This window comes from Siniperca chuatsi, linkage group LG8, assembly GCF_020085105.1.
Source record: "Siniperca chuatsi isolate FFG_IHB_CAS linkage group LG8, ASM2008510v1, whole genome shotgun sequence".
In the NCBI taxonomy this organism is placed as follows: Eukaryota; Metazoa; Chordata; class Actinopteri; order Centrarchiformes; family Sinipercidae; genus Siniperca; species Siniperca chuatsi.
The window spans coordinates 18,608,412-18,881,405 of record NC_058049.1 but is presented as its reverse complement, the minus strand read 5'-3'; the positions used below and the strand labels follow the sequence as shown (position 1 = coordinate 18,881,405).

The 272,994-nt window shown below is 40.6% G+C and overlaps 10 protein-coding genes, 2 long non-coding RNA genes and 1 pseudogene across 30 annotated transcripts; 5 read left to right on the top strand and 8 right to left on the bottom strand.

The window, feature by feature from the left end:
• Nucleotides 1-6,910: 6,910 nt before the first annotated feature.
• On the top strand, nucleotides 6,911-10,995 carry LOC122880203. 5 transcript variants are annotated; one of them, XR_006378870.1, is made up of 3 exons: nucleotides 6,911-7,171; nucleotides 9,470-9,656; nucleotides 9,985-10,995. It is a non-coding gene; the product is annotated as an uncharacterized LOC122880203 (long non-coding RNA). The 5 variants fall into 5 exon arrangements; XR_006378869.1 differs by lacking the exon at nucleotides 6,911-7,171 and adding an exon at nucleotides 7,222-7,542; XR_006378871.1 differs by lacking the exon at nucleotides 6,911-7,171 and adding an exon at nucleotides 7,658-7,769.
• Nucleotides 10,996-20,783: 9,788 nt separating this feature from the next.
• fhdc2 (FH2 domain containing 2) lies at nucleotides 20,784-30,748 on the top strand. The gene is made up of 12 exons (XM_044205757.1): nucleotides 20,784-21,057; nucleotides 22,187-22,726; nucleotides 22,830-22,891; nucleotides 24,824-24,926; nucleotides 25,206-25,291; nucleotides 25,497-25,597; nucleotides 25,956-26,026; nucleotides 26,249-26,356; nucleotides 26,825-26,895; nucleotides 27,413-27,530; nucleotides 27,687-27,851; nucleotides 27,955-30,748. Exons 2-12 carry the CDS (start codon nucleotides 22,271-22,273, stop codon nucleotides 29,914-29,916), a joined length of 3,303 nt encoding a protein of 1,100 aa, XP_044061692.1. The 5' UTR covers nucleotides 20,784-21,057; nucleotides 22,187-22,270; the 3' UTR covers nucleotides 29,917-30,748.
• Nucleotides 30,749-32,638: 1,890 nt separating this feature from the next.
• Nucleotides 32,639-36,451, top strand: rhogd (ras homolog gene family, member Gd). The gene is made up of 2 exons (XM_044205041.1): nucleotides 32,639-32,794; nucleotides 33,409-36,451. The coding sequence occupies exon 2, from the start codon at nucleotides 33,438-33,440 to the stop codon at nucleotides 34,011-34,013; it is 576 nt and encodes a 191-aa protein (XP_044060976.1). The 5' UTR covers nucleotides 32,639-32,794; nucleotides 33,409-33,437; the 3' UTR covers nucleotides 34,014-36,451.
• Nucleotides 36,452-64,572: 28,121 nt separating this feature from the next.
• On the bottom strand, nucleotides 64,573-69,605 carry LOC122880452 (vegetative cell wall protein gp1-like). The gene is made up of 2 exons (XM_044205600.1): nucleotides 68,161-69,605; nucleotides 64,573-65,677 (listed from the first exon to the last, which is right to left on the bottom strand). The coding sequence occupies exons 1-2, from the start codon at nucleotides 68,192-68,194 to the stop codon at nucleotides 65,094-65,096; spliced, it is 618 nt and encodes a 205-aa protein (XP_044061535.1). The 5' UTR covers nucleotides 68,195-69,605; the 3' UTR covers nucleotides 64,573-65,093.
• A 7,972-nt stretch (nucleotides 69,606-77,577) lies between these two features.
• On the bottom strand, nucleotides 77,578-81,093 carry kctd12b (potassium channel tetramerisation domain containing 12b). The gene has a single exon (XM_044205599.1). It carries the CDS (start codon nucleotides 80,334-80,336, stop codon nucleotides 79,485-79,487), a length of 852 nt encoding a protein of 283 aa, XP_044061534.1. The 5' UTR covers nucleotides 80,337-81,093; the 3' UTR covers nucleotides 77,578-79,484.
• A 4,521-nt stretch (nucleotides 81,094-85,614) lies between these two features.
• znf711 (zinc finger protein 711) lies at nucleotides 85,615-92,663 on the bottom strand. 5 transcript variants are annotated; one of them, XM_044205592.1, is made up of 9 exons: nucleotides 92,349-92,663; nucleotides 91,563-91,681; nucleotides 91,166-91,247; nucleotides 90,952-91,049; nucleotides 89,770-90,606; nucleotides 89,507-89,677; nucleotides 89,185-89,376; nucleotides 88,739-88,873; nucleotides 85,615-88,564 (listed from the first exon to the last, which is right to left on the bottom strand). In XM_044205592.1, the coding sequence occupies exons 4-9, from the start codon at nucleotides 91,028-91,030 to the stop codon at nucleotides 87,384-87,386; spliced, it is 2,595 nt and encodes an 864-aa protein (XP_044061527.1). In that variant the 5' UTR covers nucleotides 91,031-91,049; nucleotides 91,166-91,247; nucleotides 91,563-91,681; nucleotides 92,349-92,663; the 3' UTR covers nucleotides 85,615-87,383. The 5 variants fall into 5 exon arrangements, with proteins under 5 accessions (XP_044061527.1, XP_044061526.1, XP_044061529.1 ...); XM_044205591.1 differs by having other exon boundaries at nucleotides 91,563-91,678; XM_044205594.1 differs by having other exon boundaries at nucleotides 89,507-89,653; nucleotides 91,563-91,678; nucleotides 92,349-92,650.
• A 282-nt stretch (nucleotides 92,664-92,945) lies between these two features.
• On the bottom strand, nucleotides 92,946-107,870 carry zgc:66447 (SLAIN motif-containing protein-like). Of its 4 annotated transcripts, none has more exons than XM_044205596.1 (9): nucleotides 107,563-107,869; nucleotides 106,343-107,029; nucleotides 102,858-102,994; nucleotides 100,649-100,771; nucleotides 98,628-98,768; nucleotides 98,003-98,332; nucleotides 97,720-97,863; nucleotides 95,073-95,370; nucleotides 92,946-93,976 (listed from the first exon to the last, which is right to left on the bottom strand). In XM_044205596.1, the coding sequence occupies exons 2-9, from the start codon at nucleotides 107,023-107,025 to the stop codon at nucleotides 93,922-93,924; spliced, it is 1,911 nt and encodes a 636-aa protein (XP_044061531.1). In that variant the 5' UTR covers nucleotides 107,026-107,029; nucleotides 107,563-107,869; the 3' UTR covers nucleotides 92,946-93,921. The 4 variants fall into 4 exon arrangements, with proteins under 4 accessions (XP_044061531.1, XP_044061532.1, XP_044061530.1 ...); XM_044205597.1 differs by having other exon boundaries at nucleotides 106,343-107,034; nucleotides 107,695-107,869; XM_044205595.1 differs by having other exon boundaries at nucleotides 106,343-107,034; nucleotides 107,563-107,868.
• Nucleotides 107,871-114,445: 6,575 nt separating this feature from the next.
• Nucleotides 114,446-117,810, bottom strand: tmsb1 (thymosin beta 1). The gene is made up of 3 exons (XM_044205589.1): nucleotides 117,654-117,810; nucleotides 116,582-116,696; nucleotides 114,446-114,936 (listed from the first exon to the last, which is right to left on the bottom strand). The coding sequence occupies exons 2-3, from the start codon at nucleotides 116,682-116,684 to the stop codon at nucleotides 114,890-114,892; spliced, it is 150 nt and encodes a 49-aa protein (XP_044061524.1). The 5' UTR covers nucleotides 116,685-116,696; nucleotides 117,654-117,810; the 3' UTR covers nucleotides 114,446-114,889.
• Nucleotides 117,811-118,129: 319 nt separating this feature from the next.
• LOC122880445 (solute carrier family 25 member 53-like) lies at nucleotides 118,130-124,285 on the bottom strand. Its single transcript, XM_044205587.1, has 2 exons — nucleotides 123,328-124,285; nucleotides 118,130-122,291 (listed from the first exon to the last, which is right to left on the bottom strand). The coding sequence occupies exon 2, from the start codon at nucleotides 122,271-122,273 to the stop codon at nucleotides 121,401-121,403; it is 873 nt and encodes a 290-aa protein (XP_044061522.1). The 5' UTR covers nucleotides 122,274-122,291; nucleotides 123,328-124,285; the 3' UTR covers nucleotides 118,130-121,400.
• Nucleotides 124,286-124,434: 149 nt separating this feature from the next.
• prps1b (phosphoribosyl pyrophosphate synthetase 1B) lies at nucleotides 124,435-129,592 on the bottom strand. 2 transcript variants are annotated; one of them, XM_044205586.1, is made up of 7 exons: nucleotides 129,237-129,592; nucleotides 128,671-128,854; nucleotides 127,849-127,947; nucleotides 127,449-127,573; nucleotides 127,065-127,238; nucleotides 125,852-126,011; nucleotides 124,435-125,565 (listed from the first exon to the last, which is right to left on the bottom strand). In XM_044205586.1, exons 1-7 carry the CDS (start codon nucleotides 129,356-129,358, stop codon nucleotides 125,473-125,475), a joined length of 957 nt encoding a protein of 318 aa, XP_044061521.1. In that variant the 5' UTR covers nucleotides 129,359-129,592; the 3' UTR covers nucleotides 124,435-125,472. The 2 variants fall into 2 exon arrangements, with proteins under 2 accessions (XP_044061521.1, XP_044061520.1); XM_044205585.1 differs by having other exon boundaries at nucleotides 128,665-128,854; nucleotides 129,237-129,586.
• Nucleotides 129,558-142,289, top strand: LOC122880447. The gene is made up of 3 exons (XR_006378937.1): nucleotides 129,558-129,674; nucleotides 130,104-130,212; nucleotides 142,154-142,289. It is a non-coding gene; the product is annotated as an uncharacterized LOC122880447 (long non-coding RNA).
• On the bottom strand, nucleotides 130,917-213,685 carry frmpd3 (FERM and PDZ domain containing 3). 7 transcript variants are annotated; one of them, XM_044205578.1, is made up of 18 exons: nucleotides 213,052-213,685; nucleotides 181,652-181,741; nucleotides 179,751-179,848; nucleotides 148,781-148,893; nucleotides 148,505-148,659; nucleotides 148,257-148,359; nucleotides 147,924-147,969; nucleotides 147,088-147,192; nucleotides 144,265-144,372; nucleotides 142,145-142,276; nucleotides 141,324-141,443; nucleotides 140,775-140,911; nucleotides 140,093-140,219; nucleotides 139,579-139,668; nucleotides 139,183-139,362; nucleotides 138,776-138,944; nucleotides 137,205-138,089; nucleotides 130,917-136,430 (listed from the first exon to the last, which is right to left on the bottom strand). In XM_044205578.1, exons 4-18 carry the CDS (start codon nucleotides 148,819-148,821, stop codon nucleotides 133,618-133,620), a joined length of 5,211 nt encoding a protein of 1,736 aa, XP_044061513.1. In that variant the 5' UTR covers nucleotides 148,822-148,893; nucleotides 179,751-179,848; nucleotides 181,652-181,741; nucleotides 213,052-213,685; the 3' UTR covers nucleotides 130,917-133,617. The 7 variants fall into 7 exon arrangements, with proteins under 7 accessions (XP_044061513.1, XP_044061512.1, XP_044061515.1 ...); XM_044205577.1 differs by lacking the exon at nucleotides 181,652-181,741; XM_044205580.1 differs by lacking the exon at nucleotides 181,652-181,741 and having other exon boundaries at nucleotides 138,776-138,911; nucleotides 213,052-213,680.
• LOC122880758 lies at nucleotides 213,010-219,358 on the top strand (annotated as a pseudogene).
• Nucleotides 219,359-272,994: the final 53,636 nt, after the last annotated feature.

The following is a 272,994-nucleotide window of genomic DNA, read 5'->3' as shown; positions in this document are numbered from 1 at the left end:
GTGTAACAAATGGTGCTAGTCCAGGGACATACAGTATTTTCAATTAATTTGTTTCCTAAGCAAGATTTCCTCACTGACCTAGGTCCAGTTTGAGCCTCATGCAGAACTCTACCTTTGCAGGGCAATTTGAAATTGTTGATCTGTTTTTGAAATGAGTGTATGGGATCTCTCGCAAGGCCAAAATGTATAACCTGCATTCATCTGTCATTGTACTATATGTGGGCTTCTGTGTCGATGGTATGCAATATTCATAATCACCAACAGAGGGCAACATCCGCAAACCTATTTCTGCAGGTCCCACATATATGATATTCCCCTTTCCATGGTTGGCCGTAGGATCCTCTGGGTTGTGTTGTAATATGGTGTTTGTATTCAACTATTAGTTGTTGCACATTTCACAATGCTGAAAAAGCCCCTTCTTCAGTTTGTTAATAAAACCTATAACCATGTTTGGCCAACATAACAGTTTTATTACAAACCTCAGTCAATATTCATTTGAAACCTAAATTACAGGCAACACAGGCCCTCATTTCATTCCCCCATATGCACAGTATCGCTTCAATTCATGTATCTCTTCAATTCAATCATGTTTAACACATGTCAGTTTTAAGGATGTGACATATTTAGTGATAGTCATTAACATGCCATTCTGCCCTGAAGATGTTGAAAAGGGGGCTACTGCTTGCTGCACCCCAGTTTTTCCCATAGTCCCTCTATGGGAAAGTAGTTGACATCATTGCCCATGTTGGCTTTGCTCTGTGTGCTCAAAGCATGCATAGGGTGCAGGGTTTGTGTACTCTACTTCTACACGTTCCTCTCCTTTGCTCTCACTCTTCACACTGCTTAGCGGTGCACAGAATGATGTCATGGGCACTGCATGTCTATGGAAATTGCATCTGACATGCTTTATCTTTGTGCAAGCTAGGAAGGCAGTCAGGGTGAACACATCTTCTCCTGCCTAAAGGGTCAGTGACAGCTCTCCACAACAAACCCTGTTTTCACACAAGCTATTTTAGGAATCATGTGAGACAAGCGGTTCATTCACTCACAGGTCAATTTAGACTGGTCGCTATTAAAATCTCAACATTGCCTGGAGATATTGGGAGTTTGTTTTGCTGTTTAATTGCCGTGCCATAATATTCTGCTACCAAATGAGTGGCCTAAATTATTTCAGCCCATTTATTTTAGGATAAGATCCAATGCAAGCTGATGACCCACATTATTTGCAGTGTTTTGGAATGCTTTCCTAGATACTTGAATGGGGTTGCTTTGGGATACAGATGGAGTTATTTGTTCATTAGTTAGATATTTTTGCTCCATTCAGTGACTCATAACTGAAAGCTGTTCATGTCTTACAGTGCATGAGCTCAGACAAACATATTTTACTGGAATGAGTGAATCTTCTCTTGCTCGCACACATCTGGAACAGCCATCATAGACAAGTATCTTAGTTAAAATCTACTGTTTCAGGCTTACTGATCAGTGAGTCCTCTTGATTTTATGGCTGTGTTATTGGTGTTTTCCAGAAGTCCTATAATTCAGAATTGATGCTAAAGTATACATTTCTTTTTTCTAGATAAAAGTAGACACAACCATCTGTTTAAAATGCCAAGAAGTGGAAGTCATGAAGAAGTAGTTGAATTTCACTTTATGATGCTGACATGGCAAAACCAAACTGATGATGATATCTGAACCAATTGCACTGAGTGCTGCATAGAATTACATCTTTATAAATAGATATCCTGCAAGAATAGTTACAACCAATACTGCAGCTGCTAGACTTACTCTTAGGGATATACCTTGCATGGGAAGGAAGAGCCAGTAGATGGACTATGTGCTTCCTGAATTTGTTAGCTGCCTTCACACAGAACATAATGATGGGGAAAAAAATATAAATGGCTACACTGTCAAGGTCGCTAATAAATAGTAAATGAGAAGAAGGTTCAGATGAAATCAATGGCAGAAAAGTAGACAACCATCATGTCTGTATGAGTGCAACACTTCATTGCTTTGCCAGATGGCCTGCAGCAATGCACATATTTGTCACTTTAAGCTTCCCCTCTGTAAGACAGACATAAAAAAGACACAGAACAAAGGCCGTTCCTCAAGAGCATTTTTTCTGTTGTAGCACAAGCCAGCATACCTACTGTGACTGTTGACATACTAACACTGTGAGACAAAGTTGAGCCACTTTTAAATGTGCGAAGCTTTGTGGACATTACAGTTCCTATTTTGTCCCTGTTGAGTTCAGTTTTCAAATAATTAAAGTGTGCTAAGAATAACTGCACTCTGTAGGCAGGCAGATATTGGACTTCTAGCTGCCAGCCAGGTTAATCATCAGGTACTGGAAGTTTTATTCATGCTCCTGGCCTTTATTTACATTTGTCAGGTGCAGACTGATGTTTTATAGCCACACATTTTGTGGTTGGAATCTGTGTCTGAACAACACAACTATGTAGAAAAATGCACTGCTGTAAACTGTTTGTTTCTGTTTGAAGTTACATTTAATACACGCCTCTCCAGGGTTATTGGTTAAAAGTTATTCAGCACAGGTGGAAGTACAGATAGTCTCTGTTTTAAGTTACTTTCACACTAATCTCAGCCAGTGGTATTGATTTGAAGTTATTGACTGCAGATGGGGAAAAAACACGCATGGCAGATCATCGTCATTCGTCATGATTCAAGTCACATGACAGGGTTGCTTAATACTTTAACCCTGTCTGTTTCTGTGCGCATGACAGTGTCAGAGAGCAGAGAGCAGGAGCAGGACAGGTCAGGGCTGGTCTTTGCAGCGAAGGTGTCAGGGCCTGCCCGATGCCTCCTTTGCATTTATGCATTCTGCATTCATCACCTGTCGTCCCTCTGACTCCCTGACTCCTCTCATTTCACCCCACCCGCTCCTCTTTTTCTGTGTCCCTCCTTCCTCCTCTCTCTGTGAGGAGGAGAGTGGCAGCGTGGAGGACCTGGTGACACCTCACATGACAGCAGCTGTCAGTCTCTCCTATCAATTACACCAGCTTACTGACACCCTCTCCAAATCTGATCCCAGCTTTTATTCACCCTCTGGGAATCTCTACCAGTTACGACAGCACCCACCTCTGCAGACCCCCATTTCTCTCCAAGACTTCCACCTACTGCTCAGTGCATTGTCAGTCAAACACAACTTTTTCTCTAGTAATGGATGTAAAGGATGTCACTGGATATGTTGCACGCTGCAGTGCATTTTAACAAGGAATATATGACTGGGTTTAGACTAAATCTTCCATGTAAAAAGTCTTCTCGGATGGAAAACTCCACTGATCCCGGCTTTGCCAGATCTCATTTAGATCCACCTGAGGGGGCATCGAGTGGCGTGCAATCCCAGAGACGGGATGTCTGGGGTAAGGAAGGATTAGAGCAGACTCCCCCTGGCTGGCTGGGGTCCTAGACTATCTGAGAGGCTCTCCTGTTTGCCTATGTGGGTATGTGTTGTGCAGCTGATTGTGGAGCTTTAGATGAAACAGTTTAAGACTAGCAGAATCACCAGTATTTTTAAATCGCTTGCCTTTCATTTCAGTCTTTTATTGCTTTTACTGTTTTACACACTATATCTTTTTCATCCTGCAGCTGCAGCATTTTCTTCAGACTTCTTTTAATTTATTTTATGAGTGTGATGTTTGCTTTCACTTGCTTGTTAAAACATTAAAAAGTTATTTCTGTCTTATGTCCAGTTTGTTTTATAGTGTTATTAACTCATTCTTTTAGATAATCGTCATTTATTTTATACCCTTTTCATTTTTATTGTTTCTTCTAATTCAAAATGAAGATGACTTGGCACCATCCAGGTGTCTCCACTACATAACAATGCAAATATGCTTGCTACTCATCCGTGACTTCTCTCCTCTTTTCTACTGTAAACAGAACACTTGTTGTGGCCTATCCCTTTGTTTGTTTAAGATCAAACTGTGGTGGAAACTTATATCCAATTATACACACACATTTCAGTAGATGTACAAATGGGAAAATTTTATGTTGATGTTGGTCTGTGGGCCTGAAGTACTCACACCAAATTCCACCAAATAAAACAACCATCTGTATATATGGTCCTCTCTTTTAAGATTAATGGGGCTATATTCACCTGGCAGTTTTTGCCTCTTTTGGTTTCTCTCTCGGTTCCTCTACTTCATTCAAATGGTTTTCCTCACCAGTGACAGTTACAGCATAATTGATCCATGGCCAGCCTTGAGCAAATAGGACTTGTGTTGTGTCCCATTCTCACGCATTCTCATCCACTGTGTGAAACCTTTTATCCCGAAAAATGGATCATCCATCACTAACCCCACTCCCCTCTTCTAGCCCCTCTCCTCCCACTGGTTGTGTAATAGGCCGTACCTTGTGAGGCAGTCATAGTGAGGGGAACACTTTGTCCAGAAAGAAGGTCACCGCCAGAGAGTAGAAATCAGCCTCTCACCAGGCTCAGGGCACAATACATCACTGTTCACCCTAAAACCATAGGTCTCCACTTGCCGCCTTCGTATAAGCAGCTAAAGAGGAAGCCGATGTGTTTGAACTGTACTTATTGCACCTGTTTGCATTACAGGTGTGAAGGTTCAAACGTCACGTCCAACTTACTATTGTCTTCCTCTGTGTGTGAGAACTTTTCCCTCTCTGTCTTATTGATGCCGTTCCAAGTTATGCAACTGCACACTATGCCACAATAAAGGATTAGACCAACTCTGAGGAGATAAGCTTCATAATAATAATAAGCAGTAGCAGCACAGAGCCGGTTTTCTGAACTCTGACATATATGTTTAATATATAATCTTATTCAGCATCACCAGTTGCAGGGCCCAAGACATAATTCATACGTAAAGCATTTAGTTTTCTCATTTGGCTTTGTTTATTTGCCCTTGCTCCCATATGGTGATTCACTATTTCCTCTCATACAGTAATTGTAGAATTATTTGTTCTTACAGTTGTTTGAACAGTTTACCTCCAATCTCAGCCTGCCTCTGTCTTTTCCCACCCTGTTCTTTTCCTCTCAAGCTATCCTGTTTATGTGACACACACAGTTGTAGAAACACTGCGGAAACTGGGTCTCATTTCAAGATACAATACACACTTGCTGTGAGTGTGCGCATGAAGGAAAGGTTTTGTAAATATTTTCTAAATATTGTCACTCTAACCCAACTTTGCTCAGGGTTGGATATTTCCATATGCCAGCTTGGATCTTAAAGCTATTGCCATGGTGTTACTGTGTTTTTTTATTTAAAGAATATGTGTGTTACTTTGTGCACGTGCAAGAGTATACATGTGCAATCACATCTGGTCAATGTGTGTGTTCATTCTGTGTGTGTCTGTATCTGTGTGTACACAGCATAGGTCGGAAACGGGTTGGACCACAGCAGCTGTGGAAGGAACAGGGAAGGAGTCCGGAGGAAAAGGCGTAACTGCTGCCCTTACCACAGGGTGCAATAAAACACACTTGAGACCACACACACTTATGCACACACATAAACAGTTAGACCATAATGACAAAGCACAGAACTGACCAATGTTGGCGGTGTTCTGACCTCCTTTTGTAAAATATCATGTCACAGCAAAAATGACAAGGAGAATTTTGGGCTGAATCCAGAGAGCGATGGCTGTGGTTTCACTTTAAATATGAAAACTAGTGAAGTGAGGGGGATAACTGGAGTAAAACTACTAATCTGTGTGGGACTGAGCTACTATGGTTCAAACACAAGAATACTCTCACTTTAGTCACCTCAAATTTGCACTGATCACATCCTGTTCTGACTTTAAATTGAGCTGTCAAGTACGTGCAGACACTGATTATATCATTATCTACTCAAAGTCACACACCCTTTGGCATCAACTAAATCAAATTATACATGATGAAACAAACCAAACAGGACTTTATAAGATCAAACTTTTTAGGAAAAGTACTATTCTTGTACTAGTCCTCTACGTTAAAAGAGTAATTTTACTCAGTGAGGAGACAGCAGCAACCGCTAGGGTCAAAGGCCACCGAGAAGCAGAGGGTAGTGAAATCTACCATATATGTCTAATATTACTGTACGTGCAAGGCAAGCATTTTGTCTTTGTAACATCCACAGAGAGAGAGAGAGTTATTTTCTGGAAAATCACAATATCAGTGAATAATTTCTCTATTTATCTGCAAGCTGTTCAGATTCAGATGATTACATCCTCTCTTTTTCCTGTGTTATCTCTTGCAAAACAATTACAGGAATTGCAAGGGACTTTTGCGCAGTATATGAATGAAAGTGACATCAATGATAATATAAAACTAGGTCCAAGGTCAGACACCTTTGTATTTTGCATACATAAGATTTATACAAAATCTGTGTAACTAATTATCTTTTTGTCCACTCCATGGTGAACATGTAGTAATCCTGTGACGTCTGACATCTGACAGAAGTGTTGAGAAGTATGCTTCTACAGGTGGTCTCGCCACAGCTCTGGGTCCCTCCTTAGAGACAGGCCCCCGGGAGATGGGACCAACCAGGGGGAAGCATGGGGGTGAAAGGTCAGGGGTTGCGGATGCAGAAACAAGGGTCAGTGAGGGAGTGGATGGGGAGGTGACCTTTAACATTACAGCCACAGTTAGAGTTACAGACTCCGAGTCTATAATCACCAATCATAATAAAATTACTCACTATGTGTTTGCATCTCTAGTTTATTACATATTAATATGCAAATAGTTTACAAGCACTCAATTGGAGTGGAGTTTGTAATGTTCTATCCGCTGCACTGCGTTGTAGTATAGACAATGAAGGCCATCACCAAGCCAGAATGAATAGGTGTTTTTTTGTGGCAGACATTACATTTGTTTTAGCAGCACAGGTGTAACTAATAACATTAATTATGGCTCTTTTTTTGCTGTTACTGTCCCAGTAATGTCAGTAAGCCAGCATGCACAAAATCAGAGCCCTGGAACTGACTCACCTACTAACCAACCCTACAAAATGAGTGCTGTGAAATAGGCCTATTGGCTGGGGGGAAATCAAACAATCCCCTCACAGATAAAATCTAACAAGAATGCAAAATCAGACTAAATGATGTAGTGATAAGGAAATGGCCACTCAGTCAGTAGATGATGCAAAATAATGTACTCTGTTGTTTTCTTTTGTCAAGACACTGTGACATGGACACTTACCAAAGAAACAATGTAAGGCTGTTTTTAATTAAATCAAGACAACTAATTTATGCAATCAAGAAGATATGCTAAAGATTGTGTGTACTCGACAGCCACTGTGTTTTTAGCAAACAGCAGCAGTCTGGCTGGCTTGATTGCAAGATAGCTAACTCAAGTTATTAGCTAACACGAGTACTGTTCCTATCCCAAGGCAGCTATTTTCTCAAATTATTTAGTATTTAGTAAGGAACAACCATGTAATTAACTATAGAATCTGTCATGATAACGTGAGGACAAGTAGGTGGGTTGGGACAGGAGTAGAATTGTGATTATAGCTAACTTTTAGGCTAATGTAGCTGGCTAGCAACTATTAGCCGGGCACTCGTCACTAGCCTGTGTCTGAGGTAGGTTAATCTATTTACCTATTTGATTCTGAAGTGTGAGATACGGGCAGCATTTCAGAGGCTTTATTTTCATGGGCCTGCTCTCATATTATTGTTGGACCAGCAGGCTGTTGGGTGAGGCTTTGAAGGGCCAGAGGTGTGAGAGAGATGAACAGCCCCAAGAGGGGAAGTGCATGTACATTAGGAAATGGATATTGGCTCAGATTGAAGCACTGACTCAACTACAAGTGAGCATGTTTGTTCCATATAAGGACCATTATTTTCCTCTGTGTTTGCCATTATTTTTCTATGGAAAAACACAACCATATGAAGGATTTGAAGAATGTTGGCTGTTCCAGTAAATCTAAATGAGAACATAATATATCAACAACAGCACGGAAAGGACTGATAACAAATGTTGACCCAAATGTTTAGTTTCTTTGAAGTGTGGCAATTTTCAGGCCAAAACAAAATAGAGAAACAATTAAGCTGAAGGACAATGAAGACCGTGGCAGCCTTGCTGTCATGTTTGCTACAGTCTGCTGAGTGACTTAATTTCTCTGGAAATACAGATGAACAGTGTGGGTAGGCATCAGGGCTGGATGGCTGACCATAGAAACAGGAACTATTTAGTAATTCATACAGCGTGAGATGGGCTCATAAGAAATACGGAGGCAGAGAACAGATACAAGGATAAAGACTGAAGGTGACCGAGCAGTTGTCATGATGGTATATGGGTTTTATGGCTTTCATAAAGAACTGAGGTTGGCAATGATTACTTTTAAACATTTTTACAGACAAACTTCACTGATATCTGTTGGATTTTCATTGTGTGTAGGCCTACATGTTTTACTTGTTCGACTCTCATTAATTAATATCTGGCAGCTGCCTTATTTTTAATTCTAGTTTTACTATTTGTAAAGCAATATTATTATTATTAGGCCTGCTGTTGCTGTTACTGTTATTATTATTGTTAAATGGAGGAACAAAAAAAATATGTAGTGAAATAACCAGCAATTCAGACATCCTGGCTTATATGCAGTGAGTGCAGGCCTGTTTTTTTGGTTGGGAGCAAATCCCCTTTGTGTGATACACAATGCTGAAACCAACTAGCTCATAATTAGCATTGCTTGGCAAAGACCTGCCCAGTGCACCTGGGGAAATGGGAGTGGAAGAGGGACTACTGGATGAATGGTTATATGGAAGTCATGTAAATGTGTAGGACATTGCGATTTTTCTGATTGTCACCCTCTTACAATATGTTTGTGGTCTTTTCCATACTAATGATAAAAATATTCAACGTCTTGTCCCGTCCCAAATGGTCATGTTTATTTATTTATAATCTGGTCTGACAGAGCAAGACCAAAGCATAACACAGAAGACTTTATCATTGCTGTCAGCTATAATAAGTACCCTTAGCTTATCTGCTATTTTTATGGGAGCACTATGTTATTATGGCCCGTGGAGCACTGTGGCTGCACAATTTGTGGCCCTCCCCTGTTTTTACACATATCAAGCACCTGGTGGGAAATAGGCTAAGAATTAACCTTGAGACTCAAACATGTCATTACAATTTCTTGTGTGTGCCTCTCCTCTATACATCTTACTTTGATCTATAAAAATCAAACATGGCATAACATACAGGGAGGAGATGCCCTCTATGTTTCTCCATATGTGATCGCTGACTGGGGATACAAAGGATCCATTTAAACATGTTAAACCAGCTTCGGAGTTCAGGCCTCACCAAACAGCACTTCAAAGGAATTACCATGTCAGTCAGGGTTCAAAGGACCTTCATATGAAAGACCCGCTCTGTGCCCAGATCTGTGCCCCTGGACCCTACAGCTCTGATGTGCCACATAGTGGCACCCTTTACTACTTTGATGCCCACATTGTCACTGAGTCCTATGGAAGTAATCAGGCATGCTCTGTTTATGCTTGATCACAGCACCAGCGAGAGCTGGGCATTACGACTGCCGTGTCTCATATGCGACTCCTCTGCGGGTCACTGGAGATGATCAGCCTGACATACACAGAATTCACTGTGGGGTCTCCTGTGCAACAAGAATCAAAACAATGATGACGCCAAGGCGAAGCTGAGAGGGGTGTCTTACATGGACAGAGCTGCTTTGAGGGTATGTAATGTAGTGACTGCAGTTCTGATAAAGGCTATCTCATGACAAGCATTAATGTGTGTAAAAATACAGAAAACAAGCTTCAGTCAAATGCATTCAATATATGAACAAACAGACTTTGATTCATGATGACCATGAATTGAATGAATTCATTCATGAAACCAAGACAATAAACAAATGAGCGAATAAAATATTCCGTGTCTTGGAATTAGGCCAGTGAAGACGTACATTTGTGCCAAAGCTTTTTGTTTTTAAAGACATCCTCCTCCCTCTTCTCCTCCCTCCCTCTCTTCTCAACACCTCCTCCTCCTCCACACCTCTTGCTCAGGTCACAGTTGGAAGACCATTAAGAATGCACTGAAGTACATCCCCCCAGCATGCTGAATGAGGGAGGTGTTAAACAAGAGCCCTGCCATTATCATTCACATAAGTGTGTGTTTCTGTATATGGGTGTGTGTGTGTATCGGGGGGTGATTGTTATGTCTGTTGTAGTATGTACTCTTCAAAGCCCTCGGATCAATCACAAATGAGTAATTTCCATGTCCTATTTGGGTTATGGTATAATTAACTGGTTCCTTTCTGTTGAATTTCATTGGTCTCAATACGCAAACACAGTCCCTCCTGTTAACTCTTTATGCTCTCCGGGAACAACAGGCAGGTGTGACCAGTAACAACAGGATGACAGGGTTCAACACCTCTGCTCCCCACTGACTTCCTCTCACACCCCAGCTCCACATTCAACCACACCCAGAACAACAAGCGATACAATTCTCAGTGTGTCTGCCAATGTACAGTATATGTGGACAAAAATGTGCATATGCTCTGTGTTTGTGTCTGCAGGATGGATGTGGGCTTGCACCCTGCTTTTAAACCTTGAATACCTTCACTGAGTTAATCCATTTAACTGCAGAAGTGCTCATGAACTCAGACAATTGTAGTAACCCCAAACAGTCGCTGATAACCTCTAAGCCTAACCTGTGACCTCTGACCTTAACCTCGGGGCTCTTCAAACAAGACACTGGCCTCTAGGGATTCAACACACATATCTTAATGGGTTTCTTTTTTCTTTCTCTGTTTTGCTTTCTCCTTTTTTTGGTCTCTTCTATGTTGTTCTCCAGTCTCTGTCTGGTTTTTGTTCAAGATAATCCTTTAAGTCTGTTTCCTTTAGAGCCCATCCTGAGTTTCCACAACACCGAGCCAGAGGCTGGTTGTGGTGTACACGTGAGGAGTAAACAGCAATGCATAGATCTGTTTATCTAACCTTCTCTGGGCTGGGCGATACTTCTTGTTTTACAGCTGATACCTACAAACTCAGATTTTTTTATTGCTCCCCTTTTAATTACTCTACACTACATCCATTATTGATGAAATGGATTCCAAGTGTTTGCTTAATTTTTGTCCATTGTTCACAATAAAACTACATCATTTGAAACATTTAAAAGGATATGGTTGGCAATAGTCTTTCTTCAAAAGTGTTTGTAGCTGTTCCAAAATGAAAAGCAAGTCTTCATATTAGATATATCAGACTTTGGATACACATACAGTACTTGTTAGTAGAATCAATTCATTGTTGGTTTTGGTCCTTTCATGGGATTTATCGACAATAAGAAAAATAAACAATATCACCAGACTTATCCTTTATCTTAATTTTTATCTATTGACAGTTTTTTCTGTAAAGTACCAAACTTTTAGTTATTTGTCACATTGAAACGTGCATTCATAGACCATAAAAGGACAAAAATGGAAACTGCCCACTTTCCAAATGGTATTCACAAAATCTGTAAGATAACAATATACAAGTCTTTGTAATTGCATCCAGAGTCACATCAGAATCTGATTATTAGTTATTTTTATGGGGTTTTGCCATTGTGACCATTCATGTTTACAATCCACCGCAGTCAGAATTATGCAAGGCATAAACAGGGGTGTGATTTGTTCTAAGTATGAGTTGTGTGTGTTTTGGTGTGTAGTGCTTTGGTTGTCAAAGACAGAGAGGCCATTATACTGACACCCTGCTTGGGCGTTTGATGTAACATGAAAATCTGAACCACTTTCACAATTTCTAAAGCAATGATCATTGGGGAGCAGGTTGAATAGGGTATATTTGAGTGAGCTATATGTAACAATGTGAGTTATACAAATACAACAGCAAATTCTCAGTGAAGATGCCATGCATTTCCAGATATTCATGGCATAGTAAATTTCCATATGCACTGTTTTTTTCCCACCCATCACTCACTACTATTTAGGCTCTCTCTCAGCTTCTTGGTAAGTCATTTAGATCTCCTTCAACAGGTCGAGAGGTTAATGAAGGCTCAAAGAGAGTAGTAGGTAAAAGTGGGTAATAATACTAATTGGTGGTGATTGCGGTGCTTCTAAAGTGGTATATCTGTGTGAGCAAACAGTGGCCTGGTTCTTTTCAAAGAGCTCAGCCAGAGTGCTCCCTCTTTCTCACAGCACAGCCTAGCAACAGCCTGTCCTTCCATTTTACTGGGTTTTGACCAAATAACTCAGCTGGCCATCGCAACTCTGCATTGGTCACTCATCCTTTTGTTCCCTCTCTTTTCTCCCTCTGCCAAACATGCCAGATCTCCTTGTGTTAGGGAGAGAGGAAGGAAGGGAGAAAGGGTTTGCACGTGATTTGTAGAGAGTAGATTAAACCCCATGCTGTCTTCCCATTTATCTGACCCACATTAAGTAATTTCTCCCTTATTCTGTCCCTCTCCATTAACAGCTTTGAGATCATCTGGTTAATTGTCACGTTTAAGATGACTGCGGGCCCTCGTGTTAAAGAACACTTTATACTCTCAGCAATACTAAAAAGAACCATTTTGGGTTGTTTATTCACTTTCAGAGTTAGATGAGAAGATCGATACCACTCTTGTGACTTTACACTGAATATGTAGCTACAGCCATCAGCTGGTAAGCTTAGCTTAGCATAAAGACTGGAAACAGGAGGAAACAGCTAGCCTAACTCTGTCCAAATGTAACAAAATCTGCTGACCAGCACCTTTAAAGCTCACTTATTACCATGTTATATCTTATTTGTTTGATATGGTTGAAAACCGATGTGTAAATCTGTGGTTTTAATGGGGGATTACGTGCCAGTCATTTTCTTGGCCTGTTTCCAGTCTTTACACTAAGCCAGGCTAACTGGCTGATGGCTGTAATTTCATATTAAATGGACAGACATGTGAGTGGTATTGATCTTCTCAACTAACTCTTGGCAAGAAAGCAAATAAGCCTATTGACCAAAATGTCTTCTTTAAGCTATCACACAATTTATATGCCACTCATTAATTCCTGCCTCCACTTTTTCATCATTCACTGTGGCATTTTATTTCTCTTGTTGTGAAGCACTTTGTACTTTGTTTTGATAAGTTCTCTATAAATAAAGTTTTATTATTATTATGACGTGTGCCCCAAATGTCCAGTCGCTCACCCAACTGCTCCAGCCTCCAAAGGTACCCCCCACAACACAAGAAACTGGGCCTTGGGCTCAGGGGTTCTGGGGGCCCAAGGGTGCTTTGTTTTACCAACAGCGCCAGTGCTGCAGCAAAAGCCAGGCCACATTGTTATGCAACAGTTTAACAAGGATGAATAGGTCTCAGCACAGGCCCAGTGAACGCCAGTGGAAATGATGGGAAGAGAGTAGCAGCTAGGTTAATCCCAGAGGGAGTCCCCTTGGGGCCTGGCCCTCACAACTCCTCCGTGTTTTCCTTTCAGCCTTAAATGTGTTGGTTGAATGTCTGTCGGAGCCAGAGCGGGAGCAGAAAGGAAGAGGCTGGGTTCTGTGGGTCCAGCAGCAGAGCAGGCTGGTTAATCCCTGCAGCCCCAACACAAGGCCCAGCCAAAACTCCGGGGGTCCCCCCTTATTTTCCTACTTTGCTAACCTCTCAACTGCTAATCTTCTCTTAACTTCCTCCTCTCCTCTCCACTCCACCCCTCTCCTCTCTGCCAGCATGGCCGCCCTCAGGCATTGAGCCAACAGTCCCACTGTCTCTCTGTGGGTGACATCACTGGTTGGCACAGAGAAGCAGGGGGGAGAATAATTAGGTTTAGATGGCTGAAGTAACTGTGTGTGTGTACGTGCATGTTGAGTGTGTGTGTGGTGATGTAGAACGGAATTTGCAAGGCTTTACTCAACATGAGGCACGTAGATGTTATAATCAATACTCAAATGGCAACCAAGGTAAATAATGCATCTGAATGCTTTAATTGCAAGGTTTTATGCCATACATGTACAAATAAATAATGCAATTCTTATTTAATAAGCAAATTCTGAGTTCAAGCAACAAAATGGAATATATTTGGCCCTCTCATACACCAGTCTTGTGACAAAATTAAAAAAATGTATTAAAGCCAGAGAGACATGAAACGAAGAATGTGTGGTTGGTTTTGGAGTTAACTTTGATAGTGGGAGAAGAAGAGAAGGAGGCCCTGCTTTAATAACTCACTATAGACTCCATACATGACCACCCCAGCAAAGCCCATCCGTTCACTGCCCTTCGTGCTATATACACAGCCTACTTAGGGAGAAGCCTTTGTTTGTACGACGCGCTTTGTCAACCTCTATTTAGGTGCTTCTTTACAACAGACCCGGCCCTTTGAATATTAACTGTGTGATCACTCTTGCCACACAAGCAGACGCTCAGGACCCCCTATCTTCCCAGCCCAGCTCCCCTGCACTCTGCTGCAGGGCTTTGTGGCCAACCACAGCTATGGGTATACAGACCCTTGTGGTCTCTCATCAGCCAGTTAGGGAGAAATTTTGTTTCCATTGCTTTCGCTGAAGCATGTATGAAGAGTTTGATTCATTTGACATATGGGAAGACTAAGGATGAAATGTGAGAGGCGTCTTACATTTTACAAAGAAGAGACAAAGAAATACAAGAAGAGAAGGGGAAGAAAAGGGCTAATTTGTCTATGTCGCTGTATGTCATTGTGTCATTGTGAGCCTCTAGTGGAGTGCGACTGTAGTTCTGACTAGTGCAATGACCGTAGCAGCTGGGGCAGGAAGGCTACTGAGGGTGGGAGAGTCTGGGCTAGTGTTTTTGCAGGCCCATAATCCCCTTTATTGAGTCTCAGGAAATCCTAATTGGAGTCGGAAGTGACTCTAGTGGACAGATGTGCAAAGACAAACAGAGTCGATCCAACCCCCAAGGACAACTGACCACAAGCATCTCAGCCTCCCTTCCACCCTGCTGAGTTTCATTTAAACACAGCACACACACACAGACACACACAATATGCAAGGACAACTGACCTCAAGCATCTCCACAAGCATCCCCCTCCATCCAACCTGGGGAATTTAACTTTATCACAACACAACAGACACACACATGCATACAATTTTACAAATGTCAGCTGTGCACTTAGGACAGTCTATGAAAACAAAGTGAAGTACAGGGTTCAGTTTTGCCTCTCAATCAATAATACAGCAGAAGCTGTAGCCAATATTGTTACAAAGTGGAAATTCTTTAACAATCAATATACAGGAAGCCTAAAAAAGAGAGAAATAAAGAAGAAAAAACTTGTAAACATGCCTGTTCTGCCTGTTCTGACAAAGAGCTGAAAACTCCGAACAGATTGCTCTTCATAGCGTGTTTTTCCCTTTCTCCACAAGTTTGACACACAGCCCTCTCATCTGTCTGTCTCCATAATGTTTGCATCATTGTCTAATGGCCTGTCTGTGAACCACTACAGTCACTTTGTGCAGCAGCACCAGTGTGTGGAAGCCTCTCTGCGTCTTTTACTATAATTTATAACATATGTATGTGTGGGAGTGGATGTACTCTAAGTTCTCATGTAATGAGCACACTGTAAAAACTAAAAGTGCCTTGAATATCCAATAGGGGTACCCAAGGAACTTAAAAATATATTTGAGGTGCTTCAAGAAACCCTTTACATATGATGAGGTTACTCATATATCCAATTGGGTACTCAATTACATACAGGTGTAGACATTTTCACACTTTTCCTAGTCTTACCTACTCATTCATTCTGTCAGCTGAAAACTCCATTCAAATCTTAAAATGTTTCACATCTTTCATACATCTTGGGTATTATTCAACTGTTAAATCCCATTAAAACGTTTTAAAATATTCAACTTTCTTTGAAGTTTACTTTTTTAAATGTTCCACATCTTTCATACAACACTGTAAGTAACATATTTATTTACTAGAAATTACATTAAATTGATGTGACTGTGCATTCAACTGTAGTAGGAACCCCTGCAGTCAAATCATCATAGACCTTTAAACCATGAATTTATTTTAATAAACTTTAGGAGAAACGCCTGCATTCTAAGCTACAACCAGAGCCAACAGTTTGTCATAGACTAAAGTTGAGGTTATACAAATGATGCTAATCATGAGGATATATAATATGTATAATACAATATATAAAAAAAATCACATTTAGTCAATTTCTTCCTATTGGGATTTCCGAGTGTGCCTGAACGTGCCCCGGTCAAATTCAACTGCTCAACGGAGGCTCTGCTTTGGGCTTTTGGGGTTGGTAACATTAGCTGTATGTGTCTCCCTACTGCTGCTAAGTATTTAACAGTAAAACACATAGGTTAAGTGGTTTACATTGATATTAAATTGGCGTGATAATTGATATGGAGTTTACACATTACAGGAAATACACCCTCTATGTAGCATTACTATTCCTGTAGTATAGTTGCTAATGCTAACTTTAGCTATGTTAACTGACAAAAAAAAAAAGAGTTTAACGTTTTTTTCACTTGATAAGAAATCTTGTCTTGTTAACTCTGTCACTCAGTTAACGTTACCCTAACATCATTGTAAAGATAGAAAATGTAAAAAGCAAACATGTCACGTTGTTAACAGGAACCAGCTATTAGCTAGATACCAGCTAAAGTTAATCCTAATATCCTCAGAATAAGAATACATTTAAAGGCCTTAACCTGACTCCATTGCTCCAATGCTTGTGTCTGGCTTAGTTTTTCACTAGCAATTTTAGCTGTTAGCAGTAAGCCACGTAAGGTAAATATAACTTTCTACTATATATTAATTATATGTGTTTGTAATTGACATTTGTAAGCTGATAGTTGTATTGTGTCACAATATTGGTTATGTGTGAATTTATACTCATGTGATGTGTGTATGCATGTGCATTCAACTGTGCAGAATTTAAATATTTAGAGTTTATGTTCATTCTTTTTTTGCGAAAACAGTTACAGTGGTACAGCTTCGACTGAGCAAAATTTGGTCAGCTGTCTAACACACACACATACACATTCATTCATTGTTCTGTGCAAAAAATGCATCCCAAAGTTAGACAAATCAAGTGGGCACCCTCCAAAGTTATTTGGAGTTATTTTGCTCCATGCCTGATTTTTGTGCCTTTAAACTGGTGCCATCAATAATGCGCCCAGTATGAAATGGCCATTAGATGTCAGTTTTGGATTATGAGGGTTGGAAGTCCACACTACCACTTTCAAATATTAGGTCTACATTCAAATTGTAGATTACGCTTTCAAATATACAATTGTCAAGACATTCTGACTGAAATTACACAATTATGCAATTTTATGAATGTTGTGCTCCACAACAATTGTTAAAATATTTGTTTTGTACATGTTGACAGTCACATGGCTTAACATACATTTAAATAATAATTCATGCAATTACCATGAGGAATGATTTTAATGAAATTAATGATTGTTTTCTTCTTTCTGGTTCACACTCTGCAGAAGAAGAAGACTGGTCCTGCAGTCAATCCTGTTTCTCCCATCCCAACCCCCCTAAGCCCTCTGTTCTTCTCCATTACAGCTTGCTGCTGGTTTCCAAGCTGTGTCTGTCCTGCTCTGTCTGTTGTCTCTACTGGATTTTCTCTCTCCCTGTATTTCGCTCTATGGCCAGCTGTTGGTTTCCAAGCCGCCTCAATCATATAACAAAACTATTTCTGTTGCTTTCACTGAAACAAACCTTGACAGAACCGACAAGACATTTTGATATTTTACCTTCAGACAAACTTATCAAACGTATCTCTAAAATTTTTGATGCGTAACGCATACTTTGAGACAGTGAATTCTACTTTTTCAAGGAAGTCTTCAAAGTTGTTCTTGTGTTTCTTGTATTTTTCTTCTTATTGAGGTATGCTTGAGCTTTTGTGGTTCCCAAACATGGATTTTGATGAGTAATCTGTTTATTGTTTTTTGATGAACTGCTTCATAATGTTATCAATAAAATGTAAAAATGTCTTCAGATTATTTCCCGACAAGCAGCTAAAAAAAACTACAAAAGGTTTCATTTTATTGCTATATAAATTTGAGAAAAGCATGTAATTCTTAGCATTTCTGAATCTGTAACAATCAAATGTATTTTTACTTGATAACGAGCTTAAATGAATACTCCTCTCTCAAAATTATAAGTGGATTTCTGTGTTGGTTGTAAAATGACTCATCTGGTGGTGACCAGTGTGCCAGTAAAAGTCATCAAATGCTTTTGAAATAATAATGTCAGTACTGCTTTTGCAAATTTTTGTCTTGTTTATTTGTTTGTTTATTGATTATTTATTTTGTGTCATTTTTTAAATTCTAAAATAAAATACACCTCATTATTGTATTCTTTTAAATTCTTAATATATTACAGGAAAAAAGATTGAATAAATTATCCTCAAGTTAAATTTGATTTGGTGTTGTAATCTTTTGGTTTAGTAGTTGCAGCAGCAGCAATAATAGGCCTCAAACCCCCAAAGAAGCTGAAGTTCCTTGAGGAACCTCAGACGGTTAGGAAACGGTGCTTTGAAGCACCCAAAGTGGTACCAGACCATGCTGGAAAAAGAGTTCCTTAAGGAACCTGACAAACTACCCCAAGTTCCTCAGAGAACTGATGTGTTTAAAAGGGTTCCGCCAGTGTGGCAAACTGAGGAACCCTAAAAGGAGCCTTGGGTATCTTTTATTTAAGTGTGAGTGCGTATGTGTGTGAGAGATTTTGGGAAAAGGAGGGCAAGAAGCTAAGAGTGTGTCTGTGTTGTCTGTCTCTCGCTGTCTCTCCTTATCAGGCCGGCGGTCTGACCAAAGTCAGAGATCCTTGTCAGGCTGTTCTGGAAAACTGCATGTGATCTGAGTGCAGCTGGGAAACCAAGAGAGATCTGAGGAAGCTGGATTTGATTAGGAATACCTCCCCAGATCTGCTGTCCCAGTCTGGGATCAGACCCAGGTGTGTGTATGCGTGCACGGTTTTCTCTCACACACATACACACACACTATGTCTATGCATGTGTTTAATACCCCCGCAGAGCCAGTCACACTGACCTATTTACTAAAACCATGGAAATGGCCAAGACCCAGGAGGCAGAATAACACTGAGCCCCCATCCGGTTATATCAATAGTTTCACATGGAATAGTTTTACAGCCACTTTTACGCACTATAGAAATGGGGCATCCGGGCAAAAAATCTATTGTATTGATTTCTTTACATCCGGATTCATTTCTGAAGTGTGAAAAGTCAATTGCAGCAGAGGTCACTGTGTAGAATTTGATCACCGTAGCAAAATTACTGTGTAAAACATATGCCATTTTTGTGTGTTTTTGTGTGTGTATGACACCTATGATTATGAGTGTGTAAGTTAGCGAAGGAGGGAGCTAATAGCCTTCACCTTTACGTAACCCCGCTGGGACTTCAAAGCAAGATTAAGAAGGAGGGATGGCGAAGGGCTAACACTTGCTGCATGGCTGCAGCCACCCCACCAAACTAAGGGCTGAGCTTCTAAAGACTTGTTGCTGTTGGCGTCTCATGTGTTAATCCTTATTTCTGCATTGAGAGGAAAAGGTAGCAGGTTTCCTCGAGGCATCAAAGCAACGTCACGTCATGATCCACCAATTTTGAGACGTTTTCTTGAAGAAGAAAAACACCTATTTCTCACCATCGTCTTGTCTGTAATTGCAGCACAATTTAACTGGAATGCATGGATTCCCTCTCACACACACACAACTCTTACACGTAAACACCCTCATGCACATTCATTCACTGAAGAATGGGCCAAGTGAAGCACAGGCTCTGGAGCTCACTGTTATGCAAAGGGGGACGGCTGGGAGTGGGCCTGTAAAACACATCAAACTGTTTTGTCTCCTTGCAATTTAATTGTCTTGGTGAAACAAGTGAGGGATACCAAGTTAACTCCTTACTATTCATTAATCACTGTCACAATGTCCATGTTGCATGAATGCTGGGATAATATGTGATGTTGTTCAGGGCCTTTATGGACTATAAAGCTGCCGTCTCTCAACAGCGGCATTTCCTTGTATTCTTAGAAGTGCACTGTTCTCTGAGAAGTGAGTGACTGAATAGAAAGTGAAGTTTCCTGAGAGAGGTTTATTCTGGCACGGGTACACTATAACATGCCCTGCTGCACAGCCACAACAATAACCAGATCTTTGGGGTCGTAACCCTCTAATTACTGCAAAGCCCAGAAGTGATGACGACTGCCTGTCAGCATGGCCTGTGAAAGGGGCTACCTGAGCCGGACCCGGGAGCACCAGGTGACATGGGCTAGGAGCGATCCAGCACCTCGGATGAAAGGTATGTGTTATGGGTCTACATCCCAGCACCTGGGCCATTTCAGCACCCTAGAGGGACTTCTAGTCTCTTGGCTTTCACCTATGCCCTGTTCATGGTTCAGAGAGTAGCTGCGGACATCATTTCCCATGTCTGATAGCCATCTGATCTCTCTCTCTCAGGTTCTCAATAGCATACTCTTCTTATCCTGATCAAGGCCTTCTACACCAATTACAAATCAGAGTCCTGCCCACTTCCATGATTAGCCTGAAAAGAGACTTATCATGTTGTCAGTACAGCTCCTGACAGCAAGCTTTCATGTCATCTCATCTGGACTTGGCAAACACTATTGTAAAATAACTATATGAGGTATCAAGGCCATTAAAACAATTCCCCTGAAATATTAAAGAAATACAAGAATTTAAATCGTAGGATTATTGATTGTGTTGAGGATCTTAACACTTCTGTTTAATCTTTTTCAACATGGTAAACATACCAGAAATTCAGTCCCATCACAACACCTTCAAAGTCTAAAAGCGGACTAAAGTGGAGTTAAGATAGCGTTTATTCCCACCTGAAAAACCCAAATCCGCCCATGGGAAAACTGGGAGGATACAATGAGGCATATGAGCGTGCGGGTACGCGCCTGCGCGTTCCTGGTGAACTGAGTGGAAGTTTCCCTGGAAGTTGAGGAAGACAAGAGGACTGCAGCGAGTGGTGCGGCGCAAATCACCGGGATAAAGAAGATAGAGCAAACAAACACCTTGGATGGAAGCGTAAATTTATGGAAGTTTCCTATACAATTAAACCGCGAGCTCTTGGTGGTGTGTGTGGGGTTACCTCACTGGAGAAGTGAAGTCGTCAACGGCAGGTAAGTGAAATAACTTGATTGGTTTGTCCTAAATCAGAGACATGAGGATTACTTGAACAATTTTGTGTCAATCTTTAATTAAGGCATGATTTTTTTTTAACGTTAGGTAAACCTGAAACTCACAGGAATAAACCACCGGGTTATAAGAACCGGGTGTCAACATGAAAAATGCTGTAAAGTTTCTTAAAGTGGGAAAAAATGATCAAAACTGACGTTAATTTGTTTTGTTTGTTTGTTTTGTTTTGTATTTGATTGATAACTCACTTTCCCCGTAACTTCAAAATTCCCACGAACTCCTGTGCAACACGATTTGTCAAACCATTTTTTCGCAAGATACAGGTCTCATTAAATGATGGAGGCTCAGATCGCCCCGGCGGCGGTTCTTGCAGCGCGCTCGTGCGGCGTTCAGTGGAACAGCTGGGCAAACAAGCGCATCCCGGAAAAGTTTCCCAAAAGTTGTGATTCATGCCAGAGGATGTGTTTCTGGCCAAATGCAAAGCCATGTCGTGATTAAAGAATTTCTCTTGAACCAGACACCTGAAACCTCTGAGTCATTCCTAATTGCATCAGTAATCCTGTTTAAAACTTGTTGGTGCAAGTGTATGCAACAAGCGTTCAGATGTTAACCTCCCATAACGAGGAAAGGATATTTAAAGTCATAATTTCTGAAGTTGCAGACCCCTCTATTTCTCCACTTTGTGGTTAAGTGTGCATCTTACCTTGCCTGTGGTGTCTCCATATATTCTAATTAGAAGGGAGAGGGTGGTGGAGGTGTGTATGCATTCAGTGAGGTGAAACTGAACAGGATGGGACAAGCAGTTCAAACAACCTACAGCTCATCTTACTCAGCTGGTACTTTCCCCAAAACTCCTTGGACGTCCACTGACAGTTGAACCAGGGGTTACATTTATAGCTCCAACTACTAGTTAGATCAGCCAATGCACTGCAGTCACGCTAATGAAAGGAGAAGTGAGGCCAGGTGTCAGACAGGCTCAGGGGAGGTCATCGGCCTCAGTTAAAGCTGCCTGATTGGCTCGCTGTTGCAAAACTCCAGGACAACACTGATTTCCTTTCTCTCTTTCTGTGCTCAATAATGTCTGAGATAAGATTTTTCTTTCTTGTTTCCTAGGCTGGAATTATTGGTGGACCTTTGAACTAGAGCACAGACTGTTCACCCGCTGTCACCCCTCCCCCTTAAAGCCAGACTGCCTCTATGCTCATCAACCTGACTGTGGCCATCAAGGAGTCTCGTGCCTTTCATGGAACACAGCCTGCCCCTGACGCTGTGGAAGTGACAGCCATGGATTCGCGTCCGGTGCTGGTCGCCACTCCGCCGCCTCCCCTAGCACCTCCACCACCTCCACCTCCTCCTCCTCCGCCCCCACCTCCACCTGCGCCCTCCTCCTCCTCGCCTTTTAGCCGGTCGGACAGTGCCCGTCGGAGCCGGCTGAGGAAGCTGAACTGGGAGCGTATCCCCAAAGAGAAGGTGGAGGGGAGGAAGAGTGTGTGGAGCGGGGCGGCCCCAGGCGAGGACGAGTTCCCCATAGACCTCCATTCTCTGGATGAGCTGTTTAGTCAGAAGGACAGTAAGCCTCAGGACAGAACAAGCACCCTGAGACGGCGGTCTTCTCTGCTGCGCTGCAGATCCCCCCAGAACAGCTCGGAAGAGGTCAGATCATGGGGTTGGCAGTGATGTTTTTCAGCCATGTATAAAAAGAGTGAGATTTCTTGCACTTTGCTTCCCCATAATTGTGTCCTTTGCCTCTTTACAGATCTCCCTGTTGGACTCCAAACGCAGTATGAACATTGGAATATTTCTGCGCCAGTTCAAGATGTAAGCTTCCTTATTCCTAACTAGAGCTGAAACAATTTGTAATCAAGTAGTGGATCAACAGAAAATTAGTCTGCAACTATTTTTTGATAATTGATTAATTGTTTTAGTCATTTAAGCAAAATTAGCAGGTTCCAGTTTCTCAAATGTGAAGATTTGCTTTCTGCTTTTTTCTGTTCAGTATCATTGTAAATTGAATATCTTTGGGTTTGGGTCGTTGGTCGGGCAAAACAAGACATTTGAAGAAATCACACTGGGCTTTGAGAAATTGTTATGGGCATTTTTTCTCTATTTTTGACATTTCATTGACTAAATAATTCATTTATTAATCAAGATAGTAATCAGTAGACTAATCAATAATGAAAATAACCGTAAGTTACACCCCTCTTCCTAACAATCTGCTATACAGTTTCAGCTTTTAGCCTTTTTGTCTACATTTGCTGGAGGTCACCATCAGTCAAGACTGAAAGTAGTTTTAAGAGCAGGAAACAGAAGTGTGTACAAGTGTGCCCAGGGGAACAGTACTTTACATGAGTTGAACTGGAGTGTGTGGCCATAGATCAAAGGTGGGTGGGTGGGTGTCTGTGTGTGCAGTTTGTGCAGTTTGTGTCAGAAGTGTGAAATGTCATCAGGAGAGAAGATGTCTGGTGTCGGGAAGGGGAGACAAGTGTATTGCAGGGGAGGGTGCACCCTGAGCGGCGGGTGAGGGTAATTGGCCGGGTGTAGCCCTAGGAGTCAGAGTTGACATCTGCTGATGCCCTTAAAGAGTTTCTAATGTTAAAGCTACCCCCTACAGAGAGAGACCCCACTGGTGGCTTGTCATATTCATCCATCCCCCAAAGTTTAGCATATTTGCCTGGCTCAAACAAAGTGGCTCTTTTTATAATGAATAGGGCTGTTTAATAATCATTAAAGCACACTTGCATAGTTTAATGTCTGAAACATTCTGATTAACGTTTTGATTTTGAATATCATGACATATGAAGCATTTGTAGGCAGAAATAATGATACAAAGACATGGAAAAGAAGTGCCGAGTTGCTATATTGTCATGCCTCCACGTGTGCATGAAATGTTCACGGAGACTCACTTGTGCGCCTTTCAACTGAAGAGCGGTTCTTTTCTAAACCAGATTTGTCAAGACTTGTAGGGAAAGCCATTATGTAAAACCAGCCTCGTGTGTACACAAACATTTGCCTTGTTGGGAGCTTATTTGCACTCTGTTCTTAACACAGACAGAGCTACTGTTAAAATGTGGGCGTAGTTTTGTATTGTCAGACACCAGTTTCTGAGTAGTCACTTCAATATCTTTTTATTATGGGATAGTTCTATTTATAGGCTGTTTCACTCAGCATTTTGTTTTCACTAGAACTAGTTGGGGCAAATAACACAACACAAAATGAGTCCTAATGAAAATAATTTATTCTCCGTCTTCATAGGTAGACCCTGAACTGTTGGTGTCAAAGAATTAAGTATGGATGTGAATGTTTAGCTGTGAAAGAGGAGAGTATGTGTCATGGGGCTGTAAGATGGGGGGGGGGGTCATGGAAAACTGCTGGAATAGAGGACAGATGTGTCACTCAGAGGAATTAAGTCAGAGGTCAAACAGTCAAGTCAGCTCAGTTTCTGCTCTTTCACCTTGACATCCTAAAGGCCTTTCAGACATGTTCTCTGCATGTCTGCCTTTTATTTGCCCAGTCGATATCCCACTTTGTGTCGCCAGTGTGGCGTCAACCAACCCTCTCTCCCCAACACTTTGACTGATAAGAATGGGATAAGCCTAAATATTGTGTGATCAAGGCAAAACAAAGAGCTGATACTGCTCATAACAGTATCTTTTATTTAGGGGGTGTCATGCCTTTTCTCAAGCTGAAAACCCCATCGAATCTTAACAATGATGTCATACCAAAAATGTCTCTGTTGTCATTTTGCCGCAGGCCTGCTAAGGAGATGGTTGAGGATATCAGGCAGGGTGCTGGGGACCGTTACGGAGCAGAGAAGCTCACAGAGCTCTGCAAATTGCTGCCTGACAATGAGGAGGTAAAGTGCCTTTTTTGGCATACAAAATACAACAGTGACAACCCCCTCTCTTCCCCTCCCTCTTCTCTTACTCATCGTCTGGCTCTGGTTAGGATGATCAAAAGTTTGCCATTACACCATGTGGTATGATGTGGTCTGTTTCTGGAGACGGGCCACGCTGAAAGATATTGGAATTGACTGTTAACAGCATGTTGGTTTTAGTAGGTTACTCCAGATTGGGTTTTACTTTTTCAATCGAAGCCGCTTTCCAGATTTTACTTAGCATCTGTTCTCTCTCAGGAGTCTCGCCTGAGGAGGTTCAGTGGGGAGCGGAGCTGGCTTGGAGAGCCTGATCTTTTCATGCTGCTGTTGGTGGAAGTCCCCAGGTACACCCTTGGCCCTAGATTGGATACAGTTAAGAAAAATATCCCCAGTACTTTCCAACTGACTTTTTCCTGTTTATTTGTATGTCACTGTTTCACTTTGTGATGACATGTGTTTGTTTAACTGATGATTGATCAGGAGTGCCTTTTTGTCATCACTCACCCCTGTCCATTCATCCATCCCTCCCTCTCTTTCCTCTTCCATTAGTTTTCGGCTGCGTCTGGATGCCATGATCCTGCAACAAGAGTTTGACCCTGCTGTGACCTCTCTGTGTGTGGCAGCCAGATGTCTGAGGGAGGCGGCCAGAGGTAAAGATAACAGCAGGGAGTTGTGTACTCCACCACTATAGAGATCGAGGTCTGTGTTGGCCCACTTTGAAATGCTCCTATTTAGAATGAGTTTAGAATGAGTCTAGAGTGGTAAAGTCTGGACCCACAATACAAATGCGAAAACATGGTTAGCATTCAGAATGACTGATTTAGGGGAAACCTGCTATCAGTTTTTGTATACAAGTTTAGTTCATCAGTCAGCTTGACTGTCAGTTCATCAAAACAAAAAAAGTTGCTGACTCATTTCAAGGCCTTGACATCAGCTGCATGCACATTCATACTCATTATTCCTCAACCTTGAGGCACAATATTGGATCTCTGTCTTTGACTCTCCTAGAACTGCTGAGCTGTCCTGAATTACACTCCATCCTTCGTTTGGTGCTGAAAGCAGGGAACTATATGAATGCTGTGAGTGCTTCTTTGTTTTTATTTGTTTTTCTTTCTTTTCGTCAGCATGACAAAGCAGAATCTGTCCTTTTATCTCTGTACAACACACCAGTCGCTATGGGGTCTGGGTGTGTGTGCAGGGACGTCACTCTGTGCACCTGGGTTTTGTATCATTGTTTGTTTAAAGTTGTCACATGCTGTGCATGTGTATGTGTTATTCTGACCTTGTATGTGCCTTCTCAGGGTGGATATGCGGGGAATGCCGCTGGCTTCAGAATTTCATCACTGCTCAAACTGGCTGACACCAAAGCCAACAAGCCGGGCATGAATCTGCTGCATTTTGTAGCTATGGTAAGATCTGAAATTTAAGTGCAGTAAGAGAACATCCTGTAATATCCAACATGTGCTGAATAAATCCATATTTGAAACAAAAGAGGAATAAAAATGAACTTGTTCAACAGAGGGAAGATGAAGTTTAACTTCCTTATTTAGAGAAGTAAGGGCTGTTTATGTGCCAGCCACCTCCTTTTTTAAAATTTGAACACTATTCTTTATGAAGAGGATGAGAGGAGGCGTGCAAAGCTATTTGTAAATAGCTGGACCTCTAAAGTAAAAAGGTATGAATATTGCTGATTTAAAAAAACATTTTGGGGAAATTACTTTTAGCAGTTTTTGCAAGAAACAATTGTTTCTGACCTGAAGTGTTTTGAGAACAGTAGCCTCTCAAGCCAGAGCATATGATTTTGTCAACATTAGCAAATGACGTGTTGCTTTTTTTTAAAACAATAGCTGGATAATCATTTGTGTTTGTCTCCACAGGAAGCTGTGAAAAAAGACCAGAGTTTACTGTCATTTCCCAGCCAACTAGGCCATGTTGGCTCCGCCTCCAGGTCAGTCTCTTCCCAAAAACTCAGATCCCATCAGATCCTACATTGACTGTGTCTGAGGGAATGAACAAGCCCTGCTTAATAACATCAATACATACACCCCAACAGGCTTCTTAAACAAACTTACTGTATATCTATTGCATTCTTGTATCAGAACAAGGCGCCCAGCTGTTAGCAATAGCTAGCTGCCTGAGTGAAAGTGGGTCATGACAACATTGATACTCAAAGCAAATATTTAAGCTCTGCTGAAGAGTGTATCTGCAAGGTGCTAAGAAATGACCATCCTTAATCTGCTTTAAAAAGTAAAGAATATCACTCATGCAATGCAATCTTTTTTTTTTTTTTGGTGCATATAAATTGACAGAACTCAAGTCAGAGCCCATTTGAAAATTTAAATTCCTGGACACTTTGGATCATTTGCATTCATTTATTACCTATTTTTGGTTATGTGAGACATGTTAGCTATTTATGTACAGTTCTTATCATAACTGTCTATTATATGTCCTCTCCTTCACTGCAGGTTGGGTGAGGAGTCAGTGCTGGAAGACTTATCCAAGTTAAAAAGCAGAGTGGTGGCGCTCAAGGAAAACATCCAGACTGAGGCAGAGATTCAGCAGCATACACAACCTTTCCTAGAGGTATAAAACATAGTCTGTAATATATTAAAACATTATCTAATGGTTTACAACCAGCCAATCCCAGCATTGTTTTTATGTAGGGTAATAAATATGCACAAGAATCCAAATGCAGAGAACGTTTCAAAAGATGACTGTGTAAACTATTCCTGTGTGCAGGCGGCTGAGGAGCGTCTGAAAGAGGCAGAGGATGAGGTGGAGGGCATGAGGATGTCTAGTCAGGCTCTGGTGGAGTTCTTCTGTGAAGATGACAGCACCTTCAAACTAGAGGAGGCTTGCAGGGTCTTCCATTCGTTTTGCCACCGCTTCCAAAAGGCTGTCCAGGTTAAATTTAGACATTGATGGAAGTCTGAAAGAGTTAGATGTATAGACTTAACTCAGCACTAAGAGTCACAGACTAATTAATGATTCTTTCCCTTTTCTACAGGAGAATGCAGAGCGTGAGCTGAAGGAGCAGAAACGTCTGGAGCGTCAACGTGAGATGGGGGAAAAGCGTCGCTCTCTGGCGGTTTGTACGGGGCTTGACCCGAGCCTCAGCCTTGCCAGAGAGCCTCACAGTCAGGAGAAACAAGATGAGCTGGAGAAACTCCTAGAGAAGAACTTGAGCCACACTTGGAGTCGACGCAGCCTGAGAAGCTCCAGCTCCCACAGACTTTCCCATCACCTCCACAGCGACACGCATCTGCATAACTCGTCCATGCTCAAGAGCTTCCCTGAGCTGGGCAGCAGCCCGACGTCGACCAGTTATCACTCTAACAGCTCCTCTGACCACGAGACCACAGCTGTGCTTTGTAGCTCCCCAGAGACTGACGGCACATGCTCCCCCATTGACCAAGAACCTGTTCTGGGTAGAGGGAGCAGGTCTCAGGACAGCCAAGCAACTAACCGGAGCATGGAAGCAGTTCAGGACTCGCACATTGCTACATTTAGTCATTCTCAGCATGGACGTAGCTTCACAGTCAAGCAACACAGGCCTGAGAACATTACTTATGTGCTGAAAGGCCAACTGAAGGCAACAGGACTTGACAAAGAAGCTGACATTTCACATGAACACATGGTTTCAATGACCACTGAATCTTTACCCAGTTCCTCTACAAACTCTTCTGCTTTACCTACTGATACGCCTGCCCTTTGTGTTAAAAGCCAGACCTCCACTCATAGACATAGGTTTGGCCTGCCAGTGACAGAAAATACTCGCCCTATTCAGAGTAAATCTAATGGCTCTTGTTTTGATGAGTCTGTACCTCACTCTCTTCATACAAGTGGAATACTTTCTCACAGTGACACCAGGGCTGGGTTGTTAAGGTACCAGAGATCTGAGAGCCAATCACAATCATCTGTAAATGCTCCAGAGAGGCTCCAGTCACAAGCACAGGTGAGAGAGACGCCCACCATGACAACAAGTGCTGTGATGCCTTTGCCTGATGGAGGTTTAACAAAGCACACTAAGACAGCAGTGGCATCCACACCTGTGAAGGAGAACTGGATGCCCTCCAGTATACCTGAGTTCAGCCAGTCACAGCCAGAAGAGTACTCCGACTTGCCAACTCCTGAGAGGGATACAGCGAGGTCATACTCCCGTGTGGGTGAAACACTGGAGTGCCACACTCTGGTGAAAGGCCTCCGATCCTATGACGCCTTGTCACCCCCAACCTCCCCACTCCCACGACCTCCACCGAGCCTCTGCTCCAAGTGGAGGAAAGAGAGGGAGGTTGACCTTCGAGAGGGGACAACTCCAGGGTCTCCTACATCAAAGGAGGAGACTCGAACCATGAAGATCCCTGTGCGTAGTGGAATAGGGGCCAAAAGGGGACTTATGTCACGTGTGGGACCTTCCAATAGCATGGGCATTCCCAGGGTGCACTCCAAAACTGAGCCTTCAAATGGAGCCCCAGCCCCTGCTAACCCACCCACTCCCAGCCGGCTGTCTAGTCCTCGCAGCATATCCATGCGTTCGTCTCCCATCACGCGGCCTGCTACTGTTCAGACAGAGGTGAAACGCAGTAATAGCACACGGGAGAGGACTGTAAGTGAGCCACAGACTCCAGGAAAGCCCACCTTGACCCGCAGGACCTCAGACAGATCCGTACCAGAGAAGGTCTCAAGTAACACCCAGCCAGCCTTTATCAGAGGATCTCCTCTCCGTGTGTCAAAACGACTCGCCCCGAACTCTGAGACTCAGGTGCCGTCCCAGCCTCACACTACCCACAGCCCATCCTCCGCCACGGCCAAGACCATACGCACAGCTGTCATATCTGCTGCCCGAAATAAAACTGCCAAGACAACAAGCACAAGCACTTCTCCTGCTAGCTCTAAAATCCCTACAGCTTCACGGATACCTGGACCCAAAATGCCTCGAGCTAGTGCAGCTCAGCCACTGTGGAGGTGATGGAAGTGAATAAGTGCTTGTACTGCACAGTTCTTTCACACTTCTCATGTCTTTATGGATTTCAGTCTAATATATACAGTGTGGGAATTCATGAAGAGTGTGAGTTAGATTTCTGGTCTTGTCAGCTCTTGGTCGTCTAAATTCAACTTTTATGAAACGTGTATGTAGTTGTGAGTGCTGAGGTTCTACATATGTAAGTGGGAGCTGCACTGGGAGCATCTGGGACATCTTATCTCATGTGCTTCACCCAATAGCAGAACAGTAGATCCTCCAAATCCTACCTCTTTTTACACCCATTTGGGTCCTTTGCAGGCAATAGGACACCACAAGAAGAACCATTTTACGGTAACTTTTTATATGTAGAACAGGTTAACAATTCACGTAAGTAAAACACGAGATTACGCTGTGCCTAGTGTGCTTTGAAAGAATTGTAATTTGGGACTCTGTTTCAATCTCTCTGGCATTGGAAAAAAGAAGTAGTTTTTTTACTGTGACCCTTGCGCTGAGTGATCATTGTGTTCTCACACATGGCTGTCTGACAGTCCAAACTGAACTCGGTACAATATTGAACTGTTCATCCTCTTGTTGAGAGGCCTCATCGTTTTTGATGCACTTTACAAACTGAAGAAGAGGCTGTGAGGAGATGATTACTGTCATTTTTGTCATTTTTATTTTATGTCAAAAGATTCTATAACTTTATTGAATAGCATAGGTTGTTATTTACTGTATTATGTGGATTTATAAATATGAGAAGATGAATAAAGACGGTGATCTGAATAGAAGTGTCTCTGAGAAAGGCGCTCATCAGTTCAATTAAAAAGTACCTGTCTGAGTTGTTGATATGTACTCACATCTGTTCTTCAATTTTGTATTCAGGCGAGCACTTGGTTTGACAGCTTTCACTTTCAAGGTCCCCACTCTTCCTCATCAACTGGTGCTCTTGCATCTTGCTGTCCTCTGTCTTTTTGTCACCCTCATTTTTCTCTCTCCCTCTCGTCTGAACACCCTCTTGCTGCATCTCTTGACACAGTCACCCCCATCTCTGTCAGTGGCTGTTGTCATGGAAATGTTACAGACGTCTCGGGGAATCTCCTGGCAGAATAGTGGGGTGCAAGGGTTGGGGTGGAGGGTGACTGTGGGTGTAGGGTCCCAGTGGGAATTCTCTCTTTATAGGCTGCAGTGACGCCAGAACCTCTTGGGAAAGGCAATAAACCGGTGCCTCTTTGTGTTCTTGAGTGTCCGGTTGTCGGTCAGCACTGGCCTCTTAACCTGCCTCAGTGTATAGAGGTGACATCATCAACGGGTCTCCAGGGGTGCAGGACAGTAGTCTAAAGTGATCCCTCTTTTTGCTGCCTTCGTGTATTCTGCATTGATCTGAAAGCACTGGCTTAGTGAGAGTAATGACTTGTCTGAAGGTGAATAAGTGATATATGGGCTTTAAGACCAGTGCTGACCAAAGAGAGGATGAGGTCCAAAAGACAGGAGACAGGATTGTTTTATGGCCTGTTTGTATGTGTGATATGTATGCATACACAGTGACACACTGTGGCATTTAATGGTGAGACTGTAGCAAGTTCAAGAGAAAGGGTGAAGTCAGAGCAGAAAGTCTATAGGCATCCATGCATTCAGACTCCTCTTAAAATGTTAAGAAATTCAGGAGCAGCACTTGCAGTGAAATTGAGTGGATTTAAAGTGTTAGATGGGAAGTCAGTAAGCTTTAGGGACACCCTTTTCAACAGTTGTCACTTTTGAAGGAAGTTATACAGCCTATGGTTTTTGCAAGGTGTAATTGAGGTATTTTTAAGTGCTAATTATTGTGGTCAAGGGGTCAAATTCATGGAAAATTAAGTTGTCTGATATTATCTTTGCATTACTGAAGGAAATAAATGCTGTTTGTTGCGGGGGAAAATACCATGCTAAAAATCTGGCAGTTGAATATGACCTTGATGTGAGGCAAATATTTGTGGATGACAGGGGACTTTTTCTGCATTAGTAAGAGCAGTGGTGGAAAGGAACCAAGTACATTTACTCAAGTACTCTAATTAAGTACAGTTTTGAGGTACATGCACTTTAGTTGAGTATTTCCATTTCTTGCTACTTTACACTAAACCTTCAGTATTCATTTCAGTATCATATATTGTACTTTTTTACCTCATATTTATTTGACAGCTGTAGATTTGCAGATTAAGATTTTACATACAAAACATAAGATCATATAAAATATGATCATTGTTACAGCTACCCAACAGAGTATAAAGTAGTTAAGCTTGACTTCGACCAGCTACAACATTAAAACGCTGTTTACACGTAAATGTATCAGTAAATACAAAATAACATTCTGAAAGGAGCCACTCTGCATGAGTACTTATACATTTGTTTCTAAGTAGATTTTACTTTTATACTTCTACATAAATGCAGGACTTTTAATGGAGTACTTTTATGTTAAAATATTTCTACTTTTATTTGAATGAGAGCTCTCAATACTTCTTCCACCAAAAATCACTATTTAAGCAAGCAGACAAATAATAAAACGTGTCCTGTTATTTTGACACTATATTTTGTAATCACACCTGCAGTTACAGCCAAATCTAAACATTGATATTCTTAAAACAGTGCTGTTAAATTATGTAACTGACTTTTCCGCTCTTATCCGGGCAGCTTTTTTCAACACAGGTCACATGGAAGTTAGAAAATCATAGGAAAGCAGAACAGCATAATAACAACGCCATCTAGTGTCGCACAAACGACTGTCATAAAATAAAACTACAACTACCAGTGTGCATTGTTTCCGTACGTCGATTTTTACGTAATGGACAGCTCCCCGGATGCGGCTGTGATTGACTATACCAGGCAAAAAGAGATCGAAAGCCAAGTGGCGGTAAGTCACAAAATCCTTATAATTTCACTGTTACAGCAAATTACTACTTCTGAGACATATATTAGAACATAATAGAATTTTTAGAGCAGCATGTAGGAGTTTATCGGGACAGGAACAGATCTTTTTGAGAAGTGGCTTGCAAATAAACTTTCAACTTGTTTGCTAACTAGCTAGCTTGTTAGCCACCAAACGCGCTAGTTCCTTAGCTTGAAGCTAGCCACTGGGGAACGCCTAGAATCATAAGTGAACAGTGCGAAATAATAAATAATTTTCTGGCGTTTCAGTTTCGATTCACTCGTTGTTCTTTGTTCAAGGACTAGTTCTGTAAACTTTCCAGATGTTGTTAATTAGCGGGCGGCTGAAATTGTAGCTAAGTTAACCTATGTAACGTTAATTATGTCGATGAGCTAACGTTGACGGCGGTTAGCTCGTCTGCTAATTGAGTTAAAAGCAGTATTACTGTATAACCTGCTGCCCCAGAATTACTGGCCGGCAATTTTACCATTGTCATTTAATGTTTAAAAATCACCCCCCGCATTACTGGTGATGATTAGCCTCTCAGATTATGGAGCATTGTAATTAAAAGTTACCCAGGTGCCCTTTTCTGTTGTCAGGTGCTGCAGCCCCAGTGGTCGTAGGCAGGATGCAGACCATAAAGTGTGTGGTGGTGGGTGACGGGGCAGTGGGTAAAACCTGCCTACTCATCTCTTATACCACCAATGCCTTCCCCGAAGAGTACATTCCCACAGTGTTTGACAACTACAGCGCTCAGATGAGCGTAGATGGCCGCACTGTCAGCCTCAACTTGTGGGACACAGCAGGCCAGGAGGAGTATGACCGCCTGCGCACTCTCTCCTATCCCCAGACCAATGTTTTCATCATCTGTTTTTCCATTGGCAGCCCCTCCTCCCATGCCAATGTCAGGCACAAGTGGCACCCAGAGGTGTCTCACCACTGCCCCAACGTGCCCATCCTGCTGGTGGGCACCAAGAGAGACCTGAGGGGCGATGCAGAAACAGTGAAGAAGCTGAAGGAGCAGGGCCTGGCCCCTACCACCCAGCCGCAGGGCAACGCCCTGGCCAAGCAGATTGGGGCTGTTAAATATATGGAGTGTTCTGCTCTGCTGCAGGATGGTGTCAGGGAGGTGTTTGCTGAAGCTGTGAGGGCAGTGTTGTATCCAGTCATGAAAAAGAACCCCAAGAAGTGTGTGCTGTTGTAATAAATGGTTCCCAGATTTGGACTTTGGAGAGGGATGATGGAGATCCACAGATGCAAAGGAAGGCTGAGGAACGAAGGTCATCATCTGGCTGCCTCCATACCACCTCCAGCAGTTTAGACTTTGTTTTCAGCTCCTCTGTTACTCCTCTCTTCCTTATTCATCTCCTGGAGGATTTCACTCTGTTGCCATCTTCACCAAAGTGACTATGCCAAAATGGGGGCAACAGGCCGTATCTCCTCTATTTTTCTTACATTTTAACTTTTGATATTTACACTTTTTTCCAATTTCCAAAATCTGTTCTAGATTTATAGCTTCTCTGCTTTGCCTTATAAAATGCTGATCATGGTTGTCACAAGCCATAATAACATCCAAACCAACCAACCAAGCTACCCTGTTTGACTGGAGAGAAGAGATCTGCCTTTGTTCAGGTGGAGAAATAATGACTACCTCATACTCTCACCTAGGTTGCATCTCATGAGTCTCAAGCAGCGTCACCATCAAGATGCTTTGACTTGCCTATTTAGATGTAAAAAACCGCCAAGTAGAGGGGGAAGAAGTTTTAATTTCAAAAAGCTTGAGTCCAGACAAGGTGTGATGACTCCTGGACAAATGCCAGTACCCCTTAACCAATATGCACAGATTAGAGGTTAAACTCGCGAGCTGCAGTTCCCCTTGTGCTCAGTCTGGCATGTTAGAGCTATCTGGCAGGCTGCCTTTCCAGCCTCTTGCACTGCTCTCTCACTGCCACGCATGGAAGAGCCAGTAGGCCTTTGAAGATAAGCCGGACCCATTAAAAGCAGCCGACCATTTGCCCTCTTCAGTAATAGAGGAGCAGGTATCATAAGGCCTCTGCCAAATTAACCCACACTGGCACAGAGTGTCTTGAGCTGACACATCAGGAAGTCAGGTTGTAGTACAGCTCTCCTCTGTCTACGTCTTAACTCTTGAGGCTCACACCGAGTGCCGTTAAAACATGCCTAAGAATGACTTTTTGACAGGGTGTGGTCAATGAGACTGTATTTTGTCTAATAATGTTGAATTTACTCTGTAAATGTTTTTTTTTTTCCTCAAATGTTTTTAACCTACGAGTGCGGTTATGGCCAAAGTTGAATATATTTTTTGTAATAGCTTATGTTTATTTGATCAGTAAGATGTTTGTGTGTAATAGTTAATACTCAGATTTGATAAACCAGAACTCCACAATGCTCCCCTTGTCAATTACATTGTTGTCTTACATTTAAAGTCAGCAGACTATGACCACTGACCATAATTGATTCAGTATAGCATATAATACCAGAATATGACTGACTTGTGCTAGGCCATATACACTTCTTTTCCTATATTGTATATGTTAGTGGAATATCATGTCATCTTTTCAAGAGAAGCACCTTGTTGTTGCTGCCTAGCTAATTTTTCTACCATGTAACAGCAGTTTATCTACAATATGGAAGGAGCCTTTTGATTGGTCAGGTGCCTTATTTAAACCAGAGACCAAAGCAGTGCTCCCTTGTCAAACACAGAGGTTCTCATTATAGTGATGCAAGTGCCACGAAACCTTTTTAAAATACAGGTCCAACCAATTCTGGGTTTCATTTTTGTAATTTTTCAGAAGCTTTCTCCCTCAGTTCCTGCCAGTAAACACTCTTCTTGCAGCCCTCTTTGTACGACACAGGTGCAAAACTGACATCTTTCGTGACAAGCCTGTGTGCATTTGTGAAACAGAGTGCTCGTCGCCTACAGCTCTTAACAGATTGTGGTTTACATCTTTGCATTGCATGATGCAGTGAGGGCAGGGCACAAGCACAACTTGCACATAGGGTTAGCAAGAGCTGCGTTGGTGGAATGTGCCTTTTCACATCTGAAGATTTTTATAGTATTAATTTTATAAAATATTTTTTTAGTAAGGACTGGTTGCTAATTTGTGCTTACAGCTGCCAGTAATACTAGCAACCCTTTTACTATAGTTATTTTCATTGACTCACTCGAGTGGGGTGTATTATAAGTCAACCTACATTGTGGCCTGTGTAAAGTCTAGAATAACCGAAACGCAACACGAGCAGGAGATTTTGTGTAACAACAGTAATGCGGTTTGAGATCTGCCAAAGGATGTGTGAAAATTTCCCAGATCGGTGTGTGGAGGGTTGAATGTAAGTGCATAATATGTCAAACTGTCAACTGTGGTGAGTTTTTTGTTTTTTTTTGCCGTGTCCTGATTTCACTCAGATAATGCTGTTGAAGTGGAACATACACCTGTGGGCTCTCTGTCTGTGTCCCGGAGCTGTATGCTACCGTGTGCGTGGTACTACGCTTTTACACTGGGAACTTGATTTGTAGAAATCTGTTTGTAATTGTTTTATATATAACAAAAGCATATTTGTATAAATGAACTAACAGTGAGATGATTTTAAATTATGCCAAATAAAATGGTTAAAACCAGATACTGATGAGTCATTCATTTCCCTTGCTGTTTTTCTGACTTGACAAAAGAACTCTAGTATTACATATAATCAGCACATTACTGCACAGCTGTCAGCTAACAATGGAAGAATAATCATACTGAGGTATACAGCAGAACTCAGTCACACATTTATACAGCTCAGGAAACCACACTGTTCCTGTAGCATACATATTATATAACTTAGTTTGTTTTATGTCATATTAATTGTATTTCAGTTACCATCTCCGAACACTAGATGGACACAGCCTTCCAGCTCAGCTCCATATTATCCAGAGTTTTTTTTCTCTTTTCTGTACATTTGGAGTTAATGGTCTATACCCATCTGATTTTCAGGGCCATCATTCAATTTAGCAGACACCCACAAGTTCAATCAGTTGCAGGGGCTAAAAAACTCAGCTTGCTGCTTTCTCTAAAAAAAATTCCTTTGACCTTTATGGGTGGTGGCTCTGACAAATGACAGATGTGTTGAACTCCACCAAAGGCTCATAATATCACAGCAGCAACATTTAGAGCCCGTTTCCTCTGCGGTCTGTCTATGTTTTACACCCAAGACAATGCTGAATGTAAGCTTACAGCCTGTAAAAGTTATTTCAGTGAACTCTGCCAAGTATGAATTGTAAAGGCACTCAGGAAAGCAGTGCTTAGAAATGTGTGATGTTTAAACAAGATGAGAAAGGATGAGGAAGTTTTGCTGTCTGCAATGTGCTTAACTAAGGCGGATTAAGTTGGGGCGGTTAAGGTGATCCATATTTCAGTCGTCTCAAAACAGTTTTTTAAAAATCTCTTTCTCCAATCCTTCTTCCTTTTTGTTTATAGCGGTTAAATGAGACCCATTCTTTGTGGATATTTTTAGTGACCTTGATTTCATTGTTGATAATCTGACACAAGCCTGGATTTTCCAGTTCTTCAAAACTGTTTTAAATGATCTGAAGCTGTTGTCATAGCAACAAGACCTTAAAGCCAAAGTTGCAAAAGTGCAGGCTTACTCACAGTTAGGGTGGATCATGACCAAGACTTTTTAGGGTGAATTCCAAACATGTACCAAATTTTCAGATACAATTGACTCCTGAAAAATGTTAATACAATTTTTATTTTTAAATGAGAACATGTAATTGAGAAACCATTACAATCTGTTGGTATAATTATCACCTTTTTTCATGATAAAGACCTAAATACCTACACATGATAAAGTACACAAGAAAATAAATGTAGTTTGGGATACTCTGAGCAAAAAGACAAACTCAACAAAAGCTTTCAGACTATTAAAAGACAGATAGAACAAGAAAAAAAAAGTATGCAACTATGGCATTATGATGGGAATTTGTCATTTGAATACTAAAATGTAGGCCCTATTAAATGAACTTTCATTTGCAGGTTGTTGGATTAAAATAATCAATTAGGTGTATATTGTCACAAAATTATAAACCATATGTAAATTAAGGTGGAATTCTTAGGTAAGGAGCATTCAGGCAGAGAAAAGGTGATCTGTACAGCTAATTGAAGGTTTATCAGCTGAACTCGGTTTTATCATCAATAATGCTGCATCTTATTTATTACACTGGGGAGGGGAGAACCTCACCAATCGCGCACAAACATCACTCACATCTAACGACATTTGCTCATAATATATAATTGTATAACAGTAATGGTGTTAAAGTGTGGAAACATGGGACACAATGTAAAGCACAATAACAGCATTAACACTGCACGGACACATAAGACTTAAGTCCATGAGTCTGTTTCCCTAGTGCATTCTGGGAGGCTTCTCTACACACCAACCTCATATAAGTGCTGATCATGGTTTTAACTTTCCACTCATGTCGCCTTTATTTCAAAGTAAGATCGCACTTTTCAAGATAACATCATCCAAGATAAACGAATCAAACAGGACCCAGTACTCCACATTTGCATTTATCTGTTTGTGACAGACACCAAACCGAATGGGCGTTCACGGTGTGCTGTATATGATGTAAATGTAGATGTTTTTCATGCTGCATAGTCACACAGTGAACCTTGTGTTTGAGCGTAGCAGGAGGTGAGATATTCACCAGCAGATATACTTTCCGTGAGTCATCAGCGTGGAGCGAGTGGGAGTGCTGGCCTCCGCTGGGACCTTGATCTCAGCTCTGTCTATCGCTCCTCAATCTCCCTTGTTCCTTTCCTCCCTCTCACTGTCCGTTTGATGATGTGCTGGGTAAAGCCAAAAGGCCAGGCAGCTCCCGGCACTATTCAGTCAAGGAACTGGGGAGATTCCTCCTCTTCTTCTTGTCTAAAGATGAAAAAGAAAAAGGCCTTGATCTAATAGGCGGCCCGCAGCTAGACTGAGACTGAGAAAGCTGCAGTTCTGCATTCAAATCAAACTGTTCCAGTAGTGAGAGAGGGAAAATGAGATTGCAAAGGAACACAGAGGGGAGTGAAGGCCGTTGGCTGTGTTCGCAACAAAATAGGACTCCTCTGAGCAAGAAGAACGAGTGTGGTGCTGTGACAGTAATGGAAAGACGGCATAAATAATGGTTGAGTAGAGAGGACTTCGGTCAAGTTGTTTGAAATGTAAATTGAAGGAAAGGGGGGTGATTGATGGATAAAAAAAGGAACTTCCTGAGGTCCCATGGGCTGTTTGGTTTAAAGGAATAGTTTGACATTTTGGGAAATACGACTGTTCGCTAAGCTAACCGGCTACAGTCAGCAGATGGTTAGCCTAGCTTTGCACAAAGACTGAAAACAGGGGGACAGCTAGCCTGGCTCTGTCCAAAGGTAACAGAATCTGCCTTCCAGCACCTCAGAAGCTGACGAATTAAAATTAATAATTGTTGTTATAAAATGATCTATATATAAATTATGATACAATTCTTGATATTCTGGCAACCTCGTGGTGAAGACAAGACTCCAGGAAGTCACTGTGTCTAGTCGAGGAATACCACATAAACCCTGTAAAACTACAACTTGCCGTTTTTACTCTTCAGTTTTTGTACAGATTAAACAAGATATAATGTGTTAATTGAGCTTTAGAGGTATTTATAGGTGGTTTTTGTTACCTTTGGACAGAGCCAGGCTAGCTGTTTCCCCCTGTATCACATCATGCTAAGCCAAGCTAACCAGCTGCTGGCTGCAGCTTCATATTGAGCGCTCAGATGTGAGAGTGGTATTGATCTTCTCATCTAACTCTGAGCAAGAAAGCGAATAAGCGTATTGCCTAAAATGTCGAACTATTTCTTTAAATGAGAAGTTTATTTTAATGTTTACATCAAATATTGCCCACAGCTCTGGGGATGGAGGAGAGCCATGCCAAATGAAGACCTGTGGGCGCTGAACTATTAAGTGTATTCTACTCTATTGAGTGTAAAGAGAGAGCGAACAGAGGAGCAGAACAGAGAGAAGAGCAGAACAGAGAGAAGAAAAGAACAGACACCCAGGTCTACTCAAGTATTAATTATGTTGGTTTGCAGCTTGGATGTGGGAAACTGCTGCCTGTGAATCACTGAAGTAACAGCGTTGGGAACAGAGAGTCCTCAAGTGCCCTTCTCACATTCTTGTTGCTCAAATGAGTGCTTCTGAGAAAACAAACGCAGGATGAAACCGGGCTGATTAGATGTCCCGTGTTACATGGCCACCCATTGTTGATGCGCAATCCCTCTAAATCCACAAGAGGCTGTTCACACGCTGTCATTCACTGATGTCTGCATCACCACAGTGGGGAGAGGCCAGATGGCACGGGTTGCCAGTGCAAGTCAACTATGACACTTTTCAGAAGCATGCTCACACCACAGCGGGGTTGGAGTGATGAAGTGAGAAAAGAGAAGAGAAAAAGAAGGAGAGATCTTTGTGGGACAAGCTTGGTAGATGTAAGCGAAAGTTGACTTTGGCTTTGCGGTTCTTCATTAAGATTGGATGTGGCATATGACAGACCACACACAGAGAGCCTTTTGCCCTTCCCAATTACCAGCTATAACTTTGGTTTTATGCTCTGTCTGAGCTGTCATAACCCTAAAATGACAAGGCAGCATGAAACCAAACACTAAACAACCCACATTTCCACATTCCTCTCCTTTACCCCCTTTCCTTTTCGTCCTCTCTCTGCCTTTGCTTTGCTTTCTGGTGTGCGTCAGTGTCAGCTATCCCCGGGATCTGTCAGCAGGAGAGCAGAACCTTTTCACAAACTTGTCAATACAGGCGGCGAGCAAAAGGTCACTCAGCAATTTAGGCCGGCCGCTACTCAACTGACCGAAACGCTGCCAACTCTGAATACATCTGCCAACCTCAGCCCGATGAGTTTGCAACCTGAGGGATGGACAGAGCAGTCAGACACTGTTCCTCTCTTGACGCTTCATTGCAACAAAATGTATTTCCGCCATTAAGAGACAGAGTTGGTGTTTCTGGGACTGTGGCCTCCGAGTGTGTAGAGACAGAACATCCTGTGCTGCCTTGGTTACTGCTCTCCTGCAGCGCTGTGCCTGCTTTGATCTCACTCGTCTCATCTCTGAGGAGCAGATTTTACCGTTCTGCTCACATCGAAGTAGATTGTGTGGTTTAACCAGGTGGAAAATGCTTTCTAGAGGAGAAGGGAGCTATTTTTCCTCCTGTCTGGACTTAGGGGTTTTCTGTGGTCAGTGGCAATCTCTTTTCACTACTGATCTCTGCTCTTTGAAATGCACATTTCTATCTCTCATTGGTTCAGTTTCACTCACCAGGGTTTTGTTGTCAATGAGGATGACACTGTTACAGCACTTTCAGGTGCTGTAAGCTGTGAGTCCTAACAGTCCAAGCGTTAATCCCATTGTCTTTAGTCCCATGTGAGGAAAGGAGATTTGGTTCTGTGTGTGTGTGTGTGTGTGTGTGTGTGTGAGTTTGAAGTATTTATGGATTACTGAGAGGTCAGCCTCTGCACTTGAGCCTCTTCTAGACAGGGAACACGTCATTGGCATGGAGACTGTTGTACTTGGCTCTCAATACATAAACCTCGTAGCCTGCTCTCAGTGCAATGTGGAAGCTGCATTTCAACAAAAAGACAAAATGAAATATGATCTGCTGATTTAAAAAAGTTGTTTCCCCTCAAGGAGTAAAATCTGACGTTGGTCTCATTGTGTTGAGAAACAGCAGTTAGTGCTTCAACTGTGACTATTATTAGTGTCTGCCTAAGCTGCAGTTAGGTAGCCAGTGAGAACTAATTCAGATAAAAGAAAAATACAACATTCCTAGGGGTAGCAGCTTCTCTCAAAGTAAGCAATGAGAGTTTTTTTTTCTCCCACGTCCTTATCTCTTTGTGTCTGTCTCAAATGGATTTGCAGAGAAATGTATGCATTTACTGCTGACTCTGTTCATTGTGTTTGTCTCTTGTCCTGGTTTTAACTCGGAAACTCAAAGGATCCAGACATGGGTGGATGGATATTTTTATCCTCCTTGGTAGAACGGGATTCATATTTTGAGAAGTTTGGAGGATGTGAACTATAGACCAAAAATGAGTCAGAGCACATCTTACAGAAATATAAGACATTGACAAACATCGGAGATCATGTGATTTGATTGAAAGCTCCCGAACAACTAATGGACATTTTGGCGAGACTTTGAAACCCAACTTTTACGTTGGACAAGAAGTCCCTATAGTGCTCAGAAAAAAAGAGAAATGAACTTCTTGAACTCCACTACAACTGGGCAAAATCCATCTGCTAATGAGGATCATGTGATGTGATCAAGAGCTCCAGAACAACTTTTAAATGGACCTTTAAGGTGAGATTTTTTCCTCAAGGAAGTTACACAGAACTGGAGAGTTGAGAGTCAAGTCAGAATTAGGTCACAAAAATTAGAACTTGCCTTGATTTAAGACTTGAAAGTTTGGACCTGGTGTAATCTCTGAACAATTAAAAATAAATAATTTCCACTTTAAATATTAATAATTATGTCTAATCACTGAAGGATCTTGGTCTCAGTTGTGTAAAACAAGACATTTGACTTGGACATGCCTAAAAAGACTTTAAAACAGCTCTGACTAAAAGGTCTAAGTACAGTATGTGCCTCATGTCAAACGTTTGATGACACCCAAACTTTACACCCATATTGAACATTTCAACAATCACACAATTGCAAACTGACTGCAGGGATTTGCTTCCATTCAGCCATGAGAGCGTTAGTGACGTCGGCCACTAATGTTGGATTGTAAGGCCTGGCTCGCAGTTCCAGAGGTGTTGGATAGAGCTGAGGTCAGGTCCATTTCTTTATGAGCTTTGTGAACAGGGGAATTTGCCACATGGTGTAAGAATATTTGAACTTACTGTTACTTACTTGAGAAGAATATAAACTGTATCTGATGCACAAATCGACATAATACAAAAAGATTGGGAAACCTTGTATCTAAATATGGCTTTTGTTGATGTATTTTGAGATTGAAATATTCTACTAATATTCATACCAAAGCATTTCAGTGGTCTCATTACCAAAATCCAGATGAATCGTGTGAAAGAAGTCTCATATCTTCAGCATATTTGTTTTATCTATACACAAATACTGAAATATCATACTTAATATCTTGCTTGTTTTTGAAGATAATGTACTACATGGATATTGCACACACACACACTCAGGATCTGGAGTCTGGAAAAAAACTCAAATACATGTACGCATCATTTGATAAAATGCACATAAGTTCATGATAAATGCATTGAAATATTGACTGAAAATATGTCAACAGAAAACATCATGGGACCTAACTTTTCCAGTGTCGTTATCTTTGCACAAAATTGGCTGAGATGAGCTCAATGTGTGTGCGTTTGTGTTTTTTCTGTGTTGATGTTTGCACGTGAAGCTGTGTAGACAGTGCATGTTTGAGTGCTCTAATAGATGGTTTGCTTTTAGAACATCTGACATACTGAGACTGACAGCTTTTTCTGTGACCGTGGAAACGGGAAATTAGCCTGTTCACTGCGGTGAAGCACTCAGATGAGGGGTTTGAGCAACGAGGCTACGGTAATCTGCAGGCTGACACTTAGACACTCGCATCCTGAAGAGCGTAACTGAGGAGAGGAGAGGAGAGGAGAGGAGAGGAGAGGAGAGGAGAGGAGAGGCAGCAAACAGATGGAGAAAAACACAAAGATGAGAGATGTCCAGTGTGCATATCCCACTTTTCCCGAGAGACAAGTCGTATCATTACCCTCACCCTCAGTACAAATCACAGCTCCATTCCTGATTGAGCTCTTCTTCCTCCCCAATGAAGTCTATCAGAGGTCCAGTTGGCTCGACAAGAGAGATGTCTCCTCCAGATGTGGTGTCTGCAGCTTAGCAGTGTGCGGTTAGGCTCCCTCGATGGCTCGGGAAGCAAGCTGTGTGCAGTAATTGAAGCTGGCTCCCCTTGGGGCTCTGCACTAATCGCTAATAAAGTCTACCTCCTCCCCACCACCGCCACCAGCACCTGGCAGAGTGTGTTTGACCCCTGCCTGCCTTCTCTGTGTGGTCCCATAATGAAGGTCAGGATAACTATATGCACTCAATCACACACACAGCATTCACTAAGCCAACTCAAACATGCTCATACAGACAACAAGAGGCCTCACTAAAACACATGCAAATACACAGTTACACTGTACATACTGCACACTGTAATTACAGTGTACATGCATTAAACATTTGAGCGTGCTCAGACATAGACATGCTGGTTGTGCGTGCATCACTGCCCACAGATATACATGCAAACATAAGATCAGCCACACATTTCCCCTCACAGTGTTTCTGCAACGCCCCCCAGGGTTATTTTTTCCCCACAGTTTTAATTTCACAGCGGAAGAAAGGAGACAACTCTGTCTACTTGGCACAAAGCACATTGGTAAATGAACAAGATTTATACTGAATAAAACATCTAGTGAGAATCCCTAATGCCAACAGTGCTGAGCTGAATGTAAGCCTTAGAAGTAAAACGAGGATCAAGAAAGGAATCTATTAAAATCGGTTTCATACCCTTTAAGATATGGGCACTGTGACCTCTGCTCTCATGTGCTTTAAATGGTATTATTAATGTATGTATAAAGGCAGAAGTTTTTAAACTTTGGAAATTATGTTTCATAGATATTCTATGGATTTTATTGTATTTTTTTGGAATAGCAACAGTAGTGAGATAGACGAGGGATAACATGCAACAAAAGGGATGTAGCCATGACGTTGTCAGCCTCTGAAACCCCATGGCCACAAGGACACCCTGGTTCTAATGAACTTAAACAATATAACACACACATTATAAATACATGATATAGCAACAGCTACAATTGCCCTCTACCCCCACCCTCATAGTCTGTCAACACATCATGTTGTCACAGTGCATAGCCATGCTGGTGGCTTTGTGAGGCTGTAGTTAGGCAAAGCATTGCCGACTTGCTGATTTTAGTCAGCATGCTAACATGCTCACAACGACAATGCTAATACACTGATGTTCAGCAGGTATAATTTTTGTCATCAACATATTAGTTAAGTGTTGGCATGGTAATTAGCAACGCAAAGTGATATTTCAGTCTGGACCAGAGTGGGAGACCACAGAGCTGTATTTGAGACTTAAGACTTGGACTCGAGTCAGACACGAGTTGCGAAAATGAGGACTTGCGACTTGACTTGGACTTGTCTGCTATGACACTCGACTTGCTTGCCTAAAGGCTCGAATTGACTTGAGACTTGATGGCAAATTGTGCGTAGTTATGCCTTTTGGAGTTCTGCCAAACAGTCATGAAAAATGACCAATATAACCAGGATGCGTTCAAAGTCACCATAACCTGCTGGCACCAAAATAAAATGGAGAGAAGAAATTACCCTTTTATTATAAAACAATTAGTCTACTAACAATTAGTCTACCGACTGACAATGACAATGCTAGCATCCAGTCTCCGGCCCTCTACATGTCTTGTGTTCAGGGTAATCAGTTATCAAAAATGAGATTTTGGTCCTGGGTTTATGAGAAGGTTCCTCCCCTTGGAGGAGCCCTGACACCTAGAGGTTTTCAAGGTGAATAATCATGAAAAGGTGAAACCATCAAAAACAATCTTTCATTCTCATTTAAAATAGCCTGTATTCTTTGATGAGGAAGTGTATTGACTCTTCACCAAAGAGTAATACTGGGCAGGACATCTTTGATCCACTTGAGCAAAATGCACTTCAAACAATGTGGAGAACGTTATAATGAAGCTTATAGTGTGATGAGTGGTATGGTTCCCTTGGAGGCCAAACCTCGAAGGAAAAGCCAGGATCTTGTTTAATTTTCACCTCAGACATCCCACTGGGTTCCCTGGAAACATAATCTTGAAATTAGTTTGCTCTTCCAGAGTCTTACTCTATGTATGTATATGATTGTACACTTGTAGACCTGTGTAAGTGTGTAAATGCAAATGCAATGTATAGCTCAGTATTCTTGTATTTGTTTTCCATGAGTGTGTTTCAATCAACCTGCAGGACCCATCATTGTCCTAGGCTCTGTCAGACTTTCCGTCACTGACAGAGATGACTGTAATTATATGCTCAGTGTTGCTTCTCTCCAATACCGAAATAGATTTATGATTCACCAGCCCACGCAGTGTCCACACATGCACAGACACGCACTCACAAACACGCACACACACTTAATGTGCAGCCACACAAACAAACATGCACGCACCTCTCTAGTAATCAACTCTGATGGAACACAATTAATATCCAATTCCACCAGCCTTTGTTTTCAGCTGTGGATTTAAAAAGAAATAAGGAGCTTGACTCATGACAACCGATATTTAGTGTGGTGACATTGTCTGCTTGAGTTCAGGGATAAAGAACTAGATAACTCAGGTCTGAATTGTTTTTGTGAGAGATCAACACTGACTGGATGCAGGGTAAAATGAAAAGTTAGAACAAAGAAAGCAATCACAAAATACCCTTGATGGTTTTTATTAGGATGTGAGAGGTCTTTAGTATGCCGGAGGCCTCAGGTGTTGGGAGACACAGAAGATTCCAATCTTAAGCTTCCCGTCTGGCTCTCAGTGACACACCAATGGAGAGCCAGCCGATTCATTCTCCCTGCTAGTCTTCAATCAATAGCAGAAGCAGCAGGGGAGGGAGTGGTATCTTGGCTTCTCTCCGTTTCCCCTTTAAATCAGACTTACTATGCAGGGAAGGAAGACAACCCCTTCATCTTTATCTTGCTGGAAAGACAAGCCCAAGGAATGCCTCAAGGCAAACTATGTGCTCTGCACTCTTCTGCCTGGCTGCCTCAGCGATAAACTGTGACTTTGTAGCCTATGATGAAGTTCTGTGTGTGTCAGTATATTTGGCTAAAGTGGTTAGACATTGCGATAGACTGGTTTGAGGGCGAAGGACAACGAGAAAGGCCCTTATGGCTGTTGTAATCTTGCCGATAAACCAGGAGGTTTGACCTCGAGGGTCCTCCGACAGTTGGGCACTTGTTGAGGTGTAACTTAATTTTTCTCTAATGAGAGCACTGTCATGCTTCCTGAAAAAAATAAATCAGACATTTGTATCAAAGTTGAAAATCTTTAGATTCTAATCTGCAATACTAGTAGCAAATGTTAGTATGCTAACATGCTAAACTAAAATGGTGAACATGGTAAACATTATACCTGCTTAACATCAGCGTGTTAGCATCGTCATTGTGCGCATGTTAGCATGATGACATTAGCATTTAGCTTAAGTACAACCTCAAAGAGCCACTAGCATGGCTGTAGACTGTTAATCTTTTTCAACCAGTGAGTATATACAGACATTTTAATGATGTATATTCCAAAGCAAGACCTAATGCAGCATAATTTTTTTGCATAAATGTTGCAACACAGACTTTTACTGTTTGTAGCTTGCAGGCATAAAATTTTGGGTGGTATTTTTTGGTGTTTCAGCACCCCAAAGTGAAATATTATAGGCAACGCATAAATAGTTTGTTACAGAAAAAAGCATAGATACTCTATTCCACCATCCATTCAACAAGACTAACTTAAGAAGACTTTTGTCTAGTTTTAAAGCCAACACTTTAGCTCTCCTTCAATATGTCTGTCTACCTTAACACCCACACTTTATTTTATTGTCCTCCTCCTTCCTCTCCCTTTTGCCAGAGAGATGGATAGCTACAGATCAGGATGGAGGCGGCTACCTTGGACAGCCTGATGTCGAGTGTGAGTGAGCCATCACTCTTGTAATGAGGTGTGTGTGCGGGGGGGTGGGGTGAGGGGGGGTCAGCCCATCAGAGGTCAGCCTGGAGGTCAGAGCGGAGAGGTGTGACGGGACAAGGAAGAGCATAAACACTGTGGTGTTAGTGGGAGACAGAAATAGCTGCCGCAAGGGCCTTAGTAACAGATCGAGGTCAGGTTATGTGCTTGTGTATGTGTGTGTGTTTAACACTGGGGGGGGGCAAGCAACAGTTGAGTCAGGGACCCCTCCCAGGTGAGCAGTTAAGGGCGAAAGCGGTTGGTGTTATTGTGTGGATATGTCAAGAGTCTTCAGGTACTGCTGCGAGGGGAAGGGTAACGAGAGCACTTCCAGTGTGGAGACGTTTGTTTAGGGGGCACCAGGAAGTATCTAATTAATGCCATCCCAGAGGCCCTGGTGAGGCCTGACCTTCTGTTCAAAGCCCCGAGCTGTCTCCACCACCTCACCCTGCCTGGGCTGCCATCAGTGAGGATTGAATTATTGATAAGACTGAGAGGAGAAGCAGTAGAAAACTGGGGGGACGGATCAGGATTTCTCCATTGCATGTGCATGTGTGTGTGGGTTTGTGTGTGTGCAAGCAAATTAGCTCACAGGAAGTTGAGCAATCTATAAAGGGAGGATAAGATGAGACTAACCCCAAGGGTGGGTGTCTCTTTGGCCTACAGGGAGAGAAGCATTGGAAGTAACATGCATTCTTGAGAGACCGGGGTTAAAGGTGATGGGAGAGAGGAGGATGGAGGTGGAGGAGAGCAACCAGATTATGATGAGTGAGGTCAGAGGATGAAACATGTGTCCTAGATAAAAGCAGGAAACAATTGGAAGAGACAGAGAGGAAAAGAAAAAAAAAACAGGCAAAATTTGTCCAAACATTTCAGAATGTGCTTGCGTGAAATGCAGCACAGCAAGCCACAGCACGATGGAGAGTGGAAAGAGGGATGGTGGAGGGAGTGCTGCAACTCCTAAATCAGGCTGATGTTCCCCAAATGCTCCGCTGTTATTTTGCTGCAGCTGGGGCTCGCTCACAGGAAACAGATGGAGGTAATAAAGCCGGGAGTTGGGTGGACGCTGCAATCCCACTGGGCTGTCTGCGACCAGGCACACTCCATCCCAGCCCTGACACACATACTGTAAAGCCCGCTGAGGATTGAGTAGGGCACGAATAACTCGCGGGCAAGGTGACCAGCGGGGCAGGGGTTCAATCTGGGGGAAACAGGCAGTGTTTAAGGCTTAAGATTTAAGAATGATTCACAAATGGACTCCAGAAGTAATACAAGACCTGGGTCTTAAATATCAACAGAGAACAGGGACTGGAAATGTGGCTCAGAGCGTGTTTTAAGTTGCAAACATATTAAGAAATGAATACACAGCACATGATGAATCTTGATATGTAAAGGAATAGTTTGACATTTTGGGAAATACACTTATTGGCTTTCTTGTGAAGAGTTAAATAAATTGGCAAATACATAGCTTAGCTTAGCATAGCATAAAGACTGAAAACAGGGGGAAACAGCTAGCCTGTTAAAAAGCAACAAAATCCACTTACAAGCACCTCTAAAACTTATTAAGTAACATGTCATATCTTGGACTATGTTTTGCTCTCCTGGCAAGCTCATGTTGATGATAAGAATTCAGGAAGTCACTGCATCAGGCCAAGAAATAGTTTGGCACATAACCCCCCGTAAAACCATAACATGAAGTTTTTGCACTTCAGTTTTTGTACAGATTAAACAAACGAGATATACTGTGTTAATCAGAGAGGTTTAGCAGTGCTGGTAGGCACATTTAGTTACTTTTGGACAGAAGTTCCCAGTCTTTATGCTAAGCTAACCTAACCTGCTGCTGGCCTCCAGCTTCATACAGTATTCAACAGACTGATAGGAGAGTGGTATTTTCTCATCTAACTCTAGACAAGAAAGCAAATGTGTTTATTTCCCCAAATTCCTTTAATTAATTGATTAAACCTATGCCTCAAGCACTATTTCACACATACAATTCATCATCTGGTCTTGAGAAGTCAGATGCAACAATAATTTGACATTAATATACAACACTGTCATTGCCTAAGTTACCTTGAAATCACACAGATTGCATGAAATCTCTCCAGACTAGAAACCTGAACAATTTTGCATAAATCTGAAAGACTAATTAGCCTTTGGTGATTAGCTCCAGCTCTTGCTTTTATTCCCTTCTCTTTTAATCCCAACCCACCCCTACACCCACGCTTTTTCTCGGCTAAGTCATTAACGGCAAACCTCCCGTGGGAACTGAAGCTACCTGCGTCAAACAAAAACAAATACTAGCTTGTTTCATGCATCAGCCGCCGGAGCCCCTGGGACTGGCAGAGTATGAAGTCAGGAGACGGCTGCTCCCGCTAATGTATTTTTAATCACTTGTGTACACTTTTTATTCTCCTGTCCAGACAGGAGACAGATGCAGTCAGTCCTCGTGTCACCTTCCTATAACATTATTAAAAAGTATTTTTGGGCATGTTTTAGGCAGGAAATAAGCCGTGGTGACTTTTTTTCTGGCTTTGCTACATTCTTTATAAACATTTTAAGCAGAAACAGAGAATTAGAGAAATACATGTTGTTGCCAAAGTGCTGCTATGTGTTTTTAAGGCCCTAAAAAAAACTGTGCCCTTTGGTGTCATCAAGCGTGGTGCCAGGAAAGAAAAAGGAAAGGGCAGTTGTCAGCTGTTCATCCACATGCACTATCTACTGAATAAAGAAGCATTAACTTGGCATGAAGGGAGAAACTCTGCCACCTCAGTGAGATCAGGAGCAATCAGATCCCATTAGTATTACACGCCACTAACTCCCTGCATACACACACACAAATCACAGTGCTGCCAGGGCGCTGTCTTTCTTTTAATTCAATAAACAGAGCACTTGTGTTTACATATAGAAGCTTTTACTCTGTCCAAAGCAATTCTTTTCTATCTCAGGCAACCTTTGGCCTTATTGTGTTTGGCAAGGCAAAGGCAATTTCAGAATATATTCACATCCCTGAATATGTAAACACAAGGCTCTGACATCCTGTTTTTGACTCACCTTCTCTTTTCCTGTGGGACTTACAAGCACTAGTGTTCTCTGATTCAAGGTTCAACCTGCAGCTTGTAGTTAAAGAAAGACAGAGACAGAGAGCGAAGAGGAGTGTAGCAGAGAAGCACATAAAGGAAATTATGTGATGACAGAGATAACAAAGATGTCAGAGCGGGTTTGAGCTTTTGCAGAAGCAGCAGCCAGAGAGCCAGATGTGACAGTCTGTATTTTGTCTTCCCTGACAGAGCGAGAGTGATGGCTGCTTTGATCCAGCACAGGATCTGACATATTCTCAGTTCCTATCTGAGTGCTCAACACATCCCAGCTGGCACGCAAAAGCCCCCAAACATGCTGGTGTTCGTAAGCAAAGATAGAACTGCAGAGCGCTTGAAACAAAAGTCCCACAAAGCTACCTGTCATGGGCTGAATGTGATGTGATGTGATTACAAATTGTTCCATTAACTCTCATCTTCTCTGGGGTAGAAGCAGCGAGATCGAGACAAAGCTGCACGAGGAAGAATAGTTTCCATTCATCTGTATGGGAAATTTAGTGCAGCGTGTTCACATCACACAGTGTTTTGCGAACACCCCACCTGCAGCAGAGTAAATGTTATCATTGCAGAAAATGGGCTGGCATGCATTTTCGTATGGAGGAGCGCTCCCAAGCGGAAATCCACAGTTAAACAGTGAAAAGGCCGTCTGAGTCTCTGTAAACAGAGGATAGGTGCTTCAGCCTCTGGTTAGATTTGGGAGCTGCTTTCACCTTCTGTTTGTCTCCTGGTCGACAGGCAGTATAAACTCTTCCAGCCTGTAAGTAAAACAAGAAGTAGTCCACTTTTTGCAGCGAGGTCAGCCCGCAGAGTGACACTGTGACTTCATGACAGACTCTCTAATCCTCAATCTATGATACAGATTTGAACATGTTCAACCCAAAGAAGGGTTGAACATGGGCTTTGAGGGATTTACCCTCGGACACTCTACTATGTATCCCCATATAATAATATGCATGTCTATGCATACATATTAGCATTCCTGTGAGTGTCCTCTGGTCTGCAGATTATCTATAACACACACACCGGTAAAAAGTAAAATACATTTACTCCAGTTACTGTAAACCCTTTTCTAAAGGGTACTTGTACCGTGTACATAAATATATTCATTATGCTACTTTATTTAAATTGTACTTATACCACTACATTTCAAAGGGAAATATTGTACATTGTACTCCATTACATTTACTTGACTGCCACAGTTACTAGTTACTCGGCAGATGTTTTGTCAGTTTTTAACTATAAGAGCATTGTGGCTCTATGGATGGCAATGTCGGTCTGTCTGTCCACCACTTTGGTCCAGACTGAAATATCGCTACAACTATTAAATGGATTGTCATGAAATTTGTCATGAACTTTCATCCTTCATACTGATTTTGGTGACACCCTGACTTTTCATCTAGCGCCACCACAAGGTTTACGCTTGTGTTTTTTAGTTAAATGTCTCCACCACATTTCACTTGATTGCCCTGAAATTTGGCACAGATGTTGGAGTTTTTTTCATAGTGCCATCATCAGGTTAAAAATTGTCCTGGCTCTAGTCTTGTTATATCGCAGTCCAGAAGAAGATTTGAACTTTTTTTAACTTGAGATTTTGCATACAAAACAAAAACAAGAAATGATGCATTGTTATAGATTCAACTACCCAACAGTATGTAGTGGAATTGGGTTTAGTCAGGACTTTGTCCAGTTGTCAACATGGATAAGAAGTTCTGAAGTGCTCAGAAAAACATCTTTAATTCCATCGCACGCAAACTCAATCTCCTGATGAAGATCATGTGATATAATTGAAAGAACCAGAAAGGCTACTAAATGGACCTTGTGTAAATGCAGGATATTTCTTCTTTTACCTAAGTAGAAAATCTGAAAACTTGTTGTCATTAAATTTGTCTGTGGGTCGATGTTGCTGCACCATTAATCTGATCTCGAATCCTTTTGAAGGTGCATTCTGCTCATGTAGATGCACTTAATCATAACGACATCATTTTCATTTTAACAGCAGCCAAGAGACTCGTTTTATGTCTAAACATAAGAGTTAAATGTGTTTGACACTGAAAGTCCCTCAGTTATAACAAACCAGCTCTTCTATTCATTTCTCTGTGTTTTGGACTGTGATGCTGAGACATACGTACAACCTGTGGGCATCTTAAGTGCCTCTTATCAGCTGCATCTGTCTCATAAAGAATCAAATTGGGCTGCTGATGCACGCACAGCTGATCCCTCACCCTTGGGGCTTGAACCAAAGAAAATGTTGCAATCGTGAGCCATGGATTTAGTGGTAGTGTTTATCCACCAATCTGTTTGGATTACCGAATAGCACAGAGGATATTGTTCAGATACGGTTCCCTGTTGTGTAGAACAGTGCTCAGAATAAGATATGTCTGCTCAGCCCATGTTTGCCATACAGAGCAGGACAGGAATCCAGATGTAATCCACCCACACAACAATCAGCGAGGAGACAGTTTCATCGTGGCGTCATCGCTGTCTGAGGCCATGCAAGTTATCAAAAATTAAGAAAATGTGTTGAAGTGGGAGAAGCAGTATGGGGGTGAGATTTGTGCCACCTGGCAGTTGAATTTAAATTGTGTGATCTCAGTTCAATTGAAATCAAACGGTGTAATCTGAATGGGATTTTAAGAAAGGAAAAAAAAAATGTGGCTTTTCAGAATTTAAGTTCAACTGAAAAAATGCCAGAAAAAAGGACAATTTTGTAAACTCTTAAGCATCAAAGAATTATTAGATAAAACTTAAAACCTTTTATAATTTTATTCACTTTGTGACTTGGAACTGTGGGAAGCAGTTGCTTATTGATATAATCAGACTGAAGCCCCTAATGACAAGGAAAAAAAACGTGATTTTTTTTGGTTCATCAACAAAATTGTTCCTCTAATGTAACAACTGTAGTTTTGTATTTGGATTAAGAGTATATTTACAAATTGAATTTCAAGCAATACAAACCTTTTGTCCAATCTTTTCGTACTTCTTATAGTTTAACTAATGCGGTTTGAAAAAGTGAGACTGCAATGACATATACAGATATATGATATTATATGATAGATGTCTTTTAAGTAATTATGTAATAAAGAAAATTAAGCCTTTTTACTTTCTCCTGCTTTATTCTCAGGGGAACATACTTACAGGAATAGACACAGTATGTGTATTACAATTTACCCACGTTACTGTTTTACGATATAAGTACATTATAGTAATTAGTTTCAGTAGTGTCATTAGTGACTCGGCAGCACACATTTAATGACACATTACAGATTATATCTGTTGTTCACATTTTCATTGTTAAGGAGCTCCAACTACAGGATCATCAGTTGTTTTTTTCCAGTTGTAAAATTCAAATATGTTTCATATGGATCATAAAGGTCTGATGCTCATTCAGTAGGCAAGAAATTTTAATCCTAAACCTCCACACTCCCTAAAATAATGTCTCTCCACTGTTCTGAAACACAGTCACCATGAGTAAAACTGGTTTAAAATCCATATTAATAAATCATATTTACATATTTAGTCTTTATATATAACATTGTGTCAAAGCTTTATAGTATTTTTCTAAAAAATATAATACAACATATCATTCTAATCTGAATAAATAATATTTTTTTGTTTAAACCTTACAGTGATCACAGACTTAAAGTACCATCACTGGTTCATGCACATCTCAGTTCAGATAATGATGTGATACCAGAAGAGGAAGTGTCCCGTTCCCATCTAGCTGTCCTGTTCCCAAAGCACGCAGTGCTCTCTCTACCCTTATTTTCCCCAGAATGCATCCAGCCTGTCAGATATGGAAGCATACAGGTCTTTTCCTGTTTTGACTTTTCCTGTCTCCGCTCTTTCCTGCTCAACTGCTGTGTGTTTGTCTAAAACGTCTGGATGTGAGATGTAACTTTTGCGGGAGTTGTCAGGTGTCGCATGGAGACAGAAACAGGGATTGCTATTGATTTTCTCCATGAGCTGGTACACGTGCATAAAAGATTTAGGCAGAGAGCGAAAAGGGAGAATGGCCAGATGTGTTCATTGCAGCTCATTGGAGCAGAAGCTCTCGTCCCAGAGTTAATCAGTTTCTCTGAGGCTGCTTCTCGAACCTCCAACCCCATCCAACCAGGCAGAGGCCTTCTTTAATTCTCTCCATGTCACGAAGACTTTTGTCGTCTTGAATTTCAGACCAGTTTTGCTTGGCAGTGGCTAAATGCAACCACTATCAACTGGTTTTCTCAAATTTCTTTCTCATCTTATTGAACCCACCTTTATAATTGTAGTGGAATTTAGGTGACATTTTTTGCAACTACTGTGACACTGAATGTATATATATTAACACACTTTCTTGGATTGTAAATTTGATTCTTGGAAACTTGGACAGCCGCTTCACCAAGATGCTTTACTACTCTTGGCAGCTTGTGTTTGTGGGTAAGTGGATTTGCAGGTGTGAGATAGAAAACTTGAATGCCTCTGTTGTTGCTGCTAATTTATTAATTTCCTGGCTAAAATCCTCCTGATAAAATGTTTTCTTTTAAAAGACTAAGTATCAAGGTCTCTCAGCAACCTCTCCACCAGGATACAGAGAGCTAGTTAGCAGCCACTGTAGTAGTAACAGCAATGCGAAGGCTTGTGTGTGTGTGTGGGTACAGTTTGTGTGAATTGATTCAGCCTTGCTGGCAGTACAGTGTGGTTCTGTGATGAATCACTGTAATTTGCACAGCCTGCAGAGGAGGCAATGCTACAGACTATTAAAGACAGCAGCCCTGCATTGATTACCATAGCAGGTAATTGCTTGGTGAAGATAAAATCAGTACTAATCCTGGGTTGTTGTCAGGTTTTGAAACAGGAAAAACTTTTGATCTTCCCAGCGGGTATGTAAAAGCCTGGCCATGCCAAAGGAGATAAGCTGAAGTGGACCAAATCAATTTCTGCAGTGGGTTAATTGCTTTTCTGTGCATGTCTAGCACATTTTAAGAGTAAGGGGGGATTGTTTTTATATTGATTCACTGCACAGGGAAGATTTTAATTTCCCCAAACCTCCCTGGCAGTGCCGACAGTCTGAGGTTAGGAAATCCAATTATATGGGCTCGCCCCAAAACTACACTAAAACCGCAGGAGAACCATGATATTGAAATGACTGACATGACTCAGTGGGCCTTTTGAAATTTTGAACGACTCGAGATAAAGATCCATAGATCAAGGTCACATTCACTGAGATAATAAACAGGTTCAGGAAGGCTTGTACACTGTGTCCTCTGTAGAAGACTTTGTCCTGGGAAATATGTGACGTGAAAAGACTGCACATGGCGGCTTTATTATTTGGCCTCAGGTTTTCTGTGTGTCAATTTGTGGTAATTTAATTACACACAGTTTTATTTGGGGATTTGATCGATGTGAGCACAATAGAAACTAAAATAAGTGAGGTCCTAAAATTGGACAGGGCCACAACAATAGTCAATGATATTGTCTTTTAGTGGTATTAATTACCCAACACATTTGCAATTAAATAAATAACCCAAACACAAATCACACAAAGTGAACCTGGAGTTTGCCCTTTGGAGTCTGGAGCTTGGGGCAGTTGAAACCCAGGTTTTGTACAACAACCAGGTAGTTTGTTTGTGACCATAATCTGGTGTGAACCCTCAAATGTGGATTGGTCTTGTGTTAATTTTATCGAGTAAATTCAGGATTTGTGTGTAAAAGCGTGTGTTAAATGCAGGCTAAAAAAGCTCAAAAATCTGAGTCTCAAATGCAATCATATTTAAAGGTTTACAACAATACAGTTCTGAGAATATGAGGGGTGTGACAGGCAGGAATTAGCATTTTGCTCTTTCAGCCCCCCATTAATCCATTAATTTTGCCTTCCATTAATTGGTTGCATTCAGCTAGAGTGTTTCAGCGCAACAGACTGATTAAATCTCAATAACTCCAACACGTTCTGTTAGTGGTGTTTTTTTAATTGAATTATGCCTCTACATTGTAATAGCTGCAGCTGCAGGGGAGAGCGCTCTCACTGCTCACCTTGATGTGTTGGAGACAGAGACACAGCCACAGGCCATAATAGAGACTTCACAAAACTCTGGGAGAAGAATACAGCAGCGTGATGATCACTTCAAAGCCGTCAGAGGGCCTATACATAATGGATGACACAAGCACAGTCTGCTCTGAAGTGCATTGTTCCTCTCTCCCAATTAATTTAGAGGTAATAATTCCTTAGGCACCTTAATAAGACGAGAGGCCACAGTTGAAAGGCTGCTGCTACTGCTGGAACTAGAAAATACATTCACAAGCAAAACCATGATCACATGCCAGCCACTCGGACGTGCTCTGCAACATTGTCGATTTTTTCGCCTACACTGTAACCATTCACATAAATATTTGGCAGACCTCTGAGAGGAAAAATATAAATTCATTAAAAGGGCTATTAGAGCAATTTAGCAGTGCACTTAAATTAAAACTACTAAAGAGACAGATTAAAAAAAAAGAATGGCTAAAACCGAAGCAGCAGAGGTTGAGATATCCTGACTTTTAGTCCCTATGGGTCAGCCTTAGGGTTCACCAGCTATTCGCTAACTTAGTCTGTCTGCCGTTTGGTGGTTGGCAAGTAGCATATGGTGGATTTTTCAGAGCTTTTTCCCCCTTAAAATGGCTGTCTGCAGTAAAGAAAACCAAAACAATGAGCTGAAAGATGCTAAAACGCTCCATAGAGCTGAGAGGAACTGTAGAGTCAGGTGATAATTCATACAAGAAGTAATTTAATCCTTTGTTGATATAAAAATATAAATTGCAGCCACAATAGAACTTCATCAAAGCACTTAGTAAAGTCTATTTTTGTGACTCTGAGTTGTAGTTTTGAAGTGTGAACTTGTGGTGTAGTGTAGTATATGTGACTGGCAGTTTGCCAGCGAGTGAGCAACATCACTAATGCATACGGCCCATTTGGATGCAAAGAGAGAGGAAGCCGACGATGTTCCTGGTTTATTTGGGAACAGCAGGGGACTCGAGCGGGCTCTATTGTTACCGCAGTGTGTTTGTTTGTTGCCGCAGTGTGTTTTTGAGTTTGTGGGGCCTCAAGAGAGACTCCCAGACAAGACACACACACACACACACTCACACAGTACATAGGGACTGATGATGATGTACAGCCTCTGTGTGTTGAGGAGCCTCCTCAGCACTACATGGTGCCAGGAGAGTGCAGTGACTCAGGCTGACACAGCGGGAGTGTAGGGCCAATGAAACTACTATCTGCTCCCAGTGCACCACAACTCCTCCACTGCCAGAAACAGTGCCGCTTTGCAGCTTTTGGATTCCAGTTTCCAAAGACTTCCTGTCCCCGTTGTTAATGGTAATGTTGTTTAACTTTGTACATCTCCTGCCTGAGTCCCTGAATGTTGAACATTTGCAATTCATATTTTTTTATTCGACCTCCTCCTCGTTCCTCTACGAGGCTCTGTTCTATTCCACGCTGTGCTAAATAAGTCAAAAAACACATTTGTTCCTACAGATCTTCCTGGTAAAATAATGATTCAATTAATAACAATAACAAAAGAGACTCAAAATGAGGAATTATCACCTCAGGGTATAGGAGTGAAAAAATGAAATAAAGACTTGAGGAAATGACAGCAACAACAATCCCCGTAGTGCAAGTCACAGAGCTTCAAAGTCTCCGACATTTTGATGGGAATTCTTTTAATATAGTTTTAATGTCAGTTTTGCACACTGGGGATTTTCTTTAGACAATAAAATCAGTATCCACTGTGACTACTGCAGCTATAGGCAATGTTTTCTATCTCTTGCTTTTTCAGTTGTTTGTCTCTAAAATATTTGGGACGAATCGTCCAAGGCCACATAAAAAATGCATGAATTCTGCTTTTGGTTTCACTTAATGTTCACTTTACAACAACAGTAACAATTGAACTGTACAGTATTTCCATAGTTTAATGTTTCTCTCTTTCATTCTTTATGATCATGAAGCATTTCAGAGTATAGGAATGAGTGGTTAATGAAGAAAATTATGATTATGGATTCAGCTACAGTATACTTACAGGTGACAGCACAGTGTTTGACGGTTGTTACAGATAGATCTAATTGGTGAAGATTAGATGGAAATACTTCATCTGAAGTCGGTTTGATGCTGCAAATGAAAACTTCTGATGAGAATTTAGTTTTCAACAAATTCATTCAAATTTCTTCAAAATCTTCCTTTTTGCCTCAACTTAGTGTTATGTATTTATATTGTGTAGTTTTTCTTTAATGTACTACGCAGAAGTGAAACTGCATTAGGAAAATCTACTCTTTACACACTTGTGAAACAGGATTCTGTGTGTTGTTGCTGAATGACAGATAAGACTGCAGCAGGTGAGGTTTAATGGTCTTTAAAATGTCATTAAAGGTGAAGTCATGTCAAATAGGATTAAGGGCTAATTGGTGTTTAAAAGACAGCCTTCTCTCTGGATGTCAAGAGTCTTTTCCCCTGCTAGTACTCCCCTGCTATAGAGGTGTTTTAACAACTTTAAAGTGGTCAAGCCCAAGTCTCAGACCACACCCTCAGACATGTAAGTGTCAGCATGGTGATTTTTATAACAAAATACACTTTGGCCAGTGCGGAAATATTGTGCATTTTCTTCTTTTTACAAACATTTTCTACAAATGCCTTTGTACATCATCTACATCATGATCATCAGCAGAATTCCTGCTGTTTACAACATCAGTGAGGCATGCTTCTGTCTCCCGTCCAATATACTGTATATTTTTAATACTGTTTCGTGTTCACCTCGAAAAACATCAAGAAGAGCTCCTGTGGCAGGATGCCTTGCCTTATTTGTGTGCACTCACAGTGCAGTTATGTCTCTACAGCTCATATTTCCCACCATGATTCCACTGAATTACCATCCCGTAGTTCATAAAACACTGAGAAACAGGACCAGTCAGAGGACAGCACAAAGCAGACGGCTCTGATGCTGTAGATTAAACTCATGTCAAGCTGCATTCTCTGCCCCGCTCCTCTCCACGATGAAAGCAGATAGCCTGCAGGGTAACATGTCAGCAGGACACTCATTGCTATGCATAAAATGCAACTATCTGCAAAAGGCAGAGAATGGAACACAATGCAGTGAGTTGCAGCAAGGAAAGCATTATGGAGCAAAAAAACATCATGGGGCGTAATGACGTGGCTGAATTTTAATCAGTTCAAATTATGTGCTGTGAAGGCTATTACATCTCTACGGCATGGTTATACCATTCTAAAAAGTTCTTATAAATACATTACTCTCCTGCAGGAGGCTTAGCCTGTTTGCTATTTGTTTCTATATTTGGTAGGTTAAATTCCCATGCGGAGCAAGAGAGGCTGTTCCAATCATGCAGCAGTCTATGCAAAACAGCAACAAGGCAATGTGCCTCGCATTCAGACAAGCCATGTCATACTTTCCACAGAGAAAAGTAGCGGGCCAGGCACTTGGCTAACAGATCGGACCATCAGGCCATCTGCCACACCATCCCACACATTCACTCTTTTATGAGATACTTGATAATCAAGTCATCTAATATTTCCATTTACTTCATGCTACTGCTCATCTCCACATGCCTGCTTCCCTGCCATTATACATCACCACCCATGATGCTGCTGTCTATCCTCTCACATACCATTAATCATGTTCAGGGGTTGACAAGGATCACAGGAGATGGCAGAAATGAGCATCAAAAACCTCTCCATACACACTTATCACACGGAAGCATATTGATGTAAAGGATTTTAAAAGCAAGTAAAGTGATGCTACTGAAACACTGGAAGTGTGTCTGCATGTGTGTGGTGGAGGGGCTCTGAAAGCTTTCACTCTGAATCTAAGGAAATGCATGATTTTAAATTAGTGAGGGAGAGAGAGAAAGAGAATGGAACAGGAGTGTTACTGTATGCAGAGAGAAAAGGGTGCAGAATTAGGAGATTAAAGTAGCTGCAGGATTAGACCCCAGGTTTTAATGATGGAAATGGAAAAGCTGTGAACAGAGTCTGACACATTCTCTCTGGCCCGCCTTCCTCTTCACTGCCTCTCTCCAGAGCATGTGTCTCCTGCTGATTGTGTGGACGGCCCCCGGGGAGAGCCAGCTCTGCTCTCCATTAAATGGCACACATTTCTTTAAAGAACATTTATGTGCAAGCGCATGTTTCCTAAAGCAACACAGCCGCGCTGGTTAACAGACAATATGTGGACTGGATTGCACATTTTGCATGTGCACGTTACATTTTCATAGCTTTTTACCCATGCACTTGCACACATTTGGGGCCATACACACTCACTCAGACATTTCACAACTGCATTCACAGGCATAACTCAAACGCTGTAAATAACAAGATTAAGGTAATAGTTTGGTTAAAGCACTTACATGATTTACAGTAATCAGACGTTCACACCTGAGTTTACATAATCAGGTTAGCATCTGCAAGGATGTGCAGTCACTTACTGGAAACATCTTATTAATGCCATGAAAATAAGCAACAGAAAATGGAGGGCCTTTGTTGATGTTTTGTTTTTATTTTTATGAATTTACAGAGCACCTTAACATGATTTATGTGGCTTGCTAGCTGTAAATTGAAAGCTGTTTTGCTATCAGACAAAGAATTTTCCCACCAATCCTAGCCATGTTAAAAAAAAAAATTTAAATGAGGTTATGCATCAGTGCATTGCCTTTAAGGAGCATCCACAAAATCAAATCACTGTGCATGTAAACCTGTGTGTAATTCAGGTGTGTGAATCAGCGTAGATTTTCTTACTTGGATTTAACCTGAATATAGTGTTGCAGTAACTGGAGTACTGCATTAATCAGTTGTAGTAAAATTATTAGTGCATGTAAATGTACTCTTTGATCATTTGGGATCTTTACTCCCAATAAGTTCTACTCAAAACAGTTTAGTAGTGAATCACCACAAAGCATAACTGTAACAAAGCAGTTGATTAGGTTCACACCAAACTACTTATGAGAAAACTGCAGGCTGCTACATTTTTACACAAGTATGAACCTGTGAGTGTGTTAGACAGCTTGACTGCCAGCTCTGCATTCCCAATCCAGGCGTAATAATTAGACCTCAGTTCTCTTATCTCCCCTAAAGCCACATTTCATTAGCACATACGTACTGCTTGCACACAAAGTTTATCTTTAAGTGTGAAACTCTTCCTGACTGCTGAAATACTAAAATATCCCATGACCCTCACTGCGGCACTGTATTGTACAAGGATCACTTTCAGCTGAGCTTTAATTGTCAGGAGGGCCGACAGTACTGAAGATAACTCATGCCCCGAAGAAATGAGATGCTAATATATTGCAGGCCATTCGAAATAAATCTGCAAGGTGCTCTTTCATGCAAATGCAAGGCGCCCCATGTGTCAGCAAAAAGGCAAAAAAGGAATATACTTGAGGAGAGAAGATGGAAGACTGTGTTCAGGATTGTTTGTGGCAAGTTTTCCTCTGACATCCTGTTCTTGCTGAAGGCTACTGTGGTCAGTAGGGCATTACCTGAAAACCTAGTTTTCAATTTTAATGGATGACACTTTAAACTTAAACATTTGGACACAAAAAACGATTCAATGTCTTGGCCTTGGATCTAGCGGTGTTGTTAAAAAATCATAGGGCAAGGGTTTGATTTAGTTTTATCCCCTGTGCCCTGGGTGCCAGTCCAGTGAAAACTTTAGGAAGTCACTTTAAACACAGACCACATGGTTAGCTCTGTCCAGTGATAATCACCACAGCTACAATTCATAGGTTTGATCTCTCATGCTTAAATATTCTGTCAAAGAATGTTTTTCTGTCAGTTCTGTTCCCACTAGACTGCTTTACCTCTTCATTTCAAAGGATAAGTATTCCCTTTGTTGAAGGGCTGAGCCTATCAACTTCAGAGATCAAATCCTCATAGTGCATCCATAATAACGCCAAAGGCCATCTTCAGAGAGTTATAACAAAAAAAGACAACGGGTGAAAGAGAATTGAGAAGCGAACAGATTCCTATGGAGAGGCCCGAATGCAAATCAAGGACTTTGGTTTTGGATAGGGATGTCTGTTTTGTCTAACAGGACTCTAACACAGCAGACTGTGCAGCTTCTGCCACAGTAAACAGGAATTTAAAATCTGGAAGACTTGTTGTTTCAATCCTCTGCATGCATCCTGACTCAGGCATGCTTTGATGACACACCTCCAAGCCCGGGAGTCTGGCCAGCACGCTGTCGCTGTCCAAGCCAATACTGAAAGATGAGAAATATGAGAAAAGGAGCTGATGAGGCAATACTCTCTAATGAGCTGCAAAGTAGAATCTTTTCTATGGATTTCTCAGCAATCAGCAGCCAGTTGGAGACGGCCTGAGTGTTGATGCTGGTGTGAAATGTTTCAGCAAAGACTGACTGGATGGTATAAATTGTCGCCATCCTGAGAGGAATAGCCTGCTGTTTAGAGGCTCTTTAGGACTGTGACAAACCCTAATCTGTTGTTAATCCTCTACTCAGAGCAAGAGGATATCTCTATTGCTCCTCAGCATTTACCAGTGTGCTTGATAAAACTATTTTGTCTGATGTTTAACGAGATAAAACTTCCCACTCAGTCAACACTTGAGGATTAATGTCTTAACCTCAATATTAACCCAGGGCAACGCAGAGCTGAACTGCATCATGCTGGAGGCATGCTGCTGATAGAAAGCTCTGGGATAAGACAACATAATTAGGACTTCTAACCCGAGATACTCTGGACAGCCACGGGGCTCATTATGGTCCAAAGCAGAGCAGCAGGTTGGACTGTGGTTCTGCTCAGGTCAAATGAGAGAGACAGAGAAAATAAAATGATCAAAACAGACAAAATGAGACAACAAAACATCATCAAGTCAGCGCTCTATTTATCTATGGTTGGGGGTCTGTGTAATATTTGTGGCTCTCTGGAAACTTAATATGAAGCCAAAATGACACATGGATGTTTTTGTAGATCACAAGAAAAAGGTGATGGTCTCTTGCATCAGTTATTATTTCTAGTGGAAAGAGGATGCTGGTGGAAACACAAAGGGAAAATCATCAAAATGGTTCAAAAATTCAAAACTGCTTTGTGTAGCATCTTGAGCTCACTAATTAACACGTTACATCATGATTACTCTGTGCATAAACAGAAATGTTAAAATGACAACCTGTGGTTTTTAAGGGATCTATGTTCCCTCTGAAACCACAAACTGTTGTTTTTACCTTTTGGGTTGTGTATGGTTAAAACAAATGAGATATAAGGCTAGCTGTTTCCTCATGTTTATTTATTTATTTATTATGCTAAGCTAAGCTAACCTGACCGCCTCAGGTCTGGCTCCTTTGTATATTTATGCACAGACGTGAGAGTGGTGGCGATCTTCGCATCTAACTCTCTGTAAGAAAACGAGTAAGTGTATTTCCCAAAATGTCAAACTATTGCTTTAAGTGGGTGAATGCAATGATGTTGAGAATCAGGTTGGTTCACAAGGTGACCGAAAAGATAAATAACTAGTCATTTTTCATTTTATTGTGACGCCCATATATCCCATGAGGACTAGAACCAGGTACATACAAGCACACACACACACACACACACACACACACACACACACACACACACACACACACACCTGGTAATTCATTAGTGAAGCTGGATGAACATTTTATGCAGAGCAGATAGAAGAACAAATGGCACTGTGCCTTGGTTCATGTAGTCATTATTGTCATTATCATTCCACATTCTGGCCGTCTGTAACTACCCACTTCGCTTCCCGGTACACCACCTTCTCTTTCTGAATTTTTTCCATTGCTAGCTTGAAAATAATGTAATCACAAAATGAACCAAACTGCAGAGCTTTTGAATCACAAGAGAAGAAAGGCTTTGAAGTCATACGTTTAATATTGATGAGGTGAGATAGTTTGGATGATTAGCACCAGAGATTTCACTTCTTTCTTTTATTTTGCATCAGCAAGGTCAAATGCCTAAAATTTCACACTTAGCTTACATTTTCCAGTTGCTTGGGACACAGTACAGAGAGCAGGGCAGAAATTTCTAATTAACAACATTATGTATATTTACCTTTGAGTGAGTGAAAAGTAAAATATGTTCTAATGTCTCCAAATAGCTGTGTGGAACAAAGTGTCACTAACAATCTCTATAGGGATGTTGTTTTCTATGATGGGAAAATACAAATCTCACTGGTTTAATTGTGTATGTGTGATTGCTAGATGCTCATCCTAAGCACTACACCTAATCAAACAATTTAGTTCTGTTGACATGCAAAAGCTACGATTCAGAGCAATGTGAATATATAGCTGGAGTCCACTGCTCACAACATGTTTTCACCATTGTTATAAAATCCTTGTCAAGTTTGTTCACCACGGTGCCACAACAAAGCGCTCTATGCATTGTACTTCTTGAGCAAGTCACTTTGCCAGTGCCTCTTGCGATCCGGAAATACTCTGGGCAAGCGGATCTTTTTGAAGTCCTCAATGCATTTCTTCAGATCCTCCTCCAGCATCTTCTTCTCCTCCTCATCCTCATCCACCCCCGGCGGGGGGCCACCGTTCTCCCTGACGGTGGGCCGTGGCAGCGTCTTTAGGTTGAGGGTGGTCGGACGCTGGGGGCTCTCAGCTGGAGGCGGTGTTGGGGGAAGAGGAGGACTGGAGGTAGAAGAAGGTTTGGATGATGGCAGGGGTGGAGGCGGGACTGGAGGTGACAGAGGTGGGAGGTCAGGGCTGTCTGTAGCAGGAGGAGGTGGAGGAGGAAGAGGAGGTGTTAGAGGATGAGGAAAGTCCAGGGGCAGCGGGTTTCGTATGTCCAGTGTTGCGATGCTGCTGGTTTCTGGAAGGCTTTGGGTTTGGCCAGTGCTGCTTGGCACCACTGTGGCTGATTCAGTATGAGCAGCAGCAGGTCCAGAGGTCCCCACTTCAGTGATAGCTGGGGGGTCAGAGGTCGTTAACTTGGAAATCACTGATGAACCACCTGCAGCAGAAAGAAAGCATTACAAATTAAAGTGTGTGAAATTTGAAACATTTTATGCTAAGTTACAACTACTTAAAGGAATAGTTCATAATTTCTTGCAGAGATTTAAATGGGAAGATCAATACCACTCTTTTACGCAATTAGCTTAGCTTAGCATAAAGACTGGAAGGAGGGTGAAACAGCTCGGCTCTGTCCAAAGTTCACACGTTATTTTTTTCCAACCAGCTTTCCACCAGCACTCCCTCTGATTGGCTAGTACTCATTGCTTCCATTGGTTAGGTTGGTTAAGGTTAGGATTAGGGTGGGGTTAGGTTAGGGATAGCCAATCAGAGGCAGAGGCGGGGTGGGACTAGTAGGGGAAAGCTGGTGGGGGAAAAAAATAACGCAAAGTTCACAATAGAACAATTTCTTCACCGAACAACTGCTGGTCGCAGTAACTTCCATCAGGGCTTATTCCTGGCCTTAAGCTATGTCGATTGCAACTTGGCACGAGGACTGAAAGAAGAAGAATTCATAAAGAAGAATTTATAAAGAAGAATTTCCCTTGCACAGAATACTGTGGATACAGAATATTTTGGTCAGCTCTGCCATGAATGTGTCAGCACCATGGATAGTGTCATGGGCCGAAGGGGGGAGAGGTGCTGACGCATTGATCAGGACGCACAAAGCAGAGCTGACAATTCACAGTTTTTCATTTAAATTATGTTCATTCTAAATATGGAAGAGACAAAGATGAAGAAAACTAGACTAAATAAATAAATAAAGATACAAACTCACCACTTGGTGAGAGATTTGGGCCTGTCAGTACCGTAATCATTAGCTAGCCTATATTTGATATATGTTTTCTAGGTTTCACTGCTTTCACAGGGAGATGCGGATGCACCCTGAAAGAGTCTGCACCGTATTAGCAGCGTGCACTGTCCTCTGCAACATCTGTGTCACCAAGAGGATCCCCCTCCCTGGGCAACACCATCAGCCGCAGGTGCAGGAGGAAGATGTGCACCCTGTGGTCCCTGCAGTGCATGAGGACAAGGACTAGTCCATACACACATTGTTAACGAGTTATAAATTCAGACAGACTGTTTCGAAACATCTAAATGAGCTTATTGTCAAACTATTTCCAATGTGGCCTATTGCTTCAGTTAAAAATAATTCCTGGCTAAATGTTTGCTTGTTGTAAACCAAATATAAAGGATATATAAAGAAAACAAATAACAAGAATGGACAGCAATGTTTGTAAATAAATATTTTATTGTTTACAGGTTGTGGTTGAACAATGTAACCTAGCAACACACGCTGCTAGGCAATAGCCATAGTCACATGGGCATTCACATGGATGTGCATTGCTAAAACTGGGCATGACTAGGCTTAAGTTTGGTTGGTGAAACTGACTTAAAGTCCATTCTAAAGACTGTTCTTAACAAAGGCCGATGTAGCAGTTAGGACCATGCAGGCTTAGTAAAGACCAAGCAGCAACCTTCAGGGCTGAAAAATGAAGCCATTGTGGAAGTGCCAAAAACTGCAGTTCCATGAATGGCCACATGAGGCTGGCTCCAAAAGCGAGTCAATCCCCATACAGCCCCATGTTACAATGCCCAACTTTACAGCAGAAATACACGTTTACAGCCTGGAACAAAAAATAATTTTGTTCTCCTTAGTCAGGGAGTCAGGGACCACCGAGCTGGCGACGGCCGGAGCTGCCCCCTTTTTGAGCTTTACAATGACTCTTCACCTATGTGTGACGTCACGGACACTACGTTTTACACAGTCTATGGTAAAGACCAGTTGGTGCAACCAGCCCTTGCAGTCTTGTCGTCACTGTGAGGTTGCAAGGCTACCAGTGATGAAACAACACAGAAGTGCTGGGCAGAAGTTTCAACTGTTGTTCATCAAGCGATAGTTCCAACACGTAACTCCCCTTAAAACCACAAGATGCTGTTTTTACATTTCTGATTGTGTACAGAGTTTTTGATTATGTACAGATTATGATATAACATGTTAATTAGTAGAGTCAGACTAGATGTTTTCCCCTGTTTCCAGTCTTTGTGCTATGCTAAGCTAATCACCTCCTGGCTCCAGCTACATATTTACTGTACAGACTTGAAAGTGATATCAATGTTCTTACCTAACTCTAGGTAATAAACATATTTCCCAAAATGTTAAACCATTCCTTTAAAAGTCTACATTTAGGAGGCAGAGTGAAAAACATGGTTGAGTGACATTTAAAAGTAAACTGACAGCCAGCAGCTGGTTAGCTTAGTTTAGCACAAAGAGTAGAAACAGGAGAAACAGCTAGCCTGACTCTGTCCAAGGGTAACAAAATCTGCCAAACAGCACTTCTAAAGCTCACCAATTAACAAGCTATAACTTGTTTGTTTAATCTGTACAAAAACTGCAGGACAAAGCCAGGCTAGCTTTTTCCCTGTTTCCAGTCTTTGTAGTGAGCTAAGATAACCGGCTGCTAGCAGTAACTTTATACTTACTGTACAGACATGAGAGTGGCATCAATCTTGTCATCTAACTCTCGGCATAAAAGTGAATTTCCCCACAAAAAACTAACTAACTAACACCCAGGGGTCTGGTCTGTTTGAATGAAAGTCTTAAGTAACAGTGGAGCTTTTCTTTTACAGCTTTGCACAGAAATGTCATTACATTTCGCTTTTTTTTGTTTGCCTTATCAAAGCGTGTCAGTAGTGTGTGGCTGGCTCAGAAACAAGCATCTCAGCTTTGAGCTTACAAAAGTACACACATGGCACGAAAGTGTGTAGGAGCATTAGGAAACAGAAATTAGCAGAGAAAGGAGCTCAGCAGGAGAAAAAAATTAAATGAGAGATAAGGAGAGTGGAGGACAGTTTCATTCAATTGCAGAATTTCCCTTTTACCTTTGCTTGTGTGTACAGTATCCTATAAGGAATTCTGTGACTGAATGGATGGTGTGAAACCTGCTGACTGAAGCTTGACAAGCCATTTTTCACGGTATGTTGATTTTTCATCTCATCTCTGTGTGAGGACAGAGGAGGTTGCTGCGGTGTGACTTCTCAGAATAGTTGGAGTGGCACATGCACATTCTGTACCTCTTGGTATTTGAAAGCCCATCAACCATTTTTAACAGTCCCCTCTGTACAAACAGCTTATTCTTTAGAAACCAGTGAGCGGGTAGCCTCTCTCTTTTCTCTGATTTTCACCGTCTACAGGATGGTACACAGCCTCAGATTGGCTAAGCATGTCACAGCAAACTTAACCCATGTCCACACTAAAGCGGATCAATTTCTTCTGTTTTTGGCCTTCCACTTCACACTAATCCTGGAAAACGCCATGCTCTGGGTACATTTGAAATTGCCCCTTTTTGTATTTGGATCTATTGGGAAAACAGAGTCAGAGCCTTACTGTAACATATGATTGTTATGCATTCTCAGGTTCTCTTGTCATGTGATCCATTTTGAAGAATTTTGACATGCTCTGTTCTTCATGCCTGCTCCTAAACAATAAACAGCATTTCAAAATGCCTCTGGAGGAAACTGTGCAAAGCTGTATGGCTGCAAATGCCCAACAGAAGAGATCTGAGCCTTTTCTTGTTGTGGTGGTATTTCAGTGAACTTTCAGAAAACAATCAGAAAAAGCTCTGTGGACAGAAAAAACTTGAAATTTTTTCCAGTTTGGACATGGCCTTAGACCAAGTTAAATGGTAATGACTGTCCTGCATGCATACTGCTTATGCACTGCATCATCCAGTACAGTCACACTATTTTAAATCACTCATATGCTCACTCTCACTGTGAAGCAGCCCCATACAGTACATGCTGCTACAGTATATGAAAATACATACGAACAGGTAATCTCTCTCACAGACTCTTATACGTGCTCATGCAGAGATATACAGGTACAACATGCCGCACACACAGCAGCAGTCACACACGGCCCAAACACACACACACACACACACACACACACACACACACACACACACACACACACATGTGTACAGACATACAAAGACACACAAGGCCCTGCACTCTTTCCTTCAGTAGGGCTCATCATCATGGTAACCCATCTTATATAACAGGAAAAGCTGCTTGTGTCAAACGGAGGCGGCACAGAATATTCTCCCACTGCCTTCTGAATACCTGAATACAAGTGTGTGTGTGTGTGTGTGTGTGTGTGTGTGTGTGTGTGTGTGTGTGTGTGAATTTGTGACAGAAAGTGCACAAGCCAGTGTGTGAGAGCAAGTGAGTGTTGTCTTGTGTGTTTGTGCGTGCATGTGTAAGAGCGTGTGTGCGTACTGTATGAGTAGGTGTGGGTGTGTGTGTGTGTGTGTGTATGTGGGCAGATGTGTCATTATATTCTGGGCATGTACTGGCATTTGAAAGAAGGACAGATAAAGACACACATAGAGAGAGAAAGAAGATGTAGAGGAAGGAGGGGCTGGCAGAAACATGTTCCCCAATGTTTGTGTTTGTGTGTTCTGTGCATTCAATGCCTCTCATAATGAATACATGTGTTTGAGGGCCGCCTGGACGTGGGAGTATGGGGGCTTAGCAGTGTCGGAGGAATAATCCACTGGGGGATGGGCTCCATGTTTTCCTCCACCACTAAGCCTTATGGAGGAGAACAGCTAAAGAGAGCACTCAACCCATTTCCCCGGGCCACTTCTCCAGGGAGATATGCAAAAGCCAAAGCACTTTCTCACACATCCTCTCCTCTCTGGCTGCCTCTCTCTCAGTCTCTCCCATCTGTTCAGTGTGACACATCCCTCCGTTGCCATCATTACTGCTATTAGCAACTCTAACTCTACTGCTGTCAGGGTTTAGCACCTCTCTGTCACAAAATGTCTCCTCTACAGCGTGTGATGGTGTTTTTTCACCCCACCTGAATCTTTATCTTTTACTCGAATCATAACACTGTGTATTCTTACAAACAGACTAAATAAAAGCATGACAAGGTATTTAAATAGATGCTCCATTATTTGTGGAAAATTCTGATAGTATTATCATCCAAACCTAATGTAAACATACAGCAGTTGCTTTCATATTGAAGTCGAACTGAAATTAAAATTCATTTTTGCTAAGAAATCAGTATATATATGTGTGTGTGTGTACTTTTTTGGTCAAAACTGCAATTACCAAAAAGCAGAAATTTAAGTTGTATTTATATTTGTGCAGTGATAGAGATGTTTTTTTTGGTCAATGTTACTATTGTTAACTTTAGCACTCCCTATTACTCTGTGACTCCACACCTTAGTTACTCTTTGTTGTGTGCCAGCAGCCAGTTAGTTTAGTTTAGCATAAAGACTGAAAATAAGGGGAAACAGGTAGCTCTGTCCAAAGGTAACAGCACTTCGTCTCACTAATTAACCTGTTTTATCTTGTCTGATTAATCTGACAAAAAACTAAGTGTAAAAATAACAATTCTACGCTTTACACGGGGTTATCTACCGGACTATTTCTTGGCCAAGACCAGCAACTTCCTGGAGTCTCCACTGGTTGCCTGGCAACTGCTACCATAGAGCCAGAACCAGTCTAGTTGTGTCCAGTAGAAGTGTTAAGCTAAGTTAGTCTGCTGCTGGCTCCAGCTTCAGATTTAGCATACATACACAAGAGTGGTATCAATCTTCTCATCTAATGGTCTGAAAGAAAGTAAATAGGTGTATTTCCCAAATTATTGAACTATTTCTTTTACAGCATGTTGGGTCCTCTCAAATGTTTAGTGTTGCAAGGCGACTGATGTCTTAAATTGCTAAAGGTAATAACCAAAGCTATGTGGGCTTGTTGAAAAAAGAGAAAAACTGTCTTGTATCGATGTTTGTAGGTGGATAGGGATTATGCTTAGACACTGTTTCCACAAGTATGTCCAAAAACAGTGTAATCCTATTTTTGAAAATAGCTGCAGCATCATTGTAGTTTATATTTCTTTACACAGTGTAAGGAAAACAGTGTCTTTTCAGTTCGACTTTAATACCTAACAATGTGTGAATGTAGGATAAGTTGTTTAAAAATGAATGCTGGTTCAGCTGCTTCTGAATTACCTTGAATATGACCAGGTCAATCAGCCTGTGGGTACTTTTTAAAATTCACTGTGGCTGCTGACAGGTGTTGTGACCCGAGGATGGGGAGACTGACAAAGAGGACAGCATCATCTCCATGGTAACACCACAATGATGTGCAGGAGCCAGAGCTACACAAATGCATAGTAATGTCTCTCAGACTGAGAGAAGCCTTTTTGGTGTGAAGTTGTACATATGGCTCTATTCTGCTGTTCTAAAGGGAGTTCACGCTACACAGTTTTGGCAATTACAGCATGTTTTATGTCTAATTGTTCTAATTATTCATGTTTTATGTCAATGATTCTGATTCTGATAATTACCTATTCAGGACAGATATCCAACATCTGCTTTGTGAAATGATCAGTATGGTGCCTAATGACAGAGTGGGTTTCACCACCTACAGTCTTCTTATTCTTTGTCTTTCTTCTCTGATTGCCATCAGAGCAAATACATATGGGGGTGTGATCTGCCATGGTAATACTATATTCCTCTGACTAACTTCACATGCCCGGACATAAGCACAGACGCCCAGATACAGAATCACTGGAGTGTACTCACAAGTCTCGTAATTACAAATCTGTCAATCTACATAATGTAGAGGAAATGCATGATGTAAACAGCTGGAGACCAGGGAGCTGCTGCCAAGTAAGAAAAGCAAAAAAGGGAGAAGAGAGAGCGAGGTGAAGAAACCTGTGAACCCATCATCAATAACTAGCCAGCATATGCCACCTGCTACCTGCTTCAGCCAGTGTCCAAACCCTGCCCAGGACTGCAGCACCAAGGACAGGCCGGACTGTTCAGATTACTGATAATTAGAGGGGCAGATTAGAGCCTGAGTCTCCAGATGGCCAAGGTGAATCCCATCCTAACAACAGCACGGACAGACACATTAACAACTCACTGCTTAAAACAGGATCCATTAGATCAGCAGAGACATAGTGACTGCTCAGAGTCTTTCACATTGTTTGCACAAAGTTGATGTACTGTGTACGTGTTACAACATTGTCATAATATATATATATATATATATTTATAAATATGGTATCATATATAATAAAATACATGAATTGGAATGCTTTGTTGCTTTGTTATAACTAGTGGATGCAAACCTTTTCATTCCAAAATTATATTTACAAACTCTTCAAATATGAGTTTTTTCCCACTGTCGGTGATTGATGGCATGCAATTAAAACTCATCAGACTGAAGTAATTTGTCATCTTGAGACATTAATTTGCAAATAAAGAAACTTTAGAAATTGAAATGATAGAAAATATCAACTGATGAGCCTCAGCTATAAACTCTGCTGATTATGAGGCAATGGGTCCCTGGGCACAGATACATAAAAGCACAAAGTCCCAAGGTTCAATTTATCTATCCATAAAAACATACAGTGTTATCATCCTAGTCAACCAAGGCTGATTACCAAAACATAGGAAATATATACCCATGAAATATAACCATAGATAAAAACAACATAAAAATATATTCCATGATGAAAACTGTTACAAAAGTGAGGGGGGAAGAACAGCCCTTCAAACAACAGCATAAAAACAAATTAATTAAATTAACAAAGTAATTAAAATTACTTACAATACTCCCTACAAAGAAACTGAATTCATGATCATCTTGTGACTTTTTAGTGAAGATATTTTATGTTGGCTTGCTGTACCGTGCAACTGTATTGTCTAGGAATAAAGTAAACAAAACAAAAATTGACATTGCATCAGACTTTGTATGAGCAGGACTTCTAAAGGAATTGGGAGCAAAAGAACATCATTAGTACATCCCTACTTTGGACTGAGCTCTTTGACTTTCAATGAGAAATGTTAATAACTTCATTTAGAGACTGTGGTTTTAGCCCCCGACCTGTTGGGCTCCTGAGCCGGTGTCCAGAAGGCGCTTTAATCCATCCATGGCATCAGCACATAATTTTAGTTGCAAAATGAATATGTTGGATTTGTAATGAAACAGTTTACATCTTTTAAATGCCAGTTGCAGCTAAGTCGTAAAGGGAAAGGTCAACTGTCTTCCGACTGCTTCCTCTGTCAGTTGCGACAACTCCCACCTCACTTTGCCCAATCTGGCATTTCTCTCTTTTTCTCTCCTCTTACGCTCTTTTCCTTTCAAACTGCTCCTGCCCCACTCCTCGTTCTCTTCTTTGCATATTTACAGTCTCTATGGTGCTGTATATGAGGAATTTTGCCACTAGTGTTATCCCTTTTGTTGCTTTCCTTTTTAATCCTACAACTTGCTTCTGACACTGACTCACTCCCTTTAACTAATTTCATGCTCCCTCATTCCCATCCTACGTTTACTTTGTATTTCCACACATCCCTCATGCTTTCCTCTGGCAGTTATTCTTTCTGTGTCTTGGTGCTTAAAAGAAAAGATTGTAAAGTCAAAGAGAATAATAAAGAGACAGCAGAGGGAGAGAGAGATGAGAAGATACAGCACTGTACATCACAACCTAATCTGCTCTTTTTCAGCTTCTAGACCTTGTCCCATGTTAACATCCCTCTCTGTCTGCCCCTTGGGTATGACTACCCCCTGACCTTGCATGTTGGTGTCCCCCTGGTGTTTGGGGGCCAAATGTTTTGTGATAGCTGCTCTCTGTAGGAGATGTTTGTGAAGAGGAGGAGGAGGAGGAGGGGCAGCTGAGTATATGTACTCATGCTGGAGGATAGAGAAGTGCAGTGGCGGTACATATCTGACTCAATGCCTGGCTCACTATAAATAACCCAACACATAACGAGGTAAAGATGCCCAGAGCCAGCGCTACTGTACTCTGTGCATGTGGGCTTGGCAGTGTGGGCGAACCGCGTTGTCGTCAAGAGCAAACACAAACACAGTAGGTAGGGCTTGAGCTCATGTACGTATACATGTGCAAATGAACAGAAGCATGGAAAGCTCTTAGCTGACATTCACACACAACATGCACACACTCACTTCACATACATACATCACATATTGATGGAGAAGGCGGTGGTAGGCCTCAGGTTGCTGCATGCTATCTCCACTATATGTAGTGAGGTAATTAGCAGCAATGATGCTTTTCTCTATTAGCATGGACTTCTCCTGTCATTGCTGTCAAGAGAGGATGAGGGAGCCAAATGGCTTGTTTGCCTGCTAATGCATTTTTAACTGATCACAAAGAAGAGTGAGAAGAAGGCAGCCAATTAGATCTGAAACCTCACAGCTCTGAGTCATTAGCCTCGCACAGGAGGGTTGTTGCACATCTTCTCCTAGCAACTTCCCCCCCTCTGTGCATGTGTGTGTCTGTGTTGGTGCGCGCTTAGAGATGCCGCGTGGCCCCCATACCAACTCAGCGCTGACCTGCCCAACGCAGAGGCCCAAATTTCTCATCCAACCTGTCCTCTAAACGTCCACGTAAGCACAAACGCGAGAGGACAAAAACAAAACAGAGCCAAAATATACTAGCATACAGATCCAAAAGTAGACAAGGTATTGAGGCTGAGAAGACATAAACAAGCGCAGAACCACAGATGGTTGCAGCTGAATGCTCAGAATGAACAGAAACAGCAGCATACAGACAACATCTGATAGTACACTCAGTCTGAGATGTTGCGAAAATGACTCATTGTAGTTCCCTGTGTTGTGACTCTAATGCATGTGGTACGTCGATTCATAAAAGAGGATGCAGTCTGGGAACCTGGGCTGGTTGTAATTTAAAGGCACAGCTCATGATTCACATAAAGATGGGACAGAAAATTTAAAAAACTTCTGTTGGAAAATATCAGTTTGCCCCCTTACTTTAGATGTAATCATACTATAAATCAATATTGATCCCAACCATACTGAGTAATCCTGTGGATCTATATCTGTCTGGTGTAACTGAATCCCTGAGTGTTGACAGAGCAGACAGGTCGCAGAGAAACACATCACATCATGGCTTTGTTGAGGGCTTTGCTTGCCAGGACGATCCAGCACCTCTCCGAAAAACAGGACACTTCATGCTGGAGTTGCTCAGACAGAGAGATAAGACGGGAACACCAAATCCTTCCCGCTTAAATACTCTTCCAGTCCCAGACTCATCTCGCTTCCACCAGGTTATCTCTCTCTCTGCTTCCTTGCCCCATTTTCCACTCCCTTTTTCCTTTGACGTACATCTGTTCCTGTTCTCCTCTGCTCTCTTCCTTTCTTTTTCTAAATATGGGAAGCGATGACCCAGCTGGCTACAAGACAAGGGGATCATCCTAAGAGAGGAAAGCAGACCGAGCCAAGGCGTGTTGCCAAGGCGTGTCGCCTACAGTGACAATAGCACCACAGGAACAGACATGGGTCAAATCACTGCCTCAGGGTAGAGAGAGCAGTCTTGTACTCTCAGGGCACATTTCTTTTTTCCTTTCACGGCAAGTTTAATAATGAACTGCACAAGCTCACTGAAAAACTGTATTAACTTCAAACCTTGTGGTAGGAACATAGGAATGAAATAAAGGATTTAATTAAGTCGAATGTGTGCTGTGTGCTGAGCAAATAATGCAATCTGCTATTTGGATTTTTCCAAAAGACAGAGAAGCAAAATTTCATGTTAAATATCTTTATTGTTACACTCTGGAAAGAACAGATATACCACTATGGTGACACGACCAGAACCTGCTTCTTGTATGGCACACGAGCAGGCATGCTACGCATTTCAGTCACAAGTTTCAAAACAGAGCATTAAAAAAATAAAGAAAAACAAAACCCAAGCAGCATATTTCATCACAGCCTGGCCTGTGGACCTCTCTGCTGCTGCTGTTCAATGTCAGCGTGTCAACACTTCTCACACGTTTACTGTTGAATGTTGAGTCTCAAGGCGACTCATGGAGGTAAAGAGTGAGAGCGGTTTAGGACACTGATGCCTGAAATAGCACACATACACAGGCGTGTCTCTCCATGCTTGTGCTAATGACTGACCATGGCGCTCCCGTGTTGCAGTAGTGTGCCGGCAGACAGTGACAGAGGAATGCTGTCTGTGACTGTGTTTGTTTGGGCTGAAGAGACACTGCAGGCACGGTTATTGTCTCTGAGGATTTGTCATGCATTCCAGACCGCAACAAAAAATCATCTGTTTTCCAGGAAGGGAGCCACATAAATTTTTCAACAGTTTTTGTGAAGCTCATCAGCTATGCCTTTATCTAGGCCAGACTGAGAGCAGCTTTAGAGGTCTTATACTAAGGTAATTAACATGTGATAATCTCTTGGTTATACAATATATATGAGTCCGAGTTTATAAAACAATATGTGACTGCTTCACCTACTGAAACATAGCCCTGGTTGTTGTTCAAGTGTAAATTATGCCCACTTTTCTGTCTGTGGCTGCACTCAGTAAAATGCTGTTTTTATTGACAACACACACAAAACTTCTCTTTCACAGTCCTGGATTTTAGGCCCAAACTGTTTCCAAATTTTTATTGTGAGTAGTAATTATGTCAATTATTGACAACAAAATAAGGGTTTTGTAATCTGATTTAACAGCGCCTGTTATATATGCATGTCCTCATTTCTATCCTGGCTCTGTTTGCTGGTCAACTACTCGATACAAAGAAAAAAAGAGGAAAAAATTTGGAGAAAAAATGTAAAAGCAGATGGGAGGATGAGGGAGATGGTGCCTGAGGGTATCAGAGTGTTGAACATTTAATATGAAGTAGAGTTTATGTCCAAGGATATTTCCTTTAATGGGAAATGGTGAGATTAAAATTTAAATTGGTTTACTTGTGATTGAGTTGTATTGTCACTAAAAATTAAAAATTGAAACTGCAGTAACATGAGGGCATGTACCCCTTTCCTCATAGTTTGTCCTGAATGCCATTCAGTACTGAGAAACCATTTTGTTATGAATGGAAAATACAACCCGAATAGAAAGAAAACATCTTTATTTGACAAATCAGTTTGCCTTTTGCTGAACACTTTTAATTTCAGCACACACTGCAGCAGGTCTAACATATTGACTCAGATGTCAACAGTACTTCATCACACTGAAACACAACATTGCGGTTTCTAGACATTTCAGAATACATTTATTGTCACTGTCAGACATTCTGCCAAAACTACAACCTGACACCTTCTAGCTCAGGAGAAATCCTGCACTATACTGCCTCAGCGGCTGTTTCTCAACTCAAAATCCACTTTATATTAAACCCCTTATTCATCATTCTTATTACGGCAACTGCATTTTGGATATTTTCCTAACTGTGTCTGCATTTTTACATCATCAGCTGGAACTTTTGTTGGATTGAAGTGCCTTCAGTTTGTGTTTTAGTCTGAGGTATATGATGTGCATACCTTTCCTGAGGCTGTATCTGGAAACGACCCTCTTTCTTCACTCGCTCCTTTATAACTTAAGTTATACCCGCTCACTATAAACTGCCCTCACAATGCCCTTGCTACGGTGGTGAGAAAACATTGAGCTTTGGCTGGCTACAGTGTAATCCTAGCCTTTCTAATGGGTATTCACTTACAGTGAGTGAGAGCTACCATCAAATATGCAACATCTTCCACTAATACTGGACTGAGTATTAAGATTAACATGATTGTTTACAGAACACTCAAAACGTGATCCGCTAAGGTGACTACCACTTTTTTTTTTTTTTTTGGGAAACAACATGTAGTCATGGTGTAAGCCTGCCCCAAAGAAGCACTTCATTGTTAAAATGCTCTTAAATATGTAATTGAGCAAACAAATGCACAATTAGCAAAAAACAATAGAGCAGTGGGGCTGTGAGTGATGTTACATCTTGCATCTGCTCTCCCAGCGTGGGTGATTAAAATACTGAAAGCTCCATTGCACAACTCAAAAATCAATACACACTTCATCTGGCAACCATTTTTTTCCTGCCTGATATTTGAGCTTTCATCTTTTTTTTTTTTTATCAAAGACTGTTGCTTGTTGATTCGCCACACAACTAGCGTCTTTTTAAAAAGGAAACTCCACACTCCTACGATCTACTCTTCCCTTTCAAAATAAAAACTTCAATGCATCTCCATGTGGCTATATTATCACAACCCTCATTCATTCATAACAACAACTGAACAGATAAACTACATTATGGCACGTTCCCAACCACTTGGTACTGGACACATTTAATAAAAACTGAAGGAAATTAGATTTTTGTGTTACACTTCTTTCTTGTGCTGGGGCTGCTCACGTCCCTCAAGGCTGATAAGATGTCCAATTATTTGGTAATTTAGTTCAGATGAGCAGGAGAGAGTCCGATCTGCTCGAGTAAGCAGGCCAAGAAAAGCACTGTACATCACGGCCATTCTTTGAAGCCCTTTCCCTTATGCCCTTATGACTGGTTCAATAGTCATATAGACACACCCGAGGCTCTTATTTAACAAAGTTAGCTCTTGGATACAGTATTGTGCTTCACCAAGGCAGATGCAATATGTAGAGTACAAAAGGGAATAGTACATAGAAGGTATCAGTCTCTGCAGAAAAGGATTTGGGGTTGCTGTGGTTGAGGACTGGGGGCTACAACTAGATGGAGCGGCGGTTTGGGCGAGAGCAAAAGCTGGACCTGAGGATGAGGGGAATGGAATCGAGGGGGTGGGGGGGCAGAGCTGCAGAGAAGGTATGAAGAGTCAGAGCAGCTGCTGGGTAATGTTCACAGGATAAAAGCTGGAAACTGCAGAGAGATATGGAAGGGCACAACATCTACAGTACATCTACTGGTGCAGGAGCCATCAGAGAGAGAAGGACAGGATGGCTGAAGGCTGGAGAGGTGGGGGCGGGAGGGGTTACCGGGGGAACAAAGCCGATAGTCTCACTCACGGTAGAACACATATTCAGTGTAGCTGGTCCAGATCTTGTCGTCCGTCTGCTCATGGGCAAAGGCGCAGGTTCCTGTGGAATTACAGGCCACCATGTGGAAGCCTGCATCAGCCAGCTTGTCAAAAGCCTGCTCCAGAAAGGTGAACTTGAGATAGTAGCGGGATGTATAGCGCTCAGGGGGGCGGTCAGGGTCACGGCTCTCGTTCAGCGTTTCTCCAAACACCTCTTTGGCCAAAGAGGTCTTCCCACACACCATGATCCGTGCCACCCGGCGGAATTTGGCATCGGTGTGGCTGTCACGACCCAGGGTGTATGAGCCTCTGTAGCCGATAGTGATGAACCCGGAGCGTTTCCCATCCATGGCACCAGGCACCAGGCTGGCACAGGCAGCAGCAGCAGCACCCAGGGAGCTGAGGTTACGGGCTGTGTCAATCCCAGGTGAGGAGTCCTCTGGGTCGCTCTGACACCCCTCGTCGCCAAGGGAGTTCTGCTTGCTGATTTTGGGCGCCAGTAGCTTGACAAGCTCGGGCAGGTTGAAGAACTCAGCCTCCCTCTGCAGACGCCCACGCTCAGGGAAGTGGTCTGGAAGAACCAGCTGCTGGTCCCGCATGTAGTCCAGGATGTATCGAAAGAGAAAACCGTCACGGTCCACAAAGAAGCGACCCTTGGTGTCCCTGGCCAGTCCTTTGGCTGACTTTCGACTGAACATCTCCCATAGCAGAGATTCTGGCACACTTGTGAGGGTAGAATAGCGGGTTATGTACACCTGGCCACCAACATTGAGCTCTATAATCTCTGGGAAGGGCACCTCCTCCCCAGATATGCCACTATCTGGTAAAGCCATGGTTTACTCCTGCCTCACAGGTGCACTTGGATACAACTTTAAAAACTCTCTTGGTTGCAGAGAAAGTTCAAATTACAGGACTTGAAAAAGGATTTTCAGTGAAACCTTTCACAAAGGTTCCTGAGGCCTGTTGCCTGTCAAAGACTGCAGGTCCTGCTGCGGTGGATCGCCTGTGGTAACGGAGCGGCTAAACTGCAGCGCACAATTGGTATGAGCGCAATAAAAAGCTGGCCGCCACTATCACATCAAAGCCGGCAGAAACACACTAACACACAAACACACTCTCTATTCTAACTACATCTTTTCCCCATAATTACTAAAACATAGCGCAGAGTATTTCAGGCAGCGTTGAATGGAACCGTAATGTCCACGTCCTTTACGCGTAAATAGATGTGGTAGGCTATCCTGTGATTGAAAATCTGCTTTTGACACCAGTTCTATGAGGAGGAAATGCACAATTTGCACAACTGTCCATAACGACTTAGCTTGCTCTAATTGTGGTCGGTTGTCCTGGCGCAAACAGGACCAGGTGGCCCAACTTCAATTAGTCAATTCATAGTTGGTAAAATCAGTGGGTGCCCGAAAAACGTAAATCCACGTGACGAAGAAGATGTGGCAGATGTAGTTACACGCGAGGAAGGCGAATAAAAAGATCTCGGTCCTTTCCATCACGTTCAAATTTGCGCGAGGTGGTCAGCTGTTCAGTCCCTCTGCTCCTTTCTCGTGTGAGACTGTAACTCTGCTGCAACGTAACGGAGGATACAGCATTATTCACCCCGGTTAACCACGCCCACCCGCGGTGACGCATCTCTGCTGTGAGCCAGGTCAACAGATCCTGTCCTGCGAGAGCAGCGTAAATGGGCAGGTCCTTCACTGTATCCGCTCAAAGGGTGCATAGGTAAACACATTTTCCTGAAAGTTTCATTGAAATAGTTGAGCCAAATAAGTACACAAGGCCACAGAATCAATTGAAAGGAGCCTCATTTTTGCAGTTTTTTCTATCATTTTTTTTTATTCATACATTTCATAAATACACCTACCATAAATGGGAAGATAACAGTAACCAAAACTGTGGCCCCTACCTGCATGCATTGATGCATTTTTTTGTCAATGTGCTCACTTGACTAAAACAACTGACTAAACATTGAACTAGGAACAAAATAATAATACTGCCCAATTCTTATTTTGCTGGAGTCTTAATTGAAACCCAGCCACTGCCTTAGAAGTGGGTATGCATTTAATTTTGATGCATTTATTTTTGGGACCACTCAGTGATCAGTGCAGTCAGTGTCTCTTAGAAGGATGGGATAACAGTGACATCTAGTGAATACTCAAGAGGAAATGTTTTTCTCCTACAGAACATTAATTCTGTTGAACTATTGATTCTGATCAGATATATAGAGAGAGTTAGTTAAGTATTAGATGGTATTCTGGTTTATTGTTACTTCACTTGGATGCCAATCATGGCCTAGTATGCAACTTACACACGTTTTACGTGAAACCTCCAGCGCACATACACTGAGAATGGACCTTGTGAAGTTGCCGACATCCTGTGCTCAGCAGTTTTTAAACTCTTGAAATGAACACTACTGGCATATTCAGAGAATCTGGAATTTTCAAGGACGGAGAAGGTGTAGATACATTATTTTTTAGTACATTTTTAACTAGTTGATTGAATTTTTCTTTGTGGAAAAACCATATCAGATACAATTTATTACTCAGAGTTTTTTCTTAACACGTGTCTGAAGGGGAATCTTTAAGTATTCTAACAATGGAAACACTTTACTTTGACCCCCACATCCCATTTAGCATTTATAAGCACTATATAAGCATTTAATAAATGCTTTATAACACACTATAATGTAGTTGTGTGCCAACAACTAACTCCTCTTCTGGGAACGCATGAGTGGAGGCTGGTGTATAAACAGATGATGAATGACAATATAGTAAAACACAGATGTAATAATATAAAAGATGTCTTCATAGGAGATGTTATAATTGTTGCTTTTTCGAGAGCTTTCAACTGTATCATGTGTGTCATCCGTGTCTTCATCAGTGGATGATGTGGCCTCAGTTGTCATGCGAACTCAGTAGCTGTTGATTATTTCATCCATAGCAGTTTTCGAGGCTTAAAGGTTAAGCGTGAAAGTTCATTCTTGACCTTTCAAATAGCAGTTGACAAAACAATCCCAACTCAAGATCCAGATCCAGATGAGGTACATCAGATGACACATCCTATAGTCAAAGTGTAAACGCACCAATAGGGAGCATGGGTGAGTCAAAGAGACCTGCATATAGTCAACAGGTTGCCTGCTATTTATGCTTTGGGTCTCTCTCTCTTTTTCTCTCTTGCCATGTGTAGTCCACCACACAGTCCTTTCTCTGACTAAACAGCAGGCCAACTGTGCCAGTCTCCAAGCATTATGGCACTGATTTCCCTGAGGGCCCCGCAGTCTCCAGCTGGCTTGCAGCACTACAGCCTTGCTGTCGACAATTTGGATCGAACAACTCTGGTTATGAGGGCCACCATGGGATCTGGAGGTAATATGGCAGTGCTGTCTGCCAGTGAGACAAGTTGATGACACAGTCCCAGCTCCATTTGCCGTTCCCTTCACTGAAATATGCAAGAGCAATATGCTGTGTAGCACCAGAATCCTGCGCAGTCCAAAACAAAATATCCAAAATGATATGATCTGATGCAGAACCACATCTAAATATTTGGGGATTATTGTCAACTACTTGTCAACCTATGTCAGTTATTGAACATTATTAAATTACTGAAATATCTGTGTATGAATCATCACCTTTTCACTCACTGACTAAAATCTCTGCACATCAGCATGTGACCCCCGGTTTTTACTGGCCATTTCATCATTCTAATCACATCCAGACCATAGTCCATTGATCCTGAGGCAAAATGACTACATCAAATAAATTAGTCTGACCTTCAGCAACGGCTGGATTATCTGTGTACGTCTGTCAATTCTCATCACAGTGATGGCCTTCAGAGGCTGTTAGGTGTATTGCGTGTGTGTGTTTGATGCTCCGCTGATTTAAAATAGAAGAGGCTTGCAACCCATGGGAGAGAGATAGTGGTTCAGCGTACTCAGACAGGAAATGTGAAAAAGTACTTACTACTACTGCTGTTGCTAAATCTGCATGTATTCAGAGAGAAACAACCAGACATGCTACTCATACTGAAATCTTGGTTCATGCAGTGAGAAAGAAGGGTTACTTAGATAAGATTTTATGGATATGTCTGCATATTGATCTCTGCGTTTTCAGCGGTTTCTGCTGACAGCTGCACCAGTAAGTGATTTACAAGATATTCTGTGGGATCAACAAAAATGAACAGTCTGTTGCATCTATTTTCTCAGGTGTGTGCGGTGCCCATGTGAACCCATCTGCACAGCCTCATTTCCCTCAGTATGAGGCATCATACATCTTTCAAGACGGGTGACATGGAAGTGAAACAAGACATGACTGCAACACATCTCGTTAAAAGAGTCAAATCCCCTGTGAGTCCCAGTGCAGATGAAAAAGATGCCGTTGTTTATTTAATAATGAGAGTGAGTCAGAGGTGACAGCAGTCAATCTGACAGATGTACAACACATTAATGAAACTAAAGTGGACATTCAACGAGGAAGGCCGCCTCTTCTCGGCAGCCCCCACACACCCGTATTATTACTACCAAGTTTTTAATCGAATCAGTTTATTCCACTTTCTTCCTGACTCTGGTTATGACTAAATCGTTTAATCAACCTGTTTGTTTCCTCCTTCACTGAGGCCACTCCCAAACCAATCACATCCTCCCTATGAAATGTATACGACTTTGACAAATGTGGCTCCACAGTCATCACTATCTCATATTGATCTTTCCCTTCTTGGCTGCCACCGTTTCTGAAGTTTGTGGTCTGAATTTGAAGTAAGCACATTACTGAAATTGATTGTTTGAATCTGGGGAAATTACTATTTGAAATGTAGCTTTTTAAAAAGCAGTTTAAATTAAAATAGAATTGAGTTTCCAGATAGATGGCTGCTGTAAAGTGCCCCAACAAGCCACGTTATCAGTTTCAACACAGTGAACGCTTTCAGTTTGTGGCAACATTTAGGTACCTGAACTATGACTCCAAACTTCACATTTATTAATTTTGACCCCTGACGAAGATCTGACCGGGATCAAAATGTTGTCTATTTAACTAAAAGTGTGGTTTGGAGTCAGTATGCAGGTGTTATTCTTTTCATAAATGCTGTTCACCTCTGCATCTGTATGTGATGTATGAATAATAGGCTTTATTTACAGAAGACATTTTCACAGTAGGAAAAGCACAGGTGTAAATAATCAAATGAATGATGGCTGAATTCCATTTAGCTGCTTCAGTTTCAGGGTCCTGGTATTGTGCATGCTAGCTCACTGTCATGGCTTACTGGGACACTTGAATAGAACAGAGCCATTGTTAATGTTATTAGTAACACCTGTGGCTATTAGCCTCTGTCTAACATCCAGACACTAAGTAATTCAACAGCAGTACAGCTCAGCCTCCTCGTTCAATAAGTCCTACTTTTATACACAGGTGTGTCAGAGGATGAGCTGGGGATCAAGTAAAATTTTGAATTCCCTTTTACTAAGCGAGATAAAGATACTAAGATTGTTGGCCGCTGGAACCGCAGTTAATGAGACTTACAGGCACATTTCATTACTTCTCAGTGGTTGACTAGTTGTACAATCACAACAAATGTTGGAATTGTGCTCCAAGGATCATTGTAAGGGCTGCTACAACTAAAAACACATCATCAGACACTCATTAGAGGTTTTACAAAAATAAACAGACTTACTGAAGCTAGTTGTGGATAATGCCTGTTTCAAGTTCCCAAACAGGATCACAGAGTTATGGGTGCGTAATTATTATCTGCCCTGAACAATTTTACTGATCTACAGAGGCGGAGGACCTAAGGAGCAGGGTAGAAATGTCAAAACTACAATCTGCATCTCCTCCTTCAATCAGGTTGGCCTATAAACATACTGTATGAAATAAGGACATATGGAACAATATAATCTGTATTCTGTCCATTCCTCTTGACTAAATCTAAGGGACGATCTGCGATACAAATGTAAAACAACAGCTGACATCGCTTCAACAAAATACAGATTTGCTATAATCACACCTCTAAAATTATGCATATACCTGCGGTAAATGGTGATAAAATTGCTGACTGGGTCTTTAAGATGTCACGTAAAGGTGACTCCTTTTTGCAGGACAGAAAGGACAAAAAGCATAAAAAGATAATTGTTTATTTTGGTTCTTCCCCACCAGTAGTTTATCCACAGACTGAAAGAAAATATAGACTAAGGTACACGAAATGCAGGGATTTTTAATATATACCACAATTAATTTCATGGAGACAGCATATGTGCATACTTTAAAGACTAATGCCAATATGATGACCACTGACTTCAAGGGAATAATCCCATGTTTGGGATTGGGTTGGGTTATTTAGGACTGTAGGACGAGGGTCTGGGAAACTTGTTAGTGAGCACAAACAAAACACAAAACCCAATCACTTATCCATAGAACAAAACAATAAATGGTTTCACCCACCACTTTCAATGACAATTCAGTTTTGATGGAGTAATGGATCGTGCCCACTTGCTAGCGATAACACTCAAAACAATCTTTATCTTTACCAACTCACAAAGCTCTGTAATTGTTTATTATCTAGGGTTTTATATATATATATATATATATATATATATATATATATATATATATATATATATATATATGTGTGTGTGTGTGTGTGTGTGTATATATATATATATATATATATATATATATACACACACACACACACACACGTGTACACACACGTAATTAAAATACAAAAAAACTTATTAAAGTGCTTTCTACTGACTCAAACACACAATCTCTGAGAGAATGGTATTGATACAGCATGTTTGAGAGTTAAAAATCACTTGTTTTCTGATTAGCTGTGTTCATCAGTGCTTAAGGGATAAAGACCAACAGATGTAAGGCATGATTGCAATCAAATGGTTAGCTGAGAGAGCACATCTGTGTCATAGGTACCATCACACATACGCAACCTACAGTGGCAGTCAGATATAACAACTTCAGGGGTCATCAAATGTGAAACCAACAATCTGTCAAGTTCACATAATAATACACCTGTTAATTATTGACACTATCATAGCAGATTTCTGTATCAGAAATGTGTTGTGTACACTAAAGGGATATTATAATATAACCAACATTTCTCATTTCTCCTCCTTGTTAGACACTGCTGATCAGACCAGAACATTTCTGACTCAACTTTTAATACATATTTAACAGAATATAGCCTATATTAAACATGATTCATTTAATGGAACTCCAAGTGTTCAGGCTTGGGAGGAAAATCCAAAAGGATGGAAGTTCAACGGTTAGATTTATTGAGATATCTTTTTAAGGTGCGTAATGTGTGTCAACATCACTCAAACCATTTATGAACTCATGAATGGCCCTGCCCCTTAAAGACCAGATGACATTGAAAACAAATGTCAGGGTAAAAGCTGGTTAATTAGGAAAAGAGATACTAGTTGGTACTATGGAGGCAAACTTCTCCTGTACTCATTCCACATCATCTGAAGAACTGGCATGACGTTCACAAAGCACCACTTTCTGTTTTACAGGACACAGTCATCATCTTGCAGCATTTCAGCTGAGTGGGTATAAAAATATAGACATTTGAGACCCTGAATATATGTTCATATGTGATTTTCTGCAACAAAACAAAACACAATTTACAGCTGTCCCACTCAGTGTACACACTGTCTTTTTTAGACTTCACCCCCCACCTAAAACATGTTCTTGCATTACCCCTGGGGGAGGAGGTTAACACCCATTACAACACAGAACGGCAATTATAATGTTGTCGTCTTCATCAACAGCCTACATCCGTCATTTCTTTGTTAATACACTAAAATGACCTCTGGGTGTGTGACACAGATTTACTCGGGAAAGAGGAGTGTATTTGTGTGTGTGATGACATTACATCAACATGTCTTTGTGATGCCTGGCTATGTGCTGGCTCTTTTCCGAAGGCCTCCTAAAGCCCTTGGTGCAGTAGTCGCAGCGGTGGGGGTAGTCCTTGGTGTGAATGGAAATGACGTGGCGTTTGAAGCCAGAAGCGTCCGTACTGTTATATTCACAATACTGGCACTGATAAACCTTTCTACCACTGTGTGTCTTCATGTGCTTCTTCAGCTCAGCGGGCTGCCGGAAGCCTCGCCGGCAGCGCTTGCACTTAAAGGGGAGGTCCTTCGTATGTAAGGACAGGATATGGCGACTCAAAGTGAAGGTGTCGGGAGCGTTGAAGTTACAATGCCGGCACTGGTGCACCTTGTTGCCCTTGTGTGTCTCCGCATGTTTCTTTAACTCAGAGGGCCTATGAAAGCCTTTCTCACACACGTCACACTGATGAGGGAAGTCCTTGGTGTGAACAGAGATAATGTGTCGTTTCAGGTCACTTGAGTTGGTGCTCTTGTGCTCACAGTGTGGGCACTGGTGGGTCTTGTGGCCTTGTACCATCTCTATATGACGCTGGAGTTCCCGTGCGTCAGCGTAGGCTTGAGGACAGTGGCTGCACTTGAAAGGCAGATCTGCGCCATGCTTGCTCTTGATGTGAGTCTTTAGGTTGGACTGATCTGCACAGCGGAACTCGCAGTGTGGGCAGTGGTAGGGCTTCTCGCCTGTGTGGGTCCGCATGTGTTTCTTCAGCTCTGACGGGTGGCGGAAGCCTTTGGCGCACTCGACACACACATGTGCAAAGTTCTTACTGTGCACAGCCAGCAGGTGACGGTTGAGCAGACCCTGTTCAGCGGTCTCATAATCGCAGTACTTGCAGTGATGCAGTTTGGTCTCCCTGTCCTTGACGATGAGCTTGTCAGAGCCCAGGGGGCTGGACTCATGGTAGCGCCGGGTGTACTCAGTGTATTCTGGAGAGCGCTCACTGTTGTGACTCAGCAGCTTGTGACTCTCCAAGTGGTTGTGGAAACTAACCTTCTTGTTGGTAGTAAAGTCGCAGTCTGTACACTGGTACTTCTTCTTAAGCAGGTGGTCTGGGTGGTTCTTCATGTGGCATTTGAGGAAGCCTCGTGAGCGGAACTTCTTTCCACATATGTGGCAAGGGTAGACAGTCAAAGGCAACCCATCTGGCCCAATGATTACAGCTGGAAGAGATGGTTGAAAAGTAGAGTGCAACTTGAAATACTGTTAACAACCTTTTAAAAATGGTATTTAAAATGCTTATTATCAAATCACACAAATCTGATGTTCTGACACAACAAAAGTACCAAACGCCAATCTCATCATCTTATCGTCCCAGAATTGTATGCTGTTCATACCAGTCTGACATTGCCGTATCTCTCCTTTCTTCTTTTTCTTAGCTTTTGGTTTTAGGGCACGGTTGGCACCCTGCCCCTCTCGGATTTGCAGAAATGGTGTGGATGCTCCATTCTTCACCTGATCAATTGTATTACCTGCACAGACAGTTTATATTTCATTATCACTGGGATAGAAGACACGTTTCATTGTGCCACATGCTAAAATTAGTTATTTTAAAAATACAATAAAGTTAGCTCTATGGCACTGTCACGTTATAAACATGTAATATATACACAAGCAAAAACATCTCGTTGTGGAGTAAGTCATCTAAAAAGAATGCTGACGTACAGCAGCCTCCTCTTACTGATCTCCTTTCAACAGTCAAATTCTGAAAGTTGACACCTTCTACTATTTACATCCACACAACTTACTAACTGACTAAAAGCTGTTTCACAAAGGAACATACTGATGTCATCATCGTCATCATCATCACCACTGTCATCATCATCATCATCATCATCATCATCTTCTTTTGGATGGTTCTTGACTGCCATGTAGACCATCTTGTCACGGCCAACTCCTAGTCTGCCCGATGATGCAGCTTCCAGGTCCGGATGGCCATTCTGGTAATCATCCTCTGTTATTACCTCTGTTCCGCCTGGAAGGGGGAAAAATGTTTTACAATTCAATCAAAGCCATGATCTACATTCAATTTAACAGGGAAGAATCTACAGGGAATTTACTGAATTGTTGAAATGATTGAACTAATTATTTTTCAAGACACTTGCCTAAATCGTCGTCTGCTTCAGCTTTGAAAATGTAGACTTTGATGACCTCGGAGCCGTCCTCCTCTTTACATTCCTTGTCTTCCATTACCTCAGTGCTGATCTCAAGGGGAGTGTCTCCTATGTCCAGCTTCTCTCCCACCTCATCCACTACAGTAGCACAAATAGCCTTAGCTATCAAAAAAATTTGCAACAATAAACATGGCATTGCATAAGAAAAGTGTTTATTAATATAAGTTATGTTATCATATGGTAAGCTGTCTTACAGGAGATCATGAGGTAATCCTCAGAGCTGCTTCTTGCATCATCATCCTCATCTGTCTGCAAGGGAACAGCCTCAGTTGGCAGCTGTTCATGGATTATGGTCTCGGAGTTGGCCTCTGTCACCATCAAGCCCTCTGACACAAGCTGGTGGTCCAGAGTGTTGTCCTGGTGCTCAGACAGAAGCTCTGCCACAAACACCTGGTCTGACATGTCATCATGGTGGTGGTTTGAGTCCTGGATGAGGTCTGAGGTTAGGACATGGTGATGATGGGGGTCCAGTGCTTCCTCTATTGCAACCTCTGAGCCCAGAATATTCTCAGGCATGATCACACTGTGCTCTGAAGTCACCATGTCTTCGCTGTTCATTTCATGGGCCTCTACCCCTTGAGATTGCAGACTTTCCACATCTACCTCCAGACCTTCAACAACCTCAGCTTCTAAACCCTCCACTTCTACCTCCTCCTCAAGGCCCTCAACAACGTGAGCTTCCAGGTCCTCAACATTAACCTCAGTTTCCAGGCCCTCCACTTCCACCTCACCCTCTAGGGCTTCGACAACCTGAGCCTCCAGCTCTACCACCTGTGTCTGTAGCCCTTCAACCACCTCTGCCTCCAAGCCCTCTACATCTGCATGTAAGCTCTCTACTACTTCTGTTTCCAGTCCTTCAACCACCTCTGTCTCCAGGCCTTGAACCACCTGAGTCTCTAGGCCTTCCACCTCAAGCTCATGCTCCAGGAGGATGCCCTCGTCCGTCATCACATCAGAAAGAAGCATACCCTCGGGCACAGACACCACAATGTGCTCCCCATCAATGTGAGCCAGACCCCCCATGCCTGCAACTGTAAAGACAAGACGCAGAGAGGGGTTTATGACAAAGAGTTTCAAACTACAAAATGACAGTTGAAGCTACAACCCAGTTTTTTGCACATTATAGCTACACAACATCTTGTCACATGTTTGTGAAGGTGTATCACCTTCTTGTTGTTGGTATACAGTGAAAATGTCAGAATGACCATGTAATGTTACTGTGACTTTATTATTTAGGCTATGTAATGAAGCTAAATGGCATTTGCACTGTCAACTTTTATTTTCATTTGGGTGGAAAATTTGTGTTGTATTACATGTTGAAATTAAGTACCATTTACAATATAATAGTTATCTCCATGTCCTACTTGACCACCTACCAAAGTCTTGCATGATCATAGCATGGGGCATCTTCAGCTCCTGAGTGTGTAGCTCCAACACCCCTCCTCCTTGATCCATGTCTTCACTCAGAAAAAGACTGAAAATCATAGTGTACAATGTGTTAGCTGTTTTCTTTCGCTTAGTGAACATGACTAAAAATGAAAGTGAATGCAACAACTGACACTGCCACACTGGCTAGTATTCAATACATACCTTCACATTTGATGACAAAACCCTTAGAATAAAACCAATAAGATATTTGAAGTGCTTCCTTCCATCAAGGTAATCAATCTCTCTGACAAAGACAAAAAACAAACAATTGATAGTCATAAGCATTACGCTGATAATAGAAGAGATTAGAAAAAAGGTAATGAATTAGTCTAAGTGTTGTAAAAATATTTAAAAACTAAATTTCTACATGGGTTCAGATTTATAATAAGGGCACTGGTGCTGCCACAAATAATGTCCTCTGTATGAGTACAATACACAAGGGAGAACAACACTGCTGCCACTAAGAAGGGGGGTAGTTGTGTTGTTGACCACTGGCTCCATCCATTGCCTATCAAGAGTACTACAGGCAGCTTCAATCTGAGGACATATAGCTATACACCTGGAGTTGGTTGAGCCTGATGGCTGGAGCCCAGCCGAGACAAAGGGATGTCCCGTTCAGTGTGCAGGAGGACGAGCTCACAGGCAGCGGCTCTGATCGCTCTTGGAAGATGAGTCCTGCTTGTTTTTGTGGGATGAAATGCATTGTTGTCACATGTCGGTTCAAAATAAGCCAAATATGTCATATCTGCAATGGTCTGTAGTGACGTTATGGGTCCCTGATTTCCACGGATCTATCATTTTGGGATAAAACTAACACTGTGCTGCCACAGCTATCGTTTTTAAAAAAGTATTGTACTCTGGACTTTTTGCCCAAAACTACACATGTTCAGAGTTTATGGGCGCCAATGAAAGTACCGCAGACGTTATGCAATGCATACTAGGGCGGCTACCGCCCTCCACCCACCAGAGCTAACTAGCAAGCAAGCTAGGGCTGTTCCTCCGAGCGCCATTTTGTTATAGCATAATGGCTAATTCAAGGAATGCAACAACCGATCTTATTTGACCATTTAAGTACCAACTTCACACGACGATACACTGTTAATACAGTTCTTAGCATAAGCAACAAACCAATATGCCTCAAAATATATTTTCTTTGCATGTCGCTCCAATCTGCACGACGACGGCCGTCCGTTCGGCTAGCTAGCTTGCTAAGCTAGGTGAAGCAGCTTGTGCCGTATTATCTTCCATGTTGTTTTTCGAAAAGGCTGAAAGAGGCCCGCTACGGCCGACTGGGCCCTTGCGTCTTATTCCACATGCCTTTATAACCGATTCAAAATAATTTTACCTGATAACGTCGTCTTCTGACTCTATCGGTGTTTCTCCCCCTTCTCAAATTTGTCTGTTATTGTTTTGGTTTATTTTTGACGGTAAGCTAAGTGCGGCCTGCAGTTTTGGATCCCCGGGCACCCTTTGCTAGGCCTCGGCCAATCAGCTTGCTTCCTGACAAGCAGAGGGAGGGCGGGGGGCAGACAATGCGTGGCCTCGTTTACCGCTGATCCCTTACTATTTGCGTCATGCATAAGAAAGCAGAGTTACAGTAACATTAACACAGACATTATCTTAATGGGAACACATTTACTCCCGGCTCAGACACAAAATTCAAACGTTATCACCCCGAGAAATATTTATTTTTAATGTGGTTGCAGACTGCTCTCAACACTTTGTATGCACCGATAAGGCCTGTAGGCCATTTTGTCTCAATGGGTGGGTAGCGTCGAGCAGTCATTTGTGAAGCGTTTGGTCACGCACCCAGGAAATATCCGGGAGATGATGACGGTACTGCTGCCGCCACTGTGCTGCTGATAGTGTGACTAATTAGCCTGTGATGCAAACAGACCTCGATTTGGCATGCATGGATTAAAAATAAACAGAAATGCTGCAATTATTGTTTCAGGGTAGATTTTATTATCCATTTTCATTACAGCTAATTTTCCGAGGCACTCCGTATGAGGGTGCATAACTGTCTAAGGCACATGGCCTTCGTGCATAAACATTTTCTTTATTACAGTGGTATCCAAAATCAAACACTCAAAACCACCTCTAGATATGCAGTAAAAATGCCTGGAAAACACAGTACCGTAACAGTACCTTTAATGAATTAAGGTTACTTCTGGAATTAGAAAGAGTGTTGCAGCTGAAATGCACCTTGGCACAAACCATATTTTTCCTTTTTTCGTATTATTTCTAAGGGTTTACAGGAATTGCATTGTTGTGTAATCAAAGAACGAAACACAAATACAACACAAGTCTAATGTTAATTTCACAATGAACCAATCAAACATTCATAAATTCACACTGATCATTGTGGGACACATGGAAGATGCCATATTGCAGTAACATAATGATGAAAAGGCTGTAGGGATACGGAAAAACAAAACCAAGCATGCAACACTTAGCACCTTCATCTAGTAGGAATTCACACAAAATGAACAAACCAGCAATATCTTCATTTGAGTCATTGAAATGTCTTCATATCAATTACATCACCAGAACAGTAATACAACCCTTAATATTCCAGCAGTTTCTCACAATTACCATAGAAAAATAAGTAAAATTGACACAAACAAATCTTCTGGAAGCTCTGAGTTGGTCCATATCACAAGTGGAGTGTGCATATGTGCCTTCTTGTCTGCCTACACATCCTCTCTGTGTGGGTTGACAAATGTTTCATGCAGGGAAAGAGATGAGTCTTAACTATGAATCCAGTGCAGCCCAGCGCGCCAGTCTGAGATGGGGGACCGAACGGTTGTACGACACATTGGTGGACACAGTGGCTGTGTTCTTTGTACTATGAGAGGTAATGGGGGAGAGGTCAGGTGAGGGTTGCAGCAGTGAACATCCTTCATCAACGGCCAGACTCAGTAACAGCCATCTTTCCAGGATTCATCTGACATTTTAGTCATGCCCAAAGACCTGTCAATAAAATAGGAAGTTAGTCTTCATTCACACAAGAGGCCAAATATCTAATTGTAATGATCTGAATGGCATAAAAACAAATGTGCCATTATTAAAAAAGGACACATTCCCTAATATCTCAACATTCCTTAAAAGGAAATTTTGCAGATTTTCAACCAGCTTACAACGTGGGTAGTATATGCAAATGAACAATGGTTAACTTCCCTCCATGTTGCCTGCACCCAGAGCTCCCCGTTCATTTGCCGACAAAAGTCCGCCAGATGATGCATTTTGCCGGCTCTAGGGCTGTTGTTCGAACTACAGAGTGTACTTCCGCATTTTTTGTATGCCCGCCTCCACGGACAGTCGGATCGAGAGAGTGGCGGCTCCTCACTGCTCCAAAATCAAAACATCCTGTCCAAAATCAACTGGCTAGAACAACCACTGGTAGAAGGGAAATGTTCCTGTAGATATGGAAGAAACGATAGTGTAATGCTGGAATCAGAGATTCGGGGCTCCTTATGAGCCAGAATACAGTGCGGAGGAATTACGACTTATTGAGGAGGAAGAGGCCGGCATAGCCGAGAGTTAAGAACCGCCAGCCGGTGAGGATAGCGCAGAGCTGCCCTGTGCCAGGGACAACTGATGGTGCCGCTACGGTAAATGTGCACCAATGGAAACAGAAGTGGAGTCGCTGTGCATTACACCAGAGCTTTGGGCCACATATGGACAGGGGAGTGCTTGAGACATACTTCAGGATCCCGAAAAGAAACTGGAAAAACGGAAACGGGGCGAAACGGACATCTGAGCACAGAGTGCGTGCAATAGCGACAGTGTTTTGTTACTAGCACGGCTAGCCCAGTTTGTTAACCAGCAGTGCTATAGAGTTTACGATAGTGGCCTTGGAAGGCAATGGGCCCAGTGCATTCTGGATGTTGTAGGTTTTCTACCTTTTGAGCAAAAAGGAATACCTCTCTGTTTTCTCTGGTCATGTAACACCAATTTCAAAAATATAATATGCGTCTTTCTACTGCATAGACAGCCTAGTATTATGAAAATACCAGTTTTCCAGCAGTGAAATATCCCTTTAATAGCTTTCTATTTAAGCACTCACCTTCTAGGGGGCTGTGAAAGTTTACTCCTGGTGGATACTGACGGCAAAGCCTGTCCTCGGCACACAGCAGGCCTCACCGCTCCAGCAGAGGCTCTCCCGGGTATGTAGCCTCCGCCATTGGCAGAGCCTGGGGACTGGACCCTGCGGCCCCCTCCTGCAGGTGGTGCTTGGACAACAGGCAGACCTCTGGAAGGCTGACGACCAGCTGACATGGAGCCCACAGGAGTGACAGCTTTAACTGGAACCCGCATGGAGAGAGGTGACTGGCCATTGCTACGCACCCGACTACAAGCCATACCTTGAGTGGAAGAAAGGCACAGTGGTATCATAGAATCTCAACCAGCTACTTCTTTCAGACTGGTTGGGAAAAATCAAATAAATATTGGTAATAAGGGTGTCACGATCAAAAATCAATTGAAATGAGGATAGGCGATTTTCCCAGTATTTTTTTTCTCTCCACCCCCGCCTACTTGCACACGTACAAAGAAAAAATAGAAAATAAATAAACACTTCAAAAGACGGCACAGTGTTGCTTACCGGTAGCCTGCAGTGGCACTGCACACAAACAACAGAACTGGAAAATCCTCCTGCTTCCCTGAAGTCACCAGTGTGGCAACTTTCTGTCATCCCCACGAGTTATGTCAACAACGAACGCGTAGTTGACAGAAAAACTACAGTGGTGATTAGAAATTCTAATCCTGGTGGCTTTTTGCAGGTGAAGAAACTCAAGCTGTTGTAGTAAAGTACCCTTCTAGTGCCATCTAGTGACTTTTCTTTTTGTTTTTGTGTTTAACAGTTTGTTCCCAATTGACTGGTGAGTTATTGTTATTATATTTTAAATAAAATATTTAAATTTGACCATGTGGCCTTACATTCCAATATAAATATGGCGGTTATATCACACTTGATAATAAGACGGTGTAGTCCCTCATTCGTCCAGGAGTGGTCTATCGTAGAAAAGGTTTCAGTCGTAGTCATCTGGACACTGTTTTCAGAATCAAGACGTTTCGGCTCCCATCCGGAAGTCATTCTCAATTGTGAGATTAAAACGGAGATGGTTCCTGTGGTCTGCTAATTTCCTGGCTGTGTTTTCGAGTTCCCGAACCAGACCCACAATTGAGAATGACTTCCGGATGGGAGCCGAAACGTCTTGATTCTGAAAACAGTGTCCAGATGACTACGACTGAAACCTTTTCTACGATATCACACTTGATACCATCTTTTTAAAGTACAATTTGAAAATGTAAATGACAGTTGTCAGGGCATAAAACCAATGATCTGTTGATCTTTACAAATCAAGACTCGATAGTCTAACAATGGCATAGCTGTCAGTGCTGAAAAAAAAAAGTTTTAAATCAAAAATCAAATCATGACCATAAAAATCTAAAGTAAAATCGAATTGTCGATTTGGAGAATCGTGACACCCCTAATTGTTAATATATACAAAAAAATAATATGCTGTAGTTGAAATCCAAACCCCATTTATGGCATGTAGGAGTTGTAGGCAAGCCTGAAAGGAGCAGTACTGGATTATCAAGGATACATTTGGAGCAAAGTAGTGGAATATTTATGTAGCAGGCGAGTGAAAGGAGGGTTACCTGTACATTATCTGGGGCATGTCAGGGAAGATCAGTGGTCAGGGAAGGAGTAGGGCAAAATTTGGGATGATTTGTGGAACTCCTATAAGTAGCTGTGACCCATATATAGTATGAGTTTGTTATAAATGAGGACTTGGTGCGGTTAGGATTAGACTGTCAAGGTTAGCTCAATAACATCTGTTTTGATTTATCAGACATATATAAGATTTGTGGGGACAGAAAAAAAAAAAAATATATTTCTAATATTTAATAATTTTGCTGTCTTATGGTTTTTCCTTTGTTACTGGATGATATTTGTTTGTGTTAAAGTAATAAGCGCACATGACATCTGTTGGTATATATTACTGTTTTTTCTTGACAGCAGCCTTCAGGGCACTTTTTAGTTTCCCCCCCTGAATATTTACATTTATTCAAACAATATTCAATAAAAAAAAAAAAAAAATTAAAATGTACCTTTATTCAACACTTCTTTTTAAAGATCTGCAAAATAGTGCCTATTGGCAGCTTCAGTTAAATAATTTTAAAAAAGTGCCCCGTGGAGTTGTTTGTAAAGAAAACAAAATTTATGTTTACATTCAGTGTTACTCACCAAAACTCACTGTGTGTATCTTTAAAGGTCTAACAAACATGTTGAATAAATTTCTTTCCTCATAAAACATTTGCAAAACCAATTTTCTGAACATTTTGAAGCCTGCATTGCATCCATATTTGTTTGCTAGTAGTCTTGTTCACTGTGCTTGTTGATGCATTGCTGCATTTCTTGGCGCATTACTGCCATCTCTAATCAGTGGAATAGTGTGAAACCATTGGTAAGAATGTGTATCGTGTCACCCACGTGCAAGATATAAGCAAAATGCCACATAGCACTAGTGGTGGTCAAATATTCCACAGGGTACCTTTAAGAAACTTCCTTACCTGTGGTCATGCAGAGGTTAAGAAGAGGTAAGGTGGTAGGATAAAGGTGACACTAGAAAGGGCTATATGCAAGGAAAATGCAGGTGCATTATATTAGAGGAGTGGTGTGGACCAGGTGAAGAGGGTAGGGTTACCTGTGGAGGGGGAGTGAGTCAGTTGGGACATGCGGTTGCCAGAGCTCTGGAGGTTAGCCTCCATGCTGCGGCTGTTTCTGACTGCCTCCAGGGAACGTAGGCTGGTGCGGGGGGCCAGATTAGGCATGCTGTGCCTCAACTCCTCTGGAACCACACATACAGAACACATTTAACAACAATACAATGTGTAACATCACAGCTTTGGCACAACAAGAATCTCTGTGTCACTCTGATGTTCTTGACCTAGGGTATAAATGCTTAATTATTACTGGTTATAGCCTACCCTCACTCTTGGCAAATTTAAGCAGCTCTGCACTGGGGCCCTGGAGAGATCGTCTGGGTGTTCTTGTGCGTGGGGCCCCAAGTCGACTGCTGTATTCCTGACCGTGGTTGGAGGTGGAGGGAGACAGGCACCGTGGTGACCCTAAGGGCGAAGGGGTGAAGCGATGTCGTCGCTGTGGAATGGAGCAGAAGTCATCCTCTTCGTCCTCCAGGCTGTAACTGTCAAATTCCTGATCGCTGTAGGTGCCACCCCGGCGCAGGGACTGCAGAGAGGCTGTGGAGCTGCGGCGTGATACAGATGCTGAGCTGGAAGCATAATCCTGCCTCAGACCTGACACCAACAATATAAAGTTACTAAAAAAGGAAACAGCATATACAGGGAGCCATGCATATACACATACAAACACACACACACACACTCCCCAGAGCTTCAAAAGAGAATCAGCTAATAGTCAAAATAGCTATCTGATCTACTGAAGACAATTTTCACACTAAGGCTAACTGTGCTAGTCCAGTCTCGTTCTTCATCAGCTGTCAAACACATAAACAGTAGTCTACCTTTTAGAATTTTGAAAACACAATTACAGTGATGTCCAGCACACCACGTGCACAACACCTCTACTCACTCTCTTCCTGTAGGCGAGCCATGATCTGGACATCAGTGAGATCCTGCAGCTTGTAGCCCATAGAGATGGAGTCATCTGATGTGCTGAGCTCGCTGTCTATGGAGGACTGCGAGCTCAGGGCTGACTGCATGCTTGTGACACCTGTAAATACAGTGGGATACCTGTTACAACAACCTGCATCTCACACATAAATGGTAACAATATTAACCACAGTTTCTGCAAGTTACTTCCACTTCTGTTGGGGAGAATTATCTTAAATTCTCAAATAAAAGCTGGTACTGAAAAAATAGCCATGTGGTCTGTTTAAACAAATAAAGGCCGGGGGTGACAATTTTTTCCTCCACTGTGCATAACAATGGTGCCAGGTTTAAACCTGACACTGCACAGCCACAGGACCAATCACATCACAGGATGATAACTAGCTTTCAAACTAAGACTGCTTAACAGAAAAAGGACGTCAGCCCCCCAAAAATAAGACAAATCTGAAATTGGATATGAGGCCTAAGTAAAGTACTGTCTTGATTAATGGGCCCCTTTCAAACCATAAAATGAGTATGACAAATGTTGCACCGTCACCTATGTGATGATGCAACATTGATCAAAAAAAGATTAGATGCCAAGGGGATCTGTCAGACTCTGCTCAGTAGATGACAGGGACTGACTGATCAAGACAGTACTTTACTTAAGTTGGGAAATATTGAAGAAAAGCAGCTCAATCAGTCACAATCAGCTGGTGGAGGTGTGTGAGGTACAACTCACCCCATCTCAGCTAACACACACGTAGCGTTGCTGTATCAGGACAAATTTAGATTTAAGTTTAATGTTCACTAGGTGGATATGCCTTTTACGTAAATTATCAGACTGATCTGGCCAATATTTGAGAATTGAATGTGTCAATGTAGACATGTCTCTCTACCCCAACTTCACTACAGCCTTGCCCAGCAACATTTACTCTAGAAAGGACTGTCTACTGATGATTCCCAGGAAAGCTGTATAAAAGTTCCCCTGCCAGGCATGTCTATCCGACACAGGCCCGACTCCCAACTGAGACAAACGGGAAATGACAATATCATCCAGGGGCATTTGGTTATGTAAAAAGTCTGGGATTAGATAGCGTCACCCACCCACAAGCCAAGCATTTTCAAGTTCATGCAAAGATTTGTTATTTACAGGGTTTTCACAACAACATCAGCATTGTTGGTCTCTGCACAGTGAAGTGCCAGGTGTTGTGAGACAATGTGAGGTCACACAGGTTAGCATTGCCAAACATACCTAGTTTCTATCCCCTGAAGTATAAACCACATATACATTACATAATTGCTGACCATCTTCCAAAGTATACTAGTGTTACAGATGTGTTTTTCTACCTGCCAGCAGGCACACACTGTTTTCCACTTGTTTCAATAAACCATGAAGATCAACTCAAGAGAAGCTAACATGCTTGAGATAGATTATTCTAAAATAAAATGTGCCTATGTGATTGTTGTGCAGTGATGTAACTAAAAGCTTGGAGGGATGGGAAAGATCTGTGTTTGTGATGCATTCATGTGTTGGGACAAAATTTCTACATCTAGTGTTGGCTGACAAATAGCAACCATTGTCATAAAAGAAGCTACCAAATACACATTTGCCCTTTCATGACGTCTGAAATGAAACCTTACATAACGTTCAGTGATGGACTGCCTTTCTCAAACAAGTTTAAATAATTTGTTACTTTGATACAGTAATAAAATGAATGGTAAACAATGTTTGCAGGGGTAGAAGTAGAAAATCAATGTAGAAAACTTACAATATGTTTTGAAAAATGGTTAAATAATAATGTACCGTATATGCAACATACAGTAAACTGGGTAAAACATGCAAAAATGCCAGAACAGAAAATTACCATTCAGATCCCCGAGAGGAAACATTGTTGATGCATTACTGCACACACTAACCTACATCCTTACAATAACGGACTTCAATCCCACTGTTGTGTTGAGCAGAAAATGAGGAGCATAGTGTGTTATGTCATGCCATACCTGAGTTGCCACAGGTTAGTAGAGATTTGTTAGTCGATTTGTGGTACCCTGGAGAGATCAGGCCTGAGCCTGCCGAGCCTGTCTCTGCTGATGGGCTACTGTACATGTTCCTCCACCGAGATGCTGCAGCAAACAGGAGAGGAGAGATTAGACATTCTCTAAGAAGTGTATACACACTTTTAAGGGAGAGACATGAAGACTAGCTAAGTATGGTTGGGATCAAAGTAAATTATATTAAGGGCCCCATTTCACTTGCGCAAGCACAACGACACGTGCAAAGCGGTAGGTCTTGGGCGCACGGACTGTGTGAGGCTAGATCTGTTGTGGTGATTAATAAATAACTGGTCGCATTGCTTTAAAACAGCTGAACCAAGCAAACTGACACATGATGACAACAGCTCAACAAATGAAGAATTGACGTCGCCAGGAAATCTTGTTGTTTGGTGCAGAGCGCCGCAATGCGAACAACACACAAGTTAGAAATAAATAAAAAAATTCTTTGGTGAAGCAGTTTATATGATTGCATCAATCCAATGCTATTCAAGTCATAATGGTACTGTATTTCACGTGGCAAATGGTTATATTATATCTTAAAATGTGACACAGCAGGGTTTGCTTCGTAATGCAATTCAGGAATAAAACATGATCCGCAGATTATTATTATTTTCTTTTTAAGTTGGAAAGGAGGCTGTGACGCACAGGATTAATGAGCTCCGGTAATCCTGTGTCTCCTGCATAAACGGGCAGAATACCAAGTTATAACGAACCCGCCTGATGTGTGTAGATGTGTGCGTGGTTATTCTGTAGCAACGTGGTGTCATTAGCACGTGATTTAATCAAGATAAACACAGTGGACGGTCGTGCATAATGGCACTGCGCTCTGGTGCGGCACATCTCCAATCAGAGGCTGCAGATTTATTAACATATCTGTCCTGCTGCCTTCAGATGGCTGCAGGGATTTATTGAACTGAAGGAGAAGCTTTTCATACAGTATAAAGCAGCTGTGGACAACAGATATTGTAATACTCATTAATTTCTAGATAAATGCAGACTGATGGCATTCCTACTTTAAATCACAATAAATGTACATTTTTGATGCAGATTTAAACGCATTTACTGGTTGGTGTTTTATTAAAATAGTTTATTTACATTTTAAGCATCATTCTGTTATTTCTGCACATTTGCTTAAAGTATTTAATTTGCTCTTGTTAATAAAATCGCCAGACTGTCAGAGTAGTGACGTTGTGTCAGAGACGTGGTTCTGAGATGTCAATTTTCAGTGCAAAGTCCACGACCTATTTGCCACCAAAATATTAACAACTTGCTTAGTGCTGCCTCATTTGAATGATTTGGTGCACCGTGCACCAAAATAACAGAGATGGGCAAAGCGAATTTCAAAAACAGGAAAATACCAAACTATCAGATCGCTGCTTGCACTGGTCGCTGCACCACCAAAAAAATAGGGCCCTAGATGTCAATACAGAATGAAGTTCCGCACAATAACCTTATACAATATGTAGACAGTTTGATTTTCAGTGTAATAGCGGGTGTAGGTGTAAATAATTTTAGAACTTGGAGAATAAACTGCTGCAATATTTGCTTTCATACTGTAGTTAACAAAAATAGGGTTAATTTGGGCAACATGTTTTTTTTTTTTTTTTTTTTTTTTTTTTACTTGTTTCATGCACTTTTCCTGCTCACTCTTTAGTTTCTGCAGTTTGGCTAAAACACGCTCTATGCCACCAGGCAGTTTCATGGCCCGGTGCTGCGGTTTAAAAAGGAGAGCTGACCCGGGGGGAGGTAATCCACACCCAGCCCATGACTTCATGTATTCAGCCCTGGTGTGAATAGCTTTGTTGTTCAGTTTCTGCAGTGTGCAGGAAGTAGGAGCAGCGAGCAGGATAAATAATATATGGGATCTGTTGGATCAGACACAAACTTCTGTCCACACGTAGAGAAGTACACACCATATACACATTACTGCAGAGGTGAGCAGTAAATAAGAGTGCAGCACTTTCACAGAAGGAACTAAGACTGTCTCCTTGTGCTGAATTAGGTGCCTTAATCTTGATTTAGGCCAACCATCTGTAAGGCAGTGACATGTGACTCAAAGATACAAAACCTTTTTGTCACTTCTGAAAGCTGTTGTTGCTACATTTCAAAAAGAATTGAATGCAAAAATGTATGTATGTGTTTGTTAAATTCATACTCTGGTCCAAACGGCTGATCAGGGTCCGACAAGCTATTTCTGTCTCTGGGCTGCGGTGGTCAAGAGCTTGTCGACACCATTTCAATGGAGACTCTGGGCCTGGATCTGCTACTTGCTTTTTTGGAGACACATACAACCTGAAGAGAAGAGGCAGACAAGAAGAAAACAAAATTTTTACCAAGGGAAATGAGAGCAATGGCAAGGATGGATTGGGAGAGTAATACAGACATGGGAAAACGGAGGTAGGAAAAATGCAGTCAAGGGCTGAGAAGCCTAATCTACTTTTTATTAAACATGCTTGTCAAAGGGGCCAGTAACTGCAGAGCAGAACATTTGAATAAAAACAAGCTAGAGATTAGTATGAGCTACTGGCCTATAAGGTATGCACACAATAAGTATTGAGCATGCTGTGTACAGTAAAAATGTTTTTCACAATGCACAACATAGGCATGACTTACTGGCAGAGTTAACGCCCAATCACTGAATGGTTTTCTGGCAAAAGGTCACTGAAGCAGCAAAGATCCCACATTAAACAAACAACCAAGCTGCTTTGTTTAAAGTGAATGATCTAATCAGACCAAACAGTGAGTGAGCAAACACTTTAAGTACGTAATGCATCTTTGAACATCCTTATCACACCCTCAACCTGGTTCTCTAACATGACTGCTGAGATAAATGCACATTTGCCTGCTCTACATCTGCCTAACATATCAAGTTCGTCCTCATCTATGCAATGATGCACTCAGACTACGTCCACAGTCAGGTGGACAAATCTGAAAACACATTTTGTGTATGAAAATGACTTCTATCCAAGTCCAAAAAGGATGCCAAAACAGAGAGAAATTTAGTGTTATATTTAGAAACAGCTGTCCATAAACTTCCACTGCCAGAAAACCTGCAGCCACACAATGTAAAGACGCTCTGAAATAAACACTTGACTTGGTGTTTTCGCTGTCTCCTCTGAGATGTGTCAAGTGTTTCCCCAGTGAGAGCAAACAGCCATTAGTTCACCACAGGCTTTGAACTGGCGGTCACATGGGCTGATCCTTTGAGTTGGATACACAAAAGGTCCGGACTGACTGGTTCTGGACCAATCAACTACAAATCATCTTCCCATTGGGCAAACATAAAAGGGCCCATTCCCCACTGGAATGAGCTACAATACAGAGAGCAATATTCAGGTCACACATCCTGCCAGAGAGCACAGCTTTCTGTGTCTGGGGGAGTGGGAGCTACTCCTGTCATGCACAAACCCAGTGTGTTCTGCTTGCATTTGATCCAGAGTTTGGTTGTTGCCATTCCTGCAAGACACAGGTCTGCAGCTGTAGTTGCCAAACCAAAAAAAAACCCAAAACAAACAAAAACAAAAAAAACCTCTACAATAACATTCAAGTATATCAGATAAGGAGAGCAACACTTATGGATGAGAGGATAAGTCAACATCAATATATCTATACTTTTACAGTAATTCTAATTGTTTTTAATAATTATAAAATAAACCCTATAGTAATCCTAGAGTTATTATACAAACAGCTGTTCTTTTCAGTATAAAACCGAGCAGTGTCGTACCTGTGTTCAACCACACCCAGGAGAGGAATCATGGTGGCAGGTCGGATAACTTTCATTGACGCAATGAAATCATCTGCAAATTCAGGTTTATTCTGCTCGACTGTGTCAGTGTGAGCGTAAGTTAGGAGGTTTGAAGTTTAGGCTTGTGGGTGGAATCTAATAGGCCAGAGACACAATTTTGCTAAGCTTAAGAGTTTATGAAGTAATCTTCAATAAGAAAACAAACACCCTACAGTAAAATGACAACAATTTAAGAACAAGACGGTCATTCACATGGCAATTTTGACTGAAACATCACCTGTCTAGTCTAATAAAGTCCGGGAACTATAATTCAGAGTGTGCTTTTTTTTTTTTTTTTTTTTTTTAAACGTTGAATTGTGTGCAACTGGCAATCAAATTTTCTCTTGTAAAAATGTATCTTATGAATCCAAAACCTACAAGATACTGCAGTTGCTCTTAGTTCCAGTGTTTCTGTCCTTGTTGCAGTCTGGTCACGCAGGGGGGGCCCCTCAGATCACATGCTGTGCAATCCCACCCAAAGCAGTTTAGCCATGTGGCAGCATCCAGTCCAGAGCAGATCAGATTATGTTGCTGTTGGGATTACTGGATGTCTTGGCTATGATAACCTCACAAAGCACATATGGTATGGCTAATGATGTGAAACTGAAAATAAGTCATGAATGGTCTGGCTGTTAAGCTGCATGGCTCAGCTGCTAAAGTAGCCATCGGGAACACAATATGGTACCTGTCTTAGCCAGTGAGACGTGCACAGCATAAACAAATATATCCAGACTGATCTCTGGCATAAAATTCACATGGATTATTAGTATTTAACCCTCTATTACTGACAATTTTGGGTAATTATATTCAGCCAATTAAATTGGAGGAAATGAGCAAAGTTCACGTGGTCTTAAAACAAACAGTTTTTTTAGCTTCAACTTGACCTGCATTTAGGAATGAATAATGAACTATAGCTTTGTTGATTTTCAGTACATTGTGTAACAACGCTTAGGGAATACAGATCTATGCAGGGTTAAGTCAACAATAATGGTAATTGTTATTATAATAACTTCCTGAAACAGCTTTTCTCCTTGAAACTGTTTGACAGAACACATCTGGTGCCTGTAGCATTTTCATTTATGCTTGGTTTAGACAGGTGCAAATAAGTATTAAAAAAAGCTTTGCGTTCATCATAACCTGCCAACAGGTAGCAAATAGGTCATGCTTACTGTTTGCCTAGGCCAGAGAGCTCAGAGTCAAGTTTAAGAGACAACCAACAGCCTCTCACCTTTGATTTCACATGTCAACTGCTTCTGAAAAGATTTGTTCAAGCCGACTGCCCTTTCTTTTTCTGCCTCCTCATCACTCCGGTCTCTTTCTTCTCTCTCTTTCCTCCATCACTTAACACCTCCTTATTACAGTAGGAGGAGTTAGTAATCAAAATGTTTGCCACAATTAATCAAAACTTTGAAAGTACAAGAAAAGACTTTCTTCTCCTTCTGTTAATGAGATGCAGTTTCTGTCTTGGCCAAGAATTAAGTCTAATTTTAAATCCAAATAACCTAATGCTACAGTACAGTACATAGTCACTGCCCTGTGGGAGAGTAACACATAAAAATCAGAGGATAAAGTGAAAAAGCACAAATTATATATCTGACTGAAGGTGCTCTTCTACCTGTACACAGGCGAACAGAATATGCAAATTGTAAATGTGGCATCCCTGCAGCCTATATTGCCACACTGCTATATATTATGGATATTACTTGTAATCTCTCTCACATCTACAAATGTTCAGATGCAGCACACTGATATGTCCTGTAATGATATAAATACATGTTGGATAACCCGAACAAGTAAGATAATGGGAGGCTATAAGAGCATAACTTGAGACCAGCAGTGCAGATAATAAAACATACCAACTGTCCTCATCCTCTACTTCGGCACACTCATCCTCCAAATCTAGGACATCCACTTCATCCAGTGCAGTTTGGTCCACCCCTGAGTCACCCTCTGCAAGTGTCTCTGACTCATAACTTTCCTGAGAGGGGCTCTCTGGCGTTGGGCTTTGCCCCTGGGACTGCCCCCCTCTGTTGCTACAGGTCAAGGTGAGAAAGCCCCCACATGGACCCTGTTCCTCCTCCTCTTCTTCATCCTCCTCCTCCTCCTCCTCCTCCTCCTCCTCCAGCCTGTTGGCCACAGGCAGAGGGGACATCTCTTCGCCACTGCTGCTGTCCTGAGGGGGTGACAGCTCAAAGTCTGTGCTGCCCAGCTCGCCACTGTGCTCCAACCTGAGGTGGGAGTTGGTCACCCCTTCACAAGTCAGCCTCTCATTGATATTGACAGCAGCTGTGAGGTTGCTGTTGCTGCTGGCTCCTCTGTGGATGTTAGTCTTGCTCCCTCTATTGCGCAGGGTCTCATTCTGGACCTCCAACCTACGAACGAGCTCTTGCAACTTTCGGACCTCCTCCAGCTCCACCCCTGCCAGGTCCTGACCCCCCTCCACTTCCTCCTCACACCCAGGCTTGGAGCTCTTCATGAGGCCAGTGGGACTGCCATTGTCAGGCTGGGGAACCACGCTGGCACTGTCCGGGACCACCATGCTCCTACTCTATTGGGAAGAAGAATAACATCAACATTTACATGATGACATTACACAGCAAGTCTATATATTAACGCATGAGCCCCAGCTTGATAGGACAACATGCTGCTGAATACACCATCAGTGAATGGGCACTATCCACGGTGGCACTATCCTGCCAGCAGTACAACAGCAACTCAACACATGTTAACTACAGCTAAATATATATGTTAGCAGTAAAAAAGACGCTCTAGCTACTTTGGTCGTAGTCACACGAGGTAGCTCTGGTACCAATGGTGCATTAACTAGCCCATTCCAGCCAACAAGTACTAGTATTTATATATCGCCGATCGCTTTTTTTCTCTTCGTACCGTTGCTAACTTTGCAACTGCAATTACCGTTGAAAGAAGCTAGCTACAAGATGGTTTTGTACACCATCAAATCTGTCTGTAAGCTGTGAACCTGCAGTAGCTAACGTTATATTTTCGTATACGTATACATTTGAGCACTCTAGTTAATGTTAGCTCGACTAGCATGCTATCAGCAAAACAATCGTACCGGTGAGTGAGCCGTGTTGACCCAGCGAGCTGATGACTGAGCTTGCCCGCCACTCGGAGCTCAAACTCCTCTGTACACCAGCGACCGCATGAATAAAGCACCTAACGTTGATTTAACGTTAATTACATCCACCTGAAATGGTCATCAACTTGATGGTGATTGTTAAGGCACCGGGATAGCTCTCAGTTAGCTAGTGCATGTTCTCTTGTTGTTAGCGCACCACCGATAGCGTTCATCATCTCGCTCACTGTTAACTAGCTTGTTGATGGACTAGTTAGCTCTGTGAGCAGACCTGCAGCAGCACTCGCCCCGCCTCTTCTTCTTCTTCGATTTACTGGCAGGCTACAAACCAACGTTAAAGGTGCATGCCGCCACCTACTGTATCGGAGTGTGTAACATCACGACTTTAACCAAAACTAACAAACGGGGGGGAACAAAACAAAACAAACAATTTTTTTTACACTTTATAGATTTTATATTCTAGATATTATACCTGTAACTGTTTATCCGCTGTCTCTAACAGACCTTTGATGCTCCACTCCCTGCCTCTCTACCACTCTGCCCTTCAGTCTCTCTCTTTCTACACTGAACCTCCTTCATCCCACCAGCACACGTTCAACAGACTCCTTACAGTTACAAGTCTCACATTTATCTGACAATGACTTTTTTTTATGGTATACAAGGTAGCACTGAGTCCTGTATGTCCTAGTCTTAGCCTAGAAAAGATAACATAACTTCTTTCCTACATTTACCTTGATTATTTCTGACTCTTCTGATTTTATAGTATTCTCTACCCTTACTGTCATTATTCCCTGATGAGTTAGTGACTTTGCTTCTGATCTCCCAAAACAAATTTCTAAAATGTCATTATCATTTTGTTTAGTGCATTTTTAGCAAGTTTATCAGCAATCTCATTTTCCTCTATTCCAACATGCGCTGGTATCCAGCAGAAATTAACATCTATTCCTAGTTGTTGCAGATTTAGTAGGCTCATATAAACCTCAATTAAAAGATCCTCTCGGACTGTTTCTTGTGTATTCTTTGTATTGCAGCAGCAGAATCTGAACATATCACCACTTCAATCGGTTTAACCTCCTCTACCCACTGAAGACTGATGATTATTGCTGACATTTCTGCTGTGTATACTGATAACCTGTTTGAGATTCTCTTAACAATTCCTTTGTCAAATTCTGGGATGTACAGTGGTGTGATCTTCCTGATTTCTTATTTTTTTGCATGTTTGTCACACTTAAATGTTTCAGATCATCAAACAAATTTAAATATTAGTCAAAGATAACACAAGTAAACACAAAATGCAGTTTTTAAATGAAGTTTGTTATTATTAAGGGGAAACAAAATCCAAACCTACATGACATCCAAAGAACTGCAGGCCTCACTTGCTTCAGTTAAGGTCAGTGTTAACATCTTGATGATCCCCAAGACTTTTGGGAAAATACTCTGTGGACTGACGAGACAAAAATTGAACTTTTTGGAAGGTGTGTGTCCCATTACATCTGGTGTAAAAGTAATACCGCATTTCAGAAAAAGAACATCACACCAACATTAAAATGTGGTGGTGGTGGTGTGATGGTCTGGGGCTGTTTTGCTGCTTCAGGACCTGGAAGACTTGCTGTGATAAATGGAACCATAAATTCTGCTGTCTACCAAAAACTCCTGAAGGAGAAGGTCCGGCCATCTGTTTGTGACCTCAAGCTGAAGCGAACTTGGATTCTGCAGTGGGACAATGATCCAAAACACACCAGCAAGTCCACGTCTGAATGGCTGAAAAAGAACAAAAGGAAGACTTTGGAGGGGCCTAGTCAAAGTCCTGACCTGAATCCTATTGAGATGCTGTGGCATGACCTTAAGCGCTGTAAAAGACTCATTGCAAGTTATTGCAAATGCTTGATCGCAGTTGTTGCTGCTAAGGGTGGCCCAACCAGTTATTAGGTTTAGGGGGCAATCACTTTTTCACACAGGGCCATGTAGGTTTGGATTTAGTTTTCCCTTAATAATAACCTTCATTTAAAAACTGCATTTTGTGTTTACTTGTGTTATCTTTGACTAATATTTAAATTTGTTTGATCTGAAACATTTAAGTGTTATTGCAATGTTATTATTCCTCTCTGTCCACTCTCTCCTCTTTTCTAATATTTGAAGATTTACTTTGGGTTGTGGAAATATCCATAGGGAAATGCTGCTATGGATAACTGCTGGACTGTGTTGTATAGTATCTAATTTGTACTGTTTCACCTTCTTGTTAATGTCCCAGCTAAAGCCTTTACCAGAAAATGTTGTGTATTTTTGCTGCTGCTTCATACACCATGCAACCATAATCCAAAGTAGCTCTCATCAAAGCCCTGTATGTGTGTAATAATGCTTCTTTGTCAGCTCCCCATTCAGTCCCAACCACACACCTCATTAAATTTAACACCTTTTTACATTTGGTCTCAATATTTTCAATATGATTCGTCCATTTGTGTTTTTCATCAATCCATAGACCAAGATATTTAAACACCCTGACTCTTTCCATGAGTTTGCTATATAGTGTTAACCCCTGCTCGTTACCTATTTTCTTTTTAGTGACCAGCATATAGCATGATTTTGCTACTGAAATTTTGAGTCCCCAATCATAAGACCATCTCTCTACACTGACTATTGTTTTCTGTATACTTTTCAACACACGTGAGCAATTTTTTCCCCTTTTCCAGATCGCTCCATCGTCTGCGTACAGTGCTGACTGTATACCTGTCCCTGTATTTTCAAAGATATCATTAATCATGATATTAAAAAGAATTGGACTGATGACGCTACCTTGTGGTATCCCGTTTTTAATAACAAAACTATCTGAGACTTTTGATCCAACTTTAACTTGAAATGTTCTGTTTGATAAAAAATGATCCAGTTATATAACGTTCCACCTATGCTTAGCTTGTTCAAGTTAATTAGCGGACCTTCTCTCCACATGGAATCATACGCTTTCTCAATGTCAAAGAAAACTATAGCCATCATTTCCTTCATATTAAGGGTCTTTTCAATTTCATTACTTACTTTAATTAGAGCGTCTGCTGTGGATCTTCCTTTCCTAAAGCTGCTCTGATACTCTTCCTTTTCTAAAAAGTACGATAGCCTGTAGACAATATTTTTTTCCATCCCTTTACATAAGTGCAAGGTTAGTGCTATTGGTCTGTAGTTTTCAGCATTTGATGTATCTTTTCCTGGTTTAGCAAATGGTAAAATTAATGTCATCTTCCACATCACAGGTAGTCTTCCCTCTGTCCACATCTTATTCCATCCATATCCATTTGCTTTTAAACTTCTGCTATTCCACTGAAAGATGGTAAGTAACATTACTAGTTTAATCACTAGACACATCATATATGAATGGGTTCATCAATTCTTGTATCGTTTCACATTCTGTACTTGACATCCCAAGGTACTCTTCTGCTGCTTCCACAATTGTTTCGATTCTCTCATTCCTGTCATTTTGTTCTAATCCGATGTACACCACTTTACATACGAATGCAACAAAATTAACTTTATCCACTAACATGGTTTCCTCCTTTACCCTGCACTTGTGGGAGGTCTCATGTAGTCCTCTCTGATGTGTTTGTCTGTTTTCTGAACTTGGATGATCATTACTGTTTCCTGGGTTATAACTTTCAGGGCTGTTTTCCATTGCTACATGTTCATTGTTGACCCTCTTAACAGCCTCTGCATATGACACTGTTTATTATTTTACATTTTTGGACTTCTCTTGCATGCTTTTGAACTGCGCATGCCCCATATGCTGCTGCACTGTGGTCTCCTCCACAATTGCAACATTTAATTGGCACATCTTTCCCACACTTTTCGAAATGCATGATTACCTCCACATCTTGCACATCTTTCTTTTCCTTTGCACTGGCTGGCAGGATGACCCATTCTTTGACATTTAAAGCATCTTAATGCTGGAGGAATGAACTCTCTAACTGCATAGCTGAAGAAGGCTAGCATAACTTTTCTTGGGAGATTGTTTTCAAAGTCGATGATTACTGACATCGTTTCTGCACTTTCTCCATTTCTTTTAGTATTAATACGTTTAGCATCAAGCACTTTCCCTCCTTTCAGTCTTGTTTTGATATCCTCCACTGAGAGAGATAGTGGTATTCCAGATATGACTCCCCTGTATCTAGCAGCTGAGCCAGGTTCATGGGTTTTTACTTTTTTACCATCCAGTGTAGTCATTTACAGCAGAGCGTTTTGTTGTTCTTGACTCACTGCATGTACAAGTATACGCTTATTATTCAAGTACTTTGCAAACTTCACTTTGCCAGACCTTTAGCTACCGATATGAGAACGCCACTTTCTGCCACTCCACACCTCCATGATCCCATCCTTCATGATTATTCCCAAAGTTCATGATTATTACATTCACGATGCAGTTTTTTGTATTTACCCACTACTCGATTCCGACTCCTGCTCCTTGACCGACTCTAGGACCAAGTCCAACTCTCGGCCCTCCTCCTACGGGGTTCCCTTGTTATATGGCGCCGCTTATGGGGGGGATGTGGTACTGCAATACCATCTTTTTGTAATCTATATTGTAGCCATAGGGTGTCGCTGTTTACATAATGGTGCTACACACCAGTGAGTGACCCCCACAAAGAAAAATAAGAGGAAAGGAAATTACTATTGGTGTTATAACATCAGAAGAAAGATGACCCTCTCTGTGTTTCTGGTAATTTATATTCAAAGGTCTATCATGATAATTCCAGGAGTTCACAGCTGGATAGGATCTATTGGGGGGCTCAGAAATCCTAACTCCTGTGTTGAATACAAATAAGCTTACTTACATATGCGTGACTTCACTTTGTCTGTGCATACAAAAATGCAGGATAGTGAGACTGCTAAAGAAAAGAAAATAATAAGTTGTGTCATGAATTAATGCAGCAAAACTGTTAATGGTGTTAAATTGACAAATGGTATTAAGATAGAGGTTTTATAATGGTTATTTACTCAAATGTGTCTTTATTGTCTTTATACTGTATAGTAGGTGGACAGAGATTGGCAAAATACACAAAGTAGAAGTAACCCTCTGCTTGAAGTTTATTTATGTCTATTTTTTGTTGGACAAGGTGAACTTAAGGAAGCAGTGATGCTACTCAAAGTACCTGTATAGCTTGTTTTGCAGGAGACAATAATCGTGCACAGCAGGCCATAAAAATACAGGTGGTCGGTTAATAAGCAGTATACCTGTGACAATACAATGCTGCAGCACAAATCAGATGTAGACGTTTTATTTTTTCAGTATATGGCTCGAGAAAGAGACACTGAATAAGATCATAAGTTTAGCTGGGCCCTCGTGTTCTTTCTCTTCTTGTGTTGTAATCTCTATTCTGTTATAGCGCACAGACATGCCTGATCCTGAAAGATCACTGGAAAACAGCATGCATACCATCCCTTTTCGCAGATTCATGAAAGCTATCATTCCCTCAAAAGTCATTCATTTTTCATGATCTCTGACTGGCTTCTTTACAGCAGAATGGAAATTGTAAATCTGCATAATTCTTCATAATTTTTGTAACTAAATTCCAACCAAAGACAATTAGTATAAAGTATGTCTTTGCGCTCAAGTACTTGCATGCTGCTGTATGAGCATGTTTCAACGGGCTTGTTGTGGAAAAATACAACCTGCACTATCTTAAGCAATCCACACCTAGTCTAAGGGGGAAAAAAGCTCAGCCTCTGGTCCATGTGATGCATTTCTCCTTCCTCAATATGGGCTTCTCAAAGCAGATTTATGAGAACACATTGCTATACATTATATACATTTAAAAAAGTGTAGATGTGACACCCATGCATATGGAAACTATATTAAAACTCACTATTCTAACATACACAGCATATTTCATGTCGGCAATGTGGAATGTGCATCACCTGCAGCTGATCCACTCCCTTTTCTTCAGCAAGCTTCGACCTGTTGTAACGTCTAGATGGAGGAGGTTTTGAATGGGTGAGTAGGATTCATTCAACCATTCGAAGCTGAAGTCAAGTACTGTACGTGTAGCTCATGTGCAACCAAGGCAAACTGAAAATGCATGCTCACAAACAGGGATCACAGTTTTATTATTCAAAAATGAAACTTTGACATCGCAACAGGCCTTGAGACCTTATTCCACTCATCAAGTAACAGGAGAGTGAGAGTGTCCATTACTATAAATATTTTGGTACTATTATTGATAATAAGCTGACCTCTGCTTATGATAGTGAAATACATAAAAACGGCCAAAAAGGGTTTTGTTTGTACCTGTTTTGTTTCTTTATTGTGTACACTGGAGCACAATTATGTTCGCCTGTATAATGCGTACTGTATAGGAAGACAATGACAATAAATTCTACCTTGAACCTTGTGACTTCTAATGTTTAAAAACTGTAAGTTAAATAAATGACAGACACAAATAAGTTATTTAAATGATTTAATCTGTCTTTTCTCATGTTTTTCAGTTTTATGTTGGCGTGCAGTTTCATATATCAGGCACAAGACTGAAAATAATACTTGAATGTGATTGGAGAGCTGCACAAATGACTGGCACAGCTTAAATCTCAGACCATCCAGTATACTCACACTACCCCAACTTTCCTTTCTGACCTCTTATGCAATGTTACACCTGGCCTGGGAAACGAAAAAAAAATGGGAAACATGTTGCAATAACTGAGCTTGAAAGTGTACCCGAGCTTTAAATGGAGCTATTTTCATGTTTGACAATTACTTAAACCATGTCCAACTTACATTAGAAACAATCTCGTCCTGATAAAATCTGTTCAAATATACTTTAAACAAACAAGATGGTTTAGCAAGACAGTTTGACAAAATATACACAAATGCAACTCAAGCAAAACATTTTTGACACATTGATTTTTATTAAAGCAAAAATATCATTTTATGTGTTATTTTGCAGAACATGTCCTGAATGGCACCATTTACAGGCATACTTATGGAATTATTGGCAATGCAATAAATTTGATGGGTTTCCATTAATACAAATATTTATGATTTTTCATTTTTTTTTCTTTTAAAGCCTGGACCCAGTAAAATTGTTATCTTGCTCCATTTAGCCATTTCTAAATTGCATGGAAAAAGCACAATAAAAGACATCCATTGCATACATTTATTTGGGATTGCAGACATATCTTTTCCCATAGCATCAGCCCAAACATAATTTCTAATCAAACATGGCAGCATGGAAAACAGAGGCAGAGGCAGATATGATGGACAGGATTCCTAGTTGGAGGAAGAGCAGGTAACTGAGCAGGACTGAAGGAGAGGAATCATGGCAGGTGCGTCTCACTTACACTTCCCCTCTTTTATGGCTTTCTTCTCCTCTTCAATTTCTGTGTAATCACAAGAGAGACAGAGATGAGATGTCATCAATCTGTAATTGAGTCTGGAGATCAAAGATTCGTCCTAAATTGCTGTCAGGACAAGAAAACAAACTGATGTAGCACTGTGTTTAAATATTATCATCCCATGTTAAAAGGTTTGAAACTCCAACTCTGATGTACACACCACAGAACAATTATAATCTAAAGCATCAGTGTCAAATATTCTAGATGGCGGGTAAGATTTGACTGTGCAGCAGCTGGTTGGACAGATGGTTTCACTCATGAATTTGGCTCTGTTACTAATATGCTGCCAGAACTTCCAGTTAATGGTCAAGTGTTTCCCTCTCTGAGTTTATCTCTAAATTATTAGGTGTGTACTGACTGAAGTGCAAATAATTAAAGAGGTACTCTAGCAATTTAGCACTGCACTTCCACAAAGTTGGGAAACTTGCAAGAGACACATTAAAAAATGAACTGTCAAAATCAAAGCTACAAAGACAGAGGTATCTTAAATTTTTAAGCTCCACAAATGCTGGATGCTACATTTCCCATAATGCAACTCAACAGCATCTGTAGTTAGATAAATGCCCACATCTTTTAAACTCCACACTCCTAGTTTGTGACACAGGCTTTCTGTTATAAATTTGCTAACTGACGTCACTATGACTTCATCAGGATTATATTAGTATAGTATTCCTCATGAAAAATAAACTTCACTTCATGTGTAAAGTCTATATGGAGTGCCCCTTTAATGTAATATCTGACTATGATTTCTGCTGGAATGTACAACATACAATTAAATGTAGAATGTATCAGGGCGTGGCACAGGAGTGAAAATCAACTTTTAAAGGAATAAAGATACGATTTCAGTAAAATTATTACAATTTTAACATTATTTAGGTAAAATGAGCCTATGTAACTTTTGCTGAACAGTGTCATTTATAGAATAATGGTAAATTCTAAAACATAGTAGCTCAAGTAGTAGAGACGAGTCATAAAGTCATGAACTCACCCAGTAATGTCAATTATACAGCTATATCTATCTAAAGTTTGCTAACATTAGCTAATATTAGCCACCATAAGCTACTGGTCATACCAGACCAAGCAAGGCTGTAGCGGTGAAATCCCCGTGTGTATTGAACTGATCAAGAGTGTGTTTTATTGCTAATGAATTTAACTTATCATTTATAAGCGGAATAAAGTGTTATTTCTTTTTTCAAAAGTTACATAGTCTCACTTTAATGCTTGGAATTTAGGTACCAACTGGACAGTAAAAGACTCACATTGTGCTACGGCAATGTTCAACACAGGTTCCTCTTTCCTCAACATAGCATAGCTCTTTTGAGAGAAATCACAGTTAAAGACCTATAAAAAGCCTACATGCACCAGCAGTGCCACCTGTTTCTTATGATCTTCTTATCTATGATAAACAGATTGGGGTGGGGTTGCGTGTTTCTTCTGAACAGATTGGCATTAAGCAGAACAAGGACAAGCTCTCAGGGTGTGTACCTGCAGTTTATCAGTAATGCAATGTTTGCAGTTGACTTGCATAATGATAGGCAGGGAGGACTTGAACTACACAGAACAAGGAGCTGAGGAAAAGGTGAAACCTGATTCAAAGCAAGAGCACACTTCTTTTCTCTTAAACACTTACCCTGCTGGGTTGGAATATGGTTTTTTTCTTCCGTGTTAGACTTCTTTAGGCTTCCCCTATTAAACGTCTTCACCTCCTGAATTACCTCCTGTTTGTCGCTCATTTTGGAAGATTTCTAATGGAGAAAAGTGGGAGAGAGAGCAAAAATGGTGATTCATATCAAAACACTGATTTTGACTGTTAACAGGGCATGAGAAAATGTTAAAAGGAGGCATGAGAAAGCCTGAACACATGATCCCATTATCGTTTCATCACTCAAGATGTTGTCTGCAGTACATGCCCATACAGGTATACAAATCAAGCCCCACCTTAGTTTAAAAAAGACAGTAGTGGAGTTATGTAAGCCAGTCACAAGAATCAACATGTACCTATTTTATAACCTACCTGCTCACACTGAACGAATGGTACACTATAATGTTATTTACAGGTATTCAGTTTAAGAGTGCGGAAACATGCTGCACTTGTACATTGAGCTGCATTTATGTGTGGTCATTAAAGAGATCAGGAAAATATGAAATGCACACCAGGGCGACAGAAGCGACCAGCACGGAAGTAAGAACATAACTGGAAAATTAAATGATTCAGTTTTGCGGGGAAAGTGCATCTGGGTGGGGGAAGAAAAAGTTTGATGAGGACATAACATTTTTCCAGAAGACATAAGACTAAAGCAAGACAGCCTGCGTTTCAAAGGGCTGTACAGCATGCAGGAGGGTGCGTTTTATATTCAACATCACATTTAAGATGTGACAGGCGAACATCCCAGTAGCAGGCCTGTTTACAACAGGGTAATAATGATAAAATCAGACATAACGTACAGTGAAACAGCTGGAGTGCAGAGGAATGCAGCGCTGCCAGGTATCTACACACACACTCCAGTATAATGGAGTAACAAGTATAACAGCAGCCTAACTGTATGGCCGATAGCAGAAATATTGCAAGGCACCTATAAGCTTTTGATACATAGAAATCATTTCTTAACGTTAATTATGTTGTTTGCATTACATTGCATTGCAATGATTAAGTGTCCTTTTGAATGTACGAGCTGAAAAACAGACAATTCAGAATATTTTACCTGGTGCAGAGATGCGCAGTGAGAATGTCCTTTACAGGTAAGATGCGTCTGTTTAATCTCTGCAAAGCCAACGGTTTAAATAGAGACCACACGCCCTTCTGCACGCCAACATGGACACTGATGCTCTGGCTCTCATTGGCTCAGAAAGCTCAGAGAAAGAATTTTAATTGGACACGCTGAATGCCTGACAGGCTGCTTCTTGGGCATAGCTGCCCGTTCTTGTCATGCAATGTTGTAATCATTTGAACCATTTGTTCCTCCCTGTACCTGCGTAGAAGCATGAACAGCCACTACGCTGCTCACTGAGATCCCACTATAGTTGATGTGGACGATTTCATGCTTGTATTTACACCACAGTACCATCTAGTTGACTGGATATGACATGACATGGTTTGACAAAAATCGATTAGAAAAGTATGAGAACATCAAGGAAACCACGTAAATGTACGACTGATAAGATTAAGTTATTAATGCACTTTGAGGGGAAAAAGTCTTTATTCTGTAATAAATATCATTATAATGTTATGTGTTGATCTCACAGTTATATGTTGAGGTTACAGACAGGCAGTTGACATTTTTCTTTCACAGTTAAACAGACAGTTATATTTCATGGGCTACATTGTTAATCAACAATTTATTCCATCCATTGGCTTACTCTGATTGCAACAGGGGCTGGAGCCTGTCCCACACACTTGGTGAGCGGCAGGGTACACCCCGGATGGGTTGACAGTGTATTACAGTGCTACATAACAATTTAGTTTCCTAATAACGTAACCTGCATGTCTGGACACCCATGCAGACATGGGGAGAACATGCAAACTCCACACAAAAAGGCCCCAGATTCTTGCTCAGGACCCTCTTGCTGTGAGGCAACAGTGCTGACCACTGAGCCACTGTGTCTTGTCTTATTTGTTCCAGTCCTTTAATTCATACGGAATATCTATATCATACAGAAAATTAAACAAGATATTGACAATACACCGTGAACATGCATCCAGCTCCTTTATGCACTTAAAGGGGAACCCCAGTGATTTAGTATTGCACTTTCATGAATTTGGGGGACTTCCAGGACACAGATGGTCAAAATCAAGGCAGCAGAGGCTGAGATATTCTGACCTTTAGTCCCTAATATGGGTCGAGCCCCAAAATGTATGGATCCCACTTTTCCCATAATTAAACTAATTTTATTAGACCCCCTTGCCTGGTAAATAGCCATCCACTTTGTAATGCAAGCTTTATGTTATGCAGTCTCCAACCCTGATAGGATCATCAGAGTTGAGAAAACTCCATGGGCATCCTGGAGGATGGATCTAAGTTGCTGGTCCCGTTACGCAACATCAGAATCAGAAATACTGTATTGATCCCCGAGGGGAAACTCTTTTGTTACAGCAGCTCGCCTTTATGTCAAGTGCACAGACGACACGTTAACTCAGGATTGCAGAGCACTGTGCATTTGCATCTAAAAGCTACAAACCACACATTTGAGGACAGCGAGGGGAAGATTCTAAGTAGAGAGAAGAGTTGGTTTGAACGGGGTGTCAAGGAAGCCATTTTTGTGAAAAAAGAAAACCCATCTTTGAACAGAAATGGTGGTCTGAGATTCAATCTGCCCAAAGTCTATCACAGTGTATTAGCACCTTGGTCACGTCAATCATATGCTAATCAGGCACTTAACAGTGATGAGGGAGGTGCAGCCAGAAAACAATAGGCCTGATTACTGATTACTGGGCCATCATGGAAACAATTAGGTCAGTTTCAGGTGAAACTAGCTAATCAACAGATACTCAGGTAGACTCCTTCCTGAGGGGCAGGGCTTATGTAACAGAATAGCTTAAATTTCTAGTTCCCGTCCCATTTTTTCACAATTGAGAATGACTTCCGGATGGGAGCCGAAACGTCTTGATTCTGAAAACAGTGTCCAGATGACTAGGACTGATTTACGTCAAGTGGTTCAGGTAGGCTGGTGACCTTTGTTGGATGTCATTCCCCCATTTCTTCCCCCTCATTTCCTGTCATTTCTTCCTTCTACTATGTTACTAAATGCCCAAAATACTTGAAAAAAGCAAAGCTCCTCAAGAGCCACAAAGGACATGTGTCCTTTAGGACTGTTTTCACAGGTTGAGTACTTCCCATGATGAGTAAAGTGACTTTGATGAGTAAAAGTTCCCCTTTAAGACAAAATACAAGGCACCTGTGATTCACCATATTTATATATTTCAAGTGCACCAACTACTTTGGTTCATAATAAATAGTTGCCCACCACCTCAGAGACTGGGATTCAAGTCCTGGCAGTGGTGCCTTCACCTTGCTTGTGCATTCTGACACACAATTGGCAGTGTTTGTTGGTATGGACCAGGTGATGGATCATGTCCTTGTGGCTGCACTAGCGATTCCAATGAATAGGCTTTTTTCACTGAAGACATTTTGACATGTCACAGTGGAAAAGCACAGGTGTAAATAATAAAATGAATTATAGCTGCTGTGCAGAGCTACCCCAGAAACAGGAAAATTGGAGGTGGCTTCACACTAAGACTTATGCAACCACCAGGGTTGGTATAACACCTTAAAGGCAGATTGATTGCTCCATAAATGACAAACTGATGTTTAAAGATGCTCTTTTTCCATTGACTGCAATGGTTTACATGACGATAGAATTCAAAATACTGTCAAAAATTCAGTTTTTGCGATACAATTCTGAAATTTACTAACTACAATTTATTAACTACAAAACTTTGTAGTTTTTTTCCCCATAAACATCAGAGATTTATTTTATTGAGAATTTGCAGTAGCAGTATCATACTGTTTACTGTAAAACATTTTGATGCACTGTGGGCTCAATTTTTGATATTTCAAAAATCTGGCTGGATCTGGAGGACTGTCTGAAGATGCAGTGTGGCAAGTTTGTTGTTGACTGCGTAAAAAATGTGGGAGGAGATAGGTTTAATTAGTTTTATTGTTTGAGAAAAACAGAGTGATGGACTTCATAATTGCTGCCAGATCAAAGCATGTGAACTATTCTGCTCAACTGGGCATACATTTTGGTGAAAGTTGCAAAGTGGTAGCACGTACGACTGATTTGTTATGAATTTTACGAAGTTTTAAACTTTAGACGGTTGCTGTAGCGCCACCATCAGGACTATTGGCCCACAATGCCGGTTGAGGACATTTGGCATAGGACTGGACCTATGTGCAAAATTTTGTTTATTTTTACGCATGAGAAGGCACATTTCCTAGGAATAATAATAATACTACTAATAATAATGATAACATTATGGCAATTCCAAGATGGTCTGGCAGCCTAGCTGCCCGGCCCCTAATGACGGCTGAATTCCATTTAGCTGCTTCAGTTTCAGAGTCCTGGTACTGTGCATGCTGGCTCACTGTCACGGCTTACTGGGACACATGAATAGAACAGAGCCATCGTTAATGTTATTAGTAACACCTGTGCTTTTCCTACGATGACAAGTAAAAATGTCTGCTGTGAAAAAGGCCTAATGGTTAGGGCACCTGCACGAAAGAGGGCTGGGATCTGGGGGGCGAAGCCCCTTGTTTGTTTGCACACGAATGTGCATTGAAAGAGCAACATGGCTGTTCACTCACCAGGAAAATGGTGAGAGTTGGCAGTGATAAAGAATACAACACAAGGGGCAAAATAAATAAATAAATACTATTTTAGCATGTCATGCACCGTTTTCTGGATTATAAATAATACAAACAATAAAACCAACAATTTTTATTGTTGCCTCCTCAGTCTGAACGTTTCTTCTGCCTGTCATAGATAGCAGTGGTGAGTCCCCATGTAATGCATGATCTCAAAATAACCAGAGAACCTCCTCGGTACAGCAGAGCCACACTCTGCTGCCGAGATTTCCACAGCATCTTCCAACAAGCCATGACCCCTTTCACCTCCCCTCCCACCTGTGCCTGCATGTTTGCCACTAGCACAGACAGTGGGTAAAGAGCCAAGCTGATTGCCATGGAGGTCAGGGTTCCTGAGATGAAGGAGGAGACCATTGGAGAGAGCCCCTGTACTGCCACGACAGCACACACGGGCCCCTTCAGGCCAAAGTAGAGGGAGCTGCCAAGAGTGTTGCGGGCTGTGATGGGCAGGAAAGCTCTGTAGTACCCTACGGCCGGCCTCTGTGCCTTGAGCCTGACAAGAACACTCTTCAGGGTGGGTAGATGACGGTCGTTTTGGCTGTTTTGCAACACATTCTGGACGCGCTCTAAGGGGGTAGAAATCACAGCTTCTACCAAACCTGCACCAAACCCAGCCAGAGCAGGCAGGGCAGAGGTAAAGATGACATTTTGGGATGACAGGGAGAGCTGGCAGAGGAGGGTGTCCTGGAGACCAAAGAGCAAAGTGCCATTCACTGTCCTCATCAGTAATGGTGGGGCCACACCCCTGTAGAGCTTTACAGGTCCCTCTTTGTAGAGCTGTCCCACTGCCTGGTGAAGCGGGGTGTTGTTGATTTGTTGACGGAAAACAGTTTTGTAGACAGGGAAGACGATGAGGGTGGATAGCAAGCTGGAGGTCCCTCCATTCAAGTAGCTGTGGAAACGAACAATTGGGTCTCTGAGGCGCTCTTCATCTCGTTTATGGTCGGGGCTTCCTGCCATCCTTGAGCTGAGTAAAAACTGAATCACAAATCATTTTAGTGTGGCCATACATACATACATACGGAGGTCATGGCGAGAATTTGTTGAGAACTACTTTTGCGTTACCTAACAGTACTTTTCTCCTTCCATTTCTTCTGAGCCGTATGTCTATTTGTAATGGAAGGTAGTGCGGAGATTCTTGTGGAGACTGCGCTGAGTTAATGCATTCAGCACTGTTTATGGACACCTCACCTTATATGATGTCCATATCAAAGAAGTTATCACATAGAACATTATCAAACATCTAGGTAGGAGCTGTATGTATAAGGAACATCAATTATTGCTCCACACTTACAGCAACAAGCCTTCTACCAAAACTTGTTTCAGTATTTAAGGTTATTTTAATTTGTTTTGTCTACTCTATGCAGCATTTCAGTCACCTTCTTGTTTGTTGCTTTTTTTGACTCATACAAATACAGCACATTAGCTTTATGGGGTAGACTGAACTGGACATCTGTAATTCCGCCTCTGGAGACGTCTCCTTTTCCTCAGTGAAACCCCTCTGGGGTCCAGTACAGCACAGAGTACAGAAACTGTTCACGAATGAAACCGACAGCATCCTGCAGATTACCGTACTGCTTTCTTCCGGAGAGACCTCTTGATCTAAGAATTCGTTTAAGTTTACTTTCACTATTTACATAACCATGCATGCCTATTGAGCAGTAGAAATATACCAGTTCCTAGTTCAGAGTAAAGTTCAGTGAGCTGATATACTGTTGCGTTGCGCTGGGAGCAGCTGAGCCAAAATAGACATATGGCTCAGAAGGAATGGAAGAAGAAAACTATTACGAGCCAACGCAAAATATATTGCGAAGCAATGCAAAAGTAGCCCTTCTCGCTGTGACCTTTAGGGGACTCCGTATATACAGGACAGTGATACTGATACTGAAAATAAAGAAATGAAACAAAAATCACAGAGTAGAAAACCACAGCAAAAGAAATTAGACTTAAATAACTTGAATTATAGTCTGTGATCAGAAACATTTAATACAAACCAGAGACGAAATATACTTACCCAGTAAGCAAAAACAGAAAATGTAAAGCGTAGGGTGTAGTCATTTTCCTCCGTTCATTGTTGGACGTTGAAGGCAGCACAGGCGTCCATTTGTTTTCTAACAGTGCACGGGGAGAGGGCTATTTCAGGTTATTCGTCCAGTTACGATGGCAACACGTTTTTCAACCGTTTCTACCCGATAAATAAACTGTCAGACGATGTGCAACGGAATCAAGATAACAGATGTACTGAGCATTAATGTGCCGGTGTCCCTGATTGGCCCGCCCCTTACTTAAATAACTATTGGTCAAGAGGAGGTACATCATGTGGTCAGCGATTGGTTATTTTGCCTATCAATCAAAGTCTTTTCGTCGGAACAAGGGTGTGTTCAATGCGAAAACGTGCGTTATTTCAAGTACACAATTAACTCCTAGTACTACAGTTATTATCTTAATGACATGCAGGATTTTTTTTTATTTTTTTTTACTTACTTTACTTTTTAGAAATACAGAGGTCACCAGTCCAACAACAAACAACAAATATATTTGGATTTGTCCTATTTTATTTTAAAAAATTTAACTGTTTAATTATATTGTCTAAATGCCTTCTCAAAGCCTTCTCCACACTGCCATGAATTCAATTCTAGTAGGTAAATACTGTATATTTAAGTGTATTTTTATAGCCCAATATCACAAATCACAATTTGCCTTAAGGGCCTTTACAATCTGTGCAGCATCAACAACCTCTGACCCTCGATGAAAAAACATTTTTAAAAAGGGAATAAAATGGAAGAAACCTCAGAAAGAACAGTGGAGGGATCCCCAGGACAGACTATAGATGATGTGTGTACAGAATACATTCACACAAAGAGAAAGTCATAGAGTCAATGTAGATTGTTAAACATAAGTGAAGAAGTTGGATCGAGGAGGACAATTGAGCAGCTTCAGGTGTCATATTTGCTGGTCTAAAAATACTGGAATAAGCCTATAAAATATAAACCCATGGTTTATAAAAATTGTAGAATGTAAACTCCCTCAGGCCAAAAATATTAAGGACATCACCTCATAAAAGCCTTAGAAGCCTATAGGTATGGTGCATTAATGAGAAATAACAAATACAAGTGCCGGGTTTAAGATTTACCGCATATTTTATTTTTATTAAGAATGCATCCTCAGATAACTGGTGCATTCACCCTACTGAAAAAGTAAACACAAAAGGTTTGGAATATGCACATTAATGACAAATATTTTCTCCAGACATACAAAAACATCAAAATGGGGGGGAGAAGCAAAAATAAAAATAAAAAAAATAAGCAGGTGAACATTTCTGACCGCCAGCCTGCAGAGACCCCAAAACTCAAAACCAGATAGTTTCTCTATAGAAAGGACCTTCAACGCAGAGCCTTGAAGAGTGAACCCTGGGCACTGGGCAAACCCCACTCAATGAGGGCACCTCAAGAGTTGAAAGAACATCCAAAAAACATCATCTACAGCCTGAAAAGACAAGTGAAAGTTCTTCAACCAGTGACAAAATAAACACAGCTAAATAGAGTTGGGGGGGGTCATTTAACTTCAGACTGTTGAGGCACTCTTGGTTGAGTGGAGCTTCAGTGGCACTGTAAACTAGTTCAATACACATTCACTTCATTAATTATAATCTTTCAAACAGCAGAGGATACAAGACCAACATTAAAAAATAACTACACTCGTTCATTGTAACAAAAAGCACTGTAACAGCTTTATATGGCAGATACTTCTCCTGACCACTGGAACCTGCCAGGGATATTTATATAAGCTCTTTGACAACAGATTGAAACGACTCCTGGAGAGATGAAATGGTCAGGAGAAACTCTGTATCTAAATGTGATGGAAGGGGTGACAAAGTTCACAGTGGATAAGCACTTATTTATCCAAGTACAATAAATACGCTGGCCTAAATTGGTAGCTTGCGATTGCTTTGGTGCCCCAGACATGAAGGGCCACTGCTCAAGTGGGAAGGGACTCGAGTGAGTGGGGTCAGCATTAGTAAAAGAGAGTTATTTTTTCCTTTTCTTTTTTTTTACGGTTAGTTAGCAGAACATCTTTGCTAATGGTTGTGTTTGGCTTGGGGAATTCCCTCTTCTCTTATTTGGTGTAACAGCACGCAGTAGATCGTAGACACCATTTGTTACAAAGGGACATGGCTGAACAGGTACGACACCGACTCGCCGTTGTGAGTTCTACGGATGGCCTCTGCAAGGATCATGGAGATGTCAATAACCTGGAGGGAGAGAAGATGGGATGTTGTGAATATAGCTAGACTGGATCATTTGTTTGTGGACAGAAAATGACTATTTGTAAGTAATTTATCAAGTCTCAAATTGAGGATTTGAGTCTTTGTTTCATAACATTCTAAATACAGCTACTTTTTATATAATTATATCTTTCATTACTTTGGGGTCTGGGAAATAGTTTTTGTTTTTTTAACAAAAAAAAAAAAAAAATTAAGATATTTTGATTATCAGTTACAACCTAATGTAAAACCAAGGTAAATACTGTATCCTTACCTGTATTTTGGGACAATGCTTCATTTTCTCCTCCTGAGGGATTGTATTGGTGACCACTACAGCTTCAAAGCAGGCATTGTTGATGCGTGAGATAGCTGGGCCCGAGAAGATGCCATGGGTTAAGATGGCATACACCTTGGTGGCACCAGCAGAAATCAGTCTAAGGGGGAGAAACAGTTACTATAATGAGTTACACATCTCCACATGACTGGATATATCCTGGAACAGAGGTCTCTAAATCAAATTCAGTAATGATCTCATTCCAAGTTAGTTTGACATCAGGGGCCTCATTACAGAAAAAATTCCTAACTGCTTGTCCTATCTTAACTTAGTTTCAAAGACAAGATTTTTCCTATCTTCCTATTACAGAAGCATTTCCTAAACTCGTGGCTGTGTCCTATCCTATCTCAGACCTCGTATCTTATCTTAACTCAAGAAATCCTAACGAGAACTGTGAACTTGAGTCTTCAAATCGACACTAGTCCTGTCATGCCTGTATCTGTGACTGTCTGTATCCTTGATCAGAATGTAATATCAACGGCTGTCTCACCTCACTTGTCACTGCAGTGCCAGAGTACAGATAGCTTGGGTGACCTCTGTGAGGTTGCAAGAGAGAGGCAGGGCTGTGATGTTAAAAACAGATCTGCGCCCTCAGTCTGGAAGTCACCCTTAGCAAAAAAACGAAGTGTATTTGTGATCTGTACGACCACTGGCAGAACCCCACGCCTCCTCGTTGGCCTCTCCAGAGCCAGACGTAGCACGTCGATCAAATTCAAAATGAATCGTCTTGGCAGTTGATATATACCCATTAAAACGTGGTCTGGGAAATCAATCATAATATTTCGGTGTTCCCCATCTTCACTGTCATACAGACCTAATAACAGTGGTGCTGCCATTTTTGGCAGTTATTTAAAATTAAGGACAGGGTCTATGCAATCCACATTCTTCAGTTAGGATGGTTCTGTAATAGCTAAAATCCTATCCTAAGATAAGATAGGATTTTTTCCTAAATGCAGTAAGGCAAAACATGTTTCTGTAATACCAAAAATCCTTAATGTCATCCTAAACTGAGAAAAGATAGGATTTCAGACTTATGAAGTTTCTGTAATGAGGCTCCAGGATCACAGTAACCCACTTGCCTGTGGTCAAGTCTTTTGTTATGCTGGAAAGTTCCAAATTTATTTACCACAAAAGGTAAATAAAAGGGGCTTACTTGTCAGCAGCATGACAGATTGTGCCACACGTGTCAGCCATGTCATCCACCAGAATGGCAACCCGATCTGTTACATCTCCGACGAGAACCATGCGGTCCACCTCATTTGCCTTTTTCCTCTCCTTGTGAATAAGCGCAAAGTCCACATTCAACCTGTCTGCTATTGAGGTGACCCTGCAAAGGGAAAGTATAACGTCCATTAGTTAGAGCTAGTGTGCATGCCAAAGTGTATAAAACTGTAAATGCACAATTCAAATTAGAGCCTTGTCAGAGATAAGTAAAGCCAACAAATGATTAATCTAAAAGTAAATTCCAGAGGTGATATGGTGAAGGTAAACCTTGCTAAAGGTTGGAAAACACCTACGGCAAGTGGCACTGGCATACCTCTTGGCTCCTCCTGCGTCGGGTGAGACAATGGTACAGTTCTTCCATTCAGGGATGTTCTCTTTGATCCATTTCAGCACAGCTGGCTCTGCATACAAGTTATCAACAGGGATATCAAAGAATCCCTGGAAAAAGATAATAGAGGTATATAGACTGTGGTCACAGGAGTAGAACATATACTACCTGCTGGAAGGACCAATAGAAGGGTCATATCAGATGTCCTTTGTTGACAGCTATATAAAATGTAAGGCTATGAAAGTCAGGTTTCTAATGTAGGTTCTCCAAAATCAGGCACAAATGGGTTTAGAATGCAGAAGAAAAAGATTACCCAAAGGACAGATTAATGGCAGGATAATGAATAAGATGCACTTCTGTTTAGGTCTGCTTTCCTGTTGCTCACCTGTATCTGTGAGGCATGCAAGTCCATAGTGATGATATGGTCAGCGCCTGACACTGACAACATGTTGGCCACCAACTTGGCAGAGATAGGAGCACGGCTCTGTAATGAAAATAGATTGCTTCAGTCACGTGGCATAAGTGCACTGGCAAGCATGGCTTGTTTCTAAAAATAACACTTAACTGAGAGCTTAGCCATTCAGTAAAATTATACCCATCAAATTTTACAATCGTTCAGACTCTTGACCTCAATATTAGCAACATAAGAATGTTTTTGGTTTGACAACCGAAACTTCCAATATGAAATATATATGATGGGTGATATGCAAAAATCACCAGTATGTACATATGATGGCTCAAGCATATAGAGGCATTCAGTTTTAATTTTGCTCAGCTAGAACAGTAACAGTAAGTTCATATTCAATAAGTTTGGCCCAGCTGCAGTATGGCTTCTAAACATAAGAAAAATACAACACATATTGCTATATAACAAACTCATTACAAAATCCTGGATGGTATCTAGTCTTCGTCACAATAATTAATAACAGTTTAGATTTGGTAGTTAAAAGTGCAAAACATTCCATTCATGCAATATGATTAAAATGTTGGAATGAGAGTAAATAACATACAAACAGCTACACAAGAAGGAATGAGATGGAAATGGCAGCAAAGCAAACAGAACAAGGGAAAACAAACAAAAAAAGAAAAGAAAGCAAATGTGCCTTGTCAAGCGGTTGTTGATGGACATGGTTGCAGGCTTCTCGTCATGATGCTGGATGGCAAATGGCATGACAGAAGTAATTAGACAGATATCCCTCACCCCCACCTTGTCCTTCTTGTCTTGCCGGGCATATGGAAAGCAGGGGATGACAGCCGTGACCCTGGAGGCAGAGGCAATCTTGCAGGCGTTGATCATGATCAGCAGCTCCATCAAATTGTCATTGATCTCCCCACAGCCACTCTGCACGATGTAGACATCTTCCCCACGTACGCTCTCACCTATCTCCACGCTGCCATTGGAGAGAGGTGACAAGACAAACAGCACTTAGTGCTATGGAGCTAACACAATGGCTTGTGTCTACGTGTGATGTGATCTGAACAAGGATTAAATTGGAGAAATGTCTCAATATGATGTGATATGATGATTATAAGTTCAGTTTATTGAGGCAACTAAGGTGGCTTTGGTGCTCAGAGTTACCAGACAGGTTGTTTGTTAGCATGAGTTCTTCTTAGCCATGCGTGGACTACAAGTTCCTAACAACACTGCGCGGCAATTTCACCGTGACACCACGTTTTCCTAATGAAATACATCTCGCTAGGATACAACATGCGTACTAGGTATACATCTGATTACAAACTTCTTTAAAGTAGCCACACCAACAAGCAACTCACCATGTTTCTTGGTTGCTAAATTTCTTCGTAACAACCTTCCCCAGCTCGAGACCCAGGCGGTCTGCTATTTTCTGAGACAGGTCCGGATGTGAGCTCCCGCTGAATATTTTGATATTCGGCATTTTGTTGCGGTCCAGGGCGTCTTTCAGTCCGAGCGGGCAGCGACAGCGAGCAGCTGTCGAGTCAGAGGAATCGAAGAGTCCAAGACAACAACTGGAAATTGATCAACAGTTGATGAGCCACTCTTACCGAGCTAAAGTGTGTTCCCTACCTATCCACCATTATGTCCCACACATCATGCGTACAGCTCTTCCTCCCGGGGTGGCGCGCACGTTTCACTTCTTAACGTTCTGCCGCGATGACGTCATTCCGGGCAGAGGAGGTAAGAAGCGGGCCACGTGAGCGAGCGAAGCACATCCGTGGTTACTATTTACCACTGTAAGCTCACACATACACACAAATGAGTGCAAAATTAATATATAGCTGAACAGATAAACAGTTTTAACTGCCTCTTGTCCTGGAATTTTACATTTTATTGCCTCAAATGAATTTGATTTGATAATTATAAGTGTTAAATAAAAACTATGGATATTGGCGTTATGGTAACTTTAATGTTTGTAAACTGTTGACGTGACTCCTCTAAACCTCAATGTTGATTGTGGGTCAATTTTCACCACTTTTCCTGGCATGTGGAAGGGACTGCAGTGCATATGTAGGCTAAGACACTGTGCATATGAGCTTTATATAAGATTTTTGGTGTTGGATATCCATCCATCCATAGGCCTATTCTAGATTCAGATGTAACAGAACTGCACATTCGCCTTGTGTTGTCATTAAAGCTAAATCTAATTTTTCTCATTTTGGCAGAGATCCCTGGCATGTGCCTGGCACTCCTTTCAGGACCTCAGAGACAACATGGCATGTTGTCATGGCGTGACAACAGATGTGCTTCATCAAAATGTAGTCCATAAAAGAGGTAAGTATTCACAGCATACATTTTGACTTGTCATAGTAGGAAAAACACAGGAGTCCCAGTAAGCCAGTGTGACAGTGAGCCAGCATGCACAATACCAGGACCCTGAAACTGAGGCAGCTAAATGGAATTCAGCCATCATTCATTTTATTATTTACACCAGTGCTTTTCCTACTGTGACATGGCAACATATCTACTGTGAATAAAGGCTGTTAACTATGACAGTGGAATAGTACTGCATGTATATATGTACGTTCTGGTCTCTAACATCCACAGACAGTTGTATTTTTTTCTGGATTATCTTTCTTGTTGCCAGTTTTGCAAATGAACATAACATTATTGCAGTGTTTTTGGCAAAGATGCTCCCCTGGCTGGTGTTTGACTCAGCTTCGATCTGCTTAGCAACACGAATACGTATAAAACTTTTTTAAGTAAACCTATGTTAAATGTCAACAACACAAAACCATTTTACTGTCAGTGGTTGGTGTTGTGTCAAATCAGTGAGGTTTGCACTGTCAACATCAGTTTTTCCCAGAGGCAAATGAATGAAGCAACCACAGCAGGAAGAACCTGCTGGCAGCAGCAAGAGAGACGCTTTCAGATAATTTATCTTTCACGTGACGTCATTTGTTTGAAATCATTCTAATGGACACCCTGTCACTACGGCAAGTTTACTGCATGCAATGTCATTTCCAAATTCTCTGAAAGAGTTTATATAATATACTTTATTAAAACATGAGTTAACTTTGTACACAGACAGAAGACCACAGTGACGACAAGATCATTGACAGTAAATAAAGACAGGAATGAATAGGTGCACATAAAAAAACAATGGATAAAGCCATGGTGGGCTCATTGTGTGAATGAAACACAGACAAATCCACACAGTTTAGCAAAGCAACTGAACAATGACAACCACAGAAAATGTTTATCAAGTGCTGATGAGAGAACATTGTTTGATATTTTTGTTTATAAAAATAAACATGTCCCATGCCTTATACTCGTAATATACTCATTAAAATATAGGTTTTGCTATTAGTCTCTATGTTACATTACTACTATAAATAATTACCTTACAGACATGTTTTATATTTTCCTTTTTACAAAATAGTGAAGAGTTTGGATAAATCTTAATGTTACAAGTAATATTTTAAAAGTGTTTCTTATGCTCTCAAATATTTTATCTTACTATTTAAATTTACAGTGTAGAATAATACATTTCCATACTGAATATCTTTTGCAAAACATAAACATATTGCCACCACGGTTCATTTTTGCCTGTTTTTCCACTTTAGAACTGGAAGATTATCTGTACAAACAATATCATCACCTTCAATGGTCAAAGTATCTGCCCCTGAAAAGTCTAATACGTTAGGAAAAACATGCAGTACAAGTGAAAGAGAAAACACTGCATATGGTTATGGAAAATGCCACATCAACAGCAAAGGACAAACCGTTAAAAGACAGTGCTAGTAAACACTACAAATGTGATTAAAATCACAAATTAAAAGTATTATAGGTGGGCTGTATTGCTAAATTGATGAATAATCACATTGTCCCACAAAGACATATTAATAACTAATAATCAAAGCTGAAATTATAAATAAAATGAACAGAAATATGTAACTGGCTCAATTTTACAGCAGTACTAAGACGTCATTTGGCTATAAAGTATTCATTGCATTTAAATGAACCCCCTCATTGATTTATAATGTTTGTCAAATTTGTTAAACAGTATGTTCACTGTATGGCATTCAGTTTCCTAAACTTTGTTTCTTACCACCGAACAATTAAATACCTAGATTCAGGGATGATTCAGTTAAATACCTTGACTCAGGGTGGATGTTTATATCTTATACAGTATTTTATAAACCTTTGAGTTAGGTTCATTGGAGTACCATGTAAGGACTGACCAATATATTTTGTGCAAGAAACAGCAATATCGCATTTCTTGTCTTTAGCATTGTGGCAGGCCAGTCGTCACTATTAATTTGGTTTCACAGCACTTTCTTTTAACAGTATGTCCAGTATACATGTTAGGCCAGCATAATTATAAAGCCTCTGTGATTAATTTCCAAGAATAACAAGAGGATGAGACACAAAGACGATTTCAGACAGGAAACAGATGTGTTAGTTTTATTAAAATACATATAAAACTACTTTGTGTGTTTCTTATATATTTGCTAGATTGCACAATGTATAATAGCACATAGAAAGCAAATTAGTTTATACTGTATCTGAAAACCTGAATAAAAACAAAGGATTCTTTGAAACGGGTAAGCTTTAGCTTTGAATGAAATACGTAAAAGTGTGTGGACTCAAGTGAGTTTTTCAGCAGCAGAGTGAATAAAAAACATTTAATCAAACATTAAAAGATACATTTCAACTTCAGAGCTAATTTCAGAGGTTGTGCAAAATTCTAGTGATAAGCTTACTCACTTGCAAGTGGATGGCTATATTTAAAACAATGATTCACGACACATGAGATGCAAGTGAGCCATGGATCAGTGATGGTGTAAAATACACTCTGTGCGTTATTAAGTACAGTGTGGGAATTCCTTCTCTGCAGCTGAGTGAGGTAACGACACTCATAACTGTGTAATGGATAAGACTGTGACTTGGGTCTCTGCTACATTGTCTGCCCTGAGCAGGTATGTTTCATACCTGCACTGTTATAGTGAGAGAATGGGCCTCTATCAGTCAGTATAGTTTAAAATGTCATACCTGTCTTTCGGCAGTTTTCATTTTCCAACACTGTCACTTACATTTTCACTGTTGTATCAGTACGACAGACATTGTCAACATAGCCAACAGATCCAATAATCCATTTTGCATTACAACAGTTAGAAAATTCAACAAACACATCACCATCTAACCAACCAACGCTTTGGACTACGCAATTTACAGAAGTCGCTACTTCACAAGATCTCTGAAATATTTTTGTCCAGAGCATACATTTATTTCTGATGATTTATTATAATCTTTATAGTTCTCTTAACTCAATACATTTCAAATATAGTCTTCACTTTTTTCTTCACAAAACTTTATATTATTTGCTAAGTAGACACAACTCAAATATACATTACATATAAAATATTATACTATAATGAATTATGTATATTGTGAATATTGATTTCTTGAGGTGATTAGCCCTGTATCACCCAGTCTGTTATAGGGTTCTTATTCCATTGTGCATTAGTTTGGTGTATCTTTATATTTCAAAACAAGATCCACGAGGCTACCTCAGGGCCTGTAAACATGGGATGGAACAGCTGCATTGCAATTTTTACTGAGGATGATTCATTGCATGTCTTGTAGAAAATGTAAACAATAAACAAATAATGAATTTGGATAGAGTAGCCACCCACATTCTGGACTGTTTCGATTGCAACCCTGCCAGATTTATTCTTACTGGGCAGGCAGAGTTTTGATGGGTCGAGTGAGTGAGCTCATGTTATTGGTGTTGGAGGAAACTTGAGGGCTCACTGTCTTCGTCGGCAAGCTGCTTGAGTGTCCCATTGATTCTTCTGCTGCACGCAGAAGCAAAGTGTAGTTGATAGCTACTTCCTCAACTTTTCTCAACAGCTGCAGCCTTTGGGTTTCTGAACGAACCCCTCTGACCAATTTGATGAAGGTTTGAGTTAGTTCACACAACACTTGAAAGCTGGCTGTGACGACAGCAAGCATACGTGTTGGGCTTTTTTCAACACTTGCAACTCGCCGACAAGATGCTCTGAATTCTTTGAAGCGCACCGCCAGCTCCTGTTTGTACTCTGCAATCTGTGAGGGCTGAAGACGAGCCTCACCGTCAGCTTGTGGGCTGTTAGCACACTGACGCAGGATAGCTAGCAACTCATTAGCATCCAACTGGGCATTTAGGAAACCATCAGGCAAGCTGAAAGTTTTCCCCTGTAGAGCCTGTACCCGTGCCAGGCTCCCCTCCAGTGTACCACAGGCTCTCAGGTCAATCTCCTGTGTCTGTGGCTCCTCCTCTTCCTCCTCTTCTTCCTCCCCACTGCAGTCCTCTGCATTAAGAACCTGGAGTGTTTTGCTTACTACAGGAAAGGTACGTGAGTCCAGCTCCATGCCTGGAAGGACCTGAAGGGGTATGGAGTATGAGAGCTCATCCTTCTCACTGCTTTCATCTGCTGCCTCACACTTCCTGTAGCAGAAACAGAATGAGCAGCATTTATCCTTGTCATCACTGTCTTCACTGGGCAGGGTCAGCAGCACCTCGGCAGTCCCATCTTTACTTTCACGCAGTAACTCTTCTCCCTGAATAAAAAACACACCTTTTTTCCCCTTTCCCTCTGCCTGGTGAGACTGAGTGTGGACTGGCTCCACTGGGGTGGGGAGCCTCAGCCCTGTGGCCCTCACTCTCTCCATCTCTTTCTCTAGACTCTTGGCTTTGGGCTTCACCTCAGCATACACAGGTGTGCTAGTGCTGTTATCCAGCTCTCCAATGCTGTATCGCCTCTGGAGCTTCTTATATTGTGGAGCTCCCATGCAATCTGTTTGAGAAGTACAGGTGGGCAAGCAGGAACCCAGCTCTCCCCTTGGCTCTCTTGACTCAAGGCTGGTAGAGCGTATTCGTGTGGTCTTGATCTCTAAAGTCTGAGGTCTCCTTGTAGCACCTTGGGAGTGAGGGGCTTTGGAGACTGCTGGAGGGGTCTTTGAGATAGTTCTCTCTCTGCCTCTGTGTTGTGTCTCTGTTGTGGAGCCAACTGGTGTGTCAGGTAGTCGCATGCCCCTACACATTCGCTTACAGTCACAGCTGCGTCGCTGCTCCCTAGAGATACCTGGTGCCTTCAGGACAGGGCTGGTGCGGAGCTGGCAGGCACAAGGAGTGCCTGAGGGCACAGGTGAGGATCCCTGGGGCAAAAATTCTCCCTGCGATGACTTGGGTTTCAGCAGCTCCTCCAAGAACTCTAGCTCATACTGACGGACTTTCTGCAACTGAGCCCTTCGTTCATCTGTTTCTCTTCGCATTCTTGCCGGGAACGTAGCTGAAAGAAGGTTTCTAAAGCTCAAGAAAGGGGCACTGCGCTGGGACTTCCCCTTACAACTGCCTTGCTTCTTTGAGTCTCTGGCTGGGAGAGTGGAAACCTTATCTACAGAGGGGCTAGGTGTTGTTGGATCATCTAGAATAGGTAAGGATTTTATGGGGCATTTCTGTGACTCAGGGTGGGATTTGCCCTGGGCACCCTCAGTCTTGCTTTCAGCTGCTTCTTTTCTCTCTGCTTTTACAGGCAAACGAGGGGAGTACTTGGTTTGTATTTGAGGGCTGGGTTTTGCCAAACTAGAATCTGCTCCTACTCTCACTGCATTTTCTTTGCTGTTAGCCAGCTGGAGGCCTTTTGCCCGAAGACGTTCGTCATCTGTGGGGGAGGAGGATTGAAACACCACTACCTTTTGAACCTGTGGATCTTTTAGTCTTAGTTGAGGCCCAGTCTCCTGTTGCACTGGGCAGGTGCAGAAAAGGTCGTCAACTGACAGAAATTCTGTAGAGCTTGAAGGCTTCATGGTCTCGCTAGAGGCAGTCTTGGCATCTTGGCACATATTAGTGGGAGAAATCTTGGCAGAGGCAGTTCTGTCCACAGGCAGGAGGATAGGTAAGGCTTTGTTGCTAGGGTCTGTATTAAGAGTTGCTGTTGTCCTCTCCTTTATACCCTCAGAAAGATTTTGGCTCAGTGTCTCCCCAGAAGAATTTGATAACTTCTGATCTTTACTGTCTTGAGCTGTCAGTGAAGCAACAGACACTTTAAGTTCTTCAGGTGACTTAGAAGAGGGATCAGGGGTGTTTGCTTTGGTGGACTCAGGGTTTGCTTTCATTTCTGCTTTCTGTTCAGTCTGAGTAGTGTCTTGATTCCCCCCCTGCTCTGTCACAACACTGAGTACTGCAGAGTCTTGACTGGGACTGACTTTAAAGGGAACAGTCTTGCTGAGGATTACTTGCTTGGGTGGACAGCCAGCACGAATCTGACCCACAGAGAAGGCCCCAGTCCCTATGGTCTTTGCAGTGCAGCCAGGGATAGCCAGGGGAAAGTCACGGCGGCAGAGGATACGTTCCTTGTTGATATGGTGAGCAAGCAGGTATGCCTGGTTCTGGTTCTGCTTCATAGCTGACACCATCTCAGAAACATCTGTCAATTCAGAAGAGTTGGTCTCATGGCCTGAGTCCAATGATGACTCAGGTGTAATGGCAGCTAAGACAATCAGCCCTGAGGAGGAAGGCAACACAGCACACTGTTAGGACAATCAAGAACAAACATTGATAAGAAAGAAATATCAAAATTGTATATTAGTGTTTTACTGTAGTTATCGAACCAGACATTTGCAATTGAGTGGATTCATCTTGATCACAAAACAGCAAAAATAATTTTGGAATAGATTTAATTTGTTTTCAAAATTAGTCCTTCACCACCTATGCACCAATGGGCTTTCCTTACCCAACCAGAAATAACTGTAGCTTTTGCATGCAGATGCATATGTGTGCTTGAGAAATGTGCAAAGACTAGAAAATTTCCTACTCTGTTCATAAACTCTAAAAAAAATAGTTGGCTGATTTGTCATTTACAAAAAGGTTTACATTTAATACCGGGCTTGTTTTTTAATTGTTTAAGACACACAACATTGTGTAATAATCAGCTATTGATATTGTTGCTTTTCATGGTTCATATTTTAAACTTGACTTTAATATTAATCTAGTTTTGTAATATGTTCAGCATCCTGTAGGTATGAGGTAGTCTTGAACCTCCTACCTTAAATATATGTTTTTTTGGAGTTATTATACATCCACTGTTACCATTAAATTAGGAGTTTACATGATTGTCTTGCTATTTCACAAGGAGATTTACTTTAGTAATAATAAAAAGATGATCTACTGCAAATGTACTGTGTAATATTAATCGATAAAAAGTATAATTTTATTGGATCAGTACTGCTGTTAATTCTTTGTGTGAAATGTGGGTCGTGGCATGACTGAGGCTGTTGACCTGCAGTCTGTGTTGGCTGTTGAGGGTGATGGGGGTAGTCCTCAGAGGCTGCCAAAGCCTCTAGCGCCTGTAAGGTGGACACTAGAGCATCATCAAGCTCCTGGGCATGATCTCGGACTGTTCTCGTGGTCACATTATCAATCAGTGTCACAGGCACATCTTCCTTGGCTTGGGCTAGCTTCCCAGAGGCGACCCCTGGGCTGGCACCGGTTCGGGCCTTCCTCCCTCTCTTTGTGTCATCCTCATCTGAACTGTTGTCCCTGAAGCCAGGTGGTGGGGCAGCAATAGCAGGTGGTGGTGGTTGCAGTTTCTCTCCTCCACCATCTGCCTCGTCTTCCTCTTCATTCCCTGGGGGCGGTAGGGCCATGAGGTCCACAGCGCCTCCATCTCGGGAGGCACAAGCACTGGAGCAGTGTTTCCCCGAGCTCCCACTACTGATCACTGCTGTTGACAGACCCTCTGCCCTATGCCTGGCTTTGCAGGAGTCACAGAAGTATCGAGATTTTTTCTGGGATTGACTCATTGTTTGGGCTCGGATTCTAAATCCTGTATTCTCCGCTGCTGGGCTCTCTAAAACCCCAGCTATTTCCTCTGTACTCTGCTGGGTGGGGTCTGACTTGGTGCGGGGCCGCCCAGGGGGCTCCTGGGAAATGAAGTTCTCATTGATGTCGAGTTCAGCTTCGGCGTGTGTTTGGAGCTCTTGAAATTGTTGTTGTTCTCGAAGGTGGACATGACACAGGCCTAGATGCTGAGGCTCTACTGGAACTAGGGCCCTTGCAGACCCTGACTCCCTGTGTGAGCTTTCCCTCTCATCCCCTCGCCGTCCTCCACTTGTCAAGCTGGTTGCCCCAGAACGTGGGTGGGCATGGTGGGAGCTTCTGTAATCTGAGGATAGAATTGTCAGAGCAGTGGAGAGTTTGAGGCGTTAAGACCTAGTGGGGATAGAGTAGACCCAGATGGGAAAGCAGAGGTGACAGCTGGTGGTCACATGGGGATTATTTGTTATTTCAGAGATGGATGTTGAAAGTTGAAGTTTGTTTGAGGTTGGAGGGTTAGATTCTGGTGGAATGTGATGGTATGATGATCCTTCTTTTAAGTGGACAACAGGTTGAGACAGCAGATGGCAGAGGATCAGTTCATGTTTGAACAGTAACTAATTACAGCAAAAAGTACAATTCACTGTAAAATTACATAAAATTATTCTATCTTGGGAACAAGAAATATGGGGTATCCCATTCCAATCAGCCAAGATTGAGATGAGAGGAGAGACAGCAGAGGGCGCCATGGGATGGTAGTTCCAGGATACCCTGGTTACTACAGGTAATGGTTTCAGCCAATGAAGAAGCAGATCAATGTCCATGTAGACTGACATGTAATGAAGATTGCCAAATATTGCCTGACATGCAGTGTCTAATATGATGTTGAAAGAAAGACACTTTCACTTATACAACTAAATGTGTGATATGAATGTTTCATCTTAAACTTTTAAGTACAATGTTGTTGTTTTCTGTAAATTCTTTTCATTTGTGTTCAAAATTAACCTCAAAATGTCAAGAAGACTTCTAACATACCTGTCTTGGTCAGCTGAGACTGACCAGGGGTCCGGAAGTAGATGGTCCGTTTAGGGTCTACAAACAGCTTGTAGTAGCCAGAGATGAGGCATGCAAAGTTACTGGCATCAGGCCATTCCATGAGTAGGACCAGGGGCTGCAGAGGGTAGTAGGGAGGGGAATTAGGAGACTTTTTAGGGCACAGGCAATGAGCATTGCCTGCTCATTTTGTAATGACCTGATGAAATAAAATTTTCAAAACTGTTCACACAAATCATTTTGTACTCAATCATTTTATCATTTATAAAGTTAAAATGGAAACTGCATCTCTTAAGAGATGGCATGCAAAACGCATATTTGGAAAATAGTGTGTCTTGTCATATCAGATGTAATCGTAGTGTGCATCTTTAGAGACTGTGTTGTAATACCTTGGCCTCATGGATTGTCACCTCCACACGAGCCACTCCTTGGCTCTCTCGGTAGAGCTGGATCTTGGCAACCCTACTGAACTCTGTTAGAACTGTTGTGAGGTTGTTTTTCAGGTCAATCACATGACTAATGCCATGTCGAGGACCCACCAGTAGTGTTGTAGCTGATTGTTTCTCATCCTGTAGAAGAACAAGGTTTACAACTATTTGCATTTACTTACTATATTGGAACATCACATTATACCTTTCAAAATCCACTGTTTAGACAATTCCTTTAAAATGTGAAAGCAGTACATTTAAAAAACACGCTACTTGTGCGACTACATGCGGACACATAAGGAAAATGAATGGAGATGCACGTGTATTCCTGTACACAAAGATTCAAAAATGTATTACCAGTCCAACAGTGTGGAACAGTATTCCACCAAAAGGTGGGAGGTCGTTGAGTACACGCATGTACTGCAGCTTTCCTTGGAGAGGAGGGACCTGTCAACCGAATGATAAACAAGAAACGCTCATCTTTGAAAGCACTGCCACACACAGCACTTCCTATGTCCTCCAGGGGGCACTGTTGAGCCACAAATGTTGATCATAAAGTCTTATGCAAGAGTTACATCTATAGAGATGAAGGGCTTGTCCTAAGAGAAAGGACTAGTTATCAAGCAGACATAACCATAGTATACACTAAATTAAATCTCTTCTAAAGGAGCAGCAAAGTGTTGAGATTTAAATGTTAATAAATCAAGAGTATGGCAATTTGGCAAGTGGTGTCTAGGTACTCGCAATGCTTATAAATGTGTTATAATTGCAGTATAACCAAAGGCAGTAAAATCATCCACAAAGATTTGTCTAGATATTTCAGTCATGGAAATGGTAACAATTAGTGTCAAAATGTTTTATATGGAGAAACCTTGTTGCCCGATGGTGGTGGATGCTGGTAGGTCTTCAGCAACTGAGACAGGCTCTTACACACATTCTTCTCCTTTACTGTTGGGAGCAGAGTGAGGGGAAGGAAAGGCTCTAGCCCCCACTCTTTTCTGTGATCGAGAGCAAAGTGAAAGATGGCAGAAGTATGCACACAAGAGAAGAACAACAGTGAAGTGGTAAATCGGAGTCCAGGGAAGATGTCACTACTGAGAAAACAAAGGAGTTCTTTCATCCCACGGGAACACACAGTGAGCATAGTTTACATCCTCTACAACCCCTGGCTTGACATGGCTACCCTATAAGTCTATTACAAGAACAGTGGATCTGTTCTGCTTCTGTGGTTGTGATGGCATAAGCTAATTACTTGCTAGGTTGAGGTTTTGAAGAATAAATGAGCAGATTGAGGGAGAGATGTAATTTCACAAAGCAATGGATTTCTTTGTCACATAACAACCTAGGGGAAATGATCCTTGAGTAATTTGAGTTTTTAATACTATTGGGATTAATTATTAATCATTTAGACATTACTGAATGAACAAACTTCACTGTGGGACTCACTGATATGGTACACAGAATTGTTAATGAGGTAAAAAATGCAATACATCAATTTTTGTCTGTAATTTCTCATAAGTTCATTTGAAGGCTAATTTAGTTTGTGGACTTACTCGACATGCTTGAGAGAGATCTTCTGATTGGGCCGTGCAGAGGACACAGTGATGTAGATGTGGAGTGCAGCCAATCGTAACGTGATGTCCGATTTCCAGTCCATGCCAAAGCGCTCCTTGATGACGTCATTGCGATTCTGTTAGGACATGATGAAATGTTTTGTACACAGCTGATGCGTAAACAACACTGTTAAAGACCAGAATCCTTCTGTAAGTCATATCATTAATTTAACTGCCAGGGACAGCTTCCAAATTCATAAGACTGTTGGATATCTGCAGTTAATGTGAAAGCGTTTTTGGAGAGCTTGCAATAGGGCCAATGTGTCTAAAGCCAGACTCTGGCATATGCAACCTTTCTACTCTAAAATCAGTCAAAGGTAAACATAATCTAATAGAAACAGTAAAATAAAACTAGCTACCTACAAGTATAAGAACGTCCGATCATTGGCTCCCTCTTGGCACCCTCTGCTCTTTGTGAAGACAGCTATCCAACAGTGTCATAAGACTGAGTGACATCCTTTTAAATCCCCCTTCAATCCAGTACTTTACCTGTATATAGAGGTACTCAAATGCAGCAGGGTCCCTTCTCAGCAGGTCTGCAGGGTCCTTGGGGAAGAAGCAGATGCGGAACAGACACTTCATCCCTTGGAAATAGGTTCTATGCACCACCTGAGGGAATATGTCAGGATCAGCTGGATAACCAACTACATCTTTGGCATTAGTCACACATATCACAGTATCATTTTCCATAGGTGAACATGGTAGTCTGCATTCTGTATGTTCACAATGCGATAATAAATGTGTATAGATTTAGTTTTGTCCAAGTGAGGAAACGTAGATTGCAAATCAACAACCAATGGCCCAAAATATAAATACAAAATAAGACAGAGCTGAAACAGATTAAACTACAAGACATGTGATTTGCGTCCAAAATCACAGTTTCAGTGATCAGAGTCATCTCACTTCTTGTGGAAATAATTTTAATTTCAACTTTTAGGTAGTGGTATTGATTGAAAGCCCATAGTATCAGAACTCTCTGCTTGCTTTCCAGTTTTCCTGACAATATGACTGCCAGTTTATTTGACCAACAGAGGGGCAGCAGAGCCACACCACACAGAATGCCTGCCTCTAGAACATTTGTCCAAACCAAAATCAACTCAAAACAAAGGCAACAAACACTGAAACTGTGAGTTTGAATACAAATCACAGTTCTTTGTAATTCTCATTTTAGCACTATGTCATATTTTATATTGATAATATCTTGGGGTTGCTGTTATTGCTTTGATACTGCTAATCCCGCAAACATATCCGTCAATTGAAACTGTTTTTACTCACATCTTATACTCATGTTCCTGTTTTGGGTTTCTTACATGTGTCAGGGGCTGGTTCTCCTGCAGCAGATGTAACCTCTGATTCTGGTCCAGACCACCTGCCTCCAGCACCAATGCAAAGTGCTCAATGTAGCGCAGTGAGAGGCGGTCCTGCAGGGAGGAGATCACATCCTGGAAGAAGAGAGATGGAAACAGATTAGAGATTGAAATAGATTTCCACAGTACATTCAATTGCAACTAAAAAATATATTTGATGTATGGAGGCTATTTTCACCCTGAATTCACTTCATGTTTGTATAGGGTAGTTTGTCAAATGTATATCTTTATCTTTTTCTATCTGTTAAGGCTCTTTACTTTGATATCATATTTGTCATTTTGTGCTATGGAGAGAATCCATAGATATTCTTTATTCTGCACAATGAGTACATCCTATTTAAGAAAATAATGTCTGCATGTTAGGGTATGCAGGGCAAGCTTCTGCTCTCGTGCAGATCAGTATCTTGGAATGATGTAGAGCTTTTCTCATATCCTCTTTCTAAAATGTACAGAGACCACTGTCTGAGGGGAAATTCACAGTTTATCACATCTTACTGTGGGCTATGCCTGAGGATAAGGTTTCATTATTTCTTTGCCCTCTCAATATATTAGAGGTGGGGACATTAAAAGGGATTCTACTGTAGTGATATGTTACTGTAGTTTGCCTGTAAGTCTCAGTATAGAGAGGCTCATTAAGAGTTGTAAAGTATGTACACTAATGGTTTGCTCTCCAATAATTGACAGTCGTTGATGTAACCTAAGCAACAGCTGTCTCTGAAAAACAGGGATAAGCAGTTTTGACCTGTGTGGTTTGCATTAAATGGGGAAGCCACACAATCAACTGAAGGACCCACAGAATGCTATAGATTGTAGCCTAAATACTGCAGGAAAGCTTCTTTAGTTGACAGACCGTCTAATGGGCATACAACTGGGGATCCTATTGTGCCATTGATTTAATTGGTGGCATTGTTTTATTGATCTGGGCCTTCTTATTATGCTGAAATTTCATTTAATTAGGCTGACAGGGGCAAACTTCCTCCATCTCTCCTTTAAAGTGCTGCTCCTTTTCTCGCTCACTCTCCCTCCATGAGCAGAGGAGAGATTTGTGAAATCTAATAGAGTCCATTTAATGAGTCTGCTCGGAGATGTCAGACTCATCTTAGAGGCTGACATAGAGACAGAAATGACCTCTGTCTGACTGAATTCATTTGTTGCTTTATGTCCTTAATCATATTACTGAGATTTTAAATTCCAAAAACTGATAGGGTGAAGTTTCACAAAATTTAAGCTGTTTTTTTTTATATTTCTTTTCTCAAAGCAATTACTTATTAGATATAAACTTGAAAGTAAGGCTTGAGCGATTTATGGTTAAAGTGTTAATTTGTGTGTGACAGACCTTGGTGATGTGTAGGAAATCATATGTGAGAAAGTCTGCCTGAGTTTTATTGATAATTGCTTCACACGAAGTTCCAAAACAATCATTATAGTATACAATGTTAGAAATCCACAGAAATTCAATATTATATCATGGAAAAACCACCAAAAGTCCCCAATAGTATGCTCATGTTTCATGTATTTATTATATGAGGCTAAATGTTAAACCTATAGTAAATGATTATTTATTTATTTTTTGCCAATTGGGGGCAGCGCCTCAAGCTGTAAGCACAACCTTAAAATATTATCACCTCATAAAGTTATTTGTTTGCAAACATTTGCTTAGTTACACATCCAGCAGACACGGAGCAACACTGTTATCCATTTGGAGTTGTGTTTCTGGCCACCTGACGAACGTAAGTCCAATATTCACTCTCCTTCTAGTTCTGTTTTGGTCTTTACCAGCTCCTGAAGGAAATCTCTGGCTCTTTAGCTGCTAAATGCTCCACTATGTTCACCAGCTTGTCGCTAACTTTGTCTGTCTGCTATTTGGTGCTGGGCTGGTACAGTTAAAGTTGACACTAACATGCTCCATAGAACTGAGGAGAACTGCAGAGTTGGGTGATAAGTATCTGTGGGTTCATCACTACAAGCGACCATCGTTGGATTATAGCTTCTTTAAGGAAAAATCACAATAATGTTGAAATTCAGTTACCTTTCCCAAGTGCACAGCTGTAGTGAATACATACCCGAACAGTGGTACGGCTATCAAATGTAAAGGACTTAATCTGTCCATTCTCCAAGAACACCTTCAACACATTTGGTATGAGTAGCAAGGAGTCGTCCTTGAGCATTGTCTGAAAGAGATTGAAGGAGAAAACAGCTTTGGTTTAGTGGAAAAAATGATGGTATGTGTGAGAATGTGCCAAAAAGGTAATCAAGAATTATTTGTACAATACAAATACAATCAGCTGTAATGGTAGGTCTGTGCTTTGCTATTGAGGCAAAAAATAAAAAAACAAAAAAGTCCTTTAGGAGGAGGTTTAAGAAACAAAGATGCCTTATGTGATTCTTTAACTGAACTCTGGAGAGTGTGAAAAGGAGCAAAACTCTGCCTTAGGATTCCCACCCCATGCATTGCATCAGAATCAAAGAAGAGCTTATTCAATTTATCCAGTCTATCCATTCAATATGTATGCCATGCAAAGAAAATTTGATGGTGTGCAAGGATTGAAAGCATTCACTGCTGAGTTTCGTGAGTGGAGGCATAAGAGGAGAGACCTGATTCAAGGTTACTGCTTTTACTCAAAGCACTTGTTATAAGAAAAGTTATGATATGCAGTTCAGTTCATTCTTGCTAGGATGTGATGTGACGGGCACTCTTCCCATTCTGTTGCTGTCTCCTTTTTATTTTTTTTATCTTACAGAGGGATTTATATGAAAATTACTCAGTTCTCATTATATAGTTTCAAAGAACCACAGTTGTAATGAGCGGGAAAGATAGGGTTTTAATGTGATACATGGCAAGGATGCAGAGGGAAACAGCCTTGTAGTCCAAATGAAATCCTCCATAAACAAAATAAATCCTTATCTTTTTCCTGTATTTCTTCCTTTTTTATCTGATGATGGGATTTGTAAGAACAGTAGGCAGACATTCACCATGATAGTAAAGGGATGTGGATTTATTGCAACAATATATCTCAGAAAATGCATTTAGTTGAAATGGAGAGCTGTGTCCACAGCAGATGCCCGGCAGTCTGTTTTTGGATAACTTAAGTATTCAGAAGGCTCAACAAGCTGTTCTTCTGTGCAGATTGGAAGCAACTAAAGCCTGAGTTATGAGTGAGCAGAACTTTCTCCATACTGCAGCATTAAAGCAAGGGTGGACCAGTGAAGAGATGCCACAAACAGGTCTATCACTTCCCATTACAAGCTACTAGCTTTGTTATTGTTAGTGAGGGTGAGCTGGAGCTGATTTGTCACATGCAGGGAAAGTATGAGAGGCAAATCACAGCTTAACACCATGGTCTCATCCCTTTCCCCCTCTCTTTCTCTCAATAAACACCATGCTAGGTGGGCAGCACTGATAAGCCTTTCGATGATCAATAGCAGCCTGTGGCTCCTGATCACTGGAGACCGAGATTAAGAAATGTCTTGCCATGGGTTGGGAGGTGGTGGCTGAATCATCTGATCATTACCAATCATAGCATCCCCCTCCTATCTCTGCATCAACAGTGCCTTGAGCACCTGAGCAGTTGGATTCACAATTCTGGGAGAAAAACAGGTAGGAAGATTAGTTCAGTCAGAGAGCAGATCCAGCCCCCCTACAGTGTTGCTCTCACCATTAATGGAGCTGATGGCCTTTGCTGGTTTGTGGGAATATCTCTCACTTTAATTAAAGTCTTAATTTAGGTCTAATAAAGGAAATCTCTGGGTTCACATGATGTTGACTACTGGTACTACCTGGCTAGAGTGGATGGTAAAATCAGCTGTAATGAAAAGTGAGCTCGAGCTGTCTGCCTATCACTCCTTTATCCAAAGGTTAACAGAGACCTGGTGGTCCATGTGATGAGCAATCCTGTTCTCTGCGTTCTTCCATTAAGTTCAGGTAAATAGAAAATAGAATGATGAAATACCCTTTCCTCTAACTTCTGATTCTTTATTGATTATCCGTTGCTTGTCATCTTCGTGCTCCAACTTTATTTACAGTGTAACACCCCCCCAGATCCTTGGAAATTATTGTGATGGGGAGTGCTGAATCATATATATTTAATTTTGTAAAAAATAAAATATATAGTTAATATATATTTATGGCAAACATACAGCCAAAATACAGCCACTCCCTATTTTTTAATAAAGATCTGCTAAATATAGTGTTATTATAGCCATCAAATGAGTGAACGACAAACAGACGACATCTCTGTGCTGAAGGGCTTGTACACCGCAGTATTTTCACCCCACCCCATATCTTCTGCATATGGAAAAACACCTCTATGGGGCACATGATAACCATCTTTTTGATGTAACTCTCTTTTTTATATAGTTAATCTCATAAATATAAAATTTGAAATAGAAAAGGGCTAAAAAACTAAAAGACCCTCCCCTGCTCTCTCAAAAAAATCAGACAACCCTCCCTTTAGCAAAAATTTAAATTACAATACCTTCTCCCTTTTCTGACCTCCCTCACCACCTGGTAATTCATTTGTGTACAGTCTCTTAATACATATGCCACATAGCAGGTCTTAATTGCAAAATGTGAAATAGTGTAACCCAAGCCACATACATGTTATTTGTAGCTTGTTGATTAGTCAAGTAAAATATTGAGAACATGATAGCTCTACCATGTGCAACAATGTAAGATTGAACACTAATGGCCAAACAACCACTATGTGATACTATGTTTGAATGCCTTTGAAAAGAAGTTCAGATAGCTCAGGAAAGAAATTTATTTGAGGCCAAACCACTGGACCAAAGGCTTACACAGTAAAGAAGCTCAGACTGAAATGGGGGGGGGGGGCGCAGCATGTGTTTGCATGCACATGTCACTGAGAAACATGAATAGTTGAACTTACTGAGTCTGGGTCGCTGATGGACACTTGCTCTGAAAAGCGCACTTTAGGCGGGTTGGTTCGCAGGCGGGCCTTTTTGGCTGCACTTATGAAGGCAGACTTAGGTGACTGAGGACAAGAAGAGAGAGAGGAACTCTTAAATCAGCTTGAAAGAAGAGACGTAAATGAGAGAAAAGCCCCTGTGACTGCTAGTGCTAAAGAGACGTGTGTTGGATAGCTGGCTAATGCTGCTGCAATGCGACAACTGCAAACCTGCTTTTCAACATGAAACTCATCTTCTAGAAGTTTAAATATTTTTAAATTGTTTAAATTGCTTTTAGTCTATGCACAATAAAGATGTTAGCCACTTAGAGCCAAGACATAGGCTAATCCTTGCAGAACGGCTGCATAACTCATATGAATATAGGACTCTAGGATCCAAATTATGAAATTTAAAAAAACAAACAAACAGATTTAAATCTTATCTATCTTATCAGTATTTCATCACTTAAATATATCCAGTTCTGTTAGTTGGCTAAATAACTGGTATATTTCTATTTCCTCTACATGGATGGTTGCACACACAATTTTTATTTAATAAGGTCTCATGTAGGTGTTTGTGTGTCTACATGGAGGTGCTCTGAAAGGGGTTACCAGAAAAAGAAATTACTCTAATGTGTAGGTATGGCCATGAATACTAATGCATGTCTGCACTGCATTATTGTGTGCTGTTGGAACAGAATACTGTACAGTGTTTCTGTATGATTCAGAGTGACAGGGAAAGTGTTAAGACTGGTGAAGAGTAAGAGAAATCCTGAGGGAGAGGAACATGAAAGAGAGTGAGTGTCCCATTATACTACCTGATGGGGCTGCAGCACAGTAAGAACTATAGTGTCTTTGCAGCGTCTATGGAAAGACAACAGAGAGTGGAGTGGGTTAGATAACGCCATGGACAGCATGGTATTTGGAGAGCTTCTCTGGGTTTATATCTGCCATTTCCATGCTGTCCTTCAGCTGCAAAAGGACTGACTCATCCACAGGTCTGTGTCGATGAAACGCATTACCAGTAAAAAGAAACAGTTTGTTCCTTTTGATCCACCCTCTTTACCTGTGTCCTCTTTACTTCCACTCGCCCGTGTTGCTGGTCCCCTGGCCCTCCCCCACCCCCCTCCTGGGACAGTAAAGGATGTTACCTTACAAGGTCTATGACTCTCTCTCGGGGCGCGTCGCTCACCGTCTCCTCGTTAATGGCCAAGATCTGGTCTCCAGGGAGAAGCTTGCCAAAGGAGGGGCCGTCTGCAAGTAAGATGGGACACACCACCAGCATACAAAGTCATATACATACAGTAAAACGGAAAGTTTAATTTGAGTCATCATAGGAAGTGCTATCACTCTCCCTGTATTCTAAAACTCTCCTTCCCACATGCACACACACACTAACCAGCAGAGACGGAGCGTACAATGACAGGTCTCTGGCTGCCTGCAATGAAGCCGAAGCCTTGAGTCGGGTGGCGCTGGATGGTGACCTGTCGAGCTGAGGCAGGACTTAGGGTGCCGCTGTCCATACCATCCTGGCTCTCCTCTAACATTGCAGAGCTGCAGAATGTATGCACACACACATTCATAAATAAAAATAAAAATAAATATCCATGTGCATTTTTAAAATAAGGAATATTCTCTTTGTGCAGAGGTCAAGGTCATGTGTAGCACCATGTACCTGTCATATGCGTTCGTGTGTCCATCCTGGACCTTGGCCATTCCCTGAGAGGAGGGAGTAGCATGGGACAGGGTCGCTCTGCAAAGGCTATTCTCTGTTTCGCAATCATTCACCTGCACAAGAGAAACAATGGATGCAAGCAAAGATATAAGCTACCCTGCTTTCTCCATAGTATGCCAAAATACTCTTTTGTAGCATTTTCTGTATTGAAACCACAGCTTGTCTAAGCACATCTTGGAATGAGTGATCTTGGAACAGAAAAATAAAATGACAAATATGAAGCTGAAAATGTAACATTCAAAATTACAATCCCAGACATCTTCCACTGTCAACAAGTTGCATTTGGCTCCTCACAAGGTGCCACACTGGTAAAAGCTCAAAAAAGAGAATGTAGAAAGGCAGAACACAGGTGGCGAAAAACCAAACTCCAGGTGCATTGTGATATCTATAAAGAGAGACTTCGCAGCTATAGCAGTCCTTTTTCTCTGAAATTATTAATAAAAACAATGATAATGCACGCACCTTGTTTGCTGTTGTTGACAGACTGACAACCCCCTCAGCATCATTCCCTCCTGAACTGCTATCCATCAAGTCATGCAATGACTGCTTCTTTTTTCACAGATAAAATATTTAAGATAAGACAAAAAGTCTGTAACTCCATCTCGGGCAAAATAGTCACGTCACCTCTGTCTACCCATAATACTAATCTAGTTAATGTGGCAAATTTCTACCCCATAGATTATGCAACATTGTCAGAAATTGTTCGAAACCTGAGACCTACTGCCTGCTGCCTTGACACTCTGCCTACAAGCTTCTTTAAGGATGTTTTTAACTGCATTGCATCAGATGTACTAAAGATAGTCAGTAGTTCTCTTCAGTCAGGCCTTTTTCCCAGGGCCCTGAAGACTGCAGTTATTAAACCGCTTTTAAAAAAGTCTAATCTGGATGAATCAGTAATAAATAACTACAGGCCCATATCAAACCTACCTTTTTTAGGAAAGATCATTGAAAAGGTTGTTTTTCAGCAACTTAATGCTTTCCTGGTGCAAAACAATTTTTTAATGCTTTTCAGTCCAGATTGTGATAACATCACAGCACTGAGACTGCACTTGTTAAAGTTTTAAACGACATTCATCTGAGCAGTGACACATTCAAAATCTCGGTCTTGGTATTACTGGACCTCAGTGCAGTATTCGACACGGTTGACCATAACATACTTCTCGACAGATTAGAAAAATGGGTGGTACTTTCTGGCACTGTGCTAAATTGGTACAAATACTACCATACTTATGCAGATGACACACCACTCTACATAAAAGTGTCACCACAGGACTACAGTCCCTTACACTTGCTGAGTAAAACTGAAATTTTTGTTTTTGGCCCCAAACAAGAGAGATGAAAAGTCAGTGCTCACCTTGAATCTATGAAATAAAATCTACAAATCAAGTCAGAAATCTGGGTGTAGGATTCTGACTTAAATTTCAACAGCCACATAAAGACACTTACAAAATCAGCCTACTACCACCTTAAAAACATAGCAAGAATTAAAGGATTTCTGGATAAACAAAATACAAAAAAACTTGTTAATGCGTTTATTTTCAGCAGGCTAGACTATTGTCACAGGTCTCAGTAAAAAATCATTCAGAGACCAGAACACCAAGAAAGTGGAGCATATTACATCTGTCTTTAAATCACTGCACTGGCTTTCTGTGTGTCACGGATACACCAGGCTCCACCATCAGCTCCTAATCACAGCAAGCATAAAAAGCCTAGGACTCACCTCAGCCAGTTTTCCGACCTCGTTTGGTACAAGGACTCCCCATGTGACTCTACATATTCTCTACTTCCTCTCTCCAGCGATCTCCACACCATTGAGTCTTCCCTCCAGCAGACTTCCCCATCTCCAGACCTGCACACCTGTCTTCACCATCTATAATCTAATAAAAAACTATCTGTCCACATATCGGTGTCTCCTGCCTGTCTGTCTGTAATAGAAGGTCGCACCATACCGAAGGACTAATACCTGCACTCCCTCAGTCACTCCATCACCTCCCTTTATGCCATGCCAAGAAGACACAAGAAGTCCACAGGGCAAAATCCCTACCGGGGTACCCGTCTGGCTCGAGGTGGTCCATGCAGTCACCAGATTGCTCTCTGGTCTGCCAATCATCAGCAGGCTAACCAGCTACTTGCCTGCACTGCTGCCCAGCTGCCCAGCCGCTCACCTGCACCGCCGCCCAGCCGCTTGTCTGTATCGCCGCCCAGCTGCTCGCCTGTACCACCGCCCAGTGGTTAAGCCAGCCCTCGGGTCGTTCGCCCAAGGTCCTCAGCTCCGCGCCAGGCCAGTCCCCTGGTCGTCCGTCCGAGGCTCCCAACTCCCCACCTGCCCAGGCTCCGGGTCGTCCGTCCGAGGCTCCCAACTCCACACCTGCCCAGGCTCCGGGTCGTCCGTCCAAGTCTCCCAACTCCACACTTGCCCAGGCTCCGGGTCGTCCGTCCGAGGCTCCCAACTCCACAACTGCCCAGGCTCTGGGTCGTCCGTCCGAGGCTCCCAACTCCACACCTGTCCAGGCTCCAGGTCGTCCACCCGAAGTTCCCAGCTCCGCACATGCCCAACCCCCGGACATCCGCCCGGATCAACCTGCTCCCCGTGGTGGAGAACGACCACCACGTCTGCAGGGTTTTTCGGCCCCACCAGGCTCCACCGTCAGCTAATGAAGCACACCTACTCCCTATCACACTCCTCCCCATCAGCTCCTAATCACAGCCAGCATAAAAAGCCCAGCACTCACCTCAGCCAGTTGTCTGACCTTGTTTGGTACAAGGACTGCCCATGCGACTCTACATGTTCCCTACTTCCCTTCTCCAGCGATCTCCCTCTCCAGCGATCTCCACACCATCGAGTCTTCCCTCCAACGGACTTTCCCATCTCCAGACCTGCACACCTGTCTTCACCATCTATAATCTAATAAAGAACTAGCTGTCCACATATCAGTGTCTCCTGCCTGTCTGTCCGTAACACTGTGTGTCAAAGGATATATTTTAAAATCATATTACTTGTTCACAAAGCACTAAATGGTCTCTCCTAAATACATCTCTGATTTACTTGTACGTTACGAAGCATCCAGACCCTCAGGTCATCTGAAACAGGTTTACTCAGTGTTCCCAGGATCAAACCAAGCAAGATACAGCAGCTTTTAGTTTCTATGTTCCCCACCTGGGGAACCAGCTTCCTGACTACGTATAACTATACATAATTTCATTTTAGTCTGTAAGTATTTACTCGCTTTTGTTTTACTGACTTTTGAATGTATTTTCTTTTTAATCCTTAACTATGTTATTTGCTTGTTTTCTCCTTTTGTTTTATTCTTTTATTTTTAATGTATTCCTGTTCTTAACAAACTAACTAATTTGTTTATTAGTTAGTTTTGTTTGTTTTATTGTTTTTATTCTGTGTGATTTTTATTGTTTGTTTCATTGTTTTTATTGTTCTTATTGTGTGTGTTTTTTTGTCTGTTTGCTTTTATTGTTTTTATTCTATGTGCTCCTGCTTGCTTGCTTTTGTTGTTTTTAGAATTAGTTTTTTGTGCTTTTGCCTGTGTTTTTTGTAAATCACTTTGGGTTGCCTTTGGGTATGAAATGTGCTATATAAATAAATTTGCCTTGCCTTCTGCGTTGTATTGAAAAATGCACAAGATGGAATCAAAAATGTAGGCATTTACGTTGCTAAAAGCATCTGACATTTCAGGCCTTTAGAGAAACTGCAATTATCAAGGACCTATAACATAATGCACATAGAGTATGTAACACATTAAGGTCTCTGAATCTGCCAGCTTCTCCTAGTGTGGACCACACTACTGCTGTGAACCACACATGCTCTTTTACAGATGCCTGTGTGGGAGGCAGTGAAAGCAAGATTACTGAAAGACTGTGTGTGAGTGTGTGTGTATATGGCATGTGGGTTTCTGTGTTTGTGGCATAAAAAATGGAAGTGTTTGTGCGAGGAATAGAGAGACAGATATTTATGTTCATATCTGTGATCTAGGACAATGATGATTGCTGACTAAAGATGAGGCACTGATTGTGATGTTAATGGTGCAGATGGGCTAAAACAGAGAGAGACGGATAAAGAGCACGACAGCACTGTTGAGCATTATTATGCAGGGATACACTGTTGAGAGCAAATACCTTTCTGAGTGCCACAGGCAGAGAACAAACTGTCAGTAACAGGAGGCTGAGCCACATTAGTCAATAGTTCAGATTCATATTCTTGTCACTTGTTGTTTCTGATAACAGTGGCTTATGGGGGAGCATGGCTCATTTACAATTCCAGTGATGCATTACTGATCTCTGCCTAGTGTCATGGTATCAGATGAGGGTTGATGTATCGTAGATAAGCTTCATATTGTGCTCAGGCCATGACTAAAAATCCATTACACTACATGTGCTTTGAATTTCAATTATACTAATGATTTAAAAAGATTAGATTTGAATAAAAAATTCTGTATTCAATATTCAGCTGACTTACAAAGGATCATCTGTCTGTATCAAAGGTGCACAGCACTGACAAATGATGCTGCACCAGCTGGTTCTGCCTCTAAAAAGGATTACATGTTTTTGATTGAGCATGATTATTTTCTCCTTTGATTCTCCCAGTGGATTCTGACAGTGCACTTCTCTCCTATTTATTCTCTTTCTTTCTGTCCCTCTAATGTCTTTGTCTTTCCACCATCTGTCTCCCTCTCCAGTTGCTGGAAGGACACCCATTCTGTTGGATCTTTAAGGAGGTGCCAGTGACCAGCCGTTCATCAGGTGTGTGTGATTGGTGTGTGTCATCATGAATGTCAGTAACTCCTCAGCACGTCTTCTCCAGTGCAGAGGAGCCAAGATTTGTGAACTCAGCACAGAGACAATATAAATATCCTTGTTGTGAATAGCTTGCACTTACACCTTTTCCATTATTTACAGAGCCTTTGTTGTACTCTGATAGTCCCTGAGTCTTTTTGTACATATCAAGATCAGCTGAAATTGTGCAGTGCCACCAACGTCATTGTTATACAAGCATACATAACTGCTATTGAATCAGAAACAGAGCAATGCACCCTCTTCTGTCTGTTTTTGTCCTGTGGCTTTGCAGATAGCACACAGAATTTACTGCTTTAAATTCTTCACTTAATTTAGAGATGATTTTTGGCATTCAAAATAAGTGGCTAGGAAGAACTGAACAGAAGGGAGAGCAATGAAGGTAGCCGGGGGACACCGAAGCTTACACGTCTGCAAAGATAAACAGCCATTCAGCAGAGGGACCGACCTTTTACTGAGAGAGGACGCTGAGGAATTCTGTCAAGAAATGATCCCCAAGGGCATCGGCAAGCCTGCCCGTTGCTATGACTACGCCCCTCAGTAGCTTGTTGAAGCTCGGGTGGACGGAGGGATAGTAGGTGGATGAGAATAGTGATGTGGCCAGACGCTCTCCGATCTCCCCACAGCCACTGTGGCCAGATGCCAACATTTGCTCGGGCACCAGAGGTCAGGGCATCACATACCTGCTCTGCTCCAGTGTCCCTGTCTGCATTCTACAAGGGTTATTATTAGCTTGGAAGGACACTGCATTTTATACAGTTTATTGGGTAGTACATTGGATACAATGAAATCTTAATTAAGTTTCATGTACATCATGTACTCAGAGAGGTGTTCATGCAACTCTTTGGTCGTGTTGGAGGCTGTATAGTTTGTGTTTATGTTGAACTGAATTGCACAATGTTGTACGGTGTTTCTAATATTTTAAAAACATTGAGAAATATGCATGATAAGCTTCATAAAGATGTCTTATTTATTGGTTTTCACAGGATGTAGCTGAAGTGTATACCTAGTCTGGTAGCTCAGTGTGCAGTGTAACCATAATTCATACAAAGGTGCGAGAGAAATCAGAGAAATAAAACAAGTTGGTATAAATGTGCAGTATTAGTAAAAATGTCTATTGCCAGCAATGTGTTTTAAGACAATTCAATAAAAAGATAAATTCCAACAGTGACAGGCAACCAAAGTTCTGCAGGAAATTTGCCGTGAAAAAGGCAAATTAGTTTAGCAAAGATGAAGGACATCTTAGCCATTGTGAATAAAAAGTAAAGGCTGAAAGCCGCAGTCCTGTTCAAGATAATTAGACATACCACCGAAAAACCCTTGAGGAGATGGTAAATACTGTAAGTTGCCTCTCCTGTAGCTGTCCTACATTTTGTGTGGCGAACGTATGGTGGCCGACAAGGGCAAATGCACTGCAACTTCAGAAAACACACGCAAATAGACAAAACACAAGCAAATTAAGAAAACATCAATTTGACAACACAGAAGCTGCATTTAGAAAAAATATGCTGCAAATACACACAACACAACGAAATACACAAACACGCTGCAAATACACACAGCGACAACAGAAGTGTTTCCAGAGGTCACTAAAAAGTGCTGAACACGGCTTGGACATGCTTGTTGTTGCCACAGTTTGTGACTCATGAAGTTGTTGTATGTTGTGGATTTCTGACTTCTGCTACTGCGTTACTCAGAGCATGCGCCGAAAAGTGACCGCTGCACCTCGCGAGATCTTGCAGAGAAAAAAAGTGGAATTCTGTCAGTAATTTTAATCATTTGTGAGATTTAGTGTTTATGACCGATATTAACCTTCACTATCCTACCACCAGTGTTGACAGATGGCATGTAGCCTGCATGATAATCATATAGGTTATTATTAGACCAGAAACACACACTTTAGACAGTCCGTCTGTCATCACTGATGAACCTGGTTATTATCTCTGATTAACAGTAGTTTTCCAACATTTTTTTTTCATATTCCTTCAAATTTACCATAATTTTCAGTTTAAAAAATGCTTTACAAACTTTTTCTTTGAATCTGCGTGCTCCTGCGAGGTAAGTGTACACTGCAGATCAGACTGCGCAAAGTGGAGAAAGAACTAAAAACTAAATAACAGAAAAACAATGAATGGATGATACGGACCTTCGTGAGTCACAAACCATTTTAGTGTCCACTGGAAAGACTTTCTGTATTTGGTTGTGTTGTGTGCATTTGCAGCATGTTTTTTCAAAATGCTGCTTATGTGTTGTCAAATTGAGGAAAATGTTTTCTTAATTTGGTTGTGATTTGTCTATTTGCGTAATATGTTTTCTTAAGTTGCAGTGTGTTTGCCCTTGTCGGCCACAGTACCAACGGCATACACTTACAATCCCTGCTGCCAGCCGACACATTTGCTCAATTTACTCAGCTGTTCTTTACTTTTAGTTTAGCTTAATGTTCAATTCAATTTATTATCTGAACTGCACTTAAATTGTTCTGTGGAGGTTGTCTCTCCTTGTTGAAACAATTAGCATGATCCTTGGCTAATAGAGGATGATGCTAAAGAGCGCCTTATTTCATTGTGCAACTCTCTTAGACCATATCAATCAGAGAAAATATGATCTTTTCAAAATGATAGAAATCCTTTAATACAAATAGCCTCTAAAAATCTTGCTGAGACCTTGAGGATACATGTTTAAAAAGGGTAGAGTTGGTTAACATTGTTAGTCCTTAATTATGCATCACTTTCCATAACACAAACACAAAAAACCATAGTCTGTTGAACGTTAATGTCTTGCTTGGTGAATTAAGCATTTATAAATTTGATTAAATGCATTAGTAGGGAATATTGCAGGAAAATATGAAGAACTAGTGATGTGGTATACACTGCATAGCCTCTTTAATACAATAGTTAACTTCAATCAATAGGCATAATCATATAGAGGACATTGAATTTGACAACATTGATTTATGCATTTAGGGTAAATGAATGCAACAGTATTTCTGCTCGTGCAACATTATTCAGACTTAATTAGTTTAGCCTATTCCCACATGCAGGAGTTGTGGCTTAGCCTTTTGGATGCTGCTTCTCAAATGGAGATTCCTAATTATGGTTATTAAGAGTCCATTTCAGTGACAATTAGCATGGCACTTCCACATGGCACTCTGAATTATCTGGCTACTTACCCTGTTGATGCTTGAGGAATTTTCACTTATTTTACTGTTGCACTAATTGTTAAGCCTTCTGATTAACTGCGTCTGGTAAATGCCCGAATTATAAATTGTAATTTGAATCAGAGATGGAATCAACTGCAGAAACTTGGGAGTTGTGTAGCGCTAATTGGAAATTGAGGAGCGTCATAAGTGACTGTATGTTATTGGATCACTGCCTTGAGAAGCCAGACAATAGGTGAGCACTATCTCAGTGATTATTTATGACTAACAGACAGACCGGCCGAGTTTATATCCTCTAGCTGACTAAATAATTAATGAACATCAGAATGCATCAGCGGCGGCATTTTGTGAATTCAATCTAATATTGATTTTCCCTTTTGAGGAGTTTGCACCACCATATACTGCTCTGTTGCTCCGTTTGTGGTGGTACCATATTAGAAAACTGCTCTGAATAGACTTTTATTACTTTTGATAATGTACGCTTAAGCTATGTATGGCAGCAGTAATGGCAGTAATCTTAGGCTGATTATCATCAAAGGAACTCAGATACCCTACAAGATTTTCTCCCTAGCGAGATGAATTCTCTCGACAACTATTGGATGACATTCATGGGCCCCAGACATTGAATCCTATTGACATTGGTGATCCCCTGACTTTCCCTCTAGCACCATCATCTGTACAAAATGATAAACATAATTAACATGCTAACATTAGCATTTAGTTTAAAGCACCACTGAGCATAAATACAGCCTCATAGAGCTGCTAACATGGCTCACACAAACAAATAGTCAAACACAGTCACAAATAGTCTAGTTAACAAATGCAATACATAATAAAAAGTGCCAATTAATTTGTATTTTATAAAATATACAGTCAAATTCACTATAGGGTAATGTATTAAAAGTGTAATTAGGAACTGCAAACAATCTTTGAATCTTAGGGATGAATGACTTTGACTGGAATTTGGCCAGACAGTAAAAGAGGACAATACCAGTGGTGGGTACGATGACCAACAATTCACAGTTGCACTTGTGTTCACACATGAACAATTCATGGTAGAAAAGTGATCCTGAGGTGATGTTTTCTTCAATTGTGGTTCAAATGACAAACAAAATTTAAAAAAGTGTTACTTTAAATGTTATATTTCTAATGAACTGGGCCTAGGTGTAATCACTCATGTGTTATATCAGTGGTGACAGAGAGTGACACAGCAGACACACTGTGTGTCTGTGAAAATTCACTGTATAACAGATAACAGAACCGTCCAAAACAAACAATATTTTTGCCATTTAAAACTAGACTACTTTATGCTTTGCTCTGCTTTGTGACAAGATACATCTTAACCATAGCTAAAAATATTTTGGACCAAAAACACTAGAAAAGATAATGCAGTGTAAAGATGGTAGATCTTTCAGTTTCAATTACTGCTATATCTAATTTTACATACATATGTATATAAAGTCATGTTGCATACTCATATTTCCCATTCAGTCACTGAGAAATCCTGTCAGCCCAGAGAGCAGACTGCCAACATTTCGTATCAAATGTAGCAAATCCTTGAATCTGCAAAAATCCTGTTAGGATTATGAAAGAGGCAACACAATAATCTCCCCAGTGTACTGTGAAATGAGCCTTCCTGGACAAAGATACTCTGCCTGTCACATGTCTGGCCTCTAGGAAGCTGCAAACCTGAAAGTCTTTCTGGCAGCATGGTCGCCACAGTCTTCAATCTGTTTTTCAATTGCTGGCTGTGATAAAACCTCTGCTAAATATGTGTACTGTTTTTTGAAAGGATTTGTGGCTTGTGATTTATGGTGATAGACAGGCCTTTGCGCTGAGAGAGCCAATCAAATGAAGTCATCGGCACTGGGCCTAATCCTTTCTGTCACTGCAGGCTGCCCCGGCCAGTCCCGCAGAAATCCTCCAGGACAACACAACCAATTCATTCTGTGGGGACAGTGATGGGTGATATATGAAAGTCAGTCCTGGACTTCCTTACTGATAAACTTTTCATTGTATATTTTATCTGCAGGTTTGGATCATTTAAAACCTTAGGCAGTCCTTTGACTAAAATTGGAAGTAGCTCACATTGCTTTTCCATCTTTTTTACAAATCCTTCCTCTTCTGTCCTTCACCATTACTATGCAGTTTTATTCAGTCTCTCAATCATACATCTGTGCACTGCACCGTGACACTCATGTATACACACAGACACATTTTTTAAATTTACAAATTTTTAAAAATTACTTAAGTCTTTCCCCAGCTTTTCTCACTTGCAGGTAGATTCTCCAGCCAACCCCTCTTATCCCTGCGGCCAGGTAAACAATAAAAACTCCATCTCGGTAAGCCTCACTTGTCATGCTGGCTGCATGCATTTCTGTCACACGAAATAAAGATACAGACAGAAAGATTTGTGCAGCTGCAGGACCTGTCCCTCTGGCTGTCTCTGGCTGTGTTCACCCGCTGGCTTGCCTGCCAGCATGGCTGCATCTTTTCCCCTCTTTACACAAATTACCTCCCTAGTAGGGCCAGATGGCATCCATTTAGCGAGCACTGCTGAGTTGTTTCTTACTTTCACTTTCTGAACTTGTTGCCCACCTACAGTATACTGTTTTTCTGTATTTATTCTGTAAATTTCTCGACCCCACCCCCCCCGTCACTCTGACAAGACCTAGTCTCACTCATCTGACAGCCAAAGCTGGCTGCCTATTTGAAAATGGATTGTGGCTGTGGGTAAAAGCAACAGCTTGAGTGGTGATTGATGCAGCAAGGAGAGAGAGCATTGGCTCTTTGGCCTGTAATTTGTGTGAAAAATGCCCACTTACAGACAGTTGACTGAATTGTTGAGCTCTTTACCTTTCTCTTCTGGCCAAACAATTAGCCACTTTCTTTATTTGCACTGTCCAATGTTGAGCCAGCAAGCCTAAAGGGTTGGAATGGTTAATTAGGTTATGACTCAGTGGAGAATGGTTACTACATGTGTGCCTGTTGTAGTTTAGTTGCACAAAAATGTGTGTTTTCAGCCTCGTAAGTGTGTATGCATGGCCATGCCTTCTTACAATATGTGCTTATGTGTGTATAGTTGCACAGTTGTGAATATCTGAGCATCTCCGAGCAGATGAATGAGAAAATGTATACATGTGTATAGGAGCAAAATGAATACACAAATTGATGAAGGGGTGATCTTATTGCATCTAGTATAACTATGTTTATTGTCACAATGACCAATAAACTACTAGCTACGATAAGCTGTCTGCACAGGACACACCTCCCTCTAAGAGTCCGTTGTAACACCTTAACACCTTGTACTGTGATTGAGAGTGCATAAAAACTAATTAGCAAGAGAGCAAAAAAGTCAAAATAGCTAAAAGTATTGGATAAATGATTGAAATGTCCAGCTTCTGCCACTCCAAGTGGTAGTAGTACGAATGCAAACTTGATTAAACCTAATAAAACAAAGACAAAAAGAGACCAAGCATTGACCGCATCAATTCCAGGATCACTGTGTTTGAAACTAATCTTCTAACAATATTTACTTTTATATAATGAATAGTGTTAAAAAAACATCCAAATTAAATAAATTCAAATGAACATATTTGGAATTTGACAGGCGGTGTTGATAAAGGAGTATTTGAGCTCATCTGACAGTGTTTGTATATCAGATAAAAAAGTTTGTGAGCCACTGTCCTATAGGATCTGAGAAATAGGTATATTATAAATCAGCAACAAAACACTGCTGCATCAGCACAATTTGCTTGGTTGGGTTCCTCAGAACTCCCACTCAACCACTGATCACCAAGTGTTGAAATGACCACAGCAGACTATAGACACCCATCTGGGCTGAAACCCCAATCAAGAACCTCTGAGAGCAAGAAAGCAAAAAACGAACATCTTGGGAAAAGTTTTGGATGAGAGCAAACTTATGGAAAAAAATGCAATCACGAAAGAGTGATATATGAATTTCCCACATGCATTTTGTTTATTGTGTGTCTCTACAAGGTGTTATTGTCTTGGAGATGGAGATGGTAAAAGGTTAAGAAGGATCTGAAAAAAGCGAATGGGGTTTGAAGTGGATGTGACTCCTTCACAATGGAGTTCACAACCTTGAGGAGGATACCGCACATAATTTCGCTTTCCTCTCCAAAGTCCATCAAGCAACAAATGCAAACATGGAAAATAAACCCTCCTCCAGAAATGGAGGAAGGTGTATCATTCTTACCTGGACTGAACTCCCTCTACATCTCTCTCTCTCATCCTCTCTGAGTCACTCTGTTTTCGTTAGCACCTCGACCAAGACAAATGAAGATGAATGGTAGTGGACAGGTGTTATCATGCTATGTCCTAGAGTGTTATCATTAACAGTATAAACAGATGTATCTACGAATGTCACACATAAATGATTCATTCACATGTACCAAGTGTGTGCTTAAATCTTTCTCTATTCCTTATTGTGTCAAAGGCTATAGATCTTTTGTCTTTACTCACACAACATTATTTTTATTTTTGATCCAAAGGTGTTTGAACCTGTGAATAACAAGAATTTTCTCTTTGTTTAGATCTGTGAGCACTAAATGAGCCTAAAAACATGATATGACCATCCAGGCATTGGATAAAACTTAGGAGTTGGCACCTGAGATCAGGAAAAAATCTCTATCAGGCACATCTTGATATAAAAATATGATGAAAAAGCAACATCTACTTGGCCACATAACTTCCTTGGTTCCACTTGACCGGACTTGGCTGACCTGTTGGTCTTGGCCTTAGCTGCTCCTCTGGCTCACTCCTACATTATTAATGTGATCATCGCACCACATGACCTTCACCACAATGTGGAAATTAACACCCCACCTTCCAGAGTGCACAGTCTACAGGCCAGCTTAACCCCCAGCCATATACTGGCGCCAGCCAAGAGGTTCACTCTGACAGGAAGGTTAGAGCGCCACCACCCAGCCCAGTATGTCAGTCCCTTCTCTGAGTCTCTTACATTGCCTTTCACCTGTTGTGTACCTACTGTCTTTCCTTATCCCCACTCCTGTCTGTGGAAGGCTGTAGACGATTTGGCTGAACTTATTTTCTCATTGTTTTATTGCGATCACAAAATAATTAACATATGATTTTGACATGGCATACTTTGTTTTGTAGTTGGTCATCTAGGGCTGAAATGATTAGTTGATTAATCTATGGATATTAATTGGTAACTATTTCAATAACCCTTTATTTTTTTGTCCTTTTTCTTGGATTCCAGCTTCTCCAGTGTGAGGATTTGATGCTTTTCTTTACCATGTATGATAGTAAACTGAATATCTTGGGGTTTTAGACTGATGTTTGACTAAAACAAGTAACTAGAAGATGTCACCTGTGCTCTGGGAAATTATAAACAGGCTTAAATAGTAATTGATTTCTAGAGACAATAATCGGTAGTTTAATCGCTAATGAAAATAATTGCTAATTGCAGCCCTAATTCATCCTGACTTTTTGTGATCAGGATATAAAAATATGCAGTACTCTGATTTATCTATAATAATCAAGCATAAGGAAATCTCTAGAGATTGCATTATTTCTCAGATGAAGGTAAATATTCTAAATAGAGTTGAAACAATTAGCTGGCTGACAGAAAATGAATTGGCAACAATTTTGATAATCCATTAATGGTTCGAGTTATTTTGTAAGCAAAACACCAAAAATGGTTCCAGCTTCTCAAATGTGAATATTTGCTGGGTATATTCTGTTTTATATCATTGTAAACTGAATATGTTTGAATACACTCCCTCAGGCACACAGGGACATTATCAGTCTCTACAGTAATACAATACTGTACCTTGTGTCTAATTTGGGCCATCATGGGCTACTGTAAACCAGCTGTTGTTGATCATTGGCACAGTCCCTGAGCATAGTGTTTTTTGTGTGTGTGTTTCTGCACAAACAAGAAACAGCTACTCCTGCATCAAGCCTAGTGAATTGCTTCTTTTTGGTGCCTTGGGTTTACATTCAGAACATAATTCAGTTCTACCAAGCTGCACCATTAACATTGGCAGTCGGTCCCCCACAACTAAGCACAGACCTTGTCGCACTGTGACAAAACTTGGTCTGACAGCGGGTTTCTCCTTCAGCCGGAATCAGTTAAAACATAGCTTTGCTGTAAAGACCTTGAGCCTGCTCCATTGAGTTGAGATCAATAGCCCGGCCTTGTCTCTGGCATACAGACGGACGGACAGACAATTATGGAGAGGAGGGACAACGAGTTGTGATGGATCAGCATGGCAGTTAAGAGCCGAGTCTGTCACAGAGGAGAGGTGTATGGAGGAGGTTTGCCAAACAGATGTTCAGCTCTGACGGTCTCTGTGGGTCACTGAGCAGGATCTTGGTTGATAAAAGGCAGGCGAAGTTAAGAAATGCAACTCATCCATGTAATAGCTTATTACGGCATCTCCCTCCCTTCCCTGCCCATAAAGAATATATTTATAGAGGGCAAGGGGCAGACTTTAATGCTGTCCAGACACTGCGGTAGCCCTAGAGGTCATAAATATTAAGGCAAACATGACTGTGCTGTCTGATGAAAGCCAAAATGGTGTAGGTATTCTTCTTGTTTTTATTCCTCTGCATTATACTCATAACTATACAATATTCAGAGTCACCTTCCCGGCTCCTGAATACAGCACTTAAATATGAGCCACCATAAAATTGTCTGATGCTGTGAACTAGAGACTTTGCACTTTATTACTCCACATTCAGGCTTTTCAGATGTCATTCACTTTACCAATCTGACATAAACTCGAGAATGTTTCGCATACCTGTGATACATTACATAATGCCATAATAACTATGAGCTGCATCTAAATTCCAGCAGCAATATTCTTAACCTTCTGTTTGGGTCCACTTTACCCATCAATGAAACAGCACACTTCCTGGTCTGCTGAAGGTAAAATACATACAGTATATATGAGAGGCAGACACGGAGAACCATTTCCCAATTACCCTGTGGGATGTGCTGTGTCAGATGTTTGCCTGTTAGTCCAATGAACATGATTTAAAATTACATGAAAAGGAAGAAAATCAGACAAATAGTCCTGAATTATTGAAAAAAAAACCTAATTAAATAATATGCTTACATGTATTAACATATAATGTCATATATCTCCACAACAACACTTCTCTGTATGTGTGTGTGTGTGAACACACTTGAATGCGTTTGCTTACTTTTAAATTGTAGTGTAGAGGTGGTGGTGAAAAAAGAGCAATAGAGAATTGATTTAAAAACTAAATAAATCCATAGGGCAGTAAAACAGAAATATGTAAAATGAAATATGGACCACAGAAATAAGCGATGAGGAATATTTCCTAAGTGAAATAGCAGCACAGGGGACAAAAATCAGCCGTCATAGTTCAATAACCTTCTTTAGATAGCAAGGAGATGCAGTTTCCCTGGCTGGTTATTTTGAATCTATGTCCTCAGGCTGGGGAGGTTCCACTTGACTGCATTTGATTCATCAGTCAGGAGCTGAAAGGAGAAAGTCAGGCCTGCGTAGCATAGCGTTATTCTCTTCCCAAAGTCTACCAGCCATGCTGTGCTCTGATGGGACTCTGCACTGTACAGATTGTGTGCCAACTTCAACTTACCTTCCTGATCTATTTCTTGTTATTTACTAGACCTAACCTTTCAAGATGTATAAATACTGTAAATAAGACAGAAATTTAAAGTGTGGCCAAGGCTACAACTGACCTTTACAAATTAATTCCTGCCTCCTCCATGTAGAGTTCTGTAAATAAGACCTTTAGCCAACAGTTGGCTTTGACTTGCTTCCACATACATAGTGAAAATTATGTGATTAACCACTCAGGTCCAGCAGCCTGCAGCCAGTTACACCAGCCCGTTGCCCACAGCTGAAAACTGAGAGGCAGAGTGGCCATGACAGCAGCAGTGCGGTTCTGTCTCTTTTCTGTCACCCTTCAGTGAAGCACACAGCTCGCCTGACAGCGGAACGACACAGAGTGACACTCATTCTCTATCAAATACAGCATGGCTGCCTCCCCCTCCTCCTCCTACCGCTGCCACCCATGAGATATCACCCACACGCCCCTCCCAACTCCACCCTTTTGTGACTACCAATAAAGCGGTCTTCTCCTGCAGTGTGCAGCATACAGCTCGTTTCCCACACCTTCCCCATTTGTGCTTCTGATTAATATTCAGTTATGCATTTCACACAGTGTAAACAAATTTTCTGACTCTGACACATTTCCACAATTGTGCTTAACTGAACAAAAAGTGATGTTCCCAGCACCACTTTCCTCCTTTGTACATTTCCACACAGCAACATAAGAAGCTGAAGAGAGAATATTAATTACCTGTGGTGTAACAACAGCCCATATCTTTCATTTACATGTAGTAATGACAAGGTGTGGACACACTAGTACAACACCTCATTAACGGCAATAAGCCCCACTATCGCATTACTCACTGAGGTGCAGCTTCTGTATTTGTCATTACTACTTTTACCCAACAGCTTCCCGGCAAGGAGAGTGCTTGTGTTTATTGACATGACGAGGGGATTCCATTCATTCTAAAGGTTATACATCACTGAGTAAAATGCTGTGTGCATCATGGTGAAAGATGGGGTCCTTTAACATAGCGTGCTGGTTTAGTCTGTCAGAAGGTTCAGGTTCAGACCACGGCAAGGGGTTGATTTGTAACCCAGCCTCCCTGCTGTCTGGGTCTGGCTGGTCTGGGAGCTTCTGTAGCAGCTCCCCCTCCCTTTCTTTCCCTCCATCTCACTCTCTTACTGCCGACTTATCTAGTGCTGGTATGTTTTAGTGGGTGTGCAGAGAATACCAAGTGGCTGCTCTATCAGGGTGTGTAATTAGTTGGCTTTCTGGGCTGCCATGCCCCTGCTGCCTGCCTGCTCGGGTTCAGCCAGGCTCTACTCGTCCTCTGTCTCATCTTGGACCAAAGTCCACCACAGTGCAGCAATTATGTGGCTTTTGTTCTCTTTAGGGTTTTCTAATGTATTGCCACAGTCATTTTCTAAACCACATCTTTCCATCTATCTAACTTAAACAAAGTAAGAAATTCAAATGTCATTTTTATTAATTATTATATCAACAACTGTATGGATGTCTTTTGGGTGTATTATTCAGCATCCACTGTGGCTGCAGGGCTTTTCATCTCTACTGTAGTCTCATCATTCCACTTTATGTTAAATAGATGTTCTAATGTAATTTTGGCATTCAGTATACAACATATGTTGGTTGATAGTGCTACCTGGTGTGGTCAAGGTGTGAAACCACAGTGTGCAGCAGGTTTACCTTACAGTATATCTGTTTTTGATTTAGTAGGAAACATAATGATTACAGATTACTTTTTCTTATCAACAAAATGATGAATACCGTATAGAAAATACCTGCAAACCACCAATGCAAAATGTTTATAGTAAACATATCTGTACAACATTCACTGTCAGTGTATTTGTTTTCCTTACAGCATCTGCTAAAAGCACTTGGTTAATGTCAGTGAAAAGATTGTGGTCACGGTTCAGTTTTGGAAAAGTCATGCTGACTTGAAACATGAGACAGGATGTGTTAACTTAAGATCTTTCCCTGACCTTAACTAAGATGTTTTAGGAGCCTAATGTGAATTTCACCCTAAAAGCACAAAACGTTCGACATTGCGCAGAGCGAGGCCATTATTTCCAATGGAGTGATCGGTTGGGCTCTCTTGGACAGCTGAGCAAGTGATAGTAGCTTGCATTATTTTCAGGCCTAGGTTCTTTGTTCATACATTGTTACTCATGTCTTTTCTCCCACATGAGTGTAACTTCTACTTATGGTTGGCAAAAAGCAAACAAACACTGCTGCATAAAAGCCGCTTAATGAAGAAGATTGTATCTACTCTAAAGATTTTAATCTTCTGTCTTTGATTTGGCGAGATGGTCCAGGGACTTTGTGAAACTCCATAATATGCTGTCTGCTCCTCTCACCCTCAGTGTGGAGGAAATGAATATATGCTTGGCTGCTCTTAGTGCTTTAATCCATTTAATGCACCCTGGGCAAAGGAGAGGAGAGAGGAATATGTAGCCTGCTGTGGTGCACATATCTAAAAGAGCTTGACTATTGCATTGAAGCAGAACCGCTGACTGCACGCAATTCTTGTTATGGTTGTCATTGTCATGTGTAATTTGCTTGCTAGCATTAGTCAGGGTGTTCAATATTTGAAAAAAATGGTTCCCTGATATCTCACAAAGAGTAAATAAGTATGTTCAATGAATTTCTCTTAGTGCTAAGCCACTGCTTTAATAAATGACACTGTCCCTCTGCAGCAATGATATATTGGCCATTTCACCAACAAATGTTTGTTTGTTGTTCCAGCTGGTGATGCAAAATGGCACAGTACAAAGCCCAGTAAAATGTACACTTTTATTATTAATTCCATAGGCGTTTAACCAGCACAATTAACGGAGAAATCAGAGTTTAAAGATTTTCAGAAGATAGCATCTCATATTATTTCCTGTTTACTTTTTTGTTTTGTTTTTGACAAAAATTGTGTACCCCCTGTCACACTGTAGATCTGTTTGGGAAGAGTCTAGCAGCATTTATGCTCTTTTATGCTCTGATGAACTGTCAGAATTCATTTTATAGAAGGTACCTGGTGTAAAGTGTACCTCTGGACGGATGTTTATTCCAGTTGCAAGTGTAGGTGGCCCACTGAGTGATGGCTCCGCCATGAGTTGTGATGAATCAGGCAGCAGCTGTGCACTTTTATCCCTGTTAATGGGCTGCGATCAATAATGCAGCTCCGTATCAGCAACCACAGAGTGATAACTGAGTATGAGGGGGGAGGCAACCACATGATAATCGATGTGAATGGGGAGATAATCAACAAGATTTCAGGTAATGCTCTGGGTGGTCTGTCATATCGAACCTTTTGCAGGACCATTTGAAGGGATCAATCCATAAAATTGTCTCTATTGCGTAAAGAGTGGTGCACAGCACGTGCAGTGCAGTGCACTGGGGAACATTTGCGTCATGATGGTGAAGGCGAGAATAGGAAAAATATGAGTCACAGATAATAAGCATAGGTCTCTTTTGTGTGAGCGTGTCACTTTGCAGTAATTTCAGCTTTGACTCAGGAATGTAGTTTTTCCTTTTGATGACAGACATGTATCCATCTTTTCATAATTAGATGCAAAGGCTGTCATAAAATGATGGAAGATGTCACTAATGACTCATCTAAAATGTAATGTTAAATTAAAATCTTTGTTATGGTGAAGGTCTTGCAGGGGACTTGTGAATGTTCCTAAGGTATCAAATGGCTTAGACGTGTTCATTGGCTGCTCATCGCCTCTCTCCTTGAGCCCCCGGCCCTGTCTCAGCTAATCGTCACAGCTCGTCTCCTCTCCTCTTCAGCATTGTGTGATAGCGTGTGCTCTCATGTGTGTGAAGTTTGAGAAAGCAAAGTTGATTGCAAAGTGGTGGTGTTGTGACGGGGGCACTGAGAGGTCAGTGTAATATAGCGTTTGTATACATGTGTTTGGATGTGGGGGAGAAGAAAGGAAGGAACAGCTGGGAAGTCAGGGATCGGGTGGGCAAGTCAGATGACCTTGGTTATGGTTTGTGTGGGGAGAAACATAGGAAGTTATGCATGGAATACAGTTTAAAGTTAATAAAATTAGACAATGCAGTTGGTGTTAGTAGCAGCATTGGTAGAAATGTCTGGAAGCCAAAGATGTTTACAGGCATGTGAGCTCAAGCCTTTTACTCTGAACCTAGGAAAAACAAATGTTTGATTGCATTAAGATAATTAACAGCTGTGCTTTGTGATACCGTGTACTAAATGGCATTAGCAGCCTTCTTTCTGATGCTCCACTGAGCTGTAAACACAAACCAAACCAAACAGATCACAAACAGTGGCTAGAATGACAGATTATGTGCTTTTGAACCATTCAAGGTAATACTGTAAGGTGCTACAGAAAAGACACAAGATATTTAGAGTGTCCCAATAAAAGGAGCTGTATGTATTGGGAACACAATACATGATCAGAGTTGGCAGGGCCATTATAGCACAGGTAAAACAAGCTGAAAGGTGTACTTACTGTACTGACAGAAGCTAACCTGTCAGCAAAATTACTGCAGCTTTTTGTTACACAGTGACAAATGTACTGAGGCTTCTAGGGTTCAGACAAAAGTGTTTGTTTTTGAGGCTTGAGGTTGCTTCATCTTCAAAGCCACAACTTTACTACTCTCATCTTTCCTCAGGATCACACGTTGAAGTCAGAACAACAAATAATGAAAATTCAGTTTCAACTAAAATTTGTTTGATGTGGTTAATTTTCGTGACACGCAGGGAGAAAATGCATTCATTGGAAAAACCGAGCCTTAAAGTCTGCACACTCACATTTTATTTCCTGATTATAGTTTTGAGATTTCTGCTGTGACAATGAGAGGGACTCCACATGCAATCGGCTTGTGTAGTCAGTCAGGAGGCCGACAGGTGCTGGGCACAGATATGTTTCTTATCGTTGAGCTGCCTCCTCTCACGCACAGAGCTCACACACACACACACACACACACACACACACACACACACACACACACACACATCTATAGAATCTATTTACCTGTTTGGAAAAGAAACTCTTGGGAAAATGTTCTGTGTTTTGACAGTTGATACATTGCATGAGCATTTTTTTCACTGTCACATTATGAACAAAATTTCACTCTTGGGTTTATCTTTGGGATTACAAAATAATGATTACCCGCTGCTGTAGCTACAGAGCCCTTCACTCAGAGTATCTTATTAAGAGTATGGCCAAGTGCTGCATTACTCAGACTGCGCCTCAGCATTTTACTTAAGAGCCATAACCAAGACGAAGGACTGGAACGGTAGCCAGAAGCTCTGAGGTGACATTTACGATTTTAAGATGATAGTTGTGTGTACTTAATTAAGAAATAGCAGGGAACATCAGCCGCTCTCTACTTCACTGTTCCCTAGGAAATCTTTCTTCATGTTCCAGAAAGCCTTTACATCACACACATGCTCAAGCATGTGTGGGTGTGTGTCTGTGTGTGAGAAGTACACAGACAAACAGAATATTGAATCCCTGACTAAACGTCTTTAAGCATGTAGATGTATGAAAGCACAAAATGCGTCTCTGTGCTATACGTGAACAGTACTGTGTGCTGTGTGCCACACAATACTACTGGGGATGCTCAGGATATTGCACTGAAATTATAAATTGCTTCATTACTTTTACCTTCATTATTGGTCTTGTAGACACACACACTCTCTGTGACATCTACTTTGGAACATAAGTCTAAAGCAGAGCCTTGATACTGTCTTAAGCTTTTGCTAGCATACTAGAAACTAATGATTATTGTCATCATCAATTAATCTGCAGATAGTTTTCCTGCTGTTTGTTTTCTAAGATGTCCAAAAATAGTGAGTTGCATTTTCTGATTGCTTCTTTGATGCAAACAGTCCAAAACCAAAAGATATTCAGTTAACTATCATCAATTACTTTAAAAATAGCAAATTCACATTTGAGAAGCTGCAAACTGTGATTTTTTGTCATTTTTTACTTAAAAACAATTAATTTCTGTCGCTCGACTAATTGACTTAAAATTTCAACTCTCCTAATGTAAACACCTTTTACTTATCACTTTTGATGACACGAGTTAGCAGGCACACAGTGGTTACAAATTGATGTTTCATAGGACTATCAGGGAGTTTGTGTGATCCATTCTGTCATTATTTTACAAAAAATAATGGTCAGTGATCACCATAGCAACCTGTGGAGCAAGTAGCAAAGTATTGTCTCTACAATGCAGCAGCTGTAAGCCTGAGGGCTGAGGAACGAAGAGAGGTTATGAATAAGACGATACACTGTACAAACCCTCAAGACTACATCTACATGTTGCTCATCTACATCATCCTCTTACTCTTGCTGGTCTTTAACAAAGGCTCTCACTCTCTCTCTCTCTCCCTCTCTCTCTCTCTCTCTCTGCATTTCGCTCATCCTTTATCGTTTGCAAAAATGTTCAGCATCAAGATATGTCACTCGAACTGCACAAAGCTGGGTGTTCTCAGCACACACACACACACACACACACACACACACGCACGCACACAAAACATACTGATGTGCACATGTATGCATAGTGATGTAAAATACTGTATAATGCAGATAGCATGTAAGGCTATTCTACTTGTCTTATCAGAATACATCACATGATATCACTCAAGAAATAATATCATGATTGATTTAGAAGACAGGAGGTATCACTGTGTGTTTGTGTGTGTGTCTAAGTCAGTTTGGCATCTCAGCATGTAAGCAGCTCTATCCCTAATCTTTAGCTTTTTGTATTCTGCTACAAACTATCTGTGTGGAATTCATTTTTTGTTTGTTTCTCCACTTCACTTCACTTCTCTCTCTCTCTCTCTCTCTCTCTCTCTCTCTCTCTCTCTCTCTCTCTCTCTCTCTCTTTCTCTCTCTCTCTCTCTCTCTTGCTGTCTGTGTGGTAATGTGCACATGCATATGAATGTGTTTTTCTTTGCGTGGGTGTCCCTGCCCGCTGTCAAGCTGCTGATTTCAGGGGAGTTAAATAAAATGTAGCCACAAATAGCATTTGGCAGGTCCGAACGCCATGGGAACTGTGGATCAACTCAGCAGTGTAGTGTTGTGCATTTTGATTTTACAGAACTGCCTAAGATATTGAATTAAGAATTAATAAGTATTATAGAGTGATGAGTATTTGATTAGCAAATTGGCATTTACATTGAAAAATTCTGGAAATTTGGTGTGCTGATGTAGATTTACTAAATGGCCGATCATGTCAAGTTTTTTGAAGAGTGAACTTTGCTTTCACCAGTTCAGGCTCATTTTGTTGGCCCACAGCAGCTAAACAATTAGCAGTGTTTAATAACTTTAAGTCTTCAGTTTCCAAAGACGCTGCACGCCAAATTCAGAGATTATTGGATCAACAGTCTTTGTAAAAATAGAACTGCATTTCATTCTTAGCGTTCATGCATTCAGCCTGTGCTTTGCATCAGAACCTCTTCTGTTAATTTAAGTTGTAGAAACCAAGATTCAACTGGACCAACTTACGGTACAGTATGTTTTTCTTTATCTCAGAAATTCCAGACAAAACAACCTCTTGACTACTTAGAGATCATTTATAGAGATTAAATATAATTGTATTTCAATTAGTGGTCTTCAGTTGGGAATACTCCATATTTCTTCTGTTTGTTTAACAGAAATGCTGAACAAGTCAAATATTTTTAAACAGATTTAAACACATTTTCTAGAGTTCTTCGAGCCCTGAGAAATGTGACATTAGTCCATACCTGCCAACATACCCGCTCCTCATCTGTGTGTGAGGCTAGAGGTGCGAGGCTACATTAGCTGCTACTAGCATAACACAATCTCCGACCAAACTGTTGGCGGTCGAGTTGCAGTGTGGGTAATGAAGGCACTGGGTTTTGATAAGGAAAAAGAATGGTTCTGCTGCATCAATTTAGATGCTTTTTTTAAAAAACTGACCATTGTGAGTCTGACAGTGTTGTAGGAGTGGAATGCTAAATCGGTGGAGTATTCTTTTAAACTCTGTTGTGACAGGTCTAGGTCAATGTATTAAAGAAAAATCACCCTGCATCTCCTCCATAGTAATGCTAGTATTAAAAACTTCAGAAATGGCCAGAATGAACCACATAAGTGATCATGACATAAAATGACACCTACAGACTGGAACCACAATATAGGATATTTTTAAATCTCCTGAGGAGGTGCTTTTGAAGGTATTGTGTGACTGGAACAGTTTTTTTAAACATTCAAAATGGCAGACAAAAGCAAGGAGAGAGAGAGAGAGAGAGAGAGAGAGAGAGAGAGAGAGAGAGAGAGAGAGAGAGCTCGTAGAAGTTGACATAATATACTTAGGATGACCCAGAATTTAATTTATGGAAAATTAATTTTATTCTGCATGCAGTTCTTCAAGAACTATATGCCTAAATGTGAAATGAGTTGAGGGAGCACTTTCCTTGAGGCAAATTCTCACAAAATGTTAAATGCTGGCACTTGTAGGCAGTACTGTGCATACAGTACATATATCCACACATATACTGTGGTCCCCTGGATGTATATAGGCAGACAAAATTGACAAAATTAGCATTGTAAGCTTCGCAAATGTTTTTATTCATTTTATGTTGAATTTTTTATTGGATTACATTACAGGTTCATGGTATTGAGGTGCCACATTTCAAGAGAATGTGGCCTACATGACAGCATTAAGGGGCTGCTGAAAATTAAATAGCTGTTGGCTGCCACTTAATCATGTTTTCCCATTTTCTGAAAATGACCTTATAAAGGAGATTTTGCTACAGTATGACTTCTGTTGAGGACACAACATACTAAATTTGAGTGATTGGTGAAACTGTTTAGGAGTTAGAAGACTTTTTTCTACTGTTATGCTTCCAGTAGGACAAAATTCTCAACATTTTTTAACCTAATTCAACATTAATATTTAACGATACTGTATGTGTACAGTTTCATCAGTTGCATTATTGGTGTGAGCAGACTACTGACTCTAGAACTACTGACTATCTGATGAGAATATTGCATCAGTAGTCCGAGAAACACAAAAATGAGCATAAACAATTACAGTACATGCTGGTGTGATGCAGCCCAGAGTACATTATTACATAATTTATCATTTTAACCCTTTAGTCTAGTATTGTTTATGAGGAACACTAAAACAAGAGTCAGCCACTCAGAGCAGCCTGTGTTCTTTGCTACTGACCATTACAATGAGTACCTGACCTGTGGACACAGATCCAACTCTGACTATGACGTAGTTTGCACAAGAGGAAAGAGGGACCATTCAAATAAAAGGCAAGACAAAAAAATCTTAATTGATATTCGAGAGGTGAGACCAAAGTTAACAACACTGGTAGCAAAAGGAGGGAAATTACATAAACACTTGCAGAGATGGATTAAAACTTTGCATCAGCCACGTCCTGTTCAGAGCTATATTTCACTTGTCAACTCCTTTTTTGCTAATCCATTACCCTTATGCCTTTAAGCCTTTTACGTGTATTTCTGTATCAGTCTTTAGTGGGAAAAGTGGATGTCAAGATGAAACTCTCAGAATACATAATGACTTCATTAGTGGTCCTTCTCTGTGTTTAATTGGAGTGCCGTGTCACCCAGTGTGATAGAGCCACTCATTGCCAGACAGTGTTGTGACAGGAGACGAGCACCATACAGATGAGTCTCGAGATGATCACACACACACACACACTCATGTACACTTGTAAGACACACATGCACATGAGTAAGCAGCATCGTCACACGCATCTTGCCTTATCTAAACACGAAGATCCCTCTGGGATTGAGAAAAGGATTGCAGAATAAGACCTGGCCAAAATTCAGTCAGCCTTTCGAAAAAGGAGGATCAACCTATGATCGACTGATTGCAATTTCACAGTTTTGCCAACGGTGATTAGCAACAGCAATCTCTGCTTCAATATTTAACACAGTTGTTGATATCAACATATTGGCACAAACTCAGCTGTGTTAGCACCCCAAAGAGGCTGGCATCTTTGTATCTGAACAGGAGAAGAAAGGCATCCGAGGGGCTTCAGAGCCTCTCAGCTCAAGGGGCCAGAGATAAGAAAATCCACTATGTTTGATGGCTGCTGTAAGCTCACCATCACAGAACATTCATCTACAAGGAGCAGGAAAAAAAAAAATCCACTTTACACCGAAAACTGAGGGAGTGAGAAGTAGAGATGGAGTAGGTGAAGAAGCATGAGTAAATGTTGAGTGCAGAAGATGCAGAGACAGGGCAGGGATGAAACGAGACAAGGGTCACGGTGTCTGGATAAGAGGAATCTACCAGAGGGTGAGGATCAGTCTGCTGGTTTTGAACTGGTAAATGCTCCCCACTAGGATATCCTGCCTGGCTTTTGATGAGTTTGTCTGACTGATGTCAGCTCTAACGACTTTGAACAGGGTGTCTGGAGTCGGTTCAGTGGGGAAATGCATCGTGGTCCTGCAGCAGAGCTCAGCTTGTCAGATAGAGAGATCTCCACAGTATAAAGTCACATGGCAGACTGTTATTTAATCAGTTTGATCAATACAACCAATGAATCAGGTCAGCTCCTATATCAGTAACAGAGCAACAGAGTAAAAGAGGCCTCTTAACCAGTGGGGATTGCTGTTTGTGACTGTGACTAAATGTTAAACAGCAGCTTCACTGTATTAAAATACATCTATCTTTGAAACCCTCTGGAAAAGATTTGATACAGCCTCTGAGCAGGTCTCTAACCTGCCTCTGGGTGGTTTAAATGGTTCAATTGATCTATAGGGTCCTGGTTAGTATCTTTTCTGTTAGCTAAGTCTTTTTTGCAGGTAAATCCCACATTTATCCCAGAATCAGTATCAGCCTGTGAATCATTTAGGAAGAAATGAGACGCAGAAAGTGTAAGGTAAGAGTCCAATAAATTCCAGCTTAGCTACATTTGCATATTATTAGGTGTCTGTGAAGTGTTTCTGAATATGTAAATGTGGCTTATCAGTACCTCAGACTTAATCACTACCTGATCTGTCAGCCTGAGCTATTCTTTTTCACCAGTATGCGTTCACATGCATTCAGAGATCATTAAAGGCTGGGCAACAGATCACATAGGAATTTTCCAGCAAAAGCATCACTATGCATACCACACACATAGAAATGCAAGTGAAAAACAAACTCCCCTCTCCCTGCCTGTGATAGCAACACCTTCCATATGCTTGAGTAGCTGTTTATATTCCCCCCGGCAGATCACAGAGGATTTTTTTGGCTGCATCTATGTTGTCTATCCCCGGCACGACAGGTCCTCTGTGGCCTTTTCAGTCTCAGCACAGTTTGCTCAAATCTCTGTGTAGTGGTGAAGGACGCTGTCCTCTCTCCTCAAGTGAGTGGCGCTTTCTTTGTGGGATGCAACAATATGCAGCTGTGAAGCCAAGGGAAAAAGTCTATTGTGTTTGCTTCTCATTTAAATTAAATGTTTTAGCCTTGCTTGCAGCATGTCAGTCAGTCTGTCTGTCTGTCGGTCCGCCACTTTGGTCCAGACTGAAATATCTCAGCAACTATTGGATAGATTGCCATGAAATCTTATGCAACCATTTGTGGTTCCCAGTTGATGAACCCTGATGACTTTGGTGATCCCCTGACCTTTCATCTAGCGCCATCATGAGGTTGACATTTGTCATTTGAGTGAAATGTCTCAACAACTATTTGATGGTCTGTCATGACATTTGGTACAAACGTCCACCTCAGGAGGAATTCTAATCCTAAAGACTTTGCGTCATCATCAGGTCAAAATTTCAGTTTGTCCAATAATTTGGTTTAAGACCAGATACCTGCAAAACTATTTCCCATCAGCCAATTATTTGGATAATTATCAATTTATCAAATTAAGCTAAGATGGTGAACATGGTAAACATCATACCTGCTAAACATCAGCATGTTAGCATTGTCATGTGAGCATATTAGCATGCTGATGTTAGCATTTAGCTTATGCTAATTTAGCTGCTAGCATGACTATAGGCTCTTATTCTTGTTCTTGTGAGATAATTACAAAGTTAGCTGCTTGGGCTAGATCCACATGATACATCAAGAATTCTTGAAAACTACAGTCTATGTGGGAAGTATGATTAATTCAGCAGCAGAGATAAAATGACATTTTTACACATAGTACATCCAGCCATGTTACACTGGGAATGTGAATGTTCTGTGTTTCTGACAGTACACTGTGCTGCATTAATACAATGAAAAAAGAATGCTGAAAGATATCTAATTCTTAAATTGAAAAACAGTAATAATTATAATAGTATACTGGACCAGCAAGCAGGTATTAACCAAGCCTCCAGTGCATGTCGCAACATGGCCCACAGAGGCATTGCAAGTCGGACCTGCAGTCCCACGAGCGCGATACAAGTCGCAGGTCAGCACAGAGATTGGAAAACATGGGCAGCTCTTCGTCCTGAAGCAGAATTGGAGCGATTAGAATGTTTAGAAGAAATGAGTATTAACAGGGATGTGTGTCCTAGTGAAAAAGAAGAAATTCTGGATTTACAGCCACTAGAAAGGAGTGCAGTGTCACTTGAATTTCAAATGCAGAAAATGTATCGATCAGAAGCATGATCTATTGTGTGCTCATTAAATGAGCTACAGGCACAGGTGTTTTACAAAATATGTCAGTGGTGTCTAGATAAAGTAAATGGGAAAAATCATGACCCATTTCATGTATTAATTTCTGGAGGAGCAGGCACAGGAAAGTCTCATTTAATAAAAGCTGTGTATTATGAGGTATGCAGATTGTTAGCAAGAATGTCTAACAATTCTAAAACATGACATTCATGTTTTACTAACTGCTCCTAATGGTGTGGCTGCATACAATATTAATGCTACAAAAATACACAACAGCTTTGCAGTTGGTAATAATGTTTCATTGCCATATCAACCTCTAAGGGAGAAAAAAGTAAATACAATAAGAGCCAATTTGAAAGATCTACAAATATTGGTAATAGATGTAATTTCCATGGTTGATCACAAACCTTTGGCCTATACCCAGACTACGACAAATTAAACAATGTGCAGATTTCTCTTCCTTTGGCAATGATTCTGTTATAGCTGTTGGAGATTTTTATCAGCTGCCACCAGTTAAAGGAAGGCCTCTTCACACAGAGCAAATAGGGACCAACCTATGGGAAAATACTTTCAGTCACATAGAGTTAACAGCAATAGTGCTGCAAACAGACCAAGAGTTTGCCTGGACACTAAATTGACTCAGGAAACATACCAAAGGGGAAAAACTTAGAATAAAGTGTTATGAGACAGGCATGGGTGAAGACACAGAGGACCTTCACATTTTTGCAACAAACAGTGAAGCGCAAACACATAATTTCAATATGTTGCACATGGTATGTTTAGATATTGTGCAAATTCAAGCTCAAGATTTTGATAAAAACCCTCAAACGGAGCGATTTGCACATAAGAACAGCTTACATACCTATGATGAAAAGCCATATTTGGATAGATTGCTAAGTGTTGGTCCGAAGGCTTGCGTTATGCTTATCAAAAATATAGATGTTACAGATGGTCTTGTTAATGGAGTGTTTGGCACTGTTTGTACTGTGAAATTTGATGGAAACGACAGATCCCCCAAAACGATTTATGTCAAATAATTTCCACATACTACAGCTACCATGCATGTATTTCTATGGGTTGCTTACTTGCTAACTAGGGCCTGCAACATTTATCACTGAAGGTGGAAAGTCTGTACGACCATGAGGGGGACTCTTTTAGTGAGCTTATGAGCTTTTTTATGTATATGACTTAACAAGTTACACACTTGAGGAACCATTTCTGTCATAGGAGTACAGCACCGCAAGAGACAAGCCTTCAGAGTGTAGCAGCCCAAAAAAAATAGACATTTCCATCCATTCCATTAGTGTCCTTTACATTACATATCATCCTGCAAAATCCCCTGCATTCACCTCATCATTCACCTGATCCTGCTGATTGTTCCATGCCTTAGATTACTCATTCTGTTTTTTTTTTTTTTTTTAAATTTATGCAGATTGGACTTGCAATCTAAGATTAGTTTAAAAAAGTAGGTATCGTATATGTCATGATTTTGCAACAAAAGCACCACCTAGTCACCGATTGGCATCAAATTTTGTGTTGGCCTTATTTTTGTGTTATTTGGACAATCCTATGTGGAGATATGACATCACTTCCTGTTTTACTGCAACCTATAGGAAGTTGTTCCTTTATATCTTGCGGACTCACTGCCTAGGAGGAGTTTGAAAACGTGTGTTCACATATTTCGCGATTTTGTGAAAAGAAGTTCCAGGCAGAAATGGGTGTGAGATGCAACTCAATTCATGCGCATGCGCATTCATATGTAATGTTTTTAAATGTGGACGTACTATGTGGAGTTACTGACCAATATGCGTTTACCTTGATTATAGCATCACCTGCTGGTGGACATGTGTCATTTTTGGTGTCTGAGTTGTGTGCACAGGTCTATATCACCCCTCTGAATTTCACTTGCATAACTCTTACAGTCTTGGCTGCAGTACCACTTTCACCAATGGAAAAAAAAATCTGAAACTAAATAGAGTTCCCGGCACCGCTGGTACTGGGCACCATGATGCCTTGCATTCGTGGTTCCCAGCCCACTCGGGCTTGGACCCCTAATTAATTGCATATACAGTAGATTTCCACGCGATTACTTATGACTGCAGCAAATTTGATTACTGTATTTACTGCAGTCATTTACTCTGCAGCTTTATTAAACTCCCTCACACACATCCTGTTATGGCAATAGCCGCTGGCTGACGTACCTGGCTATAACAGAGAGCACACCACTCTGCATCAGCTTTCTGCTCACTGGCATGGAATCAATGCAGAATTGTAGATGTGAGCAAAAGCTGCAGAGGACACACACACAAATGTGCGTGTGTGATCACACTTTCACTGCAATATCATGACAACAGAGACTTCCTACCAAGACAGAGTTCATAACCTCTAACAGGATCTAACTTATGTTTCATCTCAGACAGAGAGACTGAGAAGGTTAGAGGGTAAAGCACCCGGAATAATTATGCATGACTCATTTTAAATGGCCTATTAAAGCAGAATGATCAGTCAGCAAGAAAGAGGTTATGCATTTAAGCAAAACTGATCTATATAGCTTTTGCCTATGGCTCACATTGATAAAGGATTTAGCATTTAATCCTTGTAACATTTATATCCTTTTGTTAGATCCAACTGAAATGGAATGAGTTTGAAATCTTTCTTCACATGATTCATGTTCAGCTTTGAATTGGGTTTAGCTTTTCTGCTATATGAACGATATCACAGCTTTGGTTTACAAAGAACGAGGAGAAAATGGAAGGTAGAAAGTGTACTTACGATCTCTGAATGCTGACTGGTGGACAGGAGGTTCTTTTTTGAAGCAGGGATCTCCCACAAACACTCACACACAAGCGTCCGGTCGTTGGTGTGTGTTCCTGTTGAGAAACACAAAGGCACAAAAGACTTTAATGGTCATCACACGCTGTACAGTAGATGGTTAATAACCCACTGATGCTCAGATTCAGTGTTGGTACATAAAATTACCCTGTGTGACAGATAAAAAAAAGAAATTAAGCAAAAATGTATAATAATATATAGCATGTGCTTTGACTAATAGATGTATATGTAAATACAGTGAGACATATTTAAGAATAGTAGTGTGTGGGTGAGTGAAATGGGCACACAGGTGTTATTGGGCTTAGATATTGTCCACACTGTTTTCTAAGATTCATTTTTAAATCCATCAGCTACGGAAGGATCCAGTGTCTTCAGTGGTATCATTCTTCATTTCATCCATGAACTGTAAAGCTCAGCATGATTTGATTTGTTACTCTGTACAGCAGCACCACAGAGCTCTGCTGGAGCGGTAGAAATAGTAAAAAAAATTGAACAGAAATCTTAAATATTAAAAATCTTAAGCTCACATCTACATAAATTAGCTGTTTTGCTGATATTCAGATTCACAGGTTGATATTTGTACTGCTTCTGTTCATATTTTGGCACCTTCGATAATGTAATAGCAGCATTTTAAACACCGCCTTGTTTAATAGTCTTTTAATTTGATTTCTAATAACACGAAAACCCAGTGTTTATAGTGTATTAAAACTAGAGTGTAAATGGTGTTTGACTAGAAATTAAGTCTGTTTTGCACAAAGTGATAATAAACTAATAAACTAATTATATATGTGCACTCTGAGCAGTCAAACCCTAAATGCTGAATTTTCTATTTGCCACTATCGTCTATAATGATGGCTCTCCCTCCTCTGCTGATGACTTTATGTTTTTTAACATATAAGATTGCGCTAATTGCAAAGGAGATCACAAGGACACTTTCTAATAAGGGTGCTGACCCTCACTGTTTATCAGGCTATTTGCATACTTTCATGGATCAAAGTAAATTATTCAAACATTCTTCTACGTTATTACAGGACATGAAAAACCACATCGTGTGTGCTTGACCCCTTAAATGTTCAACAAGATTTTTACACTATTGGCACAGATTGGTGTCAGGACATCAATGCATAACATTATTACACAGGTGACTTCGACTCAACAGAATATACCCTGTTGACTGAATTAACAACCTCAATAACCAGACTTAGTACCTACCTATTAAAAGCTAAACAATGACTAAACTTCCCGCTTCCAAGAAATCCGAGATGTAGTGGATCAACTTGACACATGCATCTGTCCATAAGTCCATTGTGCATTCATTCCGTCAATCCACACATTTGTTGCATTAACACTTGATCACTATATTGTCTGTCCCCCAGTTTACCAAAGGCTAGCGCTAAAATACTTCATGTGGTACACAATGTTGGAGTGAAAATATAAACAAGAATATTTGCCCAAATAATACCTTTTGTTCGCCTTAGAGTGACTACATGCCAGTGCAATGCCCATTATTATTGCCAAAACATTAAAGTTACCCTGTGCAATTTTTGACCACTAGCGGTCCTGCAGAACAATGTTATGATGAGTGTGTTTTTGTATTGTTTGCATCTTGTGTTCTACCAGCACAAGCATGCATATGCATGTCACAAAATCGGGTGTGATGTTGTACTCACTTTTGGTGGACCATAAAAGGTAGCAATACGCTAAAACATTTACCATCATCATTTATCATTTGGACAGCCTTAAAGGTGCCCTGAGGAGTTTTCTTATAAATAAACAAAGTTTCTGTTTACATTCAGTTACTCACCAAAACGCATTGATTTTTGGAATATTTTGGAACCTACATTGTTTACATCCATGTTTATTCCCTTGCAGTCTTCTTCTTCCCTGCCTTTGTTAGCGCATTGCTGTGTTTCTTGGCACATTACGGCCACCTGTATAAAAGTGGAATAATGTTAAACCATTGGCAGGAATGTGTATCGCGTCAACTGCATCAATGTGCATGAGAACAACAAAACGGCAGCCTACTCATGAAAACATTGCTCCATAGTGCTATTAGTGGTCAAAAACTCCACAGGGCAACTTTAAGCTTTCCTCAGTTACTGCAAGTGACGCGTACTCTTCACTAATGTTTACCTCCTGTGTTATCATTATTTCACAGGTTCAGATACTTGCAGATACAATTTTAGTTTTCTCATCCTGTTTTCCTGGTCTGTGTGACCCTGTTCATTCTTGTTGCTGCATTTCTGTTTGTGTGAGTAGGAGTCAGCTAATAAGTTAGTCTGCAGTGTGTGGGTCTTCTTCCTATCTCCTTTCAGGTTGTGGCTGCAGCTGGGCAGTAACAAGGTCCTTTGAGGTTGAAACTTCCTGTTTCTTTATGCCTAAGGTGATAGCTGGTGTCCATAGTGACTAAAACATTATGTCCCTGCACTGGTGGTAATTCCTGCTATGACAGTAATGATGAACATGATGGAGACTACTTGACAATTGATATCCAGATCTGAGATCCAGAAATTTCAAGTTCTCATTGTGTGCATGTATTTTGATTATACTGTCTTGTCTGTGTTTATTTTTTGTTTCCCCACTCTCAGCACTCATTGCATGTATGAGGAATCCCTCTCTATGATGCTTTTTCTAAGATAATTGTATATATTTTCTTATTCTCATTGTAGGTCTTTATGTGCTGTTTATTGGGCATACAAGTAAACTCAAACTGAACTGATTTAAAGTGTAGGTCTATTATTTATATATTGAACTAACTAATGACACTCCAATCACTGAGACATGCTCTAATTTAATATTTCATCACACTTTTCTGAAGACAGGCAGACTGAAATACTCTGCTCTTGTCGAGCACAGTGTTCCAGTTTTAATGGGCTCAAGAACATCCACATTCATTTCATAATTGCACAAATGATACGTTTCACAGACAGGCTGCCTGCAGCTTTGATCGCAGGAGGCAGAATGAGATGGAGGCTTGCTGGAACCTGGAGAACTCATACATAACAGTCTCCCACTGCTTCTTACAACTGACCCAGGAGGATTTGTTGAATATAGAATTCAGGATACGAATCAGATCTGACATAAAAGTAGGACGATATTAATTAGCACCAACAAGGCCCAGTGGTGGTTCCTGTAATAGTAAGGGTAAATGTTTCATTAGCTTGCACATAGCAGGGACCGGCTGCTCACGCCATAGTACCATATTAGACTCTCTAACCGCTACGGACACCAAAGCGGATCTGTTTGTCCAGAGGCACTGAGGCTTTTTTTAGCTGCAAGTGTCAAAAGAGCACTTACACAACACAGAGCTGGACAAAACAGTAGAGGGAATATGTGGAAATGATCTACACAAGGGGGATAACAATTTACAGATTTGTGGAAATTTCAATATATTGTTGACCTTTCACCATTCACTAATCCACAGATACTGATTCAAGCAGAGAACGGCAGATAGAGTGAGACAGTTTGACAATATCAAAAGTAAAAGTTGCATAAGCCTATTTCTTTCTTTATTTTCATGGCACCATATATTGACACTGGAAAGTAAAATTCAGTAAAAAGGCTGACATTTTGAAACACAGATAACACTTCTGACTACTGAATTATGACTTTCAAAGCTGCAACACTGAGCTGGAATGTGTGAAGCTTGATTGCATCATATGGAAATTAAGACATATTTTAGGTTTCAGCACCAATGACATGCCCATTTATATTTTCTTTTCTTGTTCTTTTCTTTTGTTTTCTAGTCAGTCCTCATTATAATATCATCATCATTTTTACCTCCTGTCTCACATTCATGAGTCATTCCGGTTGCATCATGAATAGCATCACTGGTGTCTAGAATTGTGGGAAAAAAAAGTTATAGTTGAATAGAACACATGTTCAATGTTGAAAAACAGGATGTCAGTTGTGTCTATAGACTTTCACTCATATTTACACTGCGAATGTTGGAATCAGTGGCCATTTTCCACTACATTTACATGTATGTTGACACCACTCCATCTCTCAAGCATACAGCCACAGACTTTTATTGACAAGTAATTACTAAGAAAATCCCTTTTGCTGTAGGTTGAGGTATATATGCTAAGATACACATAAGTTTAAGATTAGGCATTAATACAAATGGTTTTGGTCTTGTTTGGGTAACTTAGAGATTTTTAAGTTTAGGGTTAAAATCTGGGAGGGATGCCTGTCTCTGCTGACAACCACAGTGTGATCCATGATAACACATCTCTATCTGACTGGAGTGAAGTCAGTGCATAGATTTTATTAGTCCAATGAAATATCTTAGTAAAAGACTCTTTTCCTACTACAGTCGGTGTCAGTGAGGATTAGGCAGTCAATTTCCTGCATAGACTATCTTGACTTTTCTACCCAATACATTTGTTTGTTCTTGGAAGAAATCAACTTTTCAATGGAAAGCAGGGAAGGATAGTTTACAGAGGTGCAGTACGGAGCCCAATTCTTTGATAATATGAAGCATAATGATTACATAATAATTGAAAATGAATAGTAATTAAATGATTATGTATTCATGCAAAGTCAGATGTAAACAAATATCAGTGACACCATTTGGCTGTATCACATTGTGAGAATTCATTTAAGTGTCTTAAATGATTTTTACATAATCCACACAATCTCCAATGCCACAGATGACTGCATTGTTTGGTCCTTTTCTTCAATGGCCCTGACAGATCTCTTTGTTGGTGTGATTTGCTCAAGTATATTCAGTAAACAGTCCGTTTCATCCAGACTATTCTCCTGCAGAACCCTCTCTGCATTCTTTACCCTCTCAGCTGCTCCCTCTCGCTGGACACACTTTGTAACACTTCTTATTTGTCCTGTGCAAACTGTATCTGTCTGCACCTTCCCTTCTCTGCCTCCTCCTCCATCACACCTCTCCACTGAGGTTATTTCTGTGGCCAGGGCAAACACAGCCTGGACTCTGTGCTCTCTTAGAAGTTTGATGATATCATACACACCTGGATGCTTACTGCATCTACAAAAATACTCCGCTGTCCATTTTAACCTTTACACTCAAACAAGGTCACCAAGAGTGTGGGCAGTTGTTAAAAAGTGTAAAAATAAATTTAAAAATGGAAAAAAAGCCAGAAGCATCCTGTTATCTTTCAAAATTTGTAACTTTGTTATATTTAATTAATGGGTAGCATATTGTACACAACCTTCATATATCAACACTACACCCACAAGGCTGGCACCTGCTGTGTTACTATGGTAACATCATTAGATGTCTCATGGCAGGTACAGTTAGCCATCATCAGTAATTAGAGCCTGTTAGCCCATGGGCCTGAACTTCAATTTTTAACAAAAAAGAGGAAAATAAGGGGAAAATAAAGAAAAATCATTCTACTGAGATTGTTGAGATCAGACCAGTATTTAGTTCTTGGATGGCTTTAGACAGACACAGTGGACACAGAGGACGCACATCACAGCCATACCAAAGACAGTGAGAAGCTGGAAATTGTACTCAGCAATCTCTGGTTTATAATTTCAGTATATTAGTTCTTGGAGAGGTTTCAGCACCACGGACAGCAATTCTCTGGTGGAGAGGTTTGTGTGACTTGTGTGAGGTATTTGTGTTAAAAGCCACAGTGCCCAAGTGCCTGTTAAGACCACAAGTGTGTGAAAGTTTATCAGAACTCACTGGGACACACTTATTTAATGTGGACATTCCGTCACTCATGCCAGTACATGTACTGTACATGTCACAATCAAGCTCAGATGATTTGTTGGACAAGCCTTCTACATGCAAATTAAATTTTAGTGTGAATTGGTCCTTAAGCTGTGCTTACTTACAAAGGTGGACAATTTGAGTGCAACTTAAGGGCGCACAATTACCCATAAGGGGCACTCTGAGGAGAAAAGCATGCACCCTGAATATCCTCATTTAAATGTGTTTCCGCCTTGAACGTAAACATTTATAGCCAAAAATTAAATATACCATTTGAGTTTTAATTTAACCAAGACATGCAGTTAATTAGTTGTCAACCAGTTCAACCTGCTGCTGAAAGTCTGGAATTTGCCGCGATGTACTCTTTATGCACAAGAATCTTACCTGACACAAAGGCATGAATAAATAAATGAATAAATAACCACAACTGTAATCTTTATTATTGATTTGTTTTCACAAAGTTAGGCTGGAAAGAGCGCCCACTTTATTTCTAATAATTGTCATATACTTGAAAGAATTTTGAACCACCATGCACCCTGCTTTCCTTCAGAAGTTAGTGCATTACCTATTCTTCCTCCTCTGCATCCCACAATGTCTTTTCTTCAATTGTCATTCACTGCATCCGTTCACTAATGGAAGCTTAAAAAGGACTATTAAGGAGGAAAATTATGGTTAAACAATTCAGATATATTTAACAAACCTCTTAGCCATTTCATTTTCTGCATTAGCAGTGATGATTCAATGGGGGAAGGCTGAGGTAAGGTGTCAGCTAAAAGCCCATAATGAAACGGACTGTTTGTCAGGCAGGAAGATAAGTCCTGTAATTGCTCAGGGTCCTGTATTGTCAATATCCATCCTAATGCCTTCAAAGGCTGTGTGGTTATAAGAGCAGGTGCTTTGGCTTTTTTCTTTTGCTAGATAACACATGGCTGTGGCCGATGGAAATGTTGGATGCATGTGAACGGAAAAAGGGAAAGCTATTTGAATTTGGAAATCCATAATAAACCTGCTGAAGTGTCCAGACTTAGTGATATCTCAGTGGTCCAGCTGTTTTTCAAGTGTAAATGGTTTCAATTTAATACGAGCCTGTGAGTTTGTACTGTATGTGTGCCCGTGCACACCTGCACACACATTTGTACAGCATGTGTGTACTCACACATGCTAGTTCACATTGATTTGTGTGTTCTGTCTTTGATCGTGCTGCTGTTAGATGCTCTTGCTAGCTTCTGACCTGGTTAAGCTTTTAATGGAAAGCTGCGGGTTGGCCTTTTCTCACTACGCCCTCTGCTGTGGCATGCTTCATTTGGGAAAAAGGAATACTTGCTAATTAAGATAGTTAGTCCCCAGGGTTTGTTCTCTGCAGCCAGTTTTTGCTCACAAGTGTCTATGGAAATTGAAGGACGAGAGAGAGAGTGGACTTCATTTGTGAATAGGCATGCAGTGGAACAGCACTGGAGGAGCCAGTGGAAACTACTGTGTTGGGAGTATGAAACATACTGTAGAATAATGCAGGAGTAATGAGAAGAACATAAAGCAACTCATATCACTGAAATTTAATTTGTTATTTTAAGTGACAGTGTAGTAACTGCTCCTGTCAAAATACAGCACTGTCATTAGGGTCTGCACATGTCATGACTCCCTGAATATGTCATTCTGATTATCTTTATATCAGTAACATGCAACACCAGTTACATTAGATAATTACCATTAATCAGCATACAGACAAGGTCATGCATACAAAAACCCCAAACAAATTACAAAGTCAAGGAGCGCATACCTCAATCCTATAATCATCTAAATTTGATATTTAGTTAATTATATTTATATATATTTTTAATATGTAATGTTTTGAAAGGTTTAATCTGTGATAGACAGTTATGCTGATTGTCAGATGGTGGCCATGAGTTTTCAAAGAATATCGAAGTCCTGGGAAGTTTAGGGCTTTGTACGTTTATAAATTGTAAAAAACTTAAGGCTGCACTAATCAATATTTTATATTAACAGCGGGTCAAATGATAACATGTAATGTGAGAGGTGGTGCTCACAGTAATGAACCCACAGATAATTATTACATAACTCTGCAGTCCCTCTCAGCTTTACAGAGCATTTTAGCATCTTTAAGCTCATTGTTTTGATTTTATGTCTCGCAATTTAACTTTTTTGGTTCTTACAACTCTCATCAAATTAATTTCCAGCAGCAGGCAGCTGTTTTCAGCAAACAAGATCTGATAAACCCACTCTACACTACCAGGCCAGCACCAAACCATACACAAAGTTAGCGACTAGCTGGTGAACACAGTGACGCATCTGACTGACTACAAAAGAATGCTAATGATACTCTATGCTGGATGGGTAAATAGGCAACTGTTTGCTAACAACTGCACCATATTAACTTCAAAAGGTGATAATATGTCAATGTTTTGTTTACAGCTTGTTCAAGCGCAAAGTGAACAAAGGAAGAACATTTTTTATTTAATGCTGCTTCAATGAGACTGATTCATGACACAAGTGGTCATGGCAGTTCAAATTTACCATGTTGCGCCACCCATAGGAGGAAAGCCATCAAATTGTGCAGGATTGCCTGTAGTTGATATGTCAGTTTATGCCAAACAGGCCACATCCACGACCATTTGGCAACTGGTTATAGTAAAATGGTATGCCATTTCAAAAAGCAAATGAGCTTTTTTTTTGGTCCCACCTAAATTATTTACCCAAAATTTGTAGGAAGATTGGCAATAAAAATGTTTTACAAAAAAGCTCTATATTAATATCTTTTAAAAATAGGTGATGATAGATTTGTCTTATAGCAAGGAATCCAGGATTCTACGTCTCACAGTTCAGGAGTTATGAGCCAACAATGTCAAAACAATGTCAAAAACTGTATAAGCGATACCCCCTTTCTCTGGATGTAAATCCCATTTACTGGTGGAAAGGAAATGTCAAACATTCGCTCAGCTGAGAAAGTTGGCATGGCAGTGTTTTATGTAGTTTTTTCTCCACCAGCAAAAATCAGATGATGCCCACAGCAGCCTCTTTTATAAGCCATTCTGTCAATTACAATCACTTGGGTATTATCTCTTCTTTCCATGTGCTCCATTAGCCTTTTAAATACCTCATACTTAGGAATAACTTAAATAATGCTCACCAGTAACCTACAGAAGCTAAACTGATTATTTTTCCCCGAGGGCCAGTTGCACAGACCTAACTAGGCCCATTGTGATGATTTACTTTGTAGCTTAATGTTTACACCTCAAGACAATCATACATGATTACCTAATGAATACAGAGGGAAAAAAGGCCTAAAGTAGAACAGTGAATAGGAAGGTGGCCAATAATTAATGTCTTTTTTTTCTCTCTTAGAATAATGATCTAGTCTTGGGTGTGTGAGAGAGTCTGTGGTGGTGCTGATGGGGGATTTTTGGATGATTATCAATTTTTAATTCCTTGCACATCTCAGAGATAAGGTAAAATTGGCTGCAGTCTTGGGACACCTGATACTTGCTTGTCTTTGGAATTATCCAAATTACCAAGATAATGTTTAGCTTGGGCTGGGCCAGCAGTGCACTTAACTTCATAATAATATTATGTGATTATTCTTTGTGACCAAGCTTTATATTTTTTGCTCAGTCAAGGTTTGTTTTGCAGGTGCACATACAATCAAATTAACACATCATTGTAATATGGACCCAAAGAAGAGTAGTTGTTGTCAAGCTAACAATGAATGGGGATCCAAATAAACAATTTTACACAGGAAAGCAAACAACATGTCAATGTTAATGTTGTTGTCAATCTGCTTGTTGTTTTTACTGGCTAATCAGCAGGAAGTTCTTTGGAAAATTGAACAACCAACAACGGCTTGTTGGATTTTTAAACTACCACAAATTCAAGATTTTAAGAAATAAAAGTAAGGCTCAGCTGGAATCAGGTGAATTAATAGTTTATTTGGCGATGTCCTCTTCAGGCCTTTTGTGTATAAACACAACACAGCAAAACAGCATTGAAAGCCTCATAGCAGTCATTATACAATGCTCCAGTAACATTGTTATGTGCTGTAGTTGTATATTCTCTCACTAAACATTACTTGTTTAGTGAGAGAATGTTAGCTTATTGTTTAGTGAACTTAGGAAAGCCAACATTATCAGATAGTTTTTTTGTTTTGTTTTAGAATAGTGCATTATCAATCATGGTCCAATAAAAAGCAATTGTAAGGGTATTGCTTTTATTGATTTTTAGAAACAAGAGACTCTGGCTTTGCTTTTCTCTTACAAGTAGTTTTTGGCCAGCTGGCACATTCATCTGTAATGATGTTTCATACTGAGCAGACACGTCAATAGTTAAATATAGAGGACAGAGAGGAAATTATTCTCCATGTTTATGAAAACCAATGAAAAGTCCAGAGGCACTTTCTATGAAATATTTAATCTAAACATAACTGTTGACGTTTTCTACCCTTTTTATTTTAATCCACTATTACCTAAGTGCATACATCATTGTCTGTTTTACAGCCCACTCATTTCAGCTCTGGAATCTGTCCTTTATTACATGAACGTACCCTGTGACCAGCATAAGGAGTTTACGTCAGCAGCCAGCACACCTGTGACTAATCATGTCTTTCACTGCACTCTCCCCCTTTTCTCTTATAATGTCAAACAGTGCCTAAAATACACCCCCGCACCACCACCACTTAGATTCTCTGGGCTGCGAGAATGGCTATTATTCATGCTGTACTTTGCTGTGGCGTACCACAAAGCACCACAGTACAGAAGGCAGCACTGCAACACTGGGCTGCGTTTGATTTGCAATTATAATTTGGAGTGATCAAAATGCTTTTGATTACAAATAATCGGCTTAACCTTTGCCTGATTTTCCAAATGCAGTTACTTACTCATTTGCTTACATTGAGTGTTGTCAACAATAAAGTTTAGTTTGACTGATATTGAGCTTCAGACAATTTGCACAGTCCTCTTATCAGTTATCTCAAAGCTTCAAATCCTTCAGTAACTCTTCTGCTTGTCTTTATCTACAGTCCCACTTCAATAATGGTATGTAGATTTGACAAGGGATCAATTACAAATAATGTCTTTTACCCTCATTAGTATATTTCATTTAAAGCATCCCTAAGATTTTGTACATTTGCACATGTACATTCCCATAGATTTTGTTTACATGGGTTTTACAGTATATTATCCAGATTTCAGTTCCAGTTGCTTGTACATACTGCAACAGTCCCTAAAAGAGTCGATCCTCCCAAGAAGAACGACAGCTGTTCGTTTCCTGTTTCTAACCAACAGTCAAAAGATTTTTTATTTGTTTTTATTTATTTATTGTAACTATGACGATGAAGCTCCCCTAACCTTTACTAGCTAGTCATTTTAACCCAAACCACAATGTTTCCTCCATCTTAAGAGCTTATTTTAACCAAAACAATTGTCTTTCCCTAAACCTAACCAAATTGTTTTTGTGCTAACTACTAACGAAACCATAGCACTGTCACATTATAAAACAGATTTGTGCCGAAGGAAACAGAGATGTTTCATGATTTGATGTCCTGATGCCACAGAGGTACCAATAAGTCAATGACAACATTTATAGCAATAAGCTTAAGTACTAAACCACAAGCAGGAGAGTAGGATGAGATAAACCTCACAAGTCTGCACTCAAGCAACAATATTGTGTATATGTGGGAGTGAGAGCTTATAGGTGTCTTATTTTTTTGCATCTGATAGTGATTCCTCTCATTGTCCCTCTGAATTAATGATTGATCGTTTGATGGTGATTCAACCCATGTAAGTCTATCCATCTACTGTATCTGAATGCACTCCCAAATATTTATAAATGATGTATCTGAAATCTAGAAACCTTTAGGTGGCCCACAGCACACTGGGAACATGAATCCACTGACATCTACAGGACTACAGTGTAATCTTGAGTAGCCAACTATAACATAAACTAGAACTCAGTACTTTATACTTCAAAGGCCACTGCTTTGAACTCTTTAAAAGTCAAGTCTCAAGGGAAAGTCGTAAAAGCATTGCATCATAACAAGTTTGGCCCACTTAAGCTTGTGATGGCTTAAATTACTTTATTTTTTGCAATGGGTCATAAAGTTGTGCTTTGCCATATGCAGAGGGTAACAGTCCCGTCTCTGTTATCCAATGACAATGAACTAATAGCTAATTAGACCGGTATGTCATATGTTTGAATTTGGAATTTGATAATTCCACTTCTCTTTTAGTTATTAATGGTAAAATGAGTTGTATCAGCTTGGTACTGTTATATTACTTTGAGATATTAGGGGGAGGGATTTACAGTTCTAAATCAAGGGTAGAATCCAGCTAATATTTTTAATGCTGGGGAGTGGTTTGCTTTTTTAAAAAGTGAAATATAAGATTCAGCCACCCTCTCTATCCCAATAACTATCACACAATCCCTAATGCCCCGACAATCAGTTAATCTTAGCATGTACAATTCAAGTAAGTTTTTTTTCTTCTTTTACCTTTCAAGCAAACGTAATAACACACTACATGGTCATTTATGAAACATTATCTCTTTACAGTAGCCTAAATCTGATGAAAATAAAAGTAGTTCTTGCTAACATAGTTTTCTTTCCTTACGCAAGATAATATGCCACAAAACCAGAATCAGATTTCGATAAACAGACCTGGAATCAAAGTCAGAGTCAGAATTTACAAAAATCTAAAAAATACCCAACAAGAAGGTCACATGGCAGGGTCACTGTCTCTCTATAAAATTAACAAATCCCTGCTCATCTTTATGTCTGAGGCAAATATAATGAAATGGAGAAAAGTAAGTAGATGTAGAGAGAGTTATGTAAATGAGGTATGACAAGAACTGTCACAACACAGTAATGAAAATGAGAAGCCTTTGCTTTCCATTTCAGGAAATTGTTCTCAATTCAACAAGATGATGTATCTTCACTGATAACTCTGAAGATATCTTCATATGCTGACGCACTGAGACGATTTAATGACTCAAACAGTGCTGCTCTCCATCTAAAATGAAACGGTTTGTACTGAGAGAGACTAACCAATAGGATAAGTGAAGAAAGAAGCCCGTCTATAGGATAACTTCTAATCCTCACCATGTCGTTGCATGCAGCGGTGGTGTAGGTTAAGAGTGAGGCAATGTAACAGTGGTTTAATTAGAAGATTAGCTCTGTTTGTTTGTGTTTAATGGCTGACTGTTACCGCACACAAGTTTCTCTTCATCAGGTGACGATTCACAGTGTCTCTTTGCCCTTGACTACAGAAAATAATTTATTGGAACACTGGATTAAAGTTTCATTAGTGAAAACAGCAGATCAGGCTAATGCTAAGGAGGAACACTTTTATACTGGTACAACATGGTCAAAATTAGATTTTGCTTAGGTTTTGTAATATCAAAGAACCCAAAATGCAATCCTGATCATCTGTGAAGTTTGAAATCCATTTACTCTTCTCTATTAGTTTCCTGATTCACACTGGTTTATAGAAGCAAAGACAATCTTGCTTCTTCAATCAATTGGGCAGAGAAACTTTTAAGCCTGGTCTTATCTTGTTTTCACCTGTATAGCTCATCCAGTTACAAACCATTGAGCAAATCTTTGATCTATAGCGCTGCCCCCTGGTGGTGATGGATAATATGCAAAACCGCTCAGTTTGCCTTCAGCAGAAACCATACATTTGAACTTGGAGGAGCTCATGAGTTTTGTGAGTAGGGGAGGATGTGGTGGTGGGGTAAAGCTGTGCACCATATCCCTTTGCCTCCTCAGCATTCTTGTCACACATCTCTAACGCCATGCTTTACATAGCACCATAAAACCAAGATCATTAAAAGCAGCTGCATTGGACCGCTAAAGCTCAACTCTCATTTAGACAGAGGAAAGTACAGTCACATATTTCCGCGCTCTTCACATACACAGAGAGAGTGGAAAAGCAGTCAGATCGCACTGGGATTTCTCTCTGCAGGAAATGTTGAAGGTTGAGGTGAACATTGATTAGTGACAGCAGAAGAGGTCATGCCCCAATGCATCAATACGTCAACGTTGCCCTTTTCCTCTGTACAGTCCCAGTTGTGACTGCAAATCTCTCTCTGTCAAATCTGTGTGTTTCCTGGCCTGAAATACTTGACTTTAAAATATGGGACCTCTGGCTAAAATATAAACACCACAAAGTCTCCTGAGGTACATTCTTTTCATTTATGGGGAAAATAGATTGTGTGAGGTGTCACATAATTATGTGATATCACATCATCACATGTGATGTATAAGTATGTATGAAACATGACAAAGAGCCCCAACTACACACTGGTTTTGGGAACCACAGTTTTAATCTTAAAAAGTAGCAGAACATGAAAATACGTAAGTAAAGTACAAGTACCTCAAAATTGTACCTAAGTACAGTGATTGAGTAAATGTACATGTTACTTTCCACCACCGGAAAAAAAACCTTTTGCGAGACCTGATTTAAAAAAAAAAACTAAACAACTAAATAAACAATGTAGACAGGTATCATATACAAATATAAGCACTGAAAATATAGGAAATGACTCATATGCATTGGATTAATGTGCTCGAAAAAATAGGTCTCCTCCTGTTCTGTTCTACTCCTTACAAACTGCATTAATGGCCGCTCAAAGTTTGGAAGTAAAGTACTATCATTTTGCCACAAAAACTCTTTGTGCAATCTTTCCCCGAAAATGTATCTTAGGAAAAAATCCTATGGTTGTCAGTTGAGATTAATGTAGCATGGGTGGCCTATTCTGAATTTTAAACACTTCCAAAAAGTTCCCATGTGTCCTCAAGTCACCATCAAGATTTACAGTAGTGTAATGGACGTGGGTGGGGCTGGATGTCCAACTCTGCCTAAAGAAAATTTAATTTCCATAAAAAAAACTTTATCTCATATATCACTTGCATCTTGACATTACAGATGAATAAATATGGATATTAGCTTGTAAACTAATCTCCATTTTCAGTTTGTCTTCAGATATTAACACTATTAACATTTTTTAAAAATCTTGACCAGAATTACTGTATGACATCAAGCACTGCTTGTAGTTTCAAGGAACATTGTACAGTGTGTTTTCTGTGGGAGAATGGCTTGGGTTGGGGTGTACAGTACATTCTCATATAAACAGGTTTTCTCTCCACAATGACATTTTCTGTTCTCATTGCATTTCCATCACAGCTTAGCCTTGCGGTAGCCTCTGAGAGCCAAGTCCTTGGGCACTTAGTCACATTAAGGCTACCTCCTCCATGCATCACTGTGTGCATGGCAGTCGGCTCGTCAGCTGGAGCCTGAAACGGTGTTGAAGCCCTCACCTTTTTCCCCTCAAGTTATCAGAAAAGGAGCTCTCACTCACAGAAGCCCTGAAGCTGCCAGTCAATGAATGATGATGCTGAACACTCTGTGTGTGTTTATTCTTGTGAAACTGGTATAATTTCTTTTAGATTTTAGGACAACTGGGCGTTGTCTCTTTTGCACGATGCAGTCACATCCTTGCCCCTGCCTTTGGTAATCACCTGCTCAGGTCCTCCTCTCCCAGCTGCTGGGCATGATTTAGGTACGAAGGTGGAGATTAAACGTGGCTCTGAAGTTTGTCCTTTTCAAAAACAGCCTCCACTCTGCCAGCTGCCATATCCCCCACTCTCTCATCTCAGTGGGCTTTGAAACTCACAGCAAAAACAAGGCAAATAAGTTGGGTAGTCTGCTAGGATTTTTTGTTTTTTTTTCATAAACTTCAATCAGCCATTGTGGTAGATATAAAAATAGGTACTGTCATAAAGGCATTAATCATTTAACTCTGTGTGACTCCAGTCAGCTGGGTCTTGACTGTACCATGCACAAAGTATTCCCCAGGTTCAGGCTGCAGAGGGAGCATAATCACAGGAGACAGCTTTGTTCTCACAGCCATGTTCTATGCTGAGATCGCTATCTGAAGAGGAACATCTGTCTGTCTGAAGCTGTAAGCTTTTGTCATACTAGGCTCCCGCATCCGGCTCAGAAAGCAATCCACTTAACACACGCACACACACACACACAAGCATTGGCACAAACTGATAACAAATACACATCAGAATCCAGCACCAGCAGAAACACAAGGAATGTGTGTCAGTTTCTCCCTGATGCTCTGACGAAAGACAACCAGAGGAGCTGCATTCAAAGTAATCACGCAGCGTTTTCAGAAAAGCTGAAAGCGTTCCCTCTGGATGGAAGGTATGCTTGTTGTCTGTTCCTGCATCATAAATGATCAAAATTACGTTTTGGACTTTTTTTGCAAGCTTCCATGAAAAAATACCATGAAGAATATACCCAACCGTCTTCATCCACATACTTATGTTCACAAAGCAAGCAAATCTCCAACAGAGGGGCAAACCTGCAGGAAGGTTATTAGGTGTAAAGTGCTGTCTGTGACGTGCAGGCCAACTCCAGGGCTCCTGCAGTGGCCTGGGCTGATTTACTGTCTGCCAAACTGATGAGAGGCAGGCAGTTATTGGCCTCGGCCACACTATCCAGGTGTGAGAGAGATTACAGCCTTTAGCGGAGCAGCACCTTTACCCAGTGAGACAAGAGAGAATGGGCAAAAGTTTTGTTGGAGCCTGAAATTGCCAGAAAGATATATGAAGTCAACAACTGCTGCCACCAATTCAGGATAGAGAGCTGTGGTTTTACATCTGAGTACAGTGAAAGCATAATGTGAATACATGGAGTGAATGATATAACTACAGCATAATAGATGGCATTTGGTAATTTACATACAAACACAGCCAACATTATGCAATTAACAAGATATGCCAGTTCCACATTTTGGACCAGAAATTAATATATTCTTTGGTGCTTCATCATCAGCTTGTTTCACATGTTCACTTGTTTCATGACTGCTTTAGAACTGAGACATGAAGTGTGCCTGTTTCAATTCTAGCCATTTTAAATATCTCGCAAATATCACAACACCAGATGGACAGTCAGAGTTATATTTGGGCAGCGGCAATTCATAGAGCTGCCCTCCCACCATTCCACCAGGTTTTGAAAGAAATGTCAGAGTGAAATTGTCTTTCCAATTCCCAATCTCCCTTAACACCAAAATATGGCCAACCAGTGTATCATCTTCAACTTCAACTTTAACTTTATTGTCCCCAAGGGGAACTTTGTCAGGCAGACGGAAGAAATACAGAACATACTGTACACAGACTTTAACATAAAATATAATAACATACATATATTAACCTGTGTAGGAGAGATTTAGCAGAGGTCACTTAGAATTTAAACCCCCAATGGTGAATATTTCTCCAAACATCAAGACTGCAGCTTCAATAATGGTCAATCATTTTTTATGGTGAGTTGACAAAACAATAGCACCACAAGCTGTTCAGTAGCTGTTGTGGATATTTCGACCATACTGTATCACATGATCTTCATCTGCAGAATTTTCCCACTTGTCATAAAACTGTTGCAATTGAACTGGTGTGACTCAAAAGCTCCAGAACAGCTACTAAATGGACCTTGTGGTGAGATCAGTGCTGTTTTTAAGATCAAGAATACATTTTAAACATGGAGATCTGAACATCCACAGTTCTGTGACAACTGGGCAAACTTCATCTGCTGATGAAGATCATGTGATATGATTGAAAGCTCCAGAACAGCTACTACATCGAGCTTGTGGTGAGATTGAGAGGCATGGTAAAATTAACGAAAATTAACGATTAAGATCAGATTTTACACCCCAACATGTACACAGCTTAGTATACAGTAAATTTACCAAACGGTTTTGGAAATAAGTAAAGCTTCCAGATCAAGATGACCATTAGATTAGATTACACTTCAGATAAAGACATTTGTCTTTGGTCACGAGCATGCTACATTATGTTTCACAAGGGAACATGAATCATCATTATCTGATTATCTGATCAGCTGAGAAGGGCTGTCAATTTCAATTCAAGTTTTTAGCAGATCCTCCCAACAGAGACAGAACAACTCATAGACAAAGTGGGGTGAAGTTAACATATTCTCCTTCTAAGTTAGCTGACAATAAACATATGAAAACAATTTAATCAGATGCTGTCTGAACTGCAGACTGTGACAAAGATGACAAACTTAAGCTGACACAACACTTTATATGTCAGGAAGCCTTACTATATTTATCAGACTGCAGCATGTTCAGCGTGGAGAAGCTTACAGTTACAAACACAAGGCCAAAGGCATTTTTCACCTTCAGATGAATGTTAGTCTGGATTGAAGGCATATTCATGAATAATTTCCATTTGTAATCCTTTAAAAAATGTCTCTATAGCAACACAGTATGGTATGCTACTGGCATTCACATAAACTCTTTTGGGCTTCATTCTCTGGCAAAATTCATAATTAATCCCATTGTGTTTCTGGAAAAAAAACAATACCTGCAGATCAGCAGCTGTGATTGTACACCACGGCTGGATGAAACTGCTTTTGCCAAAATTAGATGGAGAATCCTTCTGTGTGTTTCTGCAGCAAACTCTAAAAACAGATTACAGTTTACTCATTCAAATCGAGGCCTGATATGTGCATATCCCAACAGGCTTTTGCATGAATATTGTCTTATTTGGACTTTTCCCTTTCATTAGTTAGAGCATTATTCATGTTCTATATTTGTTGTGCCGTGTGTTGTCAGCATATTTGTCAAGAAGACATGCACTCTGAAATATAATTTACAGAGCCAGTGTTTACTGTATTCCCAAGAGGAATGACAGACCATTAGCAAGGGATTTATCTGAATCCAGACTTTTCAACTAGGAGACAGTCGCTGAATGAAATAATGCTGGGCAAAGCACAATTTATCACTGTTGCACTCCTCACAAAAAGATACTTCATCATCAACACTGAGATTATAAGCAAACATATCCTTTACTGCATGTCTGCGGTTGCTTCTGTTTGCACTCTGTTTGAATACAGATACAGACCTGTGAATTAACAGCAGCACAACGTTTCAGTAACACATCTGTGATGAGACCGTTTTAGTCAGAGGAAACTCTTGGTGACTTTTAATCATGGCTGTGGTCTCCTGGCAGGTGGTCTAAGTGCCCTTCATTACAAGCCGATCCTTCTCCAGAGAATGTACTCCGCTGCTGCTGGAGATTGGGTCACCAACATTACCTGCAAACCATTAATTATACAGACAAGAGCTTCATCGCAGCAGTGGCCCTCAGCTGTGCAAACCGCTATCATTTAGAGGCTGTAAAATTTCTGGTCAAGATCAATGGCGATTCTGTTTTTATATATATCAACCTAAAAGACATCCAACCAAACAGTAACCATCAGCTAATGTCAGGGAGGGAGAAGATATCAAAAGAGGATGACCCTAATTCCTACATTACTTACTCTGTGTCTCTGTGTGTGTGTGTGTGTGTGTGTGTGTGTGTGTGTGTGTGTGTGTGTGTGTGTGTGTGTGTGTGTGTTTGTGTGTGTGTATGTGTGTTACAGGTTAATTTACTTTACAGTATATGAGGCCAAATGTTCTCACAACAATTGTAAGATTAGGAAAAAACTACAAAGTAAGGATAGTTTTGTTGAACACCTTCACTTTGCCAAGTTATTTGTGGGCCATGTCAGGGCTTGTGGTTAGTTTTAGGGCTGGGTGTACAGATGGGTTTAAAACTACACATTACCATAAATCATATTTACATTAGGCATTGGATTAAAGATATTTGACCTCTAGTAGCGCTGTGGAGCAATACGCCAGAAAAAAGGCTTCTAGGGATGTAAACATGGATATAAAGGATAGGTTCATTATTTGTTGAAATAGGTTTTGTTAGCTGTAATCATTTCTCCTGTTAATACCATTAACAGATCTGTTCCTAATGCACTTCCAATATAAGTGATGGGAGACCAAATCCACAGTCCTTATTCCGTCCAAAAATATCTTCCAACGTTTATCTGAAGTTAAAGAGCAATTTAACACCCTGTTTATTTTTGGAAGTGCATTAGGAAGAGATCTCTTAATGACCAGTATGAACAGGAGAAAAAATAAAAATAAATAAAAAAATAAAATTTAAAAAACAGTGATTTTCATTGTTAATTAATTTGTTCCATAACTACAGTAAATCCCTGTGACTCTTAACATTTAGCTTCTCCTGCCAGGTCATCACTCTGCGTTGATGTTGCATTGCACACAAAAATGTGCTTGTTATACTCTGTTCTGTTGGTTCTGATTCATATTGATTTTTCCACAGCTTTCCACTCTGCTTTGCAACTTAATAGTCATTGTAACAAGTAAGTGAGCAGTACTTAATATGTTTATACAAATATAACTAATAATCAAATTGTTTTTCACAAAGTACCTGAGGGAACCTACAGCGATCAATAATGTATCCCATTACAATAAGTAGCAATTTTGTGATACATAAATAGGATTTTGAATTTTTACAAAATCGTTAGATGACAATCAAATCGGCATGTCTCTTCTGCACACATCCAGAGTATTATTATTTCATAGATAGATAGATAGATAGATAGATAGATAGATAGATAGATAGATAGATAGATAGATAGATAGATAGATAGATAGATAGATAGATAGATAGATAGATAGATACAGTAGACAGGTCCATTTACGTTACTGTATATGCAGTGCAATACCTACGTTGTGCTCAAAGTTTTGAAGGAAGAAATTAAGAGTTAACACTGGGGTCTCAAACTAAATCAGTCATTCATGCATGGCAGAGTGCTATTTACGTGAGGACATGTTCTGCATAATACCACATTTCGTGTGTCCAATTACTACATTAAATGTTCATATTGGGCTGCATCCTTCCCTCAGGGTTCTAGAAATGTAGAGGTGGGAGGGGTGGAGGGTTATAAACATTCAATGAAGCCACTTCTCTATTTTCCTCTAAGAGTCTGAATCCATTAAAAATTTAAATTAGGCTTCTCTGAAGAGAATGTACCCCCACACAATCACGGTGTCGTGTGTGTGCGTGTGTGTGTGTATGTGTGTGTGTGTGTGTGTGTGTGTGTGTGTGTGTGTGTGTGTGAGGGGGGTTGGGAAGAATCTCTTGTACAGTAATAAGTCCTTGTGGGCTGCTCTAGCTGTGCGTACTCATGCATGAGTGCACACACTCACTCACACACACACACACATACAGTATGTAGTGTGCATGCTAACAGACCTGTGGGCTGAAAGCTACAACCCCCGAAACAGTCTGCGGATGAATATATAAACCCTGTCTGTGTGGTTTTCAATGCAATTCAGTTACACAAGCAATCAGTCTGATTCAAACAGAATCTTATGTAGTTCAAAGTGTTCAGCTGCTAATCTGAGCTTTTTGTCTAAGTCGTGGCTCGTGTTTGTACATAGATATGTTGTGTTGACAGCAGAATCTAGCAGGGCTTAATGCAAGAAAGCATCATCATCTGCAGGGGAATTACACAGTCTGTCTCGACTAAGTTAGCAGAATACTGAATCCACATTCTCATCTGCTCTGCACCTTAATGAAGAACCTACCATGCATACTGTGTATGAATATATACATGGATACATGTGGCAAAGTAGTCAGATAGTATTTGGAAGTTTATTGCATTTTGTTTTTATTCAACAGCTCACAGAGACAAATAGAAAAATATGGAAAGAGGGGGGAATGACGTGATAAAGTTACCTGCCAGACTCAAATAGGGGATTTTGCTGTTACATGTAAGACTACTACTCACAGGATACATAATCTGTTAAATGACTGTAGTGGGAAGGCTAATTTTATTATATTGCACTTTAAAACTGTAAATAATGTGTAATATTAGGTAGTAATGGTACAGTGTACATTTTTGCTCTTACATGTCTGTTGGCATTGTGGTGCTGTACTAGTTTTACAACCAGAACCTGGGCAGTTTGAATCAGTGTAAAACTTTTACAGAAATTGCCAATGCTCTGATGCTGTGTTAAGACGTGGCCACAGACCTGACAGGTTTGAAGCTTTAACCCAATCTGTGTTTTACTTTTTGTAAGTAACAAATAATTGTGTTAAAGGCAAAGTCAATTTACACACATTTTTGGGGAACAAAATTACAAACACACACACGCCTGTAAACACTGACAATATGTCAAAGTGTTTAATTCCTATACCTTTGAAGGGAAGCTCTGTATTACGAGGAAAGGTTTTATCTTTGGTTTGCAGTGCTTCAGGGAGGGAGCAGCACGCACTTCAAAGAACATCAAATCCCTCCCAAATCTCCACAGATAGACAATAACAGAAGATTGAGATGAATTCTCAGATTTATTTACTCCAACAAATCATATGTGCCAGGAGAGATCTTCTCAGTTTTCCCTCTCATTAGCTGCTTTCGTTTGAGACAACAGTGTTCTCTGTCAGTAGTAGACTGAATCTTTCAGTGTAGTGCTCTGTTTACAGTGATCATTTTGGTTTTACACTTTTTAATGCAAGTTTAGAATTAATATTTAGTCAGTAATGCACTAAAAATGCAGAAGGCTCACATTTAAATTATTCTGGATTATCTTATTGTATGGCACTTTAGAAATATTAATATAATGAGTATAATTGTTTCCAGCAAAAATGTAGACAGAAGACAATGAGCCAGGTACTGAATGAATCCTATTTTAATTATTTCATTTTGAAACATATTACTGTGTGTAGAGTAAATCAAGTTATTGTAGATGCTGTTGCAATATTTTGATGACATTTTATGAATGTGTCAGTGTCAAAGTGGGGACAGTTGAGTGAAGAATTTGAGCATGTAATCTATATCACTGCAACCAACACGGATGACAATGTTGGTGTTTTTCTTTTACATCACCCACCTGTTGTTAAATCCAGGCTTACTGTGTGTTACATCTATTAATGCACCCCATAATGCTGTTTGTCAGTTCATTCCTGTACAAAGAACAGACAGAGAAAGTCAGTCTAGTTTCAGTATATAATTAGAGCACACTGGTGTTAATGTGGTCAATATAAATCAGTGTAAAACTATTGAAAACAATGAATCTTAAAGCACAAAATGTGAAGGTCTGGCTGCAGTGTTGCTGAATAATACTCATACTTGGAACAGTAATACAGTACGCTTAAGCTCCCATTAATCAAGTGCAGTTTTGCAATATAATGCAAAATCATGTGCTGACTTCCTTTAAGCTATTAAGAAAATTGATTTTGCTTCTTTCATTTTTTTTTTTCATTCTCCCCTGTGGGCAGCCCACCTAAATACTGAATGCATGAGTGGCACGTTTTGTTTCTTTTTGTTTCTCTTTCTTTTCTTTCTGCTTCTTGACATGACTGATTGCCACAAATTGGTATGGAAATCATGATGGAAAAAGTGCATCACTGTGTAGAATATGCAACATGATTTCTGCATGGCAGAGGAAACTGTAAGTAGTGTAGGTCCTCTGTTCACAAGTCTACATAGCTACTGTACCCTTCATCATGTGACACCACAGTTATATTAAGTTTGTTATTGGTGTACAGGGGGTATAGTTAGGAGAATAGCAAAGCGTGATACCTTGCTCAGTTGCGCTCCTTGTACTGTTTTTACACAAGATCGGGTTTTTCTGTACATAAACGGTTCAATTTTGTCCATAAGCAATGGGTTGTATTGTTAAATTTAGACCACTATCTGCTGTGAAACTCCTCTGCTCATTTCCCTGCATGTTGCTCTTTATATAACAGATACTTTATCTATTTGATCTTCTGATCTCTCATCTTATGAACAACTCAAAGACTTGTGGTCTTGAGCAACAAAACCAGACAGAAAATCTGGTTTCTTCCAGAGAAAATGTCTTAACAGTGATGCTTTGTGAGTCAAGCAGCAGAGCCACTGAAGGTTGTGATTTAGAGAAATCTGAGCTGCACTCTCAGCTGATGTGGTGGTTACACTTTACAGATCTATATCTGGTTTAAGAGTAAAACGACTCAGTTTGTTGGTAAATGCCCCACATTCACTGATAATCATTATTCGTGATCGTGTCCTCAGGGCTGCCACCTGTGAGACAATTAAAATATTGCCAAAAGTGAGGCAAGATTGTTGTTGTGTGTGTATTGCATGACAGTGAAAAGCTATTCATGCATTCATGCAATTTTTTTTTATCTAATCTCAAAATTCTTGAAATGAGCTGTCAAAATCTACTTTCTAACACTTCCAGCAGATTGTTTTCTCCTCTGCAGGGGCAAAAAATAAAGATCATCAATCATCGTCAACTCCACATCCTTATGTGCATCTCTTCTCTTGTCTCAGTCTGTTTCTCTGACTTGCATCAGACTCAAGGAATATACAGCTTCTTTATCTGAATATATTATATATAATAATATATCTGAATCTGAATAATATTATCTGAATCTGTAATCTGTAATCTGTAATGGACATTGGATAATGGGGAAGATGTTGAATATATTAATGGTAACAAAGACAGAAGTGGGAAAATATTACAGATTTTGTAGTTAATCTTAAGGCTTAGATAAGATCTTGGTTGTGCTGTTGCTTTCGGGTAAAAGCCTTGTGTCTCCAAAATGTAACCTCTACATGAACTAAGGAGAATGTATCATTGTATTCAATGTATTTTATGGGTCAAAGAGCCTGGACATTATTCTCAACTAAACAAAATAAAAAAAACACATTTCTAACATGACAACAGTGATATAAACAAACAAAAACAAATGTTTTCAAATCCAGCGCTTGACTTTGTAGACTAGCTCCATTTAATACTTAAAAAGGTAGAACAGTGTAACCATTCAAGTTGTTAAGATTAATATTGTTGTGCCATGTCCATGAGCTATTTCAACATTGTATATATATGTCATGTGAACCAGAGTTCAAGAAGACAAGAGGAAGAAACAACACAGCAGGACCAGAGAAGGAGAGAGGTGGGGGATCAGGGTGATGGAGAGTGAAAGAGAGAGAGAGTAAGAGAAATCCATTAAATTCTTTTGAAATATTAAGTAAATATATCTATCTGTTTTCAAATACTTTCCCCATTCCCTTGGTGAAAGACCTACTGTACTGAAAGATTTAGTTCATTCTGGACTTCCACACGTGTGGACATGGAGTGCGGACTACGAGAGAGAGTGCTGATGGCTCTTCAGTTTAGTCTACCTCACTGATCTCCTGCAGTAGCACCATCTCTTCCCACCACTTCTCCCTCTGTGTACAGCCCCCCCACCCCCCTATTTTTCTAAAACTGTCCTCACCTGCAAAATAGAGTTTTTGTTACAGCACACAACTCTATAGCACATTTAAAATTTGTGTGTTTTTGCTGTTGACAAATGAAAAGTCCTGAAAAACCTAATAACATAATATCCTCAGAAGACAGAGAGTTGGGGTGTTGGCTGAACCTGCAGAAAAGCCTGCAGTCATCTGTTTTCTACGTGGCTGCAGAGAGACTAGCAGGGAGTTTTTTGATGCCCAACCATGAAATGTTATGGATACTTTGAAGCAGCCTTTGGAGCACCACTGTGACAGAGAATGAAACATGAAACCACAGTTAATAATGTAATTAGCTTTATGGCCCTTGGCTATGTTTGTACCCTGTGAAACAAAACAAAAAAGTCATCAACATGATCCTAGCAGTAATGATTGTGTTTTTACTCTGTACTTGTGTGTGTTTGTGTGTAAAGCATACATATTTATGTATAAATGTGTGTGTGTGTGTGTGTGTGTGTGTGTGTGTGTGTGTGTGTGTGTGAGACAGAATGCAAATATTCTCCCCAAAGACTGTGCACATCTCCCAAATGATACATGGCCCCAAGCATTTTCAAGTATGGCTGTTGCTCGACTATGGACATGAAGCCTCCATTTTTGGAGAGCTGAGAGCTTTTAAAGTTGGAAAGAGATTTTATTCCATCAGAGTTTATGTTAATTCATTCAACCACTACCCTTTCCATATGTTAACCGTTAAAGTGTAATGCTACAATTATGCATAACTCAAGATGGACACAACATCAGGGAAATGGTTCAGAGCAAGATCAACTTTAGGCCTTCATTAAGAACCACAGCTCCCTCATTCATTTGAATGAGGCCAGCTCTGGCAAAAAAGTTGAACCTGGCTCAACTTTCAACACAATTCAATGTCTTCTGGCAAGCAGTGCGGTGGTCAATCCAATACAAGCAAACGCACATTGGTAGCTGACTTTGTAACAGGAAAGCCATATTTCTACTGTTTATATCGCAAATGTTGCGAGGAAAGATAAAATGAGTGCCGCTGTGATAACTTTCCAGAGTTGAAAAATCTGGCAGTGTTTTGGTGTCTGATAAGCCTTCACACTCATGGATCTGTTACTCAATCTGGACTTCCTGGATCATATTTATGTCCAACACAGTCCCTTGTGATGTTTTAATGCAGAGCTGTTGTTGGTCTGAACAAGGGCTAAGAGTCCCCAGCCATGCAAGCAGTTCTGTGAGGCTGTACTTACTTTCTGCACTGTTGGTGCTAATTGCTAATGTCAGTATGCTAATATGTTCACAATGACAATGCTAACATCCATCCATCCATCCATCCATTTTCTACCGCTTGGTCCCGTTAGGGGTCGCGGGTGACTGGAGCCTATCCCAGTGACTTTGGGCCTTAGAATGCTAACATATATTACTAATATTTAGCAGGTATAATGTTTATCATCTTGGTTTAGCTAATGTTAGCAATGTTATCATTAGCTAATTAGCACTAAACACAAAGTACAGCTGAGGCTGATGGGAATGTCATTATAGTTTACAGGTGTTTGGTCATAAACCAAAGTATTGGACAAAATAAAAATTTTGAGCTCATGATGGCTGTTGATGAAAAGCTAGGGGATGAAGTTATTACAATTCATCCTTAGGAGGAAATAAATGTGTGTACCAAATTTTCATGGCAATCTGTTAATTTGTTGTTGGCCGACCGACTGACCGATCTACATCCCACTGGTATGGCCAAGAAGTGTACACTCATCTCTGGAAAAAATTCTGGATACAACCTCTCTCTGTCATTGAGGCAGGAAGCTGGTCATAGCACTCTCATATCTTACAATCCAGTGTTCAAAGTGTGGTTTTATTTTTGCATTTGCTGCAAGTGTTTTTGTCTTCTTTTACCCAGATGATAGTTTGGGATCCTGGCCAAGTTAAGTAATGACTTCACACTGCACTGCTCTTCTGCGGAGCACTAGCGTGATTCTCAGAAATGTGCTGGCACAAAAGACCAATTAATATGCATGTTGTTACTCAGATATTTATCGCCTCAGTAACACTGCCAGTTTATTACTGTGGTTGGTTTTTTTTTTCTTTCTCATGTGCATCTGAGGCCTAGCCCTCAGCATGGCCAGATTAGGCCTCAGATACAGCAGCATCTGCATCTATCTATCTATCTATCTATCTATCTATCTATCTATCTATCTATCTATCTATCTATCTATCTATCTATCTATCTATCTATCTATCTATCTATCTATCTATCTATCTATCTATCTATCTATCTATCTATCTATCTATCTATCTATCTATCTATCTATCTATCTATCTATCTATCTATCTATCTATCTAATGACTGCTTTTTTGTGTGTCTATTCTTTAGAAATTCAAAAGGTTTCAATGGGAACTTGATATAATTGTTGTTAGGATTTAGCTGTTGCTTGTCAGAGTTGACGAAAAGGGGCCCTCTCTGTAACCACCAGATTTCAGCAACATGGTGCCCATAAAAATGTTTTTTTCACCTGTCATATAGTGTATTTCAAAAAGGATTGTGATAAAATTCAACTTCAGATCATGCTCACTTTAACTTAAATGTACACATTTTTAAAAATAGTACACTACCTGGGAGAAAAATGGTTTTACTAGAGGTGCCCACAATGGTTTAATGCAGTACGACTGGTATAAACAGTATACATAAATCTCTGATGGTTGACAAATTTACACGGTCTCATTGAATTATATTTTGTAATATTTCCCATCCCTAGTTTTAGAAAGAAACATAACTAAATGTCTTTTCAGTATCATCAACAAATACCCTAAAAAGACCAAAACCAACAATGAATAGATAAAAGTATTGTTTGTGTAGCCACAGCCTGTAGCTGCATGCCACTGAACTCTATCAAAACACATGAAAGATACCAATGCATTAACTGACACATTTCTTCATTATGATGAATGCATTTTTCATGTCGGGAGCACAGCTCTATACTGGGCTGATGTCATTTAGCATGCACAGGGATGTACTGTACTTCCATTTTACACTGCTTGAAAGGAATAAACTACACTGCCTATGCTCATTGTAATTACAGTAAACGTGTCACCCAATTGCAAATTGGAGTTCAATGGTAAAGAGGCATTAGCTACATCAGACTGTGGTTTCACAGACACTACTTGTTTGCAGGATCAAATCACTGGTGGTTTTGGTCTTTTCATGAGATTTGTTAATAATAATAAAAATATTAAATATTGAAAAAATCAGAATCAGAATCAGGTTTACTGCCAAGTAGATTTACATAAACAAGGAATTTGCTTTGGTATTTTGGTGCATAACTATAAACATAGTACATAGAAAATATAAATAAAGTAGCATTTTGTTCAAAAGAACAAATCTTCTGGGTGAACGAACTGAACTGAATCACTTCCTGAAACAATCCGTTCTCAGTCAGTTCAGTTGAGCTCTCAGTCATGCTAGCAAACATGCAGGGACACAGTCAGACTGAGTGTTCGCAGGAGAAATGGGGTGTGTTCAAGACAGCTAACAAACACATGCTTCAGGTTGCTAACATTTAGCTCACAATCTCAGATCCTTTCACTGCAAGGGAATGTTCACTAAACATACTACACAGTGAACGTGAGCCCTGAATAGGCAGTTGCTGAGTTGCTCAAGCCTGCTAGTGATGGGAATTATGGCTCTTTGAAGGGAGCCAGATCTTATGGCTCCATTCCTTTCTGAGAGCCGACTCTAGTTACTGCCTAAGTTACATTCTTATTTGTTGCAGGAAATAAATATGCAAGATTCTTCATCTGCAATGCATTAAAATATTCTGACATATTGATGGTTAAAAAGTGGGATAAGCATAATTATCCTAGTTATCTAACAAAAAAATCCCCTACTAATGAAATAGTAGCCTATGATTAATAAATAATTAATAATTTCTGCTGTGTTCAAAAGTGTCATTTGTTTGGGGGGGAGGAGCCGGCTCCCACTGTTCACTTAAAGGAACCGGCTCATAGAGTCCTCTCCCTCCCTCTCATGTCTTGAAGTCTGGCAGTAGGACTACAGTAAATATTTTATTTAATAATTAGGTGTTGTGAAAACATACATGCTGTACATAGTAGTTTGCAAACAGTATCTTTATCCAACAAAATTCTCAGCTTTACCTTCACGAACGACCATTCTCAGTTCACTAGTTAGCGAGCTTAACTGAACGTTCAGCCATGTTTCAGTTCTGTGGGTGGGACTTCGATGAACAAATCTTTTGAATTAACAATTCTAATGATTCTAGGACACTAAAAAGAACTGCTTGGCCCATCACTAAAGGAAAAATAAAGTATTGCAAGTCAAGAAGCATGAATATAAAGTTGACAATAAGATAAGAAAAAGTATTGTGAAAAAAATTTACCGTTTGTAAATTTGATGTACAAAGTATTTACCAGGGAATGTGCAAAACTTCACAGTACGAAGTATAAGAGTATTTGCCATGTGCAAAATTGTAGTCCAGAAGGGCGTTAATGTAACGCATTGAGTCAGGTGTGTAGAATTTATCTTAATATAACTTGTTCGGGGGGGCAGTTTGTGTACAAGGTGGGAGGGGTCAGCAACAATCTTTCCTACATGCCTCAGGGTCCTGGAGACTACAGGTCCTTCTCGGCGGAGCGAATGATACGCTGCTGTCTGCCCTTGTGCTTGGAAGTGGCAGCAGCAGGTTGAACTTCTTCAGCTGCTGCAGTAAGTACATCCTCTGCTGGGTTTTTTATTGGTTTCTTGAGGTCCTGGGTGATGATGGTGCCCTGGAAGTGGAAGGAATCCACAGTGTTGACTGGGGAGTCACACAGGATGATGGAGGTGGGTGGGGCTGGGCCCTTTCTGTAATCCACACCCATCTCCACTGTGTTGAGCTCCAGGTTGTTCTGACTACACTTGGTCACCAGGTGGTCAATCTCCCACCTGTAGGCACACTCATCCCCACTACAGATGAGCCCAGTGAGGGTGGTGTCATCTGCAAACTTCAGGAGCTTGCCGTCTGATGACTGGATGTGCAGCTGTTGGTGTAGAGCAGAGGGGAAAGAACACAGCCTTGGGAGAACCGGTGCTGAGGGTCCGGGAGTCAGAGACATGTTTTCCCAGTCTCACGTGCTGCCTCCTGTGAGGACAGGAAGTCTGTGATCCACCTGCAGGTGGAGTCAGGCACACCTGGCATAATTTCCTGAGGAGTCCAGGTGCTAGAGGATGAAGGAGGAGGGCCATGTTTACTTCATTGTCTACAGACCTGTTGGCTCTGTAGGCGAATTGCAGAGGGTCGAGGAGTGGGTCTGTGATAGATTTGAGGTGGGACAAGACAAGGTGCTCAAATGACTTGCTTACCACAGAAGTCAGAGTGATGGGTCTGTATTTGTTAAGTCCTGTGGTCCTTGTTTTTTTGGGGACATGGGTGATGGTGGAGGTTTTGAAGTAGGCTGGCACATGGCATGTCTCCAGTGAGGTGTTAAAGATTTCTGTGAACACCGGAGACAGCTGATCAGCACAGTGCTTCAGGGTGGATGGATAGACAGAGTCTGGCCCGGCTGCTTTCCACGGGGTTCTGTCTCTTGAAAAGCCTGTTAATGTCCCCCTCCTGGATAAAGAGAGTCATCTCTGTGGTATGGGAGGAAGGGGCCTCTGATGTGGGCAGTTGTGGAGAGGCCCAGGCCCCTGCTGAGGTGGGAGAGGTGGAGTGAGTGGGTGTCAGGACTGTCCCATTGTCTTTCAAAGCAACAGTAGAAGTTAACTCATTCAGTTTGTTGGCCAGGTGCAAGTCGTTAATGGAGTGGGGGACTTTTGGTTTGTAGTTGGTGATCTGTCTGATCCCCCTACAGACAGAAGCAGAGTCGTTGGCTGAGAACTGGTGTTGGAATTTCTCTGAGCACAGTCGTTGAGCTTCTCTCACCACCTTGCAGAGCATTCATTTCTGCCTGGATGCAGGAATCAGGTGGACCATGACGTGGTCAGAGTGATTGTTGTGTAACAGTGATCCAGAATGTTCTCCTCTCTCCTCCTCATACTTTAACTCCTCCATACTTTAAATCCTGCAGAAATTTAAAAGCTGGACAGAAATAATTTAGCCTAACAAGACTGAAGATGGAGATCAGCGCTTAGATTTAAAATCAACTCCAGCAGGGGAAAACAGTTGGTTTGAGTGTGTGCATTCATGTGTATCTCTGAGAATGTTCATGTGTCTTGCAACGGAGCTATACACTTGTACTTAACTACCAATGTAAAGTGTTTGTGAGACTGAAATAATGTGTGTTGTTTCCCCTCATTTAAATGCCCTCCTCTGTAATTGGTGTAATCTGTAGGTTTTATCGTGTGCCAAGTCTGTTTTTATAATGTGCTTTTATGTGCCTCTGCAGAGCTGCCAGCCTGTGCCAACTGCCTCCCCTTACATGTGCATCAGACCTCGCTACTTTGATGCTGATTGGATTTTGAAAGCATGTCCAGGCTTGGTATTTCTCTGTAGTAGTCCCGTTACTCAGGACGTCTCAATGAGCCAATGAGAGGTTGGAATCTGTTTGTGCACTTGGGCAAAGGCTGCACCACAAGTTGTAATAATTTGTTCTGCCCCACAACCTTGGGGCTGTTCTGCTCTCTCTAATCTAATGACTAAGTAGAAGTTGACAGAGAAGATAAAATAGCAGCTGCGTGTATAAGTACAATGTACAGCAAGATCACAGAAATTATTTAAGGGCTGTAATGTGCTTTTTATCATATTATTATATATTATAAATATAAATTTAGAAAACTCAGAATATTTATAATTAAATGTAATTTCTGAATCAAAAGTTATCTGATAACATTTTCTCATCCAGTGATGCCTGTGTATATATTTACTGCCATAAAAAACTCCCATCAACCTACACATGCATTTTCTGCAAAAGAACACCCAATCAACCTCGGACATCCACTCCATCAAACGCCAGCCTAACCAGTGTCAGGCTGAGTGGCATCCAGATAGATGTTGCAGTTTAAAATCAACTTCTAAATCAGGCACCAGACACTCTGAAACACACTATATAATGGAAAATATTGATATTTTTGGCATATGCTGAATGTACCACCTCTAGAATTAATCATGGCATTGAAGAGAGTACTCTCTCCTTGTCTGACTGCTGGACTGCCACTGTGCTCTACCTGTCTCATTCCCTCCATTTGCTCCTGTCCAGTGTCTCTATAACTTGCCCAGCCACATGATCAGATCAGAGAAACCTGGTCATCTAAGTAATGGCTTTCCTTCTGTTGATTCCTCCTGGGTCCACGGCCCTGCGTTCAGTGATGTATGCTCCATGCAACGGCACTGGACAGCTCATCTCTCTCAGCCACAGGCACCTCTGAATAAGCACATCCAGCCTGGGCCAATCTCTGAAATGCACTTTGGGGCTGCTGCTGCCCCTGTCATTGACATCAGCAGAAGACAAAAAGCACTAACCATTTTAGAGTCATGTAATGAGGCTTTAGAGTATTAGTGGAGGGTTAAGGGGAGAAATTTTTTGTTGGCAAAGGTTGTAAACTGACCTTTTCCCTTTTCTGCAGGGGCAGACACAGAAAAGTCTCAAGGCAGCAACAGCAACATTACATCTTTAGTAATATGACTGTCAATGTTCATTTTCACTCACATCCTCTGTATGAACATCTCATAGCTCCAACATGTGTTTTCTCAGCGTGCAACTGTAGAGTCTAATTATGCAGCAACTCACAGTTTCCTTCTCTGTCCCCAGGCTTTTACCCACACTCACACCCATGGGCTCTCCCTGCTTTCCAGCTATAGTAAGCACTCTTTCTTCAAACTCCTCTATGGCATTTCAGCTACCCTGACACACCGTGAAATACAGCCTTTAGACTTTAATTGAAAAACTGGCCAAATGTGGATTGTGGGATGCATATATGAATTACAAATGAAGCACTGAGGAAAAGCAAAGCCAAATGGTCACCCCCCAAAAAACAGCAGAAGCCCACAGGATATGGCATTCACATAAATTACATGAAATGCCATGGACTTTCAGTCTCTCTCTCTGTCTGTTTCTCATTTCTTTTCCCTCTCTCCTGCTACCTCCCTGTTGTACCTCCTTTATTCCCACTGACATTCCCCAGACGTCTGATGGATATCGGACCATGTCCTCCAGGAGACATATTCCATTATCGTGCTGCCACAGCGCTCATCCACAGACCCATCTCCCTTCTAATCAATGACCATGCAGCACAGCAGGCATGCACAGACAAGACACACACAGCAAAACCTTCAGTAAATAATCAAACCAATAGATGAACCCAGATGAGAATCAAAGGAGCAAAGTAATCTATATCTCAGACGACACACTGATTCCTTCACATTTGCGCAGATCAATATAGATGGAAATCCAGCAGAGCAGCCCCAGCTGTGCTGCTTCTTACCTGCGTGTCTCTGTGGTGGTCCTCCTCTATGTGGCTGTGCTTGATGAAGACCCTTGGTCTACACAGCCATGCCCTCCTATATGGGCATGCATCTGTGGGGCAGATCAGAGGTCTGCCTTGTATCTGTCAGCCCGGAGAAGAGGAGGGATCAAGGATCAGATTATCCTCCCGGCCGGCAGCCCCGTCTTGCGCATCTCCTTGTGTCTCCCGCTCTCCCGGGTCATTCCAGCCAGCCCCTCAGCAACCGCAGAGTCAGGGAGCGAGCGTTCGGGGGGGATGGGAGGTGCTTAGAGGACTGAAGTGGAGATGGAACGGCGAGCAGAGCACCTCCTCCTTCTACATGTCTGACTGCAGCCAGTGGACATGCTACAGCTGGAGCCTCAGTCCACCTCCCGTTTTCTCCCTGTGCATGTGTGTGAGTGTGTGTGTGTTTTTGTGCGTTTTCGCATCAGTGCTGGCTCCACTCTGTGCTGTGTGTAAAAACAGTCTTTTCCCTCACTGTTAATGCTGCCGGTGGCTCTGAGATGCTGAGGCGGTGTGAGAGAGAAAGAGAGAAAGAGGGAGAGAGAGAGGTGTGTGTGTGGGAGCGGGGGAAGGAGAATGGCAAGGGAGAGAATAGGAAAGGTTGTTTTCCCTCCTGCTCCATCTATCGGTATCAATTGAATTAGGGATGCATGGGTTAATGAGTCACACATACCCGTACACATGTCTGTGTAAGTGTGAGACACACAAAAAGATAGACACAAAGATGTACACGAGCAGAGTATGCATGTTTACTGTGTGCAAAAACATGTAAGTCTTGTAAGTCCTTTGTATGCTAATGAGCATGTTGTAAATTGCTTGCTGAGAACCTTATAGCCTGCTATGTACACACATACATGCAAAGCTTAAATGCACACTCAGAGAAACATTCACAGGAGAGAGGAACACACTAAATAGCTGCAGAAGATCTCCTCAGGCTATCAGTTTATCAACAGCCCAGAGAACCTACAGCCGTAACAGGGTGCCTGCCTCCCTGAATGACCAGGGGAATGCTATATCACACCTTAACACTGCAGAGGATCATCTGGAGAGGAGAGGAGAATAAATATGAAAGCTCCTGTGGTGAGACCCCCCTCCAAAAAACCCAAAAGGCGGTGGGCCATTTGATAGAAAGAGAGAGAGAGAGAGAAACAAGAAGGTAAGGGAAAGAAAATGAGAAAGACAAGAGGTGAAATGTTGGGGCTCAGTTTCACAGACAGTGCGCTCTGTTTTGTTCTCTGAGTATGCTGTCTGTTCTGCTTTGACTGCCTGAAGAATTAAAGAGAGAGGCAGACAGGGATAAAATGGAGAATAGTGAAGATCTGGAGATAGAAAGAAAGGCTTTTGAAATTGACAGAGAAAGAAATAGAGAGAGGGAAAGAGAGAGAGAGAAATGCAGGCACTAAGACATTTTTGCATCTGATAAAAAAGTAGGGACATTTACAAAGTACAAGAGGAGCATACTAAACAATGTCTTCATCTTTCCTGTTTTCTTCCATCCTTTCTTAGATAAGTTTTTCAGAATCAGAAATACTTTATTGATCCCAGAGGGAAACTCTCTTGTTACAGCAGCTCACTATCACCATCACTATTTCCTTATCTTTGCATCCTCTCTATGTCTTTGTCTTCAGCAGAATCCCTTCTTTCCTCTCTCTGTGTCTGGCTTTGAATTAAGCAAGCCCTGCATTCAGCTTGAAACCTGAATTCATGTAGAAACAGCAGTAGAAAAACATTGGTGACCCTGTCAACCTGACAGAACAGGCTATCGACAATCTCCCAGCATCTCTGAAAGCTGAAAATGTCTAGACAGAAATACTTGTTGTAAGCAGTGGAAAGACTCTCTCCTTGCATGATGTTCAGGCCTGTAGACAGCCATGCTAGCAGCATTATGTGACCAGACTGACAGGACCGTCAAAAGAGATTGTAACTCTGCTACATAGCACCCCACTCCATGCCAACTTTCTGTCTATGCTTTCTTGATAATCAACAGCCGTCTGTGTTGCAAAAACACTGATTCTCCCAGATATGAGTGCATGATCAATCATAGCCAAAAGAGTGAATTTTGTACCTGCTATGACAAATTTCAATTATATCAATTATTTAAAACACGAAAAGGAATTCATGCATGTGAAGGAACTGTTTAACAACAGTTTAAAATGAATTCACAATGTGCCCATTGTAATTCATTCCATGGCAGAGCTTAGTGTAGCCTTACTGAATCCAGACCTGGTCCTTCAGGGGAAACAGTTCTGCACTGACCTGGGGTCTGCTTTTGAAAGCGATTCCTGATGCTCGGCTGTGTTAATCCAACTCTGTAATCTGCTGCTAAATCAGGCTTTAGGAGTGAGCCGAGGCAACGACTGAGGCAATGTCATGAAGAAGAATCAGCCTCATGGAGTGTATGGGGGTAATTATGCATGAGGAAGACGGTTAGTACTGCATTAGATGTTGGCAGAGGACTAACATGGTAATTCCCTCTCGCTCCTGCACTTCTGACAGACCTATGGATCGCAAATGCACTAGTACCTACATTCACACACACGTCACCTACTCTCACACATACAGATGTGCTACAGCAGTCACAGAAGTCCACTTTTAATGCGCATTTTGCGGTAACGCTACACTGCTGTTCCAACTGGAAGAGAAAATGAAAAATCCAGCAACCTAAGCAGGTTCATGCCAGACAGAGGTTCTGAGAAGTTCTCAAAATTGCTTTTTGGGGTTTAAAAGCTGTAACTAGTGGCTTTATTAATGGTTAATAATCAATTTAATAATGCTTTAAAGATCAGTAATTAACCATTAACAACAACTTTTGGGATGCCAGGTTGTGTAAAATCCCCATGGGTTCACATTCAGGTTTTCACTTAGAAATGTCAGTAAGTAATTTATAAAATGGTGATCCATCCAACTTTATGTTAATAAAGTCATTAATAAAAGGCTCAAGGGTTTCTCACTTTCTAGTCATAGGCAAAAGTTTGGATGTCATCTGCAATTGTATTTGTTATGTAGTCAGTAATAAAGGGTTCTTTCAATAATCCAAATCTGCACTTGTAAATGTTAAAAAGTTTGTAATGTTGATTAATATGACCCACGTACAGCGAAACACCATGCATCATTTCAGACAAAAACTGTACCTAGGTGGAAACAAACACTAAACATCAGCCAGCATGAGCAGAGAAAATTAAAACTAAACTGGCCACGGACGTTAAGCAACTGAACTAAATAATTCTCATACTTGATCCAACTACTGAAGGTCTTGGTTAAAAAATATTAAATTTTTAAGATTTAATTATTTATATGATATAAATGGAAGTTTAACTGTGAGAATGCAACTCCTGAAATTGACGAGACACAATCTGCTAGAGAGAAGATGTATCACTCTGTTGGAGTTGTTTAAACTACAGTCCACTTGCGATTGTACTGTAGTGTTGCAAAGGTTCTTCCCTCACAAATTACCTTTGGCCTTTCATCAAGTTAATCACAGAATTAACATTAATTAGCAATAGCTGATATGACCTGTCACTGGAGATGTTTGTCATTTTAACTGGTGAAAGCGACAATCATTGCCAGCTAAAAATGAGTAGCTGCTACCTGAATGTTTTGTACACCTCCTTGCTAATGATAATTTGCATCGTAGCTTAGCAAATCCATGCTGGAATCCCACTGGCCCTGCCAGATGGTTGCCTGTATATATACTCCCACAGTCTCTCTGCACAGTCTCTCTAGCATTCTTGCACCCCTCTGAGATAATCAAAGAATCCTCCAAATCAGTTGCACCCTATTCAAGGCACTTGGCCTTTAAGACCAGGGCCAGGCCAGCCAGAAAGCACAAACACTTCTCCTACCTCTTTGCAACATTCCTGTAGTCCAACTGGCTCATATCAGAGGCATACACTTCCAAGGTTGCACACAAGCAGAAAGACTGGCCCTGAAGTGGTCTATGTCCCCATCCAAACAGCACTTTCTGTTTCTCTGTAACAGTAGCAGCTGTTTCCCAGCCAAAAAAAACTCCTGTTTCCAGTGAGGGAAGCAGTCATACCAACCTCGACATCCATGCTAGGCAAACGTCTGTCTAACTTCCCCGTGACAGGTTTAGAAAGGTCCTTGTTTCCACAACACATGTCTGGAACTTAGTTGTGTCTTCGTTGAAGTTCCCTGTGTAGTTAGTCAACGAGCTACAGTATACTGAGAAAGCTAAGCTACAAATTAACAGCATGTTAACAACAACACGACACAAAAAAAAAGAAAACACACTATCGCCCATAAAAAGAATGTTGCTGCCACTAACCAAGCATCTCAACAGAAACAAAACAAAACTCACCAAAACCACCTTGGTTAGTCTTTAAACTGTTTCAACAATCACCGACTCTGGTTTGGTCGAAATAATTCCTTAATTCACAGAGTTAGATGTGAAAAATATTCTGGCTCTACATGCTGTTGCTGCCTCTCTGATGCCCAGCCTCCCTCTCGCTCCTCTCGCACTTGACGCCTCTCCTGTCCTTGCCTGAACCCACCCTTTGTTCATCCCCCAGAGTCAGAATCCTGATTGGACCTGCTGTAAATCACTGTTGTCAAACTGGCCTCTGTCGGTCTTGAAGGCTGTGTTTGGTCCCGGTCTGGCTGTGTTCACTGGGAGGCTGTTGATCCCCGTTCCGTTGCCCGTTAGCAGCAGTTATGACCTGATATGTGATATACTGCCCCCTGTTTTTTTGGAGGCTGCAGTGAAAGGAGTCCAGCAGTGCCCCCTGCAGGATGATCCACAGCCACTCTCAGGAGCTCTGATAGATGTGGCCAAACACCTGGGCAACCTGACCTTCAACATCTGGGACAAGATGAAGGGGATGGCCTCCTACTTTCTTGTGATTTGGAATAGAAACACTGTCGGTCTACATCTCATCATATCTGAACATCTGACCAGTGTGAGATGTGGGGACCGATAGCAGCTTCCTGAAAATTCAGAGAGGATTAAAGATTACTTCTGCATCTTTGGCTCCAAGGGCTTTCACTCAGGGACTCACAGCTGGGATGTCGAGGTTGGAGACAATACAGACTGGGCACTGGGTGTTAGCAGAGTCCCAGTGAAGGAGAAGCTTGAGAAAGTCAGCGTGAATATGGACTGGAAAGCTGGGAAAGGGAAAGCTGTCATTCTCCGATCCTAATACTAACACACCTTCACATATACTTGACCCCCACCAGTCTGACTTCACGGCAGGCCATTCAACTGAAACTGCCCTTCCTACAGAGAAACTCTACACTGCTAGAGTAGCCTTCCTCTCCTCTGTCCTGCTGGATGTTTCAGCAGCATTTGACATGGTGAACAACCAGATCCTCTTCTCCACCCTCCAAGAACTGAGAGTCTCAGGCTTTGCACTCTCCCTATTCACATCCTACCTCAAGGACTGCCCTTAGAGAGAATCTGTGTCTGAACCTTGTAGCCTTACTACTTGGGTCCCTCAGGGTTCTCACTTTACACCAAGTCACTTGGCTGTGTTGTTCTCTCACATGGCCTTTCCTACCACAGCTATGCAGATGACACTCAACTAATTCTGTCTTTTCCCCAGTCGTGGCAGCACGAATCTTGCTGACATCTCTCAGTGAATGTCTGCACACCACCTGAAGCTCAACCTCGACAAGACATGGAAGGCATCTCCTGTGCATGACCTCTCCATTATTATTGAGAACTCTGGTGTCCCCAGCTCGGACTGCAAGGAACCTGGGTGTGACACTGGATGACCAACTGTCCTTCACTGCCAACATCGCTGCAACAACCCGCTCCTGCAGATTCATCCTTCACAGCATCAGGAGAATATTTCTGTTCCTCACCCTTCTGGTCCAGGCTCTTGTCTCATGTCTAGACTACTGCAACTCGCTCCTGGCTGGTGTGCCTGCATGTGCCATCCGACTTTTGCAGCTGATCCAGAATGCAGCAGCTAGGCTCGTCTTCAACCTACCCAAGTTCTCCCACACCACACCGCTCCTCCGCACCCTGCACTGGCTACCGGTGGCTGCTCGAATCCGATTGTCACAGTACTTGCCTACCGTGCTGTGAATGGCTCAGGCTCATCCCACATCCAGGACATGTTCAAACCATACACCACTGCCTGTCCACTATGCTCTGCCCAGCCATCGCTCAACAAAATCACAAATGGTTGCGGTCCTGGTTCCACAATGTTGGAACAAGCTCCCCATTGACATCAGGACAGCAGAATCTCTACACGTTTGCAGGCCAGTAGCCATCACTGCATGGATTAGTACGGGGTTGAGGCCCGTCATTGAGAATCACTGAATCAGAGGATGATGATGATGAGTACACAATGCATAGTATAAGACTATTAATTTCTTGAAGGTAAATGCCTCTGAGGCCTGTGTCTGAGGTAAATGCCTCTGAGGCATGCAGTATATACAAACATTAGGGGTCAGAACAGCACTGTGAAGTCTGATCTAACCTCTGTTGTGAGTCATGTCCACAGGTCCCAGATCTTAAAAAAATCTATACATTTGGTAAATTGGGTCGGGCTTCCTCCAACAACTTGTTGCATTCAAAAGTAAAAAAAATCAAATCAAATGTCATGTACAATTGTATATTGTTAGGAGTATTTTGACATGGTAACCTCTATAGTAGCACTTGTTAGGAAAGAAAATGAATATGAAAATTTTACACAGGGTCTTTCTGTCAGTCGCTGTCCAGTGTGACTCCATTATAGGTGTGACATCACCTGTAATGGAATATATTCTGTTGTCCATCTCTGTGACATCAGGTCAATTTGACCGCCTCCCATTTTAGTCATGGACCACTCTAAAAGGTTTTAGTTTAGTTTTTTTTTTAAACTTTCTGTCAAACCTTTCCTTTATTTCTGTCACAGTACGGGTCTGTGATGACTTGCTGTAGAAATATTTTCTCATTTATTCAGGTCCACTAATACCACTGCTGACACTGCCAAATGTGTTCTATTTTCATCTCCTGGTTTCCAACAGGGACAAGGTCCTCACTGTGAAGTTCTTCTTTTTACGCTTGAGTTTTCCTCATTTTTGAAACTTGCTCATAAATGGAGCACAAGGGGCAGCCTTACAGTATATTATATAATATATATAACAGTTTGGGGCATTGATTATGCTAAAAATCAAATCTCACAAACAGACACCTGCACATGTACTGGTGGTATTCATCAAGTTGAAAGTTTGCGCAGTGTTTGCTGAATTGGACTTGCAACATTCATACAAGAAAACCTGATGGAAAAAAGTAAAAGTAAGGGAAAGAATACAAAATTGGTCACTTTAGATTACAGCCTGCAAATTACAGCGTAAATTTAAGTATATATGTGGCATCAAAAAATACTCACTGGGACAAATATGTAGGTACAATATAAGAAGACAAGAGGGTAAGGAATAAGGGGATAAAGACTTGTTTTAAGAGGCACATTAAAATAACTTACACTGTAGGCTTTTTAATAATCACAGGGTATTATAATATTTTTACAAGGTAATGAGAAAACAGTAATTTCAATTAAATTACTTATGTATAAATTATTTTAAAATTATGCTACACTTACAAAAAACTTGGGAAATTACAGTGTAAACCATTTTTAATTAGGGAGTAGTATTTAATGTTGATATATTGTACATTATTATTGTTGCTGGGGAACAAAACACTAGACTAAGCCTGGGAGAAGGTAGCACCTATAGCTATAGGTAATGGATGTAACTTTTTAGTTACAGATCACTTCCATCAGGGATGTGGGATAAACCTCCTTATTTCAGTGTACGGGTACATTAAAAGCATTTCCTTTTTTACACCCCTTTTCTTACATTGTAATTACATAGTATGTGGGCTGTAAATTAAGCAGTCCCATGTCCACCCATTTTTAATTGAAATATTAGGAATGCTGACTCTAATATATAGCATTACTTATTCCAGTTTAATTAGACAGTACAGTCTTTCTCCACAATAAATACTATTATGCAGAAAACAGAATATGTCTATATCACTTTTAAAACAGATGTCAAAGTGTAAACAGTAAGTTGAAGATCTGTGGCTCTGAACTGAAGTTGGAAGCTTCTGAATAAAGCTTTATAACTCTCCCTGACATATACCATAATAGTATTTTGGATGACATTGGTATTATTGAGGTACAATGGAATATTTCTACAGCTAATATAGTTTTACTCCGTTCAGGTGTGTGCACAATGAAAGTCAATATTTCATATTTTACATTATGATACTATAATAAAGTTGTTGTTTTTTTAATTGCCATGCTTAATTTGGCTCCTTTTCTTGATTTAAATAAAATCAAATCAAAACTTGTGGAAGAACATACAAACTAAGCCTGGTGCCCTGTGTGTACCCTGTAATTATTTAATATGCACACATCATTTAAAAAGTATTTATAGTGTAATTATTTCCTCCAGAAATGCAAATTTGTTAACTGCTTATTTACTGTATTTCTTCCTTTGTATCTACCAGGTTACCCAATAGTAATAGTAATAGTATAGCATTTCATTCATACTCCATTTGTACAAAATATTTACACTGTAATTTGCAGGCCGTCATCTAAAGCATTACCGTGCCTTATTACAAAGTGGTACTTTTAGTTCCTATATGACACATAAGCAAGCATGCAAATGATGAACACAAACATTTTGGATGTTTCATTTTCTTCCAATAAATCAAATTAATATTTACACATGACAACTGAGACAAAAAAGTATTGTCATTGCCATTACACTCAAGAGATCACAGAATCTGTTTAGTTTCACACATGCTAACACTATGTCTGATCTGAGACACACAGGTCCCCACATTTACACACAAGAAATCCTAACATATCCAAAGTTACCAGCGGTGACCTTGCCAGAGAGGATCTAGCAGCGGCTTGCGTGGAGAAGGTGCTGATTGTGATCGAAAGACTTGAAAGTCTTTCATCTCCACAGCATGGAGGCTTAACAGTCAATTAACCCTTTGATCTCTTCTGGACCTTGTGGTTTGCAACGCTGTATAGCCCATATATACAGCACATGATGTATACACAGACGCCCCACTGCAAGACGATGGCTCTATCATCACCTTCATCGGTCAAATTTGCACTGTAGATTTATGTACACACGTGTTGATCTTCCTCATCCTCCTCATCATTTTCAGGGGTCAGGTGTTACACAGCCTGGCGTCAGCAGTTCCATGCATCTATTGGATTTCATGAGTTGCTGAGCAATGATAACAGAATGAGAAATAAGGCAGTTAATATCTATATTGACCCTAGGCTGAACTGACATGACACCCGGCTGTACTGCCTAATGACATATTGACTGACTGTTTTATTATAAGAAGACAAAGCCTGAAGTAAAACCAAACACATTTTAAAAAAAGAAAAAACAAGACAGTCATCCCTTTTTCCACTCTAGATGTAAAGACGAGCATTTGTTAAAGAAATACTAAGCATGAAAGGCTTGCTGATTTTCAGCTCTTTTAATATAATGCGATTCTACACTTCAAAAAGCCCATTTATTTTCCTCTCATTTCCAAAGGAAATTTTGCACTTACATTATTAAATGGCAAACTGGAGCTCTCATACTGCAGGTCTTTTATATTGTACTATACTGTCAGAAGTTGATATTATCTGTAGTAACTGACCAGTTCATTATTAATTATTTTGAAGTTGACATTTTCACTGCAAAAGGTCCAGTACATAAAAGTGGCATATTATATTAGATTTTGATGAATTGATCAATTTATATGACACCAACGTAATAACCAGGTGGTCATGATGACTAACTATCCAGGTTTTGAAGCATGTATGAGTGTTACGTATGGATGTCTGACTGACATGTATGCACATTATTTCTCTCTATGTATATATTTCTCGCACTGATCATGATCATGTCTTTCTAGTTAATTTTCTGACAATAGTTCTGCCTCATTTGTTGTCATCTGTTCAAATCAATTCAGAATTTAATTAAGTCAATTAAATTCAGTTCAAATAAGTTAGGTTCAAATCACTTCTGTTCAGTTAAATTCAAATAAGCTCATTATTTTGTAATTCGCAATAACAACAACACACATTAAAACAAACAAAACATGTAAATCCTGACCACAACATACAGTATAGCCATTCAGACATATTTTATTTGGGCAGTTTAATTCAACAGTTAGAGGGGACAATCTGAAAAGCTATATATGTTTTTTGGCCTTCCTCACCACATGTGTCTGCGAGATGCAGTCAGCTTTTGTTGTTTATGGTGAGGGTACAAAAAAAGCCTACAAAGAAAAATAATTTGTTTGTGTTGTCTTGAAGCATAGTGTTTCCAGCTGGGGTATGTCCACATCTTCTCAGTTATTCACCAAATCCCAGCGAGTCAGAAAGAACAATCATGCAGTGTGTTGTGTGTGTGTGTGTATGTCTGTTTCATGTTAAACTAATTGTACTGTACTAAAGAGATAAAAGCATATGGCTTAGGGCACTGTCCTTTGAAAAAAAAATCAATCTGTGCTGTCCACATTAACAGACAATACAAGATATCTCTTCCTATAGGCCTTTGCCCAGACATATCAAGGACTTATTATCATGGGAACAAGTCTAAAAATAGCTGTTGGGACTCCAACCAGTCAAAGAGCAGCACATTTGACAGACAGACATAAAGCAGGCATGTTAGTAACAAACCTTGGACTCCAGGGATCCTGAGTCCCGGATCAATTTGAGGGTCTTTTTGAACATACACAAAACAATCTTGCACCCCCTCCCTGTTGTGAGAACAACAGGAGGTCTGGTTATTACTGATTACAATTGGCACTCTTGCAGAGCTGAATTCACACTCTGCACACTGTAGACTGACAAATGGTGGCTAAACTTCCTGTCAGAAGATGAATCAGCCTTAGGAGTCTAAAAAGACCTACAGAAGCACAGTTTGAGAGACTACATAGAGTGTGGCCCCGCTAAAATGATAAGAAAGACAGGTTAGTGATGTGCACTACCTTCCTTTAAAAGCAGTTATAATGTTTTTTATATTTGCTGTACTTCTTGAGCTCTAAGCAGCCATGGTTGCTCATAATTTTTTAAATCGATTATCTCTACATCAAAATTTGATCTTGTTATTCAAGATATATAGTGAAACTTTGTTTTCTTGTTATCGCAATCTAGGCATCTCATTACAAGAAGATGATTAAAACCCTTTAAATGAGGTAAATGATATTTGGTGAGATCACCGATTGCGATGATGAAGTTTCTTGGCCATGTGAAAAGTTGATCATTAAACACGCAGTTAGCAGACCAAGTCTGTCTGTGACCTCAGCAGTCCTGTGCACAGCCATTGTTCCACATGCTTTTTAACTCCCCTAATCTCAAAATCCTGACTTAATTATCTTGTTATCTCAAGATAACAAATTAATGGTTTTTCAAGGTCACAACTTCAGTCTAATTACTGTTACCTTCATGAAAGGCAATCACAGTAGACCTGATAGTGGAGTCACACTGCAGACAGATTAAAGTGGAAATGACAGTCAGATCACAACTGAACATCACATTATATTTTACATTAATCAATATTTGACACTGAGATTGCAACCACAATTAGTTACCAAGTAAGTCATGATCTCAAGAAAAACACCTTTTACAGTAAGGTAACAAGATAATTAAATTGTGATTACAAGAATACAAAGTTTGATAGCTCAAAATAATAAAATAATTTTTGACCACTACTGGCGCTATAGAGCAATGTTTTGATGAGCCGGTCTTTGTGCACGCCACACGCGAGTGATGTAATGCAATTTTTAATTGACTGCAGAGGGTAGTAATATATATATACTTTTGGTAGCATTAATGTGCCAATAAAAGAGGAGAATAAGAATACCACAAGCCGAGGAAAACAATGCATATTTCAAAACATTTCAAATAAAACCTTTGCAGCTGAGTTAGGAAATATATAAATATATTAAACACCTTTGTTCAACACCTCAAGCAAACACACAATGCAGTTTCATTGTAAGAACCAAAGGAAAACTCCACAGGGTACCTTTAAGTTGTGATGTCAAGATAACAGGAGTGAAATAGATATAAACAATGACAGCATTTGGCGTCCTTAGTTCCTACTTTGCTGTCTAACAGAATATTATAAGAGGCGCACCAGAGACCCTGTTAGAGCCAAGCTCAGAGTTTTATGGCTTGTTTAATCATTGTTGTGTTTGTGATTAATACTTGTCTTAGTTCACAGCCTACTTTATCTCAAAAGACAGCAATTCTCTATAACTAACATTAGTTTGCTACATGCTATTGTAACTAATGATCTGATCAATGTTTATTTTTTCTGTTTTACTAATAATCTGATTGATATTCATCTATTCTGTTAGTATTAGAGATTATTTCAATGACCAATGGCAAACTCCCTAATAATCAGCAGACAGAGCAAGTGGTGGAGTGGGAGTGGTAGTGAGAGCCACATTGGTTTGTCAGTCAACTAATTTTCTGCCAAGATCTGTTTGAGCTTATTGGCTGCTGAATACTTTAAGTGCTTGAAAACACTTTCTTGTAATGTTGTGTATGTTCTCTGAGAGATGTGGCCTGTGCCATCAGTTCCACTATCATCTCTGGCACTGTAATCCCATTGTTGCTGCTGCAGACTATTACCTTAGTTTAAACTGGTGACTAAATTCCATATGTTTATGTTTGTCAGTGGTATTAAACTTAGAATAACAACCTAAACAGTTGTGGTACAAAACCAACAGGCAGGCTCACTGCCCTGTCACAGTCTGTCAGCCTCCAACACCCTCAGTCTATATAAACCCCTCTGACTTGGGCCATCTGTGTGGGCCAGCTACTGGGACCATCACTGTTTACCTCAGGGCTCTGCTCTTTGTTCCTCTCACGCCAAGACAGTGATGTCACTTGACCTTTATTACTCAGTTTCAGTCCTTGAATTAGTTAGTACTCTTGTGGAATTTCCCTTCAGGCTGACGCTGCTGTAACTATGACAACATGAATCCGAGGTCATTGAACTGTTCCGAGGTACGAATCTAGTCATCTATGAATAAATGACTGTGATAAGGCAGAGGGCAGCCTGTCACAACAATAGTTAGAAATTAGTGAATGTTTAATGTAGAAGTGCAGTGAAATGACTGCGAATTGTGGGGATTTGCTTTAACTGAGACTGAATGTTCCTTAATGAGAAGCACTTAAAGTTAGCATTTTTCAAGTGGTAGGTGTTATTTTGTGAGAGTCTTTTAGGATTCATCTTCTATACTTTTTTTACCACCCAAAATAAAATATAGAGGGTGAATGCTGAGAAGCTGAAATTATTCATATTATTTACAGAGAATACAAAAGTACTTGTGTGCTCATAAGAACTAGTACCTTACCGCTGGTAATTGAGGAAGACAGATATAAAGATATTCCTAAATAGCAGTGTTTAGGTGTCTTTTGTGAGCTTGTTATTGAGTATAAATTAAATTTTATATCTCATTGCCCCTGTACAGCAACCTAAGGAGTCTGCTACTTGTTATAGTCTCCTAATTTGTTTTGGTTGTCTGAAGGTATAATGTTGAGTTAGCTTTTTAATGAGAAGCTTTTTGTTTTGGCAAGATGATACTCACAAGAGTATCTTCTATCCTTTATAATAGGACGTTTGTGTCATGTTAATTGGATTTAAATGTTTTTTTTTTCAATCCGTATATCATGATTTGTTATGTTGGAGTTTGTTGTTGTCTGGTGTCTTGTATTTGTATTTGTACTTCTTATTTGCAGTGTTTAATTGTTTTTACAGTGTTTAATTAAGAAAGAAATCACAAAGTTCACTTTTTTTTTTTCTTGAACTGTTGCCCACACACAACATCATATGACATAAACTCTTTTCATGTTGTAAGATGTATTTCAGATGGAGGGCTAACCAACCCAGGGATGTATGAACCAATCCCAAGTTGGTGGAAACAAGCTATACACTTGACACATTAACTGTAAAAAAAAAAGAAAAGAAAAAAGACGCAAATGAAGCAACAGACAACTACAACAATAATGCAGGACAATGGGGAGATGAAACAGAAGTACAAGACAGTGGATGTAGCGTCGAGCTCATACAGTGAAGCAAAGAAGTTTGGAGTTCTATTTCTGAACAGGTGGGCACACTTTGTGGAAATACTGGATTTAAATCGTCCTAGGCAGCCAGTAAACACCCATGCAATCATGGAAATATCTTGGAAGATGTAAACTGCTGCCGGTTACCTGGAAAAAAATAATGTTTGTGCTGAGAAGCCTCTGTGGAGCTAATATTAGCACTGCTGGTTACAGCTACTCCTGACCTGTTAAACCAGCTAGCTTAATTAACACACCCTTGTGAGCCTCATTTTCTAGGTTGTGATGTGTGGTTTAAAGATGTGAATCTGTGTGAATATAGCTGTCTGTGAGTTGTCTCTTTGATCTTCCCCTGCAGCTGATTTCATTTGATTGATCAGATCCTGTAGGGAAACATACAGGTGCATATGAGTGAAGCGTTGTCTTTATATAATGCAGGCTTCTATGGTTAAGCTAGCTAATTAAATGAAATTTTTTTAAAAAACTCACAGTATGAGTGGGACATGGTATGTGTAATTTTTATCATGATATTAATATTTATCGTAGAAAAGGTTTCAGTCGTAGTCATCTGGACACTGTTTTCAGAATCAAGACGTTTCGGCTCCCATCCGGAAGTCGTTCAATCCAATTGAGAATGACTTCCGGATGGGAGCCGAAACGTCTTGATTCTGAAAACAGTGTCCAGATGACCACGACTGAAACCTTTTCTATGATTGAACACTCCTGGACGAATGAGGGACTACACCGTCATATTAATATTTAATTAATATATATGGTGATTTAGTAAATATACTGGAAAATCAATAAAAAAAAAATGGTTCTATAAAATAACTAGTACTCATATACTAATCTAATATTGCCAAAAAAAAATGTTTGTTCAACTATGCATTTGGATCAGAACCCAGAAACCACAAACCAAATAATGCCAGGTAATTTGTAAAATATTACTAGCACAACTGATGGATAAACATTTATACCTAAAATGTGTATTAGTTTTAAAGCAATACAGAAAAGTTTGTTGGGAAGGAGCACAAATGGCAAATGACCCCTGCTGTAACTCTGTAGAAAATGTTGGTTTTCCACCAAGAGAGCAGTTTAAAGGGATTGTTGAGACCGTGGAGGTCTTGGCTTATAAAGCAATGTCATTTGCAATGGATCACTTTGCCCTTGAATGTGTGGGTGGGTGTACATGTCAGTGCATGTTGGAGGGCGTGTTTGTTTGTGTGCGTGAGTGCTTCTCTGTGAGTGTCCTTGATTTTTGAACAGTCTCATTCTCCCATCATCATCAGCAGCAGCAGCTCTCAGCAGAATAATGTAAGTCGGTCTCAGGGGAGGGTGAGACAAATGTGCAATGTATCACAGAGTCATGTAGTCTGCTGTGCCATCACGTTGTGATATTTTTCGGTGGGGTGGGGAGGTGGGAAGTGTATTATCATCTGTTCCAATCCAGCAGCCATTACCCTCCTTTTACTTTCCATGCATTTTGTTTTCTCAAAGTATTTTCACTCCACTCACAATTATCCTCCTGTCTCCTCGCATCCTGTTCCCTCTTCTCCTCTCATTAGCTGAGGAGACAGCCTTACTTTAGGACAACAAGTTGACCATTTTGTGTGTGCATGCTCATATGTGTGTGAGTGTTTGTGTGGGTGTGCCTGTTTACATGTGTGTGTGTTATTCCCTCAAGCGTCAGCCTGTTGGCCAGTTGCAGGGCTGTGTCTTTAAAAGCAGCTCATTAGTGTGTCCACTTGGACTCCAGACAGCTCTTTCTTCTTCTACAGCTGGTTCTGGGCACATTAGGCCAGTGATGCTCTCTCCCTCTAATGGAGCAGAACGAGAGGGCCAGCAATGAGCTGCTCCTGTTTGTTCTCCTATTAATTATCCTTCCCCAACCAGCTTAAACTACTACAGTCCCATATACATGCAAAAGCTTTGTAAGGCGTTCTTTAACATTCACATCTGTGTCAACGCACACCCCTCTGATCATCAGAATACGCTGACTGCTGACTTTTTTTTATGATGTGCTTTTTTTAACTAGTGCTCTGTGCTGGCAAAATGTGGAGCTTTCTTCCTCAGTACGCCTTGTGAGGGCCCATGAGGTGTACAAAATGGCTGAAGGTTTGGGATTCATGTGGTAGTTAGATTTCTTGCTGATGGTAAACTGCAGGGCCAGTTGTTTGCAAAGGTTTTCTAAATTTCATGTGCTCTGCAGAGCTTTTGCATGGGAGAAACTGTGGTAAACATTGCTGTCTCTGCTGTCTTTACACGGTTTGTGTTTTTGATTTTGCATTCGTCATCTATTTATCAGTTGGATTAATCTGTCTTCATAGCAGAGGTGAGATAATGACATAAAGTGTGGCTTTTTATAAATGCTGTACTTGCGATACCAATTTGGAACACATTTTTACAACATATAGGCATCCCAAACTCATTAGTTTAGATTTCTCTAATTAAACATGAGACCACCAGTATACTAATACACAACCATCCAAGTCCTTCAGAACTAACAACATTTATTAAGCTCTCCTTTTTTTCCAAAATAGTTGTGAGATTTATAGCTATTTTACAGGAACCCTACAAGAAAATTGCCTTCCAACCTGATTTGAAATGAACCTACAGTATGTGCTCTTACTGCTCAGTGTAAGTGTAGCTTTTGATACAGTTGACATTGATTTAATTTGTCATGTGCTTGTGGTTCTCTCTTTTTTTAATCTATAAATATTTTTTCATATTTATAAATTCTCAAAATTATAACAGATTTTTTTCTTCGTTACACCTTATCTATGTTTATGCGAAATATAGTATTCACTCCTCTGCCCAGTTACAGTCCAGTCCAGTTCACCTGCAGATCCAACACATCCTCATACCTAAACAACAGAATAGGTTATTTGCCAGTAACTCCCAAAATGGCATGTATGACCGTTGGAGAGTACCAGCGACAGGCATACCAGACCGTCGTCACCATGGTAACAATAATAAACGCGTGGTTAATGTTGTGAAACGGATGCATTTTGGTTAGGTTCAGGCACCAAAACTACTTGGTTAGGTTTAGGAAAAGATCATGGTTTGGGTATAAAATAAGTAAGTTATGTTAGTAAGTCACGTGATGTAACTCAACTTACTAAAATAAGTCAACGTTGACTTCCAGTTTCACACGGGACACGAACTGAGGAGTTTCTCGACTGATGATTCAGATCATTGCCGTTTAGGGCGCAGCCCTACAGTTGTGTACCTGATATTTGAAGATTACTTCCATGATCACAGTACATCCTTTTTAGAAAAGTCTAATTGTTTTCTGTACAACAATATAACTTCTCAATACTTAAGTATGAATGGTGTGCAGCAATTTCTGGGCCTGTCACATTTCTATAGATCGTATTAGTGAAATCATCTGTACATTTCTGATTAAGATTTATTGCTTACTCTACTCTAAACTATATTTTCTCTTTAAACCAAATAGCTTTCCCCAATTTCTAAACTTACAGGCACATCTGTCCAGATGTAAACGATGAATACACCCAAATTCTTTGCTGATTTATTTATTTTACAACAAGTTTTTGATTTTGATGCTGCCACCAACATGTTGCTAAAATTCAATCTGTTGTATATCAACAGTGGCATAATGTGGTAGTTTTGGTGTTGACACTTCCTGTTTTATTTTGTAGTAGTCTCCTTCCCTTGTGTGTCTTGTGTTTTCACTTCCTGTCTGTGTTTTCCCTCCAGTTTTGATTGTTGGTCCTCCCTTGATTGTTTGCACCTGTGTCTTGTTGTCTCACCTCCCCTTGGGTATTTAGTCTGGGTCTTTTCTTTGTTCTGTGTCGGATCATTGTTGTACACATGGTGTTGTTCCTTGCCAAGCCTGTGATTGTGTTATCTTGGATTTTTTGTTCTCCTGTCGACCTTGTTTGGATTTTGGATTTTGCCTGTTCCCTTGTGTACTGTTTTTCTTCCTTGGACTCACGCCACTGCTTTCACCCATGCTATCCGGTACTCATCTGCATTTTATCTGCTCATTACCTGTCTGCTCAACTCTGCCTGTTGCCTGCATTCCACCCCACAATAAACACGGTAGTCATCCAGCTACTTCTGCTTCCTCGTCATCTGCTTTTGGGTCCACATACTTCTCTACCTGCATATAGCACCTCGCCACACGACACATAAGTGATAACTTATGCATTTGCATTGCTGAAACATGATTGTAATGTTTGTAATTGTTTACCTAATAACAGTATTGAATCCTGAGCTCATACAATATGCTGCTGACAAAATCTTTTACTGACCATTCACCTCCCACACTGGCTCTCAGTTCCTGCCAGATGTAACCTAAAGGTGCTTCTCCCCAATGAAACATTATGTGAACCTGTTTCCTATTCATCAGTTTCTTCTGATTGCAAGAGTCTGACTATTTACATGACCCAGCAATTAAAAATAAGTTTTTCTTCTAACACTTGTTTCAATTGGAGTCGGTTCCCTGTTGAGATTAGAGGGAAAACAGTTTGTTTGGTTTTTTAAGACAGGAATTTATTTTGTGTTGAGTTCTCCCAGTTTGTTTTTTTCATAATTATGCGTGTCAGCTTGTTTTAAGTGGGAGCAACTGCTCTGTGTAAGGGCGCTTCTTCAACTTCTTTACATTTCAGATTGCATGTGTAGCATCATCATCTTTGTGGCTTGCCTCTGTTGATGCAGTAGTTGTTTATGGTGTTCTTATGTTGTTCCCATGATGACCTTGATGATGGAAATGATGTTGGCTATGGGGCTGGCATTCATACTCTCCATCAGTTTATGTTTATTCTGTTTCATTTTGTTATCAAAATGTAATCTTTGCATATACCCTTGCCTTGAATTGCATGTCTGACGCTCAAGGGCTTCTTCCATTTTTCTGTGGTCAACAAATTGCAGCAACGGCTAAAATTGGAATCAGAGGAAAACATATAACACTTACACACAAGGTTAAGTTACTTCAGGCTCACGGGGGTCAGAAGTGCTCTTCCCTCACATACCTAACTGACTGAAACTAAGCTACAGGTTTATACAAGACTGCGAGGTAAGAAGAGCTTGTTGCTTTAGCAGGAGGCTGGTTACTTTGCTGGGGAAAAAGAGGCACAAACCAAAAAGAGAATCTTTTCTCCATCTGATTCAATAGAGCTACTACAAACTGCAACTGTTGGTTAACTGAGCCAATTTTTGTCTTGTTTTTTTCCAACAAGATTTTCGTGGGAATTTCTCCTTGTTCTTATTGATGGCTCTTAGAATGTGCAGCTGTGATTAAGCCCTGAAAAACATGTCAAACGTGAGAATGCTTTCCCCCAGGGTAACTGTAATGTTCCTGTTTTTATTTTACATAAATCACTGAAGTGGAGTGCGTGACATTATGAACAGTGCCTTTGTTTATGTAGTGTGTAGCAGTCTCAAAAAGCCTTTGTTGGTTGTGTGAACATTGCACGAGCTACAACATACTTGAGGAAAAAACAAGTGACTATATGATGGGACTTTCTATGTACGCCTTACCTCATTAGAATATGTAATTATCGCTTTAATGAAATACATTTGAGGATAGCCGAAAACAGTGCTTTTGAAAGCTGGATGTAATGTGTATGTTCTTTAATCAGACAACAGACAGCACTCAGTTTTATTCTTGGAGAGAGAGAAGGAGACAGAGATTTATTTTTCATGGAGCTATTTGATTTGCACATTTGGCTTTCAAGGATTCTCAGTGGCATGTGAAAACCCAGAGTATATTTCAGCAACTGAAAGCTCAGCATGAATAAGTCAACAGTGTCAAAATGTTTATTTATTCATTTATGAATTCCTCCTCACTGATGCTCCTCAGCAGCATCCCTCGGTGGCACTGCAACATATGCTTTTGTGTAAGTGCATGCAAATTATAAAGCAAGTGTGCATTGTTTTATAATGGTGTGTTTTTTTGATTCCATATTATAAAACCTTTCTTATATTTATTTGTCTACTTCTAAGCACATATCCCTCTAACTTTATTCCAACTCCCCTTTTCTTATGTTAGACTAACATTTGCTAGAAAAATATATCTTTTATATAATTATTCACTGCTAATAACATGGAATGACTGAAACCAATGTTCTTAAAATCCAATCCAAATAGGAGTCTCAACATGCGGGGTAACTCACAGTTGGTTGATGTTGCTTTTTGGCTGTGTGTTTCACTCTTTAATATTTCACTAGCTGATGTTAATCCAATTCTTCATTTTGAGTAATTCATATTCTTACCGCAGCCCGAGCAGTTTGGATCTCAGGAGGTAAAAAATGCTTATAATAGGAAATAACTGGTGTGTTGAATGGAGGCTAAAGGGTACTAGATTATGTTGGGCATGTGTGGTGGCAATATACTTTAGTTTGAAAAGTCAGCACTGCTGCAAAGCAATATACTCGATTCAGACAAAGAATTATAATCCTGTAAATACCTATGTCATACAGTGGTGTGCAAAAGTGTTTGCCCCCTTCCTGATTTCTTATTTTTTTTGCATGTTTGTCACACTTAAACGAACAAAATGAAGCCTTTGGAGTGGCCTAGTCAAAGTCCTGACCTGAATCCTATTGAGATGCTGTGGCATGACCTTAGAAAGGCAGTTCATGCTCGAAAACCCGCCAATGTGGCTGAATTACAACAATGCTGCCAAAATTCCTCCACAGCGCTGTAAAAGACTCTTTGCAAGTTATCGCAAACACTTGATTGAAATTGTTGCTACTAAGGGTGGCCCAACCAATTATTAGGTTTAGGGGGCAATCACTATTTCACACAGGGCCATGTAGGTTGGGATTGTGTTTCCCTTAACAATAACAACATTCATTTAAAAACTGCATTTTGTGTTTACTTGTGTTATCTTTGACTAATATTTAAATTTGTTTGATGATCTGAAACATTTAAGTGTGACAAACATGCAAAAAGAAATAAAAGAAATAAGAAATCAGGAAGGGGACAAACACTTTTGCACACCACTGTACATACTCAGCCCTGACAGGCTATGGAGGTGCCAGCTGACACCTCATTTATGTAAATGGAGCAGAGAAAAAACAAAATGACAGCTAAATCGGTGGCTCATCTGTAAAAATAGTCATCTGCCTATTCTTGTTTATATAGCTTCTGTCAAGTTAGAGAAACATTTTCTGTCTGTTTTATTTCAACAACGCAAAAGGTGTCCATTTTAGAGTTGATCCGTTTTTAAAGAAATAGCAAAGCTACCCATTGCCTGCCTACAACTGCCCAGCTGTAATATGGATTTAAACCATCTACCTTTCAGTATCAGTTTCCTTCATCATGATTTTGGTGCCCATTGTCCAAAAAACCTGTCTAATGGCTGTGAGGACTTTTGGACACCTTGGAGTTTAAATTAAACACACTTTTCAATAGGTGATAGTACCTTGGGTGTGCCTGAACATTATTGACATTGATGACATTACAGAAAGACTGAAGAAAACAGGTCTGCAATGTCTAAGCGCCTCACCCAGCCCTTGAGCTGTGGGAGGAATGGTGCTCAATGCAGCCATTTAAAGGGTTGTTGAAAATCTATATTCTCTGCTTAATAACCTGAAACACTATAGAACCCATTATAAACAATTATAAACATTTTTCTTTCAAAATATGGATTCAATTTGTGTAATACTGAAAGAATATTTGGAAATAAATTGAGCTACAAGGATTAGTCGACTAATCAATTAGCTGATTAACAGAAAATTAATCAACAACAATTTTAATAATCAGTTAATTGTTTTTCAAAAATGCCAAACCTTCTCTGGTTGCAGCTTGTTCAGTGTGAGGATTTGCTGCTATTCTTTGTCATATATGATAATAAACTGAATATATTTAGAGTTTGGATTGTTGGTCAAATAAAGCAAGCAAGCATTTCCCACCGCACCTGCAGGCTGTGGGAAATTCTAACAGGAACGTTTGACTATTTTCTGACATTTTGTACATTAAACGATGAATTGATTGATCACGATAATAATTGTCAGATTATCGATAATGAAAAGACACGTTAGTTGCAATCCTAGAAATAAAGCTTGTGTCCAATTTAAACGGACGATGTTGATGATGACGTTAGAACACTTCCAAGCAAACTGTTAAGTTAATATTGCTGGATGGTGCTCATTAGAGCACATCTTCTCCTCTTCTACTAAAACATAGTAACACAAAGATGCAGCCTTGATTCACATTTGTGAATGTTCTGCAAATAAACACTGGTTTATAAATATGAGAATCAACACAAAATCAATGATGCAGACTCAAACCTGATGCCTATATGCTTCATTGAGTTTGTTTTGTTGTATGCCACAGTGCCATTTCCTTGTTTTTCCCAGATAATTCCTTTATTGTGGAAGAAAATCATAAACTCCTGCAAATTCTGACAACTGAGAACTTAATTGCACATGGTGAATGTGTACAAAATTTATTTTGCTTAGACATTGAACCAAGAGGAAGGTTCAACATTGTAGCAATACAGTATAGCTGCTAATTAGGAACAAAGCAAACAAACAGTAGGTGTAAAAACTCACTAAGATTCAATACAGGAGTAATAAAGATACAGATATGTCCAGTGTTGCAGTTTTTCCGTGCTGTATAGTGTTTGCCTGTGTGTATTGTGTGTGTGACAGCCTCAGTGTGTGTGTTTGTGTGTTATAGACAGAGAGAGGCTTTGTGAGTGCTGTTTTCTTCCTGTCAACATAGCTGTATACGTTGCTGCGCTGATAATTGGATCAGACTTTGCTTATTAGTAGTGTATTGCAAATAGGTGACATATTTCCAACAAGACTTTGCTGGGTATATATAAACACAAGCCTATGTTTTGTTTATCGTTACAAGTAGTGGCTGGGATCTAAAAAGCTGCCAAATGAGGTGTAGAAATACTTATATACATTAATAAGACATAGAATTGACAAAAAAAAAAAAAAAAACACTGAGAAGCCTGAATACCTCAGAGACCAAGATCTATCACATTATCTCTGTTCTGTTCTCCCCGCAGGCAGTACCCAATAGCTTTGCTTTTAGCATCTTGGCAGCTTAATCAAAGATAGAAAGTTCATAGTGGGTTTAGAAATGTGCAGGCGTGAACAGACAGTGTGGGCTTCTCCTTACCCATTGTCTCTGACTTGAAGAAACAAACATAACACGGAATTTTGTGACTCATAGAAAAAACATCTATTTGAATATTTACTCAACCATCAGAACTGTCCATATCAGAAAAAAAAACCCCGGCATAGGTCATTTTTTCTAACACATAAAACCACTATTGTTACCTGACAAGGTAACAACTTGTGGGACTAGTGTGATGTTACAGGGTGAGTGAGTGTTTGATTGGACCAACAAAGCTTGAGAGTTTGACACGGAAGATTGTTCATATCCTGTCTCCTACTGAGTGGCAACATCAGTTGAGTTGGCTTGACCGGCCAGCTATTTAAACTAACTTTGAACTAACTTTAAACTCAATGCAAACTAACTTTAAACTCAATGCAAGTTCTATTAGTTAAAAAGTGTGTCGAAATGGTGATTATAAGGTCAACCTGGTGTCTGAGCTGCAGTACATCACTGAGATTTTTCTCATACATCAGCTCCTTATTGTGACTATTTGGGCTGTTTTGATTTCTACTCTGACGGTTTTCTTTTTTCCCGACATTGTAACATGCTGCTCTGATTAACATTTGACGTGATCGATCCAGCAGGTCCTGATGCATCTCATCTCGTTATTGGTGTAGTTACTAAATGATGGGTTAAACATTTGACGTGCTCATTAAATATGTGGCCTTTGCTATGTGATGTTGCCCCACTGCTTGTTTTCATAAAATTGGATTAATTTGGGTGCTCTTCATTTCAGGTGAGGCGCCTCCACTATAAAATGCTGCAGGTGGTTGGTGAATGAGTACTTTTAGTTGCTCAGATCAGATAGTCGTCATATAAATCATTCTTTGAAACGGTCATTTGTAACGGCATTGACAACTGAGGTCATCCTGCCGATACGGGCGTCACCACCCTGTGCAGTATAATCACTGTTCACCATGAGGTTATTTCTATCTCCTCACCTTTAATTGATGGATACCTGTCATCCCAAACATTCTCTGTGCTCTGGCTCTAAACAACAGATTCAAATGGGCTTGTTCTCAGATGTTTTTCTTTTTCTTTAAGGCAGTGTAAAACCTATAATGCATCAGCTAATAAATCATTGTGCCTCTTAGTCTTGTTTTAGTGTTATTTTACCTGCGGTGCCAGGACTCTACAGCACTCTTTTTAATTATTTGTATTTGCCATTTACAGTGTTTAGGTGTTATTATTTGAGATAACGTCTGTTATGAATTGGTGCTAAATAAATAAATAAATTATAGAATAGATGGAAAGAGACAGGATTTTACTCATTAAAGGTTGAGTCCTTCATTTCAAGAGAAGCCAGATGCTTCCATGGCAATGACTACAGATGTTTGTCTCAATTAACCCACAACCGCTTTAGGAAACAATACCATTCAAATTAAATCTAATGCACTAGCTAATTACAGAATTTATTTTCCATTCTTCCACACTCACCTTTAACTTAATCACAGGACTCTTTATTCTCTACTTGGGATAGAGAAAGTTTCTGAGAAATTTAATTATTTAAGTGGAAGATACCATTCTTTAACTACACATGTGCCTGGCCCTGATTCAATTTATTTCTCCTCCTCTCTGCTCTGAGGAATCTCTATTTCCCCACTCTCCACTCTGTCTTCGACAGTTAAATCCTGATATTATACTATATAAAAAACCTTTTACTATTTCATATTATATTCATCATAGTGTTTGTCTTGTAAATGGGAGTTAAAAAGACGCTGTCTTTTGTGATGGAGCAGGATTCTGAGTTCGGCTTGTTGAAAGAGGCTTTTGTCCAGGCTCATGTTGGATGAGGGAGAGAGGAAGCTCTAGAGAAAACCATCAAGACCCAAACAGGCAGAGACAGTGATTAAAAGAGTCTTCAATGCCACAGGCCTTTAATCATGAAACTCATAAAGAGCAGTAAAGCCAAGCCCCATGGTTCTCCACCATTCTGTTAGGATCCAAAGCACACACACACACACACACACACACAGACACATGTTGATGGCATACAATACCATGCACCCAAACACACACACGCCCACAAACACAGGCGTGTGCACACATGCACAATAAAACCTGCAAACCAAACCTTTTCTCTTTTTCATTACAAGATCATGTTTGTCTTTGCTGAGGTTGTAAGAGGTAAAATCACACAGGAAACAGTCTGGCGATAAAAACAGTCCATATGCTGCTACTGGTAAACCCCACCAATTCTTGAATATAAGGCAACATGGCTGAAGTTAATAATGAAAATCCTATAACAAGCTAGTATATCTATCGATACCACAATATGCCAAATGTAGGCAAAATCCCATCTGTATATTGTGTTTCTATTCAATTATTTTTCTGTTTAAAACATGTTTTACTTTCATTTATTTGGTTCATACATTCACATGAATGCCAACTGTTTTAATATATGGTATTATTGTGTGTCATGTCATGCATGATTGTTTTCAGTATCAATTAATCTGCTGATTATTTTCTCGATTCATCATAAAGATCAAGGTAACGTCATTGAGTAGCTTATTTTTTATCCGACCAACAGTTTGTTTTTTTTAAACCCCCAAAGATATTTTATTTATTATCATATAAGACAAAGAAAAGCAACAAATCTACTCAACTAAAAAGCTGAAATTAGAGAACGATTGGTATTTTTGCTTGAAAAATTACTTAAACGATTAATTAATTATTAAAATAGTTTTCTGTCAGTCAGTCAGTCAATTAATCAGCTATTCACAAGAGCTCTACACAGAAACTTTTAGGAATTACCAGGACTACAGTATATGACATACTTCGCATGCAAGACACACCTTTAGGTCTTAAGACATCCCTCTTCCTCCCTGGGTGAGATACGTTTTTGTGACACAACACAAGCTTCATCACTGGCAAATAAAAGCTGCCAAGCAGCATAATGACATAATAAACTTTCCTCCCAACACATCCACTAGCTGCTTTGACCTTTGATGTTTTTGACCTTCCTCATAACTCAGATAATGGCTTTTGATTGAATAGCTCTGAGAATGTGTAGGGAGGTGTTTGTGTTTGTGTGGGTGTGCATTGGGGAGTGGGATGTAAAAAAGTAAGTTACAGAGTTTGACACCCACTCCATCAGCTCTGTGAATTGTGGAAATGCATCGATCGTTGTGACAATGTTATTGTGTCTTGCCTCGCCCAGCTGGGGAGGGAGATAACAGAGATAACATAGCTCGTTTCTCATGAGAGCATGCTTCTGTCTGTTTCCCTGCCTCTGCCCTAGGCTGTGCATCTGAACAGCTGTGTGTGTGAGTGTGTGGACGTGCTCTGTTTATGTTGGTTAGATGTACGGTAATAGGCAGTGTCTCAGAGGCAATGCTAAAGATAACACAGTTGCAGCTGGTGTGTGCGTAAGAGATTTCCTCTGTTAAAGTTAAATGTTTTCCGCTGCAAACAAGCTGATAGCAGAGTGAGGGATTACAATCAGGTATAAGGGTTTGAAATTTGAGGTAATCACACATGTAAACATACACATGCATGCACACACCAAGTAGTATCATCTGCCTTTTACTGTACTGCAGTGTGAGGAGGTAATGGTGCAATATGTTAACCAAAGACAGCTCCAAGGTTAAACGTTTGCATTTCTGTGTGCTCTGCCCCACGGCAGTTATGCTGATGAGAAGAGAAGATTTCCAACACTATTAGCTTTCTTTCTGTGTAGTCCTTTGGATGATGATGAAGTAGCGCTGAACATGTGCAAGCTGCAGGGGAGTGTGAGATTAGAGGAGGTCTTATGTGAACTATTAAGACTGCAGAGTACCTGAAGGTGAAGCTTGGATCCGACAATATGCTTTGAGCTCTATGGAGCGGAGACACAAAAGAGGCTCTATAAACCCTTTGCAATTGGCTGAAGAGAAATGAGTGGCTTCACAGAAAGAGAAAAGTAGATAATGAATGAGCACAGACACATATTTATCCTCCAGCATGACTAGAAACACCTGAACCTCTCCTGCCTGCTCTCTCTTCTCATTCATCTATTTTCCTCTAAATTCTATTTCGAATGTTTCAACCTTCTGCTGGCTTCTATTTTCCTCACTCTTTCTTTCAAACAAAAACCCTCATCTCCTTTCTTCTTTCTCTCCCTTCTGCTCTGCCCCACTCCTCTTTCTTCTTTTGTCCGATGTGTCCCTCTTCTTGCTCTTCTTGTCTCCCCTGCTACTCTTCATCTTCACCCTTCCCTCCTGAGCTCATTGTCAAAGTGGAAAAATGAGAACATGAGACACTGAGGGACACAACGCAGGCTTTTGACAGTAATGGTATTATGAGGTGTGAATTGAATATTAAAATAATGGAGGGGAAATGGAAAATGTCAAATGGACATCTGAACAGAAGGCTAGCAACACTTTATCACTGCTAGAAGTCTTGCATGCACTGTGCAGTGACTGGTAGTGGATGCATGAGAGGTGACAGTGAAAACAATAAAAGCTCTCACAGTCTGTTAAGTATGCCATTAAGTGCCATCTTGTGCTGCTTGAATGAAGAGTGAAAGAAAAGGGGAAGGTTGGTAGGCAGAACACTGGAGAAAGGAATGGAGGCCATGGTTCCCTCGATCATCCAAGGACAGCTCGCTAATAGAGTTGTTTACATGCAAGCAGCAACTCCCTCTCTCTTTCTCTTTCTCTCTCTCTCACACACATGCACAGGTCTAGAGCATACATGCATACCATTTGCATGTTTCTCTGACTTTGATGTAGATTGGCGCCAATGCAACCTCTCCACTCACTGGAATCTATCAATTTCATAAACAGTATGCTGTACTGTCATGTCAGCCATTTGTGCCTGTGTTTGTGTGTGTGTTAGTGTGTTTATTCAGCAAGGCTTGATCTAGGACAAGCAGGCCTGTTAGTTTAACCTTGTGCCCTGCATGCATGCCCAGCAGATAATGGGCACTGTTGGCAGGAGCCAGTTAGTATCCTCTGACTTTGCATCTGCCATGTGGTCTGGCCAAGCATGATGCCAATTTCTGGAGAGGCAGGCTGATGCACCTTCAGACTGATTTAATTCACACTTCTACATCTCTGTTTTAACACATTGCAAGTTGACATACATGTGTTCGTTGATCCTGTCTCGATCTGGGTTGCTTTATCCTTGTTGCAGTTTTTACAGGATCACACTGTACCTTTCAAAGCAGCAGCAGGGTGGCAGCAGGAGCAGCGAGAGACTGTTGCTTAATCAAAGGGCCCAGGCTCAAGCTGCTGTCGGGTCCTTGAGTGAGACACTGAATCCCTAATCCCTGAGGGGAATGTCTCTGCCTGACTTTTTGGTTTCTCTGGCTGACTGGTTTGAAAATGAGATCCCTGGTGTCATTGTCGACAAAATCTCCCTTAAAAATGACAATTTCTGTTCTTGTTGGTTGCTGTGGGTTACTTAAAGGACAGGAACATCTGTCTTGAGCGTGAAATGCCTTGTGCAGTAAGGAAGGCATAGTAGAACCATGTGGAACCAACTTTCAGTGGTATTGTATAGTGATTATAGCGTTGTAGGCAGTAGGCAGATCTATTTTGGGCACCACAGGTTCAAGAAATAAGTCCTGTTAATTTTTTCCCTTAGACATTGTTAGGTGACTCACAGTTGGTGCACTTCTACAGCTTGGATCGGCATGAAACTGTGTCGGTTAAATCATCAGTGCAAAGGATGAACAATTGTTTCTGTAAATATCTAGTTCTTTGACAAAACATTGAAAGTACAAGCCTGTGTACATAAAAACTTTAAGGGAGAAGTTAGCTACAATTCCCATGGTGCATTTCAGCAAGAAACAGCCAATCACCAAGCTTAGAATTCTGTGACATGCACCACTGACGGAGTGTGACAGCTAAGAATTACAGTGTTGAGAAAACTGACACTTCACAATCTGCTTGACTTAAATCAGTTAACTTGTGGATTCTGGGGCAGTTTTGGAATAATTCACTAACTGTGGGGCCATGTTTTGTTCACAATTTCAATGACGAAACATTGTGACTTCACCTCTGCTTTGTGCCTCTGACTGGCTTCTTCTCCATAGCAACGGCAGCCGATGCTAATGGGTATTGTAATGTTTAAACCTGTCCACCATGCTAAAATCGTGAACAAACATGATTTCTCAGAAACAAAGAATCTATGTGATCGTTACATTAATCAAAATTAGTTATTGAATGTAAAAAGGGAAAAGAGTTTATTGACTTGAACACCGATTTGATTATTTTTTGTGTGATTTTGTAGACCTGTGCCACAGTGAGAGGGTGACAAATTAGAGGAAAAAAACAATATAAAGTCTCTTAGTAAGGCATCTGTTGCCATAAGCCTCCACAACAGCTTCGGTGCACCTTGGCATAGATTTCTGGAACTCTACTGGATGGATGAACACCATTTTTCCCAGATAAATTTTCTCGTTTGGTGTTGTGATGATGGTGGTGGAGAGCTCTGTCTTAACATACTGTAGGTGTTCAGCTGGGTTGCTATCAGCTTTCAGGTCCACGCTTAATACAAAGTGTTGGCCTGAGTGTGTTTTGTATGTCTGAGTGAAACAGAGAGGGCACACAAACAAACCCAAGTTATCGCCCCCTTGGTGAAAAAGGCCAAAGTTGCAGTCTGCAGTAAGCTTGAACCAGTGTTTAAAATACAAGGCTGATATGAAATCATTCTAATATATTATAGATTTCTCATACAAACATCTGTTCAGACTGAAGTACAGTTTCATTTGCACAAATAAAAATGTGCATTTACTGTGACAATGTCTTTCACTGTGGGGCTTGATTTTGTATTAAAACTCATAAACATACACACTCACACACACACATACAAACACACACTCACTTCAGTTAGCCTGTGCTGGAGGCTCATTACAGGGCTCTATGGTGCAAAATAATAAAAAGACATTTTCAGTGATTAATACCCTTCTCTTCCAGCCTGTGGAAAACAGACGTCTATACTCAATCATGTCCTGAATCTATTAGAAATTATTGATTTTGTAGGAAAGACAGAGAGAGAGACAAACAGAGTGAGAGAGAGCGAAAGGTAGAGAGATATAGAGATGACGATATAGAGATGTAGACAGAGAGACTGATGAAGACAAACAGGGAGGGGGGGGGGAGAAAAACAGACCGCACCAATAAAGTTGTCATCCCTCATCGTTAATTGGAAAATTTGATGCAAACAAAAGCGCCTAACTTTTTTCATAACTATTCTTAAACACACTGACAAGTTTGACAGAAGTTTGAGGAATTCAGTGTAGTTCATGCAGTATGTCTGGCCTTGGGAGCGCAGCGTCTGTGATGTGACCCCTTATCTTTGATGTCGACCTGTGTCCTGTCTGCTGTGGCAGTGACGGATGTGGAAAGACAAGAGCGGAGTGGGGAGAGTCGCTTTCAAGGCAAAGACGTTCAGTGAACTCAACAAAAGAAGTATGGGTCAGAATTCAGAGTGCTCGAAGACTGACAGGTCTCCTCTTGAATCATAGAAATCACAGTCAGACCATGTCCAGAATCCCCTTTGTCGGAGAGATGAACTTAACCTAAAAAAGATATGTGTGCTAGATTTATATATTAGATCCCCTAATTCCCTTTGCAGTATATATACCGGCTCGCTTCCACGCAATCCCTGCCAGCTTTATTGCGCTTCCCTGTCTTAGCGGTCCAGCCTCTTACCCTGCCTGTTTTTCTTGCCGAAGTTTGGCAATTTTTGAATGTGCATTGTTTTATTTTTTATGTAGCCTACTTTTGAAGGTACATGTAGCCTACTTTTGGAGGTACGTTTTCTTTTTGTGGACATAAACAATAAGGTATGGAAGCTTAATATTACATTGTTATGGAGCAACTCTGTTGTGTTGTGACTGGTAGGTCTGTTTATCTTTTAAATAAAAATTTTAAACAGAGGGATGTAAGAAACTGCAAGATTAAAGCAATTAAAGTAGATATGAGAAATGGTAACTTCATCATTCACCAATAGGCTAATTATGATTTTGTCGAAATTGTACTGCTTACATCCTTACACTCCTTTGAGTGTGTTGAACGCATGTCTGACATGTCTGTGTTAATTACCTTTAAAAGCCAGCTTCTGACCTTAAATTACTACTCCAGCTGGGGCTATTTTGCCCCTTCAGTTTCATTTGAAAATTGTTTTTCCATTTCTCAACAATTCTAATTGCTTGAGCAGGTATGTTCATGTGAAGAAGACTCTCTTGTAAATGTGTTATTTGTAACAACAGGTTGTTGGATTTAGATATTGTGAATTACTTGTGGACTTTTTTTGTTGAAAGGATTTTTATGAAATACTGTAGACAGGTAGGCCTCAGGCCAAGGTATTCATTTTTGGTGATCGATCTAGAACTCAAATTTCCTCCAGTACATAACATGATATGACATACTGATTTCAAGCAATAACTATGAAATATACAGACATAGAGATTTGATTCCATATCCTTGGGAACTTCCAATTTATGTGACAGGAATGCCAGCACGGAGAATGAAGTCTGACTGTAAGTTGCAATGTCCAACACAGTCAAGTATGCTGATGAGATTAACATGAGGGCAATATTTGCAACTTGTCTGACCTAACATCACCCACATCAATACCATTCAGATTGTGTGAATACAGAGGTTTTCAACCTGTGAGGTGCGACAACAGTTTTGAGTTGTGGGGGGACGCAGAGGGAGAGACGTGAGGCAAAGATACTGCATGAAGCGAAAGGGACAGGTGCATGTTGGTGTTCTAAAAACAAGTTAGTTATTGTAGTTTGGCCTGTTGGTTTGGCCCACTCACCAACAGTAGTTGCTGTGACACACATCTCATGGAGGCATAACACATAACATACACACGATACACGTTTTTAGATTCAGTATGACTTAAACTTTCTGAGGATACTATTCTGATATCTTGTCTGAGAATCATCAAGTTTTCTTCAGTATCAAAGTAATCCAGTGATAGTTGTCCATGCATCCATGGGTATATTGCAAACAAGAACTGTTACTTACTAATTTGGCATACTTTTTAACGGTGCCAAATGCTGCATTACAGCAGAGAGGGTTGTCTTGATTTTGCCGGAGGGGGGCCTCACAGACTTTGAAAACCCCTGTCTTAATACAGTGCAGTTGAGAGCACATTCTGATATTTATCATTCGGTCAAGGACAGGCACTGCAGATGGTTGGAGACTGTTCATCCTGTTCACCATGAGAGCAACTACAGTAATGGAGAAATAATGGTGTATATTGGATTCCCTCTTTTTTCTATATTGGATTCATATTACCCTCAGTGTGGCTATTATGAGTTCCTAACTCAAGGCATTAACAACTTTGAACTTTGATTAAGACACAGCTGCCATACTCCACCCCCTCTATTGTTGGTTGAATGTCACCTCCTTTAATTAGCCCCCAGGTTGGGAATCAGCCATCTATTTTGTGGACAGACTTGCTTTCTAACCTGCTGTCCAGGAGGGAGACCAGATGTTTCCCACAGTATGATTAACTCATGAGATTTGACTGGTTTGTGAGACTACAGATATGACGTGCCCTCTAAGTTTTCACTGTTATATTTTCTTTTACCAAGATGGCAGAACTGGCTGCATGTAACTTTGCTAAGATAGTTTCCCCTGGTTTGTTTGTTGTTGAACAGTGGTAAGTACACCCACATCATGATTCCACAGTCAAGTTGGCAGGACAAAGAGTGATGAGAAGTAATTTGATTATGCTAACAGTATAATTGGTCATCAGCCAGTCACACTGGGTGACCACTGATCAGCCTGTCACACTGATTACCGATTTTAATGTCCACTGAGGCAGCAGGCTATCATTCTGGATACAAAGGACGTAACAATCTTGCAAAAATAGATTCTCTTTAATCCTCCCTTCATCTGTTCTCTACGAAAGTAGCCACAGATGTAATTCAAGTCACCATTTCTAAAAACTAAACTGTTGAATATCTCATCATTTCATTGGGCTTAATCCTTAATCTTTAGGTACCCTGTGGAGCTTTTGAGCACTATTAGCGCTGTGGAGCCATGTTTTCCCGAGAGGTTCCCCATTTAGTTTGTATTATGCATAAGGATGTACATGCACGTGCATGGACACGTGGGCGATGCAGTACACATTCCTGCCACTGGTTTATTTCACTGATCAACATTAGGTGGCGGTAATAAGCTAAGAAATGTAGCAATACACCATCAAAGGCAGGGAAGAAGAAGACTGTTTGCTAGCAAACATGGATGTAATGATGCACAATTTAAACTTTATTTTAAAAACTGGCTTTGCAAATGTTTTATGTGGATGGAAATGGTTTTTAACACGTTTGATAGACCTAAAATATACAGATTTCAGTAAAAACACTAAATGTAACACATAACTTTTTAACTACAACTGTTAACAAGGAAACTCCACAGGGCACCTTTAACCCAGTTTAGACAGTTTATATTGTACTTAGAAGTTGACAGTTTGAATGTAAATGTTTGATTAATTTAAGCCAGATATTAAGATGTTTTCACTGACCGTGCTTAGAACCACCCCTTCCCACGCTACAAACCTTTATTCCCTCAATGACAAATCACACATACAGTCTTAAGGATATAGGGTGTACAGTAAATACTGGACATGAATGTGGTGTGTGTTGTGTAAAGATTAACATATGCCTATATTATCCCCAATCTTTCATTTGGGCAGGACACAGTCACACACAGTCAGACAGACACAGACACACTGACATTTATTCATTGACATTTAAATAAATTTGGCCTCAGGGTTTCAGGGAATATTTGAAGCCATAAAGAAACCCCCAAATGACAGCTGTCATTTACTTACAAAAGTAAAATTGTCAAACAGCTCTGACAATATGAAGGAGATCCATGTAGATTATATTTTTGCCATGGTCTACAAAATATAATAAACCATAACAGATGTCCAGTAATTGACATGCCATCTGCGTCAAAGGAAATCTTATTTATAGAGAGATGCGCTTGACAGTGAAGTGACAACTTTATGAGCACCACGAGGGGCTCTGCGGTTCATATTGGTGCTCGGCAAGACTTTTCAGTCCTTTCGATCTATATTTCCCTGTGGTCTGTTAGTGGAATTTCACAAGTGTCAGAGCCAGATGGTGTGTGTGTGATTGTGTGTGTGCATGGTTGTATGTTTTAAGCAGAATAGAACAGGTGTGCCTCTCCATACTCTCTGCAATATTCAGTAATTACAAATTAACATTCATCAACATACACATGAAAGCCACATTTAGAAGCCAAATAGTAATTGGAAATGCTCTTGTTATCTAACCCACCCGCCCCCTCCTCTTTCTTTGTTAACAGTTCTCCTAGTGTGTAAATACCAGCCTGGTGATTAATGGTAGGATGTAAGTCCTGCTGTGTCACTGTCACATCATCTATCATACAGCTGAGGATGACCAACAGCAATGACAAGATGAATGGGCCTGGTAAACCAGGTCTGCTGGCCTGTTACTAAACTAGCTAGAACTGTTCACCTTTTTGTTATTAGTTACGCCTCTCCAGCTGGACACTGATTACTGCACAACTCTAGCTAGAAATGTGACTCCCAAACCCAAAGAATGGGCTCTGCCCCTATGACCCTGACTCTAGTTGCTGAAATAAATTGCTGTACTTTTCATAATGTATTTTACCATGTCTTCTAAGAACAAACAAAGAAATAGATGAGCAAAGGTTAACTTCCCTTAATACCTGTTCAGATTCAGTTTTTACTCCTTTGCTTGGATGAAGACCAAGTTCCATATTTTCAGGCAGGTGGTTATTAGTTCTGTGCCCAAGTTCAAATGGCATTATTCTCACCTGTCAAAATGAACTAAACGAGAGAAATAAATGCTCCACAGTGTGACTGAACTGCTACAGACATGACTGGTGTGAACATGCCCTCAGGGCGCTACAAGTAAGCACAGTGTAATCAGAGAGCCAACACATTACATCTGGAGCTGAATCCACATAGCTCAAGGGCATGTCCTGCCCTTTCTGAAAGGCTGAACTTTGCTTTTTGCCACAACAGGGCACTTGGCTCTTACCTTCACAGGCCCAGCCCCGTCATCACCCGGACTCTTCTCCCTCCGGGTCTCCAGTGGTGAGCTGACCTTCTCACTAGTCGAAAGAGCAGAGTCACACCCTTTCTTTGATTGTAGGCTGAAAAGTCAGAGGTAATACACCCCAATGTTCACATCTGCTAGTTAACTGATCTCCTGTCTCATAGGTATAAGTAGTTCCTCCTTGTGTGTCCTTATACTGTATCTAAGTAAAAGTACAGTACTTTTTAGACACACTTTTTACACTCAGATTACCTCATTTTGTTTTCTTTAACTCTTTTCTCACTGATTGTAATGATATCGTACCCTTACGCTCCTTTGTATTGGTTGCTTATAATATTGTGATTTACATACCGAAGTATATTCTACTGTTGGACTCACTGCAAGGTGCACTGAATGAGAATATCATTGAGAAGGTCATAGCCATAGAAAAGATAAGATTCATGAGTAATCTACCATAAATACCATAAACTGTACCTTTATGTCTCATAAATCACATAATGGTAATCTGCATAGAAGAGGCCTGTCTGTTATATAATGTGTGGAAAAGTTCACAAGTAGCCTATTTGCACTGGACTCATATAACCTGGAGTCCCTGTGTGATTTGTAATAGTTGGTGATTTTAACCCTGTGTGAACTTGCTGAGTTTATAAATTAAAGTAAAAAAAAAATCATTGCAAACTCCCAATGTATTTCACCAAACACAGAGGTCATCAACAATATGAAGGATGCAGTGAAAATGATTAATAAGAGCTTTGAAAGAATTTTAGGTCAAAATTTAGGATTCACATGAGGTCCCTGGGTAATTCTGGTCCAGTGTGAACGAGGCCATAGTCCAGTGATTCAGAGCACCTCTTCGTGGGTTTGAGGTTCAGCTAAGTCTGCTGACGTTCAGGGGGTCATCTGCACAAAGCTGGCTGAGCTGGCAGATCCTGGCTGCTATGCTTGACCTCCCGGCAGTCTGAAGTAATTGGCAGTCGAAAAATCTCACCTCTCATCCACAATAGGACGGGTCTGTGCTCAGCATAAAAATAACATCTCTTCCATTTACACTTCAGAACACCAGCTCTTGGTGTCATTGAGTGAAAAAGAGAGCGAATGAGAGAGAGTGAAGGGTAGAGGTTTGTTCTCTGTCTTGTATTTTTCTTATGAGGATCGATTGTGTGTTAAAAATATAATTGTAAGTTTTTCATAGTCCTCACCTCTGGAGATTCATGTGCATGTGTGAGGAACTTGACTTCATGTGTTGCTACATTTTGAACAGTTATGGAAGGTGTGAGACGTTCCAATTTTAAAGTGACCCAAAAAGTTAAAACTTTCAGTCATTATCTTTTTTCATATCATATAAATCTTCACTACTTTAATTTACCGGTATTCTTGTAGCCTTTATTCAAAAGAAAAACAAAGAGAATAAAAAAGTAATTATTGGATGACAATATCTTTCCTTTTTTTCCTGTCCTGTATTTTAACACTTAGCATGTTCGCATGATTACCTTAGCACTGTTCATTTCACGTTTCCTGTTGATGTTGGGTTTTTTAACCATGAACATGATTGTCCCCAAACCCTAATCAAATGGTTATTTTAACCCAAACCAGAACCTTTCCCAAACTTAAACCAAGTAATTTTTATGCCTAACCAAACCTTTACCATGGTGATGTCAAATCAGAAAACGGTTTAATTTTTCTCTTTTTTAAAATGCACCTTTGAAATCTTTCACTTAACAATGGTGGGTGTAACGACTGCTATCCCACAGTATTATATATAAACTAGTGTACCATATGAGTCAGTTTGATTGAAAACAGTTCTAAATGGAATTTTACAGTCCCAAATTAGCATTATGTAACACATTAAAGGAAATGTTCAGCATTTTTGGAAATTTCTTTATTTGCGTACTTTCCGAGAGTTAAATGATCGATGCATTGTGTGGAGCTGGAGCCGGGAGGCGATTATCTTAGCTTAGAATAGGACTGGAATCAGGTGAGGAACCACATAACTTAATATATGGATAGAATAATTTATGGCTTATAAGCCGCAGGTCCCTGATCTCTGCTCTGGGCAGTATGTGGGCACACCTACTGTACAGTACATGTTGAAGATATGCAGCCTGTCTACACACACCTTTGCATGTGAATGAACAACACAGCTCTCTCTGCTCTTTATTTATTCAGTTATGTTGTGTCTCTCTCAGAGTGACTTTGTCGCTTTGTCTGCCATCACACCTTTCACATTTGCACAAAGAATGACCACTGAACTATTCACTCTGCACCTTTATTTCCAACCCCCAACACACACACACACACACACACACACACACACACACACACACTCTCTGAGAGAGAGAGAGTAGAACTCCATTTCCATTGACACATCACAGCTTGCAGTATGCATGACCAACCTTGCCATTATCCCAAGGCAGAAATAATTTGAGTGTCAGATGTTTCGTCAGGGAGCAGAGATTATTCACCCTGTCACAGACTGTGAAGTTGCAGTGAGAGTGTTAAATTTAGTCCCTGTATGAAAATGACAGTGGTGATGGGGGAGATCTGACCAGGAAAATGAGGCTTGTGACTTATGGTTGTACAGATCAGCTTTTTAAAATGTGATGTGTTATCCCAGTTTTAAGATCGTTACACAAAAGTCCTATTATCTCTGCTAATGACCTCATCATTCAAAGTGAACAAGCTTTATTCACTCCCGTCCAGAGTCACAGAACAAAAGGCCAGACTGGGGTTGGGTGGGAGGTGCGGAGGGGTGGTTTTTTACAATGAGCCCACAGGAAATCATCGACCACTCACTGCTACTTCTCGAGTGCTATTGAGTGGGAAGTTGAAGAAGTTCACCGCACAGTTATACAATATGTTTCTTTTCAGCTTGCCTCAGCTGGAATGATAGAGTAGAAAAGATGTTTTTGTCAATTGAAAGAAAATGGTCACTTTGGGAAAAACTCCCTCCAGACAAAAATGTCTTGAGGGAAACATCAAACTGGGAAATTAGGATTTATAAATGGCAATCATTGTGCAAGCCTCCCTTTCTCGTGCTCCAACAAATGTCATCCTGACTGAACGCAGACAACTCACTGGATAGCTTACCAGATGGGAAGCACTTTTGGGGCAATTGGTTTCCTTGAACCAATGGTTCGATCGATCCCAAATATAAAAAATATCTTTAGACACAGGTTAAAGGCTGGTGAAATTCAACAGAGTAAACCAGAAAGCTTGAATTTCACTCATGTGCACCTACAGGTTTTGTGATTGACAAGTGCATTAAACCCTCAACGGTCAAACAACAGGCTCCATCAGCTGTTGGCTCAGCAAGACGTTGAACAAAAAGGCGGCAGTATCTGATTAGACTGACTGACACTGCAACACAGGTTAGCCGACACACCAGGGATAACCTGTTTACAAAGCTCCGGCCACAGCGGTGTAACCTGACTATAGCAACATTACAGTCAGCCAAAACAATGGTATGAGACAGCTCTGAGGGCATCAATATTTAACCAAGCAGGCTGGCAGACAAAAAGAGCTTGTCCTGGTTTATCTCTCCCAAGGGGGGTCTGGCACTCCAGTAGACTAACTGCATTACATTATGCAGAGGTGTAATTTACACCTTATTCCTTTGATAGCACTCATGGAGTAAAGAGTGCATGTGCCCAGACGTGCCTTTTGAACCATCAGGGACAACAAAGTGACCTCTCTATTTAGCTCAAGCCAAACTCCCAGGTGTGCACAGAATTGTAAATAAAACTCTCCACATTGTTAAAGCACTGTGGATTAATACTGTACGAATTTACAGTTGGTGATAGTTATAACAGAACTGTAATGCTTTTTTATTGTTTTGCAACATTGTGCAGCAGACTGTTAAAAGACCTTGAAATCAGAACACAGACATACTGTAATAAGCACAAATTGCTTCTGTAATGTTTTATGATCAATAGTCTCAGGGTGTCTTGTCAAAATGAAATGTTTAGTTTTTAAATTAAATCTGAAATGGAAAGTAATTCATTATTCAAACATACTCTTGGTGTATCGTACGCCTTGATAAACTGTGAGCGAGGAAGCTTTTCAGAATATGGGCGCTGTTACTGAACAGTAAGCGTTTTCCATTTGCAGCATAGAGGAGCTTAGATCACAGTGCATTGAAAATGTGACAGTTATAGATTTGTGTGCATACTGTATCTGTACCTATCTATGATTGCATTTCCTTTTGTGCCTAAATGGAACAATTACGTATAAATGTATGTGGTGCATGTTCAGTGTTCAGAAGCACCCTGGCAGATTCAAGTGTGCTGATGGATTTAAAGTCCTGCTTAATTGGATGGAGAGAATTGATGGTCTTCTCTCTCAGTCAAGTGAGTGGGTAGTGCTAAACAACCTGAGCTGCTCTCTCTCTCTCTCTCTCTCTCTCTCTCTCTCTCTCTCTCTCTCTCTGACATTTTAATACAATTCATTTTCATTCCAAATGTTGTACATTTCTTCCAAAAGCGCTGCTTTAATTATGCACTTCAAACTGCCCTCTGTCTGTCGGAGTCAGAAAGAAAATGCCACAGACCACTTGTTACATGTCAGGTTACCATGAAAGAAGTTCTGTGGGTGGATTAGCATTTCGTATATTTAGTTCTCAGAAAGAAATTGGCAGTCGCCTTTATCTATAGAAGAAGACTGAAGAAGTTTCTGTGTTACACTTTTGTATATAAGACCAAAGTCTACACAGAATTGTATGTCTACTGAATGAAGCTTATTTAAGCAGTTTCCTCCAGTGATACAGAATGTAGAGGAGACTGACACTGAGTGCAGAGTACACTGAAAATCACATGAAATACAATCTTTTCTTATAGCTTGAGTTGGCAGAGAATGAGGCAGAGGTTCAGAGAGACAGAGGAGCTGGAGTCAGACAGATGACACAGAAGCACAGAGAAAGAGACGATTAATCAATAAGACAAACTGTGACCAAAAACCTAATTAACCATGCTCTCTGTGTTCCATCTCATTCCAAATGCAGACATGGATTCAAGCCATCTGTGTTTATATGCAGAAGCCATATGCATTGAAGGGCAGAGAGGAAACAGATCTGGTAGATGTACACAGGGCAAGTGGGGCCATGGAGATGTTTCTGCTTGAGCTGATAGAGTCAGGAACACACAGAGCCATGTGGGACTTACACATAACCAGGACCTTAATAGTCTGGCCATGCCTTATGTAATGGAGTATCATGACTGACATCCCTGCAGCCGTGTCATCAGGGCCACAGTATTTAATTAAATACCAGCCTAATATACGATGCTCACAGATGAAGGGGGCCCCTGAGGAATTTGTTTCATTATTGGTAACGAAGGTCAGAAGGATGGAAGAATGGCTGATGGACTTGATTGATAGAGGAAAGAGGAACCAGAAGCTTTCCAGTTCAGAGCTATACCACAGACTAGTAATGCACTGTTCACCATGGGTTCCAGATTGGGTCCTGACTTGTAATGATCAAATCAATAATTTAATTAATTTATGAGGATGGGCAGGTCAGGCTGTCAAGACACACAGTACCATGAAAACATGAAGCACACTATTCCATCAATAATAATAATACATGAACTCCAAAGTCTTAGCCGGCTGTGACTTCAGTTCATTTTCCTTTGGGCTGTGTTCAGACTGAAAATAGTATTGTGCAAGGGGCTGCGTTGGTGTTGGTGTGTTGCTACAGGTACAAGTAAGAAGATGAAATAGGATCAAGGTCCAGTTTGAATAATACATCCATGAGTTTACAGACTTATTGGATGCTAAAACACTGAAAATCAGTTTATACTATGAGACAGGATTTCATAATTCTGCTTTACTGTTTTAAGTAGTTAATATATTTGCCTGATAATCAGACTGAACTGCCATGTCGTTTCACTTCATTCATTCAGCCTGACATTGTGTTCCTGTCAGCATATTTCTTGTTTATAGCTCTGTTTCTGGTCTCTACCAACTCCTGAGGGAAATATCTGTCTCTTTAGCTGCTAAATGCTCCACTATGTTCACAAGCTAGTCTCTAACTGTGTCTGCTGGTGCTTCACATTGCTGCTTTTAATAATCGCCACGGTCTCGGAACATATGAGACATACTGGTTTTGAACTGCCTGTGGGAAGATTGAACATGTAACAGTCTATCCATTCTTGATTAAAAGCTCTGTTTCCACAGTCTACTTATCTCTTTTTAGATCATGCCACGTGAAATTATTTCTCCGACTCGTTTCATCACTACTCTCCATGTGTGTGTGTAAGCCTACCTCACTCACTGACTCAACTTGCAGGTCACTAAACTAGTGCCGTAAAGGCTAGAAAAACTGCGTCAGTTAAAATAGAAACACTCTGTCAAAATGTATTCCCCCATTTAAAAATGAACAAATCACCTACTGCTGAGCAGGTAGTGTACAGTGGGTTTTTCACTGAAAACAGCTGCCTGCTACGGTCAAAAACAACAATATAAGAGTGGTGAAAGTGGACCAAATCAGTAAAGTTGCAGGCCAGAAAATCAAACAGTGAGCTGAAACTCACTATAAAGTAATCCATTAAGTCAAGAGATGCAGATTCAGGTGAAAATTCTCTATAGTTTCATCACTACAAGCGACCCCTTTCACATTGTCACATTCTTTTCACATTGTCATTTGATACATTGTTATTATGAAAATATCAATTATAGTCACTTTAACGTTTGTTTTAAATCATCATATGATGAATCACATGATCAAAGAAATATATCGATATAAGAGTTATTATTTCAACTTTTAAAGCTGAGTCAATCTCATCCACGCTTTTTTTGTCACTATTTTCCATGAATGTATCTATGTAGCTAGCTAGCTATGAAGGAAGATGATGTCCCTATTCTTAATACCACCTACTAATCTCTGATTGGTCAATTGTTTCTCCCAACTGGGGTAAAACAGCCAACAATGGGCACATCACCAGACCATATGAATCGCTCAACAAACAGAAAATCTGGGTGGCGATTCAGAGGTCTGGAACTAGTTTAGGTCACATAAATAATCTACCAGAAAGGTTAGAGGGTGTTTGTATTTGATATTGATTAGATGTTTTTATTTGATTTGCAAACGCAATGGTTTGTCAGATGATGTTGCATTGCATTGTGGCAAAAACTGAGCCAAGCTGAGCCAATAGCAGTTGAACTTGGCTCAACTTTTGCTTCTTCATCCCTTTCTGTGCCAATGCAGAGGCCTTATTTAAATGAACGAGGACTTTTTGGTTTTTGACACAGTGCTGTTGTCAGTCTGAATACGGCTTTAAGCTGTGTGTGCTATATGGTGAACCAGCCAGCTGAGTCAAACTGCTGTACCATGTGAGGGGTACCATCTGACAAATCCACACAGGAGAACTACACTTCTGCCTGCACTTCTGTCTGGTGTCTTTGGTCGTGCAAAGTTTTTTCAGACAGCTCCAACACAGGAACCAAGTCTCCCACATGGAGAGTGACTCAGCGACAGTAAAAAAAAAAAGACATTCAAACTCTTGTCTTATTTCAACATTGAACACCCAGAGATAGTGTCTTCACACCCGCGCTCTTAGCATCTGTCATCTTTTTTCCTGGAACAGAGGGCATAATGTATACACACAAGCATGTTTGTCCCTGTGGGGGAAAGTCATTGACATAATGCCTAGCCCCTTACCCTAATCTCAACCATCAAGACTAAATGCCTAACCTTAATCCTTACCCTAACCCTAACCTTAACCTAATTGTAACTTGTACCCTAAAAGCAAGTCTTAACCCTCAAAAAGCAGTCTCTAGCCATGGGGACTTCAATTTTTGTCCCCATGGTGACACAAGTCCCCTTGGGTCAGTGTGCATTCACATTAAAGTCCCCACTGGGATATAAGAATATGAAACACACACTTAAATAGTACAACTAAATCCAGCCACAGGTCCTCTAAAAAACGGACTATTCGGTAGGTGTAAAAGAACATACAGTATTATAATGCAGCAAAACAAAAATGACAGAGGCCTTTTTTTATTTGCACATGCAAAAATGTAGATTTTCAACCTTGCAGCCATGTCAGTGTTTTGTTGTTTCTCCAGTATCAGAGTGGCTTAGTGGTTGTTCAGTATGAAAGTGATGACAATTTGTGCAATGATAAAACAATGAGCATTTTTCCAATTGTAAAATTGTTAGTATGATGAAAAGTCTCCAAAATTATTATATTGTTATTATTATATATAATATATAATTATTATATTGTTAATGTCTAGCAGCTCTCTGACAGTCTCAACCAAACTTAAATACCATACGCTTTATGAAGGGTTTTTTTTTTTTGCAGGGCTACTGGATTGCATTGGATTGGATTGCATTATACAGTATAGTACAAATGTTACTTTTATGTGTAATAATTATACATAAAACATTAAAAACACATGGTGAAATCTGTTACAAGAACTGATTGGCGTGGATACATATATAAACATTATAATCACACAGATGTCTTAGAATATTCAGAGCATCAAATGTTGTGTAGTACTGGTTAAATCCTATTCAGTCAGTATATTCTCAATCAGCAGGCATAAAATCACTGTGATTGTTAGCAAGTGCAAATTATGAGTCTAATTTTGCTAAATCAATCGTAGATAAATGTCAAATGCAGATAAAATATGAATAGTATGAATATACATCTGTATTGTCATGCACACTAGATGAGTGGGTTTTTTTGTTATATCTGTTAATACACTTCCACACACCATACTGTATGCATACTTAATACATTTCTTCCAGATTATGTGATCAAATGTATGATAAAAATGTGTGATAAAAATAAAACATTTGATGTGAGTTGCTTCTTGTGTGCCACTCTTTTTCTTAGTGGCAGTACATTTTACTAATTTATCAACAGTTTATCTGCCCATGACCCTCCTCTTTCTCTCAGTGTGCAGCAATAACACATTCCACACAGGACTAGCTTGCTGCTTGTAATAAACCTCAAGGTTGTATAATGGAGAAGAACACTTTGTATAGGTTTGTCACAAAACAACAACATGAGCAGCAGGATGAACCAGCATTCTCAAAAAATACCTACTCCATACTTTTCCATCACTGTGGAGGACATAACATACAGTGTTTGTACAGCCTTTTAAGAGAAAGGTCACAAAGAGGAGGGAGTTTCCATCACTTGTTGAAGCACTCGACACTTGCCCCAATTAGATAGTTCACAAGATGAATGGTCACCTAAGGCCCTCATCACCCCACCTGTGACAAGCTGTGCTGTGGAAAGACTCTTCTCAGCTGTCAGTCGGGTACAAACAGGCATCAGGGCATCACAGAGACACAGAGGCTGAACATTGTCCATACTTAGTTGACAGAAAACTGACTAATTCATTGGACTATAAAGAAATTATGTCAGAATTCTGAAGTCATCAAAGGAAAGCTATTTTCATTCTTTACCCTTTGTAATGCCCATTATTGTTTATTGGGCATATTTTTTAATGAAGGCTTAATGGGTGCAGTTGGATTTTATGATGCTATTTCTGCAACCCTGAAAGGATAAGCAGATATAAAAATGGTAGGATAGATGTTTCTGACTGCCAGGGGTGTGTGTATGGTTATTTTGCGGCTGTGCCAGGCAGTTATGCTGTTGTGTTCGCTAGGCTCGCTGTCCTTTGGTTCTTGTGTATCTTTACATATGATTTAATGCTGTTGCTGTTGTGTGTTCCAGCTGTGTGTATGTGTATGTGTATTGTGTACTTTATTTCCAGATCTGCCGTTTCCTTGTAAGTAGATCATAATTAGCAAGTATCTTCTTTGAAATTTCTTGGAAATTACAACCAAATACTCACATAATTATATTCTATTTCCTAATAAGCAGTTGATAATTAGCTGGTAATTAATTTTATATAGTTCTACCAAGTTAACTGATAATAAAGGCTCACACACAAAATATAGAGGAGTTATATACCTTTGTAATTACATTCTTTTACATGGACATTATAGCGTAAAGGGGGTCAGTTTTGATATTCACCAACAGCTGGGCTCTAACTTGTTCTTACCTGCTTGTGATGAGTACAGGTCCATGGCAAAACCATTCCCCTTACTCAGACTGATTTCTTTCCAGAGATCAGATCAGTAATTTAAAATGAAGTGATACCATTTACTTAAAGGTCCAGTGTGTAACATTTAGGAGGAGCTATTGGCAGAAATGGAATATAATATTTATAAGTATGATGTCATTAGTGTATAATCACCTGAAAATATGAATTGTTGTGTTTTCATTACCTTAGAATAAGCCGTTTTTATCTATATAGGGAGCAGGTCCCCTTCCACGGAGGTCGCCATGTTGCACCGCCATGTTTCTACAGTAGCCTACAGTAAAGTTTAGCGGCCACTGTAGTTTCTCCTACACACACTCCTTCACTGCTAGATGCCACTTGATCCTGCACACAGGACCTTTTACATACAGACCTCAACTAGGCTTTATCTAATGTTCACATCAGGGCAGCAGGTGGTGAATTGTAACCGCTTACCTTACTGTATATGTAACTTCTCCATAACAGGTGTGTAACGGAATTATTACAGCTTAACTTCCCACTAGTTTCTGCCTAACTTCTGCTGAGCAGGCCACTAAATTAAAGTGAGTTGTTGCAGCTTAATTTACAATTAGTTTCTGCCTAACTTCTGCAGGCTAGTAAATTATAAAAAGCACTTCTTTTTTTAAAAATTTACATTCTCACCAATTTCTGTAGGCTATAAATTCAGCAGATCAGTCCAACTTTGTAACAAATAACTTAAATGTCAAATTTTATTGTAAGCCATCATTAATTGCTAATTACTGACAAATACAACTAAATTGTGACCCAGCCCAAGAATCCCCTCATAAAAAAGTGTCTATACGGGTGATTAATCCTTAATTAATGTTTCAGAGAGCAGGAAGAGTGCATTTTCTAGGTTTTACACCAGTCGTTTATGGAGAAAAAACATCACAATATCATGTACTGTTTTACCCAAGACATGAAAACATAACCGCCATAATGATTTAAATATAATTTATTGAAACAGAAATGGCAAGAACATTCTGGAACTGTGGGGTTTATTACATAACCATTTATAATAATTACATCCATCAAACACTGTCCTCACTGCTATATAAAAAAATCTCATGACTACTATCTAATTATAACTATTAATGATTAATTCAAGACGGTGTAGTCCCTTTCATCCAGGAGTGTTCCATCGTAGAAAAGGTTTCACTCGTAGTCATGTGGACACTGTTTTCAGAATCAAGACGTTTCGGCTCCCATCCGGAAGTCATTCTCAATTGTGAAAATGGTCTGAGAACTCAGATATTTAAGCTAGTCTGTGTTGCTTAAGCCCTGGCCTCAGGAAGGAGTCTTCCTGAGTGTCTGCTGTTTACCCTGCCTAGTGTTACGGACAGAACAACTGGAGACAATGGTAAGGAGACTGAGAGAGTTTATTACAACACAGAGGTAATATAGGATGGTATTGATACTGTCTTTTATCTCACTGCTGGTGGAAGAGTGTGGGCACTGGGGCGACACACTCAGGAGACGGGAAACACACAGGAGTCTGGAGACACACAGGAGCCGGAGGTTAGAGCGACACACTCAGGAGACTGGAGACAGACGGGAGCCGGGGTTCGGGGTTCCAAGTGGTAGTTTACTCAACGTAGCGGGTGAGTCCGTGTAGCATTCGTAGGAAGACTGCGAGGCTCTGTCCTTCATATGAAGGAGACCGGACACTGACTGAGGTGAGGAGCTGGGTTATATAGGGAGTAGAGTGGCTGATTATGTGCAGGTGTGCGATGGGTGACAGGTGCTGGGAATTCCCAGGTGCTGGGAATTAATACTCAGGTGAGGGAGTGTAGAGTGACTGTGATGTGGTGGAGAGAACATGACAGACTGTGACACCTAGTTTCACCTGAAACTGACCTTCTTTTGTTTCCATGATGGCCCAGTAATCAGGCCTATTTTTATTTTCTGGCTGCATAAAAATAGAGAATTGAGAATTGAGAATGACTTCCGGATGGGAGCCGAAACGTCTTGATTCTGAAAACAGTGTCCAGATGACCACGACTGAAACCTTTTCTACAATGACTAACATTTAACAACAAACAAAACAAAAAATAAATAAATTGCTAATGTGATTATGTTGTCCTCCTGCTCTGACACTTCCTCCTCCAAATCACTGTCTGCTTGCTCATTTTGGAAGACCAGATCAGTGATGTTATGTGTCAAGCAGGAAACTCAAGGGATGAACCCAAAAGGGAGACAACAGAGGCAGCTTAGGTACCTTTATAGTCTTATGTCTTAGATGGGAATTAATGGGTTTTAGTTTGTTTATTTTTAGGTTATTTTGTAACATTGCAGGTGCTTGTGCTTTCAGGTGCAGATCTCATGACAGTGTCAAGGCACCCTATGACCTCTGTTCCTTATGTGCACCATATTACAATTATATGATTATATACGATCACGCCTATGCTGTTTTACTCTTTCACTCTTCCATCAATGACAACAAGATTGTCAACCACTGTGCCTGGTAATGAGTTGTTAACCCCTAGATTCTGTTTTGCCATGGACCTGCACTCATCACAAGCAGGTAAGAACAAGTTAGAGCCCCGCTGTTGGTGAATATCAAAACTGACCCCCTCTACGCTATAATGCCCATGTAAAAGAATGTAGGCAAAGGTATATAATTCCTCTATATTTTGCATGTGAGCCTAATAATGTGCCTATCCGTTAACTTGGTAGAACTATATAAAATTAATTACCAGCTAATTATCAACTGCTTATTAAGAAAAAGAATATAATTATGTATTTGGTTGTAATTTCCAAGAAATTTCAAAGAAGATACTTGCTAATTGTGATCGACTTACAAGGAAACGGCGGATCTGGAAATAAAGTGTTTGTAATTATGGCTATCAACTAACTTTGTATTACTTTCCTGGAAATGTATTAAAGAAATTACTGGCTATTTATTACCTGCTTATTGGGAAATAGTGGAATATAATTATTAAATAATGTTGGGGTAATTTGGGGGTACTTGCTAATTATCACCTACTTACCATGAAATTTGTGGACCTGTAAAATGAAGAGTTACCAAGAATGGTAATTAAAGATATGTGCCTATGTGGACATTTTACAGTTCAGGTCAAAATAATCTTGTCAGTGCTCTCTGGAGGACAAACTGTAATGGAGACACTGTTTCTAAATTAGATAAAATATTTCTTTGGCTTTTCTGTATTGCAATTTCTTGTAATTACTGGCCGACATACACGTCTATAATGATATATCTGTCATAAGCTAAAATGGTCTAATCATTTTTGGGCATGCTAATGAATCAGTTAGACTTGACTAATAATGGCCTAACTTTGACTAAGAAAGCATTCAGATGCTAATGGACTTAGATAGGGCTGAAACTAAGAGCTATTTTCATTATTGACTACTATGTTGTTTATTTATACTACTACTAGTCAATTATTTATTAAAAAAAGGTGTAATTTAACGTGTACAATGTTTGAAAATCACCCATCAAAATCGCCTGAGGCAATTATTTCTAATGTCATTTTATGTCACCAACAGCCCAAACACAAAAGATGTTAAATTTATAATAATATTAAACAAAGAAAAACAAAAAATCTTTAAATTTGAGAAGCAGGAAACAGTGAATGTTTGGCATTTTTAAAAAAAGCCATATAACCTCAACATCCCTGGTTTGGTTCAGGTTGGATGACTTTTGCTGCATGTTATCTCTCTCTCCCCATTTCCTCGCTATCTCTATCAAATAAAGGTGGAATGCAAAAAAAAAACTAAACAATTATTCAATTATCAAAATTGTTGATTTCTGTTGTTCAAAATTTCTTTTGATCAACTAACTGATTAAGCACAAGCTTTGAACAGGCTCGTTTTCTGTGAACCCACCCAATATCTGACTTTTGCTGCACAGGCGACACTCACAACAACATGGTGTTTGATAAGTTGTTGTGATAATTACCTTATGGGCCTGAGGCACAAGTATGCACTAAACTCTGTGATTGTCTTGATTTGTGTGATTTCATTCTCAATTGATCTGATGCAGATGCAGCAGAACATATGCTTAAAGCCAGTAGCATATATCATTATTCAGAACATTACTTTCTGATGGCAGCCTAAAAAGTAGCTTTTGCCTCTAACTGCTACCATAAATCAGTGAAAAGCTTTTAAGTTTCATTATGAGATGGAGGCATTATCCATCTTTTCACTAAGTTCAGGTTTGTTGTCTGGTCTCTGCATACTTAAAAAAGGAATATTTAGATGGTCTTTTATCAAAACTAATAATGTTTAAAGTGCTTTCTCTCTTCGAAAGTGTTTAGTAGGGCTAGTGAAAATATTAAACTTTTAAATCATTCCTTCACGTTTGGTCAATACATTTTCTCTAGTTCAAACATGTATTGCATTTTTGTATGTGGTTCATTTTAGTTCACCCTGCCTGCCCACAAGCAAACAAGCTGCTACAGTCACTTAGTAAGAACAGAAGACCAATCATTCCCTCTCTGTGTATGGTAATAGATCGCTGTGCTAATGCTTCAAACCAGAGTAAAAGACATCCCACTGTGGTCAGATCTAATCTAAATCAACTCTTTAGGGTTTAACGTCACTCACTAATTGCTTCGTTTAGCCCAAATATAAAAACAGGCCTGTAAAACAGTCCAAAATAAATGCTTAGTTCATTATAAGAGCTTGAACTTTGCTGACGGTTTTAATGGTGCCCTCTGACTCTCTGCCAGGGTTTTCATTTTGCTGTGATCTTTATCTCCCCAGGTACAAAACAGTGTGTTCAGAATCCCGTTCTTCCACAGAGAGTTTCCTGTACAAGTGCCTCTTTTCTAAGATATCAAAGGAAGCAGAGCATACCATCAATCATTTGTTTAAACCCTTAATTATCCAAGCCCACAAGTCCATTAAGGCTAAAATTACTCCTCAGCTTCACTGATATAGATAGTAGATATAACGAGCCCTTACAGCATGCTTTAGTTCTGCGATACTGTTCAGTCAAATGAAGCAAACAATCACTACAGGGCTTTAATTTTACACAACACATTATCAGATTTGGGGAGAAAAAGTTATTATAAATCTTATTAACCACTTTTGGGGCTAAAGCTTTTGTTTTTCTTTTTTTCCGTTTTGTAATTAGCTCTCTGAGCACAAATTAAACTATTCTTGTGGAAAGCTTCAGTAAATTAACTCTGATAGCAAGAGCGAAAATAGTGACCTTTAATCATTACACAATGTGCTGTAACCATTTAAAGGTCCTGCGGTTATGTTTGTAACACAGATAGAAAGTCTGTTTTGGTGTATAAGGTTGCTACTTTTGTTCGGATGGTTTGGTAAAAATCCTGTCATTTTATCAGCATAGGTTTGTTGTAATTAAATATTTGCCATAAAGAGCAAATTTGAACTGTTGGTGTAAGTAGACTGAGCATTAACAGTCAAAACATCTCCAGCATGTGCAACAGTGTAGCTCGAGCATAACATGAGGCATGAAAACATTTATTTTCCATGATTTTTATACATGGCTGCAATTCTCTCTGGTTTTCCTGTTGTGCTGTGATAGCACACCTTCCCATAAATCAGCCAACAGTGGTTAGAAAATGAGCTTTAAAAAGATATTTTACAACTAGTTAAACTCTTCCAGACTTTGCACAATTGCTTTATTGACCCCAAATTCATCATAAACATGTTAATCACAGTTTAATGTTTTGCAATATTTTGACCATACATTAACTTTAATTGCCTAATGACAACTGGACACTCACAGAGTGAGTGCACTGTTCTCAGCTCCTCCAACCCATATATAATGACTAATAATGCTCCTTTAAATGGAGATGAAAGAGTCAGACACTGAGCACCATTATCAGAGACACCAGTTTCTTTCTGAGGCCAACTAAAACGAGCTCAAAAGAGTGACAGGGTGCTGAGAGAAGATAAGGTGCATTCTCGCCATCTCTTCAATTTATAGGCTTTGAGAATAAAAGGGAGGCTGTGGCTCTTATATTAAAGGTTTAAAAATGGAGTGGCATTTTTATTTATTTTCCCCCGGACCTCATTTTGTCTGCTCTGATCCCGATGGTGCAATTGGTTTCAAGTACAAAAGTGTCTCTGCCCTCACTCCACTGTCTTGCTTTTGTCAGATTATGTGTGTGTGCATGCCTCTCTGCATCTCTACTCTTTGTTGTGTGTGTGTGTGTGTGTGTGTGTGTGCATAATAAGAGCACACGCGTTACTAAGCTGTTTGTGTGTTATATAGCCCTTCCTGTGATTTGATAGGGCAGTCATTACTGTAAGAATACAGGGTCAACTGGGAGACTTTCCTCAGTGAAGCCACTGTAGTGTAAAGAAGAGAAGGAGGATGAGAACATTGTATTGAAACCGTTTATACCTTCAGGGGACAAGAAAGTTAGAGAGAGTGAGAGAGAGCAGGTGTGATAAATACGCCTGGTGGTTGAGCAAAAGATGTGCTGTCTTCAGGGTTAAAATGAGAGACCATGCTTCGGGTGATAGGTGACATTGTATTGATCTGCAGCCAAGTTGGAGGTAGGACATAGGAGTTTGGTGGCATTACGTGATTGGACACTTAAATTGTGACAATGATGGACTTTTCCCAACTGAGTCTTCATCTCCTCCTCCATGTATCTGTCTGTCTTCCTATTTCTCTCTTTTCCCTTTTTGAAAAAAAGTTCCAGAGATGCAGGAGACAAAAGTGAGCTGGGGAACCATTGTGCGCTTTAATGGAGACCTTTGATCATCTGCATCCCCTCCTGTGCCCAATTGGATCAACTATGTTTTTTTTCATTCAGTACATGCCGTCTTGTCTCACATGCACACACAGGTTCGCACAAACACAGATGCACACAGAAAGGAAAAAAAGAAAGGCGTCCTCCTCTTCCTTTAGAGGCAGGGACCTTGAGACAGCCGTTGTGAATGGCAGAAATACAATGAAGCACTTTTCGTCCTCCAGTGAAGAGCCGTTGCCAGGCAGCAGGAGCATGACATTGTTACCCGCCAGGAGTAGCTGGGAGGGAGAAGGTGTGTGTGTTTGTGGGTGTGTGATAGAAAATGTACAGTAGGTCTTTGGCGATGGCATCAGGGGAGGTTCTCTGTGTCAGAGCAATGTAGGACCTCAAAACACATTTATATAAGCCTTTATGTCTCTGTAAGTATAAGGCTAAGATAGAGGATCTTTCTGCAAATCTGCCCCAGAGTCTGGCATCATTGCTTTTAATGAGCACTTGAATCCCCCATGCATTCCATTTCGAGAAATGGATATCGATTTCAGGGTAGAGAGACAAAGTGAGAGAGTGATGGAGAGACACAGAAAGAAATGTACTACTCTTATTTAGGGACATATTGAATATAAGTTAGGCATTATTCTTAGATATAGCGCTGGGTATGGAACCTTAATACTTGCTAGGTGTTGAATAAAATATGTCTGTAGCCAGGGTAGTAGCTACTATTGAGGACACTGAGGTCATGTCATCTGTATTTTTTCTGGGAATTTGGGGATTTTAGAATTGCATAGTAGTGGCAGATTACAGTATTTTTAATATAATTTCTTTTTTTAAAGGCATATTTAAATATAGATGACATAATATTTATTTTTTGATTATTCTTGGCATTCTGCAGAAGGCTTTGAAATGAGTATTTGTCAGTATTTGGACCATCATGTATACAACTATATTTGGAGAATATAATTTAAGAGTTAACTTAATTAAAATAAATAATCAAATTAATTAACAAATGTTTTATTTGAAAAAGGAAGAATGTTGTGTAGTTTTCAGGGAGGAGCTGAGACAGATTCTGGGTGGTCAGGAAGTGCTCCCAGATGACTGGATCACTACAGCTGATGTGATCAGGGAGACAGGTAGGAGGGTATGTCATCTGGAAAGAGGAAAGTGGACAAGGAGACTTGGTGGTGGAACGAGGAAGTGCAGGAGTGTATACAGAGAAAGAGGTTAGCTAAGAAGAAGTGGGACACTGAGAAGACTGAAGAGAGTAGACAGGAGTACAGGGAGATGCAGCGTAAGGTGAAGGTAGAGGTGGCAAAGGCCAAACAAAGAGCATATGAGGACTTGTATGCTAGGTTGGACACTAAAGAGGGAGAGGTGGATTTTTACAGGTTGGCCAGACAAAGAGACAGAGATGGGAAGGATGTGCAGCAGGTTAGGGTGATTAAAGATAAGGATGGAAATGTATTAACAGGTGCTAGGAGTGTGATGGGAAGATGGAAGGAGTACTTTGAAGAGTTGATGAATGAGGAAAATGAAAGGGAACGAAGAGTAGAAGAGGTGACTGGTGTGGAGCAGGAAGTAGCAAAGATTAGCAAGAGTGAAGTGAGGAGGACGTTGAAGAGGATGAAGAGTGGAAAGGCAATTGGTCCTGATGACATACCTGTGGAGGTATGGAAGTGTCTAGGAGAGGTGGCAGCAGAGTTTCTGACTAGTTTGTTTAACAAGATCTTGGAGAGTGAGAGGATGCCTGAGGAATGGAGGAGAAGTGTACTGGTGCCAATTTTTAAGAACAAGGGATATGTGCAGAGCTGTGGCAACTACAGAGGAATAAAGCTGATGAGTCATACAATGAAGTTGTGGGAAAGAGTAGTGGAAGCTAGGCTAAGGGCAGAGGTGAGCATTTGTGAGCTGCAATATGGTTTCATGCCTAGAAAGAGTACAACAGATGCAGTATTTGCTCTGAGTATGCTGATGGAGAAGTACAGAGAAGGTCATAGGGAGTTACATTGTGTCTTCGTAGATTTAGAGAAAGCGTATGACAGGGTGCCGAGAGAGGAGCTGTGGTATTGTATGAGGAAGTCTGGAGTGGCAGAGAAGTATGTTAGAGTGGTGCAGGACATGTATCAGAGCTGTAAGACAGTGGTGAGGTGTGCTGTAGGTGTGACAGAGGAGTTCAAGGTGGAGGTGGGTCTGCATTAAGGATCGGCTCTGAGCCCCTTCTTGTTTGCTCTTGTGATGGACAGGCTGACAGATGAGGTTAGACAGGAATCTCCATGGACTATGATGTTTGCGGATGACATTGTGATTTGTAGTGAGAGCAGGGAGCAGGTGGAGGAAAATCTAGAGAGATGGAGGTCTGCTCTGGAAAACAGAGGAATGAAGCTTAGCCGCAGTAAGACAGAATACATGTGTGTCAATGAGAGGGACCCAGGTGGAACGGTGAGGTTACAGGGAGCAGAGGTGAAGAAGGTGCAGGACTTTAAGTACTTAGGGTCAACGGTTCAGAGCAAAGGAGACTGTGGAAAAGAGGTGAAGAGGCAAGTGCAAGCAGGTTGGAACGGGTGGAGAAAAGTGTCAGGTGTGTTGTGTGATAAAAGAGTATCAGCAAGAATGAAAGGAAAGGTGTTCAAGATGGTGGTGAGACCAGCGATGTTGTACAGCTTAGAGACAGTGGCACTGAAGAAAAGACAAGAGGCAGAGCTGGTGGTAGCAGAGCTTAAGATGTTGAGGTTCTCTTTGGGAGTGACGAGGACGGACAGGATCAGGAATGAGTACATCAGAGGGACAGCTCATGTTAGATGTTTCGGAGATAAAGTCAGAGAGGCCAGATTGAGGTGGTTTAGACATATTCAGAGGAGAGACTGTGAATATATTGGTAGAAGGATGCTGAGGTTGGAGCTGCCAGGCAGGAGGTCTAGAGGAAGACCAGAGGAGATTTATGGATGTAGTGAGAGAGGACATGAAGTTAATTGGTGTGAGTGAAGAGGATGCAGAGGACAGGGTTAGATGGAGGCACATGATTCGCTGTGGCGACCCCTGAAAGGGAACAGCCAAAAGGAAAAGAAGAAGAATTAACACATTTTTTTAGACTTTTTTGAGGGGACCTGAGCTCAGAAATTGTATTTTATATGTATATATATTTCTATTTATATGCTTTTTAATTATTTATATTTTATCTATTTTTATTTATTTTTATTTATTTACCAGTATTTTTATTTGACCTCAGTATCTCCTGGCTACTGTGCTGTCCGTAGCACCGAGTATTTGACATCTGTCAAGTACCAAAAGCTATGTACAGTATAGTAGTAAGTTCCTGATTTATATCCAAATTTTGCCAGTTTTACTTGGGGAAAGTTCTTGTTCAACTGTTTGTGTTCAGACATCATTAAACATTTGATGACTTTGCTTTTTCTGTTAAATTAAAAGAGGTTTGTAGACAAATATGTTCATATTTCTCAAGGTAGGATATTGAAACAATACTAAGTGTATACAGCCATGCTAACAGCTCTGTGAGGCCTGTAGCACAATGGTGGTTTGAACTAAATGTTAACATCAGCATGCTAACATGCTAACAATCAGGGCTGCCAACTTTTCAATTTAGTTTGGAGTGAGATTTGGTATCGGTGCATTGTACGCATTAACCAGAGTATCTGGGGATCTTCCCCCAGAAAACTGTTCATTTCAGAGACTGCGTTCTAGCGAATTTATGAAGTAATTTTGTTTCTGAAATGTGGAGTCATGAAAAGTAAATGAAGGAGAACAACACATTGTTCAAAGGCGACGGATCCCACAGGATCATTTTGTCCAGAAAACAAACCTTGAAATAGTAGAGAGAAAAAGAGTTCTTAGCTGAACTATTTTGTTTGGATTTGTCATATTTTTCTTATTGATTATGTCAGAGGTGATTTCACACATATTTACTGATAAGACAATTAGCAATTAATCTACTGACACCTTGGCAGCTCAATTAAGCTATTAACCAGTGGTACTACTGATAAATAAAAGCTAGGATAAATACCAATGCATGATGCACTATTGCAGCATAATGCATTCATTTGACAATGGCCTGTCTAGCCTGTCTGCTGGACTTAGTTAGCCTGAATGGTTTGTTGCCACAAAGCTCTCATTTGCATGGCTGTTTAGATGTCAGTAGAGTTAAAATGTCAGAACTATCCATCAAATTCATGCAAGATAATGTATTGTACTTAAATTTTGAGAGTTGTATGCAGAGACTATCAACACACTGAGTTTGTCTTCCCCTCCTGACATTGGACAATCAAACTATTACATTAAGTGGTTTTGTGCTTGAGTCATGTCAACTATTCTGTTTTGTCTGTGTTCTTTTCTTTTAACCTTTTATCCTGTTGTAAAGCACTTTGCAGAGCAAAAGCCTCAGTCACTCTATAATCCTCCAACTCCTCATCGGCTTCATCTCTCTTTAATACATTTTGTGTATATATATTACGTACAGTTTTTTATCTCACAAATCACTAATGCCATATAGCTGTTATCAGCAGCAAAACCAATTCAGCGGATTTGGAGTTGTTGCCTTTTAGCTACAGTATAGTTCACTGTGGAAGCAAAGACTGACAGTGACACTGGATTGGAGTAATAAGGAGACTAAATGAGAAACGAGAGAGAGACCCAGACAGAGAGACACCATAAAAAACGGAAGAAAGGAAAGGATTATGATAAAATGTGCTAATTTTGTGTTAATTCTCATTCTGAAAACTGTAGTTCTCCAGTGTCACGGCATCAACTCAGAGCTGATTTATGCAGCTATATTTCCCTCTGTCTTATCTCCTCACCACTCTCCCACCTTGTCTGACTCCTTCCAAAAAAAAAACCCCTCCCCCCTCCCTCCTTCATCCGTGTCTCCGCTCCCCTGTCTTTCTCCTCCTCTAGTACTGCAGAGAGCCTCACGTTAAATGCAAACTCAACAAGATAGAGGGATTGTGTTGTTATGCTAAACTCATTGTGTCAATATAAATATATATTAGGTAGATCGACCTTCACCCTCAAAATCTATATTTTTTCCTGAAATGTGATTATGATTCAATTAAGGCAAAAACTGAAGTCAACCGGGGGGAAACAGTGCAGTCTGATGATATCAGTGTGATTATAAGCAATCAAAGTCTGCACAGTGGCAGTAACATATGTGGAATACTAATTTTATTTACAATAAAGCAACACATATTTACCTGCTTTTTCCCTCAAAAGTTATTCAGTTTCATAAAAAGATGTTTGGTTTCCATGAGCTCCACGTACAAATGGACATCATTATTTATGATCCACAATTGGCCATTACATACAATTGATTGATTGATATGATTAGTTGGCAGTGTTACTGGCCCTGCCACCCTCACTTGACAGAAACAATTCCATATCTAGCAGTATACAAATGAATTACATACTAAATATCATCATCTGTTCCCAGTGTGATGTTGCATTCAGGGACAGCTCGGAAAAATGTGTTCACTACAATGGTGTCATCTTTTCACAGTACAATTAAAAGACTATGCCAGTGTTTTAAAGGAGCTGTAAGCGACATTCACTGCCACTAAATGTCGCTCTAGAGCATCAGCGTCTCAGACCAAAACAAAGAGTCTGTTATGGTGCACCAGGCTCCATTGATAAATAGAGTAATTTTACTCCGCAGATCATCGTAAAACACTGGACAGAAACAAAATAAAACTCACCAAAACCATCTTTGTTAGTCTTTCCACTGTTGAACAATCAACAACTTTAATTTGTCCTGAGTTAAATGGACAGTTTTTATGTTAATGTGACATTACAGGAAGCTGGAAACACCAAAGCTTTCAGATTAACTCCAACCATCTACACCTTTATTCCCACCTTCCTCATGAAATGTCATTGATCTTGTTAACCGTAAAACCTTTGATATGAATACTTTTGATACAAATACATGCTACACAACATTAATAACAAATAACACATAAGTACACTGAATAAGCATGTTTCATACAGTAGAAAGGCAGTCCCGACATTATGCATAAGACAGAGTGGTATAAACTCTGTATGTTAGTATATTCTTCCTTTTAAAAAATCAGAACACTGAGAATGATCCCACAGCAATTCACAGATAATGTATTATTAAAAGTCTTAATTCAGAAGATTAAACATAGCTTTTCTCATTTTGGATGGATCAGTGTACAGTATGTAGTCGAAACGGACCATGGGAGAATTCTACCTTCTAATCTGTTTTCAAAGCCGGAACTGAATCAAAACCAAGGGCAGAATTTACTCAGAAATGAAATTGTTTTAAAAGAAGCTTTAAAGCTTTAGAGACTACAAGAACAGAAGTGGGAGCCAGATCTGATGTAATTTTGGAAAACATTTATTCAGTCACATCAAGGAACTAGATTACAGCTGCACAGACGTCTTCAAAAATATATTACACACACACACACAAACAAACAACCATAGAAAATACTGTAATACTACGCTCTGTCCCCAAAAACATTCACACAGCGCAGTAATGGCAGCTCATAAAAAAGCGTAACTGGCTCACCAACAGGACAAGGTATCGCTCAAAGTGTGATAAGTAGAGTTTGTTCAGACTATAACTGCCAGCTTCTGTTGAAGATGTATCACAAAAAACTGTTTTTATTTGTTTAATTTCAAGGAGTTGGAGGGTTGGGCTGGTGATGGATGGGAACAAAAACTGTGCTTGTAGAACACTCCCATTATTAAAAGAAATGGCACTGTTCCTCTGAGCTTGCACACTGTCTGATAGGCTGATATCTCTTGTGTTTGTCCCTTTTGCATGGTGGAAATGTAAAATAGTTTGCTGACTCTCTGTTTTCAACTGAATAAATTTCAGTCAAAAGCTATTTCAGTTTCTGATTAATCCTTGTGGGAAAATAAGGCCTTGAAGGAACCTCCCCAACCAGAGAGTCTCATATATAAATCTGGATGATAGTGACGTTATCAAATAAAAGAACTTCTTGAACATTATTTTCCGAGATCTCTGAGATCTTTGTCCAGGTGCAGAGGACCATCTCATTATGTTCAGCTCTGCAGAAACTATGAAAAAGTGGTACAGAAAATTGTCTCTCACTGACTTCTAATATGTGCTCCTGACTGACATGATGTATTAGAAGTATTAGGGGAGCTCTAACACAAGGTTAAGGGAATTTGCTCCAAAGGCTTTGTATTTTTCTTCCCCTGGTTGAGATGTATGAAAATGGTCAGCTTATCCACATGATTAGAAGGAAATTAATCTCAGACCTCCTTGATTCTAAAACATTTTCACATCACTAGGTCCTGAAAAAACCCACCTTGCAAGGGAAAGCCCTGGCTGAAGAAGAAAATACTGGCAATGAATTTACTAAATGCCATCAAGACAGGTTAAGTTAGTGGTGAGACTTGCAGAAAATAAATTACAGGGATGACGAGGCAAAATACTTTTTTGAGACACTGTAGGTGATAAGTCGTCTTTGGTTTTTGTGTCTTATGGTATACTGTGGTCACCGCTGGAAAAACAAGATCATAGATCATGGTAAGCACAGAATATAATTAATAGTTGCCTTGCCCTTTAGCTGAATCTCAAAAGCTCTGTGAAGCTCAACTGAGATCAGTTTTGTTGATCTAAGACTTCAGTGCTGTCCTTTGCGATTTTCAAAGATTCCAAATCCAAAGGGGAACATGTTTTTTTAAGAAAGTCTTACTGCTCCCCTGATGAAAAAAATTAAGGGAAGCAGAAAAAGGAGAAAAATCTGCCATGACATATTAACAGCATGAAACAACACTCTTCCTCTGTGTCATATGGCAAATAGCAACAGAGAGTATGGTAATATCAAATAAACTGTTCTGTAAACTTGACTTGACTGCTGGTAATGTAAGAATATCAAATGCCAGCATAAAAGGTAAACTTTAATATGTAATGTTGGTATTTCATATCAACCCTAGTGACAGAAGTCCTGGCAGTATAAAAATGTATTTGCTGCATAGAAACGACCAAATTTTCATCTATAGCCAGTTT

Coding starts and splice junctions, on each gene's coding strand:
- fhdc2 (XM_044205757.1), top strand. CDS start 22,271: ATGCTCATCAACCTGACTGTGGCCATCAAGGAGTCTCGTGCCTTTCAT. Junction 25,292..25,496: donor CTGTTGGTGGAAGTCCCCAG/GTACACCCTTGG, acceptor CTCTTCCATTAG/TTTTCGGCTGCGTCTGGATG. Junction 27,852..27,954: donor GCTTCCAAAAGGCTGTCCAG/GTTAAATTTAGA, acceptor CCTTTTCTACAG/GAGAATGCAGAGCGTGAGCT.
- rhogd (XM_044205041.1), top strand. CDS start 33,438: ATGCAGACCATAAAGTGTGTGGTGGTGGGTGACGGGGCAGTGGGTAAA.
- LOC122880452 (XM_044205600.1), bottom strand. CDS start 68,194: ATGACAAGATTGATGCCACTCTCATGTCTGTACA. Junction 65,678..68,160: donor GCCACTCTCATGTCTGTACA/GTAAGTATAAAG, acceptor TTTCTGCTGCAG/GTGGTTCATCAGTGATTTCC.
- kctd12b (XM_044205599.1), bottom strand. CDS start 80,336: ATGGCTTTACCAGATAGTGGCATATCTGGGGAGGAGGTGCCCTTCCCA.
- znf711 (XM_044205592.1), bottom strand. CDS start 91,030: ATGGATCAAGGAGGAGGGGTGTTGGAGCTACACACTCAGGAGCTGAAG. Junction 89,678..89,769: donor GGATTACCTCATGATCTCCT/GTAAGACAGCTT, acceptor TTTTTTTGATAG/CTAAGGCTATTTGTGCTACT. Junction 88,565..88,738: donor GATACGGCAATGTCAGACTG/GTATGAACAGCA, acceptor CATCTCTTCCAG/CTGTAATCATTGGGCCAGAT.
- zgc:66447 (XM_044205596.1), bottom strand. CDS start 107,025: ATGGTGGTCCCGGACAGTGCCAGCGTGGTTCCCCAGCCTGACAATGGC. Junction 97,864..98,002: donor TAAATTTGCCAAGAGTGAGG/GTAGGCTATAAC, acceptor GTGTGGTTCCAG/AGGAGTTGAGGCACAGCATG. Junction 95,371..97,719: donor GACTCACTCCCCCTCCACAG/GTAACCCTACCC, acceptor CTTCCACTCAAG/GTATGGCTTGTAGTCGGGTG.
- tmsb1 (XM_044205589.1), bottom strand. CDS start 116,684: ATGAGCGACAAACAGGAGGTAATTCAGGAGGTGAAGACGTTTAATAGG. Junction 114,937..116,581: donor CCATATTCCAACCCAGCAGG/GTAAGTGTTTAA, acceptor GTGATTACACAG/AAATTGAAGAGGAGAAGAAA.
- LOC122880445 (XM_044205587.1), bottom strand. CDS start 122,273: ATGGCAGGAAGCCCCGACCATAAACGAGATGAAGAGCGCCTCAGAGAC.
- prps1b (XM_044205585.1), bottom strand. CDS start 129,358: ATGCCGAATATCAAAATATTCAGCGGGAGCTCACATCCGGACCTGTCT. Junction 127,948..128,664: donor ACAAGAAGGACAAGGTGGGG/GTGAGGGATATC, acceptor TTTTCATTACAG/AGCCGTGCTCCTATCTCTGC. Junction 127,239..127,448: donor GACGCAGGAGGAGCCAAGAG/GTATGCCAGTGC, acceptor TTCCCTTTGCAG/GGTCACCTCAATAGCAGACA.
- frmpd3 (XM_044205578.1), bottom strand. CDS start 148,821: ATGGCCAAGGTCCAGGATGGACACACGAACGCATATGACAG. Junction 144,373..147,087: donor CCATCAGCGACCCAGACTCA/GTAAGTTCAACT, acceptor AATCTCTTTCAG/ACAATGCTCAAGGACGACTC. Junction 141,444..142,144: donor AGAACCAGCCCCTGACACAT/GTAAGAAACCCA, acceptor ATATTCCCTCAG/GTGGTGCATAGAACCTATTT.